The sequence below is a fragment of the Phyllopteryx taeniolatus genome, chromosome 19 (assembly GCF_024500385.1).
Source record: "Phyllopteryx taeniolatus isolate TA_2022b chromosome 19, UOR_Ptae_1.2, whole genome shotgun sequence".
NCBI lineage: Eukaryota > Metazoa > Chordata > Actinopteri > Syngnathiformes > Syngnathidae > Phyllopteryx > Phyllopteryx taeniolatus.
In genome coordinates this window covers 16,622,743-16,866,535 of record NC_084520.1, presented here as the reverse complement: position 1 = coordinate 16,866,535, position 243,793 = coordinate 16,622,743, and the positions used below count along the sequence as shown (strand labels likewise).

Genomic DNA, 243,793 nt, shown 5'->3' with positions numbered 1-243,793 from the left:
GGAAGATACAACGCAGACGCACTAAACACTGAGTCCGCTGTGCTACCCACTGACAAACATGAATGAATTAAATTCATAAATAATTATCGTTATTAATTAGGTTCAATTATGTATTTTAATTCCTGGCTCATTATCTTCGTATTGTTGGATAGTTTTAGGACCCCCCCCCATGCAAAATGAATTGCAAGTGCATAAAAGCGCCACCAGAGGGAAGTGTTGCACTAGTGCTAGTCATAAATGACTAAAATTAATTACAAAATTCAGAACGTTACTGAGAATAAAGTTGTATGTTCCCAAGGTAATCTTTTTTTATTTTATTTTTAATAAAGAAACGTCTGAGAATAAAGTTGTAATTTTTGGAGTTTTAAAGTAAAAATGTTTTTTTAACAGAAGTCATTTTCTACAATCAAGTTGTATTCTTTCAATATATAAGTTTTTGTCATGTGCGAGTCAAGTCATTTTCTAGAGCTGTATGTTTTGAAGATAAAAACAATTCAGGTTGTTGTTTTTTTGGGGGGGAGAAGTCAAAATTGTCATAGTAAAGGTTGTTCTATGGTTAAACCAAAAAAAAAAAAAAAACGACAAAAATATCAATAAAATGTCTTGTTTTTCCAAGGGAAAAGTTAATCTTATGAGAATGAAGTTGTATTTTTTTTAAAATGTCCATGAGAACTGAGAGCGCTGGCAGTGACTGAGTTCATTCAAAACTGTCCAAGAATAAGGCTGCTGTTCGGAGATAAAAATAAACAATAAAAGTCAGACTCCTTCAAAAATGAAGTTGAACTGCCAAAATAATTTGAACTGTTACAATCAATATCCATAAAAAAAAAAAAAAAAAAAAACTACAGTGCGTCTTTAAAATGATGTTTATTCTTGTTCGAAAATGTTCAACCATGATTTAGGCAACTACGCTATTAGGCTAACGATATTCTTTCAAGAAATACAAATTGTAATATTACAAAATAAAGTTGTTTTTAATATTTATACAGTATTTTGACAACACCAAAAATAAAACGTGCATTGAAAAAGGACCACAAAGGACATTTAAAAAAAAAAAAAAAGTCTTTATACTGTACATCTTCGGACAAACAATCATGTCTTACACACGCACACACACACACATACACATTCACGCTTGTGCTATTCGCCATCTTTGATTAATTTCTGCTGCTTTTATAACTTAAAAAAATAATTTAAATCAAAATAGAAAATGGGCACTTGAGAAAGATGATGATGATGATGTCAGCGGAAACTGAGCTGGAATGTGAAAAATAGTTCTTTAGTGGCGTCTTGGTGCCAAGGAACTGTGTTGACGTGCGGTGAGGAGCTTCATTTAGTCAGGCCGTAGCCTTGTCCAATAGAAAAAACCGCTTTGCTGCCATCTTGCGAGGTTTATAGGTAATTACAAACCTTTTTGGCCAGGTGTCAATGACGTGGGGTTCACTGTGTAGGTCAGAGATCAGAGGTCAGGGTCGGGCGTCCCAGAGGAAGGAGTCATTGCGCAAGACTTGTGCCAGCTTGCGGTTGAAGGGCGCGTAGAAGTGGCGTAGGACCAGTTGAGTGGCGGGCAGCATGGGGCCCAGGTTCTTGTCGGCCGGCCTCCTGCTGTTGGAGGCCGGGCTCCCGTTCAGCTCCGACTCCATTTGCTGACTCAGCGGACCTAAAAAAGTGTCACATTTTCAGATATTTTCTATTCCTGGCACATTTGCGTCCTGTTGTTGATTACTTGAAGATTAGGAAAGCCCCCCCCCAAAATCCAAAATGAGTTGATATTATACAGAATTGACACTAGAGGGTAGTATTGCACTAACCACAAAAATATTATTAGGGTCATTTATAGGCCAAAAATATAACAGCTATTATGAAAAAGACTAAAATACAGTCAGATTTTTATTTTTTTTTTTCGAGGGAAAGAGTGATAAAGTTGTGGTGTTGCGTTGCTCACCGAGGCCGAGGAAGCGGAAGACGGTGTGCATGGTGTACTTCCTGTTGGAGGCGTGGTCCTCCAGCCTGAGCACCAGGATCTGATCCCGGCCGAAGACGCTCAGCCAGTCCAGCAAGTAGACCGCGTAGAGGCCCACCTGCAGTCGCACCTGCCCATGCGCACGCACGCACGCACGCACACACCAGCAAAAAAAATAATAATAATAAATAATCCTTTGCAAATATAGTCGTCGTTTTCTACTTTCATTTGGAAATCTTTGATTTTGTATCAAAGTACATTTCCTGAAATTGCAAAATCACTTTTACGTTTTTTCGAGTTCATAATATTCACAATAGTTTACCTTTTGGAAGTCACCCGACTTTTAGTTTTGTCGAAAAAAATAAAGTATTTTTCTTTTTCTTTTATAAATGCAATTGGCCAAAAATATACCACTTTATTCTCACTAAAAATGACTTTTTTTTTCTTATTAATGATTTATTTTGTTTTAAAATCATCATCAAGGAATTTAGCCTGTTGTCACACTTCAGTCAAATGACATTGAACGCTTCGTTCGCTAAAACTCAAGACGGCAGAGTTTTTGAATTCCGTGAGGTGAAAAGGTCGCAGGGTCGTCGTTTGTCAAACTTTGATCAGCGAGTGTGCGAGGACAGCTGCCGGCCATTTTTCACGCTCCAGCGGGCGTGAGGCCACGTCAGCGGACCGTGGCGAGCCCGGAATGTTCTGGGGGCGTCGGGACGGGGCGACCGCGGGACGGGGGCGCGGCGCGGGACTCACGGGCATGGCGTTGTTGACGGTGGTGTTGTAGGCGCAGGAGCGAAGCGTGTAGTCGGCGAGGCAGCCGTCCAACAGCTGCAGGGACTCGGACACCTTTTCGTGGAAATCCTCCGCCGACTTGTTGGCGATGCCGAAGTACAAGTAGTCCGAGTAGAGCCTGAAGGGACGACAACGATAGCGATTATTCTTTCCGACGATTATCCTATTGATTCATTGAGTAAAAATGGAGTTTGCATTATTAGACAACAACAGTGTGAGAGGCATCAAGATGCCTGTGCCCCCCCCCCCCCCCCCCCCCCCACCTGAGACACAGATCTATAAAACCCCCAAAACATATTTAAAAAAAATATATATATATATATATATATATATCACAAAAGCTATTAATCTGTGTTAAGAATGTTGCTTTGTTTATCACAAAGGCATTCCAAACATAAAGAAAGAATGGCGTGATTATTATTGATTGATGGGAACCAGCGGCGTTGCATGGCCTATTTTCGGAGGCCACCTAAAATGATTTGTTTGTTTGCGGTTAGGCCAATTTTCTTCGTCTTAAGCCCCTTAAAATTGTTCTTAAGACCCCCTGCCAAATAATTATGTTGTTCCCCAAAAAATAGTTTTCTTTCTTTTTTTTTTTTCAGGTGACGAAATGTAGCAGCCACCCCGCCGGCGTCCACACTAAAGTGTTTATCATGTAGGGGAAATTTGGGATCGGCGCCCCCAGCCGATGATACTGTTGTTTGTTTGTTGGTGCGACACTGCTGGGGGTAAAGCCCCCCCAACCCATTCAACCTAGTGACGCCCCTGATGGGAATCTAATCTGCAACAGCCAATCACGACCTTGCTGGGGGGGAGGAAAAATAAATCAATAAAGTGCAGCCAGTGGTAAAGTTACTTATTATGCACGTCATCATGTGCATCTGCGAGTACTTTTTGATAATTGTTCCTTATGGATGAACGCAAGTGGTTGCAAATTCAAGCAGCTCTTGTTTGTATGAGCTGCAACTCGCGCGCTTGAATCGAATAATACTTGGCGCATTCCCTCCAAGCTGCAAGGCGAAGTGCTGCGCTTGTCGCAGCCTGCGCACTTGAGGAGCTTGGTGGCAGTTTTTGGAGTGAGAAATTTTTTTTGGGGGACTCTTTCAACGGTGTATCAAATGTTGTGACCTTAACAGCGTGTTTACAGCACACCTAAAAGACAACTCTCGATCCGTAGATGAAAAGCGTAACATTTGAGTAGCCCTAAAAGTACCAACTGCAGCTCTGTCAAAATGTACAAAATGAGCCTGTGACGTCTTCCGAATAACCTCCTAAAGTGAAGTGAAAACGAGCGTTTTCTGGGGGGGGGCACCTTTCCACCGGGTCCCTGAGCATGACGACGAAGCGGGCTTCGGGCTGCAGGGCGTGCACGAAGTCCTGGATGAGGAAGGGCGGCTCCCCACCGGTGGTGGCGTTGTCGTAGAAGTACACCCAGGCGTTGTTGTCCCACATGGTGGAGGCGCTGGCTTCACCTGCGGAACACCGGAATTACCGGAATTAGCGAGATAAGCTGCGCTCAATAGTAGCGACGTGGTCTTTTGAGCTTGTACAAGGCTACACAAGGAGACGTAAGTGATGTCTTCGACTAGGATAAGGCTATACAAGGAAACATAAGTGATGTCTTTGCAATTAGGATAAGGCTATGCGAGGAAATGTTAGACGAGATGTCTTTTGAGCTTGGACAAGGCTACACAAGGAGACGTAGGTGATGTCTTCGACTAGGATAAGGCTACGCAAGGAGACATAAGTGATGTCTTTGACTAGGATAAGGCTACGCAAGGAAATGTTAGACGAGATGTCTTTTGAGCTTGTACAAGGCTACACAAGGAGACGTAAGTGATGTCTTCGACTAGAATAAGGCTACGCAAGGAGACATAAGTGATGTCTTTGACTAGAATAAGGCTATGCAAGGAAATGTTAGACGAGATGTCTTTTGAGCTTGGACAAGGCTACACAAGGAGACATAAGTGATGTCTTTGACAAGGATAAGGCTATGCAAGGAGACATTGTTCGACGTGGTGTTTTTTCAGCTAGGACAAGGTTTTGCAAGGTATTACACAGTATTCTTGTACTAAATTTGGCAAACGTTCGATCCGACGTGGGCTTTTACCGATGATGACGTCGGGCCGACCGGGCGTCCCGCTGCCGTTGGCCGCCGGGCTGCCTTGGATGAGGTGAGCGGCCTGGTCGAACAAGTCCAGGTAGTCCTCCACCGGGTAGCGGTCGTGGAAGCCCTCGCTCAGACGCACGATCCCTGAAGGGCAAAACAAATGAGAAGGCGTGCGTCCGTGCGGCTCAACGCTAATGCTAACGCTAACGCAGTCGACTTGCTGCTTTTGCGCTTCTGATAAAGGGCCAATGTGGACGCTTCGCTAAACGTGCTTTTCCATGTGATCCCATGCGCTTTTTGGAGCCGTGCTTTTGTCTGGTCCCTCACCTGGGACCCGTTTACCACGGGGGACCCTGCCAGGGCCGTGACGCCCCAGACAACTTAGCTCCGAGTGTCATTGGGACACACAAACCCCTCCACCGCGATAAGGTGACGGCTCAAGGAGGAGGTGCTGTATTTTGTTTGTGTAAATTGGTAAGACTATGCGCTTTTCTTTCGTGTGACTCACATTTTTGTCCTTTGATTGAAATCCACTAACTCAAATTCAAGCACAGCTTTTAAGTGCCAGAAAAGAGAAAGAGAGAAACGCAAAAGAACCGGCGTGAATGGACAACTAAAGGGAGAATATTGCTGCATTGCAACGTTGCTCGGACAATTCAAAACTAATAATAATAATAATCTGTATGACTCATACTTAAGTGAATCAAATCTTTATCTCTTCTATCTAAACTCAGTATCGCTCGCGCGTGGAGAGTGATCAATAATGCGCTAATTATGTTTTGTGAGCGTCATCGAGGGTGCAGTCGAAAGGCTTTGAAAAGATTCGGGCCTCCTTCTGTAATATTGCAACATCTACAAGCACACCTGCCAAAAACCTCCTCGGGAAAAGATTTGAAGTCGTGCTTCTTTTGAAGCAGCTCGAGGCGCACGCACAAAAACAAACAATTCAGAAGAGGATACAGTTGCACCCGCGCGCGGCGGGGAAATCGCAGCGCAACCGGAGTCGTCGTCCTGCTCTAGCGCGGCAGCTGTTCGGCTTCGGGAGCTTATTGACGCGCTGCGCGGGAGTGTGCGCCGCTGTCGTGAGCTCATCGGCGCCGTAATCGCGGGCAGTCAAGCGTTACGGCGAGCGCCATTTTGAACAAAACAGGCTTACTCAAATGTATGAAACCCGACGAGTTCCACGCGTTATCGTTTCAAAAAACATGCAGACTTTTAAGCTCGGGGCAACATCACGTCGGCGGCTCAGAACCGCACACGTGGCGATTGACACGCACGCACTTACCGACTCGCAAAAAACTGCAACCGCCTACGTTTTCATCGGGAAACAACTTTTTGAGGCGCCAATTATACCGCACTGAATTATGTTGTTGTTTTTTGGGGCGAGTTTAACGGGTTTGTCAATAAAGCGACGTTCCGAGCATCGGGCAAACTCACCGAACCTCTTGCGAGTCCACCAGTGCGGCTCTTTGAAGGTGGAGAACTTGACGTCGGGGTGCAGCCGCAAGCGGTCGTAAAGATCGGTGGTGCCGCACTTTGGCTGCCCGATGATGTAGAAATACGGCAGGCAGCGGATGCGCAAGAGTTTACCGTCGCGGCTCAACAAGTGATTTCGGAACGTGCTCCTCAAGTGCTGGAAGACGGTGCGGAAGCTGCGGGCGTAGCGCGCGTACAAGTTGGTGCGGTACGGGTCCGAGGTGACGTTGCCGGCGTACTCCTCGTACCAGCAGGGGTTGCGGAAACCCGGGAGGAATTGGCGGGGGGTGACTGAAAACATCTGGAGAGACGAAAAAGAAACGCGTCAATTCAGCGCAGAAACCGTAAATTACGGTTACGGGACAAATGAAGCTCGTATTGCCAGGCGCCGATGTATTGCGAATAGTCAGCGCCGCAGCGTACAGTGCAATGGCGGACTTGCGAGATACGTGAAACCTTTTCAAAAACAACTTTTTACACTTTGGAGTTGAACCACAAGTTCGTTTGCATGTTGCTGCATGAGGACAATAACTGGAACAATGCCGTTTTTCCAAATCTGTTGTTGTTGTTGTTGTTTTTTGGTTTTGACGTGAGATGGAACATGTCAGGACAGAGTTTAACAAAACTCAAGTCAAGCCAACATATTGGATGACAGTCTTGAAACCTTGAAACACGGACCGGCCAATCGGTTGAGGTTGACGGGCAAACGTAGTAGCTTGAAACCTTCGGGCATTTTTTTCAACTAAAGTAGACTAGTCCAAGTTTGTTTTGGTCTTTGTCTGTTGACATTCCGAGAGGCCTCCTGCCCTTTTCGTGACCTACTCACTCTGGAGCTACATCCATTGATTTCCTTTCATTTTGGAACGTTTGCTTCTGGGAAATGAAGATGACTTGAACAGAGCATACAAAGCTGAATTATGAATTCATTAAAACCCAGGACAGAATTTGGGCAAAATTCAAGGTCAAAAAGAAAATACTAAAATTTAATCGGCCCAAGACACGAGACCGATTCCTGAACGCATCACGCGTAAATACGACAAACGGTGTGTCAGATTATCTGTCCTGAAGTGAAATTAAAATATCAATTGCACTACATTCCTATTGATCCATATCAATGCCAATCTCGGTATCGATATTTTCGATACTTGGATCGACGACGACGGGTGTCTTTACAGAGACATAAACGCAAAACGTTTGAAGAGCGCAGAACAGACAACGCTCACATTCTCCTCGCATTCCGGAGCGTCTCGCCATTAAAAAGGCTAACAAAGCCAGACGGCAGCGCTTTCAAATGCAATTAACGGCCAGATACGCCGGATGCGGGATATCGATCGTCCCGTGTGGCGGCCACGCTGCTTTTCATTAGCGCCGCGGCCGAGGAATGCGAACAGCGGAGGCACAAGTCGCCAGCGTTGGAATTAACGGCCAATCTAAGACCTGATGGAAGACTTCGAGACTTGACTTCACAAGATTGAAATCATCAGCACGCAAGCCAACTGCGGCGTGTGCATGCTGGTTTTAAAAAAAAAAATATTGTCTGGTAGTGAGTGGCGAGGAGTATCTTTAGTTTCTTTGAGGAACATGAAATTTGCTAGCCAGGCCTCTCATGAAAAAAATGCGTGAAAAGACCCAGGAAGTCTCCCATTTTGGTCGAAAGCTGCCATTATCAGGGAGAACTTTCAGGTCGACGATATAATCACTTTGCTAGCGTGCTGCCCATAGATATGAAGAATAGCTATCGGCTCGCTAACCGACGTTGCCTTCGAAGCGGCCGTGTTGGGGAGGTCGTCGTTCCCATAGAAGGCAATGCCTGAACAGTGAAATTAAGTCGTAACTTGCTCATTTCTCAACCGATTTTAATGAGGGTTACGGTTTTGTCAATGCCAAAGCGGATGCTATCCAAATACAACATTTGGAAGGGGGGGAAAAGCAACAACAAAAAAATTTCTTTGCATCCGAAAGGACTCCCAGTTGGCGTAATTTGTACGGCGGTGTGTGCAAGCGTGTGCGGCACAATGTACCGGCATCCTTGCTCTTTCGGTTTTCTTGTCGTCCGCGCACATTGACGACTTTGACCTCCCTAGCTAAGTGTCGGCATGGAGCTCAAAATGGGCGTGGCCTATCTACCTATACATACGTGTTGCTGCCCACCAATCCCAACCAGGTTCCCAAAATTCACTAACATTGAAATTTGGTAGGCTTGCCCATCATGAGAAGACCCACCAAAACTTTTCTCAAAACGCAGTTTGACTTAGTAACTTGCAATTTGGTGGACAAGTCTCTCCTGAGTAGACCCACAATAAAGTCTCAGAAAGTCTGAAAAGACAAAGGCAGACGACGCGCTAACCGTCATCGCGACCACATGACCAGATTGACTCGACGTCGTCACTCACATGTTGCTCGCTGCGAATCAGGGCCTTGAGCTCCGGCAACTGTCGTCCAGCGCGGAACTCCACCTTGGACGCGATGGACTTGAGCACCGGCTGCAGTTGCGCGTAGTCCTTGGCCGACGACAAGTCGAAGGCGAAGGGTCCCGGGGGGCTGAGCAAGCGGTGATAAGACGACGGCGTGAGCAGGGGGTCCTTCCCGCCACCCGTCAGGACGTACGAGGCCATGATGACGAACGTGACGGCCGCGCCGAGCAGGACGCCGCACAGGCGCGCCCGGCGGAAGGAGGCCGGCGCGCTCCGCCTCCTCGGGAGCTCGGCCTTCACCTCCAGGACGGCGAACAGGTTCGCGGGCGCCGTGTCCACCTGCAGCAGCAGCGGCCTCTTGCAATAGTCGTCCCCCTGTGCGCCCAGCAGGGTGTACTTGTAGTCCATGCGGCTCACGGTCTGCGACTGCCGTCTCGCAGCGGGAGGCCACGACTTGGAGGAGGCGAGGCTACTGTCCATGATGAGGTGGTGACAAGAGGCCACCTCTTCCGATGACGCCTCCCTGACGGGAAGAGAAACGAGCATTGATTCATGTTTTCAGAAGCGTAAGTCATCGGTGCACACGCAGCATAACGTGAGCCGCGTTAGTAGGAACCGCAGGGGGGAGTGGGACAAAACCAGGAAGTTGTTGCGTTTCTGCCGGCGTAGCAAATTGGACGACTCACTTGCGGATGACGCTTTGTAAAAGTCACATGGTGTTGCGACATGTGCCGATTCCCACAAATGCCTAAAAACCACCAGCTTGTGCAAGCTTTCTTCATGTTGCTCACTTTAACCCTTAACCGCTTTCGGAAAGTCTGTTGGAGGCTCAAATCTTGAAATTGCAATTTCTGGAGAACAGAGTCGCAATATGGAAGCGCCGATAAGGACGCGGGCCGGGTCGGACATCCGATCTTAGTGGGTCGGAGGAGGGATTATATCGTCAGAAAATAGTGTTTCTTACGCGGATCAAGAGTTAAGAATGGACGAAAGAAAGAATTCCTTTTTTTCTACGAAAGAAAATGTTCGAAGGTAACGGAGGTCAGCGAATGCTGCAGCAGACGACGCGGGATAACGCGGACGTAATCGAGCGAGGACGTGCCGCCGCACCTGCGCTCATTCATCAGGCGATAAGGAGCGACGTGGAGGTGACTCGTCACCCCCCCGCAGGTGCACGCCCACCGATAAGAAGAGGCCTCATCCTCGCTCAGGCGCCGTCGTTTACCTCGCCATCTTGCCACATCAACACAGGCAGGCACAGGCAGAGGAATAACAAGTAACCCCCAACCCCCTCCCGTCTCTACGAAGAGGCGCTTTATCGATGGGGGGGGGGGGGAGCGAGGAGCGCCTCAAACCAGTCAGATTGGAACTTTGATTTTTTTTTTTTTTTTTTTTCGGGGTGGGGGTGAGGAGGACAACTGCAAAAAAATCCAAATAAAATAAAAGTCACTTTTTCATTTTTCTGCGATTCTTGAAATTTTAGAGAATCAAATTTAGAAAGGCAACATTTCTTTCTTTTTTTTCAGATTAACATTTCTTCATTTTGAAAAATCTGAAGAGTCATAATAATACAATTATTTATTTAGTTTATTATAATCATCAAGCATAATCATAATAAAAGTCAGATGTTCTTTTCTGGTGTGTTTCTTCATTTCACAAAAAAAAAAAAAAAAAAAATCATAATTAAAGTCAAGATTTTAGTTGGGGGAAAAAAAACACAGCAAGTCGTGTGAAACTTGGTGAGAAATGCAATATTTTACCAGCAGGCCCACTGGTGAGCATTCAAAGTTCAGCAGGAGGTCACAGTCATGTGACCATGAGGCCACCTTCTGATTGGTGGAAGAAAACAACAAGGATGAGGAGAGAAGCCGGACGGGTTCGCCGACCATAAACAAGCTCACAGATGAAAAGAGTGTCAGTATTCCTATTTTTTTTTTGCAGCACACAAAAAGAGAGGAGTGACGAGTGTAAATGACGCGTCTTAAGCGTGTCAACAAAGGAAATCAATTTCCACTAAGGCGTCAAATGGAGCGAGAGCAAAGCGGATGAGCCCGGCGTCAAATTAATCCGGGCCAACGAGAGAAAAACAGCCGGAAAATTGGATTTCCTCCTCACTGCTGCGTTCGCGAGACAGAACACAGCCTGTTATGTGCATGCCGCGCCTGTAGGTGGCGAGCTCACTGGATTTTTTTACTTTTGACGGATGCGCACAAACTGTAAAAATGGAAGCAAAACGGATAAATAAATGAATGCCTCAAATGAAAATAAGTACATTTATTAAAAATCTCATGGGTGTGAATTCAAAAATAAATTGAAAATAAAAACAACAAAATCTTTTATTATGGGTGTCAATATAAACCAAAAATGTAGAGTAAAAATAAGTTAGTGTAAACATGAGTAAATCCCTGAATGAAAAAAACATTGGGTGTTAATGCAAAAAAATGTCATCCAATAAATAAATAAACATAAAATTAAAAATCTAATAAAAAGTCCTACACTTTATAATGGTTCTAAATTTAAAAAAAAGAATTACATTTTAAAAATTAGCACAATTAGCAATTAGCACAAATTAATATATAATATATATATATAATAGATAATGCTTGAAATAAAAAAATACAATATAAAGAAACAAAAATAATTTAATGAAATTAAAACACAAAAATATAACTAAGTAATACCGACACTTAACAGTGGGTATAAATGTTGGACCTTTTAAATAAATGAAAAAAGAATAAAACAATAAACAAAATTGAAATATTATAACAAAAAAACAAAGATAAATGATTTGTTTAAAATTTTAAAATGAAACTAATTATATCCTAAATCATAAAATTCTAACTAACTGAAAATAAATAAATATTAAAAATAAAATCCAAAAAGAAACACTGAAAGTCTACAAAATGGGCACATTTGGTAAAGGTGGAAAAAAAAAACAAGGTAGTGCATATAGAAAGTCTACACACCCCTGTTCTGTTTTTGTGATTAAAAAAATAAATAAATGTTGTCACATGTGCTAAACAGCCAGTACTCGCCAGCAATTCCTGCAGCACCTCCACCGGTGCTGTCAGCCTCTTGGCATTTGAACAGGGGTGTGCAGACTTTTTATATCACCCATTTGACGCATGAGCGGAAAGGAGACTGAAATTTGTTGAATGCTTTGCATCCACTTCGCTTTTCATCTGGCGCGCGACTGAAGCGAGAAAGCAAACGAGATATTTAAAAGTGTAAACAATCGCAGAAGCAAAAAAAAAAAACAAAAAAACGAAACAGCAAGTTTATGCAAGGATGCATGCAAAATAATGCAGCCTCTCCTCCGATGAATAATTGATCATGAACTTATTATGCGCCTGCAACTCATCATCCAACTTTAGACTGTGAATAATTTGTCCGTTTGTTTAAGATCATGCAACCGCATTTGTTCCATTGTGGACGCATTTGAGTGATGAATTGTGTGGGGTTGTTATTATTATTCTTTGTGGGGGTAAATGTTGAGTCATCCTTTCAGATTTGGTTATTGTGAACCACAACTGAGCAGAAATATTACACAACTGATTCAGGCATGATGATGACATGTGACTCCTCACCAAATACAGTAACACGCATTCTCAACCATTGTAATTACACACTGTACTGTGACTAAAAATAAAGGGAAATACAATAAATCCAAATCAATAAAATAAATAAGAAGCAAAGTAAAATAGAATCAAATCAAAGGTGAATGGAAGATATTTTTTAGGATAAAGCAATATTCAATAATCACAATAATAATACAAAATCTACAGTGCAGTTGTAAATCAACGTGACAGTAAAGCCCCCAAAGTGTCCTCAATGATCAAAATTGCTTGGCTGCGCGCAACCTCGCCCGTTTCAACTAATATATCATCATCATCGTCATCGTCGTCGTCGTCGGCGTCGGCACGGAGTCGTAATATATATCGGCAACATAATGAGCACGAGCATTCCGTGCATGTTTGCTGACAAATTGTGAGACTTTCAATTTTCCCAGCCGTTCTGCTCTGCGGAGAAAAACAACACACACACACACACACACACACACACGCGCACACACACTTTGTGTTTATGGCTGTGGTTGTAATTAGGAGTCTGCCATTGTACAATCTCTTAAAGGGCAAGCGATGTGCAAGGATAAGCACGAGGAAAAAACACAACATAAACACTTGAGATGACCTTTGGTGATCGTCGTAGTTTTTCGACTATTCTTAGTTTTTTTGTGTGCTGTGGGTGAATCACATATTTGATTTTGAGGCCGTATTGTCCTGAGAGACGAGAAAATGCTGCCGAATTCCGCGGGAGTCGGTCGGTCACGTCAAAGTCGCCGCAGACGCCACACGCGCACGCTCACAACATCGTTCTCGCCAGCTGCCGTTGTAATAACACGGCGGACACATTTCTGCGACACACACCTTGCGTAAGACAATCCAGATGATGTCAGCTGAGGATATGTTGTGTTTTTTTTTTTTGATGCGCCTCTTTTATACAATTGTTATTATTTCCAAATTGTAATTCCCCACCTTGCCACTAGGTAGCGCCATGGGAGGATCTAGAAGATGCCCGATGGGCTATGTTGTGGTCATGTACAAACATGCATTTCCAGTTATATTGATATTATCTTTTTTTTAATCAGGGAAAAAAATGTGGGTATATAATATGTAAAATTATTGAATACATTAATTGAATATTTTCAATTAATAATTGTTATTGTAACAATAATATATTTGTGAGGGTTTTTTTTGAAATCACAACTTACTATATATAAATGATAAAAACAACTTACTTTTCTTCAATCAAAAAATTGCATTTGGAAGATTTCAAATTATTCCATCCATCCATTTTCTGAGCCGCTTCTCCTCACTAGGGTCGCGGGCGTGCTGGAGCCTATCCCAGCTGTCATCGGGCAGGAGGCGGGGTACACCCTGAACTGGTTGCCAGCCAATCGCAGGGCACATAGGAACAAACAACCATTCGCACTCACAGTCATGCCTACGGGCAATTTAGAGTCTCCAATTCATGCATGTTTTTGGGATGTGGGAGGAAACCGGAGTACCCGGAGAAAACCCACGCAGGCACGGGGAGAACATGCAAACTCCACACAGGCGGGGACGGGGATTGAACCCCGCACCTCAGAACTGTGAGGCTGACGCTCTAACCAGTCGGCCACCGTGCCGCCGATTTCAAATTATTATTTTTTTTAAATAAAATCAAATGTCAATTCCTTTTCTACCCACAAAAGTGGTTTGGTTTTCAGGAACTAAATGAATGTATAAAAAGTAAAGTTTGTTGGGCGGGCTTACAATATCTTCATTGCTGAAAAAAACGACCTCAATTGACATGAAATGAATAAATATTATAATATAAGCTTCGACTTGCATTTTTTCTGCTTATGACTCATTCATTCACTCACTCGTCAGCAGGGAGTCTTTATTTCTTTGTGTGGTGGGGGTCTAAAAGAGGCACACAAGGCATGCATGGGGGCGGGGGGGGGGGGGGCCGAGCCCCTCGACTTTGTGAGTGTATTATTGGGCTCGTTTGACGCGGCTCCAGCTGCAGAGGGCACACACACACACACACACACACACACACACACACAAGTGGAGTGTAGTGTGCCATTGATGGTGCCCGCTGAATGGAGGCCGTTATGCATGCCCCTGGAGCGGGCCGCCCGCAAAACTTTTCCAGGCTGCGTTTGACAAGTGACTTGGGCGTGAAGCTTATCAAGCGTGTGAAACGAACGGAAAGGCTCCGGACTGTCGACATCTACGCGCGGACATTTATCTCCACATAAAGTCATATTTGGATTGGAACGTACCATGTGTTGCCGGCGGCCCCTCACGCGGCCGCCGGGGTCGAGCAACTTCTCGCTCCATTCCGGGTTTCCATTCCGAGCAGGAATTTGTGGTCAAAGATGCGTCAGAATCCAATGCCGTGCGATTGTATGAAAACATCCAACAAGTCCGGGCGAGCTTCTGCTGCTTGTCTTCTTTTGGCTTCTGCCTGCCAGCCTGCGATGCGAACACTGACAAGCTCGCTCGCTGCTTCTCTCTCTGGCTCCCCGCCGATGGGAGGGGGGGGGGCAAGGGCAGCCCCCCCACAGGCGGCCCCCCCCAACCGCACCCCGCCTCCGCTCCACACACGTCATGTCGTCATTACATACCTTTTCCATCATACACATAGGTTTGAATCTTTATTTTGACTCGCTCATTTACAGCACTGAAACGCTCACACGTGACTGAAGTGCTCTCACGATCGCACACATTACTGAAAAACTCACATGTACTACTGAAACGCGCACACACCACCCAAAAACTATTTGCTATTATACGCTATTGAAACTCTTTTTAACGCACTAGAGAGTAGATGCACTCGCACTGCTACGTGCTCACACTCGCAACGGAAAAATGATTCGCTCATGTGCACTACTGAAAGGCTTTCACATTCGCACGACTGAAACACGCTCACATGCACTACTGAAGCACACGCGCGCACACTCTCACACCCACTACTGAAACACTCACACGCACTACTGAAACACACACACACGCACTACTGAAACACACACACACATGCACTACTGAAACACTCTCACACGCACTACTGAAACACACACGCGCACACACTCTCACACCCACTACTGAAACACTCCCACACGCACTACTGAAATGTGCACACGAACTACTGAAAGACACACACACACACCTGCACTACTGAAACACTCTCACACACACTACTTAAACACACACACAGACTACTGAAACACACACAAACACACACACTATTGAAACACTCACACACACTACTGAAAGACCGAGATGCACTACTGAAACACACACAACTAAAACACTCTCACATGCACTACTGAAACACTGTTGCACTACTGAAACACACATACAGACAGACTACTGAAACAATCTCACATGCACTACTGAAATACACACACACTACTAGAATGCTTTGATATACACTTCTGAAACGCTCTTACACACACTACTAAAACACTCACACACACACACACAAACACAAATGCTACTGAAACACTCAGATGCACTACTGAAACACACACAACTGAAACACTCACATGCACTACTGAAACACTCTCACATGCACTACTGAAACACACACACACACACTACTAAAATGCTTTGATATACACTTCTGAAACGCTGTTACACACACACTACTGAAACACTCGTAACACTACCGTAGTTCTCTCACATGCACGACAGAAACATTCCCGCACACAATTGAAACACTCACACACAATATTGAAACTTGAAACTGCTTTTGCTATTTTAACAAACTTTCTACAATTATTACATAAGGACAACACGACATTTAAACATTTTTTTCCGTTTTCAGTATGTATGAATTGTATATTTAAATATGATAAATGAATAGTTAGTACATTAAAAAAAAAAAACAAACAAACAAAAAAACATGTTTTACGTTAACATCAGAATGCGATCAACTTAAAATTCTCGAGCCTTTTTATTTCCCAGCATGCTTGGCTTGTTGTGATGATGAGGAGAATCGATGGAGTGTGTGGATGCGGTGGGGGGTGCGGGCGGTGTGGGGTGGGGGGCGTTAGTGACAGTGGGGGAGGGGAGCCGCCGCCACCAAGCAAGACAGCTGCAGCTCAATGGCTGCTTCTTCACTCCCATTAAGGCAAAGAAGGGTTAATAGGTCACAGCATTATATCATAGCTTGCATTGCATTTATATCCACACGTACATGTCCTGTGCATGTAGTGTGTGTGTCACGCATTATAGTATAACCAGCGCATGCACGCGTTGCACTGTGGGATCCATCAGGTGATTTGTTGAGGCGTGTGTGTGTGTGTGCGCGCGCGGCATTTAGACTCCACATCCATCAATGCAGCCCGTGCGGGCTCACGGGAGTTTATACAAAAAAAAAAACCCAAAAAAGCAATTAGTCGATAACTGACTGCATTGAATACACGAATGCCATAAAAAAAAAAAATGCATTTTTATTTTGGTGTGAAAACAGATTTTTTTTATTTTTTTTATTCTTCACCGCATTATTGAGATTGAATTCTGCTTTTTTTTCTTGTGTACAATGACATCATAAGGCTCAGCGAAGCAAATGTTTATGGATATAATGTGCAGTCATGTGCTTTCTGTACAATTTCCGACTAAATGAGCCTGGATGTGTTCGTATTTTAAATGATGTTCAATGAAAACCACGTACTATATCTCCAAATGTTTTCTTTATTTCCGAGGGGAATATCAAACCATTCTTTGTTTTTCTATAAACAAGTAAAAAAAAAACAAGCTATTTTAATCACAAAATCTGGAGGTTATGAAAAGTTAGCAATTTTCTAAAGCCAACGTTCCTTTGACTTTCATAAAAAATATGGAAATGAATCATTTGAAATAAATAGATTTTTTTTTCAAGAATATAACTTTTTCATTAAAACTATAAAATAAAATAATTATATATCTTCATAGGTATGTTGTGATTTTTTTTTAATCATATGATTTTTAAAAATCCCAATTGCTTCCCTTCCCCAAAAATGAAAGAAACAAATACCCAAAAGTTTTTCAGGCAATATAATAATAAATTGAAATAATCACAAATTAATTTTAAATATGTGTTTATTTGTCCCCAAGTTTTTTTTTATATACATAAAGTGATTTTGTTTTCTTAAATCATACAATTTGGAGATGAAAAAAAATATTGTAAAAATACCAGAAAGAAATGTATCACTCTTTTATCGACAAAAATGTTTTTTCAGTAAATACATAAATGCATTAACAAAGTATTTCTTGAATGAACGAGCATTTATTCATCTTGCATCGTACGTGTGCGCGTGTATGTTTTAGTAAGGACGCGCCGTTGCACGCTTTTCAAACGGCGTCGACTTGCATTCTTATTGCTTCCACTTATTGCGATAAGCAGGCAGGCGGCCTCCTCGCGGGCTCTGTCTGTCTCACTCTCACTCAGTGTATAGATTTTTTCAGAATTTCATCATCTGGCCTGATGAATCCTTCTGGCTCCATGAGGATCATGTCAACTTTTATTAAAAAGTGGGGGGGGGGGGGGGGAACGACGTGATAAAGTTTGTGAGGGAAGTTCAGACTTTGGATGAGTCGTCTTTATTTTGTTGTCAGTGTTTTTGTTGCTATGTCTGGTTTTAGCACCCCGGGGGGTAGAAACCGTGGGGGGGGGGGGGGGGGTGGCCGTCTGGTGGTCCGGCTCGAGCTTGACTCAGCGTTTCGGTTCCAAGGAGAGCTTGTGGAGGCATGACGACATCTCGACCCCGATCCTGGGTGAACTCGCAGATGTGCGCTTCTATTCGTGGCACGGCGGGTCATTTCGCACATGCGGTCCCACTTAATAAAGGCGCAACGATCGTCTTCAACAGCGGAAAAGTGCTTCGCTACCTTATACTTGACTAGGATGTGCTATGCTACGCTGTGCTGTGTTAGCATGCCAATGTTTTAACAGCATGACTGTACAAATGAAGGTCATGTTCCATGGCCGTACAATAAGAGCAGTGTTTCAACCCTGACCGGGGGAACCCCCCCACACACTACCCCTCTCGCCCCCACAGCTCGGTGGAAGGGATCACTCGCCGAGCTATTTTAAGTTCGGACTATAAATATAGGAAGCGTCCGTCAGCGCGGAACATAACAGTCGACGATTTGTGATTCAGAAATTTGGGAATATGGAAAATAAATAAATAAATAAATAAAAAACACCGGGGCCCTCGTAGCGCTCGTCACTGAGGTGCCGGAGAGCCGAGTGGAAAAGCAAACGTCTCGGGCGGAGGGGGGGAAAAAATTGGAGGGTGGGCGCTTTTCAGCCAACTGTGCTTCATACAGTCAGTTGATGTTGACCATATTGCATACTTGCCATACTGTAACATACTGGTGCAAAAGGCCACCTTTCAATCTCATCACCTGCACGACTTAAAGACGGAAATGGAACAAACATGCTAGCAGAACCGCTTTGCACCTCAAGGTGGTGATAGGGAGTATTGCAAATTTGGACTAATCAGAGGCCAAGTCCACACAAATATGTATATATATATATATATATATATATATATATATATATATATATATATATATATTTTTTTTTTTTAAATGTAAAATTTCAAATGGAAATTGGCTTTGACTGTTTTGCCCAATATAAAAGTATAAATGGAACAAACATGCTAGCAGAACCGCTTTGCACCTCAAGGTGGTGATAGGGAGTATTGCAAATTTGGACCAATCAGAGGCCAAGTCCACACAAACATGTATATATATATATATATATATATATCCATCCATCCATCCATTCTCTACCGCTTATCCGGGTCGGGTCGCGGGGGCAGTAGCTTCAGCAGGGACGCCCAGACTACCCTCTCCCCAGCCACTTCATCCAGCTCTTCCGGGGGGATCCCGAGGCGTTCCCAGGGCAGCCGAAGGATGTAGTCTCTCCAGCGCGTCCTGGGTCGTCCCCGGGGACATGCCCGGAACACCTCACCAGGGAGGCGTCCGGGAGGCATCCGAATCAGATGCCCCAGCCACCTCATCTGGCTCCTCTCAATGCGGAGGAGTAGCGGCTCTACTCTGAGATCCTCCCGGATGACCGAGCTTCTCACCCTATCTCTAAGGGAGAGCCCGGACACCCTGCGGAGGAAACTCATTTCGGCCGCTTGTATCCGGGATCTTGTTCTTTCGGTCACGACCCACAGCTCATGACCATAGGTGAGGGTAGGAACGAAGATCGACCGGTAAATTGAGAGCTTCGCCTTTCGGCTTAGCTCTTTCTTTACCACAACGGACCGATACAAAGTCCGCATCACTGCAGACGCTGCACCGATCCGCCTGTCGATCTCCCGTTCCATTCTTCCCTCACTCGTGAACAAGACCCCAAGATACTTGAATTCCTCCACTTGGGGCAGGATCTCATCCCCGACCTGGAGATGGCATGCCACCCTTTCCCGACTGAGGACCATGGTCTCAGATTTGGAGGTGCTGATTCTCATCCCAGCCGCTTCACACTCGGCTGCGAACTGCTCCAATGAGAGTTGGAGGTCACGGCTTGATGAAGCCAACAGAACCACATCATCTGCAAAAAGCAGAGATGCAATGCTGAGGCCACCAAACCGGACCCCCTCTACGCCTCGGCTGCGCCTAGAAATTCTGTCCATAAAAGTTATGAACAGAATCGGCGACAAAGGGCAGCCTTGGCGGAGTCCAACCCTCACCGGAAACGAGTCCGACTTACTGCCGGATATGCGGACCAAACTCTGACTCCGGTCGTACAGGGACCGAACAGCCCGTATCAGGGGGTTCGGTACCCCATACTCCCGAAGCACTCTCCACAGGACTCCCCGAGGGACACGGTCGAACGCCTTCTCCAAGTCCACAAAACACATGTAGACTGGTTGGGCGAACTCCCATGCACCCTCGAGGACCCTGCCGAGGGTGTAGAGCTGGTCCACTGTTCCACGGCCAGGACGAAAACCACACTGCTCCTCCTGAATCTGAGATTCGACTTCCCGACGGACCCTCCTCTCCAGCACCCCTGAATAGACCTTACCAGGGAGGCTGAGCAGTGTGATCCCCCTGTAGTTGGAACACACCCTCCGGTCCCCCTTCTTAAAAAGGGGGACCACCACCCCAGTCTGCCAATCCAGAGGCACTGTCCCCGATGTCCACGCGATGTTGCAGAGGCGTGTCAACCAGGACAGCCCCACAACATCCAGAGCCTTTAGGAACTCCGGGCGAATCTCATCCACCCCCGGGGCCCTGCCACCGAGGAGCTTTTTAACTACCTCGGTGACCTCAAACCCAGAGATAGGAGAGCCCGCCTCAGAGAACCCACACTCTGCTTCCCCATGGGAAGGCGTGTCGGTGGAATTGAGGAGGTCTTCGAAGTATTCTCCCCACCGACTCACAACGTCCCGAGTCGAGGTCAGCAGCGCCCCATCCCCACTATACACAGTGTTGGTGGTGCACTGCTTTCCTCTCCTGAGACGTCGGATGGTGGACCAGAATTTCCTCGAAGCCGTCCGGAAGTCTTTCTCCATGGCCTCACCGAACTCCTCCCATGCCCGGGTTTTTGCTTCAGCGACCACCAGAGCTGCATTCCGCTTGGCCAGCCGGTACCCATCAGCTGCCTCAGGAGTCCCACAGGCCAAAAAGGCCCGATAGGACTCCTTCTTCAGCTTGACGGCATCCCTCACCGTTGGTGTCCACCAACGGGTTCGGGGATTGCCGCCACGACAGGCACCGACCACCTTACGGCCACAGCTCCGGTCGGCCGCCTCAGCAATGGAGGCGCGGAACATGGTCCACTCGGACTCGATGTCCCCCGCCTCCCCCGGAACATGAGCAAAGTTCTGTCGGAGGTGGGAGCTGAAACTCCTTCTGACAGGGGATTCTGCCAGACGTTCCCAGCAGACCCTCACAATACGTTTGGGCCTGCCACGTCGGACCGGCATCTTCCCCCACCATCGGAGCCAACTCACCACCAGGTGGTGATCAGTTGACAGCTCCGCCCCTCTCTTCACCCGAGTGTCCAAGACATGCGGCCGCAAGTCCGATGACACGACCACAAAGTCGATCATCGAACTGCGACCTAGGGTGTCCTGGTGCCAAGTGCACGTGTGGACACCCTTATGCTTGAACATGGTGTTCGTTATGGACAATCCGTGACGAGCACAGAAGTCCAATAACAGAACACCGCTCGGGTTCTGATCGGGGGGGCCGCTCCTCCCAATCGCGCCCTTCCAGGTCTCACTGTCATTGCCCACGTGAGCATTGAAGTCCCCCAAAAGAAACAATGGAGTCCCCAGCGGGAGCGCTCTCCAGCACCCCCTCCAAGGACTCCAAAAAGGGTGGGTACTCTGAACTGCTGTTTGGTGCATAGGCACAAACAACAGTCAGGACCCGTCCCCCCACCCGAAGGCGGAGGGAGGCTACCCTCTCGTCCACCGGGGTGAACCCCAACGTACAGGCGCCGAGCCGGGGGGCAATAAGTATACCCACACCTGCTCGGCGCCTCTCACCATGGGCAACTCCAGAGTGGAAGAGAGTCCAACCCCTCTCGAGAGGACTGGTACCAGAGCCCCAGGTGTGTGTGGAGGCGAGTCCGACTATATCGAGTCGGAACTTCTCGACCTCACACACCAGCTCGGGCTCCTTCCCTGCCAGAGAGGTGACATTCCACGTCCCTAGAGCCAGCTTCTGTAGCCGGGGATCGGATCGCCAAGGTCCCCGCCTTCGGCCACCGCCCAGCTCACACTGCACCCGACCCCTATGGCCCCTCCCACAGGTGGTGAGCCCATGGGAAGGGGGACCCACGTTACCCTTTCGGGCTGTGCCCGGCCGGGCCCCATGGGTGCAGGCCCGGCCACCAGGCGCTCGCCTTCGAGCCCCACCACCAGGCCTGGCTCCAGTGGGGGGCCCCGGTGGCCCGCGTCCGGGCAAGGGAAAACGAAGTCCATTGTTTGTCGTCATCATTAGGGGTCTTTATATATAATATATATATATATATATATATATATATATTTATTTTTTTTTATTTATTTATTTTTTTAATGTAAAATTTCAAAAGGAATTTGGCTTTGACTTTTTTGCCCAATATAAAGGTATAAATGGAACAAACATGCTAGCAGAACCGCTTTGCATCTCAAGGTGGTGATAGTGAGTATTGCAAATTTGGACCAATCAGAGGCCACGTCCATAAAACCATGGAGTACATTTTAAAAACCATTATTTTTCTTATAGGCAATTTGGCCATGTCCTTGCACGTTTGATCGCCTTTACCTCGATTGAACTTTGTTGCTGATGATGTTTCTGATTGGCTAAACTGGCCTTACTGTTGCCACATGCTATTTTTGATGTACTGTACCCTGAAAAAAAAATTGGGAGGTAAATGTCATAATTTCAATCACGGCAACATGTTCCCCTCTCCATAGCCGAGAAAGCGGTAACAGCGTAAGTGTCATTTTTTGGGGGGAGGAAGGCGGTTGGGGGGGTGGGGGGGGGGGGGGGGGGGGGGGGGGGGGAGAGAGAAGAAGACAAATAAAAAACAAAAATAAAAATAAAAGACCTCTAGCCCCTTTGTGGATGATTGTTTTTGTGCCTGGAAGCAAAGACGGCGACATTATGAGCTCCGCACCTCTGGAGAAAAAGCGTCGGCCGCCTCCTCCAGAAAATTTAATTTCCCCAAACAAACGAGCCTCCTCCAAGCAAACGCAGAGATAACAAATCACTGCACTGAGGTTGCTTTAGTGTGTCCAAAATGCAAAAACAAAAAATGGTATATCGCATACGGCTCAGGTATAAGAGGCCAGTTGAATGCTACTTGTAGCTTTAATTATTATTATTAGTAGTAGTATCAGTAGACTACGATGGGCCTGTTCATCGTTGCTTGCAGCTGTAGTTATTACTTTTCCGTTATTATTAAAGCCCATTAAATGATGCCTGGAGCGTTATTAGGGCTTGCTAAAAGCTGCTCACAGCTTTTTTGATTATTTATTTGATTAGTCTGTTCAATGACACTTGCAGCTTTATATTTTGTTATTAGTCTTTTCTACAGTGTGTGCAGCTTTAATTATTATTGTTTTTGTTATACTTAGGGCCTGTTCTACGATGTTTCCCGCTTTATTATTGTTATTATTAGGATCTGTTCTACAATTTTTGGAGCTTTATTATTTTTGTTATTGAGCCTGTTCAATGCTATTTGCAGCTTTAATTATTATTATTTCTTTATTTGGGCTGTTCAACACTCCTCACAGCTTTATTATTATTATTATTATGCATTATTACTGTTCAACGCTGCCTGCGGCGATAGCGCTAATTCTTTTTTGTTGTCGTTATAATTAAAATTCATCCAATGTTGCTTGCAGCTTTAGTTATTACTATTTCTTTACTATTGGGGCCTGTTCAACACTCCTTGCAGCTTTAATTAGCATCATTATTATTATTGTTATTATTATTAGGGCCCTTTCACTACCGCTTGCAGTTATAATATTAATTTTCATTAGTTTGGTTCAGCGGCACGGTGGCCGACTGGTTAGAGCGTCAGCCTCACAGTTCTGAGGACCCGGGTTCTATCCCCGGCCCCGCCTGTGTGGAGTTTGCATGTTCTCCCCGTGCCTGCGTGGGTTTTCTCCGGGCGCTCCGGTTTCCTCCCACATCCCAAAAACATGCATTAATTGGAGACTCTAAATTGCCCGTAGGCATGAATGTGAGTGCGGATGGTTGTTTGTTTGTGTGTGCCCTGCGATTGGCTGGCAACCAGTTCAGGGTGTACCCCGCCTCCTGCCCGATGACAGCTGGGATAGGCTCCAGCATGCCCGCGACCCTAGTGAGGAGAAGCGGCTCAGAAAATGGATGGATGGATAGTTTGGTTCAATGCAGCTAGCAGCTTTAATTCTAACAATCCCCCCCCCCCCCCCACACACACACACAGGTTTGTTGCATCAGTTTGACAGCGGCAACATAACGTTAAGCGTGACAGCTTACGACTTACGTCACTCAATCATCAGTAAACATTACCCAAAAATAGAACATGCAAAAAAAAATAAATCACAATAATAAGAACGCATGGGATTATCCGCAATTAGTAATGCATCCTCATGCATACTAATGAGCTGCAAGGGTCTTTATCAGCTGTGTGCAGATGACTACCTTGGGCCCTTTTAAAGGCACACTGAGGCCTCCTTCAATGTTGCCCGTTATCTCCTCTAACTCACTTGGACGCGTAATTTTGATCTCTCGGCACAATAAACAAATGTTTGTGCCTCTCTGGGGGAGGTAATGTTCTTGATTTAAAAAATGTTTTCAAAATGAATGTATTCAATTTTGGAATAAGGCTGTAACATAACAAAATGTGGAAAAAGCGACGCGCTGTGAATACTTTCCGGATGCGCGGTAGTCACAGCGCTTCGCTTTTTGAATGTAAAATACTTTGGCCCAGTGTTCCACTGATGACTCCTGAAAAGTGCTTAGTGCAAAACTGGCCTGCCCTCTATACGTCAAACTTGGAACTAAACCTTACTTATCTTTAAAAAAAAAAAAAAAAGACAAAAAACGGAGTTAGCCCACCGTAGTTCACTTGAGCCTCTAGTTGAGCCATTGACAATTAGAGTGGGCTAACTCCACTTTTGGTCTTTTCTTTTTCAGAAGCGATAGTTTTTGCCGGCTTTTGAATATTATTTTTTTTTATATATTCAGTGAAAGATGACAACATTCAAGGCAAAGCATTACTTACGTTTCTGGGTCTTTTATCAATCTCCAAGCCTCGTGTTTTGGCGGAAGGCCATTCTGGAAATGGCCGTTGGCCCAGTGTCGCACTGACGAATCAGCAAAAGTGCAATAACGGACTGTCCTCTACATGTCACAATTGGAACTTGATTTCGGCCATGTTTTTCTCTATTTCTGCACTTATCCTAAAATGACAAAAAATGGAGTTAGCCCACTCTAGCTCTTAGCGCCCATTTTGCAAAAGTAAGCCTTTTTTTCTTGCAATCAATCAACGTGAAACAACAAATGCCGACTTTTGGTTTGGATGACGACGAGGCCGCCGGGTCCAATGACGACATGGGTTCCCCCTCGGTACCCGCCTCCCGATGAATAGCGTCCAGTGTTGTCGCAGGACGTGAGCTCAGCGCCCTGGACGGCCGGCGGTACCAGAAGCAATAAATGTCCTGCCGCCGACGTTGCTTTTGCTCACCCGCACGCCTCCTCGCCGCAACAGCTGCTACGATCCACTCTCGTTTTTCCAGTCTGCTCTTTCCCAAATGCAACGCGGAATTCATCTAGCCAACGTGAGCCGCCTTCGTTTAATAGATGGATTTTTTGACAGGCCCGTAACTCACGCCCGAGTTTGTTGACTCGGCAAGAAGGGCGCGTGCAGTTTGCGCAAATGCCGGCGTGAGTGCTTGCGTGCGCTGCGACAAGAACGAGGCGCAAGATGTTTGTCCGCCCGTGCGTACAGACGCACGGCAACAGAAAGGCATTAAAACACAACACACACAAAGTGGGTTAGGACATTTGTTTTTTCATTTGTATTGCATTTTTCTTGTCAAATTACAACTGTTTTAATAATGTTTCCGCTTTGTTCTTGGAATACATCTTAGAAGTTGTCATTTTAGTGGAACAAGTTGTAATTTGACAAGACTAACGCTGTGATAGTGCAAGAAAAAAAAATACAAATTTCCAATTATACCAAAGAAAGTCATTTTACAAAAAAAATATGTTAATTTGGTATAAGAAAAGTTGTAATCTCAGAAGAATAATGTTGTAATAACGTAAGCATGATGAAATCGGAATCTAACAGGAAACAGAATTTACAGCAATAATAAGTGTAAGAGAAATGTTGACAGTACGACCATTTTGTAATATTTCAATTGTAAGTAGTAATTTGGGAGGGAAAAAAGTAACGCTACAAGGACAACATTGTAAAAGTCATTCATTCATTTTCCGTAGCGCTTTTCCTCACGTGGGTCTCCGGCGTGCTGATGTGGCGGGCCGGATCTGGCCCCTGGGCCGCCAGTTTGCTACCCTGACAAAGCATTCATTTCCCTTCCTCCTTCCTTCCTTCCCTCTTTGCAGACTCCCCTTCTACCTTCCTCTCCTATGTCGTCTTTCTGTCTCCAAAGTGTTCTCTGCCAATTGACCGTCTGTTGTCGTACTCGAGCGGCTCCGACGACCGCAGACAAATTCCTTGTGTGTTTTTTTTGGACATACTTGGCAAAGTAAACATGATTCTGATCCAAGAACGAACGAACGAACGAACGAACGAACCAAACAACCAACCAACCAACCCCTTCCTCCCTTCCTTCCTTAAGTTCTTTTAAATAGTGTAAAGCTACATTTGGCCCACCCTGTCTGTCATTATTTGGGATGTTGGTTCCATTCGAGTAAGCTTTTCTCTTGTCTTCCTCTGAAACTGAAAAGTTTCTTTTTCTGAAAGTGTCTATGAAAACAACTTCAAGAGAGACGGCCATGTTGGCTTTGGGGAATAACAAGCAGCCTCTCCACTGCCTTGGCGGCTTCACTCGTGGGTTCTCCATTAGCGCATGGAGTGTTGCATTTTGGAAAAAAAACTCAATCTGTTTGTTCCCTCTCAGTTCAGCCCCCACACACAAAAATGCCCTTTTTGTCCCCTTTAAAGACAAAAGCGACGCTTGAGGCGACTAACAGAGCGGACGTTCATTACAATGCGACGAGTGAAGCTATAAATCTGCAGTTACTAAAATGCAGTTTCTCTTCAAAGTGGAAGAGGATTATAATTATTGTTATTCAAATAAAATGACTGGGAAAAGAAAAGTAAAATCCCTTTTTATTGACTTGACAACAAGGAAGTGAAAGTGTTGTGCAATGTTTGAAGTGGCTTGCGTAATCCCGAGTGAAGGAATGTAATTGGCCGCGTAAACATTCATGAATTAGCCTTTGTTTGCAAACATAAGCGAGGCAGAACTGAAGCGTCCACGAGTCGTGCTGAACTGAAAACAATCTTGTGTTGCTTAACCAAGAAACCATTTGGATTTGGATTTGGATTTCCGGGCTCATTCTAGCTTGTTTCTTCGCAGGGTCACTCCAAAAATGACTTTGAACTAGTATTTTCGACCAAACTTTGACAAATCCATTAAATCCTCCCATTTTCATTTTGGCGGTCATCGCAAAATAAGATCGTCATGCCATGGCGCAGGTTTGGGATTGTTCTAGTTAGAAGGATTCAGCAAAAGAATTATGCAAGTTTTTTTTTTTTTTTTTTTTTTTAAAGAACTCATTGATATCCAGGAAGTGGTCCTGATCCTGATCCATGTTTTACTTAACATTGCAAAATTTGGATCTGCCTAAATTGTAGTACCGTTGCAGAAGTGAAAACTACTTGAGCTTTTTCACAGTTTTTTTTCCCCCCCCGAAGCCTCATTCAGTTTTGGTTCTGGGCCGTATCCACAAATGTTGTTTTCAAAATCAGCAGAGTTTTCGCATGTTCTTGCATGTTTGTTTGTTAGTTAGCAGGATTATGCAAAATGACTTTGTACCATTTTCTATGGTTTGTATTTTTTTGGGTGGGAAGAACCATAAACGTTGCACAAGTATGCTAGTTCTGGTATCTCGTTTGTTAGTAGGATTACCCAAAAATTCCTTCAGCATTTTGTAAGAAACCTTTGCACTGGACGAACCTTGTCGTTTGCGTAACATTGAAGGAAACCATCAAGCCTCTGTTGCAAATCTGAAATTTGCACCCTTTTTCTGCAATTTCAAAATTTGCAATTTAAATGTACTTAATTTGAAAACTACATTTATCGTAGGGTTACACCGATTAGTTGACAAATTGACAAGTCGACTTTACTACTCCGCATCGACGTTTAAAGCTTTAAGTCGGTAAATCGTTGTGTTCTTTGGTCGGGTTGTACAGTGCTGAAAAAAAAATATCAATGGCGTCTTCGATTAATTGACTTTGACTCGACTTGTATCACATTAGCGTCGACTATGAAAAATAGGTCAGTCGTGCAGGCGCTAATTCTATGTACGTGCAAAAAAAAGGCAAGGCCGGGCTGCTATTCGAACGTCGTCTCTGTGGCTGCGGGGACACCGGGTGGCATACTAATACCACCCGGGTCCAGCTGCTCGCCACGCTTGGACGGGTAAGCTTGATTGTGAAACATCACACATGCGCACACACACGGCCGTAGCGAGGCGGCTCACCAACGTCTCGTCCCGCAGGCTCCCGTCTCCTCTCATAGCTCATTGCGTATTACTCGAGGAGGCGGCGGGTTCCGCGGTGTCACTGAACTCGCCACGCAGCCGGAGCCTTTCCATGCATACAGATGCACCTCCAGTAGTAGTAGTAGGAATTAGAATCAGTGCAAAAAGAAAGAAAAAGAAACGCACAGACGCAGCCGATGTGGGGAGGAAGTCATCAGGAGGCTAATAGAGGTGATGCTGGCACAGCGTTTCTAATATGAGAGGATGAAAATATTCGGAAGCGCTTCGTTGGGATGTAGTAGCACGTCTACAAAAGCCGTAAGAAACGAGCAATGCTGCTCACCCTAATATCGGGACCCGTAAGCTGGTGTGTTGTGCTAGTTCTTGTCCTTTTTGTTTACGAGACTTACAAAAGGAGCCCACAGCATCTACGGGTTGTTTAAAGAGAAAAAAATGCACAACACAATATCAAAATTTCATTTAAGCAACACTAGTAAAAAGCGGCAGAGAAACATGTTTTACAAAATCGTTCGAAAATTTCAGAATGTGACCAATGTTTTTGGGTCAAACTTAAATTAATGTGGCGGGTCGAATGTGGCCCCCGGGCCTTGCGTTTGACACCTGTGATTCAGCTCATCAAAAGTCCTCTTAATATTTGTTGCAATGATTCTTTTTTTAAATTCATTTCAAAATCAAATAATTGGTTCATTGATTTATATTTTGTCAGAATATAAACATAAATGTATAATTAGAATGAAATATTGCATCAAAATAAAATGCTTCATAATTTCCATCCATTTTCTTTACCGCTTATCCTCAGTAGGGGTCGCGGGACGCTGGAGCCGATCCCAGCTATCTTCGGGCGGAAGGCGGGGTACACCCTGAACCGGTCGCCTGCCAATCGCAGGGCGCATAGAAATAAAAAGGGCGGCATCAATTCTCAGAATTTTGCTATTTGTACGGCAAGAGTCCACTGTATTTTGGTTTTACATCATGGACTTTCTGAACTCCCGAACTTCCACATTCTGCACCGAGACGTGGAGGACACGCGCCATCGACGTCGTGCGCCCTGAAAGTCGATGACGACGACGAGGATTTCTCCTTTATGACACTTGAGCGCTTCGGTGGCAGCGAGCCCAAAGCTTGGCTCGTTAGTGTCACCTTATAACCCAAAATCCATCCCTCCTCCCCCCCCCCCCCCCCGGCCCCCTCCTGGATCCTCTCCGAGGACATTCACAATGACCGCTACTGTTTTTTCTCCTCCTCCACAATTCCTCTGGGCACCATTAAGCATCCATTTTCTGCATTCATTTTCCCTTTTTATATGTATAGTGGAAGCTGACAGTTCCTTCTTGCCTTTGACCTTTTCTTCCCCGTCTTTGGCTTTGAGCGTGATCTGTGTTCGAGCCACTTTTTGCCAGTCTGTCAGTCTGTCTGTCTGTCTGCGGTATTCAGCTTCTCCAAATATCCACAGGCAGATTTTATGGTGAAACGTTCCAGATTTGATGGCAGTCTTCGCATCCGCACTTGCCACATGAAAGCTTCGGGAGTCGGTCGCTTGGAACAGACCGACAGGGAAGCGAAAGCCGAAACTGGAGTTTTGAGGGCCAAAAAGTTATATTAGGAGGTGTGTTGCAGCAGCTGGAACGCACGGCGCAAGCTTGAGCTACAGGATTTGTTTTTGTGTGTTTGTAGCTTGAAAAGTGACCGACAATAATTAAAGAAGCAAAAATTACGTATTTGGCTAAACACTGAAGTCGTACGAAACCTTCAGCGGAAGCAATAGCACTTTTAAGCAATGCTAGCTTAAAAGTGCAATGCTAGCAATGCTAGCTTAAAAGTGGGACAAAATTAAGTAGGAAATTGTACTAAAAGTCCAGAGTTAAAAATTCTGCATTCTGTAATATTCTCAGGGAAAAATACACATCTGAACTGGTACGAAACTTTGGGAATCCGAAGTGCTCACCTTAGAGAAATTTAAGTCATGCTAGTAAAATTCTGAATGTAATTGACATTTTCCCGGAAAGAATACACCTCTTAAGTCGTAGGAAACCTTCGGAATCCGAACGACTCACCTCAGCATATTTTAAGGAATGCAAGCAAAACGCAGTGGAGCAAAATTTTGTGCAAAAATATGAAGTTTGTAGCAATTTGAAATGTGGCCGATATTTTTGCGGGGGAAAAAATTTATTCCGAAAGTCATACAAAACCGTCGCAATCCGAACTGCTCACCTAAGCGGTGCTAGTACGAAAGCAATGGAGCAAAATTTTGTAGAAAACGTTATGTGAAGTTTGGGAAAATTGTAATTGTGACCGTTATTCTCGGGCCGGGGGGAATACGCCACTAAAATTGTACGAAACTTACGGAATCCAAACCTCAGCGTAATTTTAAGCATCCACCCTTCCTTCCTTCCTTCCTCTATACTGCCTAAAAATACATTGGCTCAAAATTTGGCAGGAAATATTACAAAACAAAATGAAATAATAGTCATATTTTTTAGCAAGGTTGAATTGTTTCTCAAAAAAAAAAAAAAAAGTGACGTAAAATCCCGACAATAGTTGTAATGTTACAAGTGAAAAAATGTGTGTGGTGTGATGGTCTTTTCTTTTCCGTGTGCACCGAGCATTATTTCCATTAGCACGCAGTGTCAAACGTGCTAATGGAAAGATGTGTCGAAAAACTCCTGGGAGGGGATGTGCGCTTTAATGGCCACGCTGGGCCTCATCCATCTAAAGTGGAGATTTTCCCCAGTGGCAACTCAAACGGGAAAAATGGTGCCTGCGCAATTCTATTTAAGGATGATGTGTCATTTATCATTGCACTCGGATGTCGTAAACGTAATGCAGAAGCGACATTAATATGATTTTATCAATGGTAGAAAAAAAAAATGTATTACTCCTTATTCTCAAGTTGGCATTTCATAGCTGTAGAGCTTGTTTAATTTGATCCTGCTACTCATGATGTTTTCATGAATTAGGATTTTTAGGAATAGGGCACCTTTCGTTTCCACCATTTTGTCCGGACGAAATACTTTCTGGGAGAGTGGGCAAAATAACCGATGCTGGGAACAAGGAGCCAAATCAGGATGAGCCTCTTGAACTTGACTGCACCTACAGGGTAATGCAGAAATCAAGGTTACTCCCCCCGCAACCACCCCCAAAAAAAGCATTACAAGAACAATTCATAATGTTACTCTGCAAAAAAATGGTGATTAATTGTTCCATTTTTCTGAGCAAAATGGTAATGTTACAAGAATAAAGTCATTATTTTGAAGGGAAAAAAAAAAAAAAAGTTGTAATGTAGCTTGAATAGTCTTTGTTTTGTAATTTGCATTACTGGAAGAAAGTCGTCGTTACAAAAAATGTTGTCATGTTACCAAGAATAGTTTTGTTCAGCAATAAGAGAAAAAGATTGAGGCAAAGGTTTTAATTTCATGCATTGTATAATGTTCATATGAAAAAAGGCAAGTTTACCTATTCACTGTTTTTGTTTATTTATTTATTTTTTTTAAGTAATTGTCCTACGTTATTGCCTGAAATATTTGCCGTTTCATGCTCAGGCCAAAGAATTCAAAGCATTGCTTTGGCGCCATCTGGTGGCATCTTTGTGCCAAGGAAATGATCTGAACTGAGTTGAGGAGCTTCATTTACATAAAAGAAGTCCTTTGCCACCATCTTGTGGCCTCTATAGGCAATTACATTACAGATTTTCATTATTCGGGTTCTGTATTCCAAGTTGCAATGTTACGTGAAGGTTGTTTTTCCAATTCAGTATTTTTCCTGAAAAAGTTTCCCTCTGCTGCCTCGAAGGATGAATCAAGAGATTTGTCCTAATACTTTTGCCCAAAGGCAACACATCTCAGAGCGTCTTCAGGCTGCTCTGAGACTGTCAAACCTTTGGACCTCAACGTTCCCAACCTGTCACCGCTCATTTGCGGAAAGGGGGATCCGGTGGCGACGGCCGAGCGCGACGCATCCACCCCCCCTCCCCCCGATCGTCGAGGGGCCTCGCTCGCGTTGTTTGTGTCACCTGGCGACAAAAGCTCGCTCGCTGCTGCCAACCTCGAATTCCTCTCATATTTCACAAGCAAACTCGCCGCCATACGGAATAACGAGCTGTCCTCTGTGCTGTCGGATTGGAGACACTGTGCGCTTTTGTTCTCTTCTGCAAGCCTCCCCATTCTTAAAAGACAACTAAAGATATTACCAGAATTAAGTTATTACAAAAAGTTGTAATTTTACTCCAATTCTAAAAAGACAAGACAGATATTACCAAAATAGAATTTTATGTTATTTTACTACAGTAATATCCTCAAAAATTGTGATGTCATCAAAAAAGTCATGTCTTAATGTAACTGGACAGTGTGATGGGAATAAAGTCAGAGTAAAAAGTCTGAAAGCTGGAATAGTCGCTATTTATTATTTAAACAAGGTAAGTTAAGCGCATGGGAGCTTTTACAATAAACATTGAGAAGTCATAACGTGACAAGAATAGTTGCTAGGAGAAAAAAAAACGCATATTTTTATGAGGGAAAAAGTTTTGTGTTGCAAAATAAAGTTACTGTTAAGTGAATTTCCTTTTGATGTTTCGAGAGAAGTAACATCACGAACAGAGCGATGTCAAAACTTTACGCCAATCTACAAAGTATTTTTCTTTTTTCGTCATTCCGTGTGCAAGCGCGCATTTGAAAGTTTCAATTGAAAACTAAGCGATGACTTTGATGTTTGTACATTTTAGAGAGACGCGACGGTTCTGTGGATGATGTCGATGCACTCTCTCAGCTGGGGCTCGTTGATGATGAGGGGCGGGGCCAGGCGGATGATGTCGCCGTGGGTGGGCTTGGCCAGCAGGCCGTTGTCGCGCAGGCGCAGGCACACCTTCCATGCGTCGTAGTCTGAGCGGGGCGAAAGAGAGTCGAGCTCGTCAGCATCTCTCTCGTTGCAAGTGTGGCCAAACGGTCCCGGTACCTTTGGTTTCTTTGATGACGACGGCGTTGAGCAGGCCCTTGCCCCGCACCGTGGTCACGATGTCGGACGGCAGCTTGCTCAGCTCCGAGCGCAGCAGCTGTCCCATTCGCTCTGCGTTCTCCACCAGCTTCTCCTCCTCCATGACCTGCAAAGTGTCGGGTTCAAGGCAGGAGGTGGGCGGGGCAAACAGACAAACTCAGTTTGCTTAATCAATTTAGTTGAAAAAAAAAAAAAATGATAATAAAATTTGCTTTTATGTAAAATTGCCAAAGAATATAAATAAACATGATACTATCATTCACAAATGCACTGCGAAAGTTTTCAAACAAATTGAATGAAACTCTGACCTGGAGGGCAGCGATGGCCACGCGACAAGCGACGGGGTTCCCTCCGTACGTGGACCCGTGCTCCCCGGGTTTGATGGTTAGCATGACCTCGTCGTCACACAGCACGGCAGACACCTGACGCGCATGTGACAGTTACACGTCGCAGAAAAAAAATAAATTGATCATTGGAGATTGTTTTTAAGAAGACTTACAGGGTAGACTCCTCCTGAGAGAGCTTTTCCCAGGATGACAATATCTGGACGCGCTCGCTCGTGGTCCACGGCCAGACGCCGGCCGGTCCGCCCCAAGCCCGTTTGCACCTCGTCGGCGATCCACAGCACCTGGAAAACATTTTTACGCACAAACATCATACACTTAATTGTATGGACAAGGGCAAATGGAAAAACACGTTCACATTTTATAGATTAATGCCGCCATCTAGTGGTTATACAAAGCTGTACACTTTCATTCCAAAACGGCACCGCCCCCTAGAGGTTATAAGAAATGTGTACACTTTCATTCTAATATGCCACTGCCACCTAGTGGTCATAAAAAAGGTGTAGCCTACACTTTCATTCCAATATGACAGGGGTACGTACGTATGACTGCGTGTGTACAGTTGTACTCATAAGTTTACATACCCTGGCAGAATTTGTAAAATATATATATATATATATATATATATATATATATATTTTTTTTTTTTTTAAATATGACTGATGACTGAACAACAACCATCATTAATTTCTTTATGGTTGTGTTTTGCGTAATGATAATGCTTTTCTGAAATGCTTGACCGTTTAATTTGAATCCCATTAACATAAAATTAAATGTATTTCGCCTGGTTCTTCATGTTTTCTTTAAAGAATTGTACCCATCTTACAAATTCTGCCTAGGTAATCAAATATACGAGCACAACTGTGTGTTTTCTAATTTGCTAAATAAAAGTAGGGCTGTGAATTTCAAAATAAGAGCAAGTAAGTTAAAAAAAACTATAACGTTTTCAAGTGCTTAACTTCAGAATAATTATTTGAAAAAAAAATAACAAAATACAGATCATACTTCATGTTTTGATCATATGGGTAGAAGCTAAATCATGCATTGTAAAAATGCATTATACATAGGTAGAAGGGTTTTCCAGAATTTTGAGGTCAAGTTTGGGGGTGCGTATTATACACGAGAAATTACGGTACCTAAATATTTTTATTACGTGGCACTGAAAGTTCTATAATTATTTTAATGATTGACCGCTGCTTTGTTTGACGGTACTGTTTGGATCGACCAATACTCGCAACTATGGGGAAACTTGCAAAACTGTAGGAAGTGCCACTTACTTCTCATTTCTCACCATGTTCACTGACATTGACTGAACTGGCTCATCTTTCCATTTAAAAATCAAATGTGGCCCTTGCGCACAAATATTTGGCTCGCTCGATTGTCTTTCGCCGGGCTTCCGAATAGCTAAGATGGCGTCACGTTCAGAGTGTGTACTCACATCGTGCCGCGTGCACAGCTCCCTGACTTGGGTCAGGTAGCCGGTGTCAGGCACCACCACGCCCGCCTCGCCCTGGATGGGCTCCACCATGAAGGCGGCGACGTGCGGGTCCTGGAGGGCTTTCTGCAACAAAACGTGCCAAGACAAACGTGATCAATCTCCCTTTCTGTTTACACAGACAAAGCGACCAATTGCCAGTTATGGTGAAACAAACATCTCCAGTACAAAAACAGCACAGTCCATATCAGTCCATTATTTAGTTTGATAGGATCTCAAACCAAACCTCAAGTGCGGGAACGTCGTTGAACGGGACCAGCTCAAAGCCGGGCATGAAAGGGCCGAAGCCTTCGTAGCTGCTGGGGTCCGTGGAGCTGGAGATTGCTGCCAAGGTGCGGCCCCAGAAGTTCCCATCTGCTCCAAAAAGATGCACACAACAATTTTCCGCTCTGCATGTTGAGTGACTTTGTCTGAGTTGTGGCCAACGGCAGCTTGTCTATGAGTTTGCTTATTATGCGTTTGTTTTCTCACCGTTTGTTCAATAAAGCAAATGAAAGTGCAGAAGCATCTTTATTTGCCAATTATGTCCAAAAAACACACAGGGAATTTGTCTCGGGTAGTTGGAGCCGCTCTAGTACGACAACAGTCAGTCAATTGACAGAGGACACTTTTGAGACATAAAGACATTGAATGTCTCCAAAGACGAACGAAAAACACAAAGACAAAAACAATACTAGAGAGCGCATAACCGAGGCGACCACACTCCCAACGCTTCACTGTTTTCATTTGGTGGGTTTGACTCACCGGCAAAAACAATCTTGGCTTTGTCCTTGGGCACGCCCTTCACGTTGTAGGCCCACTTACGAGCCAGCTTGCACGCCGTCTCACCGCCTTCCACACCTTCAAAGAGACCGGCGTCAGTGTCTCTCGGATGGTCCCAGTACGGAAACTAGCCCATTTTTCCTTACCCGTGTTCATGGGTAAGACCTTGTCGTAGCCAAACATGGCCGTAACGTATTCCTCGTAGGCGCCCAGCACATCATTGTAGAAGGCTCGGGAGGTCAGCGTGAGCTTGGAGGCTTGAGCGTTGAGGGCGGCGATGATCTTGGGGTGGCAGTGGCCCTGGTTGACGGCGCTGTAGGCGCTCAGGAAGTCGTAGTAGCGGCTGCCTTCAATGTCCCACACATAGACGCCTGCGGAAAAGTGGGCGGGGACATTGATTTGGATAGCGTGTGACTGGTGCGTTGCATGAAGTGTCCCATGAGTTTGTGCTGCTTGACAAGGAGCACAGAGGTTTGTATTTTGCGGATTTTTCTTCCCACTCTCGTTAGCTTGATGGGACCTGGAGTTGGTATCGGCTAGGGTTGGGCGATTCGTGTTTATTTGTCAGGACGATTTTGTTTGACGACACAGTTAACCAGTGAAAAATGTAGCCACTTTTCAAAACAGACGAAAAAAGCTTAATTCCCGCTAAGAAACACACAACAATCATTTTCACGTTGTGTTGGGGGAAAATAAACTAACATCAAAAATGTTACTTTTGTGAGGGGAAAAAAAATATATATATTTTTGACATTTTATTTTAAGACCATATTACCCAACCCGAGACTCGACCAGCTTTCTGTGTACAAAGGACTTTGTAACTGGTTTCGGAAGTTTCGGTCATGTGATCGTTTAGCTTACCCTCGCCCCTCTCCAGCGCTACAGGCAGGGGATGGTAGTTGTGCGCGCCGTACTTATGCTCACGAGTGTAGATTTCCTCGGAGGAGAGCATCTTTTCTGACTTGTGTGTGGAGGCAGGACGTGCCGCCGAGTGGGCGCCACGGAGGACGGCGAGTGGCGCCGCGCTCCGCAGGCTGCGAGTGAGCTGGAGAATCATTGACTTCATTCTGGTGTGGTTGCGTCTAAGGGAACAATGTTTGACACACAGCCAGTCAAGGCGCATTTTTATTAAAAGTAGACCGGTTGATCGAGTTCCTGTGTCAAGCTGTTACCCTGGTAACCAGTCAGAGTTTAAGCAGACCAAACTCAAAAGCTCCCTACAGCTTTTGATGCCAAATCAGCTCATTCCTGGCTTTGTGAAACTCTGCCATGCTCAATCAGGTCGAATGAACAATGAGTGTCTTTCACAAAGCACACAACACAGCACGGGTGTCAAACCTGCAGTTACAGCGGCCCTGTGATGGCCTGTTATAAGTGAAAATCATCTATTATTACATAATAGCCCCTGCATTTGGTCTCTTAACATTTTGTTATAGTAATAAATTGGGTAACTGTTTTGAAATCAGATGTCAAGCAAAATAGTTTGGATGCAGGTTCAAGGTGAAACACACATAAAACTCCTCAGGGGCGGACTTATCGTTAGGGAAACACAGTGGGTCGCACCATATGTGCGTAACCAACAACAGTTAACGCCAGACCCTCTTGCCAGTTGCAGTAGCACTGCTGTCAGTGTCAGCGAATGACATCAATGACGCTTTTCATCATGAAGAGGTGAGTATTAAGCCGGTTGTAATGGTAAAATATATTTGGTTGATTGTTTTTATCAATTACAGTAACTGTAAAAAAAATAAAATACACATTTTAAGGACTTTATCTAGCTCAGGAAATAGGATATTTTTTCTCGAATTCACCCTATTTAGTTGATGATAAACATTGATATACAGGAAGTCCTGTAAACTGCAAACACTGCCAATTGATAAGTGTCCAAACAATTTGGGCTGTGCAGTACAGCTTAACTTGCCCCTGAAAGATGATTGGCTGCTGGGGAACAGCCTCCAAAAACCGCCCCTCCACCCACCGCTTACCTACATCACAACATGGAACTAAAAATAACAAATTAAAAGATAAAAGACCTCTTGGCGTCAGCTGATTCGTCGCATGTCATGTCAGTTACGATCAAACGCACCACGTCCACGTTGGACACACGCATGAGCGTTCAAGTTAGCAAAGGTTAGCTAGGCTTAGCTGTCAAGTGAAACAGAAGCGAATCGAGCCACGAAGAGAACAAAGAATGGAAATAAATACCAGAATGGGGTGAAAGGTACTTCAGGAGCGTCCTGGGAGCTGTCGTGCGCCTGGCTATCTTCGGGGTTTGTGTTTCTCCGATGTCGCACGCCTGCGAACGGTTTGGCTTCACGGATGCGAATGGAGGGCGGGCGCCTGCCACGCAAAGACTAGCACAAGTGACGTCACTAGACACGCCCCATGATGGAACGTCGGCCTTGATTGCGGGACCCAAAGTCGGCTTCAGTTGCTTCTTACTTCCAAATAAAAGACATTTATGCCGTTTGTTCATTTTGTCAAATGTCCCCTGAAACTCTGGTAGCGCCGACTATGGCAATGTCACTATACAGTCCTAACAAATTCTGGAAAGATGTATCCTGATCTATGACTGATTATATTGACTCTGCCTTCACTCTTCATTGGAAAATGTAGTTTGGGTTCTTCGATAATGGTGGCAAGTGTTTGTTATAGATTTAATAATTTTTCTTGTGAACGTTCATCTCCGCAACTCCAAATTCTGTCATTCAGTTTTTTTAATTTTAAGGAAACCAGACAATAGATGAGTACAATATTTAACTCCCAAGACAAAAATGGTGTTTAAAAACTGTTGTTTTATACTATTATTCAAACTCCCCCTGGCTCCTATTTTGTAGTATTTTATGTATTGACGAGTATAAATTGTCTATCTCGCAAATTGAATATTTTCAACAAATGTTGTTTTATATGTCAGGTTTAGACTTATTGTCTCGAATGTCAAACATTAACAAAAATAAATAATATTTTATTTTTAATATTTCTTTTTTACATCCGGGTCCTTACGAATGCAGCGATTTCGCGCATGCGCATAACAAGAGGGGCGACTCGTCATGGCGGACAGCAGCTGGACAAGCTGCGCGACGGGTTTAAAAGGCGTCATACTGGATATGTGCGGAGTTTTATATGACAGCGGGGAGGGCGGCGGGGTGGCCATTCCTGGCTCCGTCGAAGCCGTGAAGAAGTGAGTGTTGAACGGCACTACAGAAAACACACACACACACATTGGAGACTTCGTGTTCATATCAAGTGACCGCCATTCTCGTCACACTCGCTTACTTTTTAATTTGTTTTTGAAGGCTTAAAGCTTCCGACCTGAAGCTGAGATTCTGTACCAATGAGACGCAGGCCGCGAGAGAGAAGTTTGTGGCCAAACTCCAAAGATTGGGGTTTGACATTTGTGTCAGTGACGTCTTCTCTCCGGCACCTGCAGCGGTTGCTCTGCTGAGGGAAAGAGGGCTGCGGCCCCACCTGCTGGTGTATGACGGTACTGCCTGCTCATGCTTCACGTCTTCTTGTATTTTTGAGCCACTGACAACTAGAGTGGGCCAACTCATTGTTTTTTCATTTTGCTGAGGAGTTTTACGTTTTATGGCTGCAATAAAAGATGGAGGAATTATATGGCAACGATCACTTGTTTTTACCGAAATACTGTGTTTCCTCAGATTATTTTGGACACTGTCAACAATTTAAATGTCATAGGTTGGATCCTGGCCAGTATCATATAGGTTGCCTGAAAGAAAAAAACTGGGATGAGAGAAAGAAGAGGGTAACCCTGCTGCAATATTTGTCCAAACATCTGTCAAATCTATCTATATTTCATGGAAAATTATAATTATTCTTCACTTATGCTGAAATGCAGGCACACTGGCAGCCAAGTTAATGCACTACTTACTTTCTGAGTCTTAGAAATGGACTCGGATGAATCAGGCAAAGTGCTGCCCACAGTTACGGACTGACCCCTTTAAGTAGAAATTCAAAATAAACCTTCATTCACTATTTATGAGCTGCTCTGTTCATTTTTGCACTTGAAACTTAAAAGTGACAAAAAGGGAGTTAGCTCACTCTAGTTCTCAGTGGATTTTAAAGAAGACTTGTATAAATACATACTGCATATTTTAAATGTTGTAAATGTGATTATCTGAGCATTCACATGCAATTTCCAAGGGAATTGCCGTTCCTAGTTCTTGAAATGTTTTGAATATTTTTCTCATTTGTCTAACTTTATTTTGTATGTACAGTATTTTCACGTCATCAGTAATACTATTTTGAAATAAAGGTGTCATTTATTGTTCATTTTATTCTTGATTTTTTTTTTTGCCATTATGAATTTTTGTTTTAATAATTTGTGTGTATTATTTTTTTCCTATATAACACTGGAATGCATTGAGAGGAGCATTTTTATTGTCGCTCTAAAAATGCGATCGTGATTACACGAAACGCGAATGACAAAATGAATGGACTTTATGTAACATATGAATGAATGAATGGCATGCTTACTATCTCTCCCAACAGCGCTCCTTCCCGAGTTTGACGGCGTAGACACGAGCGATCCCAATTGCGTGGTGATCGGCGACGCGGCCGAAAAGTTCTCCTACGCCAACCTGAACGAGGCGTTCAGGGTCCTGATCGGCCTGGAGAAGCCGACGCTGTTCTCTCTCGGGAAAGGGTAACGAGGATATTATATGTACATTTACCTTGGGCTGTACGATACTATGACAAGTTTCCAACCATGCACCATGTCTTTGGCAATGTTCAGTGCGACTGAGTGTGTGATTGCCTCTCATCGGGCTCTCTTTTTTTTTTGTAATGGTAATGGTTAACCTCTCTCGCTCGCTCGCTCGCTCGCCGCAGGAAGTACTACAAGGAGACGGACGGCCTGAAGCTAGACGTGGGAGTTTACATGAAGGCTCTGGAGGTACAGCGACCGCCATACTCGATGAGATTGGTTGTGATAATGATGCGCAAACGCTTTAATTTATACACTATATTTACTGATTCCCATGTTTCTACGAATTGCTATTTATACAGTGCTCTTTTACTTTAAAAAAAAAAAAAAAAAACGCATAACAAAAATGGGTGGTTTGAGTTACGAGCGTGCCCGTGGAACGACTTACTCGTATCTCACGGCACCGCTGTACAATAAACAGATGGTCAAAGTTGAATTGCGACAAAAAAGGAGTTTCATCAGGTGTTTAATGTTCTCCAAGTACGCCTGCGACGTGGAGGCCGAGGTCATCGGGAAGCCGTCTGCTGCGTTCTTCCGGAGCGTTCTCAACGACATGGCGCTCCAGCCACACGAGGTGCGTCCGAGCAAGCGCGCAAAGCACTCACCTCACGACCGCGCGTATACTTTGAATCTTATCTCTCGCGCAATGTTTATATCTACAAGCTATTTCTGGTGGAACACTTCTCGTTTTCCTTTCTTGCTAATACTCTATTATTGCGCCGGCAGGTGATGATGATTGGCGACGATCTCGTGAACGACGTCGGGGGTGCCCAGCAGTGCGGAATGAAAGGTGTGCAAGTCCGGACGGGAAAATACAGGTCGGTGAATTACATGACCCTGACGAAGCGTGGCACTGATGACTATTCGTTATAAGCAGCTTTTTTAATTTAATTTATTTAAAAAAAAAAAAAAGCTATTTTAATGTAGTGTATAGGGTATAAGCTCCCTGCAGGGAAAATACTTCCACTTGTCAACAGAGGGCGCCCTGACATCAGTTGTATGCTCCTCTGAGTTTCCTGTTTTTTTTTTTTTTTTTTTAAACTTCCAGGTTTGTACATTTTCATTGAAACTCCTCCAAAAATAGCTCTCTACGCGGTTGACAAATTTATGATATGAGGTTGCTTGGGTGCCTTGGCTTATGGTGTAATTACAGATTCGTGGAGCTGATTATTTAAGGAAAATAAGTGTTTTTGTTGCTCGAGGGGGAAAAACAGAGCTGTGTAAGCAAAGTAGCATGAGTTCAAATGCAGGGTTGTACCAGCCCTTTCATTCACTTGCTGCCATTGATTTGGGCTTTGATGCATAACATTTATCTTTAGTCATTCAAGTGTAAAAATTTCCTAACTACAACTTTGCTAACAAATGGCGACGCGTACGGCTGTAGAAGTATCTGGAGAGGGCTTTGAATGCGAGTCGGCTTAATTCATGTAACTTCCGGGGTTAGAAAAAAAGCCCCCCCAAAATAGTAAAATGCCTATGTAGATTCTAAGGGATGCTCACTAAACTGTCATGCATGACAACGGTTTGGACTTGTTCGGAACTTTTTGGGTCCGCTGTGTTACAGTTGCAAGGAATGAAAAGTATGTGAACACTTTGGAATGACCTGGATTTCTGCATAATTTGGTCGTAATATATTATCTGAACCTCATTGAGGTCACAACAATACGCAAACACAGCACAGGGTATCTGAACTTCAAAGTATCTGAACTTCTCGGCTAATGACTTCTCAAAGAGCTTATTGAAATCACGAGTCAACCTTGAGGTTGTCTTCAATGGGATGAGATTGGAGGTGTTGGTTAAAGCAACCCGATTTAAAAAAAAAAAAAAAAAAAAAAAAAAAAAACAGACCAGTTTGAGTTTACTTTTCTTAAGCATTGTACAGTGTGAACCATGCCTCGCAAAAGAGCTCTCAGAATACCTTCAATTAAGAATTGTTAACTTGCATGACGCTATAAAGGAGCAAATATTTTTATATAAAAGCACTGTATTGTGGCAGTGAACAGTGTGGTTGCCCTCAACTCAACTAACTTTATAACATGCAGACGTTTGGGAGATGGTGAAGAATTCTTAAAAAAAAAAAAGAGGCTTCAAGCTGTTTGCTTGTACTGTCAAACTAAATCTTAACCAAGGAGAATTACAGGTTGTGTATTTAAAGCAATCGCAGAGCTTTGCCTTAAAGGCTGCTTAGCTTAAAGCTAACAAACAATGCAAAACTCCTTGGACTTGCTAGCAAAACTAGTATCGATGTTGCGGTAGTCCTGTGCCAAAAACGACTAATATTACTGAAGCTGACTGAGTCACTTACACTTGTTGTGAAATACTTCTTCGTTTGTCTACATGGCTTTATTATACTGCCCCTGGTGGCCAACTTTAGCACACAGAAGGAGCTGCAATGATTAAGCAAGATGCACAAACTGTTTAATTCATTACTTTTTATGTTTTTACTATGTTTTTATAAAATTAAATATGAAGTGCTATTTTCCTAATTAAAAAACAAACAAACCGCAAAACATATTTTGGGGTCTTCTTTTTTTAGGGAGGCTTGAAGAGATTAATGGCATTTTCATCCATTACACCCATTAGACACCTGTTTTTTTTGGGGGTGGGGGGGTTGGGAAACAGGTATTAACCATCTCAATTAGTTCAGTTCATGGATGCCACAACAAGAACAGGCTGCGAGTGACGCTATCTCCCATTTTTTCAGCTTTGTTTGGTGGCACTATGAAAAGTGGGAAAACAGCTGTTTTCATGTCGGGCAGATGCTGCGCAGACCTCTGCTTCACGTCAGGCTCGAAAAGGAAACGAGAGAGCACTGCAGGCCCAGATGGGGAACAAAAGACACAAATTACAGACAGTTTTTATCCTATCTGTGTGCATTAGATTTAGGGCATGAGCTATTATATCACTCAGCCCTCTTTAGATCAGTAATTCTTGATCACTGCCAAATTATGCAATACAAATAAACAGAACACCTAGAAGCAATCCACTGTCAAAGTAGTCCGCAGACACACCCATTGTATTTAGAATAATTAACACGCACGCTCCTCTCGCCAGTTACTCATGATCACCCTGACCTTGTACTAGAGAAATAACAGAATGACTGGAAATAATCCACAGTCATGCTTCAAATGGCTAAGTGTGAGTACGCCTATAAACTCTTGACTTCCTTTCCATACTGTGGGCATTCCGACACATTTCATAAGACAAAAGTGATGGGATTATCTCGACGGGCCTGCAGAATTTGTTCTGGAAGGAAAATGTTCATGTGTGTTTCTTAAATTGACTTGATTGTGTCTGACAAAGCTGTAGGGGGGGGTAAAGGGTACGACCACATGTCTTAAAATGGAGGCCCTAATCAGTTTCACATGTACTGGACATGGTAGGCTGCACCTTTTTTTTTTTCTCCACATGACCATTAGAGTTGTTATTCCTGCGGTTTATAATAACTAGTTTGACTGTGAACACCAATAAGGCCTGTTGAAACGGCGCCTGTTTCTTTGACAAATGTCTCTTTCTTTAACATACAACACATTTATGAAATGAAAGGGGATGGAAATGTAGTAGATCTGAACAGTGCCAAGAATTACAACCATCCAAAGGGGTCATTAAACACAACGCCTCAAATACATTCATATGATCATTAGCCTGGTGCTTTATGAATGGCGGTGGGTGTGACATGATGCCATTTCTAATGAATTGGTAAGTGAGCCCAGATCTCCCATAAGGCTTATAACCACCTGAGCACATTATTAGGTACACCTACACAAACAAGTGGGGGGAAAACTGCGAGTTAGCAGAAACCTGTCGTGGATTCCCGGAGGAGTCTGGCAGATGAGAGCGCACAACAAACATTTTCACACAGCAGCTCGCATGGCCGCCGCCTTCAAAATGGTTTACAGTGTAAATCATATTGCCTGATGGCCCACGCTTGACTGCACATGCGAGCTGAAGCCAGTGTTTCCGAGCAGGTCCGCTGGGATGCTGTCTCTCTGGGAACTACTCAAGAGGAAGTGAGAGTTTTGGTTGTTAACCATCACAAATCCCTTTTATACTGCCTGCAAAAAAAGATTTTACAATGTTCTCAATAAATGGCACTGGCACAGAATAGGGGTTAAAAGTCCAATCGCCAACTTCGCAACTTTGGAGGTCGAATGAGAAAGCCTAGTTACTATCTTCAATCTGTTTTAGTGTCGCTAGCAGGTTTAGCAAGCTCAGCTAAGCCAGTTAGGCTAACATGGTAGCAATGTGCTCCTGGTTGTGACGTTCTTATAGTCCGATTGCTATTTTTTTTTATTTTTTTTTTATTGCCTTTAAATTGTTGTAACAATAAATCACAAGCTAGCCAGCTTTACAGGTACACTGATTGCTCTTTACATTCTACTCCGTTTGTCGTTGGGCATTGTGTTCCATTAGTGTTAGTTTGAAGTCTACGCAGTGTTTTGTTAGTCCTGTTTGTCTGTCATTAAGACAAGTTGGCTAAGTTTATATGGACGTCTTATGTTGACTCTTCACTTTGACCTCGATCAAGCTCCTAAACTGCAACCACGTTTTCGCTTTTGCCGCATATGACGCAAGCTGCGTTATCAGCCATCTGGATTTTACGGCCTTTAAAAAAAAGGAACATGTTGGGCTTCTGTTTGCGTTGGTGGATTTCCCCGTAACAGATACCACCTGAAAAGTACTTCCTTTACATGTTATCAATCGCTCTGAATGGTAGTAAGCATCAGTCATGAAAACGATGTATTTATGTTCCATATGTGTTGCATAATGATTGTGTTTGCTGCAATGTCATACAGTGATCCTAATGAATTTATAGACTAATCCATGTTGTTCCACTCCATTCCCTTGGATTGGAATTGGCAGCTATGAGCGTAACGTAAACGCAATCAATTTCGGGACTGATTGCCTGGTCCAGCTGGCGGACCCAACAACACTGCTTTGTTCTCCCCGTCGCCAACCTTTCTCTCTGCTGTTAACATTTGCACCCTATGCTTTAAGTAGAATATTCCCCTGAAATTACCGGTTTTAAACATTTCTCTGCCCTCTGGCTGTGGGCTTTCCTGCTTCCGATTACTGCCCAGATTCCAACCGGAGCGTATCGGCCAGTCTATTGTCTGTCGGAATGCTCCAGATATTGAAAATACGTCGGCTTATCATGACTGTGAACTAAATGTGGCTTTACTTGGCGATCACGGTGATTTTTTTTTTTTTTATATTGCCGAACGCAGTGAAACAGCATCTATGAATGTTTCCGATAAAGGAGCGAAAGCCCACAGATGGCTCCCTGAAACCCAGCCTCTTAAATACAAGAGCAGCCCCTTAGCTGCTTCAATGGGGGGATCCATTCCCCACTTTGCAATTACCATTAGACAGGCCACTGTGTGGGGGAACTTGGGCCTCTGCCCGGGTTGCTTTTGGTGCATTTTTCTCTTCAAATTGTGTGTGATTCAGGAGTCCCGTAGCTGCAACAAAACCCTCAAATGTGGTAAAATAATAGATGCAAGGCGGAAGGCTGCGGAAATCATCAGCAACTGAGGGTGTTTATCACTGTTCTGCATCATTGGCTGATAGAACGGCTGTAAAAGTATTTTGTCCAATCATCTGAATATTGATTAATGACTTAAATTTTGTACCTACAGTGTGCATTAGTGTAACTTGAGGTTAGCTCTCCACCCATAGGACCACTTGTTACATATTGATCTGTCAATTTGCGATTGTACTTCCTCAAACTAGTGGTTTTCATACTTTTTCTCCCTATGTCACGTGAAGTGTTGGAAGGGTAACTGTGTATCACAAAGCAAACCAAAGCCGTGGACTTAAAACTGGGCCATGGGGGACGCCAGGTTCAACAAGTGCAGGAGCAGAATGATCTCCATAAAACCTGGCAGTAGTGTTTGGATAGGTATGAGGTGGTGCTAATGCCCACTGAAAAAGGGATGTAGATTAAGTATTAGGTGGGAAACTTTATTAAAAAAGAGAGAGAGCCCTGGCTTCAGTGAAGGCGGGTTGCATTTTTAACATTTTTACCACAACCCGTCTTTTGGCGCGTTTGCAGTGCTTTTTCGCCCGTTCATATTGCTTGTTTTTATGAAGGACTATCTGGATGTAGGAATTAATGAAATCTGTTTAAACCCCGAGGATAGTTTTGAAAAATACCTCCCTAAATTGAAGCTCTAACTACCCAAGAGATAGAAAGTGAAGCTTTGTTATCATTAAGATCTGTTTGTTCAGCTCGTGATGTGTTTGTATTGGAAAAGCAGATAAAACTTTCCTAATGGTTTTGACGGTTCGGTTTGGGGATCCTCGTTCCCGTGTCGCTCTCAGGTGGCTTTTGACAAGTTACAGGATAGAAAAGTGTTTCTGAAGCAAGAAATCTTGTGTCCTTAACTGGAAAGAGCCGTTGAACAACCACAGCTGCTTAATGTTACATCTCAACGTTTTTACTCGAGTCGATGCTGGCTGAAAACTCACTGGAGTGTGTGAAGGTCGCAGTTTAAGCATCTGTCACGCTCTGTTGCCATAACGCTCCGCTTTCCTCGGTTCAGTCTGCAGCTGCATCGTGTCGTGAGTGTAGGGAAGGACGGTAAAAGTGGAAAGCCAGTTCTGTCTTTCTTTACCTCGTCCTGAGGATTCTGAGGGACCAGATCCAGGAGTTGGGATTTATGACTGCTAAGCAGCAGTCGTCTCCAGTCCCCGGTTGGGTTAGGTAGATAACAGTGGGAGGAAAAAGTATGTGAACCCTTAATAAATTGGTTAGGAAATGTAATCTGAGCTTCATCTAAATCACTAGATTGCCAAACAGAGACTGCTTGACTAATACCACACATGTACAACAAATTAACATGTAAACCTTCACAGGCTAACAAACCTCTAGGCTATGGATTCTTCAAGAGATAATCAGTCAGGTGGGAGCCAACCTGGAATCCATTCAATGAGAGAAGGTCGGAGGTGTGGCTTAAAGCTGCTCTGGCCGCTATAAAACACACACCAGGTTAAAATTGTCTCCTGTCAAGAAGCATTGCCTGATGTGTACCAAGCCTAGCTCGAAAGAGCTCTCAGAAGCAGGATGTCAAATGGGGGGGAAAGGGGGCTATTCTCCCAGGGTCCTGATCGTTTGGGGGTCCCCTGACAGACAGGGGGAAAAAATGATGACAGTTGTTTATTCTTGTGATTTAGATGATCAGACTTTAGTTTATGTCCAGTTTATGGTGAAATTTAAGAAATTCCAAAGAGGTCTCATACTTTTTTTCTCCCAAAGTACTTTACTGATTGCGGGGGAAATTCTTGAGATTTTTTGCAACTGAATTTTACGCAAAAACGAATGCCATGAAACTGACGGCCATTGATTTGGTAAAAATCCAAATTCTACATTTCCCTTGATTAGACTGGCTTGAATTTGGGTCTCTGGGTTCGGTAGATAGTTTATTGCTTCAGAAGAAAATTCTGGAGGCTGTGGTGGGATGAACTGGAAGCGAGTACTAGAAATGCCACAAGAGAAGGGGACAAAGTAAGCTACTACAGTAATCTACTGATTTGAATGGAAGAACACAGTCAATGGTGGCAAAACACCTAGGAAATGGTTTTCATTGCTGGAGAAATACAAATGTAGAAAACAGGCCTTATAAAACGTACCCACAAGGCTTGGCTGAGCATAGAGGTTATCACGAGCCAGTGGTGTCTTTAAGGGCATGATTCATTTCCTTGAGGGTAAGCGGTGGTTTTCTCACCAACCGTGCCCTCATCGGTGTGCCATGAAAACATTCACTCGTGTTTTTCCACCCCACGTTGGCAGGCTTTGACTGTTTTTATTTTCACGTCACTGCCGCGTAGCTCGTAAGCGGGTTTCCCCTTGGCAAAGCCACGTGAAGGCCGGCATTATTTACACTTGTTGTATTCACACGGCAATAAGGCCATGTGGCCATGAAAAAGCGTTGAAGGATGTAAAGCGTTGGGTTGCGTGTGCAGTGCGTGCACAAGTCTGATCGATCTCTGTCGGCGTCCACGAGCTTGAACGTTTGAATACAGCTTCCAAACTACACCGCCCTTGCGCCTTGTAACGTGAACATTTAAAATCTGTTTGCATGTCACCGTGTGGTGTTTTTTATCGACACTGGGTTGACGCCTAAAGATAAACGCGAGCTTTTGCATGTTACTTGAGCTTCCTCCAAATGATGCAGTAGTACTTTGAATATTATTTGTTTGTTTATTTGATATGGAGATTAAAAAAAAAAAAAAAAATCATTGGACCAACCAGACCAAAATAAGGTCACATGGGGTTTGGCACACGCTTGACTTGGGTTCCATGCCGGCCCTCGTGTGGGTTTTATCTGCTTTTTTTTGCTGCATGCTCAGAAAAAGGCCTGATGAGCAAAAGGTTAAGGTCGATTGTGTTAAACCCTACCGTGACGATTCACAGAATACTCACTAAGGAATTGAGCTGTTTTCTCCATTGCTGACATACAGTTGACTGTCACATTTGAGGCTCACAGTTGACACGTCTCCTCCCAACACAAACTGGAACATAATATGACAGCGCCGCTATGGTGTGATTTCACGCAGCCCTCGCCGTGTGACTCATTTGTATTTGCTTCCACTTCTTGTCACTCATGTCTAATGGAGGCGAATGGCACATAAGACACACAGACATAGCTTTTAGAACTGAGATCATGATGCCATGAAATTGCTCGTCATTCAGTTTTAAGTACAGGGTGTCTCCTATAGCTGAAGTCTCACGAGACTTGTGGACGTCTCGCGTGATGATGCTTTGACGTTGCGTTTGACTTTGATTGGGTCGGGTTTGACTTCAGAGGTTTAACTGCAGTTCTGCCAGGAGAGATCCAGCGCCCGCTTTCTCTCGATTACGTGTAATTCCAAGATTCCTTTGAAGTTAAAAGGCGCGGTACCTGCTTAAGCGTATCACATGACGATGACAAAATCCACCGTAATGTCTGAGTGAAACTGAGACTGAACTAGCAGAGTAGGACTAGGTCGAGTCGTCCACTACCCCTCTGTCGCTCTTGCCGATCATTTACGGACTTGAGGGATCACGAGTCATTCAGAGTCACCGGCGGGCGGCCTTTTGTCGAACGACCTCGCGACCGTGTAAAAGTTACCGAGGTGTCACCCGGACACGAGGCCTATCGCCTATCTCACCGTGTCACGTGTGTCCCGCCATCCCTTCCGTATTGCGTGGACCTGAAGGACGCATTACCTCATCGGGTAACACAAGCTGCTTTGTCTGAATTTTGCATGCCGGCATTGAGCCGCTCTCTACTTCATTATTCATGGGGCAAAAAAGTAACCAAAAAAAAAAAAGGTCTAGTGACAATAAAAGGCTTTATGATCAGTTTTGATGTTCTTTTGTTTGACTTTTATGATTTTATTTGTAAGAAAAGCAAACATGTGGAGAACATGTGGGATTGTTGTCACATGTAGGACGCAGCCAGTACTTGCCAGAAATGCAGCTAGCTCATTTAATGTTGCTTTTTTGTTTTGTTTTTCGTGCTGTTCGGCTGTTAGGTCAAGCAAAAAGAAAGATGTTTATCCCTTTTATACCGGAACAGTTTTACTGTGTTGACAGACAAAAAAACAACAACAACAGAATACGGGAGTTGATCACATATTGCACACAGAAAATACGCAATACAAAAGATACACGAAAGCTTTCAATGTAACACGTGTAGGTATAAAAGTAACAGTTGTTGTTATAAATTCTTTAAACCCACTTAATGAAGAATGCTGACGACTGTTGTCACATGAAGGAAACGTACACAAAAGTCAACAAGTCTTTATATCAGAATCATCTTTATTTGCCAAGTATGTCCAAAAAACACACAAGGAATTTGTCCCCAGTAGTTGGAGCCGCTCTAGTACGACAACAGACAGTCAATTGACAGAGAACACTTTTGAGACATTGTCCCATAGAGCCTAGCCAGCACTAGCCACAAATCCCTGCATGGCCTTTTATGTTGCTATAGGCCTCGTTGCAGCCTCCCTGGCAGGTTTTCTACAACTCGCAGAAACCTGGCATTTAAACATACCTTTTCTACCAACTGTATGTGTTTGCATGTTTGTGCAGTCATTCCGTTATTGAGGCCGCGCTGGGAGACACAACATCGGCACCATTGGCAGCTCAGCTCACGTAACCCAAACGCCTGGCGGCTGGCTGACAGACGTGCACAAACACATGGCAGCGCTTCTCTCTGCTATTGACTATTCAGCTGCTTCTCTTTGCAAAGCCCCGCGCCCGGCCTCCTTTCTGGCGGCATACAAATATTTGCCACGGTGCCTCGGCGAGCTCTCGGAGCACAGTATTAATGGCAGTATGTGTGCCACACACTCGGCGCATGGGGTGGACGCTGGGGCGAGGGATTGGGGGGGGGGGGGGGCAAAGCCTGGAGCCCATCTGGAGCTCCGACCTGTGGCTCGTTCCAAGATGGAGGATGAGGAGGATGAATCTATTGGCCCCCTCGTCATAAATGAGTCTGGGGGCAGTCATGCAGATGAATGGAGGCGTCGCTGGTATTTTCAAGAAAAAATAGCCGGGGGGGCTTGAGGGGGGTCTTCTGCACGCAGGATAGGGATCGCATTTCACCCTACCAGCTGATTACGCCACCGTATCTTCCATCCATCGCTTGGCACTGAGCCCAGACATGGTCGCCGCCATTGCCTCTTGTCCTTCCTCTATTTTAGGGGAAACACAAACATGTAGGGTTCGATTGCTCTTTCTAACTGTAGCGGTTGTCGTTGCGTGTAGGATGCTGACAGAAAAAAACTGGAATTTTACAGGGGTGTGTGTATAAAAACATTGAGTCGTATATTGTATTCACATGTAGGAACATAGCCAGTCCTTGCCAGAAAGCTCCTTTAATGTTGCTCTTAGCCTTTTTATACCCGCTGTGTGAAGAATACTGGAGATTGGTGTCACGTGTAGGACACCAACACAAACAAACGGGCATTTTGCAAGTTTGTTGGTGTGGAAATGTTAATGCTCAAATTTTTATACCAACAAAACTGACAAATGTAAGACACAGCCAGTACTCCCCAGAAGTCTGTGGAGCTCCTTTGGTAAAGCCTCTTATACCCACTGTGTGAAGAATCCTGGAGATTGTTGTCAAGTGTAGGACAGTGCCACAAAAAAATAAATTTTTAACCAGTGTGTAGGTGTGAAAATATTGTAGTATTGGGAAAATCTTGAAACCCACAAAATGATAGATATGGGGAATTGTTGTCACGTATAGGACACACACACAGGTGCGCTCACTTGAAACCGGGCATTTTAACAGAGGTGTGTGAGTTTAAGACACACACACACTCACACACCTCCTATTTTAACCGGGGTTTGAGTTTAAACGTATCATAAATCTTGGCTTTTAATAGCTTTTATCATCCTGTGATTACTTGTGACTCGCCTGCAGGCAATTTGCATCTGAGTAAGACTGATAAGAAGCCCAAAACATGCACTCACCCGCAGGCACCTACACAGTCGACTTGACAGCGGCGCATATTTTGTTGACGTGAGCTCTTATGATCTCCTGGGAACAATTTAGCACCGGAATCTTTTTGGTAGACGCCCTATCATCAACTTTTCTCGTTTTTGTGTCGTCCTCAGGCCCAGCGACCAGAGTCACCCGACCGTGACGGCTGACGGGACGGCCGACCACCTGGCCCAGGCCGTGGACATGATCCTCAGCCGCAGGAGGAAACCTTAAGGTGATGTGGGCTTGATCCATCCAAGTAGTGGAATGGTCACAGACGTGACCCCTAGAATTGGAATCAGAAATTTGGCCATAGTCTACAACCGTGTGAAAATGTTCGTACTTATTGGGCTTGATTGAGCCAACTGTTTACAATATACAAGAATCAAATCAGAATCAGAAAGTAGGTCCTATTTCAGTACGGTGTGTCAGACATAATTAGGCTCAATCAGGCTAACTAGTTGTTGAATCTGCTGACGTAACCCCGTCACTTTTGTAGGCTGTAGTCTCGTACATACTGTGTCTCAGTATTTCTGTACACGATTGTCATTGACTGGATGCCGAATGACTCGAGTTACGCCGGAGTCAGTTTTCCTATAGTGGAGTTTATTGTCACGCCGGCAGCGTCAAAGAACGCTCGCCTCATCGCTACGATGACCTTAAAAGATCTAGTCTGTTTTAGCGTGGCGCTAACGAATAGAGGATTTTCAAAGACAAATGGGGTTTGGCATCAAGAGACCTGGAACGGGAACTAACTCAATGTACTGTGCATATGGACAAAAGTACTGGGACATAAGAGCCTGCACTCTTCGGGGGTCCGCTTCATCTCCTTTCTATTTCATTCTAACGTTGTTTGACGGGCTTGAGGTCAGCGCTCTCGAGTTCGTTCACACCAAACTCATTATGCTCAAATGAACAAAAAAGGGCACTTGTTCCCACCAAGTTGGAAGAGTTGTCCAAACTGTATTAGCAAAAATATTGGATTTGGAGTCTCGGTCCAACCCCTGATCGATTCGCGAAGAGGTTTGTCCCAATACTTTTGCCCATCTATTGGATTTTGGATTGTTATAATCAATAAAATCCTCTGATATGTGACAATCATCGCTCTGTGAGACTTGTGAATAGTTTTTGGTTGGAATCTTTTTTTTTAAAAGGTGTCATGGCCAAGTTTCTTCTGGAGGCCCAATCGCCAAATTGTTACATCATTAACCACTCGTTAGCATTCACTCTAGCGTCCCGTGCTGAGGTTAGCCACAACGAGAACTAGTGAGAAATTGGTCTCGGGCATGCCAGCCGGAATAAAACAAAAACGATTGTTCGATGGCTGCTGCCCTGGAGGTTCCAGTATACCCAAATGGATCCAGCGCCGAGAACAAAAGCCCATTGCCAAGTGATTAATTGAGGTGCTCGCGGTTCACTTCACCATGAACTGACACAAGCTTGACTGTTATTGGACAATTAAAGGTAATGAAACGCTATGACGGATAGGAGTGCCACTCCTCTTTTTGATTGGGGAATAAACCTGAGCGACGGCCGACTGCAAAATGCTAGCAGCTGCTGTGGCTTTACAAACACCTCAGACATTGTTTGACTACGCTTGGACCGATATTTTATAGCCTTTTGGCTTCACACTCTGCTATTAAATCAAGATTGGACTTTTCTCCTATGTATTTGTTTTTTCCCGCACCCCCATATGTTCTCCACCTCTTACTGGCAGGTTCATTATCAGCAAGCATGCAATAACATGTGCATGTTATGTTCATTGAAGACTTCAAATCAAGGGTACTCAAATACAAATCTTAGAGGGCCATAAATGTTTTCATTGAGTCAAAGGTCCATTTAACGAAGGAAAGAATAACTATTACAGATAATGAACCTAAGCAAAGGATGAATAAAAATGATAATGAAATAGTATGCTTACAAATGAAATCTATAAATGGTAGCATTTATTGTCATTCTTCAATATATGTGGAACTATCAGAGGGCCGAAGTTACTTTTTCCAAGAGGACACTGTCCCGAAAAAATACACCATAAAGTGTAAAGACAAAACATTCATAGCGCTTTTATTGTATGAAGCGGTTATAGATGAAAGAGGTCTGGAGTCTCCCTTCTCCAGTTGATCATAGATCATGGATGATTTTATTGTGGCAGCACGATTGTTGACTCGTTAGCAGTTCTGACTGCCACTCCGACAGTTGAGAGGTTACTCTGGCTTCCAGTAATGGCCACTGGACTGATTGATGGATGATTATTTTTGGTGGTTTGGTTAGCAGCTAATTGGCATTTCTCCTTATACGGCCGTTCCAATCCATCCTCAAAAAGCGGTTTTGGAACTCTAGCAGCATTCCCAACTGATTTGTGTCAAGCTCCAGACAACTCATTGTCCTGTGCAGTCATCCTTTCCTTCCACAAGCTCATTATTAAGCTGATGATCTCATTTTCAACGCTAAGCTGACTGACACCTTGAGGAGACGGGGAGGGGGGGACGACACAGTCTGGAGTGTGTCTGTCAGACCATCTCCGTCCCAAAACTGAGCTGCGTTATCTTTGTTCTTGCATGGGGGGGGGGACCCCCTTTAGATTTTGCAGGTGTAGCTAATGTTATGTTAGAGAAGCCATAAATCTCCGAAAGAAGCACCTTTAGGCTGCAGTGTGTGTCAAGTATTTTGAGATGTGTGCGCTCCCTCCTTTGACCGGGAACCGGTGTGTCAGCTAAACTCCGCACACCTGCACCTTCCGACTCAGAGTGCTCTCGTTTTGACACAAAACGTTCATTTGAATTTCAGTGCAACTGAGAATGAGTGGGCAGTACATCTGGCTCACAGTTGAGGTCCTGGGTTCAAATCCCTTGTGTGGGTTTTCTCCAGGTGTCTTCGGCTTACTCTCACACATTCCAAAAGCATCCTTCTTATGACAATTGAAGACTCAAGATTGGTGGTCACCAACGTGGATCCCACGACTAGCCCGCAGGCCTCTTCTAACATTAGCTTACTCGTGATGGGATATTGTGATTTGGAAGGAAATTTGCAGAAATTATCATATGAAAATGTCAACGCTGGCAGAGATTTTTCATGTCTTCTAATTATTGAGAGACATCATTAACATTATCAGTGTCTTCATATAAATGAATATCATGAATGATTAATAATAACTATGCTTTACACGATCAGGATTTTTGGGACCGATCAGCGAGTTTAAAACAAACGATCACAAGATGGATGAATGTGTCTATTTAAATGACCTGTTCATTTACTGTATATACTTGTGTACTTAATTGCTAAAAATGTTTTTATTTAAAATAAGTAATGTATCTTTGTTCCTCTATTTATGCCAGTGAGGCATAGTGACAGACGGAACAAATGAATGGTCTTCTATTAGATGGCAGGAAGTAAATACAGTCATTAATGGTATATCATAAAGGTTGGAAATCACTGCTCTAGTCAGATCGTGTATTCTAATCAGTCAGGTCAAACCAAAATTACATGACAGAAATAATGAGTGCTAACCTACTGGAATGAAATGACTTTATTTTTAATTAAATGACTTCACTCACACCGAAACTTTTGAGCATGATTGGACAGAACGGCGTCCAACCTTTCGTGCTAGCACTAGCTTGCTAGGCTACATAACATTTTATTGCCTGCTTGTGAGCCGTATCGTATTAAAAGTACGGGAACATACCTCAAGCAAGCCTTAAACCAACGTCCTCTCCTGTCCTGAACACCAGTGACCACCAACACAGGTTTTTCCCCATTTTGTCCTTATAATACATTTGAGCCGGCGCGCTCCACTCTTGTTGTTGTCGCCACGGTAACGAGTGCATCCGGTCGCATTTGAGTTGGCAAGATAAAGCCCAATGATCGTAAAAAACAGGATGCGGTGGTATCGGAATACAAGATTTTATTGCAGTAGTCTGACATAGTGCAATTGTGAAAGAGCAAATTTGTCTTGTAGTCTGATCCGGGCATTACGTCTTGTCTGTCCCACACCGCCGACTTTTTATTTATTTATTTATTTAAAATAACTTCATTGGCCGTCAGATATTTACAGTACTAATCAAAAGACACTCGACAAGGCTAAAAAATAAACTGTGTACGCGGCGACACGGAGTAAATTTCTTTTGCGGATCGGATCGGCAAATTATGACATTAAAGCCGATCAGCATAAAATGCTAAATATCGGCCGATACCGAGCGGCCCGATAAAATCGGTGTAAATTCTAATAATAACATATTATTAAAGGTAATTTGAGCCAATTTGTTATTTCGGAATTGTGTATCAACCTGGTAGCCCTTCGTATTAATCAGTATCCACGAAGTAGGTCTCAGTTTCAAGAAAGTTGGTGACCCCTGTTCTAGATTGTCCGTGCAAATTTCGATTGGTTGTTTGTCGATATGTGCCCTGCGATTGGCTGACGACTAGTCCAGTCTGTGCCCCACCTCTCACCCGAATGTCACCCGTGACATGCTCCATCCACCTGCGACCCTAATGAGGTTTAAGCATTGTAGAAAATGGACAGCTGCACGAGAACGAGTGTCAGAACATACCCAGAACACTATGTACTTTATGCATCAGCGGACCCTCGAGGGTATGGGCTGGGGGTTGGTAATTTGCCCGCTAAAGCGTCTTGAGTCTGACCCAGTGATGTCATACTTGGAGCGTAATCCCGCGGGGCCAAAGGTGGGCTTGTGTCACGGTGCCGTGTAAACACGATGTCCTGGTCTGCCTGCACTTTTTGAAGACTTGCAGCTGAACTCAATTTTAGCGTCCGAAGGGGTCCGCTTCTTGTTTGCTAAAACCAAACAATCCCCCTTTGCGGATCCTTAAGTCAAATTTGAAGGAGCTTTGAACCCATCTTGGTAGAGGATCAAGGTTACTATTCCAAACCCCTGTTTCTACCAGGACGTGCAATCAAATCCAATTATAGATGTTTTAAGGACCTCATCTGATTTTTTTTTTTTTTTTTTTGGACAAACATTTTTTGGAGAGCGCTGGAAGGCAAACTTGGTGTTGCTTTGTCAACAGACGTATGTATGGACCAGCTGAGCCATTAAGTTTGATGGTTCATTTTATAATATTCAATTGTTGAACATTTATGGTGTGGACTTTGAAATTAGATTTTTGTGCAAGGAATTAATTTTAAGGCCATATTGCCCTAACCGCAGCTAATAACTTCCTTAAAGTTTGTGGTGTGCTTCTACGGGAAAGTGAGTGACTTGTCGGTTTGACTCAACAAGAAACCACGGTCCGAGTCATTGTGAGTTTATCGCCAACTGTCATTTGAGAAAACCTAGCGTGACCTCAAACACTCTATCGTTTTGTTCTTAAGGGGTGGTTGTGCAGCCCCTCCTCCTTTTTTTTTTTTTTTTACTGCTATCTCAGATTAAAACATGGTCTCCTTTCACTTGCTGCGACACTACCGATTAAACAGCCAGCCAGGGCTGCACAGGATGTTTTAGGCTGCTGCACAAGGTTTAGCTTCTGGAAAAAGAACTTAATCCATCTTCAAGTGTTAGGGCATGGTAATGTTTTGTAATAGTCGTACCTTGACTTACAAGTGCACCAACTTGCGAGCTTTTTTGCATTTTGAGCCATTGCTTGGTCTATTATTATTTTTTTGCTTCATGTTGCAAACTAAATTTCAGTAAGATGCGAGCTTCAGATATGCCGCCACTCGAGTGAAGTGAAATAAAATGGAGAAATTAAGGTACCGTAATCCCCTCGAATGTGGGAAAGGAATGTTTATTGAAAAAGACAAACACGCATACAAAATGAAAACACTCACAAGCGGCTACCACTGGCCAGAACTCACATCCAGATGCTCACAAACACTGGCCATGTTCCTGACATCACTCACAAGGCCACACCCCTTTTACAGTCACAGGCGCACAGTTGTTTTTGGGACTTTGGGCTTGTCCCAACGTACAGTAATTATTCTTTTGAAAATTATCTCTTTATTTTTGGATTACGTTTTTAGACAAATTGCTATTTTTATTAAACGCAACAAAACATTTGGGGGTGATTTTATTATTTTTTTTTGGTTGGCTGGAATGGATTAATGAATTTGCAATTCATGTCAATGGAGAATATTGATTTATGAGTAAATTGAGCTTTGACATGGAACAAATTAAACTCATAAGTCACAGTGCCATTATCTGGCTGAGTTTAAGTCCTAGATGTTCCTCATTCAGACCTTCCACTTTGATCAGAATTTGAAGTCTGAAATGAATCACAAGTGAACAGTTTTGTTGTTGTTGAGGGGGGTTGCATGGTGGGTCGGGATGGGGTTAGCAAGCAGCCCTGACACATGGCCCACATTCACAAGCGCCTCCCACGTCACTGGGCTTCTCGCAAGAAAAAGACCCTATTGTTTCCCCGCATGCAGCCAAGGGTGTGGGACTGGGGGGTGGGTAGGTCTCTGGGGTGAACCGCGGCTAAGCACCGTCACTTCAGCTGCTGCAATGACCCCCCCCCCAGAAAAAAAAAACAAAAGAAGCAACCGGACATCATCCTTGTTCAGGCGACTTGACAAACACAGGTTCATCAAGTGCGCTTTGGCTTGTCTTTAATTGGGTCAGTCTGCATTGTCGCATTAAATACAAAAAGTTTACTTTTTAAAACTTCAGTTGGTGTCCTGCAGAGAGCCTGTCTCGGCCCTCTTAGGTTTGTAATTTTAACTAGCTTAAAAAAAGAAAACATACAAGAGGCACATTTAAAACTATTTTTATTCGTATAGAAATACTAACTTTTTACATCACGTTGTCGTTACAAATTGTAAAATATTAATGCTATTAGCATCATAAAATATCTTGCGTTGATCTTGGAGAAAAGCCAGGTTTTCTTGTCATGGTTTGCGTCATTAAAAGCTTTTTTCTAAGTAGCACCCGTGTTTCCATCTCAGTCTGTCGGGTCGTCCAACTTCCCCCGACAGAGAATTTGTATAAGCCTGCTGCAAATTCTCTCTGAATTTAGTACACTGAAGGTTTACGGAAAAAAAAAACGTTAAAAGACTTGTTAGTATTTCATCTCGAGATTTGACTCTTCCTGATTGCCTTGCCTCCTGAGACACACATGGGGGGGAGGGGGCGCCTTAAGACTACTCCCTCCAATAATGAGTGCATAACTTGTTTTGTCCGTAAGACTCAAGTCTGTCTCAATTCCTCTCGATCTGCTCAATGTCCAACTCTCCTCCGAGCAGATAGGCATCCTTTCCAGCGCTACAAAAGCCCGTCCACATGGGCGCCTTATCTTTGTGGTACGTGGAGATCTGGTCTGCCTCCTGGATGGTGAGGCCAGGCGGGTCGTGCTTGGTCACAGGTGTAACGTCGTCGTAAGTGTTGGTATTGGAAGAAGAGTCCTCGCTGTGTCCGGACTGGCCTGTGATTCCTGCGCAGCTGAGGCTGTGGAAGTTCTGAAGGTTCTGCAGAGATTGATGGAAAACAGAAGCCTCCTTATTAATTGATTTCAGAGAAAGTGACATCAGACCCCCCAAAAAAAGACATGACATTCTGGACCAACTGGTCATATCTGTTACTTTTCCACATCCCTATAACCTAAAACAAACCAAAGTCAAGCCTTATTGGGAAGTTCTAGCCTACATTCCCTGGTCACTTCACCTTTGCATCCTTACACCCTCCCTTACATTCCGATGCGAGGTGGTCACGTCTTGGCATTACTTCAATTCTAAGAACCCACAAAGGTAAAAACCCAATCCAGTGTCGCCAGTTTACGACACAGTTCTTAAGTTGGAATGTGCCCTAGTCTATCACTAACCTATGCTAATGCAGTTACTAAAGGTATAGTATGGTACATGACTTCTTACATATTCTTACGCCGCTACCCAAAGTAGTTCATTGCAAGTTGTTCATATCATATATGTCAGGAGCTTTGGAAACCGAAGACCCCTGCATGTTACAATTTAAGAAAACTGATGGAGCTTTTTTAATTACGACGGATTCCAAGTCGTTTGTTGCTTATTTACGATACTGTATTAGCAAAATACCTATTCGGTTGGATCTGGTAGGGAACTGCCCCAAATATGGCATAACGCAAGAACTTTTTCAATATCTCTAGCTAAGTGAACTAGTGTTCCGCATATATAACGACTGAATTCTACTCCTATATTTGCGTCGTAACACAGATTTGGAAGTCGGACGACGCCATAGTCTCTAATCTACACTGACACAGTAGTGAATTCATAATTACAGTAAATATTTATTTGAAAAATACTTCTTGGCCATAAGTACGATGGTATCTGAGCATACCTTCCTACACTGCTGCCCAAGCTGGTTCCTTTTTGCACCATTTGCAATCTCAAAATGTCATGTTGGGATACCCTGTACATTAAAGCAAATAATTGACCAAATGTTTGTAGTGGGCTTCTACGGGAAATTGTGCACCTTCGTAGATTTGAATCACACTACGTGTGGCGCATACAAAAAAAAAGGAACTACAAAAATACTTGAACGATTGCGTAAAAGCGTGGCACTTTTCAACTGCGCTTTGCACAATGAAGGCATACATACAGGAGACCCTTGAAAGGAGGTCGGGCAGAACCGACGCCAGGATCCTAGACAGCTGCGCGCTCAGAGCGGGAAGCTTCGCCCGCACTGGGATGATCCCATCTTTACGCTTTAATGCGGAGAAGACGAAACAGCTGCCTAGCGCCTGAGCACTATGGAGAAAAGAGCCCGGTCAAAGTGGCTTACGTCGTCACCGAACAGGCGTGCTGGAGATGGAGTGTGAGGCCCCAACCCCACAAGGAAGACCCTCCACCATCCGCCCCGGTGAAACGACTACCAGAGTCTCATCATCTGCCCTGACCTTGACCGGCTGTCTATGGAAGCTGATCGATATCTCGCGAGGCCTAGCCAGCCCTAGCCCGTGGCAGCAATGCACCCACTGAAGCTGCAATTACCCCAATCAATATCTCTTTACAACCACCGGATCCATGGCCTCTTCCCCAGCTGCTTTACTCCCCGACACTGGCGAGTAAATGACACACTGCCACTGAGTCCACTACCTCAAGTCACTCACCCAATTCAACTGTGAATCATCCGAATGTGTCATGTTTCCAGTGAGTTCGCTAACTCGAGTCAGTCATCCAATTACACTGAATCGGGTTATTACTGAAAGTTATACGGTACAATATTGATTCTTATTGAAAAAAACGTTACAAACAGTTTTTGGGGGGGATGGATTAGTACCATTTCCATTCATTTCAATAGGAAAAGTGGATTTGAGAAGTGTTGGTCACGGAACGAATTAAACTCCTAAGTCAAGGTACCACTGTACCTGCCTTGTAAACACCAACCTGAGTCATCTTTGCCAGATCCAGCGAGGGCCTTTGCGTGTCATCCGGCCTCCTACGCTTGACCCCGATCTTCTTGTCGTTGAGGACGCAGGGCTGCGAGCGGCTACGGGCCAGACCCCCCGGACCGCCTCGGTGCTCCAGCTCAGGGGTGGAGTCGCGCGAGCTGACCAGCGAAGGCCCGTCGGGCTCTGAGATCTGTTCGTGAGAGAGGAAGAGGGGCTGGGCCAGGGCAGCGGGAAGGCTGAAGCTGATGCTGCGCTGAATGGCATGGAAGCCCGTCTGAGCGATGCCGCCTCGGGGGACGCTCCCGCCACTGTGGCACCTCCTCTTCTCCACGGCCGTCCACACTCTGGAGCCCTGGGGTCGCCAGCTGGACCGGTGCAGTTCGTCTGAGCAGGAGAGAGACCGGCACTGACGCTTGCTGGGCGGCGCCACCACCAGCGAGGATGCGGCGGCCTCTGTCAGGCTGAGGTCCTGCAGGAGGCTGCTGATGGTGCTGGACGTGGAGCCCACATCCCAACCCCAGTGGGCGGTGCTCCGGTGCACCTCGGGCAGCACGTCCCAAAGACTCTCCAGGCTCGTGCCGACCGGGCTCTGAGGCGAGGCGCAGCCGTGTGCCGCCTCGCACCATTGCCTTGTATCTGCAACACATTCACCGCACACACACTTTGTTTTCCATAATGGATTCTCTAATCCTACCTCGACACCAGATTCTTTCACTGAAGCATCTGAGTCTTTGATAATTCCGGTGAGTCCGCTAACTCGAGTCAGTAAAGTCATCAGAGTCTGTGGTGGTTTTCTTCGGTCAACTAACTTGACCACTGACCCGATTCATCTGAGAATGCGTCGTTTCCGGTGAATCATCAGTGAACCAAATCATCATAGTATGTGGTAGTCTAAAGTCTTCAGCAAAAATGGGGTCCAAATAGTCCAGGATGAATGTGCATCCCTTTTGTACGTCCTTAACCGTCACTACCATTGTCTTCCCTCAGCCCATGAGTGCATTTAATGCATGTATGTAGTCTTCTTCCTTACCCGTTAGTTCACGAGAGAAGAGAGTGGTCCCCTGGCTCATGGTCTGCGCCTGGAACTATGGAAATAACACCAGAATAAGCATGCAGGCGTCTTGACTTCATTTCACGTAGCCCAGAGGGCAAAGCCGAATTCTTCTCCTTCTCCACCTACGCCGATTTACAAAATGAGTCAGAGTTGTGGAACTTGAACAGCTCTATTGTGACTGTGAGTGGAGTAAATAGAAAGCGGGTGACAGAAACACCCCAGTGATAGCTGGCAGGGGATGATGATGAATATGATGCAATTCAATGTAACGGCGACAAAAGCGTGCCCTGTTCATCATTTCCATTGTGAAATATGGCCTAACCAGTTTCTGGAGTAACTCAAAATTCCAGCTGTAATTAAAGTTGACAAACTAGACAACAAGCGCTCACTCACCGGGCCCAAATGTGTGCTTTTCGACGTTACATTGTCGCCGCCCTTCTCCGGTCTCTTCTTGCAAATGATCACCATGGCAAAACACATCCCGGTCCGTTCCGGTGAGGGTCAGTCAAATGGACCATGGCGAATGTTCACTCCTCGGACCGCCGATCCTGCCTGACGGAGACACGCACGAAGTTGATTGTTTTTGTCGAGCATTTATCCATGTACTGGAGCTTATCCCGGCCGGATGCGCTAACCACTCGGGCTTTTGTCTTGCACAATAGCAAAAAATCCTGCTCTGAAAACTGGAGTACATTAAGGTCACATCGCTAATGCCATCTGTTACAGTGTTTGCCCGGCGATGATGCGTATCGATCAATTTCCCCGAGAACATACTTCCTAATCAATCAATCAATGGAGGGTGGGCCGAGGCCCACTTGCGCCCCTCCGAGCCCTTAAGCTCGAGGGAGACATTTTAGACAATTCTAGGCTTCAAGAGTTTTGGGGAGCCCTTTTGGATGAACTCATTGAACACCACCAAGGTTACGTTGTCTGAGTCTTGGCGACGTCGACTACGGCCTTAACATAAATTCGCAGATTTCCGAGAAACAAAGTTAAAAAAAATTAGTTTCTTTTTCATTGTGCCATGTAACCAAAACAGTCTATAACTGAGAGTGAAAATACATTTTGTACTTTTTTTACTTAAAGGAACTTAACACTTTTTGTAACTCTGCTAGCAAATGTTAGCACAATGCAAGTAAAATTATGGGAACACAGATTTGCTAGCATAAAAGCCTGAAGCCACGCTTGCTCGCTCTTGGTTTAAAGAAAACTTTGTCATTGTGCCAATTTATCAAAACAGGAATTGTCTATAATTTACAGAAAAAAGATCTTACTTTTGTAATTTAGTAAATGTGAGACCGTAGTCGTACTTCTATCAGTACTTCTATTTTACTTTTGATACAATTATATGCATTTGTACTGAACAACAGCGTGAGTACTTTTGCCACCACTACTTTCTTCCAGAGGCTCTAGTCACTGTGACACCAAAAACATGGAACCCGACACTTGTTTTGTTCTCGTACGTCTAAACGGACGATTCACAGCCGTGCAAGCGAGTCGGGAGAGAAAGTTATTCACAAAGTCAAAGTTGTGTAATTGAATCCTCGGAGTGTGGGGCAGCCGGGAATAGCCGACCTTGCGGTTATCAAAACAACCTTATCGGTTGTGAAGGATGAGAGTACCCCGTCGCCATGTAGCTTCAGCGACTCCGGATGGTTGACATCACAAATTCGTGTTGTGTAGCGTAATGTGCGTGTGTATCACAAGAGCCTGTGTTTACAGTCATATAATTTACATTCCTGGCCTTTATCACGTGAGGCTAACGAGTTTGTGTGGTGTGTCGCAGGAGGAGGACACAGATGATGTTTAGCAGCTTCAGGATGTGGCATCAATCTTACTGGCCTATTCATTAGTTACAACCAATGAGAGAGTTGAATCAAAAGTCCATTAACAAAGCTCTAATGAAATGGCCACTTAATATCTAAAACAATAGAATATAATACAGAAAGAAAAATGATGTGGTGAATCACATTTTTCTGGATAAAATACATTTTTAACACGTCAATTAAAAATGAAATATTACAAATATGGATTATTATTATTATATATACACACACACACACTGTAATACATTTCTGGAATGGAAATGTAAAATAAATGATCTGTGCTGGGCCAGAACGTGCACAACTAAAATGTTTTGGGTCTCAAACATTTTGTGTGTGGTTCTTTTAAGGGGGGGTGCGAGGGCGCATGGTCCGATAGTTCCCCAATTAGAGCGGCTTTTCCATACGTTGGCGAGACTGTAATCCCCCAGCCAGCAAACATTACATAAGGATTTGGGTCTTGACTAACAATTAGCGCTAATGCTAATCCATGCTATAACAAAGAGACAGCTGGTCATCAAAAAAATACAAACGAAACCCTCGAAGCTCGAATCCATCTTGTAATATTACTAATGGTAATGCCACACCGTGAATGACGCATAGCTTTTTAGCGTCTTACAAGAGCCTCAACATTAGGTACACCACCTACGCACACTGCCAGAGAGGTCTTTATTTAACAATGTGGTTGCGTTGTGTTCATTTACAATATTTTGTAAATGTATATTGTGTAAATGTCAATAAAATTTCAGTCACCAAGGAATCGGGTACAATTTTAGATTTCAAACTTAAAATGATAGATAACCTCCATCCATCCATCCATTTTCTGAGCCGCTTCTCCTCACTAGGGTCGCGGGCGTGCTGGAGCCTATCCCAGCTGTCATCGGGCAGGAGGCGGGGTACACCCTGAACTGGTTGCCAGCCAATCGCAGTGATAGATAACCTATCCGAGCTTAGAATTTTCCCCAAAACATTGGTCAATGTCAACAAAACAGAAGGGTGCCAAAAATGGTCACGGTATGGATGGATACTTATTTTCATGTCAATAAACATTTTCATAATCATAAACGATTGACTACCGCTACCTTGAATTGTAGCTATGACAAAAACTTTGTGTAAATGGACAGATTGGGAACCAAACCTCGACGATAAAATGTTTGGTTGGTTTGTCTTGGAGGAATTTAGCGAAACGTAATGGCTGGCCTGCAAGGTAACATTAGCACTACAGCACGCTATCCATTTCAGCGTCAAAAGAGCACGTGTGTGCCATTAATCAGAGCAACAGAAATGTCAATTGATCAGCCAGTCCCTCGTCAATGATCATGTTGAGTACTTTTTAATCAACCTACTTGTTGAAATGTATATTACAGCCGGCGTTCAGTCTCCCTTTCGAGCAATTTACCTCACGTTACATCTTTTCAACTGAGGCTACGCACCTTCACGCCTTAGCCTGTTTGCTCGATGTCTCGACCTTGGTCAAATGAGATGGAAGTGGTTATTTACTAATGGTGCCATTTCAGCTAATGCCACCTGTATGCATTTATAAATATTTCTGGGAGGGGGGCATCATACACGAATATTTGCTAAAGCCTACCGTGAATAAGCAAGGGTTCACTGTAGCTTCTTCTTTTCCTTTCGGCTTGTCCCCTTAAAACGTTTTTAAAAAGTTCCGCTAAAAATGCTGGTGAAAGGAATGCTGGGTAACTTGAGTGGAGAGCGACTAAAAAATGTTTTCTTAGTATGCAAGTGAGTGAAGCTTGTGGCCTACTTCTTTTGGCTTGCCATGTTTGGACTCTGTCTTGTGTCATAATGTGGAGGGTGTGTTGTGACAAGCTACAAACACCGCCTAATTGACGGTTGGAACCAGTTTGTGTAACGTCGCGTGGCTAATCGCTGTGGTAATTCACTCAAAGTCCAAACGTTTTCTTTGTTGTTGTTTAAATTAAAGGCCAGGTGCTAGCGTGACAGTCCAAAAGGAAACATACTAAAGTTGGGTAAGTTCACCTACGTCCATTTATGAATGAAACGGGCATGGCGAAGGCGGAGGGGGGGCGTTCTAGCGTGGGCCGGTGCGGCCGAGGTCTCTTCTAGCTTGCAGCTGCCTGCCCGCTTACCATAAACACAAAGGCTCAGCATGGCCGCCGAGCAGAGGCGCCCTCCCAAGGGGGCCCGCTGGTAAATTATCCCCTACATAATTGCCGCCACTGTATACATTAGCGCAGCAGCCACGTCCAAAATGGAGTCCATTAAGGGCAAACAATTGAAAACACAAACATCCTCCTAGCACGACAATACTGGACCCTGTCACAACCGCACTCGCCTCTTTCGCACGGAGATCCTGCAGAATCACTAATTCAGAGCAGATCCAAACTGTATCTTCCTCAGACTTTTACACATAACCCACCAAAAGGAAGACATCACATCATTAGATTGTTTTTACCTAACCTTAATTGAGCCAAGGTACTTAATTGTTTTACATTACAACAATATGATACAACTAAAGATGGGAATTGAAAACTGGTTCTTTTTGGGAACCAGTTCCAGTAATTCAATTCCTAGAAATCGTTTGTTTGCTTGCTCAACGATTCTGCTTATCGTTTCCCCTTTTGTCGCAAGGCACAAAGTGTATTTTTGTTCGGAACGCTTGCAACGTCGCAACCCCAAAATCACAGTCTGTCGAAATGCTGAGTCTGGTTGAACCTTCAACCCGAGTACAATGCTCCAAGGATTTTGAGAATTGGTTGATTAGTTCTGGAGAAATTGTTTTTTTTTTTGTGTGTGTGTGGGCGGGGGGATTCCTTTTTGGGTAACGTTTTTGTGCGCTAACATGCATAAGAGGCGCGACTGTTGTTACGCTGATCCAGTGAGTTTTTCCGTGACAAGAGTGACTTAAGACTGCCTAAACCTCAGAAGCTACTCCAACTTATGAACAATGAATGTAACTGCATCCGCACTACTACTTTGCGGTAGCATGTTAGCATCACATGAAAATACTTGTTTACAGCACTGCTAGAGGAGCATGGATGTAATCTACATTGTACATTACAATACAAAAAACAATAGTGTACATTTCTTGAAAACTGGTTGTACTGCCATATTTTGAATGGTATTTTTTCCAGTGGATGTTTTATTGTATTAATATTTTATTTATTGCATTATCTATATAAAATGTTTTATAAATAAAAGAAAAGCTGGCTTTGATGGGAAAATGGCTTTTTACACACAGATGACTTCCCGCCTCAAATACGACCTTGGAACTCTCGAGTCGCCTTCGGTGCCCCGTTCCGTATCGCTACCTTTCACACAGGTGTTGTCCTGTCACTGCTCTTACGTCTCTGATACTAGCCCCTTCTTTATTGTTTAGAAAAGTTTGTAGCACTGAAGGGAAGTCACACTAAATGCCTCTTCCATTCATTTTTTAGGGAAATAGTTTTTAGTGTTTTGTGCATTTCCCCCCCCCCCCCCCTCCACAGATAATTACAAAGTCAGTCTACGACTTGACTAAAACAGTACATGCAGAACCACACCATGTACACTTGTTTCGCAAGTACACCATGTGCAGGATCATACCGTGAGACCACGGGAACCGTTCCGATGCCCTTCGTGAAGGTTTTTGGAGTAGAACTCTCCGGTTTGTTCCCGGGCGACCAGAACAAACAGCCCCCCCCCGCCCCCCTTTAACGGCCGAGATTCCCCTCGTGAAAGGAGAATGAGTTTGGCAAAGAAAATTGGTGTGACGAGAGCCCACAGAATGTTACACGCAGGCTACAGAGCAAATACGAGGTTTGCGGCAATCCGCTCGGAAATGGATCTACTGTACTGTAAAAAAAGTGTGGAGTGGGAGTGTAATATTTTCCACATGTATTGTCACATCGTGGAGTTCAAGGGGTGCGTTTGTGAGCCCCACCGTGACTGAATGACTGACGGCAGTTTCTGCTGGACTCATAAGACAAGAACATTCCAGTGTAGTGGCCCTCACATCAACACCCAAATTGCAAGAAAAAAAAACATTTAAAGTAGTCGCACATCAGGGAGACACCTTTTAGAAAGAAAATATCTCTAAACTTTTGACTGAAATATTTGAAAACCCTGGATTACATTAATTTATCATATAAGCCATAGTAAACTATGTAGAACTAATGAGTGTATCTGGATTTATACAACAGTAATAAACACTACTAACCATTTCCAAATAAAATTCAAATGTAGTACAACAGTAAAAGTACTAACTGTATTTCTCAGAAAATGAGGAGCTACTTCTCAGCTCTTCTCCACTTTTTGAAGTAACATTGAAGCAGAAATGAATTTATATTAGTTAGCCATGCTAGTTAGCTAGTTATCTGCCTCGGTAGCGAGTCTACAGTATTTATTTCACTAATCGTAGACGTGCAAACTGTTGTAGCTAGTTGCAAACTTTCATTTCGAGACGTTACATTAATACTGTATGTTAACGTAACATTGAATAATTTGTCGAGTAATGACATATCAGCGACAAATCACAGGGTAGGTTTGTACTTGCATACTTAAAAAAAAAAATAAAACAATGAGCAAAATTTGACATTTTACCCCCACAAAAAAATGGTCTGTGCCCCATTTTGCGTCCTCAACAACTTTACCTTATCAAACAAGCTGTAATAAATCTTTTGACATTTTACCCCCACAAAAAAATTTTTGTGACCCATTTTGTGTCCTTTGCAAATTTATCTTATCAAACAAGCTGTAATAACATATGTCAAATGAAAGGGTAGGGTTGGACTTACTATGGGGGAAAAAAAACAAAAAACATTTTAATAGCCCATTTTAGCAAACACCTCAAAATTGTTTGTGCTGCATTTTGTGTCCTAACCAACTTTTTCTCAAACAACTCGTGACATGATATTCATGACAAATGACAGGGTAGACTTGGACTTACATATACTGAAAAACAAACACTTGACATATACTTAAAAACAAACAATATTTGACCAAAACATTTTAAATTTTACGCCCTCCAAAAACTAGTTTGTGCCCCATTTTGTATCCCGACCTAACAAGCCATCATGACATATTCCTGACAAATGACAAGGCAGCTTTGGGACAGAGATACACTTTTCGGCACCATTTTAGTACATTTTGCCTATACGAAAAAAACCCCCCAAAAAACCACGTTTGTGAATTTATGCTAACTATTAAAAGAAATACACACCCCAGACAAAAGAATCATGCCAATAATCGAGTAAAAAGTTTTTAGACTCAACTCAAGTTGTTGACTAATAATCACTACCTATGTTGATTGGAAGAAAACAAGTTAACGAGCTAACAAGTGAAGTTGGCAAACAGTTCCTATTTACGACTATTTTGACTTAAATGCAACAAGCAAAGCGTGAGTCGGGTGTCTTAGCATTACCTATTAGCTGCTTTTCAGTGTAGCCGGACCATGTTGACTTTGCGTTGTGCTTTTTAAAAAGCAAAACAAAAATACAAGTAGGCGAGAAACAAGCTGCCAGGAAGCACGTCGAGATGTAAAGTGCAACATTTAGCCAAAGCCGCCGCGCTTGTGGCCAACGGGCAGTGGACGAGCCCATTCACCGCCAGCCCGGAGGGGGGGTCGCCGACACTTTCCCACCGCTAAACTCGACAAAGTGAACGGCCAGACGTGAATTATGCGACAATTCATGATTTATTACATTGGTTAACACTCAATTTGGTGTTAGAGTAGATTTGAAACGTATTTTAAAATAGACTGTACCTTGACAGTAATGGAGCGATCCGGCCGTGCTGTAATGAAAAGTAAACACACACAAGCACAAGAAAGTACTTCCACAACATAAAACATTCAAATCTGATAGCTTTACCATACCAGTGTGACCCAGAGGGGATAACTGTGACATGTATGTTTCTAAAACTCCAAAAATAAGAATCTGTTAAAAAAAAAAAATAATCATTTATGGCAAACAGATGTCCAGGAAGTGACCTTTGACATTGCTCTAACCACATCATGTAGAGTACTCAAGGAAGAATAAAGTCTCAGTGTACAAACCGCCAGTAACTGTTTTTGAAGTGCTGCTATAAATAGATTTGATGGTTACAACAGTGTGTTAGGAGCATCATAATGGCAGGGAGGCATTCATTTTGCAATATTATAAGAGTTAGCCTAATAGCATAATTGCCTAAGACATTTTTAACTTACTGTCACAATATCAAGAAACAATTGCAATATCCATCCATCCATCTTCTGTACCGCTTTATCCTCACAAGGGTTGCGGGTGTGCTGGCGCCTATCCCAGCCATCTTCAGGCGAGAGGCGGGGTACACTCTGAACCGGTCGCCAGCCAATCGCAGGGCACATATAAACAAACAACCATAAGGGCAATTTAGAATCTTCAATCAACCGACCATGCATGTTTTTTTGGGATGTGGGAGTAAACCGGAGAAAACCCACGCAGGCACGGGGAGAACTTGCAAACTCCACACAGGTGGGGCCCGGATTTGAACCCCGGTCCCCAGAACAGTGAGGCAGATGTGCTAGCCAGTCGTCCGCCGTTCCACCCAATTGCAATGTACTTTCTAAAAAAAATAAATATAAGCTTCTCTTTTTGTGTGTGAGGATTCTCAGTCATCCACAAACGTTGACTCGAGGCCACTGGCCTCTATTTGCATGTTGTTTTTTTTCCTGTTTTTCGAAAAAGTTTAAGAATGACTTGGGGATTTATGCTATTAGGCTAACGGTATGTTGATTCTTGTGGTTATAGCTGAATTACAGGCAGGGGGAAAGATGAAAGATTTGATGTTACTTTCTATTAGTCTGTAAAATGCTACTCGGATATTAAGGATAATTCTGAATTATTTCACTGCAATTAAACATTTTGAAAATGATCTCAAAATCTGTTTATGACCCTACCATTTATTAGTAATAATTTCATGTATTTTATTCATTTAGCAATTTTTCTAGCAAAGTTTTAAGAACAGGCTTGGGGAGCCTTTTTTTCTTATGGTGGGGGGGGGGGGGGGGGGGGGGCATTTAGTTTTCCATTCAAAATCATGCTAATGTTATAAAAAAAATCCATAATGGAAGCGAAAAATACATAGTACATTTAGACATTTCTCCATGTATTTGTTTAGTAAATAAAAATGTGGTGGAGAACCTTGGTTGCCTATTACTTCACGTACGTATTTGTAAGTTAAAGTGAACCCAGTGGGCCTGACTAACCCCTGGCAGAGACCCTTTTATTACTCGAGGAGTAACATCTGTTGCATGACACTAATCCCCCCGACCCGACCCCCTACTAGACTGTCTGCCTTTCGTGTTAAAGGGCACACAGGATTTGCGGGTGCAAACAACTTTGCATGTTTATTTCCAGCTTGCATTGTGTTTGTTCAGCCCATGGGGGGCGCTGTGTACCCATCATGAGGAGGCTGCCGGTTACAGGAAGACGTGAATCAGCACGTTTGTGGTTTATGGCCCAATGGTAATATACAGTATGTGCGCCATCTGTGCTACAGAGAGATGGCTGAAGGATTCTTGTTTCAGGGCCTGACCCTTTTCTGCTTTCACAGTTTATCCTCCTTGAGCCTTCACAAAAAGGGGGGGGGGTAAAACTAATTTTATAACATACTGTATGAGTGTATAGGAGTTCTATGTTCCACTAGCTAGCTACGACTTCAACCCGAAAATGCATCTTCCTTTGGGATAGTTCACTGGCTGCTTTAGAGTGCCTCGTTGTCACTCGTAAGTGCACACACGTCCATGGAGAGAAGGCGGAAGAGGACGTTTTTTATTGTTTTTTTTCCCGGAACGGATTAATGGCATTTGTTTTCATTTCAATGGGGAAAGATGATTTGACATGCGAGTGTTGTGGTTTACGAGCAAATTGAAATTGTATCTCAAGGCACCAGTGTATTGATTGGAAGCAGGAAGTACCCTGAACTATGAGTGGCTCGGACCTCAGCCAGATACGCTGCTTTAAAACATTAATTGCAATTAGTAACTACTAAATCTGACAAAATCCTATAGGACATTTGGACTCATTACAATAGGTATTATTTTCTTACAGTCAACATTTTCACTATTAACACATTTGTTGAAATTTTAAACTATATTTAAGATTTTTTTTTTTTTAAATGAGAAATAAAAGCACATCCATTTAAACTTAATTGGTTATTCAAAAGAATGTTAGGACAAATTACGAATTTTCTTACTCGTTTTTTGAAAACTAAATTATTTTAAATCCTACATTTGAGTGTAGTTTTTTTTTTTAATTAGCAAATAACCACGTAAATAGATCCATTCAGACTGTATTAACTGATTACCCAAAAGCATATCAGAACTAAACAATAATGTCCTTAGTCAGCATTTTTGAAAATGTTCAATCCATTAAAGAAAAAAAAAAGTTACTACCATGTTCTATATTTGATTTTATTAGCAAATAAATAAGCAGCAGTTTAAAATTTGACATTTTCAAAACGAAATGCGGCTCAGTGCCTTAGAGATGCAGATGTTTTACAGTGAGCACATGAAGAAGTTCAGTATTTTAGAGGCCCATCCTTACAATATTGCACATAAACTCGGCAGCAAAGTTAGCATGCATCACGCTGGTATAGCTGGAGTCACACGTTGAATAAATACAAATCAGAAGCAGCCTAATTTGCATTTTTGTTTTCAATCAAATAATGGTTTCACAGGAACAGAAAAAGTATATTTTGCTTCTAACATTTGAAGTCTATCATAGTGTCCCAGGGTCCCGTGGAATACATGTCATTAATGTACCACATTGTACTCAAAAATACCCTTTGCATTGCTTGACTACGCTGCAAAAAATGTAATAGATCAAAATAATTTAGTACATTCTACGTCGTCTTGCTTCATACATGTGCCCTGTGCTCGATATTTAAAAAGCAGTCAAAAATGACTTTCCAGTGTGCCTTAAAGTGCTCATCGTGACTGTTGCAGGCCAGTTTCGGGAGCGCCCTCCTCCGCCTTGTCGCCCTCCATGTACGTCTGCAGCGACCGCCACAGGGCTTGGATGTTGCCCTCGCCGAAGCCGCTCGCCCCCTTGCGCTGGATCAGCTCCAGGAAGAAGGTGTCCTCGGCGAAGATGGGCTTGGAGAACACCTGCAGGAGGTACCTGGGGAGGGGACGTCGCGCTTGAGGACCGTTCGCTTAAAAGGATAATTATGAGATAATCTAAAATGATCACCTCTGCGCCTCGCTGGCTGACGAGGCCTGTTGCTGCGGGTCGGCGTCCAAGAGAATTCCGTGCCGCGCCAGCTTCTGCACGTCCTGTCCCGCGTCCTCGATCTCCTGCAGTTTGCCCACCTGTCGCGCCACAAGTTTCAATAGCCAAAAGACAATTATTTTCTTACAATCAACATTTTGGAAATTATGTTGAAGTTATTTTAACTTTTATATTTATTTTTACAATGTTCTACTCACATTTGTTTACAAAGTTAATTAGCAAATAAATATGTAAGCATATCCCTGAAATTTGTATTGATTACCCAAAATGATATTAGGACTTACTTTGAATTATTTTCTGACAATTGACATTTTATAAAATTATGTAAAAAAAAAAGGAAAAAACAATTATACATTTATTTCAAAATATTCAATGTATTTTATCTTATTTAATGTGCGAGTAAATGTGAAAGCAGATTGACTCTGTTAAGACAGTATTACTTGATTAGAGAAAACAATATTAGGACTAACAAGGAATGTTGGGGGGAGAAATTTTTTTTTTTTTTAAATTATGATAAATTCTACATTTAAAAAATAAATCTTTATATTTTTCTGGGAAAATAAACATGCAAGTACATCTATTAAAACTGTATAAATTGATTACCGAAGAGGATATTAGGACTATTTAGGAATATTTTTGGGCAATCAACAAAATTCTTAAAATAATAGAAATATATACATTTTTAATAATTAAAAACATCTCAAATGTAGTTTAACAAAACGATTACAATTTACTAAAATTTTATTAGAAAATAAGCAGATCAATTAAATTGTAAAAATTGATTACCCAACAGAACTTATTTGAAGCTACTTACTGACATTCAACATTTCTTCTTAATTATGTTTTCAAACTCAAACAAGTTTAATCTTTGATGTGCCAGGTTTTATTGTGTCTGATTGTTTTTATTTATTCATTGCAACCTGTCCCATAGCCTATTTACCATGTCTTCTGCCACTTTGTTTTAAGTGTTTGTTGAGGCTGAATTTGTATTTGGACCTGGAAGCTGCAAATGAATTGCCCAAACCGGGATCGGTAAAGTTGGATCTGAATTGGATTAGGGTGGGTTCATTGCATCCCCTTCTTTGAAGTACACAACTAATGAGTCATGTGCGAAAACAAAAGTGCTCATGAAACAGAGCCCTGAGGTACACCGAGCGTGTCTAAAAGCTACTAAATTATTTCTTGTTAGTTACATGTTTGATAACCAAATAGCACGCATACTTTTGACTTTGGAAGGAACCCTGAGGCACGCCACATCAGTTTGCTTGATGATGATGAAAATTATTTTTGTTTGCAGCGTCGCTACAGTTTGTTCATTCCGTGAAGTGGTGTTTGTGCAAACCTGAGTATAGTAGGCAGGCGGCGGTGAGAAAAAGCCCACGCCAGCGTCAGCCATGCTGCGCACCGCCGCCACGATGTTGCCCGTGTGCAGCCCGATGTGCTGGATCCCCGCCGCCCGGTGCTCTTTCAAGAAAGTGTTCACCTGGTTACTGCCTGGAGGGAAGCAAAAGAACACTGGGGTTGCATCAATAATTCAAAATGAATATTGTTTGCTGTTATAATATTTGCCCGGCCGTTGTCCTCACCTTGCTTGGGCAGCGACTCGGCGAGGACGAACTTGCAGCCGGGCAGCGACAGGCCCGACTCGCCGCACTTCCAGTAGTCCATGGCGGTCAGGCGGAGGCCGATGCCCTTCTGGTTGATGACCAAGCCGCTGTCCGCCTTGTCGTTGCTGCAAAGACGCCACACGCGCAGATGGGCTTTCACAACAAACAAACGCGTGTGAAGCGAGATCCGGCCGGTTGCCACCAAGCCGTACCAATACAGTCTACAGTGGTGCCTTGAGATGCAAGTTCAGTTTGATCAAATCATCTTTTCCCATTAAAATGAATGAAAGTGCCTTTAATCCGTTCCAGCCTAGAAAAAAAAATTTTGAATCAGGAAAATAGCACTCTATAATATTGTATTTTATAAAAATCCATAGTAATAACAATCAAATGAAAGTGTTTGCATCGTGATTTAATTCCTATTTCCTTTTGGTGTGTGCGCTTTGGCCATCAGGGAGCAGAATAATACAAACATGAGGACAGGTCAGTCCTCAGTAAGCTGCAGTAATATTAGTCGTTCTACGCTGAGGATAAAAAATATGCCTATGAGTATTGTTATTGTCTCTCTACATGTGTTGCCCCACAGTTTGTTTAAATAACAGTTGTTTAAAGGGTAATGACAGCGACTATCGATGCTATTCACTAGCCAGTCTATGGCATTTTGTAGGGATGTTCAATACCACTTTTTTTCAGACCGATACTAGTACGAGTATTCATTCTTGAGTATTCATTGATACCGAGTACTGATACCACTCATACTTCTGAACATAAAATTTCAATGAACACTATGACCGATAACTGTGAATAAAGACCTCTCTTTCTTTGACGCACACGATGACTTGTCGGTGTCAAACCGCCGCAGTGTAGCGCCAACTACTGGCGAGGAGGACTTGATGATGATCAGATTATTATTTTTTTTGCTTTAAGTATCGGTGGCTGGTATCAGCAGCTTTCACAAGGACCCGATACCTTGAAATAAGGCCGATATTAGCCCGATAGCGATACCTGCTATCGACGCTCGGCCGTCCCCGGCGAAGGCAAAGCTGTGGTTGTTTAAAATACAAAAAGTTTATGATTTGTTTGAATCATCGGTAAACTTCAACTGGGAGTGGCGAGTAACAGCTGAAGCCTCTTTTTTTTTTTTTTTTTACGAATTGTTCATTTCCTGCCAAACTGCTGCTTGTTGTGAGGCGAGTTAAGTTCCGATTCAAGCGAATCCACGTTCGGCCCGCTCACCTGTGCATAAAGAACCTCTGGAAGCCGAACAGCTGCTGGTACCACCTGAGGATTTCCCGGCTGGTGCCAGTGGGACACGCGTAGGTGATGTGGTCCACGTGGTCCACGTGAGTGACAGCCTGCGCTTGGCCGCCCTCGGCCTCCGTCACCTGGAAGCCGGGCAAAAAGCTGCCCCGGTAGTCGCTCTTGTCGATCAACGTGTGGCACACGTTGCCCACCACGGAGCGCAGCACGGCGTAGGTGACCCGGCCCCGGGGGTCCCCCACGGTGGTGGGCGGCACCGGGAAGCTGCAGCCCAGCCGCCGCAGAGCTTCGAAGGAGCCGCGGACGTCGTCCACCTCGAAGCAAACGTTGCAGGCTGTGTCCACCGGGTAGCACGGGGGGATGTCGTAGAGGCACCCCGCGTCCGCCGGCTCCGGCTCCGGCTCCGGCTGCGGCTGCGGCTCGCCATTCAGCCGGGCAGAGTCGCCTCGGTTGGTCCGCTCGTTGACGACAAACACCGCCGTCCCGGTCCGGAAGACCAGCTGGCGGGTCCGCTCGGTCCGCCTGGTGGCGAACAAGTTGAACTTGAATTTGGAAATTAAGTCGTTGGCCAGTTTGTCCACGTTGGAGACGTGCAGAGAAACGTGGTGCAGCCGTCTCACGTAGGCCGCCATCTTGCTTGTGGGAAGGGAAGAAGTCACAGTTGGGCGCGTCCAGTTTGATTGTTTTTTTTTTTTTTTTTTAAATGAACGTTTACTTTTCCATTGGAGTCAATATTGATATTAGGTGACCACATTTTTTCCCCCCTGATAATTTTTGTAGACTTTCCTAATATCTTGGTATTTTCCATGTAATGCCTTTTTGTGTATTATTTTCTAGAATTTTTGTTTTAGTTCCTCAGGAAATACAATTTTGACGTTTGACATTTTGACTTGTGTATTATTTTAAAACATTTTTCTTCCTATTTTGTATCTAATGTTTTTAGCTAATATCTGTATCGAATGTTTTGGTATTATTTTCTGATATTTGTGTATTTTTCGTCTAATATTTTTGTTGAATATTTTGGTAATAATTAGTCATGTTTTTCTATAAGTATTCTAATAGTTGTCTATTTTGTCTGATATTTTACAATTTTATTTCCTAATGTTTTGGTGTTAGGCAGCACAGTGTGCGACTGGTTAGCACTTCTGCCTCACAGTTCTGAGGTTGCGGGTTCAAATCCGGCCTCGGCTGCGTGGAGTTTGCATGTTCTCCCCGTGCCTGCGTGGCTTTTCTCCGGGTACTCCCCAAAAACATGCGTGATAGGTTAATTGCAGGCTCTAACTTGCCCGTAGGTGTGAATGTTGTTGTTTCTATGTGCCCTGCGATTGACTGGCGACCAGTTTGGGGTGTACCCCGCCCCTCACCCAAAGATAGCTGTGATAGGCTACAACAATTTGAACCCCGGTCCTCAGAACTGTGAGGCAGATGTGCTAACCGTTCCTCCATAAATCCAATTTTTGTTTAATATTATTATTACTATAATAATAATAATAGTAGTAGTAATGCCAGGTTTTTGATGAACATTTGTGCTAATTTATTAGAATTTTGGTCATGATGGTGGTACTTAGAGAGCTAAGTATTTTTCCCCGAACATCCAAATGTCGCAGTTCACTTGAACGCTTCGTGACTTTGTGTGGCGGCTGGCTTTCTTTTCTCCCTTTCCGGCCGCGAACGCAACGCCTGTTGTCTTCCCTCTCTCGTCCAATCACAGCGAGCGCTGCGCCAGCTGATTGTTGACGTCACCTGGCCTAGCGATTATTTGGCTGCGGCGACGTTTGGTCTCCGCGTCGTCGCCATTGAACAACGCAGTCTGGGACCATGTAGAAAAACAAACAAACACAAAAACCACCAACAACAACGTTCAAAGTCGAGGCTGTTCACAGGCCCGGCCGACGGACGGGCTGTTTATTTCGCGGAGCGGTGGACGTGTCGGTCGAGGTAAACATGTGAGAGGACAAAAGGCGTTTTAATACATCGATTCGGGGATATATTTGAGCGAGGAGGAGGAGCAAGAATCCCGTACAAGAAGAACAAGGAGGGCTTGTTGCGGTTCTCCCAACAACTCTTGAAGGAAACGGTAAGCGGTCGGCACGCATCGTCAACACGATTCGGATCGTGGCACGGCGAAATGCGTCGTCAGGTTAGCCGAGACGTGCTAAAGCGGCTAGCTCACGCGCCACCGTAGTGTTGAAATAAATTGTCGCCACTGGGTAAACAAACGAATTTTCAAGCCACTATGCTTGAAAATCACACGTGTAATCGCCTCATCCCGTAATGTATATAGATATATAAAACGATATAATTAATTGCTACCAACAAATTGAAGTTACAAATATGTCTTATATGACAACCAAGTGTAAATGCTGTTGTTTGGTTTATGTTTTCCAAAATGCTTGTCATTTCTGTAAAAAAAAAAAAAAAAAAAAAAAAAGGTTCAGATTTTCTGCCCAAATGAAAAGTACAAATCTATTTCAAAACAAATTAATTGCTACCAACAAATTGAAGTTAAAAATAAGTCTTATATGACAACCAAGTATAAATGCTGTTGTTTGGTTTATGTTTTCAAAAATGCTTTTCATTTCTGTAAAAAAAAAAAAAAAGGTTCAGATTTTCTGCCCAAATGAAAAGTACAAATCTATTTCAAAACAAATATGACAGATGCATGATTTGCTTTAGTGGGCCACTAAATATGTGAGTGGCCAGATTTGGCCCCCGGGCCGTCAGTTTGACATCATGCCATCAACTGTTGTGAAATAATGTTTGAGTCACAACAAAATGTCACCCAGATCTACTTGGTCTTGGCACTGTGGCGGTGTAAATAAAGTAGCTCATTCTTTTGTATGATCCACGAAAGCGGCGCCATTGAACTTGTGGCTCGAAATGACCGCTTGCAAAGGGATGGAACATTTCCAGAAAATATTCCAAATTCGAAACTTTCCATGCGAATTAACTGGGACTTGAGAGTGATTTCATAGAAAAGGCGTCATATTCAAGCATAAACGTAAAGCTTTAGATTTGTCGGAAAGCTCAAGTCGGGGCCTTGTAAATCAAGGTACCGCCGTACTTGCATGAAATCGGGATTATATGAAAATAAGAGCCAACTGTCACTTTTGTAAATTCCGGACAACGCCCATAAATTCTTAATTCCCCCAAAAAGTTTCCAACTTTGAAAAATTCCATCATTTCGCAACCTGTATTGTGACTGTCAAACCATAATAACTGTGGAATTGTTTTATTATTACGCATTCACAATCAATTGATGGATAACTAGTTTAGAATTTATTTTTGAAAAGGGGTTTACTAGCAAAAAAAAAAAAAAATGCTGGCAACATTATTAAAAATGAAAAGCGTTTGGTTCAGATGTAAAAAAAAGTTTGCTTTAGTGGGCCACATAAAGTGGTGTTCGAGTTTGATACCCGCCACTCACTGGCTCTGCCGCCCGACAGGTGATCCGCAATGACGGACCAGAGGGAGAAATGGGCCTGCGACTACTGCACCTACGAGAACTGGCCCTCTGCCGCCAAGTGCACGATGTGCCGCGCTCACAGGTCCCGGGGTCCCATCATCACGGAGGACCCGTACAAGAGCGGACCCGACTCGGACCCGCCGAGCCGCCAGTGGGACCCCCTCGCCAGCGAGGGGGGCAGCGGCGGCCTCCTCATCTGTCCTGACTCCAGCGCCAGGCCCCGCGTCCGCCCGGCCGGCGTGGCGGAGATGGCCGCCAAGTGGTCGTGCCACATGTGCACCTTCCTGAACTGGCCCCGAGCCGTCCGCTGCACGCAGTGTCTGTGCCGGCGCCCCAAAAGCGGAAGCGCCGCCGAATCGCCGCACGTGTCCGGCTGCCGCCCGGCGCCGCCCCGCTGCCCCGTGGACCCGTGCGAGGAGTACAACGACCGCAACCGCCTCGACACCCACCGCCGCTACTGGATGTGCTCGTCGTGCGCTTACCAGAACTCGCCCAAAACGCTCAAGTGCGTGGTGTGCGAGCGCCCGGAGGCCATCGAGCTGGCCGCCCCGTCCGCCGAGCGGGACCGGGCGAGGCGGCGGGGCGACGCCAGCACCGGCCCGGGTCCTCTCGGCCAGCGGAGGTCGCCTCCTCTGGCCGAGAGGGAGGACAACGTCCAAACGGACTTCCAGAGGATCGAGCCGGCGGCGGGAGGCGTGAGCGGCAAGGGCGAGCACGAGATGGACTTCAAGAAGCTCAAGCAGATACGAAACAGGATGAGGAAAACGGACTGGTTGTTTCTCAGCGCTTGTGCCGGTGAGTTCGTCTCTCATTTGGACCACGCGCAAAGAGTCAAATTGCAATGTTTGTCCTCATCCGGCAAAGCAGGAGATTTTCATGTGGGCAACACCGCACTCTGCGATCAGATCATTAGATGACATCTTATTGTTGGACATTTTCAGCTGGTCACAACTGTTTTTTTTGGTTGTTTTTTTCCTTTTAAATCGAACATGAGTTTTGTTTAGATGTCGCCTCACCTCCTCTCCAAATAGGGGAGAGGAGAAGTGGCAGTAAAACAAGCCAAAATCCAGATGTCAAGGGGGTAAGGGGTGGGGGGGGGGGCAAAAGACGTTTCACCAAATGCTAGAGTGCGATTAAGTGTTAAGTCAAATTGAAACATTTCTACAGAGATGGCTGCGCTAATTTCCATGGGTAATGCCAGCACCAGTGTCGGGTGTGACGTTGAAAATACATTCCGATCATTTCCCATTCCTGAATGGGAACACCTGCCCGAATTTGAGCCAATTTGTATATATTGCTGGAAAAAAAAAAAAAAAAAAACTCTGGTCAAATGATTCATTGGAGCTCGAACCTGAAACCAACAAATTTGCGGTGACAAGAAAGCGTTCAAGGGCGTTTTATCGCTACTACTCAAGAGGGCCTTTGAGGAGCTAAGCGCGGGCACCCGGTGGCGCAGCTGGTGGCGATGAATGGGCCAGTCTGGGCAGCGGCGGCGCGGCCACAAGGACCTCTTGGATGGAGCCCAAAACGCCCCCAAACCCCTTCCTTGTCAACACCACCAAAATAGATTCCAAGGGGGGAAAAAAATCAAAGGCGTCACATGAGCGCCGAGCCTTCCTCCTGACTTTTGCTCTCTTTTGCTTGGAAGCTGCCGTGCAGTAAAAACATTCGAGATGCACTCGACTGGGTTTTATGGGCTGAAAATAACATTTCACAAAAATACTATTTTCAATTTAAATCTATACTGCCCCCCCCCCTCACCCTTCACAAAGTAAATGACGGCAATGATTATTTTTTTACTTCTACAATTTAATTTCTTTTGATACCAAATAAACTTTATTTCCCCCCCCCCCAGAATTAATTTGCATCAACATCCATAGAAATAAGGGACATTTAAAAAAAGAAAGCAAACCTTGTCACATTTAAGACATACGTAAACACAGGGTTTTTCCTGGCTAAAATCGAGGTAGCAGTGGTTGACAAAAATATTTAAAGCTTTTTTGTAAATTTGCCAAAAGGGTTTTTCATATGTAGCTGCTAATGTAAAACACAAAAACCGAAACAAATGCTGTAATATGCACGCCAGGCCAATAGTCGGCGATATCACGTTATCTGGAACTGGCTTCTTAACACGCAAGTGATTTTCTCTAAAACTGTATTGCTGGTCTTGGAATTCAGTTTTAGTTACTAAATGTTGTTTTGCATCCATTTTGTGACATGAAACATGACCCTTCTGTGAACCAGGAAGTGGCCCGTCAACTGCAAGCACACAAATCCGAACGTTCCGCAGTGTTTTCTCACGTTTGTTGACAGTCACCGTCGGCCTTGGCAGAGCGCACCGTTCTGGTTACTGTTTAGCTTTTTTTCCATGTCAGGTGACCCACGCACACGTGCGCGCGCACACACAAACGGTTCCCAGCAGCAAAGGAAGTGTCTGGCGCCTTTGAGGGCGGCCGAGCGCTTCCTCAAGTGCGGCCGTGGCAGAAGTCCACCCGATAAATTGTGAGGGTGCTGTGTCGAGGTGGAACTGGTCCATAAGGCCTATCTCAGATTTGTTTTCCCAAAAGTCCAATTTCCAAGTTTTTTCCCCCTCATATTAAAAAAAAATAAATAAATAAAAAAGCGAATCGTAACATTATTCAAAACAAGTTTTGCTCTTTTCCTTCCATCTGAGATTGGATTTATTTCTTCGTACCAGACAAACACAAAACTGTTTTTTTTCCACTGCACTATTTTGGAAAATCAAGTAATTGTTTATAGTTGCCTTTAGGTGCCACAAGTTGGCACCAAAGCACTCCTTTTCTCGAAGACAGGGCTTTGGTGTTTCAGAAAGAGGACAAAAACAGTTTTTCTAGTGAGTTCCCAATATTATAAATGTTAGCGGAAGTATTTCATGAGCTTTTTTTTAAAGAAACCAACAACAAAAAACATTTCATTAAGTAAATAACACTTAAGCCAGTTTCCAAAAAGGTTGTGCCAACTCTGTTGAGATGGTGCATAAAAAGTTCAGGGAAATATTTTTTAAGTACATTTTTCCAAAAATGACTATTAAACATGTTAATTTGTCCCATTTAATTTTTTTGTGTGTAAAAACAAACCCCTAAAATTTGGAGGCATACTACAATACATATACTTTAGCTCTAAAGTTCAGCTTTACAGATACCATGTCTCAGCAGACATGGACTGTTTTTGATTTTTCATTTAGACGCTGACCCTAACACTTAATCAAGGTAATTACCGCCACAGGTTGTAATTTCTCCTGTGGGCTAAAAAGAGGACGTTTATTGGAGGTGTAGCCCTTATTTTTTACAGACTCGGCAAAAAGCATTTCTGTTCGCAACCAAATGAGAACGAGCGTGTTTTTTTGCTCTCCGTCCCGCAGGCGTGGTGGAAGGGGACCTGGCGACTGTAGAAGCCTACAAGTCGTCGGGCGGCGACATCGCGCGGCAGCTGACCGCCGACGAGGTGCAGCTGCTCAACCGGGCGTCGGCGTTCGACGTGGGCTTCACGCTGGTGCACCTGGCCATTCGCTTCCAGAGGCAGGACATGCTCGCCGTCCTCCTCACCGAGGTCAGTCGCTCGTGCTGCTGGGCAGCGGGTGCGCTTGGTCTGGTGTTGTGAATGTCGGTGATTCCCAAACAAGTGGTGTGAGGGCTCCCTCTAGGGGTACACAAAAGAATCACTACATTAAATTGGATTTTTGTGAGGGGGGGGGGGGGGGGGAGAGGGAGCATTTCCCAGCTCTAGATTGTAAGGGTTAAATGAGGCGTTTTGACTGTTTTACTCTAATTAAGTACCCAGATTTTTCTCTGCCCACTGTGGTGGTTTCAGTGTTGATGACGGCGCCCCCTTTGCGCATTCAGGTGAATCAGCAGGCGGCCAAGTGCATCCCGTCCATGGTGTGTCCCGAGCTGACGGAGCAGATCCGCCGGGAGATCGCCGCGTCGCTGCATCAGCGCAAAGGCGACTTCGCCTGCTACTTCCTCAGCGATCTGGTCACCTTCACGCTGCCCGCCGGTGACTCGCGCCCTCCATTTTGTCACGATCCGTTTTGTCACTCGCCATCTTCTAACGGCCGTTCCACACTCTCCCGCAGATATCGAAGACCTGCCTCCCTCCGTCCAGGAGAAACTGTTTGACGAGGTTTTAGATCGGGATGTGCAGAAAGGTAAGCCACTTCCCATCACAATAGGGTTGATGTCATGGGGGGGGGGGGCATTCAAGGGCAAAGCCCCCCAAAATGAGATACTGTGCACACCCGCCCCTGCAGTGTAGCTATGACAATTTATATTCAAATTAATTTATTGGAGTTAATAATAATGAGGTAAAGTTAAAAAAGCGCATTAAACGTTGGCATCAAACTAATAAGATTTATTGAGCTGCAGAAGGTCCCCCACGTTGACCCAATGCCCCCCCCGGTTAGATGTGCGCTGACGCCGACTCCGCTTGACACCAGCTCGTATGTCCTTCGTAGAGCTGGAGGAAGACTCGCCGGTCATCAACTGGTCCATGGAGCTGGGCACGCGTCTGGACAGCCGCCTGTACGCGCTGTGGAACCGCACGGCCGGGGACTGCCTGCTGGACTCGGTGCTGCAGGCCACTTGGGGCATCCACGACAAGGACTCGGTCTTGCGCAAGACGCTCCACGACAGCCTGCACGACTGCTCGCACTGGTGAGTAGCCAATACGGTCCACCCCACCGAGTTGCCATCCTAGAATTCTCCATTTACATATTGGGGGCGGGACTCATTCGCTGGTATTTGCTTGGTTTTGTGCTCGGGTAATGTTGAAGTGAATGACATCATCATTAAAAAAAAAAAAAAAAAAATCTTCATCCTGGTTTTAAGTGCCCTAAAACTGGGGTTGCCTGTTAACAAAAATAGTTTCAAGTAAATATATATAATTTTTTTTTTTTTTAATAGGTTTTACACTCGGTGGAAGGAGTGGGAGTCATGGTACTCGCAAAGCTTCGGTCTTCACTTCTCTCTGCGGGAAGAGCAGTGGCAGGAGGATTGGGCCTTCATCTTGTCTCTGGCCAGCCAGGTGCGTCCCGTTGCATTGTGGGAACATCCACGTCCTGTTGTTGGATGCTGTTGACCACCGATGCAGCTGGGTGTGACACAGTGGATCTTTTGACCGTGACATCAGAATCAGAATCATCTTTATTTGCCAAGTATGTCAAAAACACACAAGGAATTGGTCTCCGGTAGTTGGAGCCACTCTAGTATGACGACAGACACTCAAGTGACAGAAAACACTTTGGAGACATAAAAACAAAACAGTCACTGAGCAAGAAAAGGTTGCTCGTACTTTTAACTGAAACTTGTCAGCCGATCGGAGAAGCGGTCCTCAGAGGAGCAGACGAAATGAGACGGTCGAGCAAATAATGATGTTTTACTCTCACGCTAGCCATTATGTTTTGCTAAATTAAATTACATTTTATGCATACTTGTGAGAAAATGCTGGATTCTATCTTATTTTTTGAAAGAAAGTGGGGGAAAAATAGGAAACCTTCTTGGGTGTACCTGGCGGCGTAACCCCAGACAATTACTTTTATTCAGGTTGGCTGTAGCCGCTCCCTTTTGTGCCACCCTGAAGTACCCTGGCACCTGTTGTTTGTGAAAAAATCTGAAAAGGTCTATTGAAGGCTCCCGTGTGACACGCCAGATGACGGCCATTTTAGCTCACGGTGCCGTTTACCGACCCGATGGCACTAAAAGGATAAGACCAGCCTTGACGTGAGATGACGAGAGCCTCCTTCGCTACTGTCGCTATGTGTGACGTTTGTTTTGTGTGTGTGTGTTTTGTGAGTGTAGCCCGGGGCGAGCCTGGAGCAGACCCACATTTTCGTGCTGGCGCACATCCTCCGCAGGCCGATCATCGTCTACGGCGTGAAATACTACAAAAGTTTCCGAGGAGAGACGTTAGGGTACACCAGATTTCAAGGTGAGCTTTTTGTCAAAACTGACAAAGGACTTAATAGGATAATAATGTTATTATAACTACAATGCTGTTCTTGTGACGTTCAACTTGTCAATATTGCTTACAATTTCAAAAAAATAATACAGTATTAACATATTATTGGTACTTATTTAATAAGTAGGCAGTTCTTACCAACATGAATGACTGTTAGCGTTAAAATGTGAGGATGGGGGGGGAAAAAAAAAAAAAAAAAAAGCAGCGCATGTCACCACCCTGTAATAGAACATCTGGGTTTGCCGGTCACGTTTGTGCGCTGATAGGCGTGTACCTGCCGCTGCTGTGGGAGCAGAGCTTCTGCTGGAAGAGCCCGATCGCGCTGGGCTACACGCGCGGCCACTTCTCGGCCCTGGTGGCCATGGAGAACGACGGCTACGGCGACAATCGCGGCGCGGGCGCCAACCTCGACACGGACGACGACGTCACCGTCACCTTCCTGCCGCTGGTGGACAGCGAGCGCAAGCTCCTGCACATCCACTTCCTGTCTGCGCAAGAGGTAGGCCACTGGATCTTTCTGGCTTTTGAGCGTGGCTAATTGAAAGTCAGACTTAAACTCTGTTCGCTTACTTTGAAGTGAATTGAAATTCCATGAATCCCTCCCAACTCCCAAAAATTACTGCCATTTTTGTTTGCATGTTTTTAATAAAAAAAAAAAAGATACACACTCAAAGTCACAGATACTACAACAGTGTCAAAATGCCGACCTCAAGTGGACAAAAACAAATGCTCACGCACTCAACCAAGTTCATCAATGGGATAATCGGTAGGATTTAGACCGATTATCGCCGCCGATATTCAGCATTTTGACGCATATTGGCGTTGTCCTTTTTTTATTACTTTCTTTTTAAAATTGAAATTTGAATGAATTTAAATCTTTCAGGGAGCTATTTATTTATTTACATTTTCAGTTAACTTGATTAGCTGCTGACCCTGGAAGTCCTTGCACTTTTTGTTTTGACTTCAAACAGGGATAAGTGAAAGATTAACATTTCAGTGATATTGAAATTTTGGAAAGCTTTCTTTACTGTCGAGTTATTTCATTTGCAAGCCTTTTTCTTCGTTGACCTTCATAATACATGCTGCTGAGCCTGGGAGCTCCCTGCATTTTTTTTCTTGGAATTTTAAAACAACGATGTCTGTTGCCTATACAAAGGGGGGGAGGGGGGGGGGGGGGGGACGCTAACGTGCCTCAAATCTGAAAAGTTCTTTCATCAACAGAATTCAATTTGTATTATTCAAAATTTTGAGAGCAATGTTTTCCCTTTCACAGCAAATAAATATCTGCTCCAAATATCAGTTTTCACTTCCTCAACTGCTAATACTGCTTCCTGGGGGGGGGGGGGGGGGAACATGTCAATCTCTAATAATCGATCGTAAAAATATTCTTTGGTTGAAGTGGTCGTTCGACTACGGTTCAGATTTTGTAGAAATCAAAGTTGAGGTCATAGAAGGAACGCTGGAAAGGACCAAAACGAGCTTAAAATGTCGGTTTGGTCCAAAATATGCGCCTGAAAGCGTCTGCTGGCCTTTCCCTCAGACGGGCAACGAGGAGCAGCAGGAGAAGCTTCTGCGCTCGTGGCTGGAGTGCAGCGTGACGGACGGCGGCATGCTGGCCGCCGTGCAGAAGAGCTCACGCCGCCGCCACCACCCGCTGGTCACGCAGATGCTGGAGAAGTGGCTGGACACGTACCGGCAGATGCGACCGCGCGCCGCGCTCTCCGACGGCGAGGACGACGACGACGACGACGAGTGAGCGAGCGAGCGAAGCGCACGAGATGAGGAAAATCCCACGCGGACCACTCGTCCCCGCCTTCCCGGAATCTTGACGCGCGCGTGTGCTGCGGAGGGGCGAGGGGCACTTGTCCACATCGGACTTACCAGTACTTATTTAATCAAGAAGGAAACCGCGCTAGTTTTTTGTTGTTTGCAACTCGCCTGACAGACATTTAGCCGAGAACCCGTTTGATCATTCTTGAAGTTATTTATTCTTGATTTTGTTTTGCACAGATTAACAGCTGCATCCTGTGAGGGAGGGGCCGAGGGAAGAAAGGGTGTGCGCATCGGGGGCGGGGCAACAGTTGACTGACATTTTTTACGTTTGGACGTGGAAGCTCAGAAGTGCTGACAGCGGGAAAAGACAAGCAAACACTTTCAACAGAGTGCATTCAAGTGATTAAATTTGATTCAGTTGCATCTTGTTTTTTCTCCCTTGTGTGCCTGGAGTATCTGAAAAGATCAAAGTAGGAGTTAAAAAGGCTTTTAGGGTTTCAAAGTTGGGTGTAAAAACAGGTTTAGGGTTTCAGCCTGCTTTAAAAAGGTGTTTAGGGTTACAAAATAGGGTTAAAAACAGGTTTAGGGTTTCAAAGTAGGGTTTCAAAACATGGGTAGGCTTTCAAAGGAGGGTTTCAAAATGGGGTTCGGTTTTCAAAGTAAGGTTTCAAAACAGGGTTAAGGTTTAAAACAGGGCTAGGGTTTCAAAACAGGGTTATGGTCTCAAAGTAGGGTTTAAAAAAGGATTAGGGTTTCAAAACAGGTTTAGGGTTTTAAAGAGGTTTAAAACGGGGTTAGGGTTTCAAAGTAGAGTTTCAAAACAGTGTTATGATCTCAAAGTAGGGTTTAAAAAAGGATTAGGGTTTCAAAATGGGTTTAGGGTTTCAAAATCGGGTTTAAAACAGATTTAGGGTTTCAAAGTAGAGTTTAAAAACTGGCTTAGGGTTTCAAAGTAGGATTTCAAGACGGGGTTCAGGTTTCTAAGTACGGTTTAAAAACGGGGTTAGGTTATCAAAGTAGGGTTTAATGACGTGATTAGGGTTTCAAAACAGGGTTATGGTTTTAAAACGGGGTTCAGGTTTCAGAACGGGTTTAGGGTTTCAAAGTAGGGTTTAAAAGTAGGATTTCAAAACGGGGTTCAGGTTTCAAAGTAGGGTTTAAAAACGGGGTTAGGGTTTCAAAGTAAGGTTTTAAAACGGGGTTTGGGTTTCAAAGTAGGGTTTAAAAAGGGTCAGGGTTTCAAAACAGGTTTAGGGTTTCAAAGTAGGGGTCAAAAACGGGGTTAGGGTTTCAAAGTAGGGCTTAACAACGGGTTTAGGGTTTCAAAGTAGGGTTTTAAAACAGGGTTTAGGTTTTCAAAGTAGGGTTTCAAAACTGGGTTAGGGTTTCAAAGAGTTTTAAAACAGGATTTCCAAACAGACTTCACTACACTAAATGCAGGCTCTTCGTGAACTCTTTTGACATCTCCAACAGGAAAACCGGATTTGATTCCGGTACCTCAGAATTGTGGCAGAAGCAGGAAAAAGCACAAAAGTCGTCTTTTCTCTATGCATGAGCTACATTAGTTAGCCCTCATCTTCTGGAGATGATTTGGCCACATGAAAAATTAATCTTCAGAATGATGCATCTATTTACTCAAATGTTACAAATTATTTGATTTTCTTACCCGAGAAACCTGGAAATTCAGGTCTGGACAAAAGTATGCAATTTTGAAATTACTGGGGGAAAATAATTTTTGAATATTTTAAACCATTTGATTTTTATTTCAATTACAATTTGCGCAAACATTTGAAAATTGTATTGAAATATAATACATTTGAACATATTTCAAATCTGGTCATCGAAAAAAATCATAATCGGGTACTGTGGCGCCCTCTTGTGGCCTTCACAAATAAAACCACAAAACTTGGAAACAAGTTTTGTTTCAATCGTTTATTATTATTATTATTTTATTGGAACTGCACTGAATGCTAAATTTTCACCTGATACAAGAAACAAATACAAATACTCACGCTAAAAACAAAAGCATATTTGCTGGGTGGGGGTGGGGTGGCTGCTTCGCTCTGCTATGATCGCCAAACTACGGTTGAGGAGTTTTCTGCTATTGCTTTTGACAAGAGCACAGGATGAGCCTGAACAAAGGAAATAGTAGAAGAGGAAGTGGAGCACACAGGACGACGCTTATAGGAACATCCAACTAATCAATAGCGACTTAACAGGACTTGTGCCCAACTCGTCAAACACTGGAGATGTGCCTCGTTGTTTTCAGTTTTTCTTCAACTCACCACCGAAACTGCTTAAAAAAAAATTGGGGTCTGTGGGGGGGGGGTATTCCTGAGTCGTTAAGTTTGTCGTCACAATTTTCTTTTCCCACAGGAATAACATCGGACTCCAACAATCAAGTGTGCAAGGTCTTTTTTTTTTTAAATTGTTGCACTTGCTAAACGCTAATTGATTTTCAGCTTTTTTTTTTGTAGATATGATTTTTAAGTTTTTTCAAGAGAAGGAAGTGGGGGTGGCTAAACAACACGTTAGTTTCAGAAGATGGGGAAGGGTCAAAGGGCGGCAGATCAGGGATAGATAGAGAAGGAGTTTAAAAAAAAAGGGGGGGGGTTGGGGGGGGGTTTGTTTATGCATGTTCCCAAAACAAAGTCCACGGCAGTTGGCGTTCCTCTCCCCCTCCCCCCCAAAAATATACAAAAATAAAAACAACACATTAAAAGTACAAATTCCACCAGAATCTGTCAGAATAGGGGCACTGTCTTTTGGTCCCGGTTTAGGAGGGGGCGGTTGGGGGTCTGGTAGTCCCTTGTCGCCGCTATTGCTCGGTGAGGTGCTCTCTGGGCTCGCTGTGTTTGGACGGCTGGTTGGGCGACGGCGCCTGCGAGGGGTGGGTACCAGAGGGCAGGGTGTGGGCGACGGGCACCCCGCCGGGCACCATGCCCTCTAGCGCCCCGGGAAGGCCGCCCGGCGCCACGCCGACCACGCCTGGCGGGTATCTGGCGGGAGGGGCAGAGGAGACGAGTTACTTCCCAAAACGGCGCAACTGAAATCAAGTTACAAACTCAGCGGCGAGGAACGTACGCAAAACAAATCAAGGGAACTGCTAGCAAAAAAGTCAGCCATAACGGCCATTTTTGATGTGTGCAATTCAATATGGAAAAAAAAATGTTTCATGCAATTAAATTACTGAAATGTTTTAAGTTTCAACTTGCAAGAAACAAAACCTCCATGTACATTTATTTGTACTTGCCTTGTCTGGCCAATTAAAATGCATGTATCCCAAATAGCTTTTCAACAAAAAAACCCAATAGAACATTTTTGTTAATTATTTTCTTCAAAATTAATTAAGTTTTAATTACATTTTTGCTGTTTTTCAGTTTCAACTTTTTGAAAAGGTGTAGGTGAAAATGAATCCATTTTTTTAAATGAATCAAATATTTAAAAAATCATTTTTTAAATATCAACAAAACAAACAGTTATTAAAGTTTCACATGAATTCTAATTGGGTCTAGTTGGGGTCTGGGAGGGCGGCCGGGTTACGCCGGAGCGTGGCAGGACGAAGGATGATCAGCCACACTCAAATCTGACCGTAACACAACCCGAAAAGGAAAAAAGGGGCAAAACAAAACACCAAGCATGACTTTCAATTCAGTTGATGGCTCATCCCAGAGTTGGAGGACAGTTTCTGAAACAGATTGTGTAAATTACAGTTCTGGTTGTCCTGAAACTAAATGTGGTGAAAGTGATTCCTAAATATTATTTAGAAGACAAAATAAGGTCCTCTTGATAACCACCTCACTGATTAAATATAACAGAGAGAAAACATTTTTCATTAGCTTTTTTGGTGTTTGATTTTGTTGCTATGTCATCATTGTAATTGTTAAAACGTGAGCGACATTACTCAGCAGAAATTGTTCATGTTTATCACAAAAACACATATCACCGTTTTTCTTTTATTATTAAATAGCTAAGTTTGGCCGGCACGGCGGGCGACTGGTTAGCACACCTGCCTCACAGTTCTGGTGACCGGGGTTTGAATCCCGGCCCCGCCTGTGTGGAGTTTGCGTGTTCTCCCCGTGCCTGCGTGGCTTTTCTCCGGGCGCTCCGATTTCCTCCCACATCCCAATAAATATGCGCGGTAGGTTAATTGAAGACTCTAAATTGCCCGTAGGTGTGAATGTGAGTGCGAATGGTTGTTTGTTTCTATGTGCCCTGCGATTGGCTGGCGACCGGTTCAGGGTGTACCCCGCCTCCCGCCCGACGATAGCTGGGATGGGCTCCAGCACGCCCGCGACCCGCGTGAGGAGAAGCGGTCAAGAAAAGGGATGGGTGGAAAATATTTCATCATATCTGTAGTGTTGATGCTTGATCTGGACAAATCAATTTCATGATGGCTTATTAACAAATTTTACTTAACCAAAAGTTATCAATTAAATGGTCATAAAAAATAAATAATGTTGGTTCCTAAATTGTCTTCCAAATCTGTAATGACCCATATGTCCACTAGGGGGTGTAAAAGGATTGCTGTGCGTGCGTACGTTCGCGCGACACACACACAGACACACACACACACACACACACACAGGTGGGTAGCTGGCGGTCTAGTATCCGCCCCCGGTGCATTTCTTTACCTGCGCCCCATCTAGGCATTTATTTTGTCTTGGGGAACGCCGGTAGCGACGGCTGGCAGCGTTTGGTTGACGTGACTGTGTGGAACAACAACAACAACAACAACATGGTGGGCATGACCACAACATGGTGGAGCGCAACATGCTCACATCCCGCCATCGTCCTCGTTCACCTTCCAGCTGTGCTACGTTCCAGTTCGATAAAATGAGGATTTCTATACAAAAATGTGGTCAATTTTGAACTTTTAGTATTTTTGTGTTCATGTGGAGATGCATGCTTTTCATTGGACGGCAATGATTTACGAACTTAGTACACACAGTTTAATAACGTTAAACCAGATTTGGGGATTTTCAATTCTCTATTCGTCTTTAACCTGCATTTCCAAAAATATGCTTGAAATTGTAAAACGTGTTTTTACCAAAGTAAATGAAATATTTAAACGACTACTTAAAACTATTAGTTCATTCCATTAGAAGAGGTGGTATTTATTTTTTTTCTATTTTAATGAAATGAATATATTATGTGTTGGCAAAAGTGAGTTGGGATCTTGTGGAAGAATTTTTAAATATTTAAACAATAAATAAATGACACATTGAATTTATTGCAATAAACGAGGTGGAATTTTATTTTTTCAATAATTTTTCTAAACTATATAAACAATAAATTAAAAATACTATGTAAATGTTTTCATAGATATATTTTTTAATATTATGGGTTAACCACTATTATTTTGTGTAAGAATATTTTTTTCAAATTAAAAACATTAATTACAAACAGTAAATTTATTGCATTAAAAGAGCTAGTATTATTTCATTAATTAAAAAAAATGTTAGACCGTCTGACTGTTTAAACAATAAATGAAACATTTCATTCTTTTTGTAAATAAAGCATTTTATGAATGTTTTTAATAATGTGCAAACATTTTTACATCAACACTAAACTATAAATATTTCAGTTTGTTGCTTGAAAGAGGTGTTACGTACGCTTTGAAATCTGTTATTTCTTTTAGAATGTTCTTGAATTTCCTTTGGTCAAACGTCAGCTTTTATGCAGTCGGTCACCTGTAGGCGGCGCCGTTGAGTTCCGGGTGAACGGCAGGTTGGTCCATGACGGCCCAGGGCGCCGTGGTGACGAAGAACTCCTTGTTGACGCAGTTTCTTAAGCTGTCAGGAATACGGCCTGGAAAGCGAGACACTCGTTGACTACATTGGGCCGAGCGTGTGCTGCGCGCGGGCGCTCGGCGCGCTACCGACCCGTGATGGCTCTTCGGATCTCGGTGGCGGCGGCTTCCCGCATTTCCAGAGAGGCTTGCTCGCTGTACCAGGCCGTGTGAGGTGTGCAGATCAGGTTGGGAGCGTCTTTCAGGGGCCCTTGAGCAAAACTGAACACAAACATTTCGGAAACTTTCATACAGTGTAGACATTTTGTTACATTGTCTTGACATCTCCAGTATGTGGCCCTCCATTACAGTACTATATAGCGTCCCCTTTCATATATGATGTTCATACACGTGGAGAGCTCCACTAAACGTACTTGCACCACCGGTAAGTTGTTGTTTTCCTAAAGACTGACCTGAAGGGTTCGGTCTCGTGTACGTCCAAGGCGGCCCCGCGTATCCGGCCCTCCTTCAGGGCCTGGGCCAGCGCCTTCTCGTCCACCAGGCCGCCCCGGGCCGTGTTCACCAGGAACGCCCCCTGACGCATCTGCATAGCGCAAAGGAAAAAAAGAACAGTTCCGCTCGTGTCTCGTGATGACAGAAAAACAGGAACGTGCAGCAGTTCCCCGACGCTGCAGCAGGTGGCGCCCTGCTCACATCATTTGGCCCACGTGACACGACAACATTGCGTCCAAAATACTCGGAACAAATACGAAATGCTAAACACACATTTTTGGAAAAAAATACTTTTTTTTCTTCTTAAATATCAGGGGGAAAAAAATCTATTCAAATACTCAATCAAAATATCTAAATATTAGATACAAATAGCGTCACTGATGGGGGGGGTAGTGGTACACTCGCCTGACTTTGATGCGGGCAGCGTGGGTTCAGTTCCTACTCAGTGACGGTGCGAATGTGAGTGCGAACGGTCGTCCGTGTCTATAGGTGCCCTGCGACTGACTGCCGACCAGTTCGGGGCGTTGTCCGCCTTTCGCACGAAGTCAGCTGGGATAGGCTCCGGCGCCCCGCGACCCTGACCGGGAGAAGCGCTGTTGAAAATGGATGGATGGATACAAATACACAAAGACCATCCATCCATCCATCCATCTTCTGTACCGCTTTCTCCTCACGCGGGTCGCGGGCGTGCTGGAGCCCAACCCAGCCATCTTCGGGCGAGAGGCGGAGTACGCCCTGAACCGGTCGCCAGCCAATCGCAGGGCACATAGAAACAAACAACCGTTCGGGCACACATTCACACAAAGGCCATAATAATAAAAAAAAAAAATGGACAAAAAACAAATATTACACAAAAATACTCTATGACAAAAAAGCCTATAGGAATAACTCAAAGCACAGTAGAAAATAAAATTAGAGAAATATAATATTCTGACAAAAAAAACTAGAACAAGTAAAAATAGTCAAAAATACGAGAAATAAAAATAGTAGAAAAGACCAAAAATAAAATGGAAAGAATTGTAGCAAAATTGAATTAAAAATTAATACAAATATTAAATGAAAATCACACAAATATGACTTAGACTAAGAATTATCAAACGACTAAAAAAAAAAAATACATTAGGACAAAAATTAGATAATAATATAATAGTAATATATAAAGATATTGGACTTATTTTATTTTTATATAGTAATTATTTATATTATGACAAAAGTATTAGAAAATAATAATAGATTAAATCTAAATAAATATTACAAAAATACACAAAACAACTGAAAAAGATATGAATTAAAAAAAACAATATTACAATTACTAGAAAATTAAACAAATATTAGATTGAAAATATACAAAGATTACAAACATACAAAAGAATGGAGAAAAATGACCAAGATTTGACGAAAAATACAAAATATACTAAGAAGTAGAACAAAAATCCAACAATATTGTGAGAAACATACTAGAAAATCTCTTTCCGCTTATCCGGCGTCGGAATGTAGGGGCAGCAGCTTAAGAAAATAGCATTGGCTGCAAAGTGTGCAATGCCCGCACGGGGGGGAGGCGGAGGGGGTACCTGCTTGATGGTGAAGTCGTTGATGAGGTGGTGGTTGTGCTCGTTGAGGTTGCAGTGCAGGGAGACGCAGTCGCTCTGGTACAGGAGGTCCTGCAGCGTGTAGACGCGCTGCACGCCCAGCGAGCGCTCCAGGCCGTCCTGCAGGTACGGGTCGTAGAAGATCACGTTGAAGCCGAACACCTTGGCGCGCACCGCCACCGCCTGCCCCGACCGACCTGACCACACGGCACAGCGCAACCGCCACCAGTTAGTGAGCTGCGCGAGGTAGCGAGGCACTTCGCAAGTTAGCGGGTGGCCAACCAAAAACAGCAGCAGTCTTCTATATGGACACAGTAGAAATCATCATCATCATCATCATCATCATCATCGCGGACAGCACCGAATCTAACATTTTTTAAAAAGGAAGACAAACCATGGGAAAATATTAGCGATAGAGGGAATTTCTTTAAAAACTCAATATATGAAAAAATTGCTCAAAATGCACAAAAAATACACATTGATTAGTCAAGAAAAAGTACTCAAACATTAGCCTATAAATACAAGTTTGTTCAACAGAAAATGATAAAATATTAGCTGAAAAATACTCAATTATTTGACAAAAAAATACAGCAATGCTAGCTGAAAAAGAAATGACCCCAAAAAATTCAAAAATAAGACAAATATTAAACACAACCACCTGAGTATTAGAAAATAATACAAAGTATGAAAAACAATGCCAAACTATTTGACAAAAATACCAAGATTAGTATAATATATAATTTTAAAAGTGATAAAAAAGAAAATTAATTAGATGAAAAATACACAATTAGACAAAAAGAGAAAAGGCTTAGATCTCCCAAAAGTATTAGAAAGGAAAATACAAAAAGTACTCGAAAAAAACATGTAAAAATATTAAATATACACATATAAAAAATATTCGACAAAAAAATTACAGATTAGATTTTTTTCCCCCCAAAAAAAGCAATTTGGAGGTTCCACTGCAAATGACTCGATGGAGCGATGACGTCCTCCTTGCAATTTGAAGCGATCCCCCTCGCATCTTCAGCGTCAGAAGCCTTCTCTGCTGCCATTGTGCTGCTTTTTCATCAATGGCTGCCAAGCACAGGATTCATCCGGCAGCGAAGGACAACGTGACTCAGAGTCGGAGTCTTGAGGATAAATCGAGCGCTCCCTCCCTTCGGATGACGGATGAAGCAGCTGCTTGCTTTGTGATGTAACAAGCGTATTTAGGCGCCTTTCTTTACTTATGACAAAGTGACTCAAGCGTTGTTGATAACTGAGATGTGGACGCAACGCCACCGTGATGGATCGTACCGCGTCGAGAACGCTCAGATTCAGAGGCGGCCGATAGTAAAAAGCCGTGCGAGCGGCTGGAGTCGAGCTTCCGTCGCCAACGTTCCAGCTGGCTTTCGATTCGCAGTTGTGGCATCATTTCGGAATATTTGGTGTATTTCTGGGTGTTGCCCTGCGATTGGCTGGCAACCAGTTCAGGGTGTACCCCGCCTCCTGCCCGATGATAGCCGGGATAGGCTCCGGCACGCCCGCGACCCGCCCTTCTAATGGAGATAGAAGCGCGGCGAGCGGAAGCCAAAACAGACAAGCTTCAGATAATCGTCCAGACTGAAAAATACGAAAGTAAGCTTATCGTGCCGACTGAATATGAAAACGCACGCGAGGGAGAAAGTGAGGGAAAGGGAGAGCGAGGCAGCGGAACGACAACAACGTGTGAGAAAAGTAATACAGTGCTGCCTTGAGATCCGAGCTGTCGTCCGGACGTTTTTTTTTTTACTTTGACTTGACGACGAGGAGCAGTTTTGACAGATTATTATTATTATGATCATTACTTTTACAATCCTTCAAAAAGGCTTTAACCTGATTATTGAAAGTTCAAAAGTTGCTGTCGCACTAAACTTGTGCATCTAAAACCAACATATTGCTTTGCTTCAGATGAGTCTGTTTAGCTTAATGCCAGAATGGAAAACTCCATAGATGGGCTAACAAATAGCCTCGGTGTTGCCATGTTATAATACTTGAAGTAACAGCTAGTTCACACTGTGGTAGAGAAAAAAGTGGTAAAGAAACACTTGGAGACAGATAGTGTAACAATGTTCGCAGGCATATATTTTTTATCCTCTGCGAAGAATGACTAATATTACTGCAGCTTACTGAGGAGTTTTAAGTGGTTCTGTATATCCATATGTCGGTACTGAAGCAAAAAAAAAAAAAAAAAAAAACAGTTGGTTTCTTTCCATTCTATTTATGTCATTATTGCATGTTTTTTTTTTTTACAAAGCACAATATTATAGAGTGATATTTTTGTTTCTTAAAAAAACACATTAGGAATGAAAGGCGCAAAGTTGAGCTCACCGAACCCGATGAGGCCCAGCGTCTCTCCCCGGATGCGCGCGGCGCCGGACGCCACCTCGCGGATCTGCTCCACGCTCTGGACCCGCGTGCCCTCCCGGAGAGCCTGGTAGAGCCAGGTGTTCCGCCGGTAGAGGTTGAGGACGTGGCACAGGGTGGAGTCGGCCGTCTCCTCCACGGCCGCCGACGGGATGTTGCACACGGCGATGCCTGCCGCGTAGGACGCCGCCAAAATGGCGGCACGGTGACACGATGCCAAGAAAAACAGGAGGCAAAACAAATTCTAATATCTGCATACTATTTCTCAAACATTTTTTTCATTGTCTAATTTTGTTACATTTTAAAATATTCAAGAGAATCATAACATTGTTATAATAACTTGTATTTTGTATGCTTTATCTAATAATCACTTACATAGTAATAAAATATTGAGGGATTTTTCATGAAATGTATATTTTTTTGTCAAATATTTTGTACTTTCTTTGCACTTGTCTAATATTTTTGTATTTTTCGTCTAATATTTCTGTATTTATTATTTCCCATTATATAGCTATATGTATTTTTCAACATTTGGATTATTTTACAATATTTTGGAATAAATCTTTTTGTATTTGTCTAATAACAATATTTCCAACATTTTACTATTTTTGTATTTATAAAATATACCTATTTTTTAATCTATTGTATTTGTTTTTGTATGATATTTTGTATTAATTTCTACTACTTTTGTCACAGTATTTCTCCCCCTCCCCAATATTTTGTACTTCTAATATTTTCATATGTTTTCCATATTTTACTTTGGATATTCTATCTAAAAAAAAAGTATATCTTTATTTCCATAATATTTTTTTATATTTGTCATAAAATACGTCTTCTTATATAGATTATTATCATATATAGTATATATACACATATATATATATATATATATATATATATTATATTCTTATATATTTTCATTGCAGTTTTATGTAATATTTGTATATTTTTCCTTAATATGTTTTTTATTTTTCAAGTAATATTTTTTACGTTTTTACCATAGATTTTTGTATATGTTCTAATAACTTTGCATTTTTACTAATATTTTATATATATATATATATGTATTTTGAAATCAATTTTTCCCAAAATATGCAGCATTCTTCAGTGATATTCAAGTATTGTTTTCAGTGTTTGAGTTGCATTGTTGCGTATTCGTACCGAGCTCTCCGGCGGCTTTAATGTCGATGTTGTCGTATCCGCTGCCGATGCGGATGATGATGCGCAGCGCTTTGAACTTCTCCAGGTCCTCCCTGGTCAGGGTGATGGTGTGGTACATCATGGCCCCCACCGCCTCGTTCAGCACCTGCCCACCAAACAAGACCGGAGGGGCGATGAGCGCGTCATCAAGTCTCGTCAAGTCCAGCCCGGCTGCGAATGAACTTTCTCCTGATTAGCGGATGAGCTCTGCTTGCTCTGCTGTCTATTGTTTTTGCTTCAACTCAGTGGACATTGTGTGCGTCTCCTTCTGCAAGTGTGCCTTGGCCACCTGGGGGCAGTTGAATACATGGAGACGGTCGCAGCTTCTCAGTCCGCCGCAGTAATACTCGTCGTTCTTTACGGAGGACAAAGAATATATGTCTTTGAGTATTGTCATACTGTTTGTATACGTGTGTTGCTGCATTGTTTAGTGTTCTAAAATCCGTTCATAAAAGTATTATACCGCGACATTGATGCCAGTTTCGTCAACCAGTAAAGCATTAAGAAAGCAGACTTAAATCAGGCAAAGACATACGGTTTTGGTTAAATGACCAAACAATATGCTTTTGCCCCCGTCATTTGATGGCATGAAGACTTAAAAACATGCTTGACAACTAAACTCACAAATGAGCATCAAAACATTTGATAGTCGCTGGGAAATGACAATGACATTTTCTTCAACTTGTGTCCAACGAACAAAAATCTAGTTGGACAAACCATATCAAGTCATACCTCAAATGAAAGGTCTTGATGTGGGCTTTTCCATATCTGTAAATATGTTGTCAGTGTGCCCTCATTTGATGAGATCCTTTATTTAATGACGGAAAGACTAAATCCATGCTTGAACGTTTGTCACCATATCTGTTCTTAGTTTTCAGTGCTTTGTACATATGAAAGCATAACAGTCTCGATTAAAAGATAACGTCCTAGCAAGGTTAAATTTGAAAAACCTGACATTTTCTGCAATTTTCCAAAAATCAAATTGTTACAAACCACATCAAGTGGCACCTCAAATGAAAGGTCTTGATGTGGGCTTCCGACACCTGTAAATATGTTGACAGTGTGCCCTCGTGTGATGACATAATCGGCGAACAAAACATGCGTTATCAGTTTAAAGTAACTTTGTTCCGATTTGTGAGTTGCAAGTGAGGCAGATGAGCACAAAATGTATCATTTGGCTCATTCCTCTCACGAGGATGAGGGATTAGCACAGTAATGACCTTGTGCTAGGTTTTCACCAACCTTCTTCGTTATCAGCAACCCTGTAAAACTGCCGAGTTTATGTATTGTCCCATGCGAATATATTGGAGACTTTCAATCTCCAGCACCTCCTCTGGCTATCACCGCATATTACGGCAAACTGCTGAGGTGAACATTACCGCCATGTTTTCCCTGATAAGACGGCATAACAGCAACACACAGGTATGCGGCTCTTTGATTGAATTGATCTCCATGCAAATGCTTGCCTTGGCTTCTTTGTTTTTAATATATCCCACTTTCATTAAAAAAAAAAAAAAAAAACACGTAGCACTGTCTGCAAGATGCAGCAACAGATAGCACCTACCAATCTCGGTGGCCGTGTATTGTTTTTGCGGCAATAAAAAAAAGGCAAAGTAATTACAGCGCAGCCCCCCGCTGCACAGCGGGCGCCATTAAAACATCGCCACAGACGACATTCAAGCAAAACCGCGCGACTGTACGTCGAGGCTCATAGAGCTCAGTTCAGAGCTGCGCACGCAAACGCAGGGAAGATAGCTACTATACAAAGATCGTATGAAAGAAAAGGTGTAACATGAGCAAATAAAGGCGCAAGATAGTGACGCAATGTGGTCACTAAGAATAAAATCGCAATAAGGGGGGAAAAAAAAATATGTTTTGTTTTACAAGAAGTAAAGCATATTTTTCATGAGTGTAAAAAAGTATTAAATGACGAGTTTGCCTTGCATTTATGCTCATGTTTATGCATAAACTTATTCATGAAAAAAAAATGTAACTTTACTCTGGGGAATAAATAATGACCTACATAAAGACTGACTGTGACCTTACAACTTTAATGTTATCATTTTTATGACTTTATTCTTGTAATTTAGTGACTAGTTTTCCCATTGTTTTGGCAATTTCTTTTTTGAAGAGCGAACTTTATTATTGTAATCTTATGACTTTGTCCTAATAACATTATGAGAATTATTCCTCATAATATATTTAACATTTACAGTTTTAATAAATCAGTTAGTCTTTCTTATTACATTAATAAATGTTATTTTTTTATTGTAACGTTTACAAGTATAGGTTTGACAGATTTTCTCTCATAATAAAAAAATGGAAGAAAAAGGAAAACGCCTTTATTCTTGTAATATTAAAACTTTATTCTCATAACTTTTGACTATTTTGTAAAAGTTGACTTTCTTGTAATTTCATGACTTTGTTCCAGTAACATTATCTTAAACTATAACTTTTACATCATTAAAACATTTTTAATAAATCAACTGTTTTTTTTTTTTTAAATACATCAATAAACGTTCTCTTTATTGTACCATTTCCAAGTGTCAGTTAGGCAAGATGAACACAAAATGACAAAATAATTTGACTTTTATCTCATTGAAAAAGAAAGTGAAGAAATATTCCTTTATTCTTGTAAAATTACAATTTTATTCTCTCAAAATAATCACTTCTGTTGAATATTACTGACAACTTTTTTTCCTCCTATATTAGCGCTTTTATTCCTTTTGTGAATGCTACATTAACAACATGTTGATAAATCTTATAATTATGAAAGTACAGAAATACATCCATCCTGACTAAAGACGACAGACGGCGATACCTTCTCGTGAATCTCCTGCGTGGACTGCGCGTCGCAGAAGGCGACGGTGGCCAGGTCCTTGAGGATGGGCATCTCCACCGTGCAGTCGCGCCCGTCCAGCAGCGCCACCAAGGGGCGCGGGTGCATGGGCCCGTTCATTATTTGGGGCCGGATACCTGGACGATGAAGGGAGAGCGGGAGGAAGGTGAACATGGCGTATTGGATGGCGGAGGGCTAAGCACAATCGTCATAATCCATTCTGTGCAACGAAAATCATTGAAAGCTCACTATTTGGCAACAGCAAAGACACTTGATGGTTATATTGATTCTATTAAATGTTGTTCCAACTCAAACATTTTCTACAGTAAGGATAGGCTCACTTTTTGGCAAGGTCAAAGACAAGTGACTGTCACTTATTGTAGAAAACGTCAGCATTTTAACTAAATAGCTTTCAGGAGTCAAAACCTTTGGCATTATGTGTAGGCTCACTGTTTGGCAAGCTCAAAGACACTTGATAATTAAATGTTGCAACAAATCAAACATTTTTGACAATATGTGGAGGCTCACGATTTAGCGAGCTCAAAAACACTCATTGTAGCTATTCATTTAAATATCGGTACAACTTAAACATTTTGACATGAGGTGTAATTTGACCAGCTGAAAGACACTTCATCATTATATCGATTCTGTTAAATGTCGCGACACGCATCGGCGACAAAGAGGAGAAAATGAAGAACGTGGATGGAAGGAAGGAAGGAAGGCACGAAGGAGGGCAGGCGAGCAGTCCGGCACTGCGGAGGAGGAAGAGGACGAAGAGGAGAGGGGGATGAAGAGGAGGAGGACGGGAGCGGAGGTGTCGTCTCTCAGCCCGTTGTCATGGTGATCCCTCAACTGGCTTTGGCTGCCACTTTAAAAGCACTTTTATTTGATTTCTGGCGGCAGGTCGCGAGCATCCAGCTGACGACCGGCAGGTGCCTTCCTCGCGTCACTCAACAAACACGCGCGCGCGCGCACACACACACGTGCGAGGTCAACACAGCGGGGGAAAGGTGAGGCGCGGAGAGCAATCTGTGACTGACATCAATGCGAATATAAATGTCGGCGGCTGGCGAAGACGGAGCGATGAACGACGAGAGACAGAACAGATGAAAGGAGTTTCAATTCATTTCAACGGGGAATTCATTGATTGATTGAATTGATACACAAGTAAATCAAGTTTTCTTGGTCAGCAAATGAAATACATTTTCATGTACTTTATCCAAATCACAACTAGAGCTTGACAAAGCGTATAAAAAAACAAAACAAAAAAAAACCTAGCAGCGATGAACGTAACAGCCTTGCGCGTACGTATGACTCACGCAGCAGGCTTTCAGTCTTTTCCTCTTCTCTCCATCTTGTTTGTCGCTCCTTTTCTCGCCTCCCGTTCCTCAGCCGCCCCCCGGCAACCGGGAGGGGGCACAGCCAGTACGTGGATTTAAAAAATATAATACTGATGATGATAATAATAAGGCATTCACTGACTTGATTTCTACAACGATGAAGAGGGTTGGATGTCGCGCACTGTTGAACTAAATCTGTTGTCCGCCACACACGTGCGAGCACCTCGCGTGTCTATCTGCCTTCATGTAGACTGACCGACCGATCAGATTCACCAAAATCACGTTAGATCCCCGTACCAAAACTTAGACGTGGTATGAGCTGGCCTAAGTTTTGACGGACTTTCTCTTGAGTTGATCTCAACCCCTTGGAATCTCCGTTCTTGATTTGTACTTGGCTCCTCGAGGTCTTCGTCTCGGCTTGGTCTCGAGTCCTTAAAGTCTAGGTCCCGATGTAGTCTTGTTTACAACAGGAGATAACGGTGCAAAATCGTCGGTGCGAGTCACACCTCAGTCTGTTGACTGGTGAACAGAAAACGGACCTGCGGACCACCGGAGGGCATCCACACGGAACCGGAACCTCCGGGCCTGTATGCCGCACACGTTTATTTACGACGCTTTGGTTCTTTAAGCGTGTTTACTTTACAAGCGTGCTGTCACCGCATGCATCCAATTCTGCTGCGGCCAAACCGCATGAAAGAAGCCAATAAATATCCGAAAGACATTTTTACTCGCGCTGACAAGCTCTCAGCCGCCGTGAACCGCTGAACGCTTTCTTCGTCGCTCTGTCGCAATGTTGAGAAATAAAAGTGCGTGGGGGTGGTGGTGGTGGGCCGCTGGGCACGTTCACCGCGGGGAGGCTTTGATAGCGCTGAAGGTGAGATACACAACCACGGGTAAAAAAAACAGCACACACAACACACTGAATTCACTTAATGCCTTCGCAACGTTGATAGGGACTCTCGTTTTCCCTCTTGTGTTCCCGCTGGCTGCGCTTGTTACTCAACTGTTGCCTCACCACTGTGTGTGCGCGCGCACGCGCGTGTGTGTGTTAGGAGGCGTGCATGTTCACAGAAGAAGCCAGCAGCTGTCGCAGCGGCGCCTGCCAAGGGACCGCAATGCACATGAACCACGAACACAACCGTAGAAACGTGCAGCTAATGACTAATGGAAATGAGCTTTATAAGGTCGGGTTTTTAACAAGGAAGGTGAACTTTCGCCGATTCTCCATTCAATTACCGACAGAACATAGCTAAAAGCACTCGCTGAAAAACGCACATACAGTGAACTCCCGTTAAACGTGAGGGATACGTTCCAGAACCATCCGAAATAGCTCAAAATCCACAATGGGGACCATATAAAAACACGTTTAAATAGTTTTACCACTTCCATAGACTTTAAACACATTGTAAACAGCATAAAACGTAAAAGAAAATATTGCATGAGTACTGTCGTGTCTGCGCCTTTAAAGGGCGGGTCTGCGTGTGAGTGTCTGTGCGCGAGCTGTGGCCAACAGCGCCTCCAGTGAATGTTCTCCCGTGCTGAAAAGTGCATCTGCGACTGTGGCTCTCCTTTCCCACATGTGAGGGCATTAGGCTAAGTAAGTACGGCGCTAACTTGACTTACGAGATGAATTTGTTATGTGACAAAGCTTGTAACTGAATCTACTTGTATATCAAATAAATTGTCCCCATTGAAAAGAACTGAAATGCCATTAATTTGTTCAAGCTCCCCCAAAATACCCCAATGTCTGTTTTTGTTGTTGTTTTTTTTAAAAGAAAATAGCACTGTTTGAATAATTATTGTACGTTGGGACAAACAAAGTGTGTGCGTGACACGCTATTCGTGCTTATTGAAAGTGTCTAAACTTTCACTACATTCCTGGTCATTTACTTTCCACGGTAACGCAGTTTCCAGTTGACAACCGCCGAAGCGCATCAGTCATGAATTACGGAAACGGCGCTAGCGCACGAGGGGCTAAAAGGTCAAGCATCACGAGACTTGCCTCAGTTCGATGCTACTTCTCCGGTAGACAAATACGTAAGCATGGAAGCTAAGTCAGAGTATTGCCGCTGCCGCTGCTGCCCTCGGTGGAGCCAGCAACACTTAGTCAGAGTCTGGCAGCCCGACGCACCAGCTCATGCGGCCAGCATTTCCATTACGTGGCCAGCCTTTTCCTACCGCTGTGAGGGGGGCGGGTTGGCGGGTGGAGAAGAACCAGGAGCGGAGAGGGAAAACACATTTACGAGCAGACAAGCTCTCCGTCGTATTATTGTCATCTGCTGCTGACGGTCACCTAGCAACCGCAAGCTGCTGATCGCAGGTGGTCGCCACCGGCTAACGGGGTTGGCGGATGGCGACCGACCACGCCGAACTGAAACAGGAACTGCTAACATCTCGGGAAGAACGGCAAAAGAGGGGCTGGCAACTAGCGAGAAACATCGGTTGGGTTCGGGTTGCAGGTTGGCCGAAGTCACCAACTAGTACCTTACAAAATCGGTTTTAGTTGATGTTGGAGGCCTCCGTTCAAAATGGAGTTCCATTCCTTGACTATTTGTGGGGGCATTACAACACGCTCTAACTAGCGGTGGTAAGCTATACTAAATTAGCTAACGACGTTTATGTACTCGTGTCGACTGGTAGTTGCGTATGCCAGTTCTGGTTTGCAGTAGACACGTTCCACTTTATCCTCTTGTTGAAGTGTGAAATGATCCCAAACTCTGGACATTCTTTGCCTTTTACACTCTTTCCTCTTGGCTTAACTTATTTTTTACATCGAGTGGTGCGTGTGGAAAAATGATCAGTGAAACGCTTCCAGGAAGGGATTTTGCTTCTACTTTCGTTGTAATGGAATTATTTGAGTTATTGGAATAATTGTTGCGCGCCCTGGACTTAAGACCTTCTTCCTAAAGGAAGCACTTCATTTCACATTACAGTGTTACCCCGCCTATTTGAGATTCGATATTTGCAAATTCACAAATTTGCACAGATTTTTTAGGGGCGAATGTATCATCCGTTATTTGCTCTAAAAATTGCCTAATCGCTGATTTTGCTCTCTTTCGCAAAGGCTCAAAGATGCCAACGAGAGCCCTGTCAAATTTAAAAGGGGTGCTTTGGCGCCATCTTGTTGTATCGATTTGTATTTTATCTTAGAGTCTAGATAGATTTCAGAACTCAAGAGATTTTGAGCCCTTATCGCCCGGCCTTAGTTGACTGAATTTTGCATTTTCTTTTTGCTAGTTTTCTCACACTGAACGAGCGGCCTTGACATGCTGGTTTGAAAACATCGGACACAACACTTGCTACAACACACACATTCTTGGCTACTGGCACAGTACAGTATGTGAGCACGAGAGGCTTTAGCGTAACACACAGATGTGAACTCAGGTCACGCTCTCTCACACACACACACACACACACACACACACGCGCACACACACACACACGCGCACACACACACACGCGCACACACACACACACTGTGATGTTTCATCCTTTATTCCACAAGAGGTTCAACCTCCAGTCTGGCAAATTACTCATTTACAAGGAGAAAAGCCTCCGTCAGGCGGTGGCAGCGAGAGGTCACCGCATGTGGTTTTTGGGAGTGTGTGTGTGTGTGTTGGTGAGTAAGCGTCCTTTGTTGGCAGTCACCACCCCCAAAAAAGTCGTACACAAAGGCCGCTTGTCCCACGCGGTGCCCCACCCGGCTGGCCGCCGCTAAGAAATTGAGCGCATGTGGAACAAAAGCTAATGTCAACAGCCTCCGCGCACCTCTATCCCGCCAAGTTACTAGCCAGGAAGTGAGTGCTAAGTGTTAGCGAGTGGGGATGACAACACGGTGACCCAGAACACCCCCCCGCCACCCCCAACCTACTCCCCCTTCCATCGCACATGCCAGACTTTATTAGACATCCAGAAAAGAAAACAGGAAACATGCCGCTTGCCTGGAAAATGTTGCCGCCACATTGTTCCTCGTGTTTATAAAATTCGCATGGCGATGGGAGAAAAATCACTGTTGAGGGTAGGGGGGGTGGGGGAAATACCCCCCAAAAAGTGGAAAACCAATAATCCAAAAGACAAACCCCCCTCCGTCTGGGGGGCTCACTCAGATCGCGGCCTCATCATCTTTGCCACGATGTCAGCTTGAAGACAGACGATGCAATTTTTGCCCTTTGAAAAATCTCGGAATGGCTGCTTCCTCCTCAGGCGGCCGCGGCGGCGCACCGTCTATTCATCGCTGGCCGCCACATCGGGTCTGGACGCGCTCCGCCAGCACAATCCCTCCCTCCCTCCTGCTACCATTTCCCCTCCTTTTTCTCCTTCTTCTTCTCCTAGACGCTTTTTCGGGGTATGTTTTATTCCGGATCTGGACTGGTCCCACCCCTCCCCTCACGCGCACACCCCTCTCCCTCCCGATTATTTGGTTTGCTCCTCTCCTGCTTTTTTTTTTTTTCCAAAGCTACAAAAGTGGCATAACAAGCAAAAGGAATCTGCTGGCCGAAGGAAGTCGAATTCAAAGCTTTTTAGGACTTTTTGATTATTATTTTTTTTTTAGACCAAATTTACCATTTTACACTACAGTCGCTGGAAAGTGAAAAGAAATGTCTTGTAAATTTGACACATTGCAGAGAAGAGTGTTGTTAACAATGATGGCAGACTTTAATGATTCCAAAAAAGTCTCCAACAATATAAAATGAAACTTCCAAATTGTGAAAAATGAAGTCGTTCTCTTTGCTCTCAAAGAGAGTGGGCGTGTCCGCTGAATGTGTTGAAACCACGCCCCGCTCAACTGTCAATCAAAAACCACTGCTAAGACCAGGAAAAATGGATATGAGTTCATCTAGTATCTTTTCTTATGCCTACACATAACTACACATTTGAACCGCAAAAATATATCCACTTGGATCCTCAGGTGGCTGGAATTTCCACACCACGACAACGAGGCGCTCTAAAGTGGCCACACCAGACCAAAAACACGCTCCCCCGCTGGGTGTCAAGTCAGACTTTCAAAATGTTTTCCTCTCTGCAATTCAGTACTACCGAGTTCACAGTCTTTGCACATTTTCATCAATTCTCTTCAAACGTATAAATATTTCGAAACAAATCTTTCAAATTCACTTTACAGGGTCTTTACTCATTCCAAACCCTTTTTGTTTATGTTGTAAATGAAAATAAAGGCCTTCATTTGGGGAAATCAAATTAAAAACTTTTGAAAGATTTGCGGGCAGCCTCTGGAGTCACAGTGACTTTACGCAAATCCACTCAGGATCTTATGGTACGCCAATAATCGTATCGAATCAGTATGTTCCTCCTTTTTCAGGTCATGGTTCAGTTTGCATTGGGTACACTTTGCGAATCAAATGCAAAACCTCTTTTGAGTAAACAGGAACAGAGTTAATGACGTTTAAAATGAATTGACCGCTAAATATTCTCTTTTTAGGAAAGTGCATCAACAACATTTGGTTTACTTGTGAGACAACGATGCAGATAAATGCAACAGTAGCACTTTGAGCAGTCACTAATCACAGTAGTCACAGCGCCTGCTAGTGGCTGAGCTGCACTGTGTTTGTTTACAGAGCAACAAGAGCACCGCGGCCACAACATTGCCTCAGTACATTTTTGCAATGTGTTTTTCTTTTGCAGCAGTTCAATAGGGGAGGTAAAGATGGCGGACGATTGACCGATTGCTGCGCCGAACGAATGCGAGTGGGCAAAAGCAGTCTGTTTGGAATAACAATGTTGCCAGGGAGAAAAGAAAAGATAGGGAAAAAAAACAACAACAACATAGAGGCCGCTGTGATTCCACGGCAAAAGTCGTTATCAGTGACGGTAAAGTGGAAAAGGTGGGACGCACTATTTTGATTGTGCGTGTATGTGCTTATGCTCCGTGTGTGTTTATGTGAGGAGCGAACGTGGCAGATTCCACTTCCTGTCACACACTGTTTGTGTGTGTGTGTGTGTGTGAAAATGAATGTAAATGATATGAATATCAAAATGAATATATGAATACAAATATGAGTATATATGTATTATTCATATGAATATACATATCAAATAAGAAATTATTGAAAAACTTAGATTTTTTAAAAAGCTATGATATATAAATAATAAAAATTGATCTAGTTTCATCCCTCGAAAATTTCACCTGGCAACCAACGATTATAACTTCTTCCTTGGGAAAAAAATAAAACCCTTCATTTCTCATGAAATTCCAATCTACGTTAGTGCAAAAAAACTTTTTTACTTGAAAAAATTAAGACTTTATTCTCAAAACGTGACTGTTTCTTACTTTTTAAAGACAAATAAATTGTCAGGAGAACCTTTTTCCCCCCAAAAAATACAATTGTATTATTATTGCTTATTTTATTTTGTCTCGAAAAATTCTGACTTTATTCCAAAAAAAGACTTTATTCTCATAAGATTATGACTTTTTGTTGAGGAAAATAGGAAAAAAATACTTAATTCTCAAAAACTTTATTCTCGTAAGATCATGACTTTTCTTGAAGAAAATAGGAATTCACTAATTTTTGATGTGAAAATTAAAACCATTACTTGAAAAAATATGCTACAATTTTGTTCTTGACAAAAAGCCTTTTTTCCTAAAAGAAATGACAAATTTAACAATTCTCATAAAATTTGTCTTTTTCTTAATTTTTCCTTTTTTGTTAAATAATTTGCATGTGATGACATTTTTTCCATGAAAAACCTTTTCTTTGATGAAAAAATTGAATTATATTCTTACATTACATTTTTAAAAAAAAGACTTTCAAAAAAAAAAAAAAAGGAATTTTCATCTCAACAAGTCTCAAATATATAAAAGCTTAGGACTCCCCCCCAAAATATGATGCTTCTTCCGTTTTTTATTTATTTATGAAGCCACACTTTTATTAGCATGTAGTTGTGATGGATGCCAGTACAAAGTAGCTGAGCGCAAACCCCCACCACCCTCAGCAAATCGCTGGTGGTTGGGGCTAATGGTGGCCAGATGGGGAAATTCTGACATGTCGCCCAAGCGTACGTTTACTGTAAATTCCCGCCGTCCGCCCTTTCTTGGAAATAAATCCAGCCGTATGCTTTGAGGACGTCAACAAGTCTCTCCACCGTGCCCGTCATCCATTTGTTGTGATCCTGAGCCGAATCAGCTGAGGCATCGGCAAATTGTCCGAGTCTTGTTTTAGTACCCCGTGCAAGGATTTTCCCGTGGGGAGCGCGTCCTATTCTTTAACCTTGGCTAATTATACTGTAAGCGCCCTTTTTTTTGCAACCGCCCAAAGTTGGCAGGCGAAGCGCAGGGCCTGCTTAAATCCGCTTAAGGCACTTAAAGAGATTTGAAGAAAGCAAGTGCGAGAGGACGACCGGCTCTTCGGCGGCCTACACCGAGACCTGACCTGGTTTCTCATTTATTTCCTGGTATTTACACAGGAGGCCAAGGGGTCTTATCCAGTGTGAGGCACCTGCTGCCGCCCGCCGCTGCCGCCCCCGCCCGCACCCCTAACACCGCCACCTCCGCAGAGGTCCAGATAACAAGCCTGAGTCAACAGGGCCGCTTTGCTTTCTCATCAAACCAACCAATGAGGGACCAAGGAGGAAAACAGTACAGAAAAGACCAACACAAACTACTGATTAAAATGACTACAGTGAACAAAACGTATTTACTTAGAGCTTATTTTCTGGGAAGAAAATACGATTTTATCCTCACCATGTTATGAATTTCTTCTCGGAAATCACCTCCCAAATCACTTTACTTTAACATCATAGATTACTACTTTTTTTCCTTGCAAAAAAATACAACTTTATTCTCATGAGATTATGATTTTTTTTATCCCCCCCCCCAGAAAAATATCACATTATGTGTTTTTAAAAAAGCATAATTTTATTCTCAATATATTAGATTCTGTTGCTCAAGAAAAATCGGTCCTTTTTTTCCCCCACTTAATTCTTAAAAGATTAGGACTTTTAATTGGAAAAAAATTCAACTACATTTTTTTGAACAAAACACAAAGTATGACTGTATTCTCATAAGGTTGTAAGTTTTGTTCTTAAAAATATATACTTTTTTTCTCACAAAATAATCAGAATATATGTATGTTCTATATGAAAAAAAATACATTACAAAGATGTTTATTGTTTCGGGGAGACTGGAAGAGATGAATGGCATTTCCATTCCATTCCGTCAAATGGCCAACCCCCCTCCCCTGTGGCCTCGGGATGCACTCATAAAGTGCTTTCAAAATCTCTCGAGCTCATAAACTAAAACAATATTTTCCCCCAACAATCGCGGAAGTTGCGGAAACAGGAGCCATGGGGGACACGCCCGCCCCCGCCACTGCGTCCACGTCGTACTGTCGGCTGCAGGTGGCCTCCAGATGTGGGGACTGTGAGGAAGGGGGTCACTCTGGCACCCTTTTAGGACCCAAGGCCCTCCTTTGCAGTGACAGGAGCCATCTGGCCAGGCAGACGTGTGGCCCCCCGATTACACCAGCAAATAAAACGCACACATACATGCCCACAATGCGTCCCGTCACCCCCGCCCTCCCTATGCTGTCACACGGCTATTAAACCGGGGAAACCGCCGCCCAGCTGTGCTCCAGCAGGATTTGAATATGATCTCCTAAAAGGCGTCCATCTCGACAGATGATATTTCACACGTCTTCCCATCTAAAATATTATGCAGCTGCAGTTTTTGGGTCACACAACATGGCTCCCGAGACACCTGACACCCGCGTGCGTGGTCGTCACGTCCTCTCGCGTATCCAAAAGTGCAATCATCCCAAAGATAGTGAGAATTCCTAAGAAAATACTGGCAGCCCCTGTCGCCGTTCTTTGGACGTTTAGCAATTAATGCAAAGGTCCTTCTGGAGATTTTCCTCGTAATAACACTACATAAAAATCTTTAAAAAAAAAAAAAAAAAAAAAACTTTTCCTCAAAAAATAGATTTTTCTTGAAAAATACACTTTTCTTCTGAAAGAAAAGACAACAAAAAATATTGAATTTTTTTTCTTGAAAACATGCACCTTTTTTTAGCTTTATTTTTGTTTCGATAAAAAGGGAGTATTCTCATAAGAGTACAAATTTGTTCTCTAAAAATTATATGTATACTTAAAAAAGAGGACTTTTTTTCTCGAGATTCGCCATTTTATTCTTTTTTAAAGCACATGTTAGTCTTATGACATTACAACATTTTATCCCGAAAAAAATACTACCTTTTTGGGAGAAAATATTTTTTCTTTATAAAAATGGGATTCTTGTAAAATTCCAATCTTTTTGTTTGGAAAAAATAGACGAGATTTGCCTCCCGTCCCCCTAAAAATCAGACTAAGTCTCATAAAATAGACTTTTTCCTTGAAAAAAATACAACTTGATTGCTGAAAAATACAATAAAATTCTGATTCTGGTGTGCTCGTCGTTGATATAATGATCAGGTTGATACGAGATGATAACATTTCACACGGGACCTGCTCTGAGAGTCCCCTGCTGTGTTTGATGGCGACGTGTAGCATTGATTTTCCTGCAGATCAAACCGCGGGACATAAAAAGACAAAGGTAAAATAAGGGGGAGGGGGCTACGACAAGGGCCGCGCAACCAGGAAGTAGTACGGCGCGTCAAAACTACCCAGCTAGTGGCTCGTTGTTTTCCCCCAAAAAGATGACAGCGCTACTGTTTTTTTCCCTTTCATCTGCAGCTTTTCATCTTCCTCTCCATTTCCCCCACCCCCACTCGCTGGCCAGGGGACAAAGGTAAATATGTGTACCAGGTAAAGCGATCGGTAGATCTTTGAAACAGCCCGGCAGTCAGATACGCCACGCTTTACACTTTTTTTTTCTTCTATTAATTCACACGGAGAGAAAGAGAGCGGGGTTGTGAATAAAACACACAAGGTTGGCCAACACTTCAGAGAGGATATTCAATATCCATGAGCTTTTTCATTTCACACTGATGAATAATTCAGGGTGACCTGCCCACAACTGAGTGTAAGAAAGGAAGAAAGAGAGCGAGGGGGAGGGAGAGACACTCCAAAAAAAAAGGAAAAAGGATGGAGGAGGTGTGCAGAGGTGGTTGTCTGTTTTTGCAGCTGTTGCCATTTGACAAGCACAGCGATAATGTGAAATGGCGGCAGATAATTGGGGAGGGAGAGCATGTTGCGGCACTGCAACGTTACGTTAAGAATTGATCGTTAAGGATTTCTGTGCCTATTTGTAGAAACCTGGGGCAAAATTTAACGCCGGGCTGGCTATCCCTGTGAAGAAAGTTCTAAATACAGGATACATGTTTGAAGACACGCGCGCAAAGACTGAGAAATATGTAGAACTCAACTGTGGAGTTATAATGTTAAATGGTTTTTCACCACTTAAGTTTTCCTGATTTTTGAGGCGTGGCTAAAACAGGCCCCAGTGACGCCATTGGGCCCCCTCTCGCTAATTATCTAAAAACTTGAGCGCCTTCGTTCACAACAGTGGTTATCCAGCGCAATTGCGGCACGCAGATAGTGAGCTCGCTATGCCCCCACTCTGAAAATGCATCTTCCGTTCGGATAGTGCGCCGACACTTTATAGAGCGCTTCGTTGTCAGTCGCGAGTGTGCGGACATCGGAGCGGAGAGAAAATCGGGACTTGGTAGATTGTTTTTGCAATTCACAAAAATGACACAAAAATCCCCAAATATTAGAAGGAAAAATACGCAAATATTTCGAAATATATTTGATTAAATATACCCAAATACCGGATAAAAAACACAAATATCCAATGAAAAATACAAAATTAAAATGACATGAAAAATTCAGTAATATTATGAAAAATCTGCATTTTTTTGGTGACAATTCTAAAATCTCAATTTTTGGACAAGTTGTGACCCAGCACAGAGGTCAGCTGCCACCAAGCACACACAGCAACACAACTACTAAACTGTCACAAGCAGGGGTAGTAAAGCTGTTCCTCATTTGCTGAGCAGGGTTGGCCAGCATCGCCAAAGTCGTTAATCCCCCTGCGAACAGAGCAATGCTCCGGGGGAGGGATCCATCGTAAAAGGCTTGTTTTTTGTGTAATGTGACAATCTGTGGCGCAACCTGCTATCAAGGCCGTATTTCTATGCCAATCAAGAAAAAGGGGGCAAGTAGCGCGGGGGTTGTGCAACATTTGCCAACTTTTGAAATATGGTGTTGGTGATCGGATGTCATTTACAGTATACAGAAGATTGAGGGGGAGCCTTCGGCCCAACACAAAAAGACGCCTCCACACTGGGATTCAGACACGTCTCCGAAATTGAAGACTCTGGGATCTTCAGGGAAGCGTAAATATTGAACAGGCTTAACGTTTATGATTATGGGCCTCAACTGCTTTCCGAGCAGGGAGTTTCGGGAAAGCCCTGTTAACACACCCCGTACATAAGGATAATTGCTCAGGATAATTTTCCAGCGACATTGCTGTCTTTCATCACAAAGGAAGCAAAATGTTTTGATTTGGCTCGATTGTGGGTATGCGTGCAACCCGCTTTACAAGATGCTTGAAGTCAGCAGTCAAAGCCAACGTTTTGCCGAAGCGCAACACAAGACACATAGGGAAGAGAGGAGGTTTAAGGTCCCGTTCCCTGACGTCCTGCCCTCAGCTTGGACACAAACACTTCCCTGCTGCTGCTGCGAAAAAGAACGTGACATTTGGTTGTTCCCGAGTATCCGTGTGCAAGAGAATCTATTTTATGGAGAACTCGTATACAAAGAGTTGACCACCCTTCAAGTGTGAAATGACACGACCTGCCAAATCTTTTGGGAAGGGAACATGCAAACTCCACACAGGAAGGCCGGAGCCCGGATTTGAACCCCTGAACTCAGAACTGTGAGGCAGACCACCCCCATCCCCCGGTACTTTTACGCTGGGTTACGTAACGGTCACAGGCAACGTTGACGGATTCCAGACATTTTTTTTCCCTTAAAGGATCTGCCATGTTTTGACAAATGTCCCAGGAAGTTCTGAATAAAACACCTGGGCGCGATGTCAAAAAGTCGTCGGTTGATAGTTCCCTTATGGCTACAAGGCACAAACGTTCCCGCCTCCCAAACACACCACGCACATCCGCAAATACTCCAGCTAAAAAAAGATCCTCAACGGATTATCTCATCAAGGAAACCACGTGACGACACGCCATTCACCTTCTCCGTTAAGCCAATTAAATGTTTAGCTGACGTCACGTGACGTGGAAGCTACCCACCTGCGCCGCTGCTCTGCGGGACGCCGCCGACGGACAACTCCATGGCCAAGGCGCGCTTCTCGCTACTTTGGATGGGAAGAAGGGAACTGTTGCGACTAAGCTGGACTCAAGCGTTTAATGCCATTATTAACGCGGCTTAGCCAACCAAGACAGCGCGCCGGCGGAGAACCCTCCCACCACCCCATACTTTATATAGCTGTACAATCTCAACTTTCATAAAAACCCTGTAAAGCGAATTCCGAGATTTGTCCGTACTGGTGAAAATGTGCAAAGACTGAGACATATGTAGCACTCAACTGTGGAGATACAGTAGCTATGCCTACACCCCGAAAATGCATATTCCCATTGTACAGACCGCTGGCATGACAGCTTTAGAGCGCCTCGTTGTCAGCCGTGAGTGCGTGTGTGCCACAGAGAAAAGGCAGAAGAACAAGGGGGAAAAATTTGGAACTTTATCCCCCTATTCAAACACACACTAAAGTGAGCAGGCGGTTTGGTTTGCGGTTATCGTGTTCATTATCGTGCAGAACAGCTTGCTTACAGACACATTTTCAGAAAAGGGCAGAGAAACAAAGCTTTACTGGGTTGTTTAATTTCACACTTGATGGGTGAGCAATTACTCCAGAGATGCAACAATTTGTATACAAGCCATTAAAAAGGCAATTTTCCATAATATGTTCCCTTTAAAATGTCCTAAATTTTGACATTAGTGTATCCCGTAGACCTCCACGACGTGTCGTTGTGTGTGGGAGGGATGCTAACGAGTAATGGAAGGTCTCCCGAATTAATCAATCATTGAGAAAGGAATTATACGTCGCGGCTCTTCAATACGCAAGTTTGAACATAAAGGGAAAAAAAGAGGCATGGCGAGAGGCTCCTCACCAGTTGACAAGAAAAAAGAAATCCTTCGAGAAGTAAATGGTGACAAAAAGGTAATTATTTGCGCTCAATTTTCTCTGGTTCCGAGCAGGAAAAAAATAGCAATGTCCCCTTTTCCCCCTACTTCCCTTAAATGTGAAGATTACCTACCTTCTGATTGCCACCAGAGCCAGGGTTGCCTGGCAACACGCAATTAACAAGTAGGCTTTCTGATCGTCTGTGTGCGAGGCCTGGTCGTTATTAGATGAAGTTACTGAAGCAACAAATATCGGCGTCATGCAAATTAGTTTGTTGTGCTGCAAGGGTAGCATAACAAAAAAATACTATGACCTTGGGAAGAAGCAATTCAGTCCACCTGGATTTCTTCAACAACACATGGAGGAAAGCCCTTTCATCAAAGTTATTCATTTATAACTCGTTCAGAAGCCCAGGGAACCATTAGAGTGTACTTTATCAGCTGAAAAGAAGAAGGTTAAAAAAACAGACTTAAAATAAGATTTTCATATAACCCTCATCGCTGTTTAACATAGTTGAAAAATGTTGGAAGAACTCTTGACAAAGACAACTTTCGGTCTTGCCTTTCACAACCAAAGCATGCAATTTCTTTCATGGTCATCGCTCCATACATCATAGGGAATAGATTATGTTCAATAGAAAAGCCTTTGGAATGTTTTTGTAAGTCAATAAAAGCAAAACAAATGTGCATTTAATAACTTTCAAGAAGAAGATACGTCAGTTGCGTGATTACTGTGAGAAGTATGTCGACTGAAATAAATGAATATTTAAGATGCACTGCAAACAGACAGCAAGGTGTCTCTAAAAACCGATTCCTATAATAGCCTATACACCGGCCTATCCTATTAGACTAATTGGATTACTGGCAGTTAAGCAGCTGATTAGGAGAGAGTGCAGAGTAAAATAACAGGGACGCTGATATTTACCAACAGAAAAAGGATGCTGGATGCCTGATTTTGTTTTATATTTAGTCTATGGAAAACTAGACTACCAAAATAAGACTCAAGGTGAATTCTCAACATGAAAAAACTAAAGATTGCTCATGAGACGCATTTCAGCTTTGTGAAACATAATACAAATGTTGTAATATGTGTAGTAATAGGCCCAGGATTCCGCTCATTTTCATTTGTCATAAAGTTACTGACGACAGTAACTCTGATCTGCCGAACTACAGGTGACAGAGAAATGAGAGGTTAACGTTACTTGTGTCAGGTGTGGTGGTCATGGTTGAGACAATGACAGGTGGACCGGTGCGGCGTCCGACCAACTTGGTGTTGTTAAGGTTTTGCGCTCGGAGAGCTGTGGAGGAAGCGGCTGCAACAACGTTACTCTCTGGAGCGGCGTTGATCCCTTTCCGGAGGAGTTGCGGACTGTGAAGAGGGCTCAGAGCCGCTACCGGCGACGCCGGGGGAAGGTTGGGGGCTCTTTTCATCAGCTCCATGGGGGAATAAGAGCCTGAGAAGGTTTTGGGTGCAGCTCCAGGGGTTCCTGGGGCGGGTAGGGGCTGTTGGCCAAGAGCAGACATGGCGAGGCCAGTGTGGGCGTTGTACATGGAGAAGGGTCTTCCCTGGTTTACAGCATTGCTATATCCTCCGGGGCTGATTGGTAAAGCTCCAGTTGCCAGGGGGCGCGGTGCTGGATAAGTGGTGGTCTCTAAAAGGTGTTGTGACGGTGCGCTGTTGGGTCTTCTCCCGAGAAACTCTCCCAATCTGGGGGACACCGTCTGGATAGTGGTGGGGGGTTGCTGCATCAGTCCAGGATCCATAGTCAAACCTTGGGGCTGCACGTAATAGTCGTTGCGGTGGCTGAAGCTGTTGGATCGGGTACGTGGTGCAGTCCCACCAGTCTTGTAACCGAGCACAATGCGGGAAAGAACGCGGGCCTGGGCCAAATTCGGGGCCACTGAGCGGACGTCGTGGTCCTCCATCATCGAAAGCATGGAGAAGGAATCAAAGCCATGTTGCAGCAGGAGAGTGATGGTACTCTCAGCCAAACCTTCACCTCGTAAAAATGCTAAAAAGGCAGAATCTGCCATCTTCCTGGGGTCTGCAGCGCTAGGATGGTGAGGAGAAAAACCAGAGGACATTCCTGCTGTGGCAGCCATCGAGGCAGTGCTGGGATCATAGTTTGGGTCATAAGGAAGTCCCTGGGAGGCTACAGGTCCGTAAACACGAGGGAGAGTGCCGTCCATTCCCTGAGAAGCCGGATCCACCGCGGAACCGGTGGAAGCCGACTGATGGAGCTCCCGGGACAAGCTGCTGAAATCGTTTAACGGTTGTTGAGCAGAGACAGACGACTGCTCGGCGGCGTAATTGGGAAGATGGCGCTGTGGTCCGTAGACTGCAGGTGAAGGAGAGCTGCCGGCAATACGCTGAGCGTCCAAGATAATCTTAGATCCCAAAGTTTCCCTGTACAAACGGCTCAGCTCATGAACAGGAAGGGGAGGAGGTGGCGGGGGAGGAGGCAGTGGGGGTGGGGACACGGGGATAGGTGTAGAATCAGAGGCCTGCACAGAAGGTGTGGCTCTCGCTTGCGCTTGATCCCATGAAGGCCTCAACCCCCTCGCTCCGTACCCGTAATGCGAAGCTGATTTCGTGAGCAGGTGATAGTTATCTCTATAAAACCCAGACTCTTCGGGTGGCTGACCAGTTGGGGTGGCTTGAAAATAACCATGAAGCGGGGCAGCACTCCGGCTTGACATGGCTTGCTTTTGGTAAAGGCTGTCGCCGAGATCCGGCTGAGAGGTCTGCCTCATGAGATGCTGCTGCTCCGGTTGGTGGACCTGATCACGCGGCGAAGAACCAGGGACCGGGACCTGCCTCTTAAGATCCAGGTGTTGCGGAAAGCAACTTCCAGTTTCACCTCTGCTTAGCCCCAACGAATTCCTCGGGTCGGGAACGGTCCCACAGTAGAGACAACGACTCACGGCCCCGTCTCTCTGGCCCTGAGACCAATATGTACCCCCGTGGGCCGCAGAACCACTGAAAGGCGACCGCTCGCTTAGGTTAGGCATGAGGGAAGATAAAATGGACCGCTATAGGAGAGGAAAAATAGACAAGTGTTGTATTTCAACTCTCCAATTACACCTGTGCCTATCAAAAAGGGAGGAGCGAAGAGGTGAAACGCTACCCTCACCTGATCTGCAGCTGTAGGTCCCCACCTTATCCTCATTCTTACGTCTATGCTATCATGTGACTCTTGAATCAATAATTCAGCCCCAGAAACATTAGAACTTCATACAACATACAATTTTGGGGGAAGGTGCAACTCCACTTCAGCAGGGTTAATGCCAGTGCTTGCATTACTTTGAAGACAAAAGCACCCATTGGCAGACGCAGTGATCCAGGGAAGTTGCCACAGTGGGATTAGCAACAAACTAAAACCTGCTTAAATCCTCTACTTGCTATGACATCACGGGACCACATAGTACACACCGCAGACTTCAAAAACGTTTTTGTTAGCCAGATGCCATGTTTAGTGGAATGATTATAGCAAGTGGTGTTACAAGGTGACATGTCAGTTAGTGTGGGTGATAAAACCTTAAAAATAAAATCTTGCGGCTTCTTTTCACAAACATCCAAGTCCAGGGTGTACCCTCGCTATCGCTCAAAGTCAGCTGGGATAGGCTCCAGCTCAACCAAGACACTAATAAGGAAATGATAGAAAAGGTATAGAAAATATAGAAAGTGGATGAACGCGGGACGTTTGAAGAGGTGAACTCTGTAAAGGAGATATTGCGAGCAAGAGAAGCAGCGGCGAGTGCTGCCATTGGTGATAAACTTGTGTTTAAACAGAGGAGAAAAGAGTGGCAGGAGAAGAAAGGCTAGCGCTGATAAAGATGTTGGGGGAAAACAGCTGATAAAGTAGAGCGCGGACAAGCTTTGACTTTCTCACCTTCAAAACAGACAACTTGGGGATTGGATTGGACAGCGCCGGACTCTGATCACTCTATCATGAGAACTGTTTCTATTTTGTACGTCGTTTCTCCGTAATAAAACAGAAGAGTCTTGAGGGGCATTGTCTGGATGCTTCAGAGGCCAGAGATAAGCTAAATGTATTGAGTGACAGGGACCACTGTTCAGGTTCTTTTCAGGGTGTCGTGATGCAACAACTGATAAGGTAGAGAACCTGATTCGCTATCATTTCGTTTCACGTCACCATCACCAGGAACTTGTGGTGTCCACCACACACATGGGAACAGGTTTACCATTTAGGACTGTCAGCACCCGACCCCACATGACAGGATAAATCGCTCAGGATCATCTTTGAGAGACATTTAATAATCGGGCCTTTGCTGACTTCAATCGTAAGGGGGGGGGGGGGGGGGGGGGGAACATGCTGTGCTGTACACGTCTGTACCTCACTTGAGATGACTTACTTTCCTGTAAGCGACTGACTGGAACAAATTGGGAGGCGATAACCTCGGTCATAAACAAAGTTGCATTGTCCTAAAACCCGTTTCTGGCTATCTTCTCAGGTACTCTGAGCTATAAAACACCGTAATAAACTCTGGGTTGTATCAATCTTAGCCATCACTCACAATAACACCGTCTAATAAGCCGCTTTCCACAGTCTTGTGTCATTCACATTCCCCCGCTCCCTGACAAAGCAATAACCGTACGATCTCGTGTATGCGGCAGGCCGAGGGCTGCTAAAACCACAACCCAGATATCATGTCAAGTGATTCATTTCCCACAGTTCATTGGCAAGAAGCAGCCAGTTGCCAAATTTCTCTTGTATGCCTCTCGTGAGGACTGCTCCATAATTAAGTGAGCATGCTATATTACACTCGTGCAACAGGGACTCGCATGAATAATACAAGAAAAAGAAAGAGTCCAAGTCTGCTATTTGGTGCCAATACTACAAAAGCTCTCAGTACAATGTGGTGAACAGACGTCCAGCTGCAGTCGTGCCTTTGGAGCAATCTGGCCATCTTTCTAGGGCACAGGATGCTAACGGCGGGAATTGACGGGCAGGCAAACAGAGATAGCGGCAGAATGATTTAGGTAGCTGCCGCTTTACAACTGCTGAGCCATTAAACTTTCATGGCGACTTCATGAATTAAAGCATGACTGTGGGGAACGAGAAATGTCTATTCAATTACCGTGATTGTGCAGTACGTTATAGCGCTAATAAGCCTCTGGGCCCTTTTGGTTTCAAAGTATGGAGGGTAACCTTGTCAAGAGTTTTGTATTTTCTTGTAATATTTTTTTTCTTGAAATATTTTTCTCTATATTATGGTCTTTTCTATCTATTATTTTCAAATATATTTGTATTTTCCTGTACTATAAATATTTTTCTCTAGTATTTTTCCTCATTATTTTTGTATTTTTCTGTTATTATTGTTGTATATTTATTGTCATATTTTTCTATTGTCTTCTAATACTTTTGTTGAATATTTACATATTTTCTTTCAAATATATTTTTGTCTAGTATTTTTTTACATTATTACATTTTTCTTGTCCAATATTTTAATTTTCTCTATCATTGTTGTATTTTTCTGTAATAGGGAGTATTTTTTTTTATATTTTTAGATTTTGTATCAAATCTTTCGCATTATTTTCAATTTTTGTGTGTCATATTTTAAATTTGTCTTATATGCAAAATTGTGACCTATAACCTGTAAAACTCAATTTATTTTTTTATTTCATCTTTTTGAGAGGTGATGTAAAAAATAAGAAAATGAGATAATAATGTGGGGTTGCACAAGTATGGACACCCTCTAAACTCAAGTGGGAGTTAGCATCTACCACCATTTCAACTGCTTCTGATTAGCCACAAAAAAAAGCTCAACTGTTCTAGTAGGCTTTTCCTGACATTTGTTTTCCTTTCTAGCATTCTTCCCCCTCTAAAAAAAGGTTTCATTTTGTTTTTCAATTGAGTTCTACAGGTTATAGGTCGTATTCATGTGGCAAAAAGTTTTGAAATTGTTTAAATTTATTGGGTTTTTTTTCACAAAGCAAAAGCCTGGCATTTGAACAGGGCTGTGTAGACTTTTGACCAATAACGGTATTTGCCTTCCATCTCAATTTGTTCGTTATCGGGCCTGCGGGCCATACTGCAGCACAGATGGGGCGGACAGAAGGGGAGCGGCGACGGCCCACGTGCTTTCTGGAGAGACGGGGGGGGGGGGGGGGGGGGGGGGGGGGGGTGCGTGGCTGAGCCACAGAAGAGGGGGCGAGGCTACGTGAGAGGGAGAGAAAACCACAAGCAACAATGCCAGAGTCACGCGCATGAAGCTAATCTGATGTTCGAGCCGAGCCCCAGTGGTGGTAAAGAAACCAACAATATCTTTATTAAGTTACTGTGTGGAAAGAAAAGGTCATTATAATAATCAATGAATTCAGCATGGAACCTCCAAAGTTTGACATGATTTCCGATTTTCATTTCAAAACATTTTTTACAATGTGTTTCTCCCAAAACAGTTTGTCTAATATTTTTGTATTTTGGGCAAATATTTTGAACAATAGTTTTGTATTGTTTTTAATATTCAACATTTGAGTATTTTTTGTGTGTCCCATGAATTCTTTTGTAAAATATTTTGTATTATTGTTTAATATGTTTTTTCTTCTAATATTATTATCTACCATATTTGTACTTTTATTATAATATTTTTGTATTTTTCTGTAATACCTGTGTATTTTCTTCTCGTGTCTCGTCGCATTGTTTTGCAATCTTGGGGAATTTTTCACGTACTGTTTTGGTATATTATTATTGCCTAATATTTTTGCATTTTTCTTGATATTTTAGTCGAATATTTTGCACTTGTAATATTTTTGTATTTTTCTGTGATATCTGTATTTTTCCATGTCACACTTTTGTCTCATAGTTCGTATTATTGTCTACTATTTTTGCAATTTTCCTGCAATATTTAATTCTAAAATTTTGCACTTTTAATATTTAAGTATTTTTCTGTAATATCTTTTCACATTTTTTTCTTCTAGTATTAATGCATTATTTTGTAATATTTTTGTATTGTCCATATCATTTTTCTGTCTAATATTTAGTATTATTGTCTACTCACTTAGGCCTAGTGTATTTTGGAAGCCATGATGGTGGTAATTTAAGAGCGAAGTATTTACTTAGGTGGTACCTGGGGCAAAAAGATCCCAACACCTAGCTTCGGTATTTTCCAAAAGGGGAAAGGATACTTTCCTAGACTGATAAAAGCATTCTGTCCAACGAAACAGACCGAAACAGCGGGGAAGAAAAGAGAAGGCAGCGGTTGCGTTGCGGACGTGTTTTCAAAGACAGCGCTGCCCATTTTGCTCTTGAAAGAGACTGCGAAAGCGAAGCGCGTCCGTCGCTCCTTCATCTGCTCTTCATCCGCCTGCCAACGGTGCCAACCTGGATCAGGATGAGTCACGCCAGAGAGGATTTTTACCCTTACGCCAGAGACAATAAGCGATCAGCGCCTTGCTCTGTGTTTGTTTTCTCATTGTGCCGAGATTGTCGCCATGGCAGCGTTATCGTAACACTACATGCAATCGGTGGGAGAACTTTGTTTTTGTTCTTTTTTACTCCACTAGACCTTCTGTTAGGAAAGGAACGGAAAAGGTCAGTGTTGCCAACTTCATTATTTGGCCGCTACATTTAGAGACTTTTCAGACACCTGTAGCGTTTTTGCTCTGGCACCGAGATACAACTTCCTGTGTAGGCGTTCGTGTACTGCAATCGCTACGATGAGACGGAAAACCCGAGTCACGGACTCATTGAAGAAAGCGTGTAATCGCTGATGGAAGGAACGGTAGCCCTCGGATGCTTACCTTCACAGATCCGGTCAAGCCGCTGCCTCTTGACTTTGTGTTTGTCGGTGAGGGACATGGCCTCCAAAAAGGACGTCTCGGCTCAACGGGCTGCAGGTGGGGGTGTGGGGGGGCGGGGGGTGGGGGGGCGGGGGCAATTAGGGTTTATGACCACTGACAAGGTTCAGGCGCCTCTAGTGCACTGTCGGCACTGCTCCCCGGGGCATAACGCCTCGGCACATACACCTGAAGCAGAAAAAAAAACAAAAAACGCATTGTACTTTTCAGACCACTTATTAGGTAAATAAGTAGTGCATTCCATTTTGTCTTCATTTGATCAACAAATCAGTTCAACAATATCAGCAAGCATCTTAGTGATGAAGCCATCGGTTGATTAAGCTTTGTCAACAAATTCAATTAATTTTGGGGATTCAAAAAAAAAGGAAAATCAAGGAAATGTTGAAATACAGCATGTTAAAAACACAAAAAAAGGAGTCTGTACAGTGGAATCCCGCTCCCACAAATAGCAAAAATATCCGGGTAATTATATAATTGAAAATAAAAATTAAGTAACTGACACCCATTAGAATTTCATTGAAAAGAAAAAAAAATTAACCCCAAAAAATTGTTGAAAAAGTGGGGATAAACCGCCAATAAGCATTTTCGGGGTTGCCCATCCCCCCCCCCCCCCCAAAAAAAGAGAAAACAAAAAGAAAAAAGTTTGGGAAAAAGGGAAACAAATTGAAGAAAATATTCAAACAATCAGCAAATAGGTGAATCCACGGGTGGCGAACCCCAAGTATGAGGGGTCCACAGTATTTTTATTTCAAATGTTTCTTTCTACCATTTGGGTTTTTTTTCATCAAATATTTTTTTGTGTTTGCTATTTTTGCATTTTTTCTAACATTTGTGCATTTGTGTGCCTTTTTGTAACATTGCATATTTGTAATGAAATATTTTTGGTTTTGTCCAATATATCTGTTTTACCATCTGTCTTGTTTCTTTTTCATATTTTTTCAAAACCTTTTGTCATTATTCATAATTTCTGTGCATTTCACAATTTTTTTTTTTTCAAAATAATTGTATTTTATGTCAAGTTTTCAAATAATTGTCATCAATGCTTGTTTTTTATTATTATTGTTCTTCTTCTTCTTATTATTATTATTATTATTTATAATTAAAATGTTTTGTATTTGTTCTAATATTTGTGTTTTCCATCTTTCATCTTTTTTTTATTTTTTCCCAATTTGTTTGATTGAGTGTATTCTTCCTGCAATACTTGTGTATTTTTAAAATATTTGTTTTTCATGTAATATAGTTTGTATTTTTGTCTTTATTAGTTATTATTATTATTTTTATATTTTGTTGAACTATTTTTGTGATTTTATTTCCATCTAATATTGCTTTTGTTCTATTTCCTAATGATTGTTTTTCCAATATTCATGTTTTTTTCCATTAAAAGTTTTTATTTAATTTTTTGCCATTTTTTTTTTTTTACATACGTATTTCTTTTAAACATGTATTTTTTGTGCAATACCTTTTTTTTTTTTTTTTTTTGCAACTTTCTAGTAGTATTTTAGTGTTTTTCTTCTAATTTTCTTCTAATCATATTTGGGCTTTTTCCCACTATGTTATTGCTATGGTGCAAAGATACAGCATTGTGTCAAGAATGTACTTGTAACTAACACGGTAATCAGTCAAAGTCATGCACTTAGTGAAGAGAGCAGGTAGGATTCGAGATGCATCGAGAGAAAATCTGGTCAATATTGCAACGTTAGTCGTTAATCCTAAAAGAACACACAGCCTGAAAGAAAGAGGGCGATGTAACAACACATTGAGCCCAGTAGAGGGTAGCTGTAAAGCAACTCACAGAGTGTAACTCAATCTCGGAGGAATCAATGCCCTTTTCTTTTTCCTTTAACGACTTTAAACAGGAATTCCCGCAGAGGGAAAATGCATCTTATTTGCTAATCGCCGGCACGCATCGCAGGCAATGGTGCACAAATGTGTTGTTGTTCGAGAGAAACCCAAAAAGCGAGACGAGCTGGGTTTTTTACCTTCTCACTGGCACAAGTACACTGCAAGTGCAGCAGAAAAATAAACACGCAAAAAGGATTAATTGTTGCGCTAAAAAACTGCTTGTTCAGTACCAGAGGCAGCCTTTCTCCCTCCTGCCGACTCCACAGACGTTTTTGTCTGATGTAAGCATGCAAGCAAGCTACACAAATAAAACATTGAAAAACATTTCTTGCCTGAGGTCTTTAAAGTCCTCTGTGAAGGGAAGTAGTCCAAAAACGGAAACATCAAATTGTTTACAATGGAAACGAAACACAAGAAGTTAAGGTAGCCAACTGCCGGCTAAGGTAGCCAACTGGCGGTTATAACCCTCACAACTTTTCTAGCAACAGACTTTTTTGGCGACAGTTCTTGCCAGGGGCAAAGCACCAGATTGTGGGCGTAATCATACATACAGCACCTTCATAGAGGGCCCCCTCCATGAAGGGAGTGGGGGCTTTAATATTTATTTTATGTCAAAAGTGCACACTGGCCACGGTTTTTGCGTGATTCACAACATCCTGTTTCTGCCAAAAGTCTTTCGGTGGGCAAAAATGACAAGCACCATCTCAAACCAAATCAAGCAGAAGTTTAATTGGATGTAATAATTGTGAAGCTGATATATTAAAAAAAAAGGGTCCTATGTCTTAAATGTAACTTGGCTTGTTGTGATGCTTTTGATTGAAATAACTTTGATTTCAGTAAATATGACTTCCCAATGCCGCCAATTCGGTAAATGACTATTTTCGGTTCTTTCAAACATGTCTAATGTCTTGCATAATCATTTGGAACAGTGCGTTATAAGTTTTTTTTATTTTTCAAAAAATATTTTTCATTGGGAGGTTTGTTCAAAAACATTTGAATTAAATTCTGACGGTTGATGACTTGAAAATTATTGCAACTATCATTTGTATCAACTATTTAGGAAACTCAGAAAAAAAATATCAGATGCATAATCATTCGGAACAATGCAGCGAACCTTTCGGGACAATTTTGAGCACCATCAAAACGCTCGGTAGTAGCAGGTTCGCAGATTCTTGAACATTTGGCCGTAAGTGGCAGAGATGTATGAAATGTCTGAAAACAAGTACGTTGGATGACTGGCCACGCTGGTCGTCCGTCAGCAAGGGATTTGGGGGCGAAGCGGTGGTTTCAATTAGCCACGGGCTGAAACACTTACCGCCGTGATTAGTCGATTAATGGATTTAGCAGTAGACGGGTACTTGACAGGTGATCGATCGCCAATGTTGCTTGTGGTCGTTTAACTGAGTGCTAGTGAAACGAGCTTGCGGCTCTTTGGTCGGTGATCCAAACCCCCTTGACATTTCTGATATTAAAGAACCATCAAAAGACTTGGCCGTCGCAGGATCATAAACGCAAAACATTTGGGGAAATATGTCTGTCAGATTCTGGACAATCGCCCACCATGGTTGTCCCACTTCGTTACCAGAGTGATGAAGGGGCTGGTACCAATTAGCCTCCTGAAACACTTAGCAGTCTCATTAGTCGATTAATGGATTAGCAGCAGACGAATACTTGAAAAGTGATTGATCACCGTTGTTGCTTGTGGTCGTTTAACTGAGTTCTAGTGAACTGCGCTACGAGGATTTGGACTAAAACACAAAAATGCGAAGAACCTAGGATTGGGCGATTAATGGATTTTATCAATGAATTCAAGTTTATTTCTCAGGAAGATTTAATGTTGTTGTTTTTTTTCCGCAGCTTCCGTAGTTCAAAGTTCATCCCCGCTGACATGCACTGCTTCTACTAACAACATGGCCGCAAACAGAGAGGAGCTAGTTTACAAATGCAGTCAGTGGTGCCAATTTAGGTATTTAGTCAATATATTTAGCAACTCATTCGACCACTCTAGCGACTGTTTTTCAACGAGTGAATTTAATTCCTGCTTAGAAACAGACATGACCGGAATCTTTGTCACATTGTTTTCTATATGACAAGAAAGGAACCCAGTGGGAGGTAATCACAGACTCAATGGCGCTAAACACCACCAAAGACACGCTGCCCTATGAATCGTGTTTACGCACGTTTTACCAAAAGGGAGTATTTTTTGTTTTTATTATCTGTAAGGGACAAAAATGTCTCTTGGTTCTGTGGAAGTGGATACAAGTTAATGCTGGAAATAAAAACTGTCAGAGCTTTAGTATCAGGATACATATAAAAAAAATAATAAAAAAAATTAAAAAAAATAGAAGTTTTCATTTGCTAACCCATAAGCACAGAGGAAAACAATTGAATTAGATTGTAATGGTAAAAAAAAAAAAAAGAACCCGAAGCCAACTTAATCCATTTTTGTTTGTGCCATCCATCTTCCAACCGAGAGGCAAATACCGACCGATTCGAATTAACCTGGACTAGCCTGTTACAAAGACAAACCGTCCAAGTGAGAGTACGCGCAGCGGGCGTCTCTGGATGCAACTTAATTATTCAAAAGGTCACGGCCACCTGTGCGAGGCCGACGCTCAGTTGCTGCGAGAGAGGCAAAACGGCAAAGGAAGTCATTTGGAGGACTCATCAATTTCACCCTCAAACGCATCCAGAGTTAATTGGCCACAATTAATTAGCTGACATTAAGCCACGGGAGATGTGGGGGGCTCCTTCCAATAAATCTCGGGATGGAAGGTGACGGAGGAGACATTCGCGCCGATGCACCAATAGCAATACATCTCCACGAGTGTCAGTCAAATGTCGCAATGCTGAGATTTACTCCATCTGACGCCCGAGTGACGGATGAGTCCGGAAAATCTATACCGCCTCCTATTTACATTCAAAACCATGAGCCTCAGAATATTTGTTAGATCTTGAAAAAAAATGACAAAACAACAATGTTGAGATGCAACAAGCCACCAAAATTAGGGATGTCCCAATCTCATTTTCTTTCTCTCTTTTTTTTTGCACCAAGAGTCTGAGTCACTTGATTTAGAGTATCTGGAGATATATATCAAATATCAGAAATTCCATTTAGTGCAGTAATAAAATACAGATCTTAATTGGTCAATGAATTCATTTCACACAGTGCAAAGTTGTAGAAGTAAAACTAGAGTGGCTAACTTCACTGCGAAGGTACCGTAGCTCCAAAAAGATTTGGGAGAGGTGGACAAATTTCCTTATATTCCGACTACAAGTTCAGGAAAGCTTTTCAACATTTGTCGGAAAAAATAAAAAAGGGAATTTCTCAACCTCAACGCTGAACTGACTAACTTCTAATCTTTTTCATCATCCATTCGGCAAAGTTTTATCACTGACAGAGCTTTTTAGACGATTTGAATGTCAAGATTTTTGGCAATTAAATTGGGATGAAATCTGCAACAGCTGCAGCAGCACTGGGGGCGGCAGCAGCGGACACGTTATTGTTCATCTTGACACAACACTAATTTGAGACTTTAAAGCTCTCGAAAGATTAAAATGAAGTCGGATTAGAGGGGTGAGATCTTTCACGCAGAGCGGTTCAATGGGTTGAATATTAGGCAACTGCAAATGCTTAACGCAGTAAAATAACTGTAAAAAAAAGTTCATTAATTAACACAACCAAAGTGAAGGACTGCAATCAATCATCACATGACAAATGATCTACAAAAATATGTGTGCAGTGTTTTTGAGGGAAAGCATTGCCTCAGGATGATCGTGAATGTGAATTCAAGGATTTTTTTTTATATGCACTGGACGGCTGGATGGGAAGATTATCCGTTTATTTTTAGTAAGCTAACAAGTTTCATCACTTACACAAAATATTTTCTCAATCGACACTACAAACGTTTTGATGATGCTCTAAAAAGAAAATGTAAAGGACACATTGAAAAGATGACGTTAGATAACGCTCAGCAGACGCCGAAGAAGAAATTTGAGGCGCAGCAAATATTACAGTAATCCGACATTGTGCGGCAAGAGTTTGTTGAAAAGCTCAGCAGGCCTCTGAGGCAGAGATGCCGATGCCAGCCTCCTTAAAAGCACAACAGCAGATCAAATGTGTCTCAGTCGGATGTTATAAAATGGGAACGCTTCAAAGAAGAAGAAACAAACAAATGGGAACGCTTCAAAGAAGAAACAAAACACCTATCGTCAAACATTTTTTTAGTTAGTCTGAGTCTCTGCGTCTTTAAAACTTGGTCTTGACTTGCTCTCAACCCTTAAAAATGTCGGTCTTAACTGTCCAGGTTCCTAAAAGTCTCAGTCTTAAATTGGTCTACTCTCAACCCAACTCCCGCCCTTGGTCTCAGATCCTCAAAGTCTTGATCACGACTTTGTCTTGGGTTCTTACAGTCTCACTCTTGAATTGGTCTTGATTCCTTAAAGTCTTGTAATCCTGACTTGGTCTCAACCCTTCCAAATCTCTGTCTTGACTTAGTCTCGGTTCCTTAAAGTGTCAGTTTTGACTTGGTCTCAACACATCAAAGTCTTGGTCTTGACTTGGGCTTAACCTTTGAAAATATCGGTCTTCACTGGGTCTCAAAGTCTCTAGCAGGTAACCCTTCAGTCAAAGCACAGTTTGAACAATGGCGGTAATCCCCCCCCCACCCCCTTGTCCAGATACTGGAGTTCCTCCAGATGTAAATCTCCCAGTGCTGTGCCAAAACAAAGAAAGAGAAAACAGGAAGGTGTGGTCACCAGGCAACACCAGCTCGGCTCATCTATTAATATCCCACTTTTTACATGCCCGGTTCCTTGTCCCCCTCCTCCCCCGGGCACCGTAAAGTGTGATTTCCATGCTCCAAATGAGGTCCGCGATATGCGTGGGCAGGTGACAGCTTGACGCAATTATAATTAGCTGGAAAAGCGTGCCAAAAAAATGCTTCCCACTTGCAGAACTTGCGCAATCAGGAACGATCTTTGCATTTAAGAAAGATACTGTGTTCCACTGAGCGCAATTTACATCCAATCAATACGCTCGCAAAGTTCCAGCAGGCGAGGTTATCTGTGTACAGCAGAAGCCGGAGCAAAAAATAAATAAATCAATCAATCAAATAAAATCACAGAACAGAAAAAAAAAAAAAAAAGAGCCTGCACCGTGCCAACCTGGTGAGCACAGGGAAGGCATGGCGCTACCATCTACCCTAAAAGCGAGAAGCCAAGCTCAGACCAGCTGCCTGGTCCCAACTCAGTTCCCTTTGCATCCATCCATCCATTTTCTGAGCCGCTTCTCCTCACTAGGGTTGCGGGCGTGCTGGAGCCTATCCCAGCTGTCATCGGGCAGGAGGCGGGGTACACCCTGAACTGGTTGCCAGCCAATCGCAGGGCACATACAAACAAACAACCATTCGCACTCACAGTCACACCTACGGGCAATTTAGAGTCTCCAATTTATGCATGTTTTTTGGGATGTGGGAGGAAACCGGAGTGCCCGGAGAAAAGCCACGCAGGCACGGGGAGAACATGCAAACTCCACACAGTCGGGGCCGGGGATTGAACCCGGGTCCTCAGAACTGTGAGGCTGACGCTCTAACCAGTCATCCACCGTGCCACTCCCTTTGCATCCTTCCAGAAAAAGATTCGCACTCCAGAAATTGAGGTGCTTCCACTCTATGCCTAACCGTCCCCCCTGGAATGTGCCCACAAACTCCCCGCAAGATGGTTGGGACAGCCTGTGCTGCTATACACGGGCTTTGCATTGGGAGTGGGCCAATTCAAACAATGTGCTGATAGAGTCCAGAGTACAAGCGGTGAACCGAGCTGCAAACCACAGATGAGGACTCACGCAGCCGGGAATGCTTAAAAGGATAATACCAGGTTGTTCAAAGGTTGGGTTTTCCTCCTGTAACTTGGCAATTAGAATAACATGGCAAGTTCATAACCTTCGACTAAACGTGGCCGGTTATTTAACCAACAAAGACAATTTGTTCCGGGAACCTGTTGCTTGGATTTGAATCTTCCACGTAGGAAATTCCCAGGGTCACTGTCATAAAACTTCGAAAACAGCGTAAAGGGAATCCCGAGATACGAGGATTTCGAGATTACCAAATGTGTCCAGTGAACTAGTTTGCGCACTGGCATAAGAATATGCGGTCACGTGGCACATGGCACACTCAACTGCAGTTAGTTAGAGCTCTCAGTGCCATGAGGCACACATAGGCCGCAATTGCGGTTTCTGTAATCTGTAAAGTACTAACCGGGACCGACCCTGATTAGCTTCCGAGATCGGGTACTCCCAGGGTACCGCGCGGGGCACTCAATTACAGTACTGACTTTTTTCTATTTGATTATTTTCGATTCATTGTGGAATAGTGTTTTTCCATACAATTTTCTACTGTAATTTTAACTTTACCACTACATTTAGTGGTAGTTAACGCATTTATATTACATATATTGTTTCTACGCGTTTATTAATTCTAGTTATGTCGCCGCCGAAAGGAACCTAACTCCTTTGTAAAGCGAGGAACCCCTGTACAGGTTAAACTTTAAGGTAGCATTTTAGCATATGCGTTTACTGTTCGCAAGTGCAGAAAAGCTTTTGTCTCCTAAACCCTGCACCAGATTTACACCAGAGTCCTAGTATTCCGCTATTCCCTTTCGCACAGCCGCCGTTCTACTCTGAAAACTGGTCTCCCATCTATTTCAGGGACGAGTGTAAAAGGGGTTAAAAGTAACTGCTGACACAGAGAAATTGTAGACAATCAACCTCCCATCAAAGTTGTTCTATCAAATGTCTTCATACATATCCACACTGACTGGCTACAACTTTATGAACACCAGCACAATCTGACTGCATGTATCCAATTTAAATTAAACAATAGCTAAGACAGAGATAAAAAGTTTTCATGTTGACACTCCCAGAATTGCTGTGATAGTCTTTAGATGTCACTGTACCCTGCAAGGATTTGAAGACACCCTGTGCTGAATGCAGAAGGAGAGGACAAGGACATGACACCCAAGAGTCCGGGGCAATGTTGGGGGTGAATGGTCCACACTTAACAAAGATGACATTTTTTTTCCCCCACATTCTTTTTCCAGTCAATGACTTGAACCAGGATCCCTATGGTAGCAAGCGGAGATCTAAACCACGGCTGGTTTAGAGAGGTTCGAACCGGGACAATGTGAATTGGAGTCATTGTCTTAGACCACTTGACCAGCTTCGGCTGCTCAGTAGGAATTGGCAGTGTTGGGATTTGAACCCACGCCTCTTAAGAGAGTAGAACCTTAATTGAGGGCTTTAGGTCGCTCAGCCACACTACCAGCCTCAGATTTCAGTTTTATCAGTTTATTTCAGTGTGGTTTTCAATAATTTCATCCTTGTGTGTAAGCAGTAAGTGTGTGAAAGGTTTTCTACAGAGACAGGTGATTAAGCTCTTGCTACTACACTGTCTCCGCTTGAACTGGAACTTTGCCTTAAAAAGTCTTTTTTCACTTTAGCTGGCTGCATTTGAGAGAAACACTAGCTTTTTAGTCCAACCCCTGCTGATGACCATGGGCTTACAAGACAAGGTTGCCCCTCCTTGCTCATCTTTGTTCTCCCTCTACCACATGGTCCTATCATCTCAGGTTCGACTAATCCACCAGGCTTCAAGTCACCAGCACTAACACACACATTCGCACTGCTCACTCAATTAATCCTGGTCCAACCTTGGAGCTGGAAGATAAATGGTGTGGCGTCTCAGCGGGCTTTTTTTTCACGCAAAGCCGTACTCCTTGTTCGCTAAATGTAGAACAGCTCTCTGGAGGACGGCTAGCCCTTCCGTCACCAATCCAAAGTGCTCCGACACTAAAAGATGACTGCCAGGAACAGGTTGGCGCAGCGTTTTTTTCCGCCTTTTGGCCGTGTTGCTGTCCTGTACAAAATAGTTAAGCCAAGCCTCTGAGATAGTATCAGGGCTGTCATAGGAGGGAAGATATCTGTATGTAAGGGAAATGCAGAGCCTGAGATGTAGAGTTTAACGCTTGACACCCAATTCTTTTGTTTCACTTTGTCTGACATATTAACCAGGAAGTATTATAGCTATATATTGCATATTACACCTCCAATCGTCCCCCTTTGTAACCGGGCACAGACGGATAAAGTCCAGGTCTTCTGTTATGGCTCCGATACCCCAATTTTGCAGGATCCCCGGTCCTTGATTCATTATTTGCTCGTGAAGAATTCAATCAATTGTGTGGAACTGATTGTGTTGGGGCTGCATGGTGGACGAGTGGTTAGCACATCTGGGGCTAATGTTTTAACCATTCGACCACTGTGCTGCCCATTCCGGAAATTTGTACATTTAATAAATAAATAAATAAAAAGAATCACCCAAACAGAGGCCGTTTACGGTCATCTGCATTCCTGAAGTCAGCCAACCCTCCAGGACACCTGCATCGTTGGCCACCTTGATTTTGTTAATATCTTATTCATTGATCGCTATTTTTCCTGCATATAGTAAACCATTGATACTACATCGGAAGGGCAGCTAGCCGGGAAAAAGGCAGGAAAAGATTAAATGACAATGTTGGCGTTACCGTGACGGCAGTTGTAGTCAATTTCCCGAGGCCGTCCAAGCAGAAAGCCTGTCGTAAATCGTGCCAATGAGCCATCTTATCTGGACAGACATGACAATCCTTTTAACACTTGACACCTCCTGCTACAGATAATGGTCTCTCCCATCGAAGAACACTGTACCCGGCTACCTTTCATTTTCTTTTAAAGATGCCACTTGAGTCCAGAGGGGCTGGGATGCAGGTGTTACAGTTACAAGTGAAAAATGACCGCCGGAGTGCACTCGGCCTGCCGGATTAACTGCAGAGTGAAACAAAAGTGCTGATGGGGAACAAAAGAATAAAAACAGCTATTCATCACCGTCAAACCAATGCGCTTCTCAAACTGCACTGCTTGAGTTATTTTGCAACGGTGCCGTGGTGGCAGCTGCGGAGATAAAGACGCCTTGAACCTCAGATTGATTCCAATGCGCCCACATCCTCTGCATCCAAACAGGGAGCGTGTTCTGTCTCCTAAGTGATCATTTTTTCAATTTTCTGAAACAAATGCAATCCACCCCCACCGCCCAAAAAAACCCAACATCATTTCTGCTGCGTGTTTTTGCTGAGACGGCATTTCCGCGCAGCCGGGGGTATTAGTACGGAAATTAATTCACTTTTTACACAAGTGGCTCATTTCTAGCGCTTTGCTTGATTTTTAATGCTGGGCTTGCATAGGATGAGAGGAAACAAGGCTTTAAATGAATGTCGGGTCAACAATTAATTATTGTAATTAATTAGTGTAACTGACCATTGACAAGTATTGCAATTCGAGACTAGTTGGGTGCAGAAATTGGGTTGCAAAGTCAATCAAAACAGAATGTACACATTACGTAGCGCTTCGAACAAGATATAATGCTTATGTTCGTAAGCGAAATTTGGTGTGAAACCATTCATTACTGTTGTCACGGTACCGGAATTCTGACTTTGATACTCTATCTATCCATCTATCCCTCCATCCATACCTGCATAAAGTACCTCCATATCCATACTGAAACGATACAGAGGCAAAAACTAAAACATCAGAAAAAGCAGAAATATCATACAGGAGCTGACAAAACATGGAACTTCAAATTCTTGTATTTTTTTTTTTTTAATTAATTCCAAATAATATGGCAGTGAAGGATATTCATTGGTTCAACGAAATTAATGATTTGGTTGTATATTTTGCTGCTTAAATATACTGTACAATGTTAGATTCTCCTTGTTTTAAGTGTCAGGCTCATACAGTAAACTTGACCTTTGTGTTTTAACATGTTGTGGATGTGACTTGTTTTTCCCTCCCAATGCTTCTTCAGGTACTGCTGAATAAAGTACACTACAGTCTACTACAGTGCACTCATCTGGCATACAGTCTTCCCACACACAAATAGTGTACATATTTTAAAGGCGTGACTAATAAACAGCTTGAAGAAAACACAATTAGCGTGTACTGCTTAGAAGTACTGGTACAACAACTACGTGGTATCGTTGTCGTTCTGATGGCGAGGATTCCCGGTACTTTTGTAGCGCAACCTTACATGGAAAATCCACAAGTAGTGCAATTCAAGCCCAACTACTATGCCACGTGTGACTTCATCAAACAACTTATTAGCTAATTGATTCGCTAAGTGCAATCTTGTTCTGTTTCTCCCTCATATCAAAGTGAATTTGAACCACAACAACTTGCTGTGTAGACACAATTTAAATGTATCCAATTCGTTTTGTGTGAAGAGGTCACATACACACGTGGACGTTGTTGTGTTAAAATAGCGAAACGCGGCCTCCTCCCAGGCCAAATCGCCCCCTCGCAGACACACATGGCTGTAGATGAGACGCCATTAACATGGAAGAATCACGCGGACTGATTAAAAGACACAATGAGCGCCTCAGGCTTGAGGTCACTTGTGTTGTCTGAGTAGTGGTGTTGTTATATACATATATATATATACTTCTCGCTTCCCATTTAGGCAGCAAACTAGTTGTGAATGGTTCCACACGCGCCTTGCTTTTGAGAATGAACATGTTATCATTGTTGGAACTGCTATGGAATGCACAAGTCCTGTTTTGATCCCCTCTGCCAACCATTTAGTCAGCAAAAAAAGTCGGGCCTGAATTGCTGTACTAGTGAATGGTTCAGCAGCAACCATGCGTTCTAGTATTAGCATCGCATGTTGTTGGACCTGCTACACAAAATGTACATCCTGTTTTCAGTTCAACTGCCACCCATTTAGTCAGCAAAAAAAAAAAAAAAAAAAAAAAAAAAAAGTCAGGTCTGAATTGCTGTACTTGTGAATGGCTCCGCAGCAACCCAGCATTCTAGCATCCACATTTCATGTTATCGGAATCACTCCGGAACATGTATTGACAGTTATTTTTTCATATGCCACCCAATTAGACAGCAAACTAGTCAGGCCTGAATTACAATACTTGTGAATGGTTCCACAGCAACCCTACTATCGGAATCACTCTGGAACATTTTCTTACTGATTTGAGTTCATATGCCACCCATTTAGGCAGCAAACTCGTGGGGCCTGAATTGTAATGGTTCCATAACAACCTTGCTTTCTAGCATTAGCATGAAATCCGTTTTTAGTTCCTCTGCAGCCCCTCTAGGCAGCAAACAGATGTCTTCATATTACCAAAACCCACGTGGCTGCTCTAACCGACTGTCCTTAGTTGGCCTCTATTTCAACTTCGTCACAAAGTATGTTTTCTCTGATACAGTACAACATGTTTCTCGGCGCCAAGTAGCTGCGCACTCCTACAGCGATACCAACAAACATGACCTCCTCCTTCTTGTAGTTGGACTCCCACTCACCTCTACCTGGCTCACTCTGTGCAGAACCCTCTGACCCGAACAGCGTGTTTACACCAACACTACTCATGTTCAAAGTAACAAAATTCAACTTAAGTTGTCCATCTTTTACAGCAGTCTGAAGTAAACTAGGCAATCCCATAGACAACAATTAAACCGAAATACTGTTGTTTATAATAGTTTCATTTGTACTGTGTGCAGTTAAATTTTTCATTTATGCTTTGATGATTTTAACCCATTCACTGCTGTGGACATTTAAATTTGTCAACGGGACTCTAACAGTTTACTGCCACCAACACAAATATTCATCAATTAAATTTTTCAATGGGTAGGCATAGAAAAGAGGTTTGAGTTGAAAGATGAAGGTTCGAAGGTGAATCTCGGCTCGTCACGTGGAATAGGAGGAAGAGAAATGCCAACACTTTGGAAGTTGGACAAGGGGGTCTGTATATTTATGTAAACCGATCGTAAGAAAACAGGACGTAGTTAATGGAGTGAATCATGAACGGCATGTAAAAATGCCACTGACGTTTAACGGAGTCAGTGTCACTTACGGTGCAGTTCCTAGTTTTACATCTGTAAATTAATGATTCTTTTGCCATCAAAAGAGCTTTCTCAGTCTTGTTTTTGTTGTTTTATAGCTTGAGGTGTACCAAAAGCAAAAAAAAATATTAGCGTCAAATTCACTGTTCTGCTTGACGTTTTCACACAAAGCTCGTTTTCTCTGTCTTTTAGTAAAAACCTGGTGTTTTTGGTGAAACCAACCCATGTTCTACTGCTGATTAATAAAGAACGGAACAGGCTAGAAACAAACTTTTGTGGTGAAAGAAGAAGATGTCTACTCGTTTAGTAGGTTCAATGCTTTTATTGATACAGAAAATAATATATGAACTCTCTGGGATCTCGCAGCCTCGCAAAACTCGTAATATCTTCTGGGGTGTGACCCACCCCCCACCCCCCCGACCCCTCTGCCCCCATCCATCCATCCATCCATCTGCTCCCAGACTAAACTGCCCTCCACTCGCCACACACAGAGGGGCCGGATTAAATCAAGTGCACTGGAGAGCAGGGCCCCTATTACCCTTGCAGGAACCACTTCAGCGTCTGCTTTCCTAGCCAGCGTTTCTCCCCCTCCTTATTAGAAAAGCAGAAGGCTTAAGTCAGCCGGGAGGTCGGGGGTGGGCCTCGGGGCGGCCCCTTCGTGGGTGCGACCTCGAAGGGGTGAGGGTAGGACGTGACCGAGATGACCGCGATAACAGGAGGGCTTGTTTGGCCATTGTTTAACACCTGATCGAAAGCGGGATAGTAGGGGACACACTGCGCCACATTAAACGCGCTTGAATTATAGCGCAAAGCTAGCTGAATTAACTCCGTATATCAAGCTCGGTCGAAGGGGCCTGATCTGATCGGGGGGCTGGGGGAGTAGAGTAACCCAACATTTCTATCCCCCACCATTAAAGTTAACCGCTTCTCCCCTCTCTCTCTCTCTCCAGAGCAATAAAGCTGCCAAAAGGACGTCTGATTTATCCCGCACCCTGGTCTGGGCTTCTGTCCTAACTATCGCACGCCTCCAATTAATTTTTTTCCACCATCCCCTCTCTCCTAAATGTGATGAGATTGCGGCATACCAGGGCAGGGGGAGGTGGTGGTGTTTCACAAAAACTGCTGACTTGAGTTAATGCATAATTTCCTTAATAATGCCAAAACCTGCCTGTGAAAGCACAAAAAAAAAAAAAAAACATACAAAGTGCTTTCCCCTGCTGCAGATGTAATTAAAGAGTCCATCAAGGCAGCGTGTTATCAAACGTGTAAATGACAAGTGACTTAAGCAAACACAGCGGAGGCATCTTTGAGAGATGGCCGACACCGAATCCATTTGTCCGCCTACTCGCCGCCCACTCCTCGCCGCTTTTGTACCTTTCAACAGCGACGCCGCCAGTCAGACAAGTGTGAGGAAGACAGAGGCTGAAACTTCCAGCGACGGAACAGAAACGTTACATTCATTTAGACCCGGGAACAGCATGAAGGATCCGATTGGCTTTATTAAACGGCATAGCCGAGTGGCGCAGCTGGCGTGTTTTAGCGTGAAAGAGGTTTATTAGCCTCTGAAGTGGCAGAGACAATTCTTCTACACACCAAACCGAATATCTCCTCAAATAGTTCAAAACAATACAGAGATCGTGAGATGAAATTATATTAGAAGATAACACTGTTCATTACTTAATGGTTAGATTGGCGATATTATCTTTAAATACTTTTTATTTACTAAGTTTTCAATTTTTGGGGGTTTTTGATTTCTTTTCCCTTTACCAAAGCAAATGACATTATTGAAAACCAAGTTTCGCTTTTTATTTAGATTTTTTTCCTTTATTTATTTTTTCATTCCTGGGATTTTGTTTACCTCTCCTGATACCAATCGCGCTTTGAAACATTTTTTCAGTCAGTTTTAATTTTCAACATTAACTTGCAACAATTTACACAGCAATATTAATTTCTTAACAGATAATAAAATACGTGTTTCTTTTGGGGGGGAAACAACACACACAATCCTTACTAAATTAACGTTGTAAATGTTAACATCCCTGCAAGAAATTTTAATAAATGTTTTGTAAATTTGACATGTTGTTGTTGAGTGTTGTTAACAACCCTGCCAAATTTGAATGTTTAAAGAAAAATCAAGTAAATAAAATGAAAAAAATCAAGTAGTTCTTGCCCCTCTCAAACACTGTGGGCATGTCCGCTGAATGCGCTGAAACCATGCCCCGCTCAACTGTCAATCAAATCCCTCTGAAGAAAATGGATGCTACTTTGTCTAGCGTCTTTATTATGCCTACACATAATTACATGTTTGAGCTGTGCAAATATATCCGCTCAAAGTCTCCAGTGGCTGGATTATATCTCATCCGGGTCATCGCGGGGCTTTTGCATGTCGTGACAACGAGGCGCTTTGAAGCGGCCACGCCAGTGCGAAACCCCTGCCCACACGCTCGCTGTCACATCTGACTTTTTCTTTTTTTTTTTTTTTTTAAATCCACCCTGCTCGCTCTTCTGGGTGGCGTGCACACAATCAGGGCCAACAACGAGGTGCTCTTTTGATTGACTCTGTTATGGCCTTCTTGTCATTCGCAAAACAATGTGTAAAGGATTCTGTTCATATTGTCTGCTTCTTAGCAGAAATTAAAGGGTCTAATCAGTTGAAAAATGAGAATATCTACGAATCACATCATAAAAGCAATAAAATGGCTAATGGGAAAGTAGTAACTGGCATTTTTATAGGTTACAAAGCAGCAGTGCATTTTCTGAAGCCTAGTTGTGTCTGTGGTTTGAGGTTTTGTCTTATCTTTATTTTCTTTCAATATTAAGTGAATTATGGCTTGGAAATCAACTGAAACATGATGAAGCCTCATCTTTGAAAGCCGTGAGGAGCTTAGGTATTTTCCTCAAGTCACCCAATACTTTCAGTTTCCCTCCATGTTGATCATTGTGTCGGGAGCGTCGGCTCTACTCCCACGAGGTTGCCGCATGGATCCTCACTTTGTCTCGCACGGCTTTTGTGCTCGCTAAACAGAAAATATGCGAGCGAACCGACGCTCTTTTACAGACACACCCATACAAAACATCGCACGGGGTCCTAATGAGTCTCAGAAGCCGTGCTTTTGGAATTTCTCCCGCCTAATTTGGCATGCTTCACTTGAGCTCAGTCCTCTCCCTCGCGCTCCGCAGACCTCAAATCCAAAACGCCGAGGCCTAATGAAGCAGCACAAACAAAGGACAAACAAAACTTTGCGTCGCAAATATTGTTTTCTTGAGCTCCCAATTATCCTCAACATCAGTCCAAAAGCCAATCAGTCTGCTCGCGACGCACAATGCGCTCTGCTTAGGAGGCAAACTTGAACAAAACAATGGAGTCCATTCATTAATGTTTGTACTTTCCGCTCAAAAATCTTGTCTTGAAAATTGTCAGGATTTCATAAACTGCACAAAGGACTATGCTCTACTCTACTAGAACTACGCTCGCTAGTTGCCTGTAAAAGGGCATGAAGCTGAGGGTTACACAGGGTTACACGGTTTACTGCGTTTATTTATTTATTTTTGTCTGACTTTGTATATCAGACATAAAATATGCAAAAAAAAAAAAAAAAAGCATTGACAAATGTTAACGTTGAACATTTAGGAAAGTAGGACATAAAAACTAATTTCTTTGTAATAGTGACGGTCGGAACACAGGTCTAATGTGCCAGCTGTCTCCTACTGTGCAAGGACACAACAAAATAGCAACGTGATATATGATAACGATTTGTGTTATGATAAATTACCGTTGCGCCAAATACAGAAAAAGCATTTACGTTTTTGATGCTGGATGTAGGCATTTCCTTTATCTTTACATGAAGGGGAGACATAATTAAAATCAGACTTTTCTGAATATATATGAAAGTCCCTGTGTAAAAAGTGAAAATAAGTCTACTAAATTTGACACATCACAGTTTTGATAACAACCCTGCCAAACTGGAGTGATTGAAAAAATATCTATATCTAAGGTATCTAAAAATGAGGCTCCAAATTTGTGAAAAATACGTTGTCTAGCATATTTATTATGCCTACATATACTGTAATTACACGTTGGAGATGTTGTTTGCCACCTATCCCGGGTTGTCGCTGGGTGCCCTGGCAACGAGGCGCCCTAAAACAGCCATGCCAGCAAGAAACCGCTCTTCACAAATTTGCTGTTACGACAAACTCCCCCCGCCCTCTCGCTTCACACACTCGCTGCCGACAACGAGGCACTTTCAAGCGACCGCGCCAGTGGACTATCCAAAGTACTTTCGGTGTGAATGCATACTGTAGCTAGCTAGCTGAATGGACGTCGTAATTGCATCATAATCACTAAAATTCTAAACTAGTGTGGGAGGGGCGACTCAAGCCAGAGCCGAAGTGCGTTACTAGGCACCGTTTCAGCCACGGCCCAAAAAAATCAGGACAACTGAAATGGTGAACGGTTTAACACTATATTTCCACAACTCAATGCTATATACAGTTCTCAGTCTTTGCACGTGTTATGAGCAATTATCATGCATAAGGTATTTAGAAACAAATCTCTGAATTTACTTAACAGGGTCTTTAGAGCCATATGGCCAATAAAAAAGTTGTTTTTTTTTCTTTTATCGCATGGCAGCTGCAATGAAAGCCAACAGGGTCTCCATCCAACCACGAGGTCTTATCGCCAGTGCGGCTCAGCGGGAAGGATGTAAGCGCTACATCACCATTAGTGTCAAATACATGATCCGAGTGTGAAGTGAATACACTGGCTCACACTCACTCATTTCTCAGCTGACCGGCCTCCAGCAGGAGTGGTGACCCCGTGAAAGGGGGCCGGTCACACTCTCCGGACAGCAAATGGACTGAGGCCCGAGGCGGCTAACGGCATAATGAGGCCCGAGGCAGGCCGAGGCAGTCCGGAGTGACGGGGCGCTGGGGCGTGGAAGTTGGTAAAGGTGCTTACAGCGGTTGGGGGTGGGGTGGGGGTGTTACACACATGTACTCGCGGACCCACGTCTTTGGTATTCCAACACTGTCTCCTAGCTACTGATGGATGCAAGTGGGCGGAGAGCGAGCTGCCTCCTTGTGCCACTCGTGTCCCAAAGAATGTGTGGAGAATTCACATTTTCTTATTTGATACGATTGAACAAGACAGATAGCTTAGCGTGATATTGGAAACTTTTTTTAAATGTATCTCCAGGGTTAAAAACGTATCATCTACGTCCACACCAAGGCAATTTTATGGCAATTTTGAGGAGTGTCAATTATTTGCGGATATTTTCGATTTGCGATGCTTATCCCCCGCATTGTGTGTTTTGTGTTTTTAAATCGGAAAACAATTGAAATATTTTGTTTCATACAAAAATAAAAACAGTTGTGATTATTACAAATATACAAAGACCTACCTTTTCAATGACTGGTACCACTAAACGCATTTCCTTCACAGCATACATGGCATCTGTAAAGCTGAAATTGATTGGTCACTCTTATTTATGAATACAGTAAATCCTTGTTATTCGCGGGAGCTGCAGTACAAGCCCCGCCGCAAATAGCACAAATGTGTGAGTAGTTGACACCCGCCCGAAAAATACTAATTACCTGCATTAACAGTTTTAACTCTAAATATACCCCAAACTAAGAGTCCAAAACAAACATCATTTCAAAATAATCTTAAAACATTCATTACCCTTAAAAATAAATGATGATGATGATGATTTTATTCCAAAAAAAAAGCACTGGAAATGCGAGTACGCTTTCCAACTTGTAAAAATAACAATTACTACCTACAGATTAGGTTATTTTAGCACGTTACAGAAAGTTGAATGGTGAATAGCGAAGCTACAATAAATAAACGCTAGGCTAAAACTAGCATTTCAAAATGACTCAGTCGTTTTGTCACACTCTGTATGTATGCATCTGCTTCTTTGGCAGTACGTGGGAGTGCAGGCAGACTTTTCTGACAAGCTTCAAATGTGAGTTTTTACTGTGAGATCACATTGGCTCATCATGCAAGGCCTTGGAGCCTCGTGCTGTCGGCAAAAAAAAAAAAAGTTTAGCTTTCTTCCCCTTTTTCCCCTCCCCACTTTTTGACCTACATGAGCATGAGCGCGTGGCTATGAACTCTGTGTGAAAGCAAAGGGTGGTCCCGTCTGATTTGTGGATACACCTGGGATGTTGTGCGTCTTTGCGAACTTTCAGTTTTGTTGTGTTTTGTTTGAAGGGAAGTCATGAGAAGTGGACCCCACACAGGAACAAGAGCACAAAACACAAAGAGACCAGAGAGAGAGAGAGAGAGAGAGAGAGAGAGAGAGAGAGAGAGAGAGAGAGAGAGAGAGAGAGAGAGAGAGAGAGAGAGAGAGAGAGAGAGAGACAGTCTAGTCGGTCAGGCAGAAGTGGGCCAAGCTGGTGTTGCACTCAGGAGATGACACACATTCAAGTTTCTGACTGGACTCATTCTCTTAAAACAGACACACACACACACACACACACACAAAATCCCCTGGGTCTTACAAGCTGATGTTGTGCTACAGCTCACACATCAAGCTGACTATACAAGATGGAGAGGAGAAAGGTGCTAGCAATGTAATTGTTTTTTTTTTTCCCCTTTCTTTTTCTTTTTAGCAGTTTGATCAACTGTCGTATTTGCTCAAACAGCAGCCCCCGCCGGTGGGTTTAATTACCTTTACTACGACTGATATCACTGCATGTCATGCAAGATGCAGGGCTGCAGCTATCAAATATTTTTAGAATCGATTAATCTACTGAGACACAGTGGGCGACTGGTTGGCACATCTGCCTCACAGTTCTGGTGACCGGGGTTCAAAACCCGGCCCCGCCTGTGTGGAGTTTGCATGTTCTCCCCGTGCCTGGGTGGGTTTTCTCCGGGTACTCCAGTTTCCTCCCGCATCCCAAAAACATCTATGTTAGGTTGACTGGAGACTCTAAATTGCCCGTAGGTGTGAATGTGAGTTCCAATGGTTGTTCGTCTCTATGTGCCCTGCGATTGGCTGGCAACCGGTTCAGGGTGTACCCCGCCTCCCGCCCGAAGATAGCTGGGATAGGCTCCAGCAGCCCGCGACCCTAGTGAGGATAAGCGATAAAGAAAATGGATGGTGGGATGGATTAATCTACTGGTTATCTCACCGATTAATAGGGTAAAAATGGATTATGCATTATTAAACAACAATTCCGACACGATAAATGACATATGCGCATGAGAGGTGCAGGTATTATTTTTGTCCACTTGCATTTTACACTGAACACGGAAGTAGGGGATAGGGACCAATTCCTGCCGTGAATAGCAAAAACCCCACAAGTAACTGACGCATGTCCAAAAGGGTTTCTAATTCCATAAAGATGCCACAAGATGGTGACAAAGGACTACTTGAACCTTCTAAATGAAGCTACTCAACTCACTTCATAGTTATTTGTCTTATAGGTAAATGGCGAGTGAGGACCTGACGGTGATCATTTAGTATCCCCCATCCTTGAAATTAAGCGAGGGTACAAATGTGACATAGGGCCACCAGAGCAAGATGACCTCTTCTTTAAGGGGGTTAACGAAGCCCCTGAGAAGACAACCATTTTAAGGCCTGTACGCTTATATCCATCACACAGGTTATGGATCTCAAGAAACTCTAGGCGCTCCTCCCAAACGTGACCTCAGGTGGTACAGCTGGAGATTGAGCTGTCTGGTCTCTTAACAGCAACCAGGCTCAGGCCCAAGTGGAGCAGACTGATTATATTTCTCAACAGGCAATGCTCGTGGCCCTAGGCCTGCGATGAGTCAAGCCAAAGCTTGCTCTACTGCAGTGAGCAGTGTTGGCATAAAGTGAGTTGGACTGGACATATCTTATCCTGAAATGTTAATTGAAATCAGCATTGACATCCCAAATCTCAATACTGCAAATCATACGCATAAAACCTTGTGCAAGAAAATATCACCCGAAGAACTCATTCGGTCTTGTATAACTAGGGCATGAAAGCAACGTTTTGTAAACACAAACCCAATTAAAACTTGTTTTTGCAATTAATTCTCCATCTCCGGGGACAATGCAGAAAAACATTTGTGATTTCATGCGGATTTCGGCAGCTGTGACAGCGTTTAGACAAGATTGTCTGCAGTTGCAAACACAGTCAGTCGTCGCTTGCCTCCCTTTGCGTACTTTACACAAGCAAACTCCGTGAGTCATTACCCAACATGAGCTCATCATTAGTGCAATCATCATTCACTGTTATGGATTATGTAATTGCGCCATTAATCAGGGGGAGCCACATCGGCATACGCGCAAGCTAGATCATCACATACGTGTGCATTAAAATAGATGACGGTTTTAGTTTAGCGCTGGATTTACAGGTCAAGGATCATTAGACAATATTTCAATATTTTGGACAAATTGGATATGACTTGGTAGACCCGTCGTTGATTGGGCAGATCTGATCTGTCCGTTACAACTGCAGTCAATATTGGCAGATATTCAATAAGCATCTGACTTTATCCATATTTGGAAGAGGCCCGATTTTGATCTGAAGATATCTGAGGATTTACGCTATGACGCATATACGAAGTGCAATCATCAGAAAAAAAAATACACTACCATGGTAAACCGAAGCCGTACCCGTGAAGATAATGATCAAGTCTGTTTACATTCCACCTGTAAATCAACAAAGATTTTGGAGCAACCAGAGATCAGATTGTTAACACATCAGGGTAACCTGCTAGCTGCTATCACTAATGTTGCGAAACTGCATCACAGAATACAACGAGGAGCCGGCTACAGAGCTGTTTTGACAAGTACTATTCTCGGAGACGGTTAATGAGGTATTAAATGAGGGCCCGAGCACCGGGCGATGCCAACAGGAAGTTGGTCCTTTTGGTCTGAAGCTGACATTTTGTGCGAATTCCAGAGCTTGAACTTGGACAAACTCCAACTACGAAATTCTTCCAAATGAGCCCCGATCAGAAGCTGGTATCCTAAACAGATGGGCGACGCTAAATTGCAAGACTTTTTTGCTTAATGTGGGCAAAGTATGGTGTCAAAGTTTAGAATTGGGTAATAAAAAAAAAAAAATTGGATACAGGCCTAAAAAAAAAAAAAAAAAAATTTAATAAATCAGAAAAGGACATTTAAGAACTGCAATGTAAATAAATTTCTCAGAGCAACAAGGGGGGGAAAAATGGATAAAGGGACAAAAAGGCTTTGCTGCATAATATGCCGGCAGCATGAACGCATGCATATACGAGCAACGACTATTCCGGTAACATTTTGTGAGTGTCGGCAGTGTAGGTGCTTGTCATCTGATTCCGGCATCTGGCATGCCTTGTGAGGAGGACTTAATCCAGCGGTGTCATACGCTATTTGTCAAGTGCTGAGAGACGGAGGGCACTTTGGTGGGAAAATGAGCGGCAGTGGTTTACTTTTGAGTGATGTCGCCTTGGCGCGTCTTATCGTCCTTGTTAGAAAGGTCAGTGACACACAGAGCTTCCCTCTCGCGCGCGCTCTCTCAAATGCTGTTGAGTGGTGTCAAGAAATAACGCTGGGTGTGGAAAAAAAAAACGGCGGCACTGTAATCAGATATTTTCCTCGGCTGCCTTCCTCCCCCGGATTGCACTTAAGGCGATGTCTTTCTGACTCGCTTAAGAGTGGGAAGGCCTGAAAATGTATATTTCGCACCCCAAAAATGTCCTTGGCACCTCAGTCGCAACCTACACACAAACAACTAAAAGGTTTGTGGTTACAGTTGAGATGCTGGCAGACCTTCATAAGCTTTAACGCCAGCTGCTGGGGCCTAACACAATAAGCCCAGAATGGAGAATGACAAGAAACCCCTTTTCCATTGTGGGGAATTTCTTCTGTGATGCTTGGGGGAGCTTATGCATTCACCTTGTTGAAGTGACATTTAAATAAGCAGCAGCTATTTTCTTCTTTCCTCAATCCCCCACCACCACCTCCCGTCTCCCACTTCCTCTCCGCTCCTTGTGTGCCGACATAATTTGAGGCTGTCACAAACAAATCCTCTGCGCTGAACCTTGCCAAATGTCAGGTCTCGTCAAACGGGATGACGGGTTCTGAAATGTAAAAAAAAAAAAAGGGGACCTTGGAAACTTTTGTCGGCAAAAAACGGGAGTCTGAGCTCCTCATGAATATTTATGAGTGTCCACCATTCAGTTCCTCGAGACGACAGACTTGAGCTGATGATCTGACAGAGTCGCCCGACTCAATATATTCTAAGTATGCCTCAGCTTCAACTTACACCGTGTGTATATTCCATCAGTTGGCGGAAAACTTTTTCCTCCCTATGTTGGAACAAAATGTCTCTAATACTGCTGACACAGCTCCCAAAAAGAGGATGGCGTTGTTCACGGCACTGGGATGGTTTGCAGTCCTCAGTTGAAAGGACCCTTTCACAAAAACTTCTGGTTACTGCAGCAACAAGTGTGGTATTGTGGTCAGTGGCTTGGGTGTCAAACTCATTTTTGTCACGGGTCACACTGTAGTTATGGTTATTGTCAGAGAGCAGTTATGATTGTAAAAACCATATAAAATGTATAATCATCTCACATATCGTCGCTGTCGCTCGAATCCAATTATGGTCAATTGAATATTTCACAAATCGATACAACTGGTCTGTTATTTTTACACTCATTCTGTGGGAGAACGTGCGTATTATGTCGCCTCGAGATCGAAGGTTTTGATGTTTTTTGGGACACTTCCAGGCGAAACTAGTTGGCTTAGATACATTTGAGTGGGGCCTGTTTCGTTAAAATGAATCACTGTAATGCTTCGGTGAAGAAGGAAAAGGTCAGTGACCAAGATAAGTTGGTGTGCAGATTCATTTCAGCCTGTTACACTGCTTCGTCAGCTCATTTATTGCATCTCTCATAGCTCCAAGACCTTTGAAAAAAGGGTTTGGCAAGATGGTGTAACCACGGTCGTTTGCTTTTGTCAAGTATTTTTCTGGTCGGGGGGTCTGCGGGAGACTGATGTGGACAGCTGGCGCTGGAGTCTACCCTTTTAATCAATGATAGCATAATAAATTTGCTATTTTTTAGTGTATTAAATTAGCAATTGAACATGATTTTGGGGTGGTGTTGTGTTGATGTTGGTGGGAAACAGCATATGACAGCAATATAATTATAATACCAACTTAAACAATGTGGTGTTTGGTAACCCCAGCAGGATGTCTTTTTAAAAAAATATATATATATACATTTTGGAAATGCTAGGATGCCGCCCAACATCGACGATATACACGACAAACTGTTGGATAACTAGTTTTGAAATCCGAAGTCCGGGAAAATAGTTTGTTCAGGGTTTGGTAACAAAAAATGCTTGCAATATCTCAACATTAGTTAAAAGGGAAAACAATTTGCAACTTTGATGCTTTGCTATAGTGGAGCACATAAAATGATGTGGCGGGTCCTCGGGACTTGTCTTTTACACCAGTGGTGTACAGATTAGTTCGAACCGATAGACTAAAACTAAGACTAAAATCTCTCTAGACTCGAGAGTGTCCTCCTCTTGAAAGTTCTGTGACAAATAGGATGTCAGAAATGCGATGCCCTGTTGGAAGGACACATTTTTCCAATGACATCATCAATGCGTATAGGTCCAAAACGGCCTTCAAGATGGAGCTGCTGTTTTTCTGCCTGTTCCTGCTGTTTGCACTGCCATCGTCTAATCTGTGCTGTTGCAGCTGCACATTATGTCACCATGTCCAGCAGGCCAGACTTTTTTCCAGACGAGAGTGGGGGAGAAGGGATGGTGTGGTGGTGGTGGGATGGGGCTCCTTTCTCTCTTCCTTTTCTTGCACCGGGCAAAGGATCAGAGGCTTTAATATGGCTGCCAGAGAGGCAACAGCCATTTATTAACAATGCAATCGTTGCTCACAGCAGTGGTCCTGTGTTGCTCAATACACCCCGCCGTGTGCAGATGGTACATTGTCTGCGCTATCCCAAAACATTCCCCCTCTCTCGCTCTGAGATTTGTCGTCGATATTTAACCCTCTTCCTGACGGAATCAACATGCAATTACTCGGCGGTTTTCGTAAGAGAGGAGTGATCGCTTTTATTTAGTTTTTTTGAGTGCCTCCTGCAGTCGGGGGACATCTGGAGGAGGCGTTTCCGTGTACTAACAGAAAAGAGTTCAGGCTGCAATTGTCATCCACCCAAGGACGTAACGGGCTTTAATTACCATACAAAAAGAGGGATGGTGGTGGTGGGTGGCGGAGGGGTTCCATTCAAATCAACACAGTTAATGTTGGCATAAGCCAGTCACCTTGCCAAGTTACCCTCAAAACTCATTCGAGGGCAATTACGCCACATTTTGATGAAAACGACCGGTAATACAGCGCTGCGGCAGCCATTTTGCAAAGGTGGATGTTCATTACGTGCCAGCAGGGAAGAGCTTGGCCTTAATAGAGTGCCGGCCACAAACATCCCTCATCATCACCTGGCCTGCCATTTGATCTCTCCTCAGGGGGATTGTGTGGGCCGTGCATCTTCATTTCTTCGTGTGTTTACTCGGTAATGGACTCTGCCCAAAGAGTTGCTCGCGGCGGACAAAGCTGACGCGCCTGACAGAGCCCTGATTAACGACCGAATTACAAAACAACTCTGGGTCACCTTCCTTAACTTGGTGATGGATGATCCAAACGCAGGGATTCCGATGGCTTTAGGTAATAATGGCGGCACTCCACCTGTGCACTGCAGCGCTCTCGCTCTTCAAATATGAATTCACGCTTCCATAAATCAGCAAATGCCGCAATTAGAAGTCACTACACCATAGCGAGCAATGCTTTACGGCCTGGCCGACGCACGCGACTGTAGTCCGGCCTCTGCGAAGCCGCCGTTAGTGCTGCCCCGCTTTGTCGCCGCCGTCACGGGCAGTTTCCAAAGCTGCAAATGTGGCTCGCCATCTGTCGCACCTCGATGAGAGTTTTGCGCAGCTTTGGCATGCCTGACTTCCCCCTAATGCTGCACAAATGTTTGGAGACGTTACATAAGCAGCGAGACCTTCCCTCGGGTCGACAGGAGGAAACGGAGATGGAGAGCGCAGGAGAGAGAGAGGAAGCAGGAGACGGTCTTCTTCGACTCATGAGTAGCGATGCGCTCAAGCAAACAATAGTACTACTGGTGCGATTGTGTATTATTTTCGAAAGTACGGGTAAAGGTTAAAGTATGATACAAAGAGGTTTGACACATGTAGGGCACATGATGAGACAATCTTTGGAAACTTTGTACTGTTTGGAAGCAGACCATATGTTATGTGAACATTCATTTCCATGCATGACTTTAGAGCAGTGGTTCTCAAACTTTTTAGTTACACCACGTACTGCCTCATAAAACAGCTCAGCTCTCCAAGTACCAACATAATGACCAACATTAAAATATATTAGCATAATAGACCCAAGTGTTCATTAAAAAATAAGCAGAGATTTTATTCCTAAAAAAAATGTAAGATTGTATTGTAAAACAATGAGACATTAGAAAATAAAAACGCTTTCTTAAGGCTTAAGCCACTGTAACATTATGCAGTTTGAATACTTAATTCAGTGATTCTTTTGTGGACCGCTAGAGGGAGCCCACTAATGGTACACATACCATACTTTGAAAACCACTGCTTTAGAGGATTTTGCATGAGATTTCAGCGAAACTCCCGAGTTTAAAATCACTTCGCATCTAAAGGCTTAAAGTGGGCTTTGCCTTGTTTTGCAAGGAAATGAGCAATGACGACCACACAACCTGAACGTGTAATGCCAAAAGCGATGATGTCATTCGTTTCAAGCATTTCGGTCCCGGCTGCTCAGTAATAACAATAATTAATGAGCGTGCCACCGCAGCCCACTGTTTTCATGGCGAATCCTAGACATGATAATCAAACTTTGACAGCATACTCGACCACATTCGATGGTGTAGGCAAAAGAGCTAGGCAATTTACCATTGGCCATCTGTCTAGGATACTTGCTTGTGATTGGGCCACAGTATAAGTGAATTTGTGAAAAAATAGTTGCTCACCAGCATACAAGTGCTTGTCAAAACCGTCGAGTTTTTCGGGGGCATGCTAGGGCATTATATGACCGTTACAAATCACATATTTTATGTGCAGTTTAAGGCATGTTTTATAACCTAACCCAAAAAAAAAAAAAAGTTAAACGTCACATCTGTTTGCTGTGAAAGCAATGATTCCACTTGTGGGTTTACCACTGGATTTAATGAACAAGCCATGTGCAAATATTTGCACCCCATTAGCGAGAAGCTCCTGTTAACACCAAGAAAAACAACTATTAGCATCGGTGTTTTAATACATAAGCACTGTGTCCTTTCCGTAAAGTGTTGGTAGGTCTCTGTACGCTGCATTTTTTTTTCAGTATTCGGATGACACGCTGTCTTTCGCTAATTATCTTTGGGGCAGTGTTAGATTCTGGGAGATTTGAGAAATCCAACGGGTTATTGACAACCACAATGGTGTGGTGTAGCGAATCCAATTGCCTTTAGTAATAGTTATCAGACGTGCACGTAACTGCAAGCGTAGCCGTACGAAAGAGTTTTGTATGAAGTTGGGAAGTAAGGGGAAATGCCATAGACGCTCCAACATGACTGTGCTTTTGTTGAGTTTCGAGCTGCGATAATGCAAATATGTGCAACCCGTTCGGGAGCAATAGCATTATTGAGTCCAATTCTGACAGTTAGCCGGTGAGGAATAAAGGTAGCTCCAGGGCCAACCAACACTTACCTACTGCCACAAAGTACAAAGTTCAACTTCTCTGACAGCAGCGTTGCTTGAATTAATGCTAAATTTAGCACCAGGGTAAACAGTCAAGTGTCTCTCCTACTGGTTGCCAGCATCAAAGGTCAAGGGTTCTGATAAAGGGTCCCTCACTATGGGGGATACCACCACCCAAACAAAGTTGTACTAAAAAGTGTGAGAGGTCGGGTTGACATTTTTGGAGAACCTTTACAACGGAAACTAGGGATGTGAATTTCCTTAATTGACTATTAAGGAAATTAACGCTTCGACTTTTGTTGATAATGGGATGCAAGAATTTCTCTGGATGTTCTGAGCACCTGTTTCCATGGCGGCATTGTACGGAGCAGATGGAGAACCCTAGATCATTGTAGCTTACCACTGTGAAGCACACCCATAAGAAGGGGTGTCAAGAATTTTCAGAGTTCAGACCCTTTCACGCAGTAAATTGCATACCACACCGTACCACGTGTTGGAAACGAGGCTAGCAATCCCATCGCTTCCTCTGGTCTCGACTTCGCCGGACATGATCATTAACCGGACTGATCCGCAGATCCAAACTGCTGAGCGGCACATAGCAGGAGATGAAGTAGCGCAGCCAAGTCGTTGTTACCATGGCGGCCCTTCACCCCTCTTCGCTGCCTGTGCTGTAATTAACCGTGCTCAGCATTTCTCCTCCTCTGTATTGCTCTCATGTTTTGCTTATGTGCCTAAGAAACAGGCTAATTCTCTCAAATGAGAATCACCACTGAATTGCTATTGAAAAATTGAAAACAAAATAAATAAATACATTTTAAAAAATACATTAGTGACCTCGCAGGTCACTGCTCGGGCCCTAATAAACAAGGCTGGGGAATGATGGCCAAATAATAAACATGCCCCGCATCCAATAAACCCACTTAGCGGTCCGGTAAACACTTGAAAATGAAGCCTGTTGAGTTCTCATCTCCAGAATAAAACCAAGGGCAACACAGGGGTGGATGTCGCAAATCACATTACAGGGACACAAAATTAACCCATCCTCTCAAAACATTTGGCCGTCACACAGTATAACCTTGAAACCGCATACATCTTCTTTGGGAAGGGAAGCCATAACCCCCCTCCAACCACGCCGTCTCCCCCAGCTTCTCGAAAAAGTGCATCTTGGCGTTACTACAATGGCTCCAGTGAGGTAATTATTCAATATGATCCTTGGCTGGGCTCGTGATACCTTGTAATTTCATTTCAATTACGTGTGTTTTGCGGCGCAACGCACAATGAGGTGTCCCAAAAGACCACTTCCTCCTTAAGATAATAAAGGTCTTTTGTGCTCGCCTTTCAGAATTCCTTGGTGGATTACGCCAGAGCACATCACTTAATATGCATTAAATGAAAAGAGTATGAAGTTGTAAGAAAATAATCAGTCTGAATTTACGCTGCCGCCTCGCCTGACAACACGACGTCGCCCACAAGGGTTCCGAGCTTGACAAAGGGCATGACCTAGTCGAGGTAGAGGTTACCAATCTGCTTGGCGACCGCATGAGGTTCAGCGGCAACGGTTTGCAGCGAAAAAAAAGACATCGGTTTACGTCAGAAAACAGAGTAGATAGCCTTATGTAAGACCAATCACTGGATTTTCTACCTCAACTCTCTCTGTCACCGCAGTAAGGATATCCATAGCTCCAATTATCCTTTCACCTACACGCAACAGAGTGGCATCAACTGTCAGTGACGTAAAGGCCGTGGGGTGGAGGCCATAAATGAGAGGAAGAAAGTCTTTCCATTGAAGCAGACAGATTATCTGGTTCTGTGTACCTAAATGAAGACGCCAAACACCCCAAGAGACCAGAAAAGTGACAAGAAACATGTTTCCTTGAGCGATGTTGCCAGGGTCCTTCCAATTTGTACCGCTTATCCTGTTCAGGAGCCTCTGTCAGGAGGGATAAACCATGGACAGTCAATCTCAGTATCTTCAAAATAAGGTTTACGATACGAGAGGATTTTTCCTGGAGATGCTTTCAGACTAGTACCTTTGGTCTTTGTTCATTTTACTCAAACTGCAAATGTTAGTTCGTTTTCCCCCTCGGTCCGCCTTGTGATCAGTCACCCAACTCGGGTCTACCGGTCCGAACTACACTTGGAAGCGTTGATAAAAGCAATCCACCCTCACCGGTCAATCGCAGTATGTTCAGGATATCGTGTAACTTTGGGTTTAGTTTGTTTTCTCCCTTGGTGCGCCTTGTGAACACAGCAACCGAAATTGGGCGTGAGCCAAGACGGTACAGTTGCAAACTAAACCCAGAACAGTTCTGTTGTTAGTTTGTTTTACCCCTCAGCATAGTTCCATTTGGTCAGGCGTAAACAGAGTTACCGAACTCGGGTTGGGGACCAAAATAACCTGTCCCTCTCCATCTAGACGAGGTGTTGTGCTGTGGTGAGAAAAACAATCCACCCTCGCCAATCAATCACAGCATCTGAAAGATACAGTTTACAACAGAATCTTTGCTGGAGCTACTCAAAACTTGGGGTCTAGCCTCTAGTTCGTTTTCCCGCTTTGGCTCAGCTTGTTAACAAAGTAACCAAGGTCAGGTGCGGACTGCAAACAAAAACCAAAATAAGGTCAGAACGCTTCTATTAAAGTGAGAAAGTAATCCTCCAGAATAGATACGACTGTCATAAACTCACCATTGGTACACCAATTGAAATACCATACAAAAAGAGGGATGGTATATAATTTCATTCATTCATTCATCTTCCGTTCCACTTATCCTCACAAGGTTTGCGGGCTGGTATATAATTTAAATTAATAATTTGTATTAACATTTATTAACAGATATTTACACTTGTATGATCAGTAATAATGCCTTTAATGTTCTAAAGGTTTGTGATGGTGACAGTTTGACTTTTTCTATGGTTTCTTGGGAGGAAAATCTTTTTCAAAATGTACATTTTGAGCTTTTAAGTTACTACCTGAAGTATCCACAATGAAAACAAAGCCTTCATCGAAGCCAAACTACTCGAACGACTTTTAACGAGCCTTATTTGACGTCAACATTGACGAGTTGCCCGGTGCAGACTGCAAAAGGTAATAAATATCAGACAGTCTGAACATGAGGCTGATTAAATGGTGCTCTCTACGCAAACCCGTCTCAAAGAAAGCACGGGTAAACATCTAATCCGTAATGTATTTGACGCCTCAGCCCGGCAGGTACGCGACCGCGCTGACACGCGCTCCCTCGCAGGCACTTCCAAGGGAAATCTGCTGCCATAAATCCCAGCTAATGGTCGCCGACGAGGGAACTTTTTAACGCCAAACCTAGAGAAGCCACCGTTACTCACCCGCGGAGAGAGAGAATGGGGGAGGAGGCAGGACAGGGGGTTTCATCCGCGGGTTTGACGATTTGTAATAAATATTGCACGGCGCCAACAGGGGTCCCTCTTGGAGAGCCGTTCAATTGCCTTGAGTGATAGGTCACTGCTGGGCAACACACGCCGGAGAAGGCAGAGGGCGCATTCCTTACGAGGGGGAGTCTGTTCTAGATGGTCCACAGCAGACATTTTTAACGATAGGAGGAGAAGAAAAAACAGGAAGCAGCCTGCTCGTTTAACTTCTGTCGAATAACTTTGCAGGATTAACAGCCCACTTTAATGGAGTTCATGGAACTGTCCACGATTTTAACGACTTCCTTGGCAACAACGGAACTGATGGAGGACCAATGTGCGTTTGGACGGTGGGGAACTAGAGCCCAAACTTAGTTCCGGGGTCATTTAGCAGGGGCCAAAAGAAGATCGTTTTGATCCAGAAACTAGAGTATCAACAACTTTCCTGAAACGCTAAAATAAATTTGTGGGGAACTATTGCCTAAATTTAGTTCTGGAAAAATTGAAAAAGGAAAAAAAAACAAATCCAAAAATTGAGGCACGAGTGAGCTTCAAATGCCCCGCCGCAAGATGGCGGCAGCCAACGTTACAACATCTGCCCGGTATCGGACGACTTATTTGCAATTTAATAGACAAGAAAAGCGAGTTACAAATCATGAAACGATTCAAACGTATTCGTCAAGGTGCCACCGTGTATCGTAAACGACTAGCTTACGTCACGCCGCTAGCCACGAGTAGGTGTTGAGTTCTGAACTTCCACCACCACCTTCCCAACAGCGAGACCATTCTCTGGATCATCTTGCCAAGTTGACCACTCTGCTTTCTCCCGTATCGATCCCGCAAGGCACCTCGCCTACACGTCGGACCGTTCCGTCGTGCTGCCGTTCGCTGCCACGGCCGACGCTAGCTACTGAAGGAGCAAGGCATTTGGGCAGCATTTTTGGGTGTTACAGAAAGAGCACAAAATCTGCGAAGCGCCAATAGGTGCGTTTTCTTAGCAAATACCATTCGTTACAGACTGCAGAAGAAATTGTGACTAGGTGAGTTCTGCGGGGGTTTACTGTACAGTTGTTCTACCAAGTGTGAAAGTTGGTCAGCAAAAGAAAAAGACGAATTTGAGGAAGGAAATATGACTATTTTTAGGCTCGTGCCATTGAACAACAAACGCTTAGCGGCAACGTTAGCTTGTCTTATAAAATGCAATGTCCAAAATCATAGCAAAGCAAGTGTCCAAGACCTGGAGGCCCCGTCCCCGTCCGCCCCCGACACCCAGGGGAAGAGTTCACGGCGAGGGCATCTGACTAAACAGTGGGTCAGGGTCACTTCCACGCGACATATGCGACAGTTTAGCTGCGAGCTGTCGTGGGTTGAAGTGATTGGGAGCCATTTTGATTATGGCTTGACAATCGTTTTACGCCAAATATTTGGTTTAACCCAAAAATCCTGTAACATAAACATTTGTCCTATTGTTTTCATGCAGTTATAAATGCCTCTAATCACAGTATGAAGCCATTTTTTGCTGCAGTCGCATCTCTTTCTGTGACTTTTAATTGCCAAGTAAGCAGCCTTTTTAAAACTATAGCACTGTAATAATGCACTCCACGTAAATGCGAGAAACGAGCACTGGCAGCAAAAGAGCAACGTTTTCGACTTGTGCAAATAGTTTGGCGGTATGTGGACGCAGCCTGGCCGGAAGACGAGCCCCACCGCGGGGACCTGAATGAGTGAGGTGGTGAGGAGGGGTCGCGGTGGTCGTGGGAAGGCGACAACGAGGATGGCGTCCTTCACGCCACTATTTGACCACCGGCACGAGTCAAGAGTGCGACCTAGGAACGCCATTCGTCGGACTCAATTGCGAACTTGGCTATTTTGGCTTGGGTCAAGCTAGCCGTGGCGGCGTTGCTAATGGAGCAAACGTCGGACGAGGCGCGCTGACAGTTGGACCGACCCGACCGCGGCAAGGTGGCCACACATGGCCGCTCGACCGAGCCTGCGTCCCTACCTCGCAACCGAAACACGTCTTTTACCTTCACGAACTGCAAAAGGGGAGGTAAGTTGACTTTTTCTAGGCGCACGTCGTCGTCGTCGTCGTCAACGGCGGCGGCAGCATCATCACCATGCGTAATTCAAAGATTCCACTTTATTAATCCTTCAGAAAAAGATGGAATCTTCTCCCCCCTTCTTCTTCTCTTCTTCTTCTCTTCTTCTTCTTGTTTTTCCCGGTCGCCTAAAATGTGCCGATACGATCCACGCCGCCTCCTTGTTGATTAAAAGCCGAGTCCAAGTGTTCCGCAGCTTTATTTTTGTTCTCCTCTCCGCCTCTCTCTTTTTTTTCTTTTTTTCCTTTTTTTTTTTTTTTGCTCACTATATGCAACTCTTGTGTGTGTGTTTTCTTCTCTTTTTATCAAGGCGGGGTCTTGGCTCGTTCAAGCCAATGACATAAACCAAGAAGCCCCCCGCCCCCCCCCGCCCTCCTCCTCTTTTTACTCATATGCTCAAAGCATCACTCAGCTTCAAGCACATTTGCACACTGACACTCACTAATGCACATGTCAGCTTTTTGGTGCAAATGAGCACATAAATGCTGTCCTGTACAAGGCAACACAGCAAACCCGCATGTTGACGTCTTCTTCGCTCCACTTTTGTGGAAATCAATCCAGTACTTTTCATGTTACCCTATTCACTAACCAACAAACTCATGAACTAACTACCCATAAAACCAAATCAATAACTTATCATAAAACCGGGTAAATGAGTAATAAACCACAGAACCAATTAACTAACTACCCAACACACTAACCAAGTAACTGACAACAAAGTAACTAACCAACACCAACAAGCTAACGAATTAGCCAACAAAAAATGAATTCAACAACTACCAAAAAAAAAAAATCAAGTTACTAACTATAACGTCAAGTTACTAACTAACTAACTCACAAACAAGCAGACAAATTAACTAAAAAATATATATATATATATTCTATTAACTATGAACCAACCTACAAACTAACACAAAGTGGACAAAACCTTCTTGGCAAAGGTATTAATTATATACAAGAATTCGAGAAAGAGAATTTTGTTGCAAAAGTAATACGCTGTAAATGATTAGAAAACACACATATTGAACAAACTAACCAAGAAAGTAGCTAACAAATTAACTCGTGATCCGAAAATTCCCTTAAACTAGCCATCAACCGAAATAACCTTGACAAGACAAGTCTGGGTGCAGCAATCTACCGCTATCAGGATTTTAACGCCTACATAAAGATGTAGGCGTTAAAATCCATCAACAACAATGAAGTGATTTTGTTTTTGTTTTTTTAAATTCAATTTATAAATGTGCCACCACAGCATGGTTAACATTCACGTGAGGCCTTCAAAGCCAATCTAATAAACAGATCCACAATGGCCGTGCTTATTGCGCAATGCAACGCTTTAACGTCATAACGATCCTGTACAGTAGTCCATAGTTCTCCGGTCATAGTTGGCACACACTCCAGGGTCAAGCGTGCATAAGCGACATGACCGGAGACAAACGTGGCCGTGAACAGGGCTCGCGGATCACATCATGGATTCTTGCCGTCTCTTTTCGTCCCTGCAGTTAGTTGGGCTAAAGTCCAAGGATTTATTCCACTATCGTGTTTTAAAGCTGAATTGGCACAACTGAGAACATAAAGCAAAGGGGGGGGGGGGAATGTCCAGTGAAAAATGAAAAAAATTCTCCATATTTTCCATATTTTGTGAGTTTTAAAATAAAAGTCTAAATGACAACAATCAAGTGTAGTGTGATAGTAGTGGTAAACGGGGAAAAAAATAAATCAGCAAATTTGGAGGGACATGCTTTTTGCTGGATAGGGACAAAGTGCAGTTCTTCATAAAAACACAACTTTAGAAAACATTTTTCAAACGACGGCTCGTATCTCCAAAAACCTGTAGTCGGATCACTCATATCTCAAGGCATCAAAGGTGTTGCTTTCGGTGGAACAAATGTTCTAAAAAAGCCAAAGAAAAAGTGAAACCTGTGCAAAAGTCCTTTGACGCTCGCGTCCTCACAATTTGCGAACATTTTTGTGCAACTTTAGAGGCCCATCTTTCCCCCGAATATTTGGGAAAGCTTCCGAATTATGCTAATTCCAAGGCATTGCTTTCAGTGAAATAAGTTTTGTCAAAAAGCGAAAGAAAAAGCAAACGCCTTGCACTGTCTTTTGATGCTCTGGCGACATATGCTAACGTCTCACCGACTTTCCTTGCTACCTTAGAAGCACATATTTCCTCGTCCAAACTCAAGGGCGTTGCTTTCAGGTATATGATGTGTTTATGTATGTACTCCACGACCACTCCCTCCCGTCCACTTCCCTCTGTCATTAATATGCAAATGAGGCTGTCGTTGTTGCGTGTCGGGAAGAAAGCTGTCATGTCTTTGCTGGTGGTTGGTTCCCCTCGCGAGCGTGTCTTATCTTTGTTTAGCCGGAGAATCAAACATGTAAACATCGCTTCATTAGCAATCCCACAGACAGTTATGACTTTTAATGCACGCGTTTTATTGTAGCTCTCCTGCTGATCGGTGAGCTCCTCATAGACCCAAACTGTCTTTGGGCAGGTGGAAGAAAAGCCCCCTTTAAAAAGAACCCCCCCCCCCCCCCCCCAAAGTGAATGAATACAACTCATATAACCTTTTAAGAGGGATCAAAGAGGGTGCCGGATGCAGCCAATAAAGGGGGTCGTCGGCGTCCCATCAAAGCTTGCGTTTAGCGAGTGATGTTATAATTACTGAAACAAGATCTACATGCAGATTAGACAGCTGTTCAAATGTGCATTGATGCATTGGTACATGCCATTTGCAAACCTTTGCACACAAATTTGGGGTACAGTCAGCGCCAGTACCGTATTTATTCCAAAGTGTGTTTCCATCAAGCCGTACACTTCAGGTACACATTCTAAAATTGTACAACCGCAGGCGCGAATAAAAGTTATGTTTGTGTAAATCTTGGACACTTTCTGAGAAGTGTCGTTTAAATCCACCACTTCATTCTGCGGGAGGCTTGCGGCATGATGTCGCCTCAAGATTGGAAGTTTGGATGTTTTTTAGACAATATCAAATGAAAATAGTTCGGTTAGATACATTCGAGTAGACCTGTAAACATAAATATATATTTGCCTCATCATATTGTGTGTCATCTCTGTTGGGCAAAAACTCTATATGTCCAAATATGGTCAATATCATATTTTTTCAACAAACTGATACTATTGGTCTGTTCCTGTTTCGTCTGTGATTTTTACACATTAATAACCAATTCAAAATGTTGAAAATAGCTTGAGAACAAATCTATTAACTCTCTTGGACACTTAAACTTTCTGAGAAGTGTCTTAAAACTCCGCCGCTTCCTCATGCAGCAGGAGCCTTAAGGCATTACGTCGCCTCAAGATTGAAGGTCTGGATGTTTTGTTTTTTTTTAGACAATAACAAGTGAAAGGTTAGATGCAATTGAGTAAGCCGGTTTTGTTAAAAATTGATCGATTTCAATGCAGAAAGACGCACGTCAGCCACAAAGGTAACTTTGCGTGCAGCTTAATAGTCGCCTATTACGCTGCTTCGTCAGCACATCATTTTTTTTTTTTTTTTTTTTACTGCATCACTGATGGCTGTGACACCTTTGAAAAAAAGATGATTTAACTGCAGTCATTTTCTTTTGTGATGTATTAAGGCCTTTTTTGTGAAAATGGGGGGTTGGCGTGAGCGCAGACTTAGTTGTGCAGGGCCGATGGCGATCATAAATTAGCTTTTTTTTTTTTTAATGGAATGAAAGTAGCAAATATGCATATGATTTTGGTGTGGTGTTGTGTGCAACTTTATTATGATAGTAATATAATGTATCATACCAGCTTGATTTGATTTTGGAGATGTGCGGATGGCACCTGACTGCGACAATATGTAATAATTACAATAATAATAAAACGTCTTGTCACTGTCCGGTGTCCAAAATTCATTTGCGCCAGGACTGTTCAAGGGATACTTTGCTGCATCCGGCACATGGCGTTTTGAATCTATGAAAAATCACGTATCACGGCGGAATACGATAATTGTGTACATATTGTGAGTGGCTGTCGAGTGGACGACGTCCCAGAACAGCGTCATTTTCCACCGTGCGGGTAACGTTAAAACATTCCTGATTGAAAAAGGCCCTTTTCAATTACAATGCAGCGTTTTCAAACGACAAGACGCTCATAAAATCCAAGACGCCCGCCCGTTTATGACTTTAGAGTGCTTTGATGGAAAATGGGCTTTATTATTGCAGCGACACCCAATTTGTTTCCCCCGGCCAGCTCTTGTTGTTTATTTTCATAGCCTTATCTTTTACTTTTGGCGCGTTGTCGTTCACGAGGAGAGCAGAAGAAATACGGCGTTAACGCTCTCTCGCTCCTTCATGAATCATCACCGACATGCGAGCGGGAGACGGATGGCGGGATTCCGATGCGGCGTTAACCCCTTCGCCGCTCAGAAGCAATGAGACCTCAAACAACATGAAATCTAAAGCAAACAGCAATAACACACCATTATCCTCAGCTCGGGTAATATATTTATTCCTGTATTGATATTGATTAGCGTCTATGATGAATGCGCTAGTATCAAAGCCATAAGAGAGGTGGTACAGCTTCTGTTAGGAAGTTTAATACTTTAGGCCAGTGGTTCACCAACTTTTTAAACTAAGTACTACTTTAAAAAAAAAAAAAAAAAATGCCGACATAATAATAAGCATTCAAATACAGTAGCATTAAATAATGATTTCATTATAAATGTATTGCACACAAAAGTCAAAGAAAAATTGTACCTAAATAAATGTTTAAAGGATTAAAGGAGTTGAGGATTAAATGCAAATGTATTGGATTTGAAAGTTAAATACAACTGAACTGTACTCAGGCAGTGATTCTTTCATGCACCACAAGAGGGAGCATGTGTACCACACTTTGAGAATGACTTTTTTAGGCACTCATTTCTCCATAAAGTACACGTTTTTCAATTCATCCGAAAATCATTTTTCACTGCACGACCAATTTTGCTCCAAAATGCCTCAATAATCTCGGGGGTTCATTGTACCCTGCCCTGCACAGATTCTTATATTATTATAATATTTTATTTTGTATTAATTTTTGTTATTATTGACTATATCGTAGCTGTCAAAAAAAAGTGTCATTTTTAAATACATGAAAACAAAAATTTAGAAAAAAATTGTACCCCGCCACAGATGAAAAAAAAACAGCCTCAGAAGGTTATGGTCTGCCGATAAAAGAAATATTTTATATTATATTTTTTTATTATATTGATTATATCAGCGCTATCCAAATTTCAACATTTTGTCCTTCAACTTTGGAGTTACATATTTGGCCTCCGATAGGACAAAATTGCCGCTGCCTTAGAAACAGTGTCGACATGTAAGTGTATGTGCTGCATAGACTTCAAACACCTGGTGCCAGATGCAGCAAAACGTTCTTCAGCTGGCTTCACTGTGATTTCACTGTACCCTGCGCAGATTCAAGACACCCTGTGCCAGATATAACAAAGCAGCCAGCTTTAAAACAAAAGAGCTTTGATGATCTTCATCGAAATTGTCCTTATTATCTTGAGATTCAGTACACCGTGTGCTGGATGTAACAAAGCAGCCCCAGAAGGTTTTTACATTTTAAATTGTGTTTTGTGCTATTTGTGTGTGTGTGTGTGTACAGAAAGCACTCTGGCACAGACGAAGGGTCGCCATGTTGTGTGAAGTTTTCCTGGAGCGGTAGTGCTGGCGGGCGGGAGCCAACAGACATCCGAAGTGGGTCGGGGTATGGCGGGAGTGGGAGCGGCGTACAGTCTGGGAGGTAATGGACAGAAGGGTGAGACCACAAAAAAAAAAAAAAAACGAGGCTTGCCTGTGGCATGGCACAAAAAGAACCACTGCCATCTTTTCTGCTCCTCTGAAGCAGGTCGCAGTGGTACCTTGAGTTAAGAGTGCCCCATATGACACGTTTTTCGAGTTACAAGCTGTCGCTCAGTTTTTGACTTTAGGTCCGGGACCAGCTTCAAAACTTAACCTCACGCTTATTCAAGAATTTTGGGGGCTTAACACACACCTAAAATGTCTTCAATGCAATTATAATGGGCGTCATTTATCAATGGATTTTCGCTATTCGCAGGGGATCGGGACCGGACAAGACTGCGACTAGTACTGTACTTCTAAGATCTTTTTTTTTTTTTTTGATGTATCAAAGCTTTGTTTTTACAATGAACATTTCAAAAAGGCAACAATGAAGTACTGTAATATCTGAGACACTTGCACCATCACTGCATTGAAAACAAAACTAAACGGAGGACTGCTTGAGAAATGGACGCCAGCCTACAGCCCGTGTGTGGAAAAAGCATTACGGCGTGCGAGGAAACGCCAAGCCCGGAGTTGCTGACTTCGTATTGCACCATTAATAACATTTTTTGCGCTGCCAAGCAGACATCATCAGGACCACTTGGGGGAGGTGGGAGTCGTTAAATTAAAACCATCAGAGGTACTTTTACACTGCTTTTCCCTCGTTTGCCTTCCCTACAGTCACAATTATTGTGCGTTTGTTCAATCCCTGAAAAGCATTTGTCGCTGTTCTTGTGCACTGCAAGAATATATCCACATGACGCTTCAAGTGGCTGGAATATTTCCCACCGGGTGCGTCGCAGGGCTTTCCACGGCAAGACAACGAGGCACTCTAAAGCGGTCACGCCAGCGGACTATTGGAAGGAAAGATGCGTTTTCATTGTGTAGACATAGCTAACCGGCTAGCTAACGACACATTGCAATTGCGCCGGTTGAGCAACGAGGCGATAAAAGTGAGGGTCAGGTTTTAAACTTCACATTTCTGTCCCGCATTTCCGTCCTGACGTGACACGCAGGCAATGTCGCGCCCATGCCCCACGACTCTGATCTTCCCTCTGACGGTGAAAAAAATTGCCGGGTTGACTTCATCTCCCGGCGGAGTTTATCCAGAAGCCAGCGAAGCGGGATACTTCTGCAACTTTCACACAGACTATTCTTTCATTTGATTTATTTCCATTTCGCACTGAGGGGAATCGACAGTGACACAAAACTGCTGCACTGTCAGACGTCCTCACGCTGGAGTCGACATTCTGCTGACACGTCATATCCTCCGCAGAAAATAACGCTGCGACTCAAGTGTTTTACACAGCAGAAACGGACAGCAAAGCGTGAGGGGGAGGGAAGGGACGGGACGGTCGGGGACGCTCTTCTTGTGCATTCCAGCCACATTCCCCGACTTTTTATCCCTGAAGCGGTGCGGGGTGACGGCCTCACTGGAATACAATGAGGCAACCGCAAGAAGAAGTGCAGCGTTTCCTAAAAAGAGCCACCACGCACGAAGCAATGCTATCATTACCCAATCACTGTCAAAAATGTAGACGTGCGGGATACTACCGCAACTTCCATAAGAAATCCCGCAATCAGATAATCAGATGGGTGTCGACGTTACAAATTCTTTCAACACGACAGGGCGGACGGCCGTGTCCTGCTTCTGTTGCACTTTCGAAGCGATCTCCAAACTAAGTTTTTAGTTTATTCCCGTAAATTCCCATGGGAAATTTCTCACTTTGAAAATTCCCGTAATTTTGCAGCCCTAGTTGTGTCGTTGTATTTTATACCTCACACCGGACACTGGCCTAGTTACGTGATCGCCGGATGCCGTACCGCAAAAACTTTGCAGGATCTCAGTGTGAAAAGGGCGACAGATTGACACGTCCCTCGTCTCCATCGGACGACTTCGCCAGGGGAATAAAAAAAAAAAAAAAAAGTCTCAATTGACCTAACGCTGTGACGCGCAAACCAATGAGGCACAAATCCCCCGGCGTCATTACGACGTACGGTCGCCGTGGAAACCGCGCTGGCGAAGGAAGTAAGCCGACGTATGAAGGAACGCGAAGGGCGGCTTTCGTGTCAAGACGGGGGAGGTGGCACAAAGTGTTAATCTGTGAAATTGGATTAAATTGTATAGGCTGCACTTGGAAAAGGGGCTGAAAGGAGTGGATATGCGTGTTATGTTACGCTATTAAAAGAAGCCCCCCCCCCCCCACCCCACTCTTCAATATACAGAACATTTCAGCCAGGGGGAGCTCGGGGGAGGTTCAAGTGTCAGCAAGAGAGAGACGCTGCGAGGGGCGCCAGTCGTAAACATCCAGCACGACCTTTGTCTTGAGTTTCTTCCGCACTCACGCGTAGGTTTAGCGATAAGCGACAAAATGTCGTAAACTGGAAACCCGTCGATTTAAAACGAAAACCGAGAACAATTGCACGCTGTTGGAATTCCGATAATTGGATAATCATCTGCAAGCTTACTTAGCCTTACGAAGAGTTTCTTCTTAAATTTGAATGTCGGATGCGCTGATCAACCAGTCGTGTCATTTTGATTTTGTCTTATCGTAAACATTTCGCAAAATGGTGAAGACGTTTTGGTTCTTATATTCGTTAGCACTAGCGCTTGCGTTACGATGAGTTTAGTTATATACATCTTTAAAAATGTATGTTTTTGTCAAAATTTTGATGGGAATTTTTCAGATTTCAAAAAAAAAAAAAAAGATCCTGAACATTGTTTTTGTTCTTGTTTTACCAAGCCGTGCTAGTAAAAGCATCACAAATTAGTTTTTTGCAACGATTACAATTTGTCAATGTTTGAATTTTTTTTGAATTGGATTGAATGAAAAACAGAAAATGCGAGCACAAAACACGCAAAAGCCGACAGTACCTGATGATTTGTTCTTCTTACGGGTATTCTTTATTGGCAGTTGGCAAACCATCGTAATGGTGCGTTAGCGCCACCAACTGGTATCCTCCTTCCTCTGCAAGGAAACCAATGTGACTTGATGGTGGCTGGATCTTGTGAGGTTCGCTGCCATCACCCAGCGGTGGGGCTCATATCTCCAAAAACTTCTATCTCCAGGCACCCCTTTATTTCCATCTACAGCCAAAGCGTTTCCATGTGTAACTTTTTCCGAAAAGTTAAGTTTAAACAAGCTGTCAACTCATTATGCAACTTCCCATCGACCATATTAGTACAGAGGTACAAATATCTTCAAGGCGCGACGACATGTTGGGATTACTGTACAAGGGGATTATTATTATTTTTTTGCTTGAACGGTCCCTTTAATCAATCCAGAGGATAACTCTGCGCCTCAACATTTTTGTGTGTAATCATACCATTTCCAGGCGTTGAAATAATTCCGCGGCGTAAACAAACGGCAAATCCGACACCTTGTGCGCGTTTTTTTTTCTGTTTTTGTTTTTTTGCAACGGCTCGGCTCGTAATGAGCTGAAATAATTAACAGGTGCCACCCGTGGGGGGGGGGGGGGGGGGGGGGGGGGGGTAAAAGGTGCTCGTGGTACATACTGAGCCACTCGGAGTGGGCTAATAATGAAATCACATACGGTCCCTCGCGTACCACTCAGCCCGCTCATGGTTGCCCGTTGATTCGTTGCAATTAGACACATTTTGGACCAAAATATACAGTCAATACTTCAAGCGTAAACAAAGAACAATTCACATACTAATACACATAGCCAAATCTGCATTAGAAATATGACTCTAAAAATGTGGAACATTCTTTAATAATACACAACTTGTTCCTGAATTGGCCATCTGTTCAACATCATTTGCATAATAATAGTTTTTGGACCCATTCATGCACTGTAGCTAATAATATCACCAACATACTAAAAAATGCCATCAGATCTTGTAATGGACTGGCAGATGAGTGCACACAAAAAATCTCCATTACAAATATGACTCTGTTTGACTTGCGTTAATAAATATGTTGTACATTCTTAATGCATCGCCTGAACCTAAATCGTCTTTGTGTTCAAGGTGCACGTTTTCATTTGCATAATTCATAATGGTGGCAGTCAAACTTCTCAACATCTGGCAAGTCCATGAAAGTACAGGGAGTGTATCTGTTGTGTTTTCTGCTCACGTTTTCTTTGTTGTTGTTTTTTCTGCTGATATTTTTTGCCAGATTTCATTTTTCTAACTACGGCTCTTAAGAAAGGAAGCGCTAATTGAATGATCCGCTAAATCAAAGCTGAAAAACACGAGCAAGGTGTGCGTGTAGTCGACTTGGCCGAGCAGTAGCTCGGTGCTGTGCTGCAGCCGGAGGAGTGGACGAAGGCGCTAACGCCGGCCAAAGCTGTTCAAATCATTCCGAAGCTGCGGACCTTTTGTCCGTGAAAAGATGCTGGAGGTCGGGAATGTGGGGCAAAAACACAACCAAAAAAACCAATTAAGATGTCCAGTGAAAGGGAAATGAAAGAAAAAGTCGCAATTAAAGAAAGACTGTTTATTACTTTAGTGATGTTTTTGTATAGTTCAATACCCTACAGTGCTATTTGTCGTATTAAAAGAAAAAGAAAGACATTATGAAAAAAATGTTGGTGTTTTTTTGCATTGAACTTTTCTGGTTACAAATCACCATTAGAAATATCTCTCTTTTTTTTTTTTCCTTTGCCTTAGAAAAAAACTTGCCTATTCTTTAATATATTACGCCGCCTGAACCTGATCCGGCCTCCGGTTCAACATACATGTTTTATCGGCATAATTAGTCCAAGTACTAATGTTATGAATATTTTTGCTCCCTCTGCAGTCTTAAGAATGAACCATTCCGCCCCCTGCCCCCCCCTTGCGCCCCTGCGCTGTAAATTAACGGCAACAAGGGCGCGACATTAGGATGCAAATGAAAAGACCTTCAAACGGCGGTCGCATTCGCAGCGGGTAAGTTTTGCCCGGCCGCCTTTTACGAGCCTCTCATCAGTGTTTTTTGTTTGTTTGTTTTTTTTCCCCGTCTCCTCCAGTTGTGTCAGTGTGTTGATAAAAGGCATTAAGCTCGTTTACACGTGTCCTCCGCTGAGCAAATATTGACTCATTGTGGAGTAATTGTTTTTTTCCCCCCCCCCATTTCACGCAGACACGTGCAAATCTCACTCTCACTCTCGCTACGCTGCAGATATTTCTCCAAACGACAGCATCTGCTAACTTCTCCGTTTAATTTCCCTCCCTGGCGTTAACAAGAGTGTTGCTGGCGCACGCAGATGGACGTCGGCGTCACGCTGTGAACGGGACGCGTCGGTTTGATGGCGTCGGAGGTGATTAAGCAAAAAAACAAACATTTAGAAATAAAGGAGGCCTCATTAGAAGACGGGATTGTCTCATTTGAAGGGTAATAAATAAAAAGGGCATCACATCCTAGACTCAAGTAGCTCTTAGCAAGCTGGAACCCATATTTAGTTACCTTAGGGCCCAAAATGGCTGCCTTGCTATTAGAAAATAAACAGCGATCATACAATCAAGAAGTGGGCAGACCTCTCGCAAGGCTCAAGAAAAGAGCTGCTCCGATGTGTCGTTTTTCCCCTTTTGCCGTTTGTTGCGGAATTGGCAGGGCTCAATTTCAACTGCCCCGTAGTGTCGCTGGGAACCATATTTGCTTACTTAATGGCTCAAAATGGCCGCCTCGCCGTCAGACAGAGTAAGCATGTGATGATAGTGGAACGATATGGGGAATTAAATCGAGCGCAGACATCTCCAAGGGGCCAAAGAAAATCAATGTGATCTCAAGAAGGAGGCGTTTGGTACAAACGACGTAACCTCACGTTTCTGCTCGTCGGACGGATTGCGCCACGTAAAAAAAGGGAGTCCACAATAATATCGTCTTGAAAAGGAGGTTGTCGGTCATGATGCGAGAAGAGTAAACAGTGCGAGCTTGGATATCTGCTCGCTGGTGGCGGTGGAGCCATCGCTATGGCAACCCCCATTTCCTCGTCATATCTTTAATGAAAAGGTAATGAGAGAAACATAACAGTCCCAACTTCATTACGGCGGTAAAGATTGGCCAATAAAAAAGTCAATTAGCGTGTCCGTCATGTGCTGCGGCCGCACCGACACGAACGGGAACAGAAGGTTTCCTCTGCCTGCTCATTAAAGATGTATATGTTTTATTTTATTTGTTTTATTCTTGCTATTCACCACACCCAACAAATGCCTCATCCCAGCCCCACAATATTAGGTACACCTGCCTTTGCAACGCTAACAACGCCGTCTTGTGTGTTTGAATGGCATCTCGGCGAGGGTTTGGCCGTGCGGTAAATAAAGGAACCGCAAACATTCGAGTCCACCTCATTACGTCGCCGAGCGCAATCAAAAATGCGGCAGCCAGGTATTGAAGTGCTCACAACACCCCCGCTTCCTCCGGGCAGCCTTCACGCCTCTGCCGTGGATAATTAGGCGCATTATTTCTTTCTTCTCAAAAGAGTTTTATGTACACTATATGGATGGGAAAAGCACATTTTTCGATAAGAAAATGAAGCTCCTCCCCTCACTTCAATGTAGTTGGGGCCAAGGCAATATTTTTATGTTTATGTTCTCGCTTTGTTGACCCGAACACAAAAACAACAGTTTTTCAGCCAATCGCGGGCAAAATCAAAATCAGCGAATAGGTCAAATAACCGCTGCTACACATCGGTTCACCGTACAGCGGTGCCTTGAGATCCGAGTGTGGTCACGGAGCAAATTAAACTCCTATCTCAAGGCTCCACTGTATTTATTTCTGCAAAAGTTAAAAAAGAAATATATATATATATATATATATATATATATATATATATATATTTATTTTTTTTTAATGCTGAAAAAAAAACGATTCACAGCTTGTTTGATATCAGGAGAAGTAATGCAAAGCTTTTATTTTGAGGCCATATGGCCTTGCCCTAAGTCGAGGTAAATAGGGTCTGAAATTGGTCAAACCCGGAATCCTTTCACGGCGTCAGAGAGCGGGCGTGCCTTTGACAATGCCTGACTTTGAATGGCTGCTCCTGGTTGCAGGCTGCTCCTCCAAATGAAAACAAGTCTGTAATTACACGGCGTCCCCGGGGAGCGGCCATCAAACGCCGCAATGAGGAATCCCAATCAGGCCCATGTAATTAAGCATTGTGCAGCCTCATGCATTATGTAGCATTTAGCCGCTCGCTAAGTAGCTAATAAACACCAAACCCCCACCAGCGGTGGCGGAGGCGGCTGCTAATTGGCCTCGGCGTCTCCCGCCCCGCCGCACGGTGAACCCTGACCTCGGGCACGAACGAGGGGGCTTCCGGTGTGTCACTTTGATTGGCAGCTGTGAGTCGGGGGGCGACGCGCACGGTTGCCCGCGTGAGACGGACTGTCAACTCCACAGAATATATCGCGTTTTTGAAGTGATCTTTTCTTTTTGGGAGTATGCGGCGGTACCTTGGCTTACAAGTTTATGTCGTTCCGTCACCATGTTCGTAACCCAAATCACTCGTCTCTGCTGCTGTCAGCCACGGCTCACGCCCAGACACTCGCACGCGCGCTTGATGACGTCACGTGCCAACCCACCAGGCCCCGCCTCTTAAAGGCACAGACACTACAATATGTAGAGTATTTTTTTTATACTATATTCTATGCTTGCAATTAATTTGTGTTCAAATATGTAAATGTAACGGTCGCAGTCGTGTAGTTCATTAACTCGATTGCGCGCTTATGCTCAGTATATGAGGATATTATGGTCTGCCTTGTTGTTTCCCCCCACTAGGCTTATCCCACCCTCGGTGTCCCGCCACCCTCCCCCTGGCAAACGGGCATATGGCGCTAAAGAATTTGCGTGAAACAGTTCCTTCCACGCTTGGGCCTCCCTGCCTGCAAATGGAAAGTGTCACGTAACACATTTGTTCGCATGGTGCGATGCGTGATGAAATGCTGCTGCAATGGCAACTTGATTTGTTTTATTCACGGAGGCTGTACGAGCGCGCAGCGGGGTGAGCACCCACGCCAAGAGTTTTACAAAATGGATCCTTCAGGAATGTCAGCCGAGGAGTATTCCGCACGTCACTGTCAGCTGTGGGTTTGCCCCCCCCCCCCCCGCGTCCAAAGATGTGCCCCTGTTGACTTTTTGCTTTTCAACCTGCCGGATGTTAGCAATTGAACGACTTGTTTTGTAGCCGACGATAATCGAGTCAACGTCGTTGATACTTTTTGGCCTGGCTCACTCACTTTGCCCACCATCCTCGGTTGCATCGGCCCCCACGCCCCAACTCGGTCATCCGAGTGCATTGAAGTATACCTTCATGGCCTCGCAAACAGTTGGAATTGATCAAACTCACACAGATTCATGTAACAAAACTTCAGCGTTGCTACTTGCTACGTCATATCATATTTGTATGTAATCTAACCCAAAAAACAGGAGGACGGATTGCTTTGCATGTATTGTAGCAAAGGCGGAGTTGTGTTACGTGGATTTTTATAAGGTCCGACTGTCTGTGAGACCATGAAGGTGTCTGCTATTGGATGAGAAGATCGAAATGAGAAGTTTTGGTGACGGAGCGCCGTGAAATCGGGAGCGTCGTCGCCACCTCGCCGGGCCGCGCTCGTGCCAGCCGTCGGTTTTGTGCGGCCGATGACTGTTGCGTCAGTCACATCCTCGCCCGGGAATCTGGCGACATCGCAAACCGACGGCAGGAGAAAATAGGAGTGCGGCGTTTCGGGATGGAATGCTAAATGTATTTGACGTGCGCGGTTTCCCGCTGTTTTCCGCCGGTTGACGCTCGCTTGCCGTCGGTGGCGTCATGAAAGCTCGTCGTGGGCGGGACCCGGCGCCGTGTACGCAGCTATACATGTCGAATAAGGCAGGGTTTGTCTTTTTTTGCCTCGCTCAGGGGCATGACACATTTCTGAGGCGCTTTTGGATCTCCTGGCTTGATAATTCCTTCAATTATTCAGTGCTTGGCTGGCAGATGAAGTGAGGCCACGAATAAGGAAAAATCTGGGGGCAATAGAAACACAACTTGCACGAACGGGTGATGCAACATTGGCCGTAATTTAGATTTTCAACAGCTAAGTTGATTCAAAAATAAATCGGTTTAATGGCAAAGACGTGTTGTTGTTTTTTTGCTGCTGAAACGGATATTGGGCTGTCGAGCTAATGTTAGCTAGCAGGCTAGCCGTTGTGTTTTGCTAAATTACCCAAAGACATCCCAAGCAAAGGTTTTATTAGAGAGCTTCCCTCGCCGCCACTCTGCTCATGCAAGATAAACAAACGGGAGACAAATGAGTCTTTGTTGATAATGACGCGCATGTGAGTGTGAGTGTGAGTCCGGTCGGTAATGATGGCCGCCGCTGTCTGGGAGCACAATCGCCACAACAATGTACAAAAGCTAACGTACGCTCTGACTGACAATTGTCCTTCCCTCACAATTCTTACTAATGGGTTTTTGGGGAGCATTTCATGGGGGGGGGGGTTGCACACGACCCTCTTCTGCTTCAAAAAAAAAAAAAAAGGGTGATCTTTAGGCTGTTTTCTTGCATAAAGGTTGAAAATAAAAACATTTAGAAGACTGGTTTCAAAGTCTTTGAAGCCTTAAAACTAGCCCGAACCTTAATCCCCAAACCGAACTTGAAACCAAATTGCAAGACAACCTGTAAAGTTAACCTTAGTGCAAAACTTAACCTGAACCGTAACCCAAACCTTGACAGAACCTTAATCGTGAGAAGAACCCTCACCCGTAACCTGAACCTTAAACCTTAAATAAACCTCACACCTAACCCCAACCTTAACTGGAACCTTAACCCTTGCCGTAATCCAAACTAACCTTGAACCTAATTTAACCCTGATCTTAACCTCAACCTTAGCCCAAACCTTAAAATACTGCTTTGGTGGCATCTTGGGCCCCAGGACCGACGTTGAAGTGAGTTGAGGAGCTTCATTTCTTCAGGCCATAGCCTTATCTAATAGTGAGAAAAAAAAAGTGCTTTGGTGCCTTTTGTGGCAACTCTAGGCAATTACAAACATGGGTGACATGTTTTTTGACATGACAAACATTTTGTCACCCGTTGGACTTAAAGGGAAAAAATGTGCTGAGTGAATCCAGTCTCAGTGATTCTGGCGATGACTTGCCATACTATGAGTCGAGGTCTCCCTCTGTTGGAAGTTTGGATTCCGCGACAATACACCGAGATGGCGTTTGCTTGTTTTTAATGTCTTGAAAAGTAGCAATTTTGGAGATGCGAGGATTCCGCCCGACAGTGATCGTATATCAATGAATGCTATTTACATCAAACTGTATCTTTTGGCTCGATCGTAGCCGCTTTTTATGATCGAATCATACAATTTGGGTCAAATCGCTTTCATTGGAGACACAGCGACTGTTTGGTTTTCTGTTTTCTACCAGATTGCACGATGTATCAATTTTGGACAAGAGGAGCGATTTCATGTAACGTGCCGGATTTCTGAAAGCGTGAAATGGCGTCCTGCAATCCACTGGAGCAAATGAAAGACAGTTTGGGATTTTAAGACTGCGACAGAGTCGAGCTCACGCTCGTCAATCTTCCTCGGACATTTTCCTCCTTTACTTCTACTTGATTTCTCCTCGCAGTTATTGGCGGCATCAAGCTAGTGATCTGCCCCCCCCCCCTTGCAAAACCAGCTGAATTAATAAGTGTTCCAGGTACGTATTGATTACCCAATCAATGTCTTATTATATGATGAGGTCGAAATGGAAACGGCACAAAGAAAAGCGGCTGCTCCTTTTTCAATCACTTTTCATTTCAATTACAAGACACGCTTATGGTCGATGGTGCGAGGGAACCCGTTAACGTGGCAAACGGGTCATTAGATTTCCCTTCCGTGCCTCAAAGACTTAAACTCAATTGGAGCCAACAAAATGGTTGTTTTTGTCATCCATGATCACATGACGGCTACTGTACAACGAAGCATTCACAGCGTTTTTCTTTTTGCGGCCGGAATTCCATAGGGAATTAAATTCTTATTAATTCGACACACCACAACCCCGATGATGACCGCAGATACGAGTGCTTTGAGATACAAGCATGGCTGTAGAATGAATTGAACTCGTAGCTCAAGGCGCCATTGTACTTTTGGGGGAATTTGTGCAATCTATTAAAAATGCAAAAAAAACTAAGAAACGACATGTACACAAGTATACGCAGCCTGTTGCTGGCAATTAGAGGCTGAAGTCTTTTCTTGCTTGGCACACCTTCCCTTGGGCGGTTTTGCCAATTCGCCAACCACTTCAAGCGCCATCTGGTTGCATGAGGATCAGTTTCCACTTATCCACCTTGAGATGTTTTGACAGCTTTATTGGAGTCCACCTGTGGTAAATTCAGTCCAGTTTTCATCTTGTCATTTTAGGGTGTTATGTGTAACTTTGTTTTTTGTTTTTTTTAATAAGGCTGTAACCCAACAAAATGTGGAAAAAGCAAAGCACTGCGAGTCCTTTCCGGATGCGATGTGTTATAGCTGAATGGGCCAGGAGTTGGCAAAGGACGCATCATGAGGGGTACACATCCAAGTCTTCATCTGGTCAGCGTGAGCGCGGTGGGGTGGACGTTGCAGATGTCGAACCAGTGCTGGTCCACTTCCTTGTGCGGCAGCAGGCCGTTACGCGGCAGGAAGGGGCGGCGGCGGGGGCGGTCGCGGCCGCTCGCCACCTGCCAGAAGCGCCGGTCCTTGAAGAGGAAGACGGAGTTGTGCGCGTACGAGAAGTAGGCGGCGTCGACGTTGCCGCCCGGGTGGTCGACGCCGGACGTCGGCGGGAATACCTCTCGGATGGGTTTGGGGAAACCTGGCGCCGTGCCGTTGGACTCCACGCTGAAGGCGTACACCTGTCGGAAGAGGTAACTTAAATTTGCTAATATTAATTTTTTTTTTTTAAATGCCCCTGGCTGACATCCTTACAAGACTGCTTTTGAAGAAGTAAATGCGCGAGTCCCTTCGGTCGTAAACGGCCGTGTCAATGGGACCGAAGATTCCCGGGAAACCCTCGGAAATCTTCCTGGGGTAGCGGTGGCCCTCTGGGTCCTGTTTGAAGACCTTGTCGTTTTCGCTGTCATACTTCCAGAACTGAGTACCTGTCATAACAGAGGAGTTCTGCACTGAAGCGTCTCACGTAAGGAATTAGTGTGCCCCCGATATATCTATTCACCCATCGCAGATTGTTTGTGGAACGCAAATGGAAATCTGGTATAGTTGTATTTTTTTTTTTTATTATTATTAATATAAATATTGATTGAAGTGCAGCAAAAAGACATACTGTACGTAAAATAATGAATATTTAAGCAGTTATTTTGTTTGCCAGTGGTTTTCAAAAGTAGATTTAATAATTTCGTAAGCCAGTGTAACATTATGCACAGTTTGAACATTAGCACTGCACTTGAATATTAGAAAAGAAAAACCACAATGAAGCTGTGCCGCGGACTGACCGCTAGAGGGAGCATACTATACGGACAATCACAGTTTTATACGTTTTGCTGTTTTGTGTGTTCAAATACATCTAAAATATGTTTTTTTTTTTAAAGTGTTTTTGTATTTGTTTAAAGCATGCGGGATGGGTGCACCGATTTTCAAAGATTTATTTTATCATTATTTATTTGTTTTAATGGTCTCTCTGATGGGGGTTCACTGTATTGGATGACAAAGTGAGATTCTACCTTTGAAGAAGTAAACGGCGTCTTGTTTCCGGGACCAAACGTGCACGTAAGCGTCCACTCCGTCTGCAGGGAGCCCCCGCCAGCCGATCTGCAGCGGCACCGGGTCCCCGTAGCGGGTCCGATTGTTCCGGTTCTCGTACAGCCAGTACCAGCCCTCCCTCACGAAGTAGGTGTTGAAGCGGACCACCGCTTTGCCGTAGGGGGTCTTCTCTCGTCGGATCCAGTCGAATACAGTGCTGAAGCGGCCCTCGCAACCCCCTGTGAGCGACGCCGGAACAGAGTTGAACTGAGAACTTCCGGTGCCCGTTCCAACCCTGGACACTGGACACCGCTCACCGTAGAGGTTCTGTATGGCTTTCCTGTCCATCCAGTCCATCTCAAAACTGGCCTCTTGGGGCAAGTAGCTGGGCTGCATGATGGAGCCAGGTCTGTAGATGTGGGGCAGCCCCAAAACGTGTCCGATCTCGTGAACCGCCACCTAAAAGAAGATGTCCGGTCAGGAAAAAGACCGGGATCCAGGATCCCTTGACACTCACCTTAAGGAGGCTAATCCCACTGCCGGCGTTGGGGGCAGTGAAATGTTCGTCGTCGTCAAAGTGGATGTCGCCCAGGAACCAGGCATGAGCAAACTCTTGACCGCTTCCATCGAACCGCTGGTTGCAACCGAGATGTCTTCCTAGATGGCATAAAATGTAATCATGTGGTGCTGGTACAGAACAGTTTCATTCACCCTTCAAATTGAAGGTGATACCAATTTTGGTCCACGTTGGAATCCCAAGAACGGTGGATCCTCGGGAAGCAAGTGACTCCAAATGTCATGAAAAATGCCCAAGAGACCAAATGTCTGACAATCCAGAAACCATTCTTTATGTTCATGTTCCTCTCAGATTGGTCAAAAATGGTTAGGGTTTAGGGTGAGCAGAGTCCCGACACTGGAGCTCTCCAGTGAGGAAGCACTGGATTGTAATAGAACGGCAACCAGTCCGGGGTGCAAGACAAACCACCGGAAAGCCGTGTTGGGTTGCCGTACCTGTGCCAAAGCCCAGCCTGATGTCGATATCCTCCAGCGGCGAGCGGTTGTCTTCCACGAACTGGAGTGGCGACACCTCGCTCCACATCCTGAAGGCCAGCCTGAAAATGTAGCGCTGCTCCTCGATGGACAGCTGACTGCTGTAGCCTTCGCCCATCAGCCGCCATTTCAGGACGTTCTTGCTGAAGGCCACGTGTCCCGCCTCGCCCAGGTCCCTCTTGCGCCTGCGCCGGGAGACCAGGGCGGCCAGGTGGCGTTTCTTGCGTACTACCGCTGGGCTAGGGCGCATTTTCGCCGAATTGTTATCCGGGGAGGTGTTTTTTGGCCTGAAATCTGGGCCCAAATCAGTGTTGTTGGTGTCAGAGAGAGCACTTTCTGTGCCATTAACCCTCACTAATAACATTTCAGAGTCGTTAGCAGCACCAGACAGTGTGTCACTTGTTATGTAGTTGCTATCAGTCTTGTTCCAAGTGGTGCCGTTTTCAACACCCAAGGCCAGATTCTCGTCAAGGTCACCTGGTTCCTGACCCCTTTCCTTGTCGGGGACGCCACACCTCGGCTTGTTCATGGCCTCCCTGGTGGCGTCGTCAAACGCACCAGTCACCGGCAGGCCGGACAGCCTCTGGAAGTCTTTGAGCGCTGCCGTAAATGCTTGGCTTTCTCCGTCTGGAGGAGGGCGATCCCTGGAAGGAGGCACCGAGGTCCCCTCCTGGACGCTAGCTCGGAGGTCGTCAAAGAAGCCGTCGTCGTAGTCGAGATCCCCGTCCTGGTCCCGCATCTCCTCCCACCTCACTGGCTTCATGAAGCCGTATCTGGAGAGGAATAGCTGAACGAGACAAGGATGCAATCATTGGCACGGGAGTTCTACTCCAGCCCTCTAGTTGCTAGTAATGCAGAATGAGTCAAAAAATGTTGTTTTAACTCTCTACAAAGTTTCCAGAAAATGAGTACTAGGTTTTGCCAAACTGCTAAAAACCAGAGAACATTACAATAAACTCAAGTTGCGGTTGGTACTGTTCCCCTCCAGTCCTCTAGGGATGGCATTGCGATGAATAAATCAGTCAATAAATAAAATTCATAGGCCAGTTGAAAGATTTTCTTAGAAAATCAGTCCTAGGTTTTCTGCAATCCTGCTAAATAATATGGAACATTTAAATAAAAGCATATTGCAGTTCCACTCCAGTCCTCCAAGGAGTGCAAATGCAGAATGAGTCAGTTTAAAAAAAAAATTCTTCTGTACCAAGTTTCTAGACAATCGGTACCAGCTTTTGCGCTCTCATCCTGCACTCTCTCTCACACACACACACACACAAACTGGTTGATCAACAAAAAATTCCGTGATTTCAACAAAGTGCAAGTTTCTAGAAAAGCCAACTTTCATAATTCTGACACACTCAAAAGATAGCAAAATCAGTTCCATTCCAGTCCTGCAGGTGGTGTTCATGCTCAATGAATGGTTTGCCAACTGTTCAACAGAAGAACAGCAAAAAAAAAAAAAAAAAAAAAGACATTTTCTAAAAATCTGCACCAAAATTTAAGTTGCAAAGGTCCTCCAATATTAACACACACAAATCATACAAGGAAATAAAAAATTTAAAAAATGTGACTGTTCAACTCCAGTCGTCCTCTAGGTGGTGATAATACAGAATGACAGTCAATATAAACCAAATCCCAGATCAGTTTTATTTCCAAGTGGAATGGCCTTTTTTCAATGCAAGTTTACCTCCGCGCTGGACTTGTCCGTTATGGTCTGAGCTTGCTGGGCGTGAAACATCTGCAAATCAGAGTGATCGCGATGGTGGAAAAGTTTCTCGCCGCTGCTCGGCCAAAGCAGCAAAGACGTGATCAGCTGGATGAAAGTCAGCATCGTGATGGGATGGAACGTCAGCGGCCGTACGCCTTTATAGGACCACCAGGCACAGGTGTGGCCACTCGGGTCGGGGGTCGGTTGGGGTCGTCCCACAGCGTCGTGTGAAAAGCAAACGCCACTCAACTTGATGTTAGCTACGAACAGTGCAGACGTGTCGTAAGACGCTCCGCTGGTTTTGAAAGGACTTTGAAGAACACCTGCTTTGAACAGCGACGCAAAAACTTGAATTGAAAAGACCACACAAACAACAAAAACACATCACCATAAATAGAATATCAAATACATTCATGTGCCGTGGCTGTGGGGCGCGCAGTGAAAATAAATTGCATTTACAGACAAAACTGGGTTTTAAATATACACACTGGACACTTTATTAGGTATACCAGCAGGGTGGGGAACGTGATTCCGGCAAACAGGAAACAAAAAACAAAACAAATCAGTATTGTAGTGACTCAATCGCCTTTTGGGATCTATAACATAATAATAGACTCACCAATTTTTGCAAAAATTATATACTGGCAAACATCTACCAATTTTTAAGATGATGGCAAAGCACTACATGAAGTTCCTCAACTTACTTCAACATATTCCGTGGCACTAAGATGGCGCCAAAGCGATACGTTTATATTAGACAGGGTTTTAGCCTGAGCGCAACAGCAGTGAATTACGATAGTTTCCTCCCAAAAATTCACAAATAGGAGGGGGTTCACTGGAGATGCCACAAGATGGCGGCAAAGCAATACATGAAGCTCCTCAAATTACTCCAACACAGTCCCTTGGCACAGTCGCAATACTTTGACATTATATTATAGTTATACAAAAACAACAGTGGATAACGGAGGATACGTTCCAAAGAAATAATCAGCGAATGGCTGAAGCTGCAAATTGCAAATACGCGTGCGAACACTAGTTAAGAAAATATTAGCAGCAGTCACATTTGTGTCCAATTGAAATGGCCCTTTTGGTTTACCGGTGGCATTCTTTTTTTGTCCATACCTAGATGTTTCGATGTACCTAATATAGTGTCCAGTTTACACATTTGATTGACAAAGAGTTGAATGTTCATTTCAGCGCTTTGCTAACGGCCTCCGCTAGGTTCTGCGCCGTTGGCTTCTCGGCGGTGCAGCTGACGCTCAGACCCTCGGCCTGCATGGCGTCCCGCGTGGTGGGCCCGATGGCGGCAAACTGCACAATACAGGGTTTGTGAATGATTTTATTATTATTCATTTGTTTTTGTTTTTTGCCGCATGTTCGTCATACAGCCATATTTACCTTTATTTGCGCTAGTCGTTCGCCAGCCAGCCCGCGTAAGGCCTCCAGGCAGAAGTCGACTCCCGACGGGCTGAAGAAAGCCACGCTAGCCGGCCAGCCCTACGAGGGACAATGCTAAAAATGGTGGCGGCGCCTACGAGATAGCAGTCATTCCCAAACCACTTAATTGGTCCAAAAATGATGATTTATTTCATTGAAAGATTGCAACTAGTAACCTTTGGTGGCATTTTTCTTTTTTGTTTTAACCCTCGCCTCAGGAAAGGTTGGGGAACACTGATTATATAGTGTGCAACATAGCGAGAGTGGAGAATAACCTGCGCTGCAAAATAGTCGTTGAGATTCTTCTCCACATCGGGATGTGCCGCCGTGCGATAGACAGTCAGCGTCTCGAGGGGAACACCTAGTGGACAAGACAGGAAGTCAAAAGGTACAGCGTACAGTGAACCACGATAGGGACCGAGCCCGAATCGTGCTCTCAATGAAACTCCTCAACTCTTGTCAACATCATTTCTGGACACCGAGATGCCACCAGATGGCGCCGTGCCGGTGAGTTTTTAGCGAATAACGGGATAGGTTCGCCAAAATAAATCCGCCATTAGCCAAATGTGCAAATCCTAAACCAAAAATGTCACGAAAACAACTGTTTTATTTGTTGCTCACTACTTAAGAGTAGAATAGAAAAACAAATAATTTAAAGTTCTTTGAAATGTTTGATGCATGAGGCTCATCGTTATGGGAAATCTATATTATTCATCACAATTGAAAACAGTTCCCAGGTGTCTTGCTAGCAAGCTTTTGTCAAAACACCCCAAGGATATGGTGAAATGGGCTTGTTCCCCAAGTGGATCAGCCTCAAGCAGTGCCCCAGCCGACCCCAAAATTTGTATACAAACATTAAAACGTCCACTTCCCATAATGTGTTCCCAAATGTTGCTGAGAACGTTCCCCTTCGGAACTGGATGGATACTGAATTAATCCGGTGAGGGAAATCAAAACGATCGCTATTTCCATTTTAACCTATAGGAAAAAAAAGTTTCAAAATCTGAACAAATTGGACATTGCGCTCCCAGGATGTTCCGCCTTAGATGCGCCGCTGTAGTTTAATGACTTTTTTTTTTTTTTGTATTATGATTGTACATCCCATTCATCATTTGCTTGTGTTCATGATAAAAGGACATCTTACCATTCTCCCTCAAAGCTGTAGGCAGGACTTCTCTTTTGATGGAGCCGCAGGGGAAGAAAAGTGGGGGGGTACTGGTGACCTCTCCTACATGGGAAGGGGAACATGCGGTCATTTGCAATACTGTGCTTCCGACACGGCCTAGTTGTGCTTTTGTCCTCTCAACTACAAGCTATCCTTTTTTGGGATTCATAGACTGTTGGAATAAAAATGCATGAAAACATGATCCTTACTTAATACATTAACATTTTCGGTCAGCAACAATTGAACAAAACGAGCTGTCAAACTGCATGGCTCGGCGAGCGGCTTTTTTTGAAAAATTGTTGCTCGAGGGGCCGGAAAAAGTGGCCAAATTGCCAAGTTGTCAACACTGACTCGCTTTTGTAGATTAGCTGCTCTTTGTTTGCGGACATATTGTTAGTGGAAGAAGTGCTTGCAGTTGGGATGCACTTTGAAGCCGGAAAAAAAGAAGATCCTGACAAATGAATCAATTAATAACTTCGGTCACAGTCGACTAAAAGGATGCCAACGTACGTTCAATGATGACACGAGACAGGACCTCCGCCGTCCCTGCGTCCTCGCCGAGGGGATCCAAGCCAAGACGGCGTACTGCAAAGGAGGTGAAGAAAAAAAAGAAAAAAGTAACATAACCATCGTTCCGAGTTGAAGTCAGCTGTAGTCAATTACTTTCTGCCACCCATTGTTTCCAAACGTTATGAAAAGATCAATAAAAGGGCAACAAAAGAAGGTGGGACACACTTCAGGAAGGTGCCGCACCTGCGCAGGAACGACAATAGTGCGTCGCCAACAAGTTGTGACTTGTGCTAACGGCGCAAACGGCACCTCGCGCGTTCGTGTCGGCGGCAGGTGACTTTACCTAAGGCGGCCGTCGCTTTGCCCACCACATAAACGGACTTTGCGTTCCACTTGTCTTTGGCTGACCGCTCCCATTCTGTGGAAAAAGACACAAAAGAGCTCTTTAGTTAACACTTTTGTGACAGTATGACATTATTTTGACACTTTTTGGGGGGGGCATTTAAAACAAGGTGGCCATTCTTTTACCCATCGGGGGCCATATTGGTTTTAGTAAAGTCTACCGAAGGCCATGTAAACAGTGGTTAACTATTTTCTTTTTACATTTGAAATAAGGTCGTGGATCTCGTCTCACCTTCTCTTCTGTCCGCTAAGCACATCTTCACTGCTTCCACCGCTCTCGGGCTCGTAAATATGAGGCCACCGTATTTTTCCGGTTGGAAAAGCTGAGGGGAAAATGGCATAAATTGTCTTGCATGTATGCTGACAAGTAAAAAAGAAAAAAGAAAGAAAAGGCAAAGTAAGAGCAAACAAAATGGTGAGTTACCTTATCTGAGAGGGTGTTTAACGATACAAAGTTAAAAGATAGCACAGGCAGCAGGGTTGCTTGAAGCCCACGTGATGCCATCTCCTGTAGGATTGCATAATTGAAAAAAAAGCCAAGCATTAAAAGATGACAAAATAATGTGGATTTTTAATAAGTGCCTCTACCTGGATGTAAGGATCAGGCACTGGAGCGCCATCCTGTGGCGCCTTCAGAAGCAGCACGTTCATCTCGATTAAAACTGGAAAAATGAGCAATCACAAACGAACTAATTATTGATTATCTCGGAGCGGAAAGTGTGTGTGTGTGTGTGTGTGTGAGAGAGAGATGAATGGAGCTGTGATCAAGAATTCAGTGAAGTGAGCACGAAGGAAGGCGTGAATGCACAGAAAGCTCAACTACACCCATCAACTGTCAGCCTGCTGATAACAACATAGAAGCTCGGATGGAGCATTTTTCATGTCTTTGTTCACTCACTAAGCAGTTAACGAAGCCACTTACATTAGCCGTAACGCACCATGACGTCTGCGTCACGCCACTGTTGTCATTTTAAAAACTGGGTTCAAAACTCGCTAGCTTGTCCACACAGCTGAGCGCGAATAGACCAGTAGCAAAGGGGGGGCGCAATATTGTCAAATTGACTAACGTCAACTTGCGTGTCACAACTCATGTGTAATTAAAAAAATTCCGAAATTAAACACTCTTTGAGTAGAGAGCAGAAACGCAGTTTGAATAAGTGTCACCCCTTCGAGATGAGTTTATTCCACTTGACGATCTCCATTGTGGCTCTGATGTAGCTATGGGAAACCGAAGATTTGAGCCAAAATGGCGTCCGGAGACGCACCAGTTTCCTGAAAATTTTGAAAGTTGACTAAACACCACAAAGGTTCATTGTACGTCAGATGTTAGTTTTACTATATTATAAAGATACATAGTACTTTTTGCCAATTGGCATTTCAACGTGAGTGAAAATTACGAATGAAACTCCTTCGTTCACGACACGCCATGCGGAAACCCGCCAGGTTTGAGCCAAAATGGCGTCCGCGCAATCCCCAGGTCCTTCTCCGCCACGCCCACGCTCGGCGCATGTTTGCAGCATGGCGTCGTCGGCTAAGAAGAGGGCGGTAGGTCTGGGGGAGAATCCCCGGGAAAGCGACGACAGCACGGACGAGAGTCTGGGGGAAGACGGCGATTCCACCGGGGAGGACAGCCAAGCGTCCGAAGAGGAGATTAACGAGGTGGGAATGACGTTTATCATTGAGACACGACCGATTGAATGCTCGGCCTCGCTAGGTTGCTAACGCTAAGGCAGCTGTCGACTGTGATATTAGCCTTCAATTCAGTTCTAACATATTTTACTAGGGGCAGTAAAATAAGCAGGTTTGTTCGCCTTTTAGGAGGTGACGGTGGACTTCGAAGCCCACGCCGTTTCACACAACGACTACAATGGCATCAAGAAGCTCTTACAACAGGTTGGTCGAGGGAGCGCGCATGTTTTCGAAGTTGGGGGAAAAAAAAAGTGTCTGCATACGTGTTTGTGACCGCTGCGGTGTCCCCGCCCCCTCAAGCTGTTTCTGAAGGCTCATGTCAATACGTCAGAGATGACCGACATCATTATCCAGCAGAACCATGTCGGAAGTGTCATCAAGGTGGGTCGTTGGTTCACGCTTTCTTTCATTTACAATTTTAGTATTTCATTTTCAAAACTTTTTGATTTTATAGCAACGGTACTGTACTAACTTGTTTTTGTTTTACATTTTAGTTTTATTTGGTATAATTATTTCATAACATTTTGGTATAAATGTTAAATATAAAAGTTTTGTTACTTTTTCATATTTAAAGATATTTTTATTATGAAATTGTATTTTTTTAGTTCCTTGAAAAAGTTTGTTTATTTGTACATATTTTTAAAAGTTTTTACTTTGTACATTTTATAAACAATTTTACTTGAAGATTTAAGTTTTATAGTTATATCCATTTTATAAATTCATAACCCTCATTTTACAAATCATCTTTTAAATGTTATAATTGAGAAATAAACTTGTATTTTTATGAAACGTACAAATGTTTTATGCAAATCTATTATGTTGTAAACGTTTCATGAATTCATAGTCGTTAATCATATATGTTTTAAAAACATATTTTTATTCCCTAGCAAGCAGAGGTGCCCGAAGACAGCGACGACGACGACCCAGATGAAGTGTTTGGCTTCATCACCATGCTGAACCTCACAGAACGAAAGGTAAGACCATCTGTCGTCGTCGTCGGGAGACGAAGGAGCCGTTCGGACGTCCGCCACGCGTCGTCTTCGTGTGTTTGTAGGGTGTGCAGTGCGTGGAGCAGTTGAAAGAGCTGATCCTGGACCAGTGCGAGAAGAGCTCGGGCCGCGCCGCCGCCGAGCAGCTGGAGCAGACGCTCGGCGACACGGCCGAGCCCGTCGGCCTCCTGCTCAGCGAGCGCTTCGTCAACGTGCCGCCGCAGATCGCGCTGCCGTTGCACAAGCAGCTACAGTGAGTTGCTGCGCCTTCACCCAGTTACATTTTGCACTTCATCTTTTTGAGGGGGAAAAAATGAGCAGAATATAATGTCCGAATGCCTCAGGGAGGAGATCCGTGAAGCTGAGCGAACCAACAAGCCCAGCGGGAAGTACCACTACTGCCTGATGATCAGCAAGACCTGCAAGGAGGTCGGCAAGAGCATTCCCGCCAGAGGCTCCGCCCCCAAGGACGAATACATGTTTATCAATGCTGAGGAGGAATTCTTCTACGAGGTACCAGAAAATCTGCTGCCTTGGCTTATGAGTGTCCCCACTTACCAGCTTTTTTCAAGCCGTCGCTTGGGCAATTTATTTAATACGAGCACAGTGAACGCTCCGCATATTTAGGGGTCGGCATTTGCGGATATTTTTTGGGAACCTGTCCTCCAGTTAGATTAAAAATTAACTTATTGGCCGTTTTTGTGCTCAGGCCAAAGCCGTACCTCATAAAAATATTGCTTTGGTGCCAAGCAACTATGTTGAACTGAGTTGAGGAGCTTCATTTAGTTAGACCATAGCTTTGTCTAATTGAAAAAAAAAAAAGTGCTTCGCTGCCATCTTGTGGCATGTATTTGCAATTACAAACTTTTGTTTTTCGTTAGCCTAGCATCTTTTGAACGTTTTCAGAAAACGAAAACACCGTGAGCTTGATTCAACCCTTGCTTGGAAATGACCTTATCCTGGAGGACTGAAAAAAACATTATTGTAAATCCAGTTACAAACTTGCTCATGGAACGAATTCAACTCTCCAGTCACTGCGATAGAATGACAAATTCTGATGGCTTTTTTTTTTTTTTTTCCCCCCCCTTCTCGCAGCACGCCGTCTCCAAGTTCCACTTCTCGGTTCAGGAGGACGCCGACTCGTGCTTGAGCGGCCGCTGGTCCTTCGACGACGTTCCCATGAAGCCGTTCCGCACGGTCATGTTGATCCCGGTGGACCGGGTGCCCGCCGTCATGGACAAACTCAAAGAATATCTGACCGTGTGACGACCGGTTGCGTCACCGAATAAAGGGCGGGAGGAATTCCCCTCATCCCCGGAAAAAAAAAAAACAGACAGTCATTATTATTACAGTAAAGATTTAATACACATTATGCAATGGCAGTGACTATACAGCAGGGTGGGGGAGGAAACGTTTGGAAGTCCTCTGAAATTGTTTGTGCTTTTTAAAGAATTTCACAGTGTACTAGATTCAATTAAGTTTTCCAGACATGTGCTATACAGTTTAAAAATTGTTTACTACGTTAAAAAAAAAAAAAAAAAAAAAAAAAAATCTAGCGAAGGGTTGCAGATGAGTACAAAAAAACTCATGGGATTTAATTAAATTACTCACATTGTGCTATAGTTAAAATATTTTTACAAAGTTAGCTATGTTAGTGTTAGCCATATTAGCATGGCTCACAAATGTAATGATTTATGCAGGGTAAACAAAAGCAATGAGTAACATTTGCTATTTGTCTTTTCGAGGAAAACTAGCTCACTCAGAGGTGTTAATGCTAGTTAGCATTAACCACAATAGCACGACTCGGGAAATTTATGATCGAAGAATTGCTTGAATTACAATTTCTGTTTGCAATTTTGTATTTTTTTTTTTTTTTTAAGAAAAAAAAAGTATTCGTGAGAGGATGTGACGCAGGTTGTAGAAAACGGAAACGTTACTGGACTGACTTGTGAGAATTAAAGACACTGTAGGACACCTATCAGTTCAAACCATCCTGTTTCTCTTTTATATATATATTAAAAAAAAAAAAGTAATTTCTTTACTCTCATTTTATCTGACCACTGTGAAACTGTCATTTAATAATCCCCCCCAAAATAAACAGTACCACAATATTGAATGATAGACCTATCAAAAGATTACACTGTTGTCATTAAGTCGGTTCAGTTTTCTGGCCACCATTTTGTGAAACAGTTGTTTAATGATGACCCCCCCCCACCCCCAAATGAACAGTACCACATCACTGGATGGCACAGCGATCCGTAGACTGCACAGCGCTGCTGTTGCCATCGTGGCTGCTGGCTTTGTGTCTGTCGTCCTTACAAGTGTCGGCGCTGGCGTGCGGGTCCAGCATGTGCTGCAGGATGTCTTTGCTCTCGCTGCGGGGCAGGTTGTAGAAGAAGTAGAGCGGAACCGTTTGAATAAAGCTACAACAAAGGCGAGAGAACAAAAAAACAGAAGAGTGAAAGATGGTGACATATGGATAATCTTTATTGTTGCGTTCATATTTTTTCCACAAATTTCTATTGGTCTGTCCCTACATCTGTTATTTTCACCCAATTTAAAATGCTGAAAATAGCATGAAAAGCGTAAACATTCGCATTGACCTCACACTGGGACCTGTGCGGCAATATGTCAACAAAGTCAAGGTACCGCTGTATATTAAAATATGAATTCCCAAGACTCACACTTGCGGTGAAATCTGGGTGACGATCCTCATGAAGTTGTTTTCGGCCAGCGTGTAGTCGTGGAACAGTACCCACTCGGGCAGCCCCAGCTTGCCGGCGCGCGGTCCGTAGCCGGACTGCGGGGGGACCTGGGCCACGTGCTTGTGCGCGAGGATCAGGTAATTTCCAGAGCCATCCACGTCCCGAGCGATCTGAAGAAGGCGAGACGGGAGAGGAACTCGAGAAAGGAACGTTTAGTTGAGGAAATTCGGGCGACGCACCTGCATGAAGAAGCCCGCCAGCAGGGCGCGCTTCAGGTTGGCCGCGTTGCTACTGGTGCCGAACGCCGGCTCAGAGACGGGCAGCTCGATCCGGTTCAGCGTGTCGGTCAGTTCCGCCCTGATGCTCTCGGCCGTCTGGAGGGCTGAATGGTCCAGGAAATTGTCTCTGCACCACTTTTCCACACTGAAGTCTTCAAGGAAAATTAACAATCTTGAAATAAAACAAAAACTGGGACGCTCCAGGAAATACTCGGTGCCCATAAAATGACATTTTGTCTTACACGGATCCTTCTGGCTTCTCTTGAAGGCGCTGTAGACGTTAATGAGGGTGAAGTGGTCGCCTTCGTGGTGCTGGAAGTTCCTGTGACACTGCGAGGCCTCGTGAGTCATTCCGGACAGAGGCTCCGTGAAGCAGTTAGGAGCTTAAAAGAAGGAGAAGAACACACCATCTAATTACATTCCAATACAAGAAATTCATAATTAATGCTTTAGTTTCTAAATTCAATGAATCATTCGCATGTGGTTGAGAGAGAGTGGCTGGCGATTGGTGGAGAAGCAGGAAGCGACAAGTGTATTACAATTAAAGTGACATTTTTCTTGCTACCATCGGAGGGTACCCGAAAGCATCGCCGCGACGGTCAGCATCTCGCTGACGCAGTCGAACTCGCAGGACGCCAGCAGCGCTTTGGCCAGCTGAGGTTCCAGGGGAATTTCGGACATGATGACGCCGATCTCGGAGAGGTTGCCGTCGTCGTCCAGAGCGGCGAGGTAGTCCAACTCCTCCAGGGCCTGCATGAGACCCGCGGGATCTGCCTCGAGGGGGGACGAAATCCCAACAGGAGTCACGACTCACAAAACGGAGGAAATGTTTCCTTAACAGTTTGACAAAGGCGCTTTTCTGTTCGGTACGAGTCATGATTGGCACGTTGTGTGACCAATGAAGAGTAACCGACGTAACCAACCAGTCACCAGCACTGCACGTAATGTAGATTGACCAATGTCTGCATGAAGAACGAAAGTCACTAGTGCTACATGTAGTGATTGACAGGTATCCCTAAACAATGACAGTGTCATTTCTTCGAAGAAGGCGGGACCTACAGTATGGAGAAACACAAGCCATTTGGAGGAAGTTCCTTTACTGTTCCGTAAGCGTAATGATTGACAAATAGATCGACCGATAAAGAGCAAGCGGGGTAACCGACCAATCGCCGAGGGTGACCAACTCCACATTGTTTCCTATCGACGGTTGCGTAATCGCTAACGAGTTGTCCCCCTTTTCGTCCGACCGTCAAACAATGCCGGGCAGCCGGCTCACGTCGGCTCGCCTCAGTCACGCCTCAACGGGCCCAAACAGACAGAGTTCCTCTGAGCACAAAAACACCAAGTCCGTGGGAACGAGACCACCCCTCCCGAGGGGGAAAAAAAAAAAAAAAAATAAAAAAAAAAAAAAAAATCAGCAGACAATTATCAAGCGTTTTCCCGCCAAGCTCACCGGGTCGGTCGATGAACTCGCACTGGCCCAAACCTCCGATCGCCATCCTCTTCAGGAAGAGAACGGTGGCCGTGATGTTGGACTCCAGGATCCGAGGGGATCTCCGCGCAGGAAGTTGGCCGTCGTCCGCGTATAAACAGAAACATTTACCTGGGATGTAAAAAGACGTCCAAATCAGGAAGGAAAGTTGTTCAGCTCGCAGTGTGTCCGACGTAAAGATATTTGTACAAACATCTAATTCCTTATAGATGCCGCAAGATGGCGGCAAAGTACTATTTTGTATTAGACAAGGCTATGACCTGACTAAATCCAAATTTTCATATGATACTGTACATGGCTTTGCCTTGAGCACAAAAACGGCGAATATGCAGCGGCTTGGCTGTACCTGCTGGTCCGCACAGCTTCCTGCGTAGTTCAGCTTGGCATTGACTGATGGACTGGAGCACCTCGGAGTTGGCTCTTATTCTCGGATTGTACACCTCACAAAGTAAAAAAAAAAAAAAAAACATCAACCGTGACTTTGACATTGACACTGCTAACTAATAATCATTGGCAGAGGTAATACCCTGTAACCAGAAGTTACCATTTTCTTCTGGACTCCGCAGTCAATGACAAAGTTGACGGACTCCATGGCCCACCACAGGTCCTCCCCGTGTTCGGTGGTAAGAAAAGCTCTACGGGATTTTCCACAGGTTCCTCGCTCATCCGGCGGTCGCCCGAGTCCTCCCCGGCTGGGACCGAGGACCAAGGGAACCATCCGGCCCAGGTGTGCTCCTAGTCTGGATCCTTCTTTCTGCAGGATGCTGTGGGCGCAGTGCACCTCCTGCGGAAGGAGTCAGACCTTAAGACTGGGCCAAACTGCCTTGCAGTGCATCCCAAAAGTATTCACTGTGCTTCAGTTTTTGAAAACAAAGACTTTCTGGATGCATTGTAGGGACACGGTCTGACTGACAGAAGGGGCAAAAACGCACCTCCTCCGATGCCAAAAACACGACAACGTCGCCGTCCTCTTTGGTGCGGTGGATCTCTAGAACCAGCCTCAGAGCAGAGTAGAAGTAATCTTTCCCGGCCCCGCTGTGCACCACCTCGGGAAGACTCGACGAAGGCGACTCCAGGCTGATGATCGGGGCTCCTCGGAAGTGACTCCGAAGCTCGTCTGTCAGGGGCGGGGCGGTGAGGACCACCACCCGGAGCTCGGGCCTGTGCACCAGGATGTCCTTCAGGAGGCCCAGCAGGAGATCAGTACTCACCGTCCTCTGGTGGGCCTGGTCGATGACGATCACTCCGTACTGCTCCAGAAAAGGGTCGGACATCATCTCTCTGAGCAAGATGTCATCGGTGCAGTACCTGAGAAGGCATAGGTGCACCTTTAGGTGTACTATACTTGTCACCAAGGCTGGTGCCCTCAAAGTTTCTTCTTCGGTACCCTAAACTTCAAGACAAGGAGCCTACATTTCAGTGTAACAATGGTTCAATCCTGATCTTGGTGGTTTAATAGCATGACATCATAGTGTGTTTGACCCCGTCAACACCTTGCAGGTTAGAGTGAGGCCCAAACCCCGAACCGGCCTACCCTCGGACTTACCATTAAGCAAAGACAGGCAATTGCCTGGGGTCCTGCAAGATTTCCAGGGGCCCACCCAAAGGTGACATCAAAACTGATTCATCACGTTTTCTTCGATGTATAGCGGGGGCGTTATCCCGGTGGAGTCGAAAAGAGAAGGCGGCAAGAGGAAAACGACCAATGGTTTCAACCTTTTTCACAACGACAATTTCGGCACCCTACCATCTTACTCTTATCCCTAACCTTCCTACCCTATTCCTAACCACCCTTAACATCCTACCTCTATCGGTACCCTAACCATCCTACCCTTATCCCAAACTCTTAACCATCCTACCCCTAGGGCCTAGCCCCTTACCTTTAACCCTTGCACCCTTCAACCTAACATTACAATCACAAGACGAATTTTTCTTCCGCACCTGGTTTTCTCGCTCAACGGTGCTACGTAAGAGGTCCGGGCAGCTGACCTGAGAACAGTATCGGAGCAGCAGCAGGTCTCCCGGCCGACGCTGTAGCCCACCTCGTGGCCCACGTTCACGTCCATTTCGTCGGCCACGCGCAAGGTCAAGTCCACGGCACGCTGCCCACCAGCCTGCGTGCACACCACCGTGCCGTGGCGGTAGCGGGCCGACAGGCACAACTCTGCGCACCACTGAGGGATCTGTAAGATTAAAAAAAAAAACTAAACACAACAGAAATAAGGCATTTCCAGCTGGGTGTCAAACTCCTTTTGGTCACGGGCCACATTGTAGTTCTAGTTTCCCCTCAGAGAGCCAAATGTGTGTACTTACTAGGGTTAAAAAATTCCAAGAATTTTCAAAGTTGGAAACTTCCCATGCAATCTAATAGGAATAAATTAGGGATTTACAAAATTGAAGGGTGGCTCTTAAGGAGGGATTTGGTGAAATATCTGTTAAAGGTGAAAAAAAATTGCAATGTTGATCTGCCAAAATGAAAACAGCTAACCACATAACGTAGACACACTTCATTTGCTGCAGTGGGCCACATGAAGTGATGTGGCGGGCCGGATCTGGCCCCCGGGCCTGGATTTTGACCCCTGTGGGTTACGGCAACAAAACGTACGGCGACACGTGCCGCGGCAAAGCAAACAGCGAGGACGGCGGTATTAGCGCTCATAATGGCGAACGTGCTAGGGCAGCAAGTGACGAGCTCGGTAGGATCGCAGATGAGCTGCAAGCAACAACAACATCGGAAGCGCCATCGAATCGCATCCGATCCAAGAGTCGCATGGAAACACAATCGCTTCACTAAGATGATAATTTGCACTTTTGATTGATAGTATCAGAGGGGTATTGGTTCAAAAATGGATTTGTTATTGTGGTTGCTCTTGTTCAGCGAAATAATTTCACCCAAATAATTGCCGATAAACCGATATGACGCAGTCAAATTATTGTTTGAAAAGGCAGACTTTTTCGATAGCGCTCTTGTATTGGATCACATCCATATTTTAATCTTTTTGTTTAAATATGATAATATATGCAAGTGATTTTTTAAATATATATTGAATAGAAATGCACTTTTACAGGTGTAGTTTGTAGGGCTGGTAATGTTTAAGGCCTCTCAATCATAACCAAAACAAAGGATACATTATAGATAAAATGGAAAATATACATTTAATTTATTGTAAAAATATTTCAACTATTTTATATTTTGCAGTTTAGATAAAAATGAAAAAAAACATTTATTTTAGTATTTTTTTTAAACTCGTGTATAATTAACTCATATACAGTGTAATTTTTTTCTTTTATTTGTTTTCATATTTACTATGCATTTCTTTAAATAACCGGGTGTAATACTAATTATTTTCATTTCTTTTGATGATTTTTCCCCCCAACTTTTTCATTGTACTGACTTTAAAACCCGTTTTGGTAAACGATAAACAATAGCTATTTTTATGAGATTTAATTTTATGTTTTATCTTTTTTTAAGTTTTAACTTTTAAAAAAAAAGTTTTGCTAACCATTTTATGGGTGTAATAAGACTATTTTATTTGTAATTTAAAAATATATTTTTGACAGACTCCGTGGTCCGACTAAAAAAAGTTTTTTATTAATTGTTTAATGTATATAATCTTTCTAAAAAAACATGCTATGGTGACATAATTAATGTCACTATTAAATAAAAGTAAAAAATGTTAAAGTAGCAAGTGACACGGACTTATTCTCGGATTGTTTTTGGCTGTTGTTGTAAATTGTGGTGCAAGTGTACCTAATATTGTGTCCGCTCACCTGCGTGCTCCTGCCGACGTCGGCGTGCGCGCACACGACCAGCACCTGCGCGTGGACGAGCGCGTCGTCGAAACGTCGCCGGAAAGTCCACATGGGCAGCGTCCTCCTCTCGGCCAGCAGCTTGTAGTACCGCGATGAGAAAGGTAAACCATCGAACCTGTTCAGCTCCAGTTCGTCTCCGAAGCAAAAGGGAGCCTCGCTGGCCGACTCCGCCTCACTTTGGTGCTTCTTTTGGGCCTCGCTGTCGGCCCACTCGGCCTCACTTCGACGCTTCTTTTGGGCTTCGCTCTTGTCGTTGTCGGTCATGGCGCGTTTATGCGCGAGTCCGAAATGTCAGCGTTCCGAGCGGAGTTGAAGGTGCTCCGTCGTCGTCGCTGCTGCACTTGATGGTCATCTGTCCTGACTGAGCCTGAACGCTCCACCCTCCCCGATTAGCGGTCGCACGTGTTCTCATTAACTACCGCTCAAGCTAGCCTCCTTCAAGACCAAAATGTCAATACAAATAAGCCAATATGTTGAAATATAATACATTCAATTATAATATTTTAATATATATATTTGAAATCAGAGCCAACTAAATACGATCTAATGACGAGAGCTTTTATTTGGAATTGAATCTGAAATAAAGAGGAATTTTAGTTTGAAATAATTACTGCAGGTTTGCTTTGAAACACCCCCCCCCCCCCCCCCCCCCCCCCCAATGTTTTGCGTAGCGCTCTGGAAAAGAATTCTGGACATTTTTTGGTCTTTGGACCAGTTTTCTTTTTCTGCAAATAAATGCTCTAAGTGGCAATTTTTATATTTGGAACTTGGGAGTTATGTTGTTCGTAATTTTTAGACTAAAACAGAAATGCTCCACTTACTCAAACATAAATCTATACAAACCTATATATAGCACATTTTGAGAAACTGATCATTTCCCAGTGGTCTTCTTTTTTTCAAGCACTATATATATAAAGAACTATTTAATAATAAGTAATGATTTAATTTATTTAAATATTGTAAATGTTGGTAATGTGTTGACCACATTAAAGATGTGGAATGGTTTCATAATAAAAGTCTCAATTATTTGTACTGTAATTTAAATGTATTAAATCAAGAGGCTTTTATTTTAAAATCTGTTTGCCAGACACTTTGTGTCGTAATTTTATTTTGAATTAAGTCTAAAAGGCTTTGTACATCACTTCCTGTTTTAATGGAGATTTTACTTTGGAATCAGTTTTAAAAGGGCTTTTATTTTGAAATGCATTTGCTATAGCACTTCCTGTCTCAATTAATTATCAAGCTTGAAATCAGTCTGAACTTAAGAGGGCTTTTTAATTTGAAATGCCACGACAGGATTTCCTGTGCAGTGTTCTACAAAATTGAGATAAAATGGTTTTGGAATAAAAATAAACAAATAAAAATCCTAATCATTTCTAAATGTCAAGTCAAGCTTTTATTTTGAAATCGGTTTGCTATGGTACGTCCTGTCTTAATTAAATATGAGCTTTTTTAATGAGTTTTTATGTCATAGGCCTTGCCAAAAACTAAACAAAATATAAATAATGATTTGTAAAGTAAATACCAAATAAAGCTATTTGAAAATATGTGAAAATAACATGAGCTGCCACTGGTGTCTTTGCAAAATTAATAAACTAATAATAAAATAAATAGTGTCATAATCATAAATCATAATCAAATCATAAGAATAGTGCACCAAAAATGAATAGACAGACAGACAGAGAGGAGACTGGACAGTTTTTACTGCACGTAGGATGTATCAAACATTTGTCATAGAAAAACACGTGTTCACCTGTAACACAACACACACACACACACACACACACACTTCTTATCAGCACACACACAGTTATTTATTTATATAAAAAAAGAAAGCAGTAAAATTAGTGCATGGTCACAACCTAAATCGTATCAAAAGTTTCAAAAGTTCCCTCCCATTTTTTTTGCCGCTCATGTGTGATTTAACCAACAAAACAATGCAAAAATAAGAAACAATAATATTATGTTGTACATTTGCATGAGATATTAAAAGATAAGACAATTATGAGTATTTTCACGAATTGTGGCAGTCAAAAGCAGAGCAGTCATTCGCCGGCTTCAAGTTTAGTTTAACATTGCACACAATTTGGCAGCCAATACGTCTAATAAAATTAAATAAAAAATACTTCAAGTTGTTGATTGGTAAAATTTACCAATGTTAAATTTTGCCCAAGCTGCTGTGAGGTTAAATAAGGAAAACATGTTTACCAAAAAGTTGAAGATTCTGACTAGTTAAGAAAACACATTGTGACCGATTAAAAAAAACAACCCCAAAAAAACATGTAAGTGGTTGAAAACAACATTCTGAAATGTAAAATGTCACAGGTTTAAAATTAAAACTGAAAATTGTGACGTAATAATAAATGGAGTCAGGAAAAAAAATGTAGGATAAAGAAATGTGACAAAAGGTAGGGAAAAAAATGTTACACAAAGAAATATGAAAAAAGAAAATGTAAAATTCTGACTAGAACAAAACAAATTGTGAAGAGTTAAAAAAAAAATGTGACAGGCTTAAGAATAAAATTGTGACACGTGGGCACAAAAATGGTAGGATAAATACTGTGACTTTAAAAAAAATTGTCAAAAAATGCAACAGGTTAAAAAAAAAATCTGACTGGTTAAAAAAAATATAATTATTTGACCAGTAAAAAAACAAACAACTGTAAGTGGTAGAAATATTTTTGTATGTAGGAGAACCCCAAAAAAGTTACAAGATTAAAAATAAAAATAAAAATTGTGAGAATAAAAAATGTGACTAGTAAAAAAAAAATACATGTGACTGGTAAAAAGGTAAACAAATGTAGAAATTTTTTTTACAGTTTTTAAAAAATGACAGGTTAAATTTTTTTGCATAACTGTTAACTGTAAAAGAAAAAAAGTGACATGAAAAAGTGACCCCAAAAAAACTAAAACTGGTTGCTTAAAAAATGCAACTACAAAAAAGTGATTGTAACAAAAAAAGATAAAAATGTACCAAAATGTAGCGACTTAAAAAAAGTAGAATGTCAATTTTTTTTTTTTTTTAAACTGACGTGAAATCATAATGGTATGCGTAAAATAAAACAAATTGTGACAATTCCAAAAAATTGATGTGTGAAAAAGGCAGGCAGCTTTAACCAACGCCTAAAGTCTCGTCACATTGATTGGTCTCGAGGTTGGCTGACTCCTGACTCTGTCTTGATTGGCTCTTGTGGTTCAATCTTACGCCAAGGGGTTCACATACTTTTCCTTTCAACTGTACAGTGGTGTGTTGACTTATGAGTGTAATTCATTCCGGGAGCAAGCTTGTAACTCCAGTTACTCAAACCAAATTTCCTCATTGAAATGACATTTTTTGGCTCACAAAACAAAGCAAAAACTAAGCGATGGCTCGGAACTGCAAAAACTCGTCCAAGTTGGAGCACTCCTAAGCAGGGCCCGACCGATTAATCGGCTCGCCAATTTGATTGGTTGATATTAGGACTTTTTTCCAATTGGCAAAAATCGGTCATTATTGTTTTTTTTTTTTTTAAACATTAACACATTACAACATAAGACAAAGATCATTCAAAGAAACATTTTAAAATCGGCAAAAATCTGCCAATCTTTTTGCCGATTTTACTCTCTGTTGTAAGTTAAGCAAATTCAAATGGACAAAGTATTGAAAAACAGTCAAATGTTCTGCCTGTAATTCATATCTTTATTGTTGTAAGCATTAAGGGACCAAAAAATAAGTTATTTTATTCATTATCAATTTTTTTGAATTTATCGGCCGATTACTCGGGTTTGAGAATTTTCTTCTGCCAAATATTGGTATCGGGCTTGAAAAAAAAAAATTCCATATCGGCAGGGCTGTACTTTTAAATCAAGGCACCACTGTTGCGCACATATTGACTTTTATAACGATCCATCAATTTTTAGATGAAGAAACAAAGAAATGGCTGTAAAATCTTGGCTCGTAAGAGTCATTATATGTGTTTAAAAAAAAATAAAGTGTCAGGCACAGTGCCCTGTGTGGCCACAAATAAATAGGGGTCATATAAATAGTTCACTTGCGTGTACCTGAACTCGTAGCACCAAGAAGGCGTGTCAGGGCCGCCATTTTGAAGGTGACCATAGTGCAAACAATTCCACCATCGCCGCGGGCAACGTCATCATCTGCTGTATTTGACGTTGGAAACCACGCGGGGCTTGGGCAGCGTGGCGGGCTGCATGGCCAGACTTCTAAAATAAAAATAAAAAATAAAAATAAAATAGAACTGCCACCGGATGGCGCCAAATAAATATTTTTATATGCGACGTGGCTTTGGCCTGACTACAAAAAATAAGCCAGTAAGTGAATGTTGAATCGCAGATATGCGGGGGTTGACTATAGATGCCACAATATGATGGCAAAGGACTATATGAAGCTCCTCAATTTACTTCAACATAGTGCCCTGGCACCAAGAGGGCTTAAGTGGGCGCCAAAGCAATACTTTTACATTGGACAGTGCTTTGGCCTGAGCACAAAATCAACGAATAGGAGTTTTTCAGTGAATAATTTTTTTTTGATAAAATTAAAAACTATATAATTTTTTCATGTATTATTTCCTTTTTAATTATAATTGTATTACTATTGTATGTTTTTGCCTTTTAGATAAAATGAAAAATAGAACTTCATAATTTATTTAAAAAATCTTTCACAGCATTCTATTATATTTCTTTAATGTTCATAATTTCCGATGCTTAGTCACAAAATAGGCAAATTTGTAAATGCTGAATTGTGAAGAAGTGGAGGTTCACTTTAATAGTAAATGACGCATTGATTTGTATTTGTTTGATAGTACTTTTTCAAAGATTAAAAAAAAATAACTATTCAATGGGATTTTTAAATGTAAGAAGAGGAGCGCTTGTTTTTTATGAACTCACTTTGCAGGGTGGGGACGCACGGGTCCGGGTGCGGCGTGAGCGGTCCGAGGGTCCGCGGGCAGAGGCTTCTGGGGGGGGCCGGGCCGCTCCACTTCCTGACAGAAGAGAACAACAATAGCAGAGAAGCTCCACGAGAGGGCGCTCCTAGTACACAAGTGTATGGAGGTTTTTGGGGGGGTACAAAAATTGTAACTTTTTATGAAATTAAAATTAATTAATTGAAACATCTATTGATGACTGCAATGTAATAAATTGCCCATTAATAAGTGAAATCTTTTTTTCATTCCTCACTTCTTTAATCAAATGAATGTATTTAAAGTATTTGATGTGGTATTTATGAAAAAAAATCATTGTATTTACAATATTTTGTATTTATTTCTGTATCAAAATTAAATAAACTAAATAAATAGATACAAAATAATAATAAAACCTACATTTATTCACAATTCAAATGTCTTTCATTTATTAAATTGCCCACTAATGAACGACAATTGTTGTTTGTTTCATGACAAATTTACTTAATAAGCAATTTGTTATTGACGGACGATCAATACTTACCAACCTGCAGGCGTTTAGGGGGGCAGCGCCACGGAACGCGACGGCCGTCCTTCTCGCCAGCGCCACGCGGACGTGAGGATGAGGATGCGGAGGCGTGGTCGGCGCCGCGGCCAGCGACACGCTAAGCGAGAGAGGCTGGCACCGGGGCAAGCGGCGCAGGCTGTGCGACGGGTAGGGCGGTGGCGGGAGCTGCGCCTGTGGCCCACGGGGAGGGGGGTGCGGCGAAGATGGACAATCGTTCATGTAAGAATAAGCCATCAAAAAAACAAACAAATCATGTCTCATTCGGAGGACGCGAAATGTGGGCCTCCATAGACGACCCCCGTTGAGGCAGAACCTCACTAGAACCGAGCCAAAACATCAGCGCTTTGTGTTTAGTCGGGATCAGGCTGTGGGAAGATGGAACATTTTTCTGCCCGATCATCCTCATGCGGTCTCACTTCGAGGTGCGGCACAGCTAAACAGACCCACCTGTGTGAGCAGAAGCACACTAGAACCGAGCCAAATTATCAGGCTGTGGGAAGACGGAACATTCTTCTCGGTCATCCTCATGTGGTCTCACTTGGAGGCGGGCCACAGTGAAACAGGCCAAAATATCAGCGCTTTGTGTTTGGACCAGATGTTCAAAGTGTACACATGAGCTCATGTGGCAGCCCCCGACCCCGACCACGAGGGGAGGAGGATGACCTCACCTGCAGCGCGCTCCACATCAAACATCCTCGGGAAATCCTCCACGATGAGAACCACATGCCTCAAACGCGACTAATGCGCAGCAGCTGCGGGGGAGGAATGGTGGGAGGGCCGCCGGCTTGCAGGGTGAGGCGAGTCCCGTAACGCCGTGACATCAGCACAGACAGCAAAATTTGACACGAACAGTCCAACAGCAGATGTTTTGCGCTTCATTGTCCGCACTCCTGATGTATCGCGCAAGTTTGCCGTTCGTGGTTTTATTGGGTTTTTACAGTATACACGCTGTACAAATAGAGTTGCACGCCTTCGGTGTCGTGCCACGTTTTGCCACAACATGCCGGGCAGAATTGAAGGAATAGCAAAAACTAATCTGGTTACACATAAATCACCTTAAAAGTATTATGTTTTTAGACAATTTTATCTTGTTTCAAGCAAAATTTCACATGAAATACTGCAAGAGAACTTTGTAATTTCAATATGAAAAAAAAAAATAATTGAACCCTTGTTTTTAAAATTATGATTTTTGTTTTTTTAAACAAATGAAAATTGTCTAGAAACAAGTTAGGTGATGAGTCTTAATTCAAGTGTAACCAGATTAGTTTTGACTAGAAATAAGACACACATTCTCGGTAAGATTTTGAGTTTTTTCAACGTTAAAGGGATTTCCCATTATATGCTAGCATTAAGCTAGCAGACATTGGTTTCGTTTGATTAAACATTTTGGGGTTCAAATATACAATGTTGAATTCTTATGTTGTTTTATGGGTTAGTTTTCCAGTAAACATCAACTGGGAGTGACAAACTGCTTGAAGCAAGCACACTGTGCCTCATTTGGAGAGCTGTGTGAGTCTTTATTTCCTCAAAGTGATGTTATACGATAGTCTCCCATTTCTTGACAGCGAGAGAATACTTTAAGAAATACTTGAACAAGTGCGTTTAATAACGTGAAATGTGTTTAAAGCATTTGTGAAGTGTAAAAAAAACAAAAACGTTTTTTATATGGTCTGTCCATGGCGGCTTGCGATAATCGGGGGTTCGCTGTACCTTAAAGATGGTGGCGCTGTGAGGCAAGGGCGGTGCCGGTCGAGAAGGAGACGCCACGCTTGTTGGCTGATGTCGCTTGGGGGTGGACGCCGCGCCCGTTGAGGCGCTTACAGACCTGCGAGAACAAAACCCCTGTCAACAACAAGATAAACTCAATTGGACGTGGTTTAAAAAAAACAAAACAAAAAAAACCTGAATTTGTCAGGCGGATCCTTCTTGGCAGTGGACAGCACCCGCTGGAGGCTTTTCCGCTTGATGCACACCACCGCGGCGGCGCCCACCACGGTGAGCAGCACCGCCAGGACACCCGCCGTCACGTGGACGCCGTCTGTCCTCGGAAAACAAGTTGGGCTTAAAGTGACCGAAGTGCGATAAAAGCGACGCCTTTGCTGAGTTTACCTGCCAGTCGGACGGGACCGCTGTCCACGCTGCCCCCGAAACCGGGCGAGTCGCAGAAAGGAGGTGCGTGGTGCGCCTCGCAGTGACAGTTCTTGTTGTTGTTGCACACCTGCCAATGCAGAATTGGGATTATTCCCAAATTTGAAATTCAAATGTGAAATTCAGGTTTGTACACAACTGCGACGGCAAACGGACGCCAGCAGATGGCGACGTTGCATTGCTTTGGATTTGACATCAGCACAGCTTTTGGGTAGAAGATCAAGATTGGGGGTGAATCGCGGCTTGTCACGTGAATTATGAGGAAGAGAAATGCCAGTACCTCAGAAGTCGGACAAATTTAGGCATCACACAGACGTACATGTAGGATATAAACAGCATGTGTCACGGTAGGTAGTACAGTAGAAATGGTGTGCCATGATAGTGAGAAAAGGTTGTTTTGGTGCTGATTACTAAAGAATGTAAAGTAGTAGCAAAAGAGTCTACGTTTTCTTTGGTAGGTTCAGTGTTTACATTGTCACAGAACTTGAAAATATCGGTCCCTTCAATATTCAGACAGGACGGTGCACGCCTCTCACCCATACAAACCCTCCAAAAACTTCGGAAAAGCCCATTTACAGCCGTCAAGTTTAATCATGCACCTCATTCAAGGCCTAAAAAAAAAAATAAAAACCTCATAACAAAGCCCATTTATTGGTGCTTTGAATCACTTCCCACTTTCAATATTGTACCCTCGGGGAAAAAAAAGTGGAAAATTGGATGCTCCACTGTAATCGGTAGCTTTTACAGTATCACTGAGAGGATGAAAACACTGTATAATAGTCTACCAAACTGTACTTTTGTGTGTCACTTTTTTCCCTAGTGGTGTGAAATCAATTCCTGGCATCAGTTTTTTTTTTTTTTTTTTTTTTTACAAGGACGAGCACCTGGGACTTTGATGAATGGCCCTGGGGGCTAATCATAAGTGAAGCCATTACGCTTAATTGAGTGGGCGGCTTTTGGCGTCCCGGATGACGGATTGTGAGGCTCCCTAACGACTCTCCAGGAGAAAAGGTGGAGGTGCACCCTTCAAGTGAAGAGACCAGTTCAGTTTGGATCATAAAAAAGCTGGTGGCAAAAAAAAAGGGCCTGACAAGCACTGAACTGAACTGAAATGATGACAATGACAATTCCGTTTGCACCACCAGAGAAGTCACAAAAAGGTTTAGGATTTTTGAAGGAATGTCCTTCAAGGTCATCCATATTAATCCAGCGGAACTCGCGGGCGAGGAAGCTAAACGGAGTGGCTGTCTACTAGTGGTTCCGTCGGAAGTACGGGTGACGCCATGGCGCACTCACCCCTCGCCTGTTACACTTGGCGCCGCACTCGTGCACGCCGAAAACGCTGACGTTCTGGCACCGGCGGTTCAGGCACATCTGAAGACCAACAAAAAAAGTAATCTCCTTAGACGACAACAAAATGGAGGACGAGGGGTTACGCGGTCAGGGTGGCGGTGGCGGGCTCACCATTCCGTCGCCGCACTTGGTCCCCGTCAGCACCAGGCCCGGGTCCGGCATGTCGTCGCCCAGGTAGACGTGCGTGCCGCGGCACAGGATCCTGCCGCCCTCCTGCAAGGGGATGTTGGTTTCTATGGAGACCGCGTTGGTGCCGATGACGGGGCGGTTGGCGCCCCCTTGGCACTGGACTTTGCCGCATTGGGCGTCCCTGCAAAAGCGGACGTAACATTAGCGACGCCTGAACAAGCCGCAGAGATGACGCCGGGTGACTTAAGCAGAGAAATATGGAAGCGTGAGGAGGGCAGATTATTATTATTTTTTTCCCCCAATTTGTGGACCGGGGTTTCGCACTTGCGTGGCCGCTTTAGAGCGCCTCATTGTCGGCTGTGAGTGCACGCACATCCCAAAGAGAACGCGGAAGAGCAAGGTTGGAAAAAAATGGCAGCCGTTCAACCAGCTTGTGGACAGGGGCGTCGCGCTTGCGTGGCCACTTAAGAGCGCCTCGTTGTCTTAGCGTGGGAAAGCCCCAGGACAACCCAGTGGGATGTTCTCCAGCCACTGGAGGCTTAAAGTGGATATATTTGCGCCGATCAAATGTGTAGATATAAGAAAGATGCTACACGATGTCACCCCCCCCCCCCTTACCGCGCGTCACATTTGGCAAAGGATCCTTTGGCGTCTTTGCCACAGTTGCCGTAAGGATCGCCCGCCGAGTTGACTCTCTCAAAGCAGATGCCGGGCGCGGCCTTGGCACCTGCAACGCAGAAAAGTCATTAACTGGACCGGTCAAGCCGAGGCGGCGGGCTTGCGCCGCCCTCTCCGTCCTTACCTTGCCCCCACAGCGTGACGCACTGCTGCTCGTGCGTCTGGCACACGCCGTTGTAGCAGTAGCCGTCCACGCCGCTGCAGGCGTGCCCGTCGTGCAGGTAGACGTTGGCGGGGCAGTGGGGGCCGTCGCCCGTGCAGAACTCGGGCAGGTCGCACGAGTTGCCCGACTCGCGGCACGGAGTTCCCGCCGGCTTCAGCTGTAAATGACAGGCGTGCGCGGGCAGGGGTGAGCGGTGAGCGCAGGACGGCCGACGGAGCGCCGTACCTGACAGTCGTGGCAGCACTGGCCGTGGGCGCACGTGGCGTCGCCCTTCAGGGTGCAGGTGGTGGCGTTGCAGCAGGGATTCGTGCATTCCTGTGCACGGAACACATTCCACCAAATCAACTGTTATTCATTTCAGTAATAACAAATAAATTACCATTATATAAAGTAATTATACAGTACAAATAAGAAATAAAGGTAGTTGTATTCATGTGTCAGGTATAAAATTATATTTCTGTTGTAAATGTTCCTTTTTGTTATTAAATTTGATGAAACTGTTGACCAGTTTGTATGTTGTTTAAATTGCATTTCAGTTTATACTTTTTAAATCCAGAAAATGAAGAGGATTATGATTTTTCTTTTATTTGTATTAGTAAATATAAATTTGGATACATTCAAAAAAAATATTAAAAATATTTCCAAGTTGAAACTTAAATAATAGGATAATTAAAATGTATATTGTAAAAATTAAAATTTGATATTGTACAGTATATGTATAATACTAAATTACTGCTTTAAAATTATAGCATTATTTGTAAATGTCATAATATTGTCCACCCTAAGAAGCACCGGGCACAATTTCAGGGAGCAAAAAAAAAAAAACCTACACACCAGGAAAATCATTTGAATAATAAATATAATTTGAAATACTAGGACATTGAAATTTGTGCCATTTATTATATCTGGTGGTTGTGTGTGACAAAGAGCTAAAATATTTCATCCAAGAATGTGTTGGATTCGTGTTTGAAAATCTCAACAGAGGCAATTCATTGTCGCATGATTGAGATTCTTTTTATTTTTTGGTGTGTGTGTGCAGATGCCAACCTCGACTTCGCCGCAGTCGCACTGCTCGCCTTCCTCCACGTAGCTGTTGCCGCACTTCTGCCCGCCGTAGAGCACCTTGACCTCGGGCATGTTGAACAGACACATGCCCACGCCCTTCTCCAAGCTGGCCGCCAGGTCCTTCTTGCTGCAGCTGCTGAACACGGTAGGGAAGGGATACCTGCACGTATGCAAAGACCTTTCAGCATTTACAAGGGGATTTAAAAAGTCTACACACCCTTGCTAAAAAGCAGTGTTATGTGTTAGAAGAAGAAAAAAAAAAAAATTCCAAACTTTTTACTTCATTAATGTGACCTATAACCTGCACAACTCTTCTTTTGAATCTTTTAGCAAGGGGAAAGTCAAAATAAACAATAATGTGCTTGCGCAAGTGTGCACACCCTTTTATATCTGAAGATGTGGCGGTGTTCAAAATGAACCAGTCAGCACAGATCCGCTGTTCTAGTCGGCTTTTCCGCTGTATAACGTCTCCTTGATATCCATCTTAAGGGCTACGTACTAGTACGTACGCTCTGTCCTCACTCATAAGACAATTCAGTGCACTAGTAGAATGACTAGTGCACTTTCATAGAGCAACTATGTCTCGCTAGTCAAGTTTTTTTTCCACCAATGTATGACATTTATGAGCACAAGTAGGACAACTACATGCAGAAATGCATGATGGAGTGTTTTTGGATGAGATCGCCCGTCCACGCCCGCCTGATTGTTTTTTATTGAGCTCATCCTCAAATGATGCACGTGCGATGGTCTCAACAGATAAAGAAGAACCGTAGAAGGCGTTTCTAATAACAAATACCATAAATCACACGGGACACACCGGGCGGCACCGCACGTCATAACTTATCCTGACAGAGATGACGCACCCCTTCGATAAATAAAAAGTTAAAAAACAAGCCTAATTAGAGGCGTCGTATTTAATCACGCATACATATCCCCACAGAGAATCAACAGCCTCTCTCACCTGCGTATAACCTGGAAACTCAAAACGAATCATATCAAGGCATAGTAAGAGGATCATAAAGCATCAACACCAAGCTTCTAGCATGTACACAATCATGGACCCATGTTGCATAAACGACTGTATTCTGTACTTGTGGTTGTTTGTTTATATGTGCCCTGCGATTGGCTGGCAACCAGTTCAGGGTGTACCCCGCCTGCTGCCCGAAGATAGCTGGGATAGGCTCCAGCACTCCCGCGACCCCTGTGAGGATAAGCGGCTCAGAAAATGGATGGATGGACTGAACATCTGAAACTGACATGACACCACATATGGGCAAACAAATATGCACACTAGCCCTTTAACACAAACGCTATTTAGTCATTAAACTCACCTTTTGGCATATAACGGAGGATTGGTTCCAGACAAAAAAATAAATAAAATCTGTGAATATGTGGGGGTTCACTACGGTGCAGTTGCGGATGAGCAACACTGAAACGCTCACAATGGACTGTGTGCTAAGCCGCGAGGCGTTATAAAGAAATTAAACCATGATTGGGGGTGCGAGTGTCGTCAAAAAAGAGGTGATAGCAGAGTTGTGTGTTTGAATACATTGTCGCGTTAATCCCGGATTAAAAAGCGCACGCCGAGCACAACGCGGAGCAATGAGGATTATTTGCATCACAAAAAAACAAACAAAAACACAAGTCACGTCTTATTTTTATGTGATTATTATTTCTATGTTTAGCCCTCGACATTTAGTCGAATTTAAAGAGCTGGCGTGCAAACAACAACGCCGGTTTAAAATATTCACAAAAAAAAAAAAAAACGTGGAACAAGACGGTTCTCAGGGGTGCTTAAGTATTTATCAGTCGCCACGGAGAGATTTTCTGACATTAAACTTGCATGTGTGTCAAAGAATAGCGACTGGCTGGGAATAAGGAAGAGGGGACTGGAAAAAGACACAAAGGCGGGATTGTTACACTGTCACCTAAAAATAGCTGAAATAATATGACATAGTCAATTTTCTTTCCAAAAATAGTCACATGTCAATCTTTTAAAACTACTTAACTCATTCACTGCCATTATTTCAAGGCAGTTCGCCATATTGCCTACTGTTTTGCTCTGTGAGAAAATAACAAACATACCAAAAGAAAGAGGAGACTCTAAATTTGTTTCGACATTTTTCTGTTCTTTAGTTATCCGCAGTAGAACATGAGTTGGTTTCTGACCAAAAAGTGGAGGAAACGAGTTTTTGGTGAAAAAGAAACATGCCAGTGACTTTGATGGTAATATTTCTTTGCTGTTGTGACACCTCAAAAACAAGGCTGAGAAAGAGCTGTTGACGAGTACAACGTCCACGACAGTTGGATGAGTTAAAGAATGGAGCGGGCCGTATGTAGCCCGTGGGCCACAGTTTGCCCACCCTTGATCCGGCGTCTGTGAACTTGCCTGTTTTTATTCCCCTTAAGTCCTCCACGCAGGGTTTAAGGCGTGCTGTGTACTGTACCTGAACTAATCACTTCCCCCTCCACAAAGACTCAACGTAGCCACAGGCCGTTAGCGCAGCTGCGGTCGTAAAAACAAAACAAAACAAACCCCTCTGCAATTTCATGGCACACTTTGCTCAAAGATGCAACAAAAACAAACAAGAAACACGTTTGCGCACCCGGTAGAAGGAGTCATGATGCAGCCGCCGCGCTCTGCCGTCGCCCGGCAGCCGCACCCCCGCTCCGGCGTGTCATGGTTCATGCCGAAGTTGTGGCCCAGCTCGTGGGCCAGCGTGACCGCGGCTCCTAGCGGGTTGTCCGAATGATCCTGGAAACCAAGCCAAAGTCAGCCACACGTCTCTGCGTTATCGGACTCACTTAACATGATGTGGTAGACGAGTGCTTCTCAAGGAAAGGCACCTCGCTACCCGCGTCACACTTTTTATGGAAAAATGAAAAAAAAAAATGAATTGTTCATAAATAGAAATAAAAGATAATTCAACATTGTACATTTAAACACCAAAATGGTCAACCAAACCACGTATTTTTGTCTTGATGAAATGTCCACGAGCATAAAGTGAAATGCCAAAGACGGGCTAACAGAAATTACTATAGATGGTACGGTATTTCTACACCATCAAACAACTGCTACTTTAACACACACGGAGCAGCAACGCATACAAACGGAGCAACTGACAATAATGACAGGCGTACATTCTTTCAGCTCTGTGGGAACAACAACAACTGTTTATGGAGTTTACAGTAGTTAAAACCCGTCTCTGCCTCCTCTTAATAACTATTCGTGGAAGGGCGCACCAAATTTCGCCTATATCTCGGTACTGGTCTCAGTTTTGGGAAAGTGCAACATCAATAGGTTGTCTCGTTTTTAGGAAATGAAGGTGGACAACAGTCCGAATTGTTACGCTACAACATCGCCAAAGGCATTTGCAACGTGAGAAGCCAAAATTGAGTCAATACTGATGCATGTCTGATTTCGTTTCTGCTGTCGTAAGTGGAGTGAATTTGCAAAAAAAAAAAAAAAAAAAAAGTTTTTCACGTTGTCATTATGGGATGTGGTGCGTAAATAGATGAATAAATAAAGACAGAAAAAGAATTGTAATCGATTTTGGTTGTAACTTAACAAAATGTGGAAAAAGTTGAGCGCTGCGACTACTTTGCAGATGCGCTGTAGGGGGCTCCAGGTGTGCCTAATAAAGTGCACGGCGTTAAATATAAAGATGCTATGCCATCATAGCCGGCAATTTGTGTCATCTGGGATGACGAGAGCGCGGAAACATCTGGAAAGGAGCTGTAAATGTTGATTAAAAACAACAGGACAGCTAATGACAGGCTACGGTTTACACAGCAAACGACGGCCGCCGCGCCGCCGTGTCTTTACAACTTCCCAGCCTCGTTGGCGTCGTGTTTCCACTCAGACGCGATTACGCGAGCCGCTGAAATTGCACCTCTGTCCGTGCTAATACGACGCGTACCATGACGATTCCTCCGGACTGCTCCGCTGTGCACATGCTCATGATGGGCGCCATGCCGATGGTGGTCCCCTGGAAGTACACCCCGCTGACGGGCGAGACAAAAAAATTTTAATTAAGAAATACCAAACCCCTCTTACTCTTTTTTTTTCCCCTCGGCAAGAGTGAATCCCACCTGATGAGCTGGGCGTTGTCGTGAGGTTTGCCAGGCAGCAGCTTGACTTTCCTCCAGTCCAGGAACTCGTGCAGGGTGGTGAAGGGGTCCTGCGTGACGGGACACTTGTCCACGTCGCTCCAGACCTCCAGGCCCACCAGGGCCACGCGGATATTCAGGGCCCTGTAGAACTGATCCAAAGGGAGTCGGGCGGGGGTCGTAAATCAGACGGACGCCTCCTTTCCGCCCCTCTGATTGGATGGTTACCTTGTCCACGTAATTGGCAATCTCGGCCAGGCGCTGCTTGACTTTCTCTACGTCCTTGCCGTGCTTCTGAAACTGAGGAGCCAACCGTTTACAAATACGGGTGCGGATGGAGCCAAAAAGAGACCACGACGACGACGACGACGACGACGCTTACCTCGCGGTTGTCGGCCACGATGATCAGCTCCACGTACTTGGTGGTGGTCTGGATGTGACGCTTGTGCTGCAACGGAGAATCACGTCGATAGCGAGTTTGACTTTGGTCGTTAGCAGGCTACTTCCTGGTTGATGGGTACAGGCACCCGCCATGTTGAACTCTGCGCTGGGGGCGCAGTATAAATATTTATATATAGAATATAGAGGTAGTATCAATATAACGTATTCATTTTTTTCTACAATAATTATTTAGAATATATTCTATTTTAAAAATAGAAAGTAATATGGGGAAGAAACGTCTTTTGTACTCTTAACACTTCTGCCGTGTTTGGGAACCTTTTTGGCCCTGTAAACTGTTACTTTTGACAAAAAATATTTATTTGATTTTATAATTATTTCGGGTATATTATATTTGTGGAATACAGTATGGCCCAAAAACTCCTTTTGTAGCTTTGACACAGGTTTCGGGGCACATTTTTGTGACTCTGGAAACAGTTACCATGGTGACCAACCATTACATTCCGGACCCCTTTCGACCTGAGCCTCTTCATCCCGGCAAGCCAACGGCATCGTGTCCCGCCTCTTATCAGCCGCCTGCTTCTTCGATAAGCCACAATGGGCGCGCGTGCTCCAAATAGAAGCCTGCGGCCGCGACGCGTTGAACTTGCGAACCGGGGGGGCTGCGGAGGGCCAAACCCCAAAGCACTTGTTCCAGTACTATCTATCAGACGCATCCAATTCGGGAGTGCATTTGTAGCAACATATTGTCATCCCTCAGGTGCCGTTCGTGTGGGGCTGCTTCCATTTTGATGATATGAAGGTCTTTTCGACAACTTTTACCAGGGGGAATCTCACGCCTCGGAGCTTTAACGAGCCGATAAAACAGGAAGATGATGCGAAATAATAGCAAAAACGTCCACGTAGTGTCGCCTTTCATGAGCGATTCCGGATGAGCGTTCTCTTGCCACTTTTTGTTTTGTTCCAGCTGCAAGGACGCTTCTTATCTTGGGAGCCTCAAGCAGCGTGGCTTATTAAAGAAGCCCCGTGGCTTATCAAAGAAGTCCGTGTGGACGCATTGAGTCGCGTTGCACTCGGTGAAACCAACTACTCTTTTTATTCTCCATTTTTATTTGGTAGAAGTTTGTTTTTGTTGTATTAGAAGAAACTTTATATACTGTCAAAAGCGTGCAGGTAGCAAACTGTAATTTTTGTATCTTTTTTATATTACTTTTTATTTATATATCATAATTTAGTATACGATCGTTTTAGATGTATGACAATTATTTTTTTTGTACTCTTAATACAATGTACTTTTTGTGAATTCATGAAAATGGTTATTATTTTATTCATCATAATTCAAATCTATATAAAATATTCTTATCATAATTCAACATGTACTAAAACAAACTACCTTAATTGACCTTGTGTATTCTGTAAACTTTTTAAAAAAACTTTTAACGGTTTTTATATCGTAATTTAGTCAATTTTTCGATCATTAATAATTTAATATAATTTTTAACGAAATTATTAATAATTGTGTGATATTTTATTAGTCAAATTAAAATGTATACAAAATATTCTATTTTAATTTCTTATTTACTTACTAAACGGATCCCACGATTCAATGATTAATAATTCACCTTTACAATACATACATATTTTTTAGTTTTTAAAATGTTTTATTAGTACAATTTATTGTAGAATATTTTTAGATTATTTGTGAGATTTACTTTAGTTACTTATTATGTATTATTTACAATAAGGGTCTATATAATACATACAATTTCATATAAAAATATAATGCATCAGTCATTAAGAAAAACACATTTTTTTCATATTTTCATTGTAATTTGTGTGGTATATTTAGATTTGATTATTTACTATTAGTGTTTTAACTTACTATATAGGTGCATTCTAACAATGAAATCTCATACAAAATATTCTTATTATTGATTATTTATTAATAGAAGCTACCTTAATCGACCTCTTGAAGTAAGCCATGGCAAATATCCAATTCTTGATCAAGGTTCCCAATGGAAAAAAAAAATAATACAAATCATATTTATTGTTATGGCCTTGTTAACTCCTGCAATTAATCATCTTCATCATCAAATGAATTCAAGATGGCCAAACAAAAAGGGAGAATTTTGAAGAGCCACATGTTTGGCGTTCATCCCGAGAAAGACGCAAGCATTCAGGGGATGATTTGCAAAAGATGGAAATCAGTTTTGGAGGAGGCGGAAAGTCCCCGGCTCGTGCGCGGCGCAGATTGGAATCGCGAGTGTTTCCCGCTTATCGCCATTGATTGCGCGTAACGTCAAGTCTCGGGCGAGACGCTTCCCATTTGACAGAGGTCGCATGAGGTGGGCTAGCTAAAAGCTGCCGCGCGCGGCCTCGTGCGGGGCAAACGCCGGAGTTTAGCGCGACTGCGCCAGCTTTTTGTCCACCCACGCTGTCTCCTCCACACGATCCTAATGGCCGCCATTAGATACAATGGAAGGGTCGGGTGAATTATTCAAATGAGCGGCGGCGCGATAAAATATAAAAGTCAGCCTCTTGAATAATTTGCCGTATCTACAATGCAGATTTTCCGCGGGGTAGGATTCAGGTGAATCACATCACGTATTCGTTTTTAAGAAATTGGAAAACTATAAAATTATTTAAAAGACGTTGCATTTGAACAGATTGGACAAAACGAGACGCGCTAACGAACAACGTTGGAAGAAGACCAACTGTATTCGACAGGAGACTAGGGGCAGCACAAAAAAAATGAGCCACTGCAGCAAAGTGGAGACTGTGGAGTCTAGATACAGTATCAGGCACAGTAAAAAACAAAACAAAAAAACGTGATATTTGAATGCAACGGTCGGAACGAGATACTGTATGCTCACAAACAAGGTAAGAAGACCAATTTTATTTGAGAGGAGAGTAAGGGCATAAAAAATGTGCCATTGCAGCAAAGTGCAGATTGTGGAGTCCACTATGAGGCAGAGAACCAGGGTAGGCTAAACTTATGTAGATTTTGAGCCAATTAAGTACCGTGGAGTTGAAAAGGTTGCTAATTCAAAGAAAAACAGAGTGCTGCAGCAAAGCGGAGACTGTGGAGTGTAATGCTGCTGCTGTTGTTGGTTATTCATTTAAAAACGTATCGCGCAATTTGCAAATTTTATTCAAGAGGAGACTACGGGCAGCAAAAAAAAAAAAAAAAAAAACGGGCCGCTGCGGAAAAATGGAGACTGCGGAGCATAATACCGCTGACCATTTAGGTAATCCTCACCCTGGTGCTGAAGGATTTGAAAGGGTCGCGGTCCGGCGGCGGGCCGGGCTCGAACACGTTGAAGTGATGCCCGCAGGTGCCGCTAGCCAAGCGGAGGTGTTGCGTTGCGTAGATCCAGTGAGTTCCGTGGGCGCCGCGGGCCGCCGGCTCCACCACGTACGATTTGCCGTCCACAGATATCAACCCCCTGCACACGCACGACACTTGCTTTAACCCAAAACCTGTTGCGCCGTCATTCGGCGTCCTGACAGAGATCACCTAAACATTTTAGATGCACAAAATTCGGATTTCAAGACAAGGTTAAGGGTATAAAATTTGTCTTAGTGTTACTAGTGTTCCAAGTAGGGTTTACAGCCTGGGTTAGGGTTTCGAATTAGGGTTTCGAGTCTGGTTTACAATTTCAGTCCTACAGTGGGGTTTCAAAGCAGGGTTTCATGATGGGTTTCGGTTTCAAATCAGGATTAGTTTTTGAAAGTGGGGCTTGGAGCCTGGGTTAGGGTTTCGAGTATCTGAAGCTCCCTAAGGCCGAGGGCATGCAAATGTTTTGTGTCTTTCGCAGTGCGCCGCTCGCTCATTCATCCAGCTGATAACACGCCAACGGACTGGAGTGTGCTGCTGATAAGATTAAAGGCAGAGAGGGCGGCAAACTCACTTGAGCGTGGCGTCGCAGGTGCTCATGCTGACGTCAGAGTCCGGATCATGCTCCACCTCGCCGTGGTAGTAGCAGTGAGCCTGGCGGAACGCCACAAGACCATTTGTACATGTGCAACCGACATCTTAAGGAGGAAATATGAGTAACGTAACCAGACTAAACCTCATTTCCTACAGGAGAATCCTGTTGAAACCTTAATTGTTTTTTGAAACCCTCACACAAGCTTGAAACACAAATTTCAAACCCTAACCTTGACTTGAAACCCTAAAACCCTGTTTTGAAACTCTAAATTGAAATCCTAATCCCAGCCTGGAACCCAAATTTGAAACCTGAACCCTGGCCTGATAACCTACTAGTTTGTTTTTTGTTACTAGTTTACCTTACTAGAACCTAACCCTAGTTTGAAACCTCAATTTATCCGTCCAACCCAACACTGAATTGAAACCCCAAATCTGGTTTAAGATCTAAATTGAAATTTTAACCCCAGCCTGAAATCCTAATTTGAAACCTACACCTGTTCTTGAAACCTGGACCGTGGCCTGAAATTGTACTAGGTTTTTTTTTGTTACTAGTTTACCTACTAGAAACCTAACACTTTTTTGAAACCCGAAACAAGAGTTCAAACCCAAATTTTGCAAGACTGACCTGAAACCCCAAATCTGGTTTGAGACAATAAATTGAAACCATAACCCCAGCCTGAAAGCCAAATCTTTGCTTGAAACTCGAACCCAGGCCTGAAACCCTACTTTGAAGCCCTGACCCTCGTTTGAAACCTGACCCCTTGCTTGAAACACTAATTGAAAGCCCAAATTTTCAAGCCCACAACACTTGACCCAAAAGAAGCAGCAGCTTCAAGAGTTAAGCGTCACTTCGTATTTGGAGAATGAAAGCGATGTCTCGTGACATCTGTATTTGAAATAAAAAGCTAAGCATGTGTGTTTTAAACAAGAACAAGAAGAGCTTATGAATATTTCATTTCCTTTGACTTTTCAGGCACACTTCGTCTCCAATTCAACACTTCCACTCCACCTAATGTTTTTTTTTCAAGCATATCCATTATGAACGAGTGAAGCTCCCAAAAAAACCTCCCGAGTCACTTCCCTGGCAGTCTGTCGGACTTTTTCCTCCCCAAACTCATCAAATATGAATTTTGCGAGCACAGGAAGTGAAGATTACGACATTTTCTTGAAAATATACAGATTTTATAGTACCTTTTTTTTTTCTCTCTAAAATACAAATTTTTCCATCCAAAATATTACTTACTACAGTAACTTTACTCTCATAAGATCACAGCTTCTTTTTTCTCAAAATGTTATACCTTTGTCCTAAATATGAATCATTTTTTATTATTATTTTTTTTTCTTAAAAAAATCTGACTTCTTATGAGATTACAACTTTGTTCTTGTGGTATAGTTTTTTTTCTCCCCCCCCTCCCCCCCAGTGTGGCTCTTAGTCATTTTTAATGTTTCACGTGTGTGTTAATATGAAAGAAAAACAAATGTGAATAAGAGAATTAAAAAGTAGCATACCAAGGAGTTGTGCGAGTCTGCGACTGCGGTGCCGTCATGCAGGTAATGAGTTTCTTTATAGTTGCTTGCAAACAATCCCCTAGAATCAAAAATAAAGACAACAAATGATCAGCGATGACTTTAAAAAGCGTCCCAAAAAAAATAAATCAATTGCGCTATGCGGCCTGCGAGAAAGTGAAAGTTAGTCAGACATCTTCAAAGAGGGCGCACCGCTTCAGGGATGCATAAATGGAAGCCGAGCAAGAAAAAAAAAAAAGAATCATTTCACAATCGATAAAGTGACCCCGTGGTTAGCCAGAGGTTAATTGAATCTTGACAACTCAGCAAATCAAAACAATAAATGGAACCCGTGGACCCTTTTTTAAAAAAAAATTTTTTTTTTTTATATAAACTGTTTCTGAAGCAAGAGCGCAGCGCACATTTGGGGATCCATAAGCCAGTGGGATCCTAGAGTAGTCCAAAAGTTGTTCTCTGTCAATAAAAGTGCAAACCTTTCATCTGATTTTTGAACAGAGGCAGCTTAAAAAAAAAACAAAAAAAAAAAAACAAGAGGCCAAGCTAGCGCTGAGCCAGCACGCTAACTGCGGTAAACGGGAAAATAGCTAGCACACATCGGAATAGTCGCAAACCATTTGTGTCATCAACAACAAATGGTCAACATCAAAAGACTGTATGTTAAGTTTTAAACAAGAGAAACGAACTAGCACTAAGCTAACACGCCAGGCTAACCCACTAACTGTCGAAAATATTTTTAACCATTCGATTAAATAGCAACTAGGTCAACAGCAACAAATGCACTGTGTTGAGTTTGAACCATTTTTCGACTGTACACGCCACGTCTTTCATGCTGTAATCAAACCAGGAGGACTACCGCTCTCGTATTGGTTGATTTGGTCCCAGACCACCTTTGGCAGGTTTATGGTTCTGAACCTTCAACCAAGACCGATGATCTTGACCCGGTTGATTTGGTCTGCATCGTACGGCTCCAAACGAGCTCCGGGATCGTGTGGGGGTTCGACCGAATCGACCAGTCAAAGACCACCTTTGGCAGTGCGGCCCAAGTCAACCGTACTAAGTCTAAGATCTTTCGGTGCTAACTGGACAAAATCCCTGCTTTTTGTTCACATTTGGTCGCAATTTCCTCCCTAAACGCTTACACGAGGACAGCTTTTTCCCCAGCAGATGATTCTCATCGACAGCAACACACATCTTTGCGGTTCCGGCCTTAAGACACCATGGGACCTCCAAAAAAACTGAGCCGTAAAACACGTTGTCAGGGGATTGAAGAGTTCAAAGTGCTCGGAACACTCTTGCTGTACTCTTTTGGAACACACTGGGAGAAATGACAACAAACGCTTATGCGATGACAAGCCACAGCAGAGTAAAGGGAAAACAAGTGTTCCCGCACAACAAGTGCCAGGTGGCTTAAAGACGGATAGAGAGCCTTGGGGGAGATATTAGAGAAGACGAGAGACTAACAAAAGGATTGTCACAGGGGTGAGGATAAAAGCTGAGGCAATTTGGCATCCGGGGATCAGAAGTTCAATCCCTTTCTGGCACTTTTGTCAGCTGCTTTGATAACCAGGCTAGAGAAAAAGTGTTACCTTGTAGTAAACCCTGACAATAAAGCAGGAGTGACTATTGTTAATTGACCTTTTTTTGCACATTAACACCAGAGCCTCCATTACTGTTGTTGGACGATACCATGCAGCTGTATATTTTCTGGGGCTGCACGTCTCATCAAATCCGGACAGCACAAACCCCAGGAACCTCTGGACTACATTTTCCGAGGGACAGTAATCGTGACAAATGTGAGGGGCTTTAAGTGCGTAAAGGTTCTAGCGCAGATCAAACGGAAATATGTGGAGCGGATGAAATCATTTAGAGTTATGCGACCCATAAAAGCAAATCTTGGAAGGCCAATTAATGCAATAAAAGCCATCAGAGAGACTCAGGAGGCAATGTGCTTTTAATAATATGCCGGCTTCACTTGTGGAAAAAAAAAGTTGTGAATGCTGACCTGTTTCCCAAGGAAAAAAATGTTCTGGGATTGAATCATTTTTCCAGAAGCCCGGGAAGAGATCCAGTCCTGCTGGCTGCGATGAGTCTGACATCAGAGCCAAGTAGAGCAGAGAGACGATTCCCAGTGATTACCCTGATCCCGACACATAACTCCCAGTTTTCCATGTTGCCAACACAGCCCACCGGACAGTTTTTTGCAGGCAGGTGCCGCAGATGCTCTGGGATCGATAGGTTTGGTCCACATCTGCCAGAAGTGGTCTCGGAGAGGTTGTTTTGGTGCGCATTGTATGGTTCCAAATGAACTCTGGCACAGACCAAATCAATTGGTCCGCGCCCACCTGCCAAAGGTCGTCTCAGGCCAGTTGATTTGGTCCGCATTGTACAGTTCCAAACAAACTCCAGCACAAACCAAATTAATGAGTTTGACACAAACTGGCAGAAGTGGTTTTGGACTGGTCGATTTGTTCCACATTATACGGTTCCAAATGAACTCCCCAAAATCCTGGAGACAGGTGGTCTCAAGCCGGTTCATTTGGTCTAAATCATCGGTCCAAGACCTCCTTTGGCATACAGGTTGATTTATTTTGTACCGTACACTTATAAACTAACCAAATGAACTGTTTTTTTGTTTTGTTTTGCTTTTTACATTGTTGGGTGAAAAAGTTTGCGTGTGAACGGTGACCCCTTTCCCAAGCATATATTTTAAAACAACTGAAGAAAAAAAAAAAGGTTACGGCAGACGCTTTTGGACTTCATGTTCAGGAAAGATGTGAACGCGCTGCGAGAAAGCCAGCTCCGTTCATCATTATTATTCTTAACACCCGCCTGCTATCGCGGAGCAGCGAGACGGTCAGGCGCGATAGCCATTAGCATCCGCGGCTACGCAATTATCAAAATGACAGTCACCTCCAGATTGATGCGGTTAAGCCCGGGCATGGCCCTGGAAATCAATTAAGTGTCATCTCCATCCAGGACGGATGACTCAACGGATCCCATTTACAGGCGACGCAGTGATGAATACCTCCCCCTCAACAAAAGGAGGAAATAATTGGAATCAGGAGAAGAAGTGACAACGAATACAGCCGACGATGATATATCGAGGTACACACGCAGAGGTCAGTTGGTGGCTATTCAAAAGCGCGTTACTGAGTTTCTCAATTGGCTGATTATGTGAACACAACGCAGTCCATTCGCCACGTTTGATTACAAAACCAGACGAGGCCCTCGAAGCAATGGCGCTGACCTTGTGGAATGGACTTATTTGAGTTAGGCGAGTCATCAAGCTTCGCCGACGAGCTCCGCCCGCACGCATTGAGGGAAATTATAATGTTTCGCACTTTGGCGTCCACCAACTGTCCAGTAGGCGTGAGTCAAATTTGGTCGTGACGAGACAATATTGCTTGAAAGCAAAATGGCAGAATCCCTGTGTGCTTTCGGGCCTGGGTTGCTGAGACATTTTTGTGTGTCTACTCATGATAGATGTGTCTCCCAAATCTCATGACTCCAAGTGGAACTGGTCACAGGGGCTGAATTTTCCAAAAATCCAAGGGGTTGCAACGCAGCCAATTTGGAAGCTTCTTATCTGAGACCTTGAGCAAAAATACGCTTTCACCAGGATGAATACGCCGGGAAAATATCGTGAGTTTTTGTGTGGGGAAAGCCTTCGAAATGGCCTTTTCTTTCGGAAATGAAGCAATTTCAAGAGGGCCTTTGCACTCCACGCATCAGGAACATATCCACAGCCTTCACCTTTTCCACAGTTTGTGGCAGCCACATCGCAAATTGGGATAAATTCACTTTTGTCCCTAAGAATTCAACACGAAACACCCCCATAATGACGGAAAATATATTTTTTCTGCAAATTTGATGTATATATATATCTATATATATACATATATATATGTTTGCTCGTGAGTTTACAGTACGGCTTTGAGTGTCTTTGCGAGAGCGAGGACGGCTCACGACAGATCGAGCGATGCGTTCTTGGTTGTCAGCGAGAGATTATGCAACGGAGAACGGTGTAAATCTTTAAAAAAAAAAAAAAAAAAAGGCGCTCGGTTCAAAGTTAGCAATGAGCGCTTTCAAGAAAAAGCAGTACATCTTGTTGGAAATCAAAAATGGCCGTGAGGTTTTTTGAGGGTTATCCAAAGGACAGCGTCATAGCCGAGATCCTGCAGGAACACAATTGAGCTACTCAGCAAAAAACAAGACGATGACAATGGAAGTACAGTAATATCGACTTCCCCTTTGGAGTAAAAACAGCTCATCTCATACTGGACAATTTTCAGCCCCCGCATCCAGTTTCACTTAGCAACATAAGATTTGCTAGGCATTAGGGGTCGAAGACCTCAAGATTTTTTTGTCGTCAACGATAATGTGATGAAAGTCAAGTCGAAGATACTTTAAGAGTAGCGGCGACTAGCGGCGATGGGAATAGCCCGAGCTAGCGAGGCTAACCGCTGTTCTCATCCACAACTAGCTTATTTTCGTACTCCCGTTTACAGGCCGGCGACAGCAGCAGATGGGCAACTTGAAAGTCCAAAGGTGAATTGCCCGATTGGAAGACGAGATGCCCCAAACGTGATTAGCGACGAGTCGACTAACCGGTTCAACATCGAGGAGGAATTTCTATGATTGATGAACACGTGCCTGAAAAGACACAGGAAGACGGCCATTTGCTTTGAAGAGGACATTTCTGGCTCATTGTGGACATTTTTCAAAAAGGAGGTCGTCCTCAAGATTTTGTCCCATTGCTAACACATTTGAACCATGAATACTATAAACAGAATTGCCAACACAAAAAAAAAATCTGAGATTTAATTTTACGGCTACCCAGACCCGCTCGCCATAAAAAAGCTACAAAAAAAAACAACCTGATAACTAAGCTCCGGTAACCGTGACAGAAATACCAGAAAGATTGTAGGAAAGTACCCTCCCGTCTTTACTCCCACCTCGAGGCACAATTCAAATAATTAAAGCTGGAATATAAATAAACTCTTCCTCTCTTTGTGTGTTTCATGCAGATGTCCTCTTTTTTTGGTGGTTAATATCACATTTTGATGTATTATGTGGGCTCGGTTGCACACTAAGCAGCCGTCTTTCTGATCGAAATCTTGAGAATGTGCAGAAAAACGCCTCGGAGGAAGAAGAAAAACAAAGAAATCAGAGCGAGAGCAGAACACGCCAGGTCCAATTTATTGGGGAGGGCATTAGTCGAACTGTAAATCTTCGCCGGCGTCTGTTAAATTAGATTTTGCTGACAAAAGGGCCTCTTGAAACCACGCTGCTTTCAATCAGGTCTCAACGTCGCATCGCGATTCAATTCGCCAATGACGCAGCGCGACGTCGTCCGTCATCTTCAGGCCCGTTCATCGGAAGGAATAGTGTTCAATTATTCCACGCCATTCGCAAACATCACTTTAACAAGACCCAAGTATCAGCTGGTAAGCTTAGGTTAGCTTAGCTTTCGTGACTGGTAACCGTGACATTAACTGAAACTTTGTCAGAAAGTCCATCTCCGTCTATTCTTGTAAAGAATTAAGTGTATTTCATATTCATATTTTAAAACTTCTTTTCACTGAAGCAAATTCAACCCCAAGCGACTTTGGAAATGTATTCATTATTAAGTGGGACTTATCATGATCAAGTCTTAATACTGTCGTGTTTCTTTGAAATAGCGCGTAGGGGCTCGGCTGGTGATTTGGATTAATAATGATCCTTATGTATTATTTTTTTTAACAATTGATTTAACATTCATTGGCTGTGCTTTTATGTTTTGAAGGGCAGACAAGTTCCTGTAATTCATTAGATGAACAAAAAGAACTTGAAAACTGGGTGCTACTCAGTGGAGGTTGACAGACGGATTTGAATAAAGAAATGTTTAAAAAAGGAAATTATTTTGCAAAATAGTCAAAAGAAAAAAATAATAACAATAATTCCCTGCTCAGTTCAGTGGCATTCTTAATGTAAATGTTGCAACTAACAAACATCCATCCATCCATTTTCTTTACAGCTTCTCCTCACGCTGGAGCCTATCCCAGCCATGTTCGGGCGGGAGGCGAGCTACGCCCTGAACCGGTCGCCGGCCAATCGCAGGGCGCATAGAAACAAACAACCTTGAGCAGTCACACCCACGGAGGCACCGTAAATAGGGAGACACCACAGCTGGAATTTTGGACCGAAGAAGACTTTTGGATGAAAGGTAAAACGTCTTCAACAAACAAGAACAGTCCAGTTCTAACCTAACGGTTAGGGTGAGGGCCTAACCTTTGACTCCGAACCCTACAGCAAACTCTAAACCCTAATGCCGAACTAACCCCGAGCTTCTATCTCTTAAGCACCTCACTTTTTCCGATGGATTTTCGTTCTCGTGTTTCTGGTGCTAAAGCTGTCTCCAGTTGTTTGTCGTGTGTTCTTATGCAAAAAGTAATTGAAATGTTGTTGTTTTTTTTCTCGGCACCGATTCATTCGACACCTTCAACTCAGTGAATTGCTGCCTCCTCCACTCAAACGCTCTCCGTCACTTGAACGGAAAACCGTGTAACCGCTTGCGACCTTATCTCCGCGGGGTCCCTGCGCTCCCGGGGCCTATTGTCGCTCGGCAGCCCCATCCGCTCCTCCGACGCGGGAGGAATTTACAGGAGGTGTGAGTGAAGAGAAGGTCAACCAGATAGCTGGACCGGCAACTTCGCAACGCTTCGCAGCGCTCGCCTTTTTGCTCCGGCTCGGAAAAGGCAGGATGGAATTACAGTGAACCCTCGCGATCCGTGGGGGAAAGGGACCGAGCCCCGAAGCAAATAGCTAATATTGGCAAATCATACAATTTCTGATATTGAATTTTTTAGATTGTAGTTTGTTTACTTAAGACGGGATATTTAAAGGTTATTTGTTTGCAGCAGACACTCAAAATCAAGTGACTTGGACTCCAAGTGCAAAACGAAATTTGATCAGGAAGTCATTGATTCAATATAGAAGCTTGGTCACAACAGTGTATCTATTTTGACCTGTAAACCCTAACGAGATGGACGATCTCACAGATATCCGCGGAGCCCTCGGCCAGTGACCCCTCGGTCACGGGAAGGCTAGCGGTTGGCGGTGAAACGACAGACGGGAGGCTTCTATTTGTCTTTGCGACAGAGTGCGGGGGGGGGGGGGGGGGGGGGGGGCGAGTGATTGTCTTTTACGGTCTGCAGCCGCCGAGGTGACGGCGAGCCTGCAGAAAATGAGATTTCACCGGGATTTATTCAGAGCGTTCGCTGCAACGGGTCAGGAGTAGGAAGCCGCGGAGATGGAGACGTTCCCGTCGAACCGCCACTTTTGTACCGCAGGCCCAGGGCATTTCCGCTCATTTTTGGCCATTCCAATGATTCGCTCGTACGCTTCACGCGAATGACTCCCTGCAGGCGTCAGCCTCTAATAGGAACGCCGCCGAATGTTTACGCTGTACTTGCCGAGTCCTCGGAGGCGCTCGTTTTATTTGGCCATCACCAGCACTCGCCAAATGTTTACACACGTGCGCTTATTGCAGACACTCGGGCAGGACCGCGCGGTTTGTTGAGGTTATTTAACCGACCACAACACCATAATTACAAAGCTTAAGTGGGAAAACTGCTAAATACTACTACTAATAATACAAGAGCAGACGATACTGTGCAATATAATATGATAAATGCCTCCAATATAATATGATGAATTGTGATGCAATACGATACGATATACGTAATTCAATACTAAGCGATACAAATCGATACAATACAATGTGTTGCAATATAAAATGATATGATGCAATGCAATATAATACGATGCAAATTTATGATATAGATGCTGCGACACATTGCGATGAGATAATATGCGATATGGTACAACGGCGTATTATGCAATATGATTTACTTCAATTACAATATGATACAATGCGATATGATATCATACAAGTGAAACAGATAAATAGCCAGACAATGAAAATAATGAAATGTACAAATAATATAATCATTTTTTCTACAGTTACATTTGAACTGCAAAATTCTTATTCTTTTTTTTGGGGGGCGATTATAATGATGTTTGAAGCAAGTGACTAGTGAATCTTAAGTCGTCTCCCTACTTGTATTTTCTTTGCCTATTTTTCCCAGTGGACGAGATCTAGAGAAGGTCTTCAAAGTCTGATTTTGCCCTTTTTTTTTTTATTTTCTAGGCCTTCTGAAGCGCAAATATGAAGACTCCGTTGGCTGCACCAAACGGCACCACTTGAAATGTCTTCTACTCATCAACTTCCCACCAGTCGCCACTCCAAAACCGAAGGCCTCGTCTAATTAACCGTGGACGGCGCGGTCCACCTTGTTAAGTAAGCGCCGCTCTGAGCATCAAAATAATTGGAACTTCTGAGATGTTACATTCAAAAGAGCGCCTGGCCCCCACTCAAAAAAAAAAAAAAGCTTTTGAAGGAAGTAGTTAAAAGGAAGAGACGCGTGGCTAATGAATCAGAGTATCACAGGCTAACAGTTCATGGGCCATCAGGACATCTTAACTGCACAGGCAATGGTTGAAGTCACTTTTTAACATTCTTCACCACCATAAAGAAGTGAACTGCTCTGTCATTCGACGATAGCCTATAAGCCCAATTAAGGGACAGAACGCTGCCTCCAACGGTGAAAATCTGTATGAATGCCACGGGATGGTGGCGAAGCACATAAAACAAAGCATCCACACCATGCTTCGAGCATGTACACAGTCAACGAAGCCAGGGAACGTAAGTGACTCGATTCAGCCGTTAAATTATTCAACGCAAACAAAGAACCTTCACAAGGTTCCGCAGTAGCACATGATGATTCGCTGATGTGTCGAACCACTGCAGTGTAACGTCAACTTCAGCGAGGACTTACACAATGTCGATGTCAAGGTTTTTTTTTTTTTTTTGCCTTAAGTATCGGCGGCTGGTATCGGCAGCCTTCACGAGTACCTGATACCTTGCAATAAGGCCGGTATTGGCCTGATACCGATACCTGCTCTCGGTTCTCAGCCATGCCTAAATTACATCAACTAACAGCAACAGCACCACGACTCCACAAGATGGCACCAAAGTGACACTTGAATTTCTTTTTGCTTGAGCACAAAAACAGCGTCATGAATAGGCAGGGCTCACTGTAAGGTGACGTGACAGGATACAATAGAAGGCGTTCAAATGTAATGCAGTACGACGCGATAAAAGGTGATGCTATACGATACATACAATTCCATGCCATTTGATAAAATGAAGTGGCGACTGTCCGGTCTCGGAAGCTATTCCCAGTCCAGGCGGGCAAAAGGTCGCACGAAGCGTCCTCTTATCTGACAGCCACCGAAAGACAAAAAGCAGATGGCCGGTCCGCCCCCCAGGCTCGTTAAACTCGGCGAGAGCATCCTCAGCCCGCCCCGACGAGCGGCCCGAGGGCCCCCCCGGCCTCCTACCTCCCCTCGCCGCACCCTCCGCCCCGCCGGCCGGGCCCCGTGCGGCGATCTGGCAGCGCATTACAAAAGCAAACACGGCCGTGGAACGCGGAACACAGAATATGCCGCCTGAAGGTCTGCAGCTTGGCCGAGACGAGACGCGATGCCCCCCGACGCTTGGTGCTCAGCAACCCAAACTCATTTGAGACTCCCGATGAAGCTAAAACACGACCTCCACCAAGGCCAAACAATAAAGCCGCAGTTTTTCACGGAGACTGCAATCCTAGACAAGGAAAACTTGCTGGATTATTTGGACATTTGAATACTTAAGTAACGACAGATGAAGTGTTAGACTCCAGTCCTGCAGGGGGCGGAATTGCGCATTGCAGTCTCATTCCTACCGTACATTTTTTGTTGTTGTTGTCTACCACAAAAGTATTATATTGATCCAACATTAGCTACGTAACATTAACATTTACCAGACATAATTTAATAGTGTGGAATCATTTTTTTAAATATATTTTAAAACCAAAATTTAAAAAAAATATATACTGAAACAGGCAAAGTAATAAATATTAACTTTTAATATCAAATAGAAATACAATACAAATAATCACTACAAATTAATAAAATATACATTCTGTAACCAATTTCAGAATGAAAAAATAGAAATAAAAGAAAGTGTAAAAGATTTTAAATTAACCAGAAAACTATTTCCTGCCACGAGCTTTGATTAAAACTGAACCCCAACTTCAATGCCTCCATTGCACTTTTCACTTGGCTGGGATAATATCCGGAATCTTCTATGATATTTACAACATTTGACCAAATTTTAACACAATACCGCGTTGAGATACAATTGACCCGACTTGGTTTTTCGAGATGTAAGCCGTGGTCGGCTTATCGGCCGATTCTTTGCTTTGACTTGCGAGCAAAATTTCAAGATACAAGCACTGTGTGGTAGTAATAAACGCAACTCCGTTCAGAATGAGCAGCAGTTTGGCACATAGGGAACAATTCTTCAACAAAAAAAAATGGCGTCCAGCTGTTTAATGGCACACCAAGTTGAAGTTTGCTGTCAAACTAAACCGAAAAAAGCAAATAGTATATTCTTTATCCTCTGCGAAGAACAATTACTATTACGACAGCTTACTGAGTCACTTTCAGTAGTTGTGCAAGTCTTCTTCGTTTGTGTCCGCATGACTTTATTGGTCTGCAGCGACAACTCATCAACATCTTCCTCATCATCACCGTGTTGTTATTCTGCCGGAATCGTTCAAGACAGAAATCCCGGAACATGGTGCCCCCCTCCCCCTTCTGTCACATATGTGCGCTGCATATTTTTGCATATATTGCGCTTATTTGCCATTAAACAAGCGTAGAAAAGCTCCTCTGGGTCGCGGGACTGCACATTCCGCTCAGAGGGAAAATGCGAAATGGAAACAATATCAGCTGAGTGCATGAAATTGGATGATGAGCGCCTCGAGTACTTTCCAACGGTGTTACTTTTGTGCTTGGATTTTAAAAAAGCACAGATGGGTCGGGTCATTTGTCATCTGTCACTCATTTCATTTGAATTAATTAGCCAATTCCATCAAAATCCTCAAATGTATGTGTAAAATATTTGACCTTACTCCTATTTTTGTATGTTTTCATTCACAATTAACCTATTAACCAATTATTTGATGAGTAACTTGGATTTTAAAAAAATACAAAATGTGCAAATTCATAATACTTGATTCTCTTTTTTTAGGTTGTAATTTGGAATCAATTCTAATTAATTAAGCACTTACGGTATTTAATGACAAATACAAAAATGGTCAATGTAGGTGTAAAAAATATATTTCACAAGTGTTTTTTATTTGATTATTTACAACAAATTAATGAGCAATTATTCAACGTGATAAATGACGTAGAAAGAAATTAAAACATGAATAAAAAATAAGTGCATTGAAATTGTTCAATTTGAGGGGAAAAAACAATGAATTCCACAAACATGAGTGGAATGTGGACGGGCGGCATTCGGTTGTGTAGGTCGTACACCCAAAAAGTGAGATTTCCGCCTCCAGGCAGCCATCCTTTCTCGCCCGTATTTTATTTTTGTATTTTTTTTTTTGGAGCGACACTTTGCACAGGTTGGCACGCTCCAGGCGCCACGCGGCCTTTCCGCCGCCCAAATCCTCAGCCGGCGTGCTTTCTAATGTCAAGGGGCAGACGCCTGGCAAACACTTTCCAAATGTCACCAAACAAATGCCGTCTCACGACATGAAAAATTCCAGTGCCGCTTCCTCCGCAATATGTTAGCCCTCGAAAGTCTCGTCAGCAACACAAACTGCTGTAATGGAGTGAGGTTCCCCAGGCTGGCGAAGTTAGCGCGTCAATATATTTGCATCCCTAAAAAGATTATATTGAAATATTGTCTATACTTCCAACTTTCTTTTTTTGGACTTTCAAGGGGGCGCAACTACGGCGAGTGGCGCTGAACGCTTAGGGAACAACTTACTGGTTTTTGCGCAGCGTCAAAAGCAGCTGCTCCCCTTCCGCCTCAATCAGCAGCTTCAGCGACGTCGGGTGACTCTGCGGAGCGACACGGGCATCATTAGTTGGCGAGATGTGTTTGATTGAGGACGAGGAGGAGGAGCGAATTTTAAGCAGGGAAGAGACTCCCCGACATCTCACGAGGTCCGGATTGAAAGGCCCCGTGGACATGCTGATCAAATGCCAAAAGTATGGTGTCAGAAGTAGAGCCACTTGAACATTTTTGATAGGCGTTGGAATACATGCTAAACAAATGAGTGGGACGATTTGGATATGTATGCGACGTGTCTCGAGACACACACAAATGTCCCAAAAGGTGATAGAAGTGGGGTAACTGGGGGAATTAGGCTTTACAAAAATCTTCAAAATGGTGTCAGAAGTGGGGTATTTGTGCAATATATGTTACAACATATGTCAGAGTTTTCAAAATGGTGTCAGAAGTGGAATGCTTTGGATATTTGTGCTGTGTATTATGATACACATCAAGAAAATGCCCCGGATGGTGTCAGAAGTGGGGTGCACGTGTCACGAAGGCCCCGGTGTTACACTGAACTCGTCTACTTAACATATAAAACCTTAACGTCGTCACGTTGTATCGAGGAAGGTTTCAAATGGATTCTTTGGGGAGATTTTTACTTGACAGTCTTTCATTCGGTGGCTGCTGTGAAGCAGCGCCCCGAAAATCAACAAACCTTCGCTGGCAACGGGGTGAACGGGAGCGCTCGTTTGAAGGAATCTCGTATGCAAGGATTGTGTCTTGAGTCCCGCGCGTCCCGCTTCCGCTTCCACTTCCACTCGAAGACACCGGACTCTGGAGGGGTTGGGCGGGCGATAAGCGGGGTGATGGATGACTCAACCCGCCGCACTTCTTCTTGTCACGCTTGACCCGGGTGACGCACCGCGCGTGCTGGCGCCGACGACGCCGCCACGCCGCCTGCGAGCGCGTTTGCGTGTGCGTGACGACCGAGCCGCGACTCGCTGCCGCTTCATCTGAAAAGGAGGCTCAAACGTGTGCCTCACGTAGCATTAAAGGAATGCTCCAACTTCTGACACCGTTCGGTCCATTTTCCTGACGTGCATCGTGGCACGTAGCCTAAATATCCAAGTCATCCCACTTCTCACCCAATTTTGGCATAAATCTCCAATTTCTGACATCAACTTCGACATTTCCTTGATAATTATCACAACACGTAGCAAAAAATATCCAAGTCATCCCACTTCTAACATTTTTTTGTTCATTCCTCACCTGGGATTGGAGCAGGTGCATTGGCGTCCAGTCTTGTCCGACGAGCTGAAGAGGTACCGTAGTCCCGTAGAGTTTCTGCTTGGCGGCGGGTTGGCGTTCGACGCCCCAACTCCCTGCAAGAAAGAAAACCCGTAAGCAAGTGAGCCACTCACTCGTATGAAGAAGGCCTCAAACATCTTAAAAAAAAAAAAAAAAATGCATGTATATGATGTGTGTGTACGCAATCTGGTGTCAGAAGTTGGACTAAAATTGCTCTGGTCTTCTTTGACCTCGTCTCTGATATTGCTTAACATCTAGAGGGTTCTTTGCTCGAGCTCGCCCGGAAGCTTTCGTTTCGGAGGCAAGACGTACACTGACTACAGTCCGACACGGTGGAGTCCAAAGTGCTAATCGGCTCCTTGCAGTTAGGGAGTCGTTTAAAAAAAAGGGCCAAACAGCAGCAGGGGAGGGGGTCATCAGCGTTTGCTCGTTCTCGTCTTCCAAGTATAACATTCTGTCAAAACAACGCTGGGGCGGGGAGGGGGGTCTTCCGCGACAACTTGGCTCGGCTCTCTCGATGTATTTGTCAGGATTTATCCTCAGCTGACAAGTTTCAGAGGTTTTCTTCCAACTTTCGGAGGCGATTATAGTCGGTGAGGTCGTGATGCGCGCTGTGAACTTTTATGGACCGTGCGCCGATACAACGGGAATCGCTGCTGGGCCCACGCTGAAAGAAATGATAGGCTTGCAATTTACAAAACCCCCCAAAAAAACAATTCTGGGATTATAATTTTGAGCCGTCGGATGTCTGCGAGCGAGAATTTCAGTTTATAATACTTGAGATCTGATTTCAAAGGTTTGACGTTTGACGTCAGAACGTCGAATGGATTTTGGAACGGGACAAAACGTAAGAGGGATCGGCAAGCGCACGGTCCTCCCCGCCATCGAAGAGACCAAGATCCTCGAAGTCCATTTGAGAACGTTTGTGTCCCGATGAAGGTGAGGGCATGTCAGAAGGGCAAAAGAACCTCAACAGAACTTTCGCTGTGTTTGATTGCGACATCAGCCGTGCTGCCCTATTGCCAGGAATCGTGGTTATTTTCACGAGATCGGATCGAAAGGCTTTCAAGCAATTGGAGTCAACGGTCATTTTTCTCACCCTCGCTAATAAGCCACAGCTCTGCGGGGTCGACGCAGCCTCGTCCACCCCCAAGTTTTCGGTCTCCCGTGACTCAGCCTGCTTGATTGCTGAGCCTGCTTATTATCCGACATTAATAACTCCCCAGCGGAGCTTTGTTCAGCGGGAGCAAAAACATCTCTCTCTCTCTCTCTCTCTCTCTCTCTCGCTCTCTCTCTCTCTCTCTCTCTCTCTCTCCTCCTCTCTCTCCCTCCCTGGAGTTCATCACGGTGACTCGCTGGCAAAGCCCGCAGCCTCCCTCAGCCGCCGCACTCAGCGGGAGAAGGGCATCGTTAGCGGTGGAATACCGTATCATCTCATCCGGGGGAGTCGGGGGAAGACGTGGCGAGCTCTCGGGAAGGGTTGGCTAAACACAAGGGAGGGGGATCGGGATCGGGGGGGGGGGGGGAGCAGACGAGTCTGGAACGCCGGAATTCGTTTTCGGAGGTTTCCGGTGGAAGAAATGAAATAGTTAGCGGGTTCATTTGTCCGCCGCAGAGCATAAAAGAGGGACCCGGGGTCTTATTTACACGTTCAATAAAAAGGAGCGCGCAAGCAAAGCCGGGTTCTCGACACGATAAGCTCCCTTTATTGCGCCGGTGTACACAAAGGCACCTTGTTCCGTTTATATTAGCAAAATAAATCAGCGCTAGTCGCTGGGCACTTTGTAGGTGGCACTGAACCGGCCCAAGGAAATGCTGCTTTGTGAACATCTGCGCGAGCGATCGCAGCAGCCTGTACCGCTACGCGACCTGCGAATGAAACAACTACGTGTCACCAAACCTCTTTTAGGACAATGTCACATAGATTTAGGCGAAGACAAACTTCCAAGCCGAGGTTGCCTCGTGTTTCATTTTCTTACATTTATTTAGGATCGTGTTTCCAAGAGGTAGCCGTTATTTTCATCTGAAAAGATTATTTCGGTGGCGGTTTATGTTTGGGTGAAAAAAGCACCACATGGAGGGCAAACTATCAAACATCCATCCATCCATTTTCTGAGCCGCTTCTCCTCACTAGGGTCGCGGGCGTGCTGGAGCCTATCCCAGCTGTCATCGGGCAGGAGGCGGGGTACACCCTGAACTGGTTGCCAGCCAATCGCAGGGCACATAGAAACAAACAACCATCCGCACTCACAGTCATGCCTACGGGCAATTTAGAGTCTCCAATGAATGCATGTTTTTGGGATGTGGGAGGAAACCGGAGTGCCCGGAGAAAACCCACGCAGGCACGGGGAGAACATGCAAACTCCACACAGGCGGGGACGGGGATTGAACCCCGCACCTCAGAACTGTGAGGCTGACGCTCTAACCAGTCGGCCACCGTGCCGCCAACTATCAAACAGTATGGCATCAAATGAAAATGCATATTCCACAAATCGACCTACAAAAACGGCGTTTGGCGGCGATTGCGCGGTAACCAAGGGTCCAACGGTGTTCCTCTGTCTGCAACGATGGCGGCTCGTGTCCGGTAATTCATCGCGGAGGATCCCGAAAGGGGGAGGGGCCGTGGCGGAGGCAATCGGAGTTTGTGAAAGCGTATCAGCCATCAAGCTCCTCTTTGAATTAGCATCATTTGTTTGCGTCGGGATACGCTTGTCGATCGCAGTAAGCGTCTCGTCAGCCGCGATGGATGAATGTTGCCTGAATTTCCCCTCGAGGGACTGTCATGAGTAACATAAATGTGTTTGAAAAATCCATCCATTTTGTTTATGAGTATCCATATCAGCATTCCCCCCAAAGAAACAACAACAACAAAAGTTTCGATCTGCATTTTAATGAGGGAACATAGCAGTCCATAATATGTTCATTTTTTTAAAACATAGAGTTATGGCATCATTAAATAGAATTAAAAGGAATTCAACAGTTTTCGTCACACGCCATCGTTTGAATGGCCATTGTGTTGCTCTTTCTGCTGTGCCCGCCTTGGCCACCTGAGGGCAGTACAAGACGGACAGGTGGCTACAGTGCCCATTGAGACGACGGCACTAATATTAGTCGCTCTTCGCACAGGATAAAGAATATGACACTGAGAAATGCGACATTGTCTGTCTACGTGTGTTGCTGCACCGTTTGTGTTCAGTTGCTTAAAGGGCTATTGCGCTGAACACAGATGCTATTTAGCATTAGCATTAAGCTATGAGACGAAGAGGCTACGCTTCAACCAGACAGCTTGAAGCCTCTTTTTTTGAACAATTGTTCGCTATTTGCCAAATTCCTGCTCATTGTTCACTGTCACCATACGGCGCTCGCATCTCAAGTCTGCGCTCGCAAGTCAAAGCCAAAACTCGGCACTCGTATCTCAATGCACACCTGTACCCGCAAACAACCCGTGCGAGCGCACACGTTAGAGCCGGAGCCCAGGTTCCAACCCGAACCGAGGCAGACGTGCTAACCGCTACGCCACTGTGCTTCCCAAATTCAGTCTGGGAATTTTTTCCTGGATGGAATCCTCTCATCCCAAAACCTCATCATTCATCATTCTGGCGCTGGTGTTCGCTTTCGTTGCTTTTTGTTGTCTCAACTCGTGATTGGGCCAGTTTCAACTCAACACTATGCCCTAATTTATTCCATATGCGCTTTATTCGCGGCACATTTCCTCCTTGTGGTTCACGACCGAAAGCGTATCCTCGCGTGCACTTATTTGTCTACCGTACAACGGATTCCTGCTTTTAAGACTTTTCTTTTTTTTTTTTTTTTAGGAATCTGACATTTTCTCAAGATCTTCAAACGTAACATCTGAGCGTGTCCTTGTACACCTTTTTTTTTCACTCTGAGTACTGTAGATAGGACTACTTTGCCGACGTGCCCGTATCCCCTTTCAGGCTACACGCAGGGGCCGCGACCTCATCAAGCGCGCATCGATGGAGCTACCCGAGCGCCACATGTCGGATAAGCAAACGCCGATGCGGATACATTGTTATTTCTCGCTGGCGGCGGGTGGCGGCGTTCGGGGGGAAAAAAAACGCTGCGAGGCATTAATAAATGCGTTGTTTGTTTGGTGGAGCAAAGTAAGCAGCAGAAAAGGACGGCAGGGGTGAATTATTGATGCATACGCAAAGGTCGCAAGTACCAATTCTGCGGATGTGTCGGAATTGTTGAGGCAGATTCACCCAAAAAAGACATGCAGTCGTATTCGCAGTTTTTTTCACCATTTCAGTTTTCTGATTTTATTTTTGGGGTGTGGCTAAAACAGGGCCCAGTGACGCACTTCGGCGTCGGGCACGAACTTGACCGCCTTTCTTCGTATCAGTGGTTATCCGACGCAATTGCGATGGACAGTTAGCTATCTCGCTATACCTTCACCACGAAAAAAACCTCTTCCGCTGACGTGGCCTTATTAGAGCGCCTCGTCGTCTGCCGCGAGTGCGTGCACATCACCCAGAGAAAGAAGGTGGAGCGCGTGGGAGTTTTTAAAAATTGTATTTTAAATTTCGACGTGAGTGTGGCAGTGCGGCATTCACAAATTTGCAGATTTTTTTTGGGGGGGGGGTGGGTGAACCTATCCACCGTTTTGCTGTTTTTGCATTAAAAAATGGCGCCATCTTCGTGCCAAGCATTTATGTTGTACTGAAGGGAGGAGCTACATTTAGTCAAGCCATAGCTATGTCTAATAGAACAATGGTATCTATGGCAAGTACAGATCATTTTGTGCGGGCATCAGTTACTGGCGGATATCCGCTATTCTCATATTTGTATTTGTGGTAAAATAAAGAATCCTTATTTCTCGCGGCACACTCGTGGTCGGGAATGCCTGACGTAGCTTCCGTGCCAAGCGTCGGCATTTTGGTGGCCGTCATCAACTACTTCGATAAGGGAAGCAGGCCATGCAATGAAATGGAATCTGATCAGGGTATTATTATTTATTTCAAAGCCATAAGCAGGACATTTACCACCAGGCTCCATTTAGTGGTAAGTAACTTTTCAAAGTCTTTTTATTTTAGTTATTTATTTTTTACTCCTATACCCCCTGCCTTTTTGTGTAATGAACCCATTCACTGTCACACTAGCGGAACGTCGAACACATAATCACCGTTCGGGGAAACGGATGGCCCCCGCAGCTAAAAAGTCATCTTGATCTCAGCGAGAGGTTAATATTCTCCCAGACAGACGCGACCGCCATGCAAAGACCACCGCCACCCACTAACCCCTCCTCTCCTTCGCCTTACTTATCCCGAGCGGTGAAGGTCGGCTTCTGGATAGCGAGCCGTGTGAAAAGTTCATGTTCACGAGCTCCACGTGACGGATTTCATTTACGGCCGTCTGGCATCCATTAAAAGGGAAACGCTGAAACCGGACAGGCGATCGAGCTCGGCGGCTGCCAGGTCGCCGAAGGGTGGCAGCCTCCTCGTTACCTCGCAAATGTGTCACGTCGCCCGTAAACTTTAACCAAGACTGACACACGGATGAACTTAAAACCTCTTTTTTTTCCACTTTTTTGTAAGTGAGACTGGTGTCTTTTGACTCTTTTTTTTTCTCTGTCTATCAGCAAAGAAATACAGCGGTACCTTGACTTACAAGTTCCGTAATTAACGTGTTTTGCAAGTTAACACATTCACTGCCATTGACGGCTTTAGAAGTCAAATATACATGTTCACTGGGAAGGCTGGCAGTGATTAAGAGTTGTCACTTGGTCCAGTTTTTGCTTTGTGTTGCCAGCCCCAATTTTGGGCGAAGTGAAATGAAAGGAGAAATAATAGAACTGTAATGCCCTCGAATGTGGGCAAGGAGAGCCACAGTCGCCATGCACTTGCAGCCGTTTATTGAACGGGACACACAGTCGAAATGAGAACACGCGCAAGGAGGTGCTGCTGTAGGCCACCACTCAGTGCCCAGACGCTCACACGCAGAGTAACCGGCCGACCCGAATCCAGCCGCCGATGTCAGTCGGCTAGGCCACGCCCCTTAAAGACACACATCCAACATATGGATTGTCGGTCGGTCTGCGGTCGGATGGTCGGTCGGTCCGTCGGTCAGTCAGACTGTTGATTCGTTAGTCAACTGGTCAGTCGTGAGTCAATCGGTCAGTTGCTCTGTCAGTCGGTCGGTCAGACCATCGGTCACTCAGTCAGTTGCTTAGTCGGTTAGTTTGTCGGTCAAGCTGTCAGTCAGTTTAAAACGAAATAAGCCGTCATCCCAATGATTTCATATGTGGATAAAAAAAAAAAAGGGCTTGGAAGTCGATCAACGTCAAAGGAAAAAGAAAAAAAAGATGATTAATATCCACTGAAAATGGTTAAACATTCAGCGATAAATCATGCACAAAGAAGGGGGGGGGGGGGGAATACTCCCAATGGCAGCATTCGAGCGTGCCTTCTTTGATCCACGCCTTACTGATGAATTAATTGTCGTGTTGGTGTCGTGTCCACACGAGCAGGTAAACAAAAACAAGCCTCCGAGTGGCAGCGGTGGAGAGGAAGAAGCTGCCCCCCTCCCCCCCCCCCCGTGAAACCAGACGGAGACGAGGAGGGCGAGGCCATCGAGCCCAAAACTATCAACTCTTGATCAATAAATGAACACTGTTGCACACGCGCACACTTGCCCTTGTTGCCTGTCTCTTAATTAACTCCCAAGATTCGTCAAGAAGAAGAAGAAGAAGAAGAAGAAGAGCGAGTCAGTGGCACAGTGTGAAGATGTGAGAGGTTACTCATCGTCCACACGCACGCGCACACACGCATACATTCCAGAGTTGCGTTCATGAACGCATTCGCACAGCCGCCTGCAACTTCAAGAGACCAAAAAGGAAAAGTTGGACACTTGATTAGGAAGCATCCGACCAGCTGTTCCGCATATTTTCACTTTTTTTTGTTTTTTTGGAGGGGGGGGGGGGGGGGGTAAGCAAAATATTAGGAACAGCTCTCGCTCTATCAAATCAATAGATTTTTTTTTTTTTTTACATTCATGGTTATGTATTATATACACAATCAATTAAAAAATAAGTTGTAATACATTTATTTAAATGATTAAATTACAGTATTTTGTATGTATAAATACAATTATTTAATTTAGATTTTTTTTTATAATCTAAATGAGGGTTTTATTTAATTTGTAAAGTATTGTGTCATATAAATGAAGTCAATTATTGTTAGAGTTCCAAATTAAGAATAAAATGTATTGATTTTATTTTGTCATTTGTATGCATTATTTTGTGATTATACTACAAGTGCCTACAAATAATGTCTCTGCATTTATTCATGTTTTTATTTTTCAAAATGTGTATATTTCATTGACTTTCCATTCAAATATATTCATTCATGAAATTTGACTTTTTACTCATGATGATGTAGGGTATATTTAGAAAATCTATAAAAATATCAATATATGAATTATACATCTCTGGGGGGAAATGAAACCCGTGCAAAATGATCAGTTTCTTTGATTTTGCCATTTCTAGGTATATTGTATATGCTTGAGTAAAAGGAAAATTATTGTTCTAATTCTTCCAAATGGCAAATAAAAACATTGTCATTTTTTTTTCTTTTTTGGTGTTTTTTTTTTCTGAGCTATTTATAAAACAACGATTCTTAATCGTATTTATTTCATTTATTTTTATTTATGACGGTTTCCCCCCCTTATTGCGTTTTGATAAACATCTTTGGATATCCACAATATTACTCGGCAATATACTTGTATTTCTTACGAATATAATAACAGCACCTTATTCCATTATGCTGTCAAAACAGATGCCATTTTTGTTCTGCTTCTATTATGTCCCCCCCAGTAAGAGGAGCGCTGCATACAGTATATTCCCCTTTCCCATACACAACGTCGCACACGCGCTTTTGACATCGTTACCTCGTGCGCGCGCGCGTGCCATTCGCCCGTGCGCCTTACCTCCCGCAGGGTGACGCGCGCTCACGCACGCACACGCCAGAAGTGCCGCGGTCAAAATCCCCAAGTTGCCGCCGGCCATGGCTGCCTGCCTGCGCGGATCAGTGCGGCCGGAGCGTCATCTTCATCATCAGCATCAACATCATCATCATCACCACCACCACCACCATCATCATCATCATCATCATCATCATCCTCTTGCGAGTCAAATGACGCCGTGAGACGTGATCAAGTTTGCAGGGAAATCCCGTAGACGGCGAGCCATTGTTGGGGAGAACAAAAACAAAAAAACACAAAAAAACGGCCGAGTGGAAGGAAGTGGAGACGAAAAAGCAGACGACGGTAAATGAAGACTTGAAGAAGGAAGGAGGACAAGAAGAAGAAGAAGAAGAAGTGTTTTGTGTCTTGTGAGTGACTGACCATGTGCGACACGAGCCACTCAGGGTCCTAAAGCCCGCCCGCCAGGGACCCGAGAAGTCAGGCACGTGCACACATGGCCACTAGCTTGTGCTCAAGCACTTACCCTTTGCCCTAGATGAAAGAAAATGCCTTTTTTGTGTTGCACCCCTTTTTTTTTCTTCATTCTTCAATAGTTAAAAAAAAGTATTACCCAAAGTATTTTGAAGTCTGACAGGCATTTTTTTTTTTTTTTTTGCATCACTCAGCGCTATACGTCATCGTATAAACATAAAGACAAAGGAGGCGGTCCCAAGCTGCGGTAATATTACTATTATTTTTTTGAGGAGGATAAAGAATATAAACAGTACTTGTGAGTATCGTTATACCGTCTGTCTACATGTGCGTCGGGTCGCAACACGTTTCTGTTCTCGCTGGCTCAGTTGCGCTTGAGATACGCGCACGCATTCACGCGCTGCGGCTCAGCTGTGTCATAAACGGCCAGTGTGCGCTCGGACAAAGACGCCGTTCACGCCGGCCACTCGTCATTCAAATGCGGCAAAGAGGTCACATTCCGACATCTCCCCGCTTCATAACTTGGCGCCGCGCGCTTGCCCGTCTGCTTTTGCGCTGTCAGGCGCTTTAATTCGTTCTCGTATTCAAATCATCTTTCCCCGTTGGAATGCCAAAAATCTGTTCCAAATGTAATATATACGTTTTGATAAGAAAAACAGCATATTGTACTTCAGAAACATCCAGCAATGACATTTTTTGCTTCAATGCCATTACCATTGGGCTGCTTCTGATGGGCGTGCCTTGGCCACCTGGGGGCGGTAGAATACTGACAAATCAATATACAGTACATGGAGATGGTCCCTAGTAAGCTGAAGTGATATTAGTTGTTTTCAGAGTGGATCCAAAAAATATTGGCATATTGTCTGCCTTCATGAGCCGCTGCACCGTTTGTGTTCAAATAGCCATTCCTTAAAGGGTTAGAATACCGCGACACCGATGCTATTAGTTAGCCCGTCTATGGCGTTTTTGCCAGAATTGTTAGAGGCGCGAAGTCCAGCGCGCATGCTCATCATGACAGGACACACGGAAATCAACGAAGAGCCAAGGTTGACTGGAAGACAATCATTTGATAATTTGCCGTGCAACTTTATTGATTTATCATTTTTCACTGATACAATAAGTTACTTGCATAGGACACAATGCCGTCGTCCGCCATTCACTTGCTGCTCCTGTGAAGAATCTGATCCAACAGTTTCTAGAAAACAGGGGGGGGGGGGGGGGAAAGGAACCCACTCAGTGATTATCTATTATTCATGGGAGGCCGCTTGGATTCTAACTTGGATGACTGTAAAATTACCCAAAACTACAAAAATGGAATCGTTTCGAGACACAAATGGCTTGTGACTTCTTAAGTGTGACAGATATGAGTCAACACTGCCCTCTAGTGGAACGTAACTGTGGTTGGCGTAGAACTGCTCGGAAAAAATGTAATGAAAACATTAGGAAGAAAATAGACGAATATTTGAGTTAAAAAAAATCATCAAATATAAGAATACAAATATTAAAAATTGATGTAAAAAAAAATATTAGTCAAAACTTCAGAACTGTTGGGTAGGCGTGCTAACCATTAGTTTATTGTAATGGCAAAATACAACACTATTGGATTCAAAATTAAAAGAATAAACACCAGAAAATAATAAACAAAAATATGAAAATATTTAATGAAAATCCATAAGTATTAGTAATATTCGGGGAAATATATTGGACAAAAAAAAAATAAAGTTTAAAACAAAATTATCCAGAACATTTGAACTGTGAGGCAGACGTCAACCACTAGGGTACCGTGCCACCAAAATACTATTAGACTAAAAAAAGAAATATATATAATAATAATAACTAACTAACTAAAATAAATAACTAATACAAAGATATTACTTGAAAAAATATAAAACAGTTAAAATACACACAAAGACTAAATGATTGTGAAAAATCCACAAATATTAGCAAAAATATACAAAAATAGTTGGGAAAATAACACACAAATATTAGAACAGAATGGAAACATACTAGACGAAATGAGGATACATTTTATCCAGAACCTCAGAACTGTGAGGCCGACGATCTAACCGCTAGTCACTGTGCTGATAAAATACTAGACACTATTAGATTGGGGGGGAGTAAGATGGAAAATACTGTCCACAAGTTTTTGAATAAAATACAAAAATGTTACTGTTAAAAAAAAATCAACTAAAAGACAAAAATACTCGAAAAAGTAATAAAGAAAATTAAAAAAAATGTAAAAAAATATGAGGAAAAAAATCCATACACATTAAATTTGCTGTACTGTATATGAAGTAGATTTTTTGGGTACCTTTTTGAAAAGCTCCACTCGCTGTCTATTGGTCAAACAGGCCTCCTCCTTCTTCTTCTTCTTCTTCTCTTCCTCCTTTCGCCTCGCCACGTCTGTTAGCGGCCTGGCGTAGTGAAAATGAAAAAAAAAAAAAAAAAAAAAAGGTCAGCATTTTTGCGATATGATATAACCCTCATATTTAATGCTGACATGACAAATTACTCACCGATTGGATATAAACTCCTTGGCTCCCTGTCTGGATTTCAACAGATCAGCTAGAAAACACCAAAAAGGGAATATTTGTTGCATGCCACTATCTCTGCTGACACTTTTGGATTATTAATGTATCTATTTTTCAAAATTTGAACAGTATCTTTAATTGCAAAATGAATAAAACGACATGTAGCAATTCAAATAGTATGTTTGTAGTACTCCACAATGGCCACGAGATAGCAGTAAGCACATCTTTACTAGAAATGCTTGACTGCATAGCAAATAAATAAGGTCAAATATGTAACATACATACAAATAGGTATGGTCATGAAAATTGTTTTCCTTATCTAATGTACACTGAACGACTGTGTCTTTTCCAGATACATGGCATATTAATGAGTTACTAAGGACTATGTTGTAAAAAAAAAAGTCATTTAAAAAAAATATAAACCACAATTTATGAGCAAATACTATTCGCACCATAGTGAGTTAGTCGCTTTGTTTTCTCAATGTAATGTAAATTAATACTGCTTAATTATTCATTTGTGTATTTCCCAGCTGCATGGCATATTAATGACGTACCAAGTATGACGTTGTCCATAAAGTTCACGAGTGAATATTTGCTAATGTTACCGTTGGCGGCGCGGGCGTGGCGTTGAGCGTCCGTTGGCCTGCGAGCGGCGAGGCTTTGCGGGCCTCCCGCTCTGAGGCGGCCCCTCCTCTCCTGCGCCCGCCGCCCCACCTCCTGCACGCGTTCCTGGGAGCGAGCGATGAAGCGTGGTCTGGACCTCTGCAGAGCTTCCTGCAGATATCAAAATCATATTTGTCTCCTTCCTGGCATGCTCGCTTCACAAAAGCCTCACGGAGGAACGCCATAAATAGGCTGTGTGTGAAAATATGAATGAGCAAAACAACCTGCACATTTTTCCAAAGTTTCATTCTTTGAGAAGGCAGCTTTATGTTTTTGATTTAAAAATTGCTAACACGACGGCATTGAATCACATTCACCTACTCGGGGGCTCCACGGAAGACGGACCGAGGCCTTGGCATTGCCTACAGATGCCACAAGATGGCGACAAAGCCATTGTTTTGCGATTAGACAAAACTATGGCCTGACTAAAGGAAGACCTTCACCTCACTTTAACGTACCAAGAGTATTAAGTATTCGATGAAAAATAAATCTAATAAATATTGACAGCATATACGCCCCCCAAAAAAATCATTGAAACATTGAAACTAAAAACCAAAAATACGAGAACAACTTGCTGTGTGGGGCCACAGAGGCCGAATGAAGTACACTCGTCCACTGCAGCGCACTTGTTCGTCTTTCCGCCGACAAATACTGTGCACATTTGACAGGTGTGACCAATAAATAGCTCGACGTAAAGCGCACGTTACCTTTTTGGGGAAAACTGTTCACTAGCTGCCGAACTGCGCAGACGTTACTGGGGATCTAAAATTTCATTTTAGACGACAGTATGGCAGTACTTTTGGAGTGCTGCGAGACTGTGCAGATATTTCTCATGTAAAATGGCTGCCTTTACTCCCAAAATATTAATAATAAAAATAACAATTGGGTAGCTATCAGAAGTATAGATTTGAAGCAGAGCACCAGATTCAAAGATTGCATTAGCTCGCATCTGTCGAGTGCACGTGATTTCAATTCAATAACAATCAAAACTCGCTTTTGGATGAAACCATATTGGAAAGAGCCATGATTTTTTTCGATTCAGAGAAGGAACTCACCTGGAGGGAAATAGTATGACGCGATGTTTGAAGGTCAGGAGTGGGCGGGGCCAGTTCCGCACGAGGGTCAACCCGCTTCAGGACGTCGCTATTCAGCTCTGCGCATTTTCCTTCGTCCGCCGCCGAGGAAGAGAGAGAACCGTATTGTTTTCACGTTGATCTACACGCGACGCCGCTCCGAAGCCCCCGCGGGCCGCGCCGGGGGGGCATCTGACTCAATCGAAGACGTCGGCCGCGGAAGCCGAAAGTGCGGCGCTCGCAACATTTTCAGGTCATTGTGACCGAAATCAATGTTTAATAAGGGTGGGAAGTAATCATACCTGCGGATTCCCCCTCCGAATTGCAGCGCGGCGCTTTCTTCTTACTGAGCTGCCTTTGGAGTTTGATGTTCGCGATGATGGCGGCCGCATTCCGGGCCAGGACTTCCTCCGGAGACTGCTGAGGGTCTGCAGTGCAAACGAAGGAAATACAAAGCACTCATTGGCTGTAGCGTCCTGGAAATGTACTTTTTTTTTTTTTTTTTAGAACTCTCAGGCCTTCAATTTTCCATCCGTCTCCATCTTGTTTGTGTCATTTTTCCCATTTATGCCCGTGCGTCTTTTGTCTCACTAACTTCAGTTCTTGTCGTGTAAAATATCAATTCATTTAAGTTTCTTTAACCCAGTTTGTAAAACAACCTCAAAAATGAAATTTTGGATATATTTTTGGTACAGTGGCGCCTCGAGATACGAGTGACCCAACTTACAAGTTTTTCGACATACGAGCCGTCGTTACGACGATTGGTTTTTGCTTTGGCTTCCGAGCAAAAAATTGAGACACGAGCGAGGTGTGGCGAGAAAGAAAAAAGAAAAAAAAGACCTACCCGGAGTTTGAATGAGGGTGAGGCACGGAGTCGAGCTCCACCGGGCAGCGAACGGCTCCCGGTGGTCGCTCTTTGGTGTCGCCCGGAGGTTCTCTTGGGGGAGCCCCAAGCTCCATTTCCTCTTGGGTTCTTCAGCAGGAGCAGGCTCCCCATTTTGAACCGGATCTGTTGTTACGGCCTCGACATAAGTCGGTCCTTCCGGGTGCTTCCGAGTCCCGTTTTGCTCGCCATCCGTCGCGTAGCTGTTCGTGCACCGAGTCCCCGGACTGTAGCTCTCCTTATGCTCGGTCACTTTGATGATCGCGACCTTTCTTCTGGGGGTCACGGGCAGGGGGCCGACGGTGGTCCTCTGCTCAGTCACTTTGACGATGGTGGCCTTCCTCGAGTCCATGGCGTCGGCGCCGCGGCCGGGAGGCCTGTCCGACGCGGTGAGACTCGCCGAGCGGCCGACTTTCCGGCTGGAGATGGTGATGGACGAGAAACCCACTTTGTTGCGTGGGACCAGAGTGGTCGGCGCGGATGCGGTCTGGATGCGCGACGGTTGTAAGCTGTGGCGCCTGTACGGCCGGCAGGGGGGCGTCACGGGCGGACCGCCGCTCGCCCCGCGCGAGGGATCGAGCACCTGGTACTCAGGGGAAGTTGCGCGCGGACTACTTAGCAAGGGTTCCTCTACTCTGGGCGGCTCTTCTGCTCTGGTTCTTCTGCCCGGAGAGGGCCCCCGATGGGGGTGTAAGGGGATCTCCGTGGGGCGTTGACCGGAGCGAGTCCCTGACAGCCCGTTACTGTTCCAGCCTCTTCTCAGCGCTCGCCAGATTCCAGATCCTTGCGGCTCATTAGCAGCGCACCTTTGTTTGTCTGGCACCTGTAGAGGAGATGGGAGGTGATTACTGCGCCAGCTTCAGGACGCTCATCCCGTCAGTGCCTTGACATTGTATGACACACGGCACCCTACCCTGCGGAAAACGACCGTCGTTGAATGAATTAAGCCTGAGGCCTTGACAGTGTGACTACTTCTTAAAATAGCGGGTCAGCTGCCTCGCCTCCCTTCAGGGCTCCGACTGTTTTTTCTCCAGTCAGATGATTCTGGGCTCGACACAGTCGATACCTCGCCAGCCACGGAGGCAGCGAGCGAGGCCGACGCAGCACCCGGCGTCTGCGACTTGTCCCTCGTAGAATAACAATGAGACTGCAGCCTCAATAAAGGGGCCGGAAAAGCAGAAAAAAAAAAAAAAGCGGCACATCTTTAGAGGCTCCTGACGCCGTTTATCGAGCACGGAGGAGATGCTGATGCACTGCGTCCTGGTTAGTAGTTTATGGCCTTGTAATGCAACTTGTTATGAGGAGAATGTTAGTAGAGTGTCGTACAAAAACTGATGCACTAGTAGGTTAGAATCTAACATCGCAGCAGGAGCAGGATCACTCAAAAAGGCTGGGGGTGCCGACTGCTTGAGGAAACTACTGAACCCTATGTAGTGTTTTGATTTATTTTTTTTGGGGGGGGGGGTTAAATTTGCACATTTTAACATGATTTAACAGTATTACATTTTTCAGATGAAATAGAACCTTTCAACAGGAACAGCAAATGACACACAATCAGTGTTTTGGAAAAAAAGACCAGAAGCTTAAACAGTCGACCCCTATTGTAATCCATGAACAAGTGATCCTCCCTCATAATTACCGTGAAAAAAAAATCTGGGAAAAATGCGGATATGCACGGGGATAGGGTACCCAAAAAAATGCAAATAAGCACAGAGCCAGATTATAAACACACAAATAAGCGGGGGCTTCCGCGAATCATGAGGAAAAGGTTCCCCTCCAAAAATCCACCAATAATTCAATGTGCCAATGCCAAACCGCGACTATGCGGGGGTCGACTCTATAGCATTTTTCGGTCAATATAATATAGAGAATTTCAACAGGAACATGAACAGGACGTCGCATGCAACATCAACATCAACAGGAACAGCAAGTCATGCGCTATACAACAAACAACAGAGTGCATTTGATGTCAAAACAGAAGCACCGAATGGGACAATTTCAACAGGAGCAGGAACAATAAGTGACTTGCAATCCTTGTTGTTGTTTTTTTTTTTTTATGAGAAATTGTGTTAAC

The 243,793-nt window shown here is 43.7% G+C and overlaps 12 protein-coding genes and 1 long non-coding RNA gene across 34 annotated transcripts in view; 4 read left to right on the top strand and 9 right to left on the bottom strand.

Annotated features, from left to right (window-relative positions):
• Positions 1-850: 850 nt before the first annotated feature.
• LOC133469757 (carbohydrate sulfotransferase 15-like) lies at positions 851-31,575 on the bottom strand. Of its 4 annotated transcripts, none has more exons than XM_061757248.1 (10): positions 31,463-31,575; positions 25,016-25,193; positions 14,589-14,933; positions 8,738-9,281; positions 6,306-6,645; positions 4,869-5,012; positions 4,071-4,230; positions 2,720-2,876; positions 1,946-2,093; positions 851-1,660 (listed from the first exon to the last, which is right to left on the bottom strand). In XM_061757248.1, the coding sequence occupies exons 4-10, from the start codon at positions 9,236-9,238 to the stop codon at positions 1,467-1,469; spliced, it is 1,644 nt and encodes a 547-aa protein (XP_061613232.1). In that variant the 5' UTR covers positions 9,239-9,281; positions 14,589-14,933; positions 25,016-25,193; positions 31,463-31,575; the 3' UTR covers positions 851-1,466. The 4 variants fall into 4 exon arrangements, with proteins under 4 accessions (XP_061613232.1, XP_061613233.1, XP_061613234.1 ...); XM_061757249.1 differs by lacking the exon at positions 31,463-31,575 and adding an exon at positions 28,808-28,863; XM_061757250.1 differs by lacking the exons at positions 25,016-25,193; positions 31,463-31,575 and having other exon boundaries at positions 14,589-16,081.
• oat (ornithine aminotransferase) lies at positions 27,071-38,438 on the bottom strand. Of its 4 annotated transcripts, XR_009785780.1 has the most exons (12): positions 38,278-38,438; positions 36,934-37,154; positions 36,219-36,443; positions 36,055-36,150; positions 35,537-35,664; positions 35,254-35,376; positions 33,971-34,099; positions 33,780-33,893; positions 33,433-33,577; positions 33,196-33,359; positions 31,463-31,575; positions 27,071-28,892 (listed from the first exon to the last, which is right to left on the bottom strand). XR_009785780.1 is itself a non-coding variant. In XM_061757252.1 (11 exons), exons 2-10 carry the CDS (start codon positions 37,136-37,138, stop codon positions 33,199-33,201), a joined length of 1,326 nt encoding a protein of 441 aa, XP_061613236.1. In that variant the 5' UTR covers positions 37,139-37,154; positions 38,278-38,438; the 3' UTR covers positions 31,365-31,575; positions 33,196-33,198. The 4 variants fall into 4 exon arrangements, 3 of the variants coding, with proteins under 3 accessions (XP_061613236.1, XP_061613235.1, XP_061613237.1); XM_061757252.1 differs by lacking the exon at positions 27,071-28,892 and having other exon boundaries at positions 31,365-31,575; XM_061757251.1 differs by lacking the exons at positions 27,071-28,892; positions 31,463-31,575 and having other exon boundaries at positions 32,859-33,359.
• A 656-nt stretch (positions 38,439-39,094) lies between these two features.
• lhpp (phospholysine phosphohistidine inorganic pyrophosphate phosphatase) lies at positions 39,095-73,921 on the top strand. Its single transcript, XM_061757258.1, has 8 exons — positions 39,095-39,253; positions 39,369-39,556; positions 40,585-40,738; positions 40,924-40,987; positions 41,280-41,372; positions 41,525-41,616; positions 52,410-52,510; positions 73,397-73,921. Exons 1-7 carry the CDS (start codon positions 39,123-39,125, stop codon positions 52,507-52,509), a joined length of 822 nt encoding a protein of 273 aa, XP_061613242.1. The 5' UTR covers positions 39,095-39,122; the 3' UTR covers position 52,510; positions 73,397-73,921.
• fam53b (family with sequence similarity 53 member B) lies at positions 58,983-70,012 on the bottom strand. Its single transcript, XM_061757257.1, has 5 exons — positions 69,854-70,012; positions 63,041-63,199; positions 62,624-62,678; positions 61,589-62,229; positions 58,983-59,695 (listed from the first exon to the last, which is right to left on the bottom strand). Exons 2-5 carry the CDS (start codon positions 63,125-63,127, stop codon positions 59,429-59,431), a joined length of 1,050 nt encoding a protein of 349 aa, XP_061613241.1. The 5' UTR covers positions 63,128-63,199; positions 69,854-70,012; the 3' UTR covers positions 58,983-59,428.
• Positions 72,849-77,191, bottom strand: hpdl (4-hydroxyphenylpyruvate dioxygenase-like). Its single transcript, XM_061757256.1, has 5 exons — positions 76,526-77,191; positions 75,269-75,414; positions 75,025-75,176; positions 73,644-73,762; positions 72,849-73,571 (listed from the first exon to the last, which is right to left on the bottom strand). Exons 1-5 carry the CDS (start codon positions 77,179-77,181, stop codon positions 73,379-73,381), a joined length of 1,266 nt encoding a protein of 421 aa, XP_061613240.1. The 5' UTR covers positions 77,182-77,191; the 3' UTR covers positions 72,849-73,378.
• Positions 73,447-88,187, top strand: zranb1a (zinc finger, RAN-binding domain containing 1a). Of its 2 annotated transcripts, none has more exons than XM_061757246.1 (10): positions 73,447-73,567; positions 79,996-80,810; positions 83,398-83,585; positions 83,879-84,032; positions 84,112-84,183; positions 84,490-84,688; positions 84,938-85,058; positions 85,832-85,961; positions 86,258-86,490; positions 87,532-88,187. In XM_061757246.1, the coding sequence occupies exons 2-10, from the start codon at positions 80,006-80,008 to the stop codon at positions 87,745-87,747; spliced, it is 2,118 nt and encodes a 705-aa protein (XP_061613230.1). In that variant the 5' UTR covers positions 73,447-73,567; positions 79,996-80,005; the 3' UTR covers positions 87,748-88,187. The 2 variants fall into 2 exon arrangements, with proteins under 2 accessions (XP_061613230.1, XP_061613229.1); XM_061757245.1 differs by lacking the exon at positions 73,447-73,567 and adding an exon at positions 78,165-78,626.
• Positions 88,188-89,615: 1,428 nt separating this feature from the next.
• On the bottom strand, positions 89,616-158,517 carry LOC133469753 (C-terminal-binding protein 2). Of its 8 annotated transcripts, none has more exons than XM_061757234.1 (10): positions 158,181-158,517; positions 124,222-124,446; positions 102,004-102,158; positions 99,144-99,288; positions 97,947-98,153; positions 95,580-95,794; positions 93,969-94,099; positions 93,650-93,777; positions 93,458-93,575; positions 89,616-90,763 (listed from the first exon to the last, which is right to left on the bottom strand). In XM_061757234.1, the coding sequence occupies exons 2-10, from the start codon at positions 124,277-124,279 to the stop codon at positions 90,583-90,585; spliced, it is 1,338 nt and encodes a 445-aa protein (XP_061613218.1). In that variant the 5' UTR covers positions 124,280-124,446; positions 158,181-158,517; the 3' UTR covers positions 89,616-90,582. The 8 variants fall into 8 exon arrangements, 6 of the variants coding, with proteins under 6 accessions (XP_061613218.1, XP_061613221.1, XP_061613216.1 ...); XM_061757233.1 differs by lacking the exons at positions 124,222-124,446; positions 158,181-158,517 and adding exons at positions 92,399-92,473; positions 117,659-119,483 and having other exon boundaries at positions 90,626-90,763; XM_061757237.1 differs by lacking the exon at positions 124,222-124,446 and having other exon boundaries at positions 158,181-158,514.
• Positions 158,518-175,316: 16,799 nt separating this feature from the next.
• On the bottom strand, positions 175,317-185,018 carry mmp21 (matrix metallopeptidase 21). Its single transcript, XM_061755457.1, has 16 exons — positions 184,923-185,018; positions 183,559-183,632; positions 183,395-183,478; positions 183,203-183,293; positions 182,912-182,986; positions 182,569-182,643; positions 182,038-182,121; positions 181,169-181,254; positions 180,878-180,953; positions 180,722-180,767; positions 177,713-178,524; positions 177,219-177,358; positions 177,019-177,160; positions 176,683-176,940; positions 175,931-176,103; positions 175,317-175,857 (listed from the first exon to the last, which is right to left on the bottom strand). Exons 1-16 carry the CDS (start codon positions 184,975-184,977, stop codon positions 175,549-175,551), a joined length of 2,580 nt encoding a protein of 859 aa, XP_061611441.1. The 5' UTR covers positions 184,978-185,018; the 3' UTR covers positions 175,317-175,548.
• On the top strand, positions 183,755-187,639 carry bccip (BRCA2 and CDKN1A interacting protein). Its single transcript, XM_061755456.1, has 7 exons — positions 183,755-184,629; positions 184,789-184,863; positions 184,960-185,040; positions 185,547-185,633; positions 185,714-185,901; positions 185,993-186,161; positions 186,744-187,639. The coding sequence occupies exons 1-7, from the start codon at positions 184,426-184,428 to the stop codon at positions 186,912-186,914; spliced, it is 975 nt and encodes a 324-aa protein (XP_061611440.1). The 5' UTR covers positions 183,755-184,425; the 3' UTR covers positions 186,915-187,639.
• On the bottom strand, positions 187,175-194,394 carry dhx32a (DEAH (Asp-Glu-Ala-His) box polypeptide 32a). Of its 3 annotated transcripts, none has more exons than XM_061755454.1 (11): positions 193,895-194,394; positions 192,113-192,306; positions 191,056-191,431; positions 190,668-190,907; positions 190,470-190,563; positions 190,085-190,234; positions 189,210-189,401; positions 188,874-189,014; positions 188,593-188,783; positions 188,333-188,523; positions 187,175-188,023 (listed from the first exon to the last, which is right to left on the bottom strand). In XM_061755454.1, the coding sequence occupies exons 1-11, from the start codon at positions 194,198-194,200 to the stop codon at positions 187,885-187,887; spliced, it is 2,214 nt and encodes a 737-aa protein (XP_061611438.1). In that variant the 5' UTR covers positions 194,201-194,394; the 3' UTR covers positions 187,175-187,884. The 3 variants fall into 3 exon arrangements, with proteins under 3 accessions (XP_061611438.1, XP_061611437.1, XP_061611439.1); XM_061755453.1 differs by having other exon boundaries at positions 187,175-188,071; positions 193,895-194,391; XM_061755455.1 differs by lacking the exon at positions 189,210-189,401 and having other exon boundaries at positions 187,175-188,071; positions 193,895-194,392.
• On the top strand, positions 193,919-223,667 carry LOC133468973 (uncharacterized). The gene is made up of 4 exons (XR_009785596.1): positions 193,919-194,037; positions 204,916-205,086; positions 220,925-221,113; positions 223,100-223,667. It is a non-coding gene; the product is annotated as an uncharacterized LOC133468973 (long non-coding RNA).
• LOC133468968 (disintegrin and metalloproteinase domain-containing protein 12) lies at positions 195,547-236,466 on the bottom strand. 6 transcript variants are annotated; one of them, XM_061755448.1, is made up of 24 exons: positions 236,102-236,466; positions 228,116-228,228; positions 226,835-226,908; positions 214,891-214,969; positions 213,362-213,441; positions 212,710-212,896; positions 209,434-209,499; positions 209,280-209,351; positions 209,034-209,203; positions 208,862-208,946; positions 207,548-207,696; positions 204,924-205,101; positions 204,102-204,191; positions 203,838-204,033; positions 203,654-203,762; positions 203,018-203,216; positions 202,850-202,927; positions 201,515-201,623; positions 201,308-201,443; positions 201,116-201,230; positions 199,386-199,576; positions 198,824-198,918; positions 197,978-198,139; positions 195,547-195,689 (listed from the first exon to the last, which is right to left on the bottom strand). In XM_061755448.1, exons 1-24 carry the CDS (start codon positions 236,178-236,180, stop codon positions 195,577-195,579), a joined length of 2,925 nt encoding a protein of 974 aa, XP_061611432.1. In that variant the 5' UTR covers positions 236,181-236,466; the 3' UTR covers positions 195,547-195,576. The 6 variants fall into 6 exon arrangements, 5 of the variants coding, with proteins under 5 accessions (XP_061611432.1, XP_061611434.1, XP_061611436.1 ...); XM_061755450.1 differs by lacking the exon at positions 236,102-236,466 and adding an exon at positions 229,254-229,568; XR_009785595.1 differs by having other exon boundaries at positions 195,623-195,689; positions 199,382-199,576.
• Positions 236,467-237,634: 1,168 nt separating this feature from the next.
• c19h10orf90 (chromosome 19 C10orf90 homolog) overlaps positions 237,635-243,793 on the bottom strand; it is a 10,582-nt gene continuing 4,423 nt past the window's right edge. Inside the window, exons 6-12 of the mRNA XM_061755232.1 lie at positions 241,681-242,542; positions 241,139-241,264; positions 240,819-240,928; positions 239,706-239,874; positions 239,086-239,134; positions 238,881-238,983; positions 237,635-237,764 (exon numbers count right to left, since the gene is read on the bottom strand). Coding sequence (XP_061611216.1) covers positions 237,726-237,764; positions 238,881-238,983; positions 239,086-239,134; positions 239,706-239,874; positions 240,819-240,928; positions 241,139-241,264; positions 241,681-242,542 — 1,458 coding nt within the window. The 3' untranslated portion in view covers positions 237,635-237,725. The remainder of the gene's footprint in view (positions 237,765-238,880; positions 238,984-239,085; positions 239,135-239,705; positions 239,875-240,818; positions 240,929-241,138; positions 241,265-241,680; positions 242,543-243,793) is intronic.

Coding starts and splice junctions, on each gene's coding strand:
- LOC133469757 (XM_061757247.1), bottom strand. CDS start 9,304: ATGCTCGTTTCTCTTCCCGTCAGGGAGGCGTCATCGGAAGAGGTGGCC. Junction 6,646..8,737: donor TGATTCGCAGCGAGCAACAT/GTGAGTGACGAC, acceptor TCGTCTCTCCAG/ATGTTTTCAGTCACCCCCCG. Junction 2,094..2,719: donor CCGTCAACAACGCCATGCCC/GTGAGTCCCGCG, acceptor GCGCATGGGCAG/GTGCGACTGCAGGTGGGCCT.
- oat (XM_061757252.1), bottom strand. CDS start 37,138: ATGAAGTCAATGATTCTCCAGCTCACTCGCAGCCTGCGGAGCGCGGCG. Junction 35,377..35,536: donor ACGACGTTCCCGCACTTGAG/GTTTGGTTTGAG, acceptor GTTTTGTTGCAG/AAAGCCCTCCAGGACCCGCA. Junction 33,894..33,970: donor TCTCAGGAGGAGTCTACCCT/GTAAGTCTTCTT, acceptor CATGCGCGTCAG/GTGTCTGCCGTGCTGTGTGA.
- lhpp (XM_061757258.1), top strand. CDS start 39,123: ATGGCGGACAGCAGCTGGACAAGCTGCGCGACGGGTTTAAAAGGCGTC. Junction 39,254..39,368: donor TCCGTCGAAGCCGTGAAGAA/GTGAGTGTTGAA, acceptor TTGTTTTTGAAG/GCTTAAAGCTTCCGACCTGA. Junction 40,739..40,923: donor CTGTTCTCTCTCGGGAAAGG/GTAACGAGGATA, acceptor CGCTCGCCGCAG/GAAGTACTACAAGGAGACGG.
- fam53b (XM_061757257.1), bottom strand. CDS start 63,127: ATGTGTTTTGCCATGGTGATCATTTGCAAGAAGAGACCGGAGAAGGGC. Junction 62,230..62,623: donor CTTCTCTCGTGAACTAACGG/GTAAGGAAGAAG, acceptor AATGTGTTGCAG/ATACAAGGCAATGGTGCGAG. Junction 59,696..61,588: donor ATCTGGCAAAGATGACTCAG/GTTGGTGTTTAC, acceptor CAATCTCTGCAG/AACCTTCAGAACTTCCACAG.
- hpdl (XM_061757256.1), bottom strand. CDS start 77,181: ATGGCGGCCTACGTGAGACGGCTGCACCACGTTTCTCTGCACGTCTCC. Junction 75,415..76,525: donor CAGAGGTTCTTTATGCACAG/GTGAGCGGGCCG, acceptor GCGTCTTTGCAG/CAACGACAAGGCGGACAGCG. Junction 73,572..73,643: donor TCAGCCAGCGAGGCGCAGAG/GTGATCATTTTA, acceptor TCCCCTCCCCAG/GTACCTCCTGCAGGTGTTCT.
- zranb1a (XM_061757246.1), top strand. CDS start 80,006: ATGACGGACCAGAGGGAGAAATGGGCCTGCGACTACTGCACCTACGAG. Junction 84,184..84,489: donor AGATCGGGATGTGCAGAAAG/GTAAGCCACTTC, acceptor TGTCCTTCGTAG/AGCTGGAGGAAGACTCGCCG. Junction 84,689..84,937: donor CTGCACGACTGCTCGCACTG/GTGAGTAGCCAA, acceptor TTTTTTTAATAG/GTTTTACACTCGGTGGAAGG.
- LOC133469753 (XM_061757232.1), bottom strand. CDS start 119,468: ATGCCTAACCTAAGCGAGCGGTCGCCTTTCAGTGGTTCTGCGGCCCAC. Junction 95,795..97,946: donor GCTGGGCCTCATCGGGTTCG/GTGAGCTCAACT, acceptor CCGTGTGGTCAG/GTCGGTCGGGGCAGGCGGTG. Junction 93,576..93,649: donor GATCCGAAGAGCCATCACGG/GTCGGTAGCGCG, acceptor CTCGCTTTCCAG/GCCGTATTCCTGACAGCTTA.
- bccip (XM_061755456.1), top strand. CDS start 184,426: ATGGCGTCCGCGCAATCCCCAGGTCCTTCTCCGCCACGCCCACGCTCG. Junction 185,634..185,713: donor TGAACCTCACAGAACGAAAG/GTAAGACCATCT, acceptor GTGTGTTTGTAG/GGTGTGCAGTGCGTGGAGCA. Junction 185,902..185,992: donor CCGTTGCACAAGCAGCTACA/GTGAGTTGCTGC, acceptor CGAATGCCTCAG/GGAGGAGATCCGTGAAGCTG.
- mmp21 (XM_061755457.1), bottom strand. CDS start 184,977: ATGAGCCTTCAGAAACAGCTTGAGGGGGCGGGGACACCGCAGCGGTCA. Junction 182,122..182,568: donor GTCTCGTGTCATCATTGAAC/GTACGTTGGCAT, acceptor CTTCCCATGTAG/GAGAGGTCACCAGTACCCCC. Junction 176,941..177,018: donor AGCCATACAGAACCTCTACG/GTGAGCGGTGTC, acceptor CGTCGCTCACAG/GGGGTTGCGAGGGCCGCTTC.
- dhx32a (XM_061755453.1), bottom strand. CDS start 194,200: ATGACCGACAACGACAAGAGCGAAGCCCAAAAGAAGCGTCGAAGTGAG. Junction 190,564..190,667: donor GCGGAGTCCAGAAGAAAATG/GTAACTTCTGGT, acceptor TTACTTTGTGAG/GTGTACAATCCGAGAATAAG. Junction 189,015..189,209: donor CGTCGCGGCGATGCTTTCGG/GTACCCTCCGAT, acceptor CCTTCTTTTAAG/CTCCTAACTGCTTCACGGAG.
- LOC133468968 (XM_061755448.1), bottom strand. CDS start 236,180: ATGGCCGGCGGCAACTTGGGGATTTTGACCGCGGCACTTCTGGCGTGT. Junction 209,352..209,433: donor TCGTGGCCGACAACCGCGAG/GTAAGCGTCGTC, acceptor TTGGCTCCTCAG/TTTCAGAAGCACGGCAAGGA. Junction 201,624..202,849: donor CCAAGTGTAACAGGCGAGGG/GTGAGTGCGCCA, acceptor CTGCATTGGCAG/GTGTGCAACAACAACAAGAA.